This window comes from Moschus berezovskii, chromosome 4, assembly GCF_049115385.1.
Source record: "Moschus berezovskii isolate FMDL1 chromosome 4, NW_MosBer_1.0, whole genome shotgun sequence".
NCBI lineage: Eukaryota > Metazoa > Chordata > Mammalia > Artiodactyla > Moschidae > Moschus > Moschus berezovskii.
The window spans coordinates 7,205,719-7,423,810 of NC_142463.1; the positions used below are offsets into that span (position 1 = coordinate 7,205,719).

General features: G+C 46.0%; 3 protein-coding genes, 1 long non-coding RNA gene and 1 pseudogene across 13 annotated transcripts; 2 read left to right on the forward strand and 3 right to left on the reverse strand.

The window, feature by feature from the left end:
- Positions 1-4,918: 4,918 nt before the first annotated feature.
- Positions 4,919-14,093, reverse strand: LOC148777970 (UDP-glucuronosyltransferase 1A10-like). Its single transcript, XM_088834977.1, has 2 exons — positions 13,149-14,093; positions 4,919-4,951 (listed from the first exon to the last, which is right to left on the reverse strand). Exons 1-2 carry the CDS (start codon positions 14,007-14,009, stop codon positions 4,919-4,921), a joined length of 894 nt encoding a protein of 297 aa, XP_088691103.1. The 5' UTR covers positions 14,010-14,093.
- Positions 14,094-21,827: 7,734 nt separating this feature from the next.
- On the forward strand, positions 21,828-102,945 carry USP40 (ubiquitin specific peptidase 40). Of its 9 annotated transcripts, XR_008682686.2 has the most exons (34): positions 21,828-21,937; positions 23,062-23,279; positions 26,363-26,430; positions 27,552-27,665; positions 30,554-30,718; positions 32,427-32,573; positions 34,857-35,000; positions 37,965-38,093; positions 43,779-43,874; positions 45,242-45,349; positions 52,624-52,924; positions 56,015-56,096; positions 57,352-57,507; positions 57,917-58,088; positions 61,653-61,737; positions 62,547-62,617; positions 63,270-63,589; positions 66,609-66,732; positions 68,052-68,109; positions 73,927-73,980; positions 74,747-74,835; positions 76,123-76,209; positions 80,774-80,810; positions 82,840-82,904; positions 86,050-86,124; positions 88,778-88,904; positions 89,583-89,677; positions 90,983-91,098; positions 94,810-94,875; positions 97,313-97,523; positions 97,671-97,766; positions 100,824-100,918; positions 101,174-101,428; positions 102,487-102,945. XR_008682686.2 is itself a non-coding variant. In XM_055401713.2 (33 exons), exons 2-33 carry the CDS (start codon positions 23,081-23,083, stop codon positions 101,280-101,282), a joined length of 3,861 nt encoding a protein of 1,286 aa, XP_055257688.2. In that variant the 5' UTR covers positions 21,828-21,937; positions 23,062-23,080; the 3' UTR covers positions 101,283-102,945. The 9 variants fall into 9 exon arrangements, 8 of the variants coding, with proteins under 8 accessions (XP_055257688.2, XP_055257692.2, XP_055257691.2 ...); XM_055401713.2 differs by having other exon boundaries at positions 101,174-102,945; XM_055401717.2 differs by lacking the exon at positions 57,352-57,507 and having other exon boundaries at positions 101,174-102,945.
- On the reverse strand, positions 47,279-47,395 carry LOC129541902 (small nucleolar RNA SNORA11; annotated as a pseudogene).
- A 2,570-nt stretch (positions 102,946-105,515) lies between the features above and the next one.
- DGKD (diacylglycerol kinase delta) lies at positions 105,516-210,893 on the reverse strand. 2 transcript variants are annotated; one of them, XM_055401905.2, is made up of 30 exons: positions 210,708-210,893; positions 180,211-180,321; positions 178,107-178,187; positions 134,989-135,093; positions 134,629-134,761; positions 133,750-133,856; positions 133,263-133,370; positions 132,977-133,079; positions 132,149-132,311; positions 130,831-130,939; positions 127,683-127,822; positions 126,786-126,867; positions 125,715-125,809; positions 125,543-125,639; positions 125,158-125,431; positions 123,893-124,027; positions 123,197-123,325; positions 121,908-122,004; positions 120,501-120,611; positions 118,899-118,995; positions 118,668-118,775; positions 117,717-117,830; positions 116,704-116,838; positions 116,317-116,468; positions 115,082-115,193; positions 114,902-114,994; positions 113,953-114,072; positions 108,722-108,839; positions 107,534-107,664; positions 105,516-106,832 (listed from the first exon to the last, which is right to left on the reverse strand). In XM_055401905.2, the coding sequence occupies exons 1-30, from the start codon at positions 210,861-210,863 to the stop codon at positions 106,743-106,745; spliced, it is 3,606 nt and encodes a 1,201-aa protein (XP_055257880.1). In that variant the 5' UTR covers positions 210,864-210,893; the 3' UTR covers positions 105,516-106,742. The 2 variants fall into 2 exon arrangements, with proteins under 2 accessions (XP_055257880.1, XP_055257879.1); XM_055401904.2 differs by having other exon boundaries at positions 133,263-133,388.
- LOC148777971 (uncharacterized) lies at positions 209,863-211,699 on the forward strand. The gene is made up of 3 exons (XR_016037152.1): positions 209,863-210,062; positions 211,197-211,427; positions 211,658-211,699. It is a non-coding gene; the product is annotated as an uncharacterized LOC148777971 (long non-coding RNA).
- The last annotated feature ends 6,393 nt before the right edge of the window (positions 211,700-218,092 follow it).

Here is a 218,092-nt window from a genome sequence, read left to right on the forward strand (position 1 = left end):
TGCAGGAGACCAGGGTTTGATCCCTGGCCTGGGAAGATCCCACGTCCCACAACTACTGAAGCCTTCATGCCCTAAAGCCCACACTCTGCAACAAGAGAAACAGCCACGATGAGAAGCTGACGGAACACTAGACTAGCCTGTGCTTGCCACAACTAGAGATAAAAAGCCCCGCAGCAACGAAGACAGCAGCACAGCCAAAAATAAATAAATAAAATTACTTTAAAAAACAATCCCAACAGATATGTGCTCAAGACCACGACGCCCACTCCGACTGTGGTTAAGAACAGAAATGCTGAAGTCTGTCGCCTCCCACTCCCCACCGCCCCCCACCCCCAGCAGCACGACCCACTGCTCTGTACCTGAACTACCGTGTCTGCCACAAAGGGTTCCATCTAGAATTAGTGAGTTAATCTGCTCATGCGAGAGTGTGGGCACCAGGGCAGGTCCCTCAGAGGGGCTTCCTCTGGCTCTGATCAGGCAGAGCCCTATCTGTGTGGATGAACCGAGAAGCCCTCTGCTGGGCAAAAGCAAATCCTCAAATTGTCTCAAAGGGGCACTTCCCCAGTGGTCCAGAGGTTGGGAGTCCACCTGGCAATGCGGGGATGCGGGCCTGAGCCCTGGTAGGGGAACTAGGGCCCCAGATGACTTTGCTGTCATTGTTGCTCAGTCGCTAAGTTTTGGCCTGCTCTCTGCGACTTCACAGACTGTAGCACACCAGGCTCCTCTGTCCTCCACTATCTCCTGGAGCTTGCTCAAACTCATGCCCATCGAGTTGGTGACGCCATCCAACCATCTCATCCTCTGCTGCCCCCTTCTCCTCCCGCGCTCAATCTTTCCCAGCATCAGGGTCTTTTCCAATGAGTTGGCTCTTTCCATCAGGTGACCAAAGTATTGCAGCTTCAGCTTCAGCATCAGTCCTTCCAGTGAATATTCAAGACTGATTTCCTTTAAGATGAACTGGTTGGATCTCCTTGCAGTCCAAGAGACTCTCAAGAGTCTTCTCCAACACCACAGTTCAAAAGCATCAACTCTTTGGTGCTCAGCCTTCTTTATGGCCCAGCTCTCACATCTGTACATGACTACTGGAAAAACCACAGCTTTGGCTAGACGGATCTTTGTCGGCAAAGTGATGTCTCTGCTCTTTGAAAACGCTGTCTAGGTTTGTCCAGATGACATGCCATGGAGCAACTGGGCCTGCGCACCACAACTGGAGTGTGTACAACGAAGATCCTGCATGCTGTAACTAAGACCCAAGGCAGCCTAATAAGGAACTCATTTTAAGATAAAATCTCAAGGAGTGAAAGTTCCGAGTCGTGCACTGCGAATGGAAAGAGGATAGGAGGAACAAAAGAGGCAGGAGAGAAAGTGGGAAAATGTAAATGTGGAAATAGAAAACAAAGGGAAAGCAGCAGTTGACAGGGATTTGATGGTGACTCAACCAGCCAGCATTTGAAACAAAAATGTGTCTCTAGCATTGGACCCCAGACACCACAGAACACTTTCTTGGCTTAGAAAACAATTTCCCAATCGCCTTAGGGAATTTCCCACTAATGAAGGCCCCTGAAGCAAAGACTGCACAGCGGGTGGCCTAAACTGCAGAAATTTACTACCAGGGTTGTGGAGACTGAATGTCTGAGATCAAAGCATGGGTCAGGTGGATTTCTTCTGGAGGCTTTCAGGAATGGTCTGCTCCAGGTCCCCTTCTATCTAGCCTCTGATGATTTACCCTTTTTATAAGGACATTGTTATTGTTGTCATTTAGTTGCTGAGCTCTATCCTGTGACCTCATGGACTGTATGTGGCCAACCAGGCTGCTCTGTCCATGGGATTTCCCAGGCAAGAATACAGCAGTGGGGTGCCAGTTCCTTCTCCAGGGGATCTTCCTGACCCAGGAATCGAATACACATCTCCTGCATTGGCAGGCAGATTCTTTACCACTGCGCCACCTGGGAAGCCCCAGGGGGTTATGTCTACCCAAGTGATCTATTAGATAGTATTACTAACGCAATAAACACGAATCTGAGCAAACTCCAGGAGCCAGTGGAGGACAGAGGAGCCTGACTTGCCACAGTCCATGGGGGCGGAAACAGTTGGAAAGGGCGTGGTTACTGAAAAACAACAACAAAATGATCTGTTTCAGAAATTAAAATCACTTAAAAAAATGTTTCCTCATTAACTGCTTTAAGAAAATAAGAATAAGTCCATTCTGGATTAGGATAAATAGCATATTAAAGAAAAATAGCTGCATTTCCCAAAACAAACAAACAAAAAAATAGAAGAGTGACACTGCTTTACATTTTTTTTTTTTGCAAGTGACAGATTATAGGTTTAGAGGATTAGAAGAGTGACACTGTTTTACTTTTTTTTTTTTTTCTGGCAAGTGACAGCTTACACATTTAAACGATTACAGATGATAGTGTCACTGACCAGCTTCCTCTCCCAAAAGAGTCGATGTTCTTTAGTTGTTCCACTGCATGTGTGCAAGTCCCCATGGGAGCTGGCACACGGTGAGAGCCCTGGAATATGAGTCAGAAAGCCGGGGACTGACTTCCAGCCCTGCCACCCAGCAGTCCAGGGTGTGACCTGGCTCTTGATTTTCATTTAGCACTGCCTGATTTACTGCCGAGCAGAGGGAGTCCAGGAGATGACGGGTGTGGGAGGCAGGCTTTCCAAGTGAGAAGTGGTTCCAAGCAGAACTCAAACAGACTCGCCCAGGACTAGTCACGCACAGCAGAACTGGCACGCAAGGGCCTGTCCTAACCTAGCCCCGTGGGCTCAGGAAAAGAGAAGAAGCCCGAGAAACGGCGTAGAAGGGGCTGTTGCAAGCACAACGCTGGTCCCAAGAACCCAGCCAAATCGCAAATTCATTGCAACATCCCAGGGAGAAGAGTGCCAGCAGGGTTTCTCACTCACAGTGATCAGAGTCAGGAAAGGAGAGCATCCTGGTGTGGGTCCATCAAGGTGGCACGGAGACCCTGATGGTCCCAAGGGGAGCAGAGTGAGTGAGAGTCCACCCTCCAGGGCAGGCAGGACCCCCGCATGTTCTTTGCAAGAACAGTGCTTCTAGAGGGAGGAAGACTGAAGAAAGTGCGTGGAGGTGGACGCAGAAAGATGCCCTGCAAGCCTCAGACGCCTCAGACTCCTCCGCCTGGGCCCCATCCTTCAGAGGACCACTCTGGGCCCTTCCTAGCAGAGTTCTGCTCTGGTCTCTGAGTTGCTGGACAGGCGGCTTGGCTAGGGGGCCTGTTCTTATTCCCAGCAGGCCCAAAGGGTAGTACAAGGAGACAGGAGATGAAAGAAAGAAACTAACAGCACTCTGCAAAATGTCACCAGAGAGATAACCTTGCGGACCAAGAGGGGAGTGTGTAGAAGACTGTTTCTATGAATAAGAACGATGTGTGTATCTGCATGCGCACAAACAAGACACCAGGAAGAAGAATCTAGAGTGTCTGCCAGTCACAGCAGGGGAGATGGGGGAGATGGGGGAGCCACCCTGGAGGATCAGGCCTGGTCCGGGTAGTGCTGTGGGACTCTGTGTCCTGGGGCATCACTGAGTGTCAAGGCGGAAAGCCAACCTTTTCTCAGGGTCTCCTGAAGACCCAACCACTGAGTTTAGGGCATGTATCCACAGTGGGCTACAGTCCATAGGGTGGCAAATATCAGACACAACCAAGCGTCGAAGCACAGCACGATACAGCATCCACAGGGAGAAGGGGGCAGATCCTGGGATGGAAGCTGAGATGTCCCTAAAATTAAATGGAGGACACCTGGCATTTTGAGTAGAGGAGAGGTGAAAAGGTCTCTGTATATGTGGAGGCAGTGATGTCACGATAGAAAGAAGAAGATTAGAAAGGTTGACCCTTCAATTACCTGCAACTCATGATAAAGAGGGGTTGGATCTACAAGATTTTAAAGGTCCTGCCAAGTGTTTGAGGCCTGAAAAAGACATTTACTACATCCAGAATCTTAAAAGAGCAAAATCAAATTAATAAAAAGCTACACAAATATAACCTCAGGTTAGCTGGTCCACTGTGTTTCAGCTCATCAAGTGACATTGACAGAATATGTGATGTGGGATACAGGGGCAATTGAATCCATTTGCTAGGCTGTGGGATGAGGACCCCTGAAGTCAGAGTGCTCTGGGCCTAGGTCTTGGCACAGGTCCCAAAGGGTCAAGTCTGAATCACCCATGGATAGGCCAGTCCTGGCAAATATGGTTTGCTCAGACTGATGTCTCTGGTGGGCACACATCTTACCATAGCGACCTTGTCTGTGACTGCAGGGGTGGGGGTGGGGGGAGCGTGTGGCATCAATGTGGGTGGTGGCCCCAGGAGCCAGCAGAAATGAGGGAGGGGGCACAGGTCACTCAGCAGCCATGACAGAGGACTATTCAGAAGAGACAGAAAATTGAACTTCCACTTCCTGCATTTCCTAGAGTAAGGAGACCTCAAAGACATGGGTGAAGGGGGAAGAATGTGCCTGGGTTTCAGCGTGAACTGCCTCATGATATTTGGGTTTGGGCTGCACTGCTTGGCACAATCTCCCCACCTCCTCCTAAGGTCACTCATCCAGCAAGACCCCCAGGATCATTTCTCTTTGTACCCTCTGCTTTTCACATGCTTTTCATCATTTGTAACTGATCAATACCTGCTCCCCATTGGATGGCAACTTCCATCAGGCAGTTATGTTCATTTGTTGGTGCCACATCCCCGGCTCTTAACCAGGCACATAGAAGTCTCTCAATAGATATCTTTTCAATGGAGGATCTTTTATGATAAGAAAAAAAAATGCCAACTGCGTGTTATTCTGTAGTACCAAAAAGCCAACAAATGTCATGTCCACTGTGAGATTAGAGAGCCATGAGATAGATGTCAAGCCCACCCTGGGCAAATTTCACTGCATATGACTTCCCCAAAGGTCACAGGCAGGGCGCCTCCCAAGAGTCTCTAGTCTGCACAAGAAGACAGTCAAGGGCAAAGTTAGGCCCTTGGCCCCTAAAAGTGCAATGTCTGGGCTCATTGTACATGAATGTTCAGAGCAGCATTAGTCATAAGAGCCAAAAAAGTGGAAACAACCCAAATGTCCATCAACTAACGGTCACGACTGAAGCGACTTAGCAGCAGCAGCAGCAGCCCATACAGTAGAATATTATTCAGCCATAAAAAGAAATGAAATAGCAATACTTTCTTACAAAGCAAATAAATCTTGAAAAGTAGGTGAAAGAAGCCAGTCACAAAGCACCTATACTGAATGATTCCATTCTTATGAAATATTCATAACAGGCAAATCCATAGAGACAAAAATTAGATTAGTAATTGCCAGGGACTGGGGAAGAGGGGGACGGATTGCCAAGGGCTATGGGATGTCCTTTTGAAGTGAGGCAGTAACCTGGAATTAGACAAGGATGACGGCATCTTTCAGTATGCCAAAGACCATTGACTGGATATTTCAAAAGGGTGAACTTTATGATATGTAAATTATATCTTAATTAAAATAAAAAGAATGTCTGAGTTGGGATCCTGCTTTCCCCCACCCACTAGAAGTGTGACCACAGGCAACTCACTCAACCTCTCTGTGCCTCAGTTTCAGTATCTGCAAAATGGGCTAATAACAATGCCAACCTGTTGGTTTTCATTGTGTTTAATTTCTGAACTCTCCCTAAGGGGACTATATCCATCTGAGGGTTAAATAATTCATAGGTGGTTCCCAACAAGAGGAGAACATTGGCATCTGATCATGTTTCAAATATTGTGACAGTTGGAAATCACTGTCCTGGGAAATACTTAGCATCACCCAGTTTTGGGGTTACAGCTGTCACCAAGTCTTTGCCACACACTAGGTACTCTACCCGGAGAAGGCAGTGGCAAGCCACTCCAGTACTCTTGCCTAGAAAATCCCATGGATGGAGGAACCTGGTAGGCTGCAGTCCATGGGGTCGCTAAGGGTCGGACACGACTGAGCGACTTCACTTTCACTTTCACACATTGGAGAAGGAAATGGCAACCCACTCCAGTTTTCTTGCCTGGAGAATCCTAGGGACGGAGGAGCCTGGTGGGCTTCCATCTATGGGGTCACACAGAGTCGGACACGACTGAAGTGACTTAGCAGCAGCAACAGCAGGTACTCTACTGGAGAAGGCAATGGCAGCCCACTCCAGTACTCTTGCCTAGAAAATCCCATGGATGGAGGAACCTGGTAGGCTGCAGTCCATGGGGTCGCTAAGGGTCGGACACGACTGAGCGACTTCACTTTCACTTTCACACATTGGAGAAGGAAATGGCAACCCACTCCAGTTTTCTTGCCTGGAGAATCCTACGGACGGAGGAGCCTGGTGGGCTTCCATCTATGGGGTCACACAGAGTCGGACACGACTGAAGTGACTTAGCAGCAGCAACAGCAGGTACTCTACTGGAGAAGGCAATGGCAGCCCACTCCAGTACTCTTGCCTGGAGAATCCCATGGACGGAGGAGCCTGGTAGGCTGCAGTCCATGGGGTCGCTAAGAGTCGGACACGACTGAGAGACTTCACTTTCACTTTTCACTTTCATGCTTTGGAGAAGGAAATGACAACCAACACCAGTATTCTTGCCTGGAGAATCCCAAGGACAGAGGAGCCTGTTGGGCTGCTGTCTATGGGGTCACACAGAGTCGGACACGACTGATGTGACTCAGCAGCAGCAGCAGGTACTCTACATGAATTATCATATTTGATCTGGAAGAGAGTTCTGTGTGCTGATGCTATTTTATCCATGTACATGTGTGCGTGCGTACGTGCTAAGTCAATTCCATTATATCTGACTCTTTGCAACCCTATGGACTGTAGCCCACAGGCTCCTCTGTCCATGGGATTCCCCAGGCAAGAGTACTGGAGTGGGTTGCCATTTCCTCCTCCAGGGGATCTTCCCAACCCAGGGATCGAACCTGTGTCTCTTACGTCTCCTGCATTGGCAGGTGGGTTCTTTACTGCTAGCACTACCTGGGAACCCCAACTTACTGAGCAGGTACAATACATACTCAGCAGCAATTCTCCATTACCCAGAGGGCAGGAAAGAACACTGGTTTGTAGCTACAGAGAAGATGGTAGTGAGAGAGTGCCAGGGGAACCTGGGCTCTCCAACCATATCCTCTGTGTTCCCTGCTCTTGTTCTATGTACCTCTGGGCAAAGCTTCATTGCCTCTCTTTACTGAAAGTGCCATGTCCGAGTAAGACATTGGGATGCCCTTTCTTGTTGCCTGCTGTGTGGCAGGATTCATGATGAGAAAGTGATATTGGAAACCATGGGTGGAAAGGAGGTAGCGAAGATGGACGTAATAGAGATAGGAAGTAACAGGGGCGCTGCAGGGAAGAGGAAGGCAGGAGACTGTAAAGGAGAAATTGTTGCAGGGAAGAAGTCACTTCTGACTCCATGTTGGACTGTTTCTTGGACCTGCTTTTCATTGCTTTTGTTATTATAATCATACTTCATAGCTTGCCTCAGAGAATCCTGCCCCTCTGCCTGACTGTCAAGCTAAAGTGCCTTTGTTCAGAACCCTGTCCACCTGTGGATGGCAGGAAGGGGGAAATGAACACACCCCCCGCCTGAGGCTTGCCATTCAGAAGTTTGCAAGATTAATGGCCTTGTTGCTTTGCTTCCTCGCCTTCCCCGCATCTCTGATCTGTGAGAGAAACTAGCATCCAGACCCTGATCAGATGGCTATTTTGAGGCACAAGTCTGCCATCTTCTCAGCCAGCTGGCTTTCCAAATAGTCTCTTCCTTGCCTCAGCACCTCATCTCTCGGGTTCATCGGCCTATCGTGCAGTGAGCAGGGTGAGCTTGGACTCAGGAACAGAAGTATCAAGAGGGATCATGAGTGACACCTTGAGTCACTCCTACGTATCTATCAGTTGACCTCAGCTGAGGTTCTCGTGCTCCTGAAGATCTGCATTGAGTCCAACAACCACTCAGCCTTCTGTTGAGAGCCCCCGGCCCTTCCCAAGCAGAGTGCTGCCTCCTGACTCCTGTTTGCAGCTTCTGGACTACTTGCCTTCAGCCTTCAGGATATTCCTTTATTTCAGATCGGACATAGGATTCAGTTCCTTAGTGCTACTCCCCACCGGAGCAACTCTAAATGCCAGGCTGTTTCATATACCAAAACATCTACGAAGGCCAAGGGTCTCTAAGGTAGAGTTTAGGCGTCAACGCAGCACAAAGAAAACTACCTGAGGCCACAGAGAAGATCCTCTTGCTCCTGAAAGTTCTCTCAGCCACTGGCGAGCTCTCACTTGTCACATAATCTTTGACAGTGACTAGTCTCCTCCGCCCCGTTTCCTAACACTGAGAGGCCTAGGAGAGTAGATCTGAATTTTTTTTTTTTTTTGGATATGCTGCACAGCATGTGGAATCTTAGTTCCTGGACCAGGGATCAAACCTGTGCCCCTGCATCGGAAGCTCAGAGCCTTAACCACTGGACCACCAGGGAAGTCCATAGATTTCCTTTTCTGAAAAGCAGTTTGACTAAAACCTAGGATATAGGCAAGCATTTTCACTTATCCTGTCCTGCAAGGCTCGATGTACTCGTAATTGGGAGTGGCAAAAGCCTCAGGCTGGCATGAAACAAGTACCTTTCTTCCTCTTAATATAACTTTCTGGGACATTTTCACACATCCTTCTACTCCAACTGTGTTTTCATTCAACCAGCAAATTTGCTCCTGGCACCAGAACAGATGCTAAAGCTATAGCAACAGGAAAGGGAAATATGGTTCCTGCCTGGAGCTTTCAGCACAGGGAGGTGTAACAGACGCTACCCAGGGTTGCCACGGAACTTGATAATTGCCGTTGGATTACCAAATTTTTAAGGGTGATATCAGGCCCCATGAGAGCCTATAACCAGCGTGTGTGACCTTACATGGGGATCATGGAAAGTTTCCCCCAAAAAGCATCATTGAAACCAAACAAAAAAAAGGATAAGAATTTAGTTTGTCTGTGAATGGGAGAAAGAGGATTCCAGAGAGAGGAACAGCAGGTATGAGGGCCCCAAAGTGGAACGGTGTCAAAGACTGGAAGCAGGCAGTGGGGTTGGAACATAAAAGAGGAGAAGCTGGTGGGGCAGGCAGGGACTAGAAGACACAGAGCTTTGTCAACTGCACCAAGGATGTCTTGGGTCCACAATTCCGAGCCAAAAGATTGGAGGTGAAAACTTGTCCAACTTCATACCTACTTGTCACCTAGTCCAAGTTCCCTCAGGACCCTGGAAAGCCACAGCAGACACAGGAAAGCATGACTCTGCATTCAGACCAAAGTCAAAAATCACTCAAAGTAGAACAGTCAGACATAGGCTGCCATCTGCAGTGAAGCAATACCAACCACACAGCACTACGGATGCCGTGTGCTCGTCCAAAGAGGGGAACCGGGCTCAATCAAACCTACACTAAATTCCAGATGACAGGAACAAGTTAAACACGACCGCAAGAGAGCGTCAGACAAACCGGAACGTGAAACGTTCTACAGGACAACGATCCGGTTACTACAACGAGCGATTGCTAAAAGGGAGGAGACAGTTACAGACAGAAGAAATGATCCAATGTGGAAAACAGGTTTGTGTCCTGATTCAAACCAATCCGCTGTTAAAAGACATTTTTCTTCACTTTAAAAAACTCACCATCTTAATCATTTCCAAGTGCACAGGAGAAATATATGATGTCCATAAGTCTTTTCATGAAAATTTGCTTTTGTAGTTATGCTATATCCAAGGATCTTGGTAAAAGGTCTTCTTTGAGGTCAGAATTCTCTCTGATAATTATGCTTACTTTATATTCGTACTTACAAATATATACGTTTTAAATTTTATACGCACTATATTATATATAATTTATATAAATGTAAATATACAGTCTTCATTCCAATCCCAAAGAAAGGCAACACCAAAGAATGCTCAAACTACCACACAACTGCACTCATCTCACACCCTAGTAAAGTCATGCTCAAAATTCTCCAAGCCAGGCTTCAGCAATATGTGAACTGTGAACTTCCAGATGTTCAAGCAGGTTTTACAAAAGGCAGAGGCACCAGAGATCAAATTGCCAACATCCGCTGGATCATGGAGAAAGCAAGAGAGTTCCAGAAAAACATCTATTTCTGCTTTATTGACTATGCCAAAACCTTTGACTGTGTGGATCACAATAAACTGTGGAACATTCTGAAAGAGATGGGAATACCAGACCACCTGACCTGCCTCTTGAGAAACCTGTATGCAGGTCAGGAAGCAACAGTTAGAACTGGACATGGAACAACAGAGTGCTTCCAAATAGGAAAAGGAGTACATCAAGGCTGTATATTGTCACCCTCCTTATTTAACTTACATGCAGAGTACATCATGAGGAACGCTGGGCTGGAAGAAGCACAAGCTGGAATCAAGATTGCCGGGAGAAATATCAGTAACCTCAGATATGCAGATGACACCACCCTTATGGCAGAAAGTGAAGAGGAACTCAAAGGCCTCTTGATGAAAGAGAAAGAGGAGAGTGAAAAGGTTGGCTTGAAGCTCAACATTCAGAAAACGAAGATCATGGCATCTGGTCCCATCACTTTATGGGAAATAGATGGGGAAACAGTGGAAACACTGTCAGACTTTATTTTTTTGGGCTCCAAAAACACTGCAGATGGCGATTGCAGCCATGAAATTAAAAGACACTTACTCCTTGGAAGGAAAGTTATGACCAACCTAGATAGCATATTAAAAAGCAGAGACATTACTTTGCCAACAAAGGTCCGCCTAGTCAAGGCTGTGGTTTTTTCCATGGTCATGTATGGATGTGAGAGTTGGACTGTGAAGAAAGCTGATCGCTGAAGAATTGATGGTTTTGAACTGTGGTGCTGGAGAAGATTCTTGAGAGTCCCTTGGACTGCAAGGAGATCCAACCAGTCCATTCTAAAGGAGATCAATCCTGGGTGGTCATTGGAAGGAATGATGCTAAAGCTGAAACTCCAATACTTTGGCCACCTCATGCGATGAGTTGACTCACTGGAAAAGACTCTGATGCTGGGAGGGATTGGGGGTGGGAGGAGACGGGGACGACAGAGAATGAGATGGCTGGATGGTATCACCAACTCGATGGACATGATTTTGGGTGAACTCCGGGAGTTGGTGATGGACAGGGAGGCCTGGCGTGCTGTGATTCATGGGGTCGCAAAGAGTCGGACACGACTGAGCGACTGAACTGAACTGAACTGAAATATATTTATAAAATATAAATTTTAAAATATCTATATATTGCCTTTCAGATGTATGAAACATTTCAAATACATGTAATCCCTTAATAGATATAGAAAACCATTTATTTTATAGATATATTGAGTTGGCCAAAAAGCTCATTTTGAGTTTTTTAGAAAAAGACTTTACAGAAAAACCCAAACAAACTTTTGGCCAACCCAGTACAGACATATGTAACCAAACATATAAAGTCATATATGGTTCAATGTTTTATAGTTCTCTATCTGTAATAGGTAGATATAAAATCCATATGGCTTTACATATCTCTACACCCCTCTGGGTGACCTATGAACCACAATGGACTGGGCATGGTTTCAGGATGGTGCAGTACCCCACCCTCAGATAGAGGATGCAGATGGTGCTGGGTGGTGCCTGGGTTTGCCACAGAACCTGGGCAAATGGGAGAGGCCCAGCCTCTCAGAGTCCTGCAGTTTGGGCCCATAGCTGACCAGAAGGACTCAGGTTGTCTCCCTAATGTTTTAAATTTAAATGGATTACTACTCTGAGTAACCTTGCCTTGTACCAGTAGCATCTACTTACTCTAATATATTTCTTATTAGCAAGTGATGCAGTGTTGTTTTCAGGGTGCAGAGAGCATTATAACATATTTAAAACTCACATTTACCTGCTAGACTCCCCCCTTCTTCCTCACCTTTCTCATCTCTGACTTTGCCTGGGGAGCCCAGCAAGCTTGCTCCCCGCTTCAAAAGATACTGAAAAATCTGAGTGGCCTGATTTTGTATGGCCCATGAACGAAGAACAGTTGTTACATTTTTAAAGAGTTATAAATAATTAAAGAAGGAAGTCCTTGGCAGTCCAGTAGTTAGGACACTGAGTTTTTACTGCCAAGGGCCCTGGTCAGGGAGCCAAGATCCCACAAGCTGCCCAGGCAAGAAAACAAAGACTCTAGCTTACAGAGATAAGAGCAAGAAGTCAGAAATACATGCAGGTAAAGAAATTAAGGATGTTTAATACAGTCTTGCTTATAAAAGAAACAGTGGGGAAAACCATCAGTATCTACCAGTATTGGTTAGCTGAATAAACTATGATGCATTCAAAGTAAAGAATTCTATGAGACTAGTTAAAAGAGCGTGATAGAGACTTCCCTGGTGGTCCAGTGGTTAAGAATCCACCTTTCCATGCAGGGGACGCATGTTCCATCCCTGGTTTGGGAACTAAGATCCCACACTCAACAGAGGAGCTAAGCCAGCATACCACAACTACTTAGCCTGCAAGCCACAAATAGAGAGCCCTCGAGCGGTAATTCAAGATCCTGTATGATGCAACGAAAATACCACATGCTGCAGCTAAGACCAGATGCAGCAAAATAATAAATCAATATTTTTAAAAATAAAGAAGACGACACACTTGCATGTACACTGACTGAGAAGATGTACACAATTGGCAAGTGAAAAAAGGAAGGTAAGGAATTATATGTCCCATGTTTATATACAACATAAATGTATTTATATACAATAAAATATATTGTGTTTTAATAAATGGCTGTGAGAAGTTACATGAGATACACGCACTTACATAAAATAATTTCAGAAAAACTGCTAAAAGCATTTTCCTATAGGGGGTAGCATTGGGTCAACAAAAGGGAAGTTTCATTTCTTACTGGATTTTTTTAAGCATTTTTTTCAAAAACAGTATTTAAAAATTCAGCCTAGAAATTATAAACAGTCACATCAATCATATACACATACTTAGCAAGGAAGGAGCTTTGTAAAATTTGATAACGCACTATTAAATGAACTGGCACAAAATATTTTGTTCAACCAGAAAGAAATTACAAATGCTAAGGATACAAATGAAAACCAGTTTACTAAGGCATCTTTTTTCAAAATGTCCAAAGCCACATTAATCTTCAATATGCTAAAGGAGAAGTAACTTACCTCTGACAGTGGCTTTTGATTCAACTCCTGACAGTTGATGCCACCGATGAAGACCGTGTTGGGCATCACTGGCCGGGGATAGTCCAAAACAAAGTCATTTCTCAGCAACCAAATTGATGCTTGACTGAAGAGCTCAGATGTTGTGACAGGCGTCTGGAGAATCTCAGAGGCAATTTCTTCAACATTTTTGTAAAAATAGTGGCAAAATAAACGTTCCTCTAAGTTCCGGATAAGATTCCACACTCTCTGCTCAAAAGTCATGGCATCAGAGAATGCCAAAAAACCTCTCGGAACATAAGAAAGGGCCATGGGACTCTGAGTGCCTTCTTCAAAATAATGGCAGAAAACTCCCCTGGTGAAGATCACCGATGGAAGTGAGAGATACTTGGCTATAATCAAACCACACATATCAAAAGGATCTAGAAACACTGCATCAAAAGAACTCTCTTCTAAGTATTTTACTAATTTCTTGTCCTCAAACAAGCTCTTACAGCGTGAAAAAAAGTAATCAAAAACTGTGTTGGCTGAACTCATTAACATAGGAATTAGAGTCTGTGGCCGAACTTTCCACTGAAAATCAGAGAATTTCCGGAATGCAACATTCATATCCTCCAGAGTGTAAGCCGTGTGATAAGTCTTTACCGTAACATTGGATGAATTGCTCAGGTGCCAACTCACCTCTGGTATGACTAGGACCATCTCATGCCCCCTTTGGGAGAGTTTCTCCACCACTGAATGCATGGTAAACCAGTGGCTCCCATCCATAGGTACCACCAGCAGCTTGCCTGCCTCAGCGAAGCCTGGTGTCAGCAGCAGACACACACACAGAGGAAAGAAGTCCGTTAACATTGCAGGAGACATCGGATAACTACAACCCAGACCAATCCAGCTGCCTGGATTCTAAGCTCGGGTAGCATGAGCAGCAGAGGCTCAGGAATAAAAGCCGCCTCAAGAGAGGGCGTGTATTTAGACATTCATTAAAAAAAAAAAAAAATGGCATTCATTGCCAATGATTTACTCAGAAGGAACATAATGAGTGCAGAGCATTTGCTGAAACAGGTAATAGTATGCTTTCCAGATGAGATAGCTTCTGATCTTTGCCATGGGCAGCGGCAGTGCCGGCAATTCCCTTTCAGAAACAGAATTCTTAAACCATGCTTCTGGAATTTGAAGACTCAAAATGGTAAAAAGGAAAGTAAATTTCAATCAAGCTGGTTTTGCAATTTGTCCCAAAGGAACATTTGGATTTTTATCTTCAGATTACTAAAGATTCTTTGCCCAGAAAGCATTGGCATCCCAGATTCCAAGAAAAGATCTGAAGCCCCTTGCCACTGACCTCCTCACTAGCAGTGAACTTGAGGTTCACAGGAGTCTCTACTATGATATTACTGAAATCAACTTAAAAACACAATTAAATTAATATACACTTATTAGTCTGGCTAAAATTATGAATGCTGACCATACTGCATGTTGGTGAACACATGGAAAAGCTGGACCTCTCATAGATTGCTGGTGAGACTATACAGTGGTTTGGCAGATTCTTAAAAAGATAAATATATCGAATGCCATATAACCCAGCAGATAAATATACTGAATGTCATATAACCTATCATTCATAGGTATTTAAACCATGAGAAAAGAAGGCATATCATTAAAAAACTGGGTGTGCCTCCTGGTGAGTGTTGAGCCAAAAGATACAACCAGGCCAAGATCAGAAGAAAGAAGGATTTATTACTTGCAGCAAGTAATGAGAAAACTGGTGATTTTGCCCAAAATTGTGTCTCCCCAACAAACTGGGGAAGCTTCAAGCTAAAGGTACACGCATATTCACAAAGGGGCACGAGCAGAGGAGAATTTAGCATTGAACTGAAGCAAAGGTCAACAGTCTTAGTTGACTGATGTCAGAAGAGGTCATTCCTTACTCCACGTGGTTGGGACCTTGGCTCCTTCAGAACTCAGAGGTAGGAATCAGAGTGTTCTATCCACCCCTTGAGGAGGAACACGGAGTGCTTTATGGTTAAACCATTATATCTTGGCTGCTTTTACTTTGTGCCTTGATCCCTACACTTCCCTTAACTCATTATTGACCAGAGCATTTTTGCAGAAACTAATGCCTGTGGCCAGTAATTTGTTATGTAACTGACATTGATACATCTCTGGTCATTAATGTTCCATAACAGAAAACAAAATTCTGCAAGACAGGCTTCAGTAATAGGTGAAACTTGAAATTCTGTAAGTTCAAACTGGTTTTAGAAAAAGGCAGAAGAACCAGAGGTCAAATTGCCAACATCTGCTGGATCATCGAAAAAGCAAGAGTGTTCCAGGAAAACATCTATTTCTGCTTTATTGACTATGCCAAAGCCTTTGACTGTATGGATCACAATAAACTGTGGAAAATTCTGAAAGAGATAGGAATACCAGACCACCTGACCTGCCTCTTGAGAAACCTGTATGCAGGTCAGGAAGCAACAGTCAGAACTGGACATGGAACAACAGACTGGTTCCAAATAGGAAAAGGAGTACATCAAGGCTGTATATGGTCATCCTGCTTATTTAATTTATATGCAGAGTACATCATGAGAAATGCTGGGCTGGAAGAAGCTTAAGCTGGAATCAAGATTGCCGGGAGAAATATCAATCACCTCAGATATGCAGATAATACCACCCTTATGACAGAAAGTGAAGAAGAACTAAAGAGCCTCTTGATGAAAGTGAAAGAGGAGAGTGAAAACGTTGGCTTAAAGCTGAACATTCAGAAAACTAAGATCATGGCATCCAGTCCCATCACTTCATGGCAAATAGATGGGGAAACAGTGGAAACAGTGGCTGACTTTATTTTTCTGGGCTCCAAAATCACTGCAGATGCTGATTGCAGCCATGAAATTAAAAGACGCTTACTCCTGGGAAGGAAAGTTATGACCTTGGTGATGGACAGGGAGGCCTTTCGTGTTGTGGTTCATGGGGTCGCTAAGAGTTGGACACGACTGAGCGACTGAACTGAACTGAGATAGCATATTAAAAAGCAAAGACATTACTTTGTCAACAAAAGTCCATCTAGTCAAGGCTATGGTTTTTCCAGTAGTCATGTATGGATGTGAGAGTTGGACTATAAAGCACCGAAGAATTGATGCTTTTGAACTGTGGAGCTGGAGAAGACTCTTGAGAGTCCCTTGGACTGCAAGGAGATCCAACCAGTCCATTCTAAAGGAAATCAGTCCTGGGTGTTCATTGTAAGGACTGATGTTGAAGCTGAAACTCCAATACTTTGGCCACCTGATGCAAAGAGCTGACTCATTTGAAAAGACCCTAATGCTGGGAAAGATTGAAGGCAGGAGGAGAAGGGAACGACAGAGGATGAGATGTTTAGATGGCATCACTGACTCAGTGGACATGAGTTTGGGCAAACTCCAAGAGTTGGTGATGGATAGGGAGGCCTGGTGTGCTGCGGTTCATGGGGTGGCAGAGTCAGACATGACTGAGCAACTAAACTGAACCGAACAGAAAACATATTACTTTGTCTCCTGTTAATCAAGTATTTATTAATTACTGGGCTATCAATAATCACGTGTTTATTAATCAGGGCTTCCCCGATGGCTCAAACAGTAAAAAAATCTGCTTGCAGAGTGTGAGACCCAGGTTTGATTCCTGGGTTGGGAAGATCCCTGGAGAAGAGAATGGCAACTGTAAGGTAAAGGAACTAGAGAAGGCGAGGTTCGGCACTTTACAGGAATGCATCACCTTTAATGAGGCGAGAAGGGGCAGCAGTCAGATTAGTGAGTTGCTGTGCTAAGTCAAGAAGAGAGTAGATATACATAGAAAACATATACGTGTGGAGACACATCGTTTTGAGGGGATCTGTTTTTCCTCATGATTCCTTTTGGTTAGTTAGCTTTCAACAACTGGGGCAAGGAATTCCTGAGACCGGTCAGAAACTGGGATCAGCTGGGAGCTGAACGTAATCAATCTTAATGTCCATTCCTTTCTTCAGTGGAGAAAGTTCTTTATTCTGTGTAGAATGATGGGGAGGACCTGGAGGGGAGTTTTAATTCCAGGCTATTTTGAGCCGTGTAGCTTTCCTTCATTCCAGACCCTAAGGAATATATAAAAAGAGAAAGAGGGATAGGCATTGTCAATGTTCAGGGCTTCTTCGTGCTGGTAAATGAGGGTCTGGGGTTAGTGGTCTGGGAGGAAGTCTAAGGCCTGTAGTGTTGATTTTCTATCCTAGCTGCCAGGGTCTCGAGCAGAGGAACAGTCTTGACTTGATCTTGAGAAATGGCTTGGATTCGGTTCTGGAGGAATCCCTGGAAAAGATTAAACAAACAAGGTCCAGATGTGAATAGGAGGATAATAAATATGAATGGTCCGAGAAGGGGCAAAACCCAAGACGTGGTTCCAATCTGTTAACCATGACTGCCAGAAGTTGCTTAATCTCTGGCTGATTCGAGAGGCTCGATCTGTGAGGTTTTTTGCAGCTTCCTGGACAATACCCAACTGGTTGGCACAGAAGCATTAGGATTTGTCCAGAAAAAGGCACAAACCTCCCTTTTTTGCAGTTAGTAGATTTAATCCCCTTCTATTTTGTAACACTACGGCTGCCAAGGAATCGAGTTGATTTTGAATAGTTATTAGACCTTGGGCTAGAGCCAGACATCTTGGAATGTGAAATCAAGTGGGCCTTAGAAAGCATCACTACGAACAAAGCTAGTGGAGGTGATGGAATTCCAGTTGAGCTATTTCAAATCTTGAAAGATGATGCTGTGAAAGTGCTGCACTCAATATGCCAGCAAATTTGGAAAACTCAGCAGTGGCCACAGGACTGGAAAAGGTCAGTCTTCATTCCAATCCCAAAGAAAGGCAATGCCAAAGAATGCTCAAACTACCGCACAATTGTACTCATCTCACACGCTAGTAAAGTCATGCTCAAAATTCTCCAAGCCAGGCTTCAGCAATATGTGAACCGTGAACTCCCAGATGTTCAAGCAGGTTTTAGAAAAGGCAGAGGCACCAGAGATCAAATTAGCAACATCCGCTGGATCATGGAGAAAGCAAGAGAGTTCCAGAAAAACATCTATTTCTGCTTCACTGACTATGCCAAAGCCTTTGACTATGTGGATCACAATAAACTGTGGAAAATTCTGAAAGAGATGGGAATACCAGACCACCTGAACTGCCTCTTGAGAAACCTGTATGCAGGTCAGGAAGCAACAGTCAGAACTGGACATGGAACAACAGACTGGTTCCAAATAGGAAAAGGAGTACGTCAAGGCTGTATATTGTCACCCTGCTTATTTAACTTATATGCAGAGTACATCATGAGGAACGCTGGGCTGGAAGAAGCACAAGCTGGAATCAAGATTGCCGGGAGAAATATCAATAACCTCGGATATGCAGATGACACCACCCTTATGGCAGAAAGTGAAGAGGAACTAAAAAGCTTCTTGATGAAAGTGAAAGAGGAGAGTGAAAAAGTTGGCTTGAAGCTCAACATTCATAAAACGAAGATCATGGCATCTGGTCCCATCCCTTTATGAGAAATAGATGGGGAAACAGTGGAAACAGTGTCAGACTTTATTTTTTTGGGCTCCAAAATCACTGCAGATGGTGATTGCAGCCATGGAAATTAAAAGATGCTTACTCTTTGGAAGGAAGGTTATGACCAACCTAGGTAGCATATTAAAAAGCAGAGACATTACTTTGCCAACCAAGGTCCGTCTAGTCAAGGCTATGGTTTTTCCAATGGTCATGTATGGATGTTAGAGTTGGACTGTGAAGAAAGTTGATCGCCGAAGAATTGATGCTTTTGAACTGTGGTGTTGGAGAAGATTCTTGAGAGTCCCTTGGACTGCAAGGAGACCCAACCAGTCCTTTCTAAAGGAGATCAATCCTGGGTGTTCATTGGAAGGAATGATACTGAAGCTGAAACTCCAATACTTTGGCCACCTGATGAGAAGAGTTGACTCACTGGAAAAGACTCTGATGCTGGGAGGGATTGGGGGCAGGAGGAGAAGGTGATGACAGAGGATGAGATGGCTGGAATGCATCACCGACTCGATGGACATGAGTTTGTGTGAATTCCGGGAGTTGGTGGACAGGGAGGCCTGGAGTGCTGCGATTCATGGGGTCGCGAAGAGTCGGACATGACTGAGTGACTGAACTGAACTGAATGTGCACCCAGGGGGTGATTTCTTTTCATTTTGTAGCAGTATGGGTCAGCAGAATTACCATGTAGGGTCCTTGCCATTTTGGGGTTAGACCTGAGTGGGACTGAACTGTCATACAGACTTTGTCTCCTATTTGGAGGGATGGGTACGGGAGATCGGGATGTGGTCGAGGGAGTAGGTTTTCCATATGTTGCCAAAGGGCATTTCATATCTGGACAATTAAAGGAAAAGAAAGATGGGAAGACATTTTGGGACCGTCATGGGAGGCGGGTACTATGGTACTAAAGGTACTATGGGCCTCTCGTACATGGCCTCGAATGGACTGATATTTAGAGGGTTTTTTGGTAAGGCCCGGACCTTTAAGAGGGTTAAAGGGAGGAGTTCAGTTCAATCTTGATGAGGTTCTATTGATTAATTTGGTCAGAGTTTCTTTTAGGACTCAGTTGGCTCTCTCAACCTTACCAGAGGACAGGGGCTGATAAGGAATGTGAAACTTTCAAGGAATTTGAAGGGTTCATGCAATATTTTGGGTGGTTTTGGCTGTGAACTCGGGCTTGCTGTCAGACTGGAAGGAGGAAGGCATTCCAAACCTGGGGAGGATTTCAGTGAGAATAAAGAGAGCCACAGTAGGGGCGCGTTTGTTAGTAGTCAGGAAAGCTTCAATACATCCAGAAAATGTATCTACGAAGACTAGAAGGAATTTAACCCTTTTTACAGGTGGCATGTGGGTGAAATCTACCTGCCAGTCTTGTGTGGGATGATGTCCACGAATTTGGTGGGTGGGAAAGGAGGGGGGCAAATGTGAGAATTAGGGTTTGTCCACTGACAAGTGGTACAAATTTGGGTCAGATTATTTAAGTTAAGTCCCATCATCCTTAGTCAGCTCAATAAAGTTCTGAAGGAAAGTCTTCAGTACTTTTGCAGAGGGGTGGAAAAGGGAATGCAAATATGAAAGTAATGTGTGGATGTTAGGCTCCTCAATCTGGGCTATAGTAAAGACAGGACTAACAGAGGCGGCCTGCCGCTTTGCTTCATGATCTACTACACTGTTATAAAAGGAGATAGAGCCATGGCTCTGATGTCCCCCGCAATGTATTACAGCAGCTTGTTTTGGGGGATGAGCCGCAAGGAGGAGTTCAGAAATAATGGAAGCATTGAGAATAGGTGTGCGCTTTTGAGTCAGGAATCCCCTTTCCCTCCAGATTATAATGTTAGAATGTAATACATTATAGACATATTTGGAGTCCGTGTAAATGTTTACCTTTTGGTCTTTCAGTTCAGTTCAGTTCAGTCGCTCAGTCCTGTCCGACTCTTTGCGATCCCATGAATCATAGCATGCCAGGCTTCCCTGTCCATCACCAACTCCCGGAGTTCACTTAAACTCATGTCCATCGAGTCGGTGATGCCATCCAGCCATCTCATTCTCTGCCGTCCCCTTCTCCTCCCGCCCCCAATCCCTCCCAGCATCAGAGTCTTTTCCAGTGAGTCAGCTCGTCGCATGAGGTGGCCAAAGTATTGGAGTTTCAGCTTTAGCATTAGTCCTTCCAAAGAACACCCAGGATTGATCTCCTTTAGAATGGACTGGTTGGATCTCCTTGCAGTCCAAGGGACTCTCAAGAGTCTTCTCCAGCACCACAGTTCAAAAGCATCAATTCTTCGGCAATCAGCTTTAGCTTGAGTCAAAATGATTTTCTCCCCGTCAGCCTCATTCGTTCTTGGATGGAAGCTGGATCGAATAGGAGAGATGCCAGAAGAGCCAAACAAAAACTATCAAAATAGCCCACCAAACGTGCTCAAGAGGGCAAAAGAGAATAATTTTGAGGTATTTTTAGTGTACCTTTGGGTATGAGGGTCTTCCCTGGTGGCTCAGACAGTTAAGAATCTGCCCACAATGCAGGAGATCCGGGTTCCATCCCTGGGTTGGAAAGATCCTCTGGAGAGGGGAATGGCAACCCACTCCGGTATTCTTGACTGGAGAATCCTATGGACAGAGGAGCCCGGCGGGCTGCAGTCCATAGGCAAATAGGGTCCGACACAAAAATTGGACACGATGGAGCGACTAACACTTTCCTCTTTCCTTTCTTGGATATGAGAGTTGGTGCAGCCAAAACAAATACTGAGGACGTTATAAAGGATCAAAGTTATGTGGAACACTTTTCACTGGAGATATACTTGTAAAATGTCTTTGAAAGTACACGGCACCCTTGAAGCTCTACACAAATATTTCCAAGGTTCAAGTAACCTGGCATTAGCCAAGCCAAAAGACAAGCGATCTTTGTATTCTCTAACTAATATGAGTTGCGAACAGCAACAAATATAAACTTAGTGAATGAATGAGTGGCCTCCTGATCCAGTGAACCCGCGAACCCACCAGTAGACTAGAAGCGAACACCGTCCATCATACCAGACTGCCGAAATCTCGGAGTCAAAGAACTACATTACCCATGAGATCCTGCGCGGCGGGCTAGCTCTCCCGCAGGGCATCCTGGGAGAAGTAGTCCGCGCGTTCCATAAATTGCACACGCACGGAGCGGCGGGAGAACTGCATACGCCATCATGGCGGCGCCCCGTTGTGGCGTGTTGTTTCGCTTCGAGTTCTGTCCGGGGCGGGGGTCTGGGCTTTAGGCTGTAAGTGGGGTCGGCGGCCGGGGTTCTCGGGAGGGACGAGGCGGGCCTAGGGACGCTGTGGGCGGCACGGCCTGAGGCGGGCGAGGCGAGAGGCCGCTCGGGCCGGCCCCGAGATGCGGTGTCCTCCTGGCGTTGGGGGTCTGCGGTTCCCCCCGCGGGGACTTCTTCCGTCTCGCGCCCGTGGGCTCTGTGGCGGCTTGGAAGGACTCGAGGGCCTGGTCTCGGCCGTGACGTGGGGGAGACCGGAATCCAGACCACGCGCTGGAGGCCACACTTGCACGTTCCATTTTTTGGTGCTTTTTTTCAGAGGAACGGATTTGAAAAATAATTTTACTTCAGCGTTTCCTGTCACTTAGGAACTGGGCTAGGCCCTTTGCGTTTCTCATCTCCCAAGGAACCTTTCTCCACACTCGATATGAGTGAGACCTTGAGCGGATGCTTGACGTCCCAGGAGCTAATATCGAGGTCACTGGATAAATATTGTGAGCCTTTGAGGCTCGACGACTTAAATGGCTTTTTTTTTTTTTTTTTTTTACCCCAGTGAAACTCCGGGCTCTCCAGCTTTGGGGCCAGTATTAAATGCCTGTAGGGATTAATTTGTTCCGTTTAACTTTTTTAGTTTTCACAATCTGGTACAAGGAGTGTGAGAAGCAGAGATTTTGGAAAGTGATTCACGGTCCCCAGGCTCTTGTCAACGCTCAGAATCTAGAATTGACTTTGCCACCTCAACGGATTAGGTGTATTGATGGGGTTTTTTTTCTTTTTTCACTAGTGATATCAGTATGCCTTTAAAAAAAAAAATAGCTGTCATTTATTGTGGGCTAAACCCTATAGAGCGACTGAACTGAACTGAAACCCTATAGACTAAATGCCTTTCTTTATTTTTTTTTTTTTTAATGACCACGCATGACAGTTGTTATCCCATTTTTACATGGAACGCAGGTTAAGGAACTCGCCCAAGGTCACACAGGTAGTATGGAACAGGGATGAAAAAAATTCAGGTCTTGCAGCCTCCAAAGCCCAGACTTCTTAAGGAGCAACTTAAAATACTCCCAAGGGGGAGATGTGGGGAAATTCTGTTTTAAAAATAAAGACATTTATATAACATGTCATATTTTTTTAAGGGTAATATTTAGTTTCACAATGTTTGGGGACCTATTTGAAGAAGATTATTCCAGTGTGTCAAATAATCATTATGGAAAAGGGAAGAAATTAAAGACCAAAGCTTTGGAGCCACCTGCTCCTAGAGAATTCACCAATTTAAGTGGAATCAGAAATCAGGGTGGAACCTGTTACCTCAATTCCCTTCTTCAGACTCTTCATTTCACACCTGAATTCAGAGGTATGATATGTTACATGCATTTGGCTAGTAATATGTACCCTCATCTCTACATGTAATTAATCATGCAGAATCACAAGTAGATGAATTATTTTAAACGTGTATTCCACAGTATGCGTTAATTGTTCCTATGAGGGACATAAATTGGTAATTATCTGCAGAGAAATGTGAAACCTAAGTTATGAATATTCTGTATGATCACAGTAATGTTCAGTAACAACTAAAAATTAAGCAATGTATTTCTTTTGTAACTCCTTCCTGTAATTTAGAATATGGGGCGTCCCTGGTGGCTCAGTTGTAGAGAATCTGCCTCCCAGTGCAGGGGATTCAGGTTTGATCCCTGGGTGGGGAAGATCCCTTAGAGAAGGAAATGGCAACTCATTCCGGTATTTTTGCCTGAGAAGTCCCATGGACAGAGGAGCCTGGGGGGCTGCAGCCCATGGGGTGGCAAGAGGGTTGGACCTGACTTAGAGACTAAATAGCGTAATTTAAAATATAATGTAAAGACAATTTTGTCATGAGGGCCAGTCTTCATTATTGTTTCAGTATTTGTATTTTTTTTATCTTCTCAAAGTAATAAACACTTAAACCAGAGTTACTCAATGCAGTTATATGCTTCTCTTTGAAGTGGGGAGGTGTTGTCATATTAATTCATACAAACTACAGTCATTTATCTGCAATTCTGAAATCCAGAAAATTCTAACAATATGATGTAATAATCTGAACCTGTTTGGCCTCAGACGTTGACCTGATGTGAGACTGTTTCTAGTCTTAATTTTCTCACGTGGGTCGTATATTTGTTACAGGAATATTAAGGTTAATATTGGTTAATAGATGCTATTAGTCCCACACCCTCCTGGGGATGTAATGTTAACATATGTAACCCTTTTTTCGTAATAACTTTCTAAAATCTGGAAATTCTGAATTCCAGAGATACAGGATGTTAGATAACAGACCATGTGCATGGAATAGAAACCCAGTCAAAATAGCTCAATTAACGGATTTACTCTAAGAATCTATGGGGAATCTCGTAGAAACCACCTACAGGAAGCTACCTTACCTCCTTGGACCCTTGATTCCTTGCCCCTGTTTTTCTCCACGTTTGTCCCCAAATCCCTTCTTTGCCAACTAGCTTCCTCTGCAGGGATGTCAGTCCCCTTGATTTTGGTGCTAATGTTGTTCTACCTCCACATGGCTTTGGAGGGTCCCCAGCTACAAAGCTCCATGACTGTAGCTCAGCTCCTCACATGTCTCCCTAATCTGAGGATAGACATCTTGGCTTTTATTCACTATTCACCCCCTTCCCACCACTACCAAATGTAGCAAAGTTTTGTGACGTTTTTTGTTGTTTCTAAGCTTACAAAGACTTCCTGCCTTCAGACATTTAGTGTATAATAATCATCAACCCCTTCCTAGGGCCTTCTAATAGTTTGAGTTGAATTTGGGATTTAAGAGTGTTGCTTCTCATCTTGGACTCCATCCACTCCGTCAGAATATCCCCCCCAATGCATTCAGTAATTCCACCATTAAAAGTTTGCAAGATGAATAAGCAGATTCTTAGGGAGATTAAATCTTTCCTAAGTTTTAGTATAATTGAAATTAAAAGAGCGACTTGAAGTAGAAAATTAAAAGAGACTATATAATTGGTTAATTTTGCTGTACTGCAGAAACTAACACGACATTGTTGTGTTGTTATATAGTTGTATATAAATCAACTATACTCAATAAAAATATAAAAATAAAAAATATTTTCATAAATAATCCAAAAAGACTGAGAAAGGTGGTTGTTTTGAAAGGCAGTTAGGTCACTGAGAGTACCGCTAAGCAAGGATAGGGCTGAAAACCCCAGGCCCTCTTCTCTAGCAAAGCAGGTAGCTGGCCAAGCACATGGGTTGACACGCTAGTGTGACTTGTGCACTTGTGAGGCTTAGCATGAATCCTGATGCTTGTTGATGGGGAAGTGCAACTTGGAAAAGGGTAAGGACTGACAGAATGGAGGGAAGCTTTTTGGAATCCTTCTTAAAGGAGCAGAACTAGCTTTGGTTTCCCTGTACTCCCAGGTCAGTGTAGCTGGGAATAGTGGGAGATGATTGTGAAAGTCTCTCTGTGGTTTTTATGATTTAATGTTTGTGTATACAAACTTCATGTAGTCTTTTCCCCCCAATTCCTGCTGGGAACTCAGGAACAATGTAACAGTAATCACTAAGGCAGTAGTGGTTTTCAGTGCAAGACAACATCTGTTCCATCCCTTCTCCCTCAAGTACATCAGAGTCTCCCAGTAGGAGTTCCTTTCTGAATGCAGACTTCCCAAACAATTCAAATGTGCCCCATTGGGTGGCATTCCTAGACACTGAATTAAAAGAAAATTCTGGAGACCAGCAGTGGGTTACCAACTTTTCTTTTCCAGGTAAGCTCACTACCATCTGCTAGTACCCCTGGTGCAGGAAAGATATTTTCTTACCAAAAAAGAGAGAGTGGTTGGCAGTCTCACTTGCAGCTTGTAAATGTTGTAACCCTACTACATATTTCCTGATTCTACTCATGTGACCTTTGGAACCCATTGCCATAGGCAGTCGGAAGCCACCAAAGATTTATGATATTGCAGGGTTTTTAATTGTATGATTTTCCATTTACAGCTCTCTCGTATTGAAACCTTAGCTTCTACTTTATAGTCTGTGGTTAAAAGTAATGTTGTTGTTGCTGCTGTTGTTTAGTTACTAAGTCTTGCCTGACTCCTTTAACAGCCCCATGGACTGTAGCCCACAGGCTCCTCTGTCCATGGGATTTCCCAGGCAAGAATACTACAGTGGGTTACCATTTCCTTCTCCAGGGAATCTTCCTGACCCAGGGATCGAACCTGCATTTCCTGCATTGGCAGGCAGATTCTTTACCACTGAGCCACCAGGGAAGCCCAAAAACAAAGTTACCAGAAAGCAAAATGTGTGGTGTAGGGCTATAAATATTGTCATAATCTTATTTCTGAACCTTTAGCTGATTTTTACTTACTGGTGGCCTTGGCTTTCTAAAACAGTTTTCAAAAATGAAATAATGTCATTTACGTCTCTTGATTCTACTTTTTTGTTTAGAAGCTTTATTCTCTCTTGGCCCGGAAGAACTTGGTTCGTTAGACGACAAGGATAAACCTGATGCAAAGGTATTAAATCAATGATTTACAGGGGATTTTTGAAATATTAAGGAGATGGTTTAAGGAAAGAATTAAGTTCCTTATTCATAGAAATCAGTAATTTTATTAATTACCAAATTATGATCTTTATTTTAGAAAGTTCCTTGCCCTGTACCTACTGGTAAGGGAATGTCCCTTCCAGAGAATTGCTTTTCCAGTTGTAATGCTGCTGCCGTTTTATAGACAGCCTCACTCTCCACTAAGGAGATATTTGCAAATCATCCACACGAGCCTACCAAAAAACCCACTTAATGCACTTACATGTAGCAAGAACAAAAATTGAGACCAGTATTCTCTCAGTCTGGTATTCTGGAGATAAACTGAGGAATTGGCTTACTGTAAGTGCATATCTAATCATGTTCCTCACTTGCTTAAATATCATTCAGAAATTTATCACCCCAGACTACAATCTGTACTTATCTTAGTAAGAGTTGCATGGTCAGCCCAGTGTCTCTCAAACTCCGTGTATGGCAGAGAGCCTGGTTTTTGGTTTTTTGTTTTTCAGTCTGTTGCAGATCAGATTTTTGTTGGGTATAAAAAAACGTATGACAATGCAAAATTGCCGTAAAGTTTCTGGCATATTCTCACTTTAGATACTTAAGTCCAGTCTTCAGAGCAGGCTCTGAGCAGCATTCTTGGTGCCCTAGCCCACACCACAGGGGCAGAACTGGTGTGGTGCTGGCAGAAGAAAGCAAGGGCAGGGTGCAGCCGGCCCTGTGAGATTTTTGCGGCTGGAAAGTTCTTCATAGGAAGTGTGTCTGTATATGAGCTGTTTTGGAGAAAGGATGAGTTGTTGGAGACTTAAGTTCCTGGCAGTCTGTGATTAATTGGGTGGTTTATTAGGGCCGGTTTGGGTTTTAATATTAATCTGTACTATGCCAAGTTAGAGAGTTCCAGGTAGCTAAGAATTGTATTGAATTAGAATTTTCAAAGAAAAATAAACGTGTTCGTCCTTCCCAGTATTTGTACATTTTCTCCTGAGTGAACTAAGTCGACTGGGAGACAGGAGAACACTAGTACACAGCTCCTTTAAAAACCCTCAGCCAGCGTGTAAAAGAGTTCATCTAGGAGCACGTTTGTTTCTCATTCAGGTCCGAGTCATACCTTTGCAGTTACAGCGGTTGTTTGCACAGCTTCTACTCTTAGACCAGGAAGCTGCATCCACAGTCGACCTCACTGACAGCTTTGGGTGGACCAGTGATGAGGTACGAAGGTCAGCTTTCCAGGGAAATAGTACGAGCAATAAAGAGTGAACACTGGCTTAATGTTATCTAGTTTCCTTTAATTTTATCTTATGGTCTCAGGATATTGTTTAAATATTTACTTCTAATACTACACAATTACAAGCCAGAAATACATTTTAGACATTTGCTGTTACCCAGGATTTTATGAAAGGATGTTGTTTGGGACTGGGGAAAGGGGTTGTGGATACAGGGAGAAATGTTTGTAAGAGTTGGTTTTTATCATTTCTAACCTTTGTATAGTGTAGTTGAGATGTAATACCTGTTATGATAGTGGAAAATTGCCATTTTTATAGCAAACCACTTATCAACTTAAAAAGCTGACTGGCAGTTAATATATATGCCTGTATGTGTTTGAATCTGGATATTCCAATTTTGAATATTTTCTTCAGGCAAAACAGTGAAATCATTCTTGGCAGGTCTTTTCATTTTCCCTGTCCTGCTTTTCTCCTGACTCGCTTCATTTTCTTCCTGTATCCTACCGTGTGTGTGGATTTCCTCCTGTTTTGTTTTGTTTTTTATTTTGCTTGTACTCCTAAAGGGTATTTCACTATGTGCAAACACTAAACCTTTGTCAGCACTAAGTGAAGATGTACATTGTCAATACTGATGAGCTGTTAGCTGTACAAAATCAAAACCAGGTCTGCAGTTCTTTGTGGAATAGATGTATTCTTGCAGAGATGAAGGTATGGGAGACCACCACAGAATTTAAAGAGGCAACGATCAGAATAAGGTTATTTTGCCTTCAGAAATAAACTGTGAACTCTTGTCTTCTAACCAGTAACACTAAATAACTGGACGATGCTATGTGGTTGAAGAAGTCAGGTTTGGGCTTGGAAGTAAAATAGAGTATAATGCATTCCCTGAAGAGTGTATGTTTTTGGTGTAGGGCAGGTGCTTAGGGTGAATTCCTTTTTCTTTCCTTGTCTTAAAGGTATTGTCTTGTCTTACATTATTGAGATATAATTCACATGCCCTAAGATTCACTCTTTGAAAGGGTACAAGTTCAGTGGTTTTTTAGTACATTCAGAGTTATACAAGCATCACTACAGTCAACTTTAGGACGTTTTTTCACTACCACCAAAAGAAACTACGTACCCATTAGCAGTTCCTCCCCGACCCTGTGTGCCCTTTCCCTGAGTCCCTGGCCACCATTTTTCTCCTCTCTGTCTCTGTGGATTTGCCTCTTCTGGACACTTCACAGAAGTAGTTTCATATAGTATGTGAACTTTTGTAGCTAGCATCTTTGACCTAAAGTTTTCAAAATTCATTCGTGTTGTAGCATGTTTCAGCACTTCATTCCTTTTTATTACCAAATAATATTCTATCAGATGGATATGCCTCAGTGTTTCGGCTTCTTTTAACCTAGTCATCAGTCGATGGATTTCTCTTTGTTTGGATAAAGAGCTTCCTCTTGTTGGCTTCATCCTTCTTAAAGCTGTGAAAACCTGATTGATTGATTTCTAAATAAGACCTTGTAGGAAACCCTCTCAGACTGACCTGCAGTGGTAGAGAGGTCTTGGAGGCACCTTTGCCAAACTTAGGATTGTTCAGAAACAGAGCTTGAAAACTGCTGCAAACTTTCTGTCCCATCAGAGCCAGTGATATTGGGGAAATTTGTATCACCTAGTGTCTTGTGTGTCAGAGACCGAGAAAAAATCCTAGGTCTCACGTCTTTTTCCAGCTTTCATCCCTTTATCAGCTTCTCTTCCCATGAAAGTTACCTTCAAAATCGCCTTCTCAGCCCTCTCCTTTGTGCCCTCCATGTGCTCCCCTCCCTTCTTTCTACCTTCCAGTCATGCTCACTCCCGGCGTCCACGTGCCAAGTCCAGGAGACACTGCTCCACTCCCTGCAGCCCTCAGCAGTGGCGCTCACCACCCCTGCTGATGTTCCGTGATCACTCTCCTGCCTCTCCCCTCCCTGGCTCTTCCTCAGGCTCTTCCTCAGGCTCCTGTACTGTTTCTTCCTTGTGTTCTCCACTCCTATATGTTGGTGTGCCTCTTGACTTTGGATTTATAAATGGTTCTCGGCCTCTTCATACACAGTTTCATACGATGATTTCTTGCTGGCTTTCAAAGTAATCTGCAGGTTAAGGCCGGAGAAGGCGATGGCACCCCACTCCAGTACTCTTGCCTGGAGAATCCCATGGACGGAGGAGCCTGGTAGGCTGCAGTCCATGGGGTCGCTGAGAGTCAGACACGACTGAGCGACTTCACTTTCACGCATTGGAGAAGGAAATGGCAACCTACTCCAGTGTTCTTGCCTGGAGAATCCCAGGGACAGCGGAGCCTGGTGGGCTGCCATCTATGGGGTCACACAGAGTCGGACACAACTGAAGCAACTTAGCAGCAGCAGCAGGTTAAGGCAGATTCCATCAGAATTTTTCTCCATAGCAGTGTGTTAGTCTTGCATTGTTGGTCTACATGTCAAAGCAGTAAGCTCTAGTTCTTCTCAAACGCTGATGGTTTCAGAGTGTTTATCTGTCCCTCTGATCTGTGATTTCTCTGTGCACACGCTGCCTGACGGTTCTCTGTCTGTTCCTCTCCTCTCCTCTGGCACAGCCATGTACGTGGTTTCAAGCTGAACAAATGCACTTTGCTGTTCTCAGGTGACTTGAGTTACGTGTACACACTGACCCCATCTGTTTGTTTTTTCATTTTGCAGTAAAAGTGAGATCTGGTGGTGATCTCTTGGCCTGCTCTCAGCTCATTTAGCTTAGTTATCCTTACATTTGATGGAGGCTTGCCTTTGGATTTCTGAACGAGTCTGTGTTTTTTAACTAATATCACTTAAAAAAAGTTTTTAAAATTCTGAAGCACAAAATCACATTTAAAAGTTACCTGTTTTATAGGAAATGAGGCAGCATGATGTGCAGGAACTGAATCGAATTCTCTTTAGTGCTTTGGAAACTTCTTTAGTTGGAACCTCCGGCCATGACCTCATCAACCGTCTATATCACGGAACCATTGTTAACCAGATTGTTTGTAAAGAATGTAAGAATGTCAGTGAAAAGCAGGTGAATATGCAAGAGTATTTTAGTAATAAGTTAAATCATAATTTATAATTAATGTAATCTGTGATCTGTACCATATGAGGGTTAATGTGCTTATTACTATAAATAACTATCACTTTTTTCTTGTACTCTAGATGTTCCCAGATTATAAGTTTATAATCCAGATTTCTCCATGTAAACTGAAAGAAGTAGATATCTTAAGATATAGCTTAAATCTTCTATTTAGTGCTCTAATATTTAGAAAGTAGATTTAGGGAATACTTATAGTAGGGACCTGTGCATCATGAGAAAAGCCAGTATTGTCATGGATTGGAATATGGTCGGAATATCATAAAGAAAGTCACTTAGGTAATAAAAACAGAAAACACGGAGGAATGTTTAAGTTAACAATTAAATCTGTAATTAAATATTGGATTTAGTTTATTGATGTCCCTCAGAAAGCTCGTTTGTATGTGTGTGCTTATGTTTAAATATTATATATATAAAGCTATCATAATCCTGTTTAAACTGGTGTAACCTTCAATTATTTGTCATAACAGATTGTATATTTTGTGTAGTTAGATATTTGCTTATGTAAATTTAATAATCACTGCTTCCACTACAAATCTTATATAACAAATGGTTTCATCACTGAACCATTGTCCTTTAATAAAAACCTCCTTTTCTTATGGCAAGAATTATAGAAAGTTAATATGTTTGTATGAGTAAAAAATTAAATACCATTTTCTAAGTGTTTCATTCATTGCCTTTTTGAAGTATGTATATATTTTTTCTATATTTTTTAATGAAAGTATTGGGCATAAAAAATACTTTTGAGCCCTTATTGTATATCATAATAGAAGATTTGGCCAACCTGGTTTGGAAATATTAAAATGTTATGTGTATGTGGGTTACTGTATGATTGACCACTATAATGTAATGATTCATAAAGTAATTTTAAAACATAATCTACGTGAAGGCACATTATAAATTAGGCATTAACTTTTCACGTATCTATCTTGTAAACCATGTATGAATGTTAGTCTTACTACTTTAGAATTACGCCATGAATTAATTAACTAGTGCTATTTTACGATCCCTGTGATCCCTCAAGGTAATGCTGTTGCACAGACACACATGCGGAATTATAAATGTGCTTTCAGCTTGTCAAATTGTGTCTGTTTAACGTTGGAACTATGTTGTAATTCAAAGGTAATTTTAATTGAATTAGTAGACTCACATTTTAGAAAATATCCTCCTCTTAATTTTCATGAAAATACCTTTGTGTCCTGGCTCAAAATAATTTTTTCTCAAACTAACCCTAGCAGAAGAGGGGGAAGCAGGGTTTACAATAGAGAGTCCAACCATGGGATTGCTGTGCCTGCCTGGAGACTAACAGTACTAATTGAACTGCACATACACACTTTTCAGTTCGTGCGTTCAGTGGTTTATTTCCTGATAAAAATAGGTTTTATTGTATCTACAATGAACTCGTAAATTGGCTCTGGATATATTTTAAGCTGAGTTATAATTTTGCTTGAGAAAGAATAATTTATTGTTGTCAATCTCACCGTATCTAGTTGGGAGACTTGTGCCTTCATATATAGAAAAGATAGGTGTGTTTTAAAAAAGAATATATGTGTCATTATTTCCAGTGTATATTTGAGTTGGTGATTTGTTTGTGAACCTCTGTGGAATTGTATTTTCATTATTATATTCATGTGTATTTCAGGAAGATTTCCTAGATCTAACAGTAGCAGTCAAAAATGTATCAGGTTTGGAAGACGCGCTCTGGAACATGTATGTAGAGGAGGAACTTTTTGACTGTGACAACTTATACCACTGTGGAAACTGTGACAGGCTGGTTAAAGCAGCAAAGGTAAAGATAGAGCCCTGCCTCTTCTGAGGGTGTGCATGTAGTGCTTGGAGCAGGAATATCTGTCAAGTGAAGTCACCTTGTGTGAGACATACATGAAGCTTTTAATCAGTAATAAGGATTGAAAAGACATTTCCTCACACTGTGTATATATTTGTATTTTAATTTTTTTACAATATTTTTTAAGCTTTCAACCTCATGGTTCACTCAACTTCTTTTTCTCCGAGAAAAAATTTATTTGTGGCTCAGTGTTTCTTAAATAAACCTTTTTTTTTTCCCCTTTGGAAGTTACTGTTATGAAGAAGGCAATGTATTTTTGTATCTGCTAACTAGGAAACTTGTTTACCTTTCAGTTTTTTGGTCTTCCACTATGAAAACAGAGAGCTTTATTTTTTGCATATGCAGTTATTGTACAATATTGATATATATGTTGATAGGTATCTTCCTTGATGCTAACAAATCTAATACGGCCTTTCCTTCTCCCCCCATTGAAAGTACCTAACTTGACAGGACTTGACAGAGTACATCAGGGTTTTTCTTCTACAATAGAAGAAAAAGAAAACAAAATTTAAGCAACTGATTTATTTTGCAATGTGGCATCAACTCAGCTGCTATTGTTATCTGTAGTAGGAACTCTTCCAGTGCTTGTGGATGATATGACAGGCTACTCATTAACCTTGTAACCTTGAACTCAGTTGAACCAGTATTTATTGAGCCCTGACTTAAAGAGCTACCACAAAAGATGTATCTTTGCAGTTATTCTGTTAAGACAGAGTGATAGCACTATTCCTAGAGCTGACAATATTGAATTTTCCAACAAAAAAAATGAGGGTTGATTTAGACAGCACACGGTATTGTTTTGGATCCTAGAGATTGTAGGTGAAAATGTGATAAAAACAATAAACTGCATGCCTGTAGCTTTCACAGTGGGATCTGAAACCAGGATTTGAAAACAGTTTTATATTGTTTAATATTTATTTCCATCTAGCCTTTGCCTTTTTATAAACCCAAAGAGAAAGGCTTATTTTTTGCTTACTTTTTTTGTATTTCCTCGTTGGTGTTACAACTACAACCTAATAAAATAAATATAAAATTCAGAGGATGGAGCATCATGGAAGGACAAATACATGCTTAGTTTGGTTGAACTTAATTTGCACATTAGTAAAATAAGAACCTTTTGCCAAACAAAAGTAATTCTTGTATGCACCTTTTATGTCATTGGTTTAATTCATTTTCAGTGAAAATTTTTTGATCTTGATATTTTTAAAGTTGCCTTCTAGTTGCATTATATTTATTGTATTCTAAGGTTAGGCTTGGTTGTGTTACCTAAATTAATGCATATTTTCTTGTTCTGGGCAGTCTTTCTTTTCTCGCTGCATTATAATTGAGTTACTCACTTTTTTTAGATGCATTTTTTTGAGTTCATGTGGAAATCTGCCATGTTGTTAGATTGCTGCTTTTACATTTAATTTCTTTTTCACCTGCTAGATTTGTAGAATTGCTGTCTTATATATTTTTAGGAATGTTAGATATTTATGCTTATGGATAATTTTATATATGGGGGAGGATTTTTTTTTTGCCCCCTCACATTGCCATTAATAAGGGATTTGGGAAAAGCTCATGCCTTTAAAATAAAAAGCAGCTCAGTATAGTGTTTTGTTTTAAAGCAAGGCATTAAAATAAAAAATATTTTACTATCTGCTTTTAAGGACAGTAACTATAAAACCCCAGTCAATTGATCTCAGTGTTTGGAAAGTTAGAGTCCTTTTGAAAGTCTAATGAAAGCTGTGGATCTTCTCCCCAGAAAAATACACACAAATACACATACAATTTTCAAATAATTTAAAGGATTCAGATCCATTGAAACACTCCCTAGGTCGAAGGTGAAAGAGCTCCAGCTCTTCAGTAAATAAGAGCTGTGTAAAGTCGAGATAGTGACCGAGGGGGAAGGTGAAAGGTCGGGGCTCGGGCAGGAAAGAAGCACTGTTTGGGAGGAAGCACCCTCGTCAGGTAGCTTCAATTTTATTTAGGATAGCAACATTAAAACATACAACTGCGCTGTAAATTTTTAGGTGTAAGCATTAAGTGAGTGATATCAACTTTTAGCACCATAAAATAGATGAGTTTATGTCAAGAGCTGTATTGAATGCATAATGATTAGTTTATGTGACTTAAGGACATATTTCTTTTAAAACTGTGTCATCAGTTGCCTTTTTATACCTTATGAAGTGTTATTCTTTTATATAATTCAGCTTTTAAAATTTACATTTTTTTTCCTTTTGACAGTCGGCCAAATTACGTAAGCTGCCTCCCTTTCTTACAATTTCATTATTAAGATTTAATTTTGATTTTGTGAAATGTGAACGATACAAGGAAACAAGCTGTTACACATTCCCTCTCCGGATCAATCTCAAGCCTTTTTGTGAACAGGTTTGAACTATTCTGTTTTGAAATTCTTTCTTTTCCCCTCTAAAGGGGAATCTTTCGTTGACCTGAGTTGCAGTTTGCTTAGTGCCATCTCTCAGCCTTGGCACTGTTAAAATTTGTGTGCTCAGTTGTTCAGTCGTGTCCAACTCTTTGTGGTCCCAAAGACTGCAGCCCGCCAGGATCCTCTGTCCATGGAGTTTGCCAGGCAAGAATACTGGAGTGGGTTGCCATGCCCTCCTCCAGGGGATCCTCCTGATCCAGGGATTAAACCAGCGTCTCTTATGTCTCCTGCAATGGTGGCTGGATTTTTTACCACTGCACAACCTGGGAAGCCCCCGTTAATGTTTAGAGTTGCATAATTCTCTGTTGTGGTGGGATGTGCCATGTATTTTAGGATGTTAAGCAACATCCCTGACCTCTGCCTAGTAGATGACAGTAGCATCTCCCGCTTCTGTGCCCAGAAGTGACAAAAATGTCTTCAGACTCTGCCAAATGTCTGTCTCCTGAGGAGAGAAAAGGTGGGTAAAATTGCTCCTGGTTGAGAACCACTAGTTTATTACAGTCCTTTTTAATTTCCAAGTATGGATTTATTTCTAGTTTTTTTCTTTCCCTAAACTCTCCTTGAAAAATCTTTGAAATGAAAGTTTAAGAATAGAATTAGAAAAGACCCTGCAATAGGAAAAATTACCATTCAGTAGGATGTTCCTCGGAGAAGGCAATGGCAAGCCACTTCAGTACTCTTGCCTAGAAAATCCCATGGATGGAGGAGCCTGGTAGGCTGCAGTCCATGGTGTTGCTAAGGGTCGGACACGACTGAGCGACTTCACTTTCACTTTTCACTTTCCACTTTCACACATTGGAGAAGGAAATGGCAACCCACTCCAGTGTTCTTGCCTGGAGAATCCCAGGGACAGGGGAGCCTGGTGGGCTTCCGTCTATGGGGTCACACAGAGTCGGACACAATTGAAGTGACTTAGCAGCAGCAGCAGCAGGATGTTCCTATTTGGATCTAATTTACTTTAGATGCAAAAATGAATTACACATTTAGAAAGCAAATGAGAAATTGGAATGTCACTAGTGTAGAATTTGTACTCCTTCCCTGGTGGCTCAGAGGTTAAAGCGTCTGCCTCCAATGCGGGAGACCCGGGTTCGATCCCTGGGTCGGGAAGATCCCCTGGAGAAGGAAACGGTAACCCACTCCAGTATTCTTGCCTGGAGAATCCCATGGACGGAGAAGCCTGGTAGGCTACAGTCCACGGGGTCGCAAAGAGTCGGACACGACTGAGCGACTGAACAGAACAGTACAGAACAGAAGACATGGGGGGAAAAACGTTCAAAAACAAATTAATTACATAATAAACCTACTTTATAAGCTGTTTAAAAATGTTTTCTGTGCCGTTGCTATACATGCCAAGATCAGAGTGATGAGACTGAGGCATTTCTTATAAAAATCCATTCTTTATATGTTTGAGACCAGAACATTAATTAGCTAGCTATAGAATTTCTGTGTATCAAAGTAATCTTTTTCTAAATGGTTTTAAATTTGGGTGGACCTTCCTCAGCCTACTTACTGAGCTTTTGGGTTTTATAATTATACTAATTTCCATTGAAAGGTTCTAATGTCTTGGCTGTGAGCTTGTTACCAGCCTACACAGAATAAACAGGTTTTCCAGGGTACTTTTCTCTGCTCCTATTTGCTGCCTGAAAAAAAAAAATCGTTTTGAAATAATTGAGTTATTTCTCCCTGTCTCAGTTTTATTGAGAAATAATTGACCCACATCACTTGTATAAGTTTAAGGTGTACAGAATGATGGCTTGGTTTACATATAATATGAAATGATTACCTCAGTAGGTTTAGTTAACTTCCATTATCTCATATAGAAAAATTTTTGTTCTTTTATAAAAAGTAGTTTGTCACATGATTTTAACATATGTTGAAATAACAAAACTGAAAAAAGCAAGACATTGAGCATCTAAGAAATTCACAATAATTTTGCTTTTTGATTTCTGTATTAATGAAAATCATTATCATCTTTGTTTACATCTCTCTTGGTTTTTACCTGAACCAGACATTTATAAAATGCTGCTCACTTAAAAAGTATAATTTAAGAAAATAAGTTCCTTAAATAATTGACTCTTCCCAAGTAGCATCACATAAGTCAAGTATCTTTTAACCTAAAGTAGGTTTTGTTTTTTAATGCCCATGTAGGTGTTCATACCTGAAGTAGGAAATGGCAACCCACTCCAGCATTCTTGCCTGGAAAATTCCATGGACAGACAGGCCTAGTGGGCTACAGTCCATGGGGTCACACAGTCAGACATGACTGAGCATGCACACATAGGTGTTCATAATTATACAGTTATAGAGCACATTACTTGTGGAGAAGATTGATCTCAGATTTGATAACTGAAAAAAAGAACTTTTCATTCCACTAAACTGCCTCTAAACAAAACCAGCTAGTATTCATAATTGCTAAATTCCTGTTTAATGCAGAGGGGTAATGCATAGTAGATATAGCTGACTTTGAGGCACATAACAATCTTGTTAAAATATATTCAACTGCAAAAGAACTCCTTTATAAACCAGTGTAATAGGTTTAATACGAGACGATTTTCTCTTACTAAAATGCTCTCTCACTCACTGATAGGGTAGTATGTCTTGTGCTATAATGTGGACTTCCATGATTTTAGCCAAAGTACATAAAAATAGCATCTTGATTGAATATATGTTTTTATGTTTAACTCAGACAGAATTTGGTTGGTGTAGTATGACTGGTATTTTCAGTCAAAGAATTATGCATTTCAAACTTTAAAACTGTTTATTCAAATTCATGTTAATTTACCCTAAATAATAATAACCAGTGATGTTTCTTACTGATTTTAATAGTTGAAGTTCTTCTATCCCTTTTCATTATATATCTTTCTGTCTTATGTAAACTATAACGATATTTATGTTCTTTCTTGTAGAGTGAATTAGATGACTTGGAATATATGTATGACCTCTTCTCAATTATTATACACAAAGGTGGTTGCTATGGAGGACATTATCATGTGTATATTAAAGATGTCGATCATTTGGGAAACTGGCAGTTTCAAGTAAGTATAGACATTAGTTTAAGAGTATCTTTGCAACTGTTTTCTAGCCTTATTATTTTGGTGAGGCTATTTTTTGGTCATTTATTATATGTTAACTCTGGAAAAAACACCTCCTATTTGCTCTTCACCTAGGTTCTCCAATTGTTAACATTTTACCACATTTCTGCAAGCCCATCCTCTGTATACAGACACACACACACAGAGTTAACATTATCGTTATTAATGCTGAACCACTTGAAGTTTCATGGGCCTCTTTACCCTTAAATTCTTCAGTGTTTATCTCCAGAGAATCAGGACATTCTCTTGCATAAGCGTAGATCAAAATCAAGAACTTTAACACTGATACAATACTATTTATTATCTAATATATATTTTATATTCAGATTTAACCTGTTTCATCCAAATCCTTTATAGCATTTTCTTCCCACTGTAGTGTCAAGTCCAGGAACATGCATTATATTTAGTTAACATATATTGAAAAGTGAAAGTGTTAGGTGCTCAGACATGTCTGACTCTTTGCAACCGCACGGATTGTAACCTGCCAGGCTCCTCTGTCCATGGGATTTTCCAGGCAAGAATACTGGAGTGGGTTGCCATTTCCTACTCCAGGGGATCTTCCCGACCCAGGGATCGAACCCATGTCTCTTACGTCTCTTGCATTAGCGGGCAGGTTCTTTACCATCTGAGCCACCAGGGAAGCCCTTCGGTCTCCTTGAATCAATAACCTTTCTTCAGCTTTCTTTGTCTTTTATGGCACCAAGCAAAGATGATCCTTCTATATTGTCTTCTTTGTGTTTTACAAATGAGGCTTCAGTCTTCCTGAAATGCTTTGCTGTGAATGGCATGATGTTTATTCTGTCTGGGAACCCAGTTTCCCAGTACCATTTATTTAATATTCCATTCTTTCCCCACCAATCTACAGTGCTAGTTCTGTTATATCAATTGCTGTTTTTATTTAAGTCCATTTTGGGACTCTATATTCTGTTTTTGTTGTTGTTGTTCCTTGTTTTCCTATTCCTCGACAAATGCTACACTATTAATTTCTGTAGCTGTATTGGTAAGTCTTGTTATCTTGTAGGGCAAGTCTTTGTGTTGTTATTCTTCAGGAGTGTTCTGGTTTTTATGGTTTTCTGAACATTTCTTGAGGCACCTTGTCAATATTCTCACACATGTATGCTCATAAAAGTAGTAGGGTTTTGAATCTACGTGTGTAAATAAGATACATCTTTTTGGTTTTTAGAGCTTCTTTAGTGTCGTTTAAAAAAAAGTTTTAAAATTTTCTCTAGAAAATAAATCACTCATCGGGAGTCCAGTTCCAGTTATTTGCAGTGGAAAAAATTGTAATATATTACATGCTAGCCCCAAACTCTCAACCAGTTTCCTAAAATGTAACTAAAACACCAACATGTAAATTCTAACCCATCATGTCGGAGAAGGCAATGGCAAGCCACTCCAGTACTCTTGCCTAGAAAATCCCATGGATGGAGGAGCCTGGTAGGCTGCAGTCTGTGGGGTCACTAAGGGTCGGACACGACTGAGCGACTTCACTTTCACTTTTCACTTTCCACTTTCACACACTGGAGAAGGAAATGGCAACCCACTCCAGTGTTCTTGCCTGGAGAATCCCAGGGAAGGGGGAGCCTGGTGGGCTTCCATCTATGGGGTCACACAGAGTCGGACACGACTGAAGTGACTTAGCAGCAGTAGCAGCAACCCATCATGTTAGTATGTGGCGTGCTTCAAACATACCTTCCTGATTGTCAAACAGTTAATATTGTGATGAATGAATAATTGCCCCACTTGAGGTAACACAGCTTCTTTGAGTGCTGTGCATGCATGTGTGTGTGCTTCGTCGTGTCCAACTCTTTGCAGCCAGGCTTCTCTGTCTGTGGAACTTTTCGGGCAAGAATACTGGAATGGGCTGCAATTTCCTCTTCCAGGGCATCTTCTTGACCCAGCGATTGAACCTCGGTCTCCTGCATCTCCTGCATTGGCAGGTGGACTCTATCACTGAGCCACCTGGGAAGCCCTCTGAGTGCCAGCAGTGTTGAAAGATGCCACGTTCCCTTTGCTGACATTCATTTCGCTTTTCAGAACATCTCCCTGTGTTTCTGATGCTCTGTCAGTTATACGTGGAACGTACTGAGAGATACTTATGTTTGTAAAGTTTGGATATTTAAAGTCTAACTGTTCTATTGGGAAAATATTGACCAGGGAAATGTTCTGTGATACTGTGTCTATTCTGTGTAGTTTTTGGACTGCTTGTGGCTGGTATATTGAAATACAGTTATCTTGTTAGTATATTGACTTTATAATCAACCATCTTGCTTCTGGAAAAAAGACAGTTCTGTTTCACTCTTTCCTATCCTTAACTTCCCATTTCTTTTATTTCTAGAACTGGGTTTATCCAGTTTCGGGTCTAGGAAGCCATACAAGCATCTCTCAAATGCTTGTGCCTATTTGCCAAGACACTAGCTCGTTGGGCACATTTCAGTCAGATAGAGTGACGCACGTCTTACCTCCTCTGTCTAGTCCTGCCCTCCATGTTCCACCCTTAGTTACTGATCCTTAACCTATTACCTTCCTTCACACTGCTGTCTTCCAGTCCCCATGATAAGTGAATCGTACTCTCCAAGCAGCTATTCTCCCCTGCACCCCCCAACTTTGAAACGATTACATTATTTCATTCTCTCTAAAAGATGAAGTTGAACCTTTTATTAGGTCTTTATAGAAGCTTGTAAACAGGTCTTATAAATATCTATTATATAGTTCATTTTTTTTTTCCTCTCTTGGCCCAGTCCACTGTAGTTCTGGTTTTTTCCTCCCACTTGTGCTTCTGTGGTAGCCTTTGTTTCCGATGTTGCCCTGTCTCTCTTCAGCCTTTGAAAGTGCTCCTGCCTTCCATGCAGTTCTGCTTCTGCCTCGGGGCTGTGTCTCTGCTGTCGCCATGCTGGTCATAGGCCCTCCTCAGTCTTGCTCAGCCAGTGTCAGATTTCAGGCACTTCTCTAGCGGGCAGGATTTATCCTGTCTTTTGATGCATAAAGTATTTATTTCCATTTTCCTTTTTAAGTTTATCATTGACGTCATGCACAGAGGTAAGCTTCACACTGTGCGTTGAGGTAGCTCAAAAGGAATGATTCTTCCATATCTTCCTTTTGAGTTGTTCTTCCTTGGACATCTCTACAATTCTGTGTTCATTTCTTTGGAAATGATTAGCAGCATCAAGCTCTTCTCTCAGTTCCATTATATGACTCAAAAGGGCAGGCAGGCATGCTTTCACTTGGTTTGGTTCTCTACACTGCTTCTCTGGTCTGAAGCTCTGGTACTTTAGCAGGGTCTTCCTGAAACTTAAAGAACAATCAGAAGATTGCTTTCTGTCTCTGCCTGTATATTTCCTTATTCATGACTTCTGTGAAACATCATGTTTATCTTTTATTATTATTATTATTCTGCTCTTTAAGAATCACTAGCTTTTCATCTAGAGCTTTATGGTGTTCAAATAATGATGCATGCTTTAAGAGTTTCAGCTTCAGTAGGTATACCTGCTGGACACTGCTTGTCTGTTTACTACCATTATCCTGAGAGATCTCTTATACCTAAAGACAAAGGACTCAAAATACTGTAAACACAGGCAGGTATTGTTTTTTCTGCTTTCAGTTTGGTGATTTCTTCTTCCCTTGCAAGTTTCCCTGCTAGGTGCCATCTGCAAAGAACACCTTTAAATGACCTGTCTCACATAATGTTCCTTGGGTGAAAGCCAACATTTCAGTCTCTCTCAGCCCAGATAGAAGATGAGCTCTTCCCTCTTGCATGGAGGTTATTAACTATTCAGAATGTGGCCCAAGATCTGGCTATGAAGAAGAGCCTGACTTATGCCTTCCAAAAAGGGGGCCTTTCGTTTCATTGATGGTTGATACCACTTTGAACATTTGAGGATGTGGGGCAAAGGAGGCTTTTCAGTAACTCTCACAAGTCAGCCCCAGGACTGGTGCTTGTAGGACCAGCCTGTCCTCACAAGACCAAGGTTGGACACTGGCAGAGTGCAGGAGGAGTCGGCCCAGGCCACATGCCCCCTGCACCAGTGTCACATCCTGGGCAATGCTGGCCTACCTCTTCCCTCCTGCCATTTTTAAATCTCTTGTTTCTTAGCCATGAATGTCTTTGCATGCCAAGTCACTTCAGTTGTGTCCGACACTGTGCAACCCCATGGACTGTAGCCCACCAAGCTCCTCTGTCCATGGGATTCTTCAGGCAAGAATACTGGAGGGGGTTGGCATTTCCTTCTCCAAGGGATCTCCCCAACCCAGGAATCGAACGCATGTCTCTTAGGTCTCCTACATTGGCAGGTGGTTTCTTTACCACTAGGGCCACCTGGGAAATCCGTGAATGTCTTTAAACATCTTAAACACACTATTTTATTATTCTCTACCTGAAAATTGCAGTATCTGAAGACCGTGGGTATTTGGGTATCTGCTGACTCTGTTTCCTCGTGATTTTATTGTTTTAGGCTGTAGACTTGGTTGGCTGTTTGTTTTTTAAGGATACGGTTTAGGAGTGATTGGAAGCCTGAGTTAAAAATACCCTCCATGAAAGATGTGTGTCTGACTCTACCCCATGCCTGTGGTCACCCCCAACCTTTAACACCTTGAAGATAAGATCTGTGTTTTAGAGCCATGCAATTAGTGTGAATTTGGGCCACAAACTCACATGAGGACCTATTTGTGATTATAGATTTTTAGAGGGAGTGTATTTCCATCTTCATCTAGTATCAAGGTGAAAGCAAACAAGTCTCTAATTGTCCTTTGTTGAGGAGGAGGTTTGTTTGTAGATCCTGCTTATATTTAGAGCATAGCCCTTTCAGGTTTCTAGCTTTTTGCTGGGATCTATTTGTGTGGTATAATAAAAATATATACATTTGGTCTTTGTCCTGGATTCCTGGCTTAGAGCTTCTTGAGATTTCCCCAATGATAAGGATGTCTTTTCTTGTTCATAATGACCCCCTTTCAACCATACCTGAGTTTTTGCTAATGAAGTTAACTGCAGGGTGAGGGCTGGTCACCAGAGGAACCAATCACATGATTAGAGGGTTAGAACCTTCAGCCCCCTCCCTTACCAGGGAGGGACCAGGGGCTAGAGATTGAGTTTGGTGGTGTGTGCTCATTGCTGCAGTCATGTCTGACTCTTTGCGACCCCATGGGATTTCCCAGGCAAGAATACAGGATGCATGCCCTCCTCCAGTTCGATTCCTGACCCAGGGATCGAACTCATGTCTCCTGTGTTGCAAGCAGATTCTTTTACCCCTGAGCTACCGGGGACCAATGATGGGTCACCAAGGGCCAATGATTCAGTCAGTCGTGCCTACATAATGAAACTTAAATAAAACTCTGAAAGAAGGGGACAAAGGGAGTGTCCAGGTTGGGGGCCACTGTGCTAGAAGCTTTATTTACCTCGCAATCCCAATTTATAGAAATGCTAGAGAGATTAGGTAATTTGTCCAGGATTATTCAACCACAGTTGAAATTCAAAGCCAGACTGCCTGATTCCAAAGCACATACAAGTTAGTGTTATGTTTTTATCATCACTTTTTCATCTTGAAATCTCCGAGGCACAAACATTCCTGTTTTGCTAATTACTTTTTAAGAGATTAGTGATAGAAACTTTTTTTTATTGTTTTCCTTCTTTAGGAGGACAAAAGTAAACCAGATGTGAATTTGGAAGATATTCAGAATAAAGAGGAGATTGATGATCCATTGATGATTCTAAAAGCAATCTTATTACAGGTAGAAAGAGTATATGTTTATGTTTGTGTTTATGTGTATATCAGCTATATGAGTTAGCTGGTAGAAGTGATACTGTTACTATTCATAGTCTTTTTGGGGGGAAATTCTTTGTCTATTGAAAAATTTTTATTAGACGCTTTCTGATTATGAAAGAAATACTTATGAATGGTAGAAATTTTGAGGGGAAAAATTGAAAGTATATAAAGAAAATAAGTTTAAACTAAATATCTGATTACTGTTAACACTATGATATATATTCTTTGCATTTTATTTCCTTTGTGTTTGTATAGATATGTTAGGATTGGGTTATAAGATTTCTTTGGGTATTATTATTATTATTGTTACTTTAAATAGAATTGGGATATACTGTATATACTTCTTTGGGATTTACTGTTTTCCCATATTATCCTTTTAATGTTTTTAGGTCCTGAAGTTTTGTCCCCTTTTTCATTCCCAGTACTGATAATACCTCACGTGTATGACTTTTAATGTTTGCCTCGTACCCTGTTGTAAACATGGTAGTCTCTTTTCATTTATTCATTCATTCTTAATGAACATTTTTTTCTCAGTTTCTTTCTAGGGACCTAGGCTAAATATTGGTCTATGACTGCTGTATTAGTCTGCTAGAGCTGACATAATAAAATCTCACAGACCGGTGTCTTAATTAACAGAAATTTGCTTTCTCATAGTTCTCAGGCTGGAAGTCCAGATCAAGATGTCTGCAGATTTTATTTCTTCTGAGGCTTCTCTGTTTGGCTCTTGCTGTGTCCTCATATGACCTTTCTTGTTTTCATGTGCATCCCTGGTGTCTCTGTGTGTCCAATTTTCCTTTCTTATAAGGATACTAGATTGGATAAGGGCCCACCGTTAAAGGCCTCATTTTAACTTAGTCATTTCTTTAATTGCCCTATCCAAATATAATCATTTAGTTAAAATTTTGAGAGTTAGGAATTCAACATATGAATTTTTGTGGTAGGGGGACAGATTGCAGCTCAAAATAGTCACTTCTTACCCCCTTTTAGAAATTTATAATTCAGAACATTCAGAAGAGACCAGTAGTCTTTTGGCATGAAAGTATTTCTTCTAAAAATCTCACATAATATAAAAAATTTACCAAATCTCTAAATACTCTGGGTATTGCTCTTGACATATTTAAACGTTACCACATAGAAAGTGGAAAATTCAAGTTTTCTAAACTTTGGCTTAATCTGTTTTTAAAAGCATTTTATTTTTAAATAATTTTGGTTAATAAACCTGCTTGTTTGGTGTTACTTGTTTGGTGTTTATTAATCCTGTTGGTCCCTTGAACTCATAAGCATTGCACTTAAATCTTACCAGATTTTCTTAAATGACCTTTCTTTCATAAGGAGGAGAGTAACCTAATTCCCGTTGATCATCTGGGCCAGAAACTCTTGAAGAAGATAGGAATATCTTGGAATAAGAAGTACCGAAAACATTATGGACCACTGCGAAAGGTATTCATGACATCCTTCTAGAAAATTCCATTCCCAGGAAATTTTGTTGTGATCTTGGCAACATGAATTTCTTTGCAGAAGGAAATTTAAATTAGGTATAAATATAATTAGTATTTTTCTTAATGGTTAAAATTCAGTTAAATGACTTAGTAATTATCATAGAATCAAGAATTAATAAAGAGAAGAATAGAGAATGGGCTTTTAATCACAAAAGCAAAAAAGTCACCAAATTAATATTCTTTTTTTTAAATTAATTTTAATTAGAGGATAATTACTTCACAATATTGTGGTGTTTTTTGCCATACATCGACATGAATCAGCCATGGGTACACATGTGTCCCCTATCCTAAACCCCCCTTCCCTATTTCTCCCCATTCCATCCCTCTGGGTTGTCCCAAAGCACCAGCTTTGAGTGCCCTGCTTCAGGCATTGAACTTGCACAGGTCATCTATTTTACATGTGGTAATATACTTATTTCAATGTGGTAATATACTTATTTCAATGCTATTCTTTCAAATCATCCCACCCTCACCTTCTCCCACAGAGGTCAAAAGTCTGTTCTTTACATCTGTGTCTCTTTTGCTGCCTTGCATAGATCGTCGTTACGGTCTTTCTAAATTCCATATATATGCATTAATATACAGTATTGGTGTTTCTTTCTGACTTACTTCACTCTGCATAATAGGCTCCAGTTTCATCCACCTCATTAGAACGGACTCAAACGCATTCCTTTTTATAACTGAGTAATACTCCATTGTGTTTATGCAAAGTTCCTATTCTAAGGCTTATCATCTTATAGAAATGTCTTTTGGCATTCATCTCTATTTCACTTGATCTTTCTTTGACACACAATTCTACTAAACTTGGCAGTCTGGTTTCCTCAACTGTAAGACGAGCAAAAGCTGGTAATGCTAGAATTGAGACAAAAACTTGACTGAAAACAAGCAAAGCAACAAAACAGTAAAAATTTGGAGCTATTTCTTGTAGAAGCAAGGTGCTTGTGAGTTCTATGACCCTGAGTTTGTAGACAGTCTTAGGTTTTCAGTCAAAACGGTTGGATCAGTGTTTCAGTATTTTACCATTAAGTATGTTATCAGCTGTGCAGGGGCTTTATTGTTTTGTTTTTAAATAAAAATATTCTTCCTAAGTTTGAGGAAGTTAGCTTTTACTCATAGTTGACTGGTAGTTTTATCTCTTTTCTTTGAAGTTAATTTGTGCTTTTATTTGCCGATATAACTTAACTACAGTGGCTTGCAAACTTTTTTGACCTAAAAATACATTTTACATCACAGTCCAATAAACACATATGTATAGAACATGTATACTTATCTGTATAATAAGTTTATTGAGCAGTTTTACAACAGAATTAATAAGGTACAGAAATTTCCCATATTCCCCTTCCCCACAACATGCATAGATGTTATCAACATCATTCATCAGGGTGGTTGGTTTGGTTAACTTGTTTTTGCTAAACCAAGGATGAACTCTGTTGATGTGTTATAATCACCAAAGTCCACAGTTCCATTTTAGGATTCATTCTAATGAAGTAAGTAGTACTACATTCTGTGGGTTTGAAAAAAAAAAAAAAGTATAATGACATATATCCATTATTATAATGTCATACACAGTGTTTTCACTGCACTAAAAAATTGTATTCTGTGTATTCATCTCCCCTCACTCCCAGACTTCTAGCAACCACTAATCTTTTTATTGTATCCATAGTTTTGCCTTTTCCAAAATGGCATAAATAGTTGAAATCGCTCTTTCTTTCAAAGCCTTTATATTTCAATGACCACTCATGGCCCACGCATTCATGGGCTGGACAGACTCTTAAGTAGCAAACTTGCACACTAAATGCTGCAGCTTTCCTTCCAATATTGAACCTTGTCCCACTGGTCCTGCCCAATAGCCACATTAAGTGCAGAGGACACGTGAAGAGTATTTGGTCATAGGAAGTCCGCTAGTTTTATGCCCCTTGTCACAGTGAACCCAGATTCCTTTTGGGTGTATTATAAGCAGCTGATGATTGTATCTTGAATAGAGCTTGGAGTTTATCAAATGCTGTTTGTTTATATTTATTGATGTGACCACACGGCTCTTTTCTTTTGCTCTGTTAATGTAGTGAATTCTGTTGACTTTTTCCAATGTTAAAGCAAATCTTAAATTTCTGGGATAAATCACATTTGATCATGACATAGTTTTATGTATTTCTATTGTTTATGTTGGGCTTCCCTTGAAGCTCAGTCAGTAAAGAATCTGCCTACAGTGCAGGAGACCCAGGTTCGATTCCTGGATTGGGAAGATCCCCTGGAGAAGGAAATGGCAAATATTTGGCTCATATTTTATTAAGGATTTTGTGCCTATGTTTATGAGAGATATGAGTCTTTAACTTCCTTATTTGTAGTATCTTTGTCAGATTTTATTATCAGAGTTAGGGAGGACTCAAAACAAATTAGGAAATTCTCTTCTTTATACTCTTGGAAAGAATTTTTCTAAGGTAGATTATTATGTCTTTCTTAAATGTTTGATAAAGCTAGTTGGACCTGAAATGTTTTTATGGGAAGTTTTTTGTAGTTTTAATTTGTTTGTAGAGTTAGTTACATTTTTATTACTTCTTGGATTGTCTTAGAAAATTATATTTTTAAAAGAATTTGTCCTTTTATATATGGTGTCAAATTTATTGGCATGAAGTTGTTCAGAATATCTCATATTATCTTTCTTAGTGTCTGTAGGACCTTAAGTTCTTCATTTTCTTTCCTGAAGTTAGTAATTTGTGTTTGCTCGCTTTTTTCGTAAGTCTTGCCTTGCTGCTGCTGCTAAGTCGCTTCAGTCATGTCCAACTCTGTGTGACCCCACAGACGGCAGCCCACCAGGCTCCCTGTCCCTGGGATTCTCCAGGCAAGAACACTGGAGTGGGTTGCCATTTCCTTCTCCAATGCGTGAAAGTGAAGTCGCTCAGTCATGTCTGACTCTTAGCGACCCCATGGACTGCAGCCCACCAGCCTCCTCTGTCCATGGGATTCTCCAGGCAAGAGTACTGGAGTCGGGTGCCATTGCCTTCTCTAAGTCTAGACTTAGGGCTTATCAAATTTCAATAAAACAGCTTTTCAAAAAACAACTTTTACCTCATTTTCTACTCATCTGTTTTCAACTTCATTGATTTCTGTTTTTAGTTATTTCCTCCCTTTCACCTCTGGGATTTAATTTAATCATCCTTTTCTAGTTTCTTGGGTTGGTATCTCAGTTGCTTTTAAATCATAATTTCCTTTTTAGCGCTAATTTGTGCTCCATCGCCCTATCGTGTCTGACTTTTTGTGACCTATGGACTAGCCCAACCCGCTAGGCTCCTCTATCTGTGGGATTCTCCAGGCAAGAATACTGGAGTGGGTAACCACTGCCTTCTCCAGAGGATCTTCCTGACCCAGGGATTGAATCTAGGTCTCCTGCATTGCAGGTAGATTCTTTACCGTCTGAGTCATGGTCCCTGCCTTCAAATCTACTTTGTTTGGTATTATTTACTTTGCACCAAGCTCTCTAATGCAAGTGTGTCTGTTGTAAACAGTATGAAGTTGGTTTTTGTTGATTTTGGAAAATTGTGAATTTTAAGGAATTTAATCTCTTAAAGTGTCAAATTTGTTAGCTTAAAGTTGTTTGAAATACTACCATATTATCCTTTTAATATCTGTAGGACCTATAGGACCCTATTTCACTTCTGACATTGGTAATTTGTGTTTTTTAGATTTCTTTTTCATCAGTCTTGCTAAGGGTTTATCAAGGTTATTAACCTTTTCAAAGAAACAGCTTTGCATTTGTTTTTCTCGTTTGTTCATCTGTTTTCTATCAAATAATAGAGTTTGATAGTCTCCCTTTTAATTCGAATGTTCAGTCCATTTATTTTTAATGTATTAATTTGTATAGTTGAATTCATCATCTAGCCATTTGATTTTTATTTGCTTCCTCTATTCTTTGTCCCTTTTTTTTTCTTTCTTGCCTTTTGAATTAATCAAGTAATTTTTAATGTTTTATTTTTGTCTCCTCCATTGACTTTTTGGCTGTAGTTCTTTAATTATTTTACTGTAGGATTACACTATACATAAGTTAGTATTGTAATTTACAAACCAATATTGTAACACTTCATGTACCACGTAAGAGGCTTACAGTAGTATAATTCCATTTTCCTACTCATCCTTTTCTGCTGTTGTCTTGTATCTTACCATTATTTGTAAATGCACTATGTGTTTTTATGTGTGTGTTTCCTTTAAACATTTAAGTGACTTTCAAAGAAATTAATGAAAATATCATGTTTTATTTTACCCATTCTGGTGTTTATTGTTCCTTCTTGCATGTCCAAGTTTACATCTAATATCCTTTCCCTTCAGCCTAGAGATCTTCCTTTAGTGTTTTTCCAGGCATCTAGAACTGCAGGCAAAAATATTCTCAGTTTTTGTTTGTCTGATATTTTTATTTTGCTTTCATTTTTTTAAATGGCATTCTTGCTGGATGTAGAATTTTAGGTTAATAGTTTTCATTGGTTTTTTCCGGCACTTTAAAATGTCCTTTTATTATGTTCTGGCTTCCTTTATTTTGGCTGAGAAGTCAGTGTCACTTAAATGTAATGTGTCTTTTTTTCTGTTTACTTTTAAGATCATCTCTTTATCTTTGGTCTTTAACAGTTTAACAATAATGTGTCATGGTATGGCATTCTTTGTGTTTATTTGCTGTGTATCTGCTAAGTTTTTTTATATATGAGGCTTGAAATCTTTCTTCAGTTTTGGCCATTATATTTTCAATTTATTTTTCTGCTCTATTATCTCTCTCTTCTTCAAAACCTACAGTTACATATATATTGGACTATTCAGTATGTCCTCACTGGTCATAGATATTGTAGGGTTTTGTGGGTTTTTTTTTACCCCCGCTTGGCTCCAATTTGGGTAATTTCCATTGATCTGTCTTCTGCTGTATCCAGTCTTCTGTCAAGCCCAGCCAATGAATTTTTTTTTTTTCAAAATTGTCTTATTCAACTGTAGATTTTTCACTTAGGTCTTGTTTAAAATGCCCGTTTCTTTGCTGAAATTCCACATTTGAACCTACTCTCTGCATCCTTTCCTATAAATTTATGTGTTTCAATAACTTTACTATTATAATATCTGGATTATTTCTGGGTCTATATTCACTTTTTTGTCTCTTTGTGAATTAACTGTCTCATCTCTTTATTTTGAATCACATTGTCCTGTTTCTTTGCATGCCATATACTCTTATTTTGCTTGTTGGACATTGTGGAAGATGTGTTTTAGAGGCTGTGGATTATAAGAGTTTTTCATTATAATCTAACAGACTCTTAAGTAACTTATTTGAATCACCTTGATCTTGTGGAAGCTTCATTTGGGGCTTTGGTAGGGTGGATCTGTTGTAGTTTAGCTGACAGTCCTAGGAAGTAGCTGTTAGTCCTGGGGCCTGCTTGGTCTTCCCTCTTAAGGAAGAGGTTAGCAAGCACGGGCACAGGCTAGGGATTGCTGCCCTATTTTGTACAGCCGCCAGCTAAGAACGGACTTTACATTTTCAAACAGTTATGTTTAAAAAGGTGCTCAGGTTTGCATTTTAACCCACAAAGCCTAAAATATTACTGTCTGGCCCTTTACAGAAAAGTTTACCAATCCCTGACCTAAGACGGGACCCTTCTAGAATCCCAGTGGAAAGCCTGAGGTGTTTGTCGAATGCCTCAGACTTGGCAGGACTTCAGCCCCATTCTCTTCCTGTCCAGCAGCAGGGGGCCAAAATCTCTGCTCATATCTTGTATCTCCCAGCTGTTGCTTTCTGCTAGGTTCCTTGGGTCTCAGATTGTACATGTGCCATTCAAAAGTCAGCCAAGGATGAGAGGAGGTTTTGATATAGGGTTACTTCTGGAATTATCTCTCTCACTCTCCCGCTTCTCTGGCATTCTCAAATTCTGCCTCCTGTGTCCAGTAAGACTCCTGCCCTTTGCTTGAACTCCATCGTTCTGTGCAGTAGACTGGGAAGTGGCGGGTCAGTGCGGAGCTCACCTAGCTCCTTTCCCTTTTTGCAGGGTTATGCCCCACCCACCCCCACTTTGTCTGTTTTTGGTTACTCTTCAAACAGTTGTTTTCTTTATTTTGCTTAAAGTTTATGATTTTTCATCAGTGGGATTATTTAGTCTAATAATAAAATTCTCTGCCATTACTGGGACCAGACTACACTGAAGTTTGAGGTTTAAAAGAGTTAATCTTCAACTGTTGAACAAAGAATAAAACTGCTATATGGAAAGTATTCATTACTCAGAGGTTTCAAATTATTATTTTATTGCACTTAAAATTATTATTTTATTATACTTAGCTACAAAACTATATTACCATCTGTTATATATAGTGTTAACAGTATTACCTCTGGGTCATCTGTTTGATCAGAGAGTATTCATCATTATAAATTCTTCCTTTCCAAGAGAAAAATGAGAAAATCACTTTTCCATGTTGTTTGATGAGCTAAGAAAATGTTCCACATGCCCCCAAGTGATTTTCTGTGTGAAGTAGTTTGTGCTGAGAGAAAAGGAAGAGATGCAGGCCATTTAGAGATCAGGGACTGAGAGAAGAGTGGCGTAGGGCTGGAAAGGTGGGGTAGGCTGGGGAGAAAATTTGTTCTCTTCGTAATCCTTCAGCTGGAAGAATTTGAGCGTCTTCGAGATTATGACTTAACCTTTCAATGTTTTTATTTCTTGAGCTAGCCTATCAGCTTCCAGGAAAGACAGTACTTAGTTTGCTTCATGTAAGTTTGTAATTATGACTATATCCCATAGTTTTGTTGGGATTATCCTCTGTGATGCTTCATTGTGTAATTTCCTTTGTTTTGTGCTTCATTTGGATTGCTTTAAACATTTTGAAAGTGTTTATTCTGTGTAATTTGTTTCAGTAAAAACTTTTTAAAACAGCATTAAAATAGTTATTGAGATATAATTAAAACATGTTTAAGATTGTGTCACCACAAGGCATGTGCTGAGAGGCTAGGCCCAGGGGTAGGAATGTCCCCAAAAAAAACACTAAAAAAGATTGTGTCATGGCAGCTTTCTCCTTTCTCCAGTCTGTTAGACTGTTCAACAGAAAGGACTCTGGTTTTTATTAAATGCTTTATTATGGCCCACATGAAATTTTTTTCCCTCTTAACTGGCCAGGCCAAAAGTTGACACACACAGAAAGGAAACTTTTTTTAATCATGTCAATGAAAATTTTTTTTGTTAACATAATGTTTGTTTTTTGTTTCTGTAGTTTTTGCAGCTTCATTCTCAGATATTTCTGCTCAGTTCAGATGAAAGTACAGTTCGTCTATTGAAGGACTCTTCTGTCAAGGCTGAGTCTGATATCCAAAGAAATGATCAACGACTTTTCAAGACACTTACTTCAGAATCCTCAAGATTAAATGATAGACCCTCCTGTCCCCACTGGTTTGACATAAATGATTCCAGAGTCCAACCAATCAAGGAAAAGGATATTGAACAGCAATTTCAAGGAAAAGAAAGTGCCTACATGCTGTTTTATCGGAAATCCCAGTTGCAGAGACCCCCTGAAGGTATGTAAATATAAATGTCCCTGTTTGTTGATGACTATAAAAGATAAATATTGAGTGCTATTTGAAGTTTTGCCCTTTTAGAAGAAGGTTTACTCTTGGAATATTTTAAAATATTTTCAAGTTAACTAGAACTATACCAGAAAGTCAACATTTTGCCATTTTAAAAAGATAGTATATTTCTGGTTTTTTTCACCCTGTAATAATATGAGGCCATAGTTAGATTTTCAAAATGACATTTCCTTGGATCACCTCATGTTTTCTTGTTGTGTGGGCAGGGCAGACACAATTGTTCTCCATTCAGGCTTGTCTCTGCAGTTCGGGCATGTATTGTCATTGGGTTGCAAGTGGCCTTGGTCTTATTTTCATGTGTTCCCTTTTATTTTCTTTCTTCCTTTTCCTCAAGGTAATAAGTCTTTAAGCAGTTGAAGTATCTCTGAAGCCCTGTTTGCTGAATCTTCTAAGAGAACTCATATCATAGTGGAGGTTAAACACTGAGATCCACAATGATAAAATTTTGAGCTTAAGCTACTAACGTTAATTGGTCTGTAAGACTTTTTTTAATCCAGAATTTATGCAAAAGTGAAAAATCCTAACTAGGAAAGCTGTTTAGATTGAGACATATCTATGATTACAGATGAGTGTTCTTGGAGAATGAGAATAGTGATCATTTTTATAAAGAATAAGAATAAAGCAGTTACTGATTTGCAGTGAATCAAAGGAAATTAACTCTCTGGACCTGAAACAGTAGCAATTATGTAATGGTTCTATTGACCAGAAAGGTTTTTTTTCCCCTGAGGGGGAAAAAATCTGGTAATGGTTCTGATAAAAAACATGGAAGAAAAATTAAATTCACAATTGTAGAAATATTTATCAGTTTTTTCAGATGACATGTTGTTTTTTTCACTGAATTGAACTTCAGTGTGTACGTAATTAGAATATGTACAAGTGACAATTTTCTAGTTAGCATAAGACTTAAAGGTCCAGCCAAAATCTTGATGGTTTTTTAGGGGGTTGAAGGGGTAGAACTTGGCAAAATGATTCTAAAATTCACCTCAAAAGATAAATTAATGAAAACTGAAGAGAAAATGCTAAAGGAAAATGTACTGTGTCAGTGTAAACGTATTTATAATGCTGTTGTAATTAAGACAGTTTAGCACTAATGGAGAGGAGGCAGACCATTGAGCAGGAAGCCCAGAAGCTGATCGGCTAGCCTTTCAGATAAATAGGGGGAAATGAACTACTCTGTAAATACAACTGGGAAGTTGGTTAGTTGCTAATCACTTGAATTAATAGTTGGTACAAGTGATTATATTCATCCCTTTCATGAAATTATACTTCCTTTAATGTTTATGTAAAAAAGAAGCCTTAAAATGTATAAAATGTAGATATTTTTCTGATCTTAAGATAGAAAAGACCTTTCTTAGCTTGAAAGCAACAAAAAAAATGAAGGAAAAGTGATACAAACCTTAATTGTGTATGTGTGTTAGTCACTTAGTTGTGACTAACGCTTGTGACACTTCGTGACCCCTTGGACTATAGCCTTCCAGACTCCTCTGCCCATGGACTTCTCCAGGCAACAATACTGGAGTGGGTAACCATTCCCTTCTCTAGGGGATCTTCTCAACCTAGGAATTGAACCTGGCCTCCTGAATTGCAGGCAAACTCTTTACCATCTGAGCCACCAGGGAAGCCCACATAAACCCTATTAGACAATGCCAAAAGGCAAATGACAAGCTAGTGGAAAACGGAAAAATATATGACAAATTTATTTTCCCTGTCTGTAGAGTGCTCTTACATTTACTCCATTGTGCTCAGTAGTAAATTGGAAAAAGGATATAAATAATACACAAAAGAAGAAAGAACAACCAATAAACTGCCAAAAAAGATCTATCTAGCCGATAACCAAAAATCATGACTCATAACAGCAGTGAGTGACTTTTTTCCTCCCAAATCAAGTATTTCTATTAATCTGGTTCTCGACAACTAGCACTTCCTCTACATTTGGTAGGTATATAAAGTAATACAGCCGGTTTGGTTGTATGTATTTAAAAACCTTAAGCCAATAATTGTACAAATTTGTTTTGAAATAATCAGAGCTGTGTATAAATTTTTAGTTCAGAGATACTTGTTACCCCTGTTCAGTTCAGTTCAGTTCAGTTCAGTCGCTCAGTCGTGTCCGACTCTCCGCGACCCCATGAATCACAGCACGCCAGGCCTCCCTGTCCATCACCAACTCCCGGAGTACACTCAAACTCATGTCCACAGAGTCGGTGATGCCATCCAGCCATCTCATTCTCCGTCGTCCCCTTCTCCTCCCGCCCCCAACCTTTCCCAGCATCAGAGTCTTTTCCAGTGAGTCAACTCGTCTCATGAGGTGGCCAAAGTATTGGAGTTTCAGCTTTAGCATCAGTCCCTCCAATGAACATCCAGGATTACTTCGTAGTAATCACTAACTGGACATCACCTGAATGTCCAACAGAAATGGATTAATTAAGCTATTTATAGAATGGGCTACCATGCAGTCATTTAAAATTTTGGAAAAATATTCACAGTGTATTAAATGAAAAAGCAAGTTATATATTTGTTGACTGTAATCTCAGTTGCTTTAGATAGGTGTGGGGTGTATGTGTGTGTGTGTACAGACACATTGTGTAGAATAAACACCAGAAGTATATAAAGATCCTCAAAAAAGAAGTATATAGATCACATTTTAGCAGTATTTCCTAGGAGTACGATTATAGGTGATATTTATTTGTTTTACATTAAAAAACATCATTTCTAGAACTTTTATTTATAATGATCATTTGTTATCAGGAAGAAAATAGCACGTGTTCTTTTTAAAAAGTATATTTTAAAAGAGTTGAAGAAATGGAATTCTCTAGCTTGGCTTAAAGAACTGTTTACCTTTTTTGTTTTTTAATATTTTCAATTAATAGATGGGAAAACTAAGATCCAGAGAAAATTTGTATTCACGCAGATTGTAGAAGCTTTCCTAGCTCCCAGCATGGTCCTTTATAGTTTTCCATACTTCCTTTTCAGCAGCCAGATTTTATTTAGTCAGCACAAGTTAATGAAAAGTTTTGTTCACAGCTCGAGCTAACCCACGATACAAGGTTCCATGTCATTTGCTGAGTGAAATGGATGCAGCTAACATTGAACTACAAGTAAAAAGGTAACTTAAGTTACTTTTAGAATTTGAATGGTTTTTCTGGGGAGCAAAGACCTAATTGAGGTCTTAAGTATTCAGTAATGAAAATTAAAGAAGAAAAAAAGTCAACTATTTACTGCCAATGTCTTGTTATTAGCCGCTGAATTTTAATACTGAGAGTATCTTTTACTTTGAATTTACCCTTATCTGTGAGAGTGATTAAATAATGACACTTAAATGGCAATTGTTAAGTAGGGATCAAAGTCTAAGAAAACTAGAGAAATGTGAGCATGCGATTGTACTGAATGAGTTATTTCCTCAGCCCAGACGGAGTCTGTCATGAAACTCCCCCTCATGTGTAAGTCGCTGTGGAGAACTGGCCTTAGTGACAGCACACCAGAGATGGGCAGAGGGGAGGGAGTGTGGGGTCTGCAGATTGTCTGGCTTAAGGTCAGTCTTGGGCGGAAACCTACAGTGGATCATTAAATGGACAATTCGTGAGAACTTGATGATCTCAACATTTTTCTTTTGAGGTCTAACCTTGGACCATGAAGAACTGGTTTTTTATTTGTTTTCTGGGTTGGTGGGTCCATAGGGTACTGGATTAGGGAAATGGATGTTCCTACAGTCTCCTTATAGAGCCAAGGGGCTGCATACATAGCAGGTATATGTTCAACATTTTTATCATTGGTTTGAAGCTAAGAAAAAATAAATCGAACCGCAAATTAATATCAAAGGAAATAGATCTCAACAAAAATCAAGGCACTAAAAATATAAAAATTTATCAGAGTCAAATATCTGAAGTGTGAAAAATAACCACCTTCCATGAGTGGTGTGGATTAGCAGTTAGTATTAAAAAGAGGAACAACCCAGGGGGTTTTTAGTCAGCCAGCACTAAGCTTTATACTGCGGTCATCAAAAGCTAATGTGTCTTTGACTGCATTCACAGAACTGTGCCTGAGGTACCTGAGTGGTGGCTACAGCCAGATGAGTCATCTAGCTCTCCATTGGCTGAGCTCTGGAGTGTTTTTGGTGCAGTGCTTCACAGAGCTCCATGGATTCAGAAGTGTAGCAGACGCAAGGCTGCTGTTAAGGACGTATGACCTGGAGAAAGTAGACTCTAGGGATCGTGAGGCTGACTTCAGATCGTTTATCGGAGAGTCTGAGGTCTAGTGGAAGTAAGGAGGAAAATAGAAGTTGTAACGCCTTCATGGATCACAGCCTTGTCGTGGCGAAGGGGCTTGTGTAACTCAATGAAACTATGAGCCATGCCGTGCAGGGCCACCCAAGACGGACGGGTCATGGTGGAGAGTTCTGACAAAACGTGGTCCACTGGAGGAGGAAATGGCAAACCATTCCAGTATTCTTGCCACAGGAACCCCATGAACAGTATGAAAAGGCAAAAGGATATGACACTACAAGATGCACTCCCCAGGTCAGAATGTGTCCAGTATGCTACTGGGGAAGAGTGGTGGGCAATTGCTAATACTTCCAGAAAGAATGAAGCAGGTGGGCCACAGCGCTTACCACAGTTTTAGGAGCATGTTTCCAGCATTTTGTTTGTAATGATAATCTCAAGATTGGAAGATTTCAAGTGTCAGTATTTGTTCAGAGTAACACTGCACAGTGTACATTAAAACCATTTTCCTTGGCATTCATGGTGGCAGAGCTATTAATTGAGAAACTAAAATGAGACATCTTGGAGCATGGAAGAAAAGAATGTTAATTATAATTACTTAAGTGGAGAACTTCTTTATATTGTAAATCAGATATTTTTGGTTTGAGATAAAACAGTATCTTTTATAAAAACATGGTATTTATGTGTTTCTTATGCCTCTTTAAAGGGCAGAATGTGATTCTACAAACAATAATGTTGAATTGCATCTCCACCTCGGCCCCCATTATCATTTCTTCAATGGGGCTCTGCACCCAGTAGTGTCTCAAACAGAAAGCATGTGGGATTTGACCTTTGATAAAAGGAAAACTTTAAGAGATCTTCGACAATCAATATTTCAGGTAATTTAGCCTCACTTCCTCTTAATAGACATTAAGGTCCATCTCGAGGTGGATTTTCCTTTTTAAACTTATGTTTAGGATTCAGCTATTTATTTTTCACAGCAGCTTAGGAAAATCCTAAGCTGCCACTTCCATAGAGGGATGGCCCAAATGTCTCCCCTCACTTGTCTGTTTTTAAAGAGCTCTTCTTCACAGTCAAGACTCAAAGGGTCCTGTCAGCACGTTTTCAGAGAAGAAGCAAGCCTGGTGTATTTAATTTGGGGGAGAGAAAGAGTGTAAGTTGTCTGTTTCGGGGAAAATAAATGAAAGAATTGCTTTTTAAAAGGAGTAAAAAGATAGATAATTATGTTACCTAAAACCAAGAGCCACTAAACAAATAAAAGCAACTAACTTTTCTTCCTTTCATTGTGGAATAACATTTATTAACAAGATTCCTAAAGGAAGGAAAATGTCTACTGGTCTATAGTAAAAACAAACATGGTTATAATAATGGTTTGCAGATAATGTATCCAGTTGTATTTTACTGACAACAGCAAGAGTGCTTTTTATTTTGCTTACAGTGCTTTCATATAAATTGCATCATTTGATTCTTCAACTTCAGGAAGACAAGATAGCCCCATTTTAAAGAGGAAATTGTGACTCAAAGAGATCTAATGGCTTGCCTAGGGTCAGACATCAGTTAGCAGTAGAACTCGGACTCCAGCCCTGGTTTCCCTACTGTTTCTTTTTCTTAATTTTACTTTACCCCACACTACATCCTGCCAAGGGAAAGAGCAAAATAGAAAGTGGAAGCACTCCCCCATAGAAATAAATGAATTTTCTTAAAAAACTGTATCTTTTATTATAATTATTAGCTTTGAGTTTCCCCTTGTACAAAGAAAAGCAGGCAAATTTCTTCTTTAACTTTAATTGATTTGAATGATATTTTAATATAGGAACAGGATTTCTAAAATTTCTAATACTTCTCCATTAAAAGTTTATTTCTGAGCCAATTCTGACAGTGTTGATATAGATAGACTTGGGGATTGACCCTGCTTAGGGTAACATTTCAAGTAGAGAAGGCCTTAGTCACTGTCATAACATTTACATTTATGCCAGTCATGCTTTTTGGTGTTTTAAAGTGTGCATCTCTGTTACCTTAGGGCTTGCCAGGTGGTGCAGTGGTAAAGAATCCACCTGCCAGTGCAGGAGATGCAAGTGACACTAGTCCAATCCCAGGGTCAGGAAGGTCCCCTGGAGAAGGAAAGGGCAACCCATTTCCAGTATTTTTTAATTAACTCATTTTAATTGGAGGATAATTACAATATTGTGGTGGGTTTTGCCATGCATTGACATGAATCAGCCATGGGTGCACATGTATCCCCCCATCCTGAACGCCTCTCCCACCTCTCTCCCCATCCCATCCCTCTGGGCTGTCCCAGTGCACCACCTTTGAGTGCCCTGCTTCATGCATCAAACTTGCACTAGTCTTCTGTTTTACATATGGTAGTACACATGTTTCCATGCTATTCCCTTAAATCATCCCACCCTCGCCCTCTCCCACAGAGTCCAGAAGTCTGTTCTTTACATCTGTGTCTCTCTTGCTGCCTTCCATATAGGATCGTCATTACCATCTTTCCAAATTCCATAAATATGCATTAATATACTGTATTGGTGTTTCTCTTTCTGATTTATTTCGCTCTGTATAATAGGCTCCAGTTTCATCAACCTCATTAGAACTGACTCAAATGTGTTCTTTTTTATAGCTGAGTAATACTCCATTGTGTAAATGTACCACAGCTTCCTTATCCATTCGTCTGCCGATGGACATCTAGGTTGCTTCCGTGTCCTGACTATTGTAAACAGTGCTGCAATGAACATTGGGGTACACGTGTCTCTTTCAGTTCTGGTTTCCTCGATCTGTATGCCCAGCAGTGGGATTGCTGGGTCATATGGCAGTTCTATTTCCAGATTTTTAAGGAATCTCCACACTGTTCTCCATAGTGGCTAGCTGTACCAGTTTGCATTCCCACCAACCGTGTAAGAGGGTTCCCTTTTCTCCGCACCCTCTCCAGCATTTATTGTTTATAGACTTCTTTTTTTTATGCTTGGATATTAGTCCTTTTTAAAAAATTTATTTATTTTAATTGGAGGCTACTTTATTGTATTGGTTTTGCCATACATTGACATGAATCCACCCCGGGTGTACATGTATTCCCCATCTTGAACCCACCTCCCTCCCCATATCACCCCTCTGGGTCATCCCAGTGCACCAGCCCCGAGCATCCTGTATCATACATCGAACCTGGACTGGCGATTCGTTTCACACATGATAATATACACGTTTCAGTCCCATTCTCCCAAATCATCCCACCCTCACCCTCTCCCACAGAGTCCCAAAGACTGTTCTATACATCTGTGTCTCTTTTGCTGTCTCATATACAGGGTTGTTGTTACCATCTTTCTAAATTCCATATATATGCGTTAGTATACTATATTGGTATTTTTCTTTCCGGCTTACTTCACTCTGTATAATAGGCTCCTGGCAGCCATTCTGACCAGTGTGAAATGATAGCTCATTGTGGTTTTGATTTGCATTTCTCTAATAATGCCACTCCAGTATTCTTGCCTGGGAAATCCCATGGACAGAGGAGCCTGGTAGGCTACAGTCCTTGGGGTCGCAAAGAGTTAGATGTGACTTAGTGTGCACTGTACACCCGCACACACTCTGTTATCTTAGAATTAACCCACAGGCAGGAGTCTGTGTGACTGACACAGCTAAGTAATCATGTGTAAGTGTGAAGTTTGTTTTTATTATTATTATTATTCGTTTATTAGTCTGGGCCAGGTCTTAGTTACAGCATGCAACCTCTTAGCTGTGGCATGTAGAATCTAGTTCCCTGACCAGAGATCAAACCTGGACCCCCTGCATTGGAAGTGCGGGGTCTTCGTCACTGAAACACCAGGGAAGTCCCTGAAATTTCTTTTTAAGAGAACTGTCTTTTAATACTGTGGAGAGAGGCTGAATAGGACTGACCTTTATGAGTGATATTGTTTTGGTGAGGTTGCCACAGTCCTTAGACTCCTGTACCTAGAAACTTTAAAAAAATCCCTGCTTATCTATTGAATAAAGTGGTAATGCCACTTTTTAAATTTACAAAGGGAGACATTCCTTTCAAGAAGCAAGAATATTCACATGTGCTGCTTCTGTCTGAATAGGGCTGATTAAACACATAATTTTTGTTCTTTGGGACCAGGATTTCTGGGCTGGCACACAGATCACTTTGCCTTCTGATAAAAGTAAATTAAGTAGAAATGGTTGTTGTTGAGAAGGTCACTGTGCTCTTTGTGTATGTCAAGGTTCTTTCGTCAATAATGGATATGAGATTAACTGTCTTTGGATTTGACTAAGTTAACGATGAAAAATGCCTTCTTCCCCCATTTTTGATGCTGGGTGGGCATTGTCGTATTTGTCTGTATCAGCTACATAAAGAAATTGGCACAGTGCTCTTCCTTATTTAATCTGGAAAAGTAATCTCTGTGTTGTTTTTCATTGTCGTCTTTTCTTTCATTCATATTCTGCAGCTGTTAGAATTTTGGGAAGGAGATATGGTTCTTAGTGTTGCAAAGTTTGTACCAGCAGGACTTCATGTTTGCCAGACGCTTAATGGTAAGATAAATATTAAGACACGGCAACTTACTTTGTATATTTGCATTTTTTGTGGGGCTCCTATGATTTTTGACTCTTGCCCAGTTTCCCCCTACCTACTACTTTTCTTAGCACCTAAACAAAAATTTTAAAGCTTTGGAAAATTTTTTGATATTACCACAAACTTCTGAGCAAAATGGTTTGAAACTATTTAAACATTTAATACGGCTTGGTTTTTTTACCCAGTTCTCAACTTCAGATTTGGTGACAAGACAAAAGCACTTTAAGAGCTTAAAAGTACTTCCTTTAAATAATAACAAAACATTAATAGCAGTAGCAGCAGTAACGTTTACCTTGGACTTATGGAGCCAAAGACCAAGACAGGTGTTTGTATAAATTCTCATTTGATTTCACAAAATTCTTTTATCCCCATTTCATAAATGAGAAAACTGAGCATAGAGGCTTAAAGTCCACAAGGACATACAGCTGGTTAGTGGTGGAGTGAGGGCCGTGTGATGTGTAAGTCTTCTCTGTGTTCACAGTGTCAAGTGCAGCTGACCTTTTGTGTTGATTCTTTTTTCTTGCTATCATGCCCACAAAGATTTTGGGGAACATGCTTACATAAAATGAAAATGAGGAGAAAAAAAGCATGATGGAAGGAATTAAAGATAAAAATAATATCAGTATAATAGCCATAATTACTTCCTTTTTCTTAATTTCCTTAACGAGAATGCTTTTTCAGACAAATGTTTGTATCAGCTCTGTCTTTAAATATTTTTTTCTTTTTGAGGATCATAAGAACAGTTTCACTGATAATCTCATCTTCCTAGGAGATGACCTGACACTGTGTGAAATTGAAATCGCTGACGGAGAAGACATCTTTGTATGGAATGGGGTAGAGGTAAATAAGTGTTCAAGAAATGTCCTGAGGGTTTTGGATATGTTTTAAGTTATCATGATAAAATTTTATTCAGCATATGTGACAGCACATATATTAGAAAACTGCTGAAATGTCCAATAAATTCGAAGTCCAGTCCATGCCGGTCATATGTTCAGGGATAATTGTAGAACATCTCCATGGGGCCAGGCTGTGTGTCAGAAGCTAGACGCAAAGGTGAGTAATCCTCTGTGTCCTTCAGGCACAAGGTGTAAATTACTGCACTGAGCTCAGTGCCCAGGAGGGTCTGTCCGGGCTCGGGATGAGGACTCAGCAGGGCAGGACGCTGTACTGAGTAGAGGTGGAGGACGAAAGGGGTGAGGAGCATCGCAGCCCTCCACGGGCTGTCCCTGGTCTTCCTCAGGTCTTTACCACCTCTGAGCACTCGCCCGTCTGTCTCCGCTTGAGATCTGTCTCCTAAAAAGTAAACGATGACTAAGAAAAAGCTTCAAAATCTAAAGTTGTGCTTCTGAAACTTGAAAGAGATTTTATGAAAGCTTTATTTCACTTGGAAAAAAAAGAGAATTGTTCTATGAACGTCTTTTACTGCATTACTATGTTGATTTAACTTTGGCCAGTATGAACTGTACTAACAGATGACTTGATATTGTTGTAGGTTGGCGGAATCCAGATTCCAACTGGTAGCGACTGTGAACCTCTGCTTTTAAATGTTCTTCATGTAGCAACAAGCAGTGAGGGAGAGGAATATCAGGAGTTGATAGAATCTCCGCATGTCTTTCCATCTAACGCGGAAATAGGCAGTGTATTTACAGCCCTAGCAATTCCAGAGGGAGTCATCTTAATCAACAACACTGACTCTCGAGGTGAAGAGAACTGGGCCGCCATTCCCAAGGAAGACTCGAAAAAGACATTCAGAGAGCATGGCCTCAGAAACGGAAGCTCAGTTTTAATCCAGGGCTCTAATGATGGTAACAGGTAACGTGCTAAAGAGAGGATGCTTCTTAAAGTTGTTTTAGTTACAGTGCCATCTCTTAGAACTCTAAAGCTTTATGTTAACAAATAAGAGTTAAATGTTTCTTTTTATTGCTAGACATTGTGTTCTATATATCATAAATAGGAATGTCCTTGGTTAGGCGACCTGGAAAAAAATGATATTGTAATGTGATTTATTTTTTTTTAATTTGGTAAATGTGGCAACTGAATAATACAGGTATAGGCTAGATATAGTGTAGGTTGCTGCTGCTGCTGCTGCTGCTGCGTCACTTCAGTCGTGTCCGACTCTGTGTGACCCCATAGACAGAAGCCCACCAGGGTCCCCCGTCCCTGGGATTCTCCAGGCAAGATCACTGGAGTGGGTTGCCATTTCCTTCTCCGATGTGTGAAAGTGAAAAGTGAAAGGGAAGTCGCTCAGTTGTCTCTGACCCTTAGCGACCCCACGGACTGCAGCCTACCAGGCTCCTCCATCCATGGGATTTTCTAGGCAAGATTACTGGAGTGGCTTGCCATTGCCTTCTCCGGTAGTGTAGGTTAGTTGGCAATAAAGCAGAATCCTTTCAAATAATTCTAATTAGTACTCATCATAAGACTGAGGGCACACTGTTTTGTGAGAACAAAGAAAGTTCCCGAAATTTTTCATGAGGAGGGTATTATGACTTGTCTGTCTTGTCACAAGAATCTCAGAAGGCAGTTCAGTTTTTTGTTAGAATCTGTTTGCCATCCTCCAGCTGCCCAGGTAGGGCAGTTATGTGGGAAGTCCACCCTCGATTCCTATAAGTCACATTTGAAGTTTAGAAGTGCGTCCTCTCATTTTTGTTACCCATGTCTGTTCCAGTACATTTCTGTGATCAGTGTGTCATACCATAAGCCCCCCAGTTTCTGTACATTGAAGACTTTAGGTTATGCCCAGTGAATCAGTTTCCTACATTATCAGTACTGTGAATGCACTTAGATTACAGAGGCGCTGTATTATTATTAGTGGCTGTGACATAAGAGAAGCAGGGAACGTGTGAACTGTGTTTAGTTTGTGTTATACTTACCACTCTCTTTTCAACAAGTGTTTTCCAGACTTACTTGCCCACCTTGTTTGTTTAAATTTTTATTATATATTTCTTTTTAGAAAGTAATATACATTTTTTAGGACTTGGGAAATACAGGGGTGAAAACAGGAGCCCCAAAATAGCTTCTCTGTACCACTCGTGCAGTGTCCATCTCTGTCAGCTTTCTGAGCTCGGATAATTGGGGTTTTGTTTTGAAGGTTTGTCTTCTTTCAAAAACCATAGTGACAATTTTGTAGATAAACAGTTATATCCTGCTGTCCCCTCATGTTTGAAGTCTCTTCATACACCTCATTTCATGGCTGCATAGTAACCTATGTTGTGTTTACCCGCCTGTGCCCTGTTTGAGGAGTGGGCAGGGACAAGGCCTCAGGGGCCAGCTGCCTGGCTTTGTTTCTTGCTTTACCACTTACTAATAATGTGACTGTAGGCAAGTTACTTCATTTCTTTCTGCTCAGATTCTTCTTCTGTAAATTGAGCATAATAATTAGTACCAGCTTCATATACCGGAGGAGGCAATGGCAAGCCACTCCAGTACTATTGCCTAGAAAATCCCATGGATGGAGGAGCAGCAGCAGCAGCAGCAGCTTCATATACTTGTAAGGACTGAAAGATTTAAGAGCTTACAAGGGTTTGCACATAGTAAGTGCTAAATATTTTAGCTAGCACCCTTGTCATTACTTGAAATGGTCAAGTAATGGTTAACCCTAACCCTAACCCAACCCTACCCTAACCCTAACCATTTTCATTATTTGAAAGTGGTCTTCAGGGAGCATCTTTGTGCTTTAAGCTTTGCCATATTTAGGATTGCTGACTCAAGGTGGAGTCCCATTGTGGAATAAATGAAATGAAGTGTAGAATTGTATTTTAGGGCTCTGCTGCTGCTGCTGCTAAGTCACTTCAGTCGTGTCCGACTCTGTGTGACCCCATAGACGGAAGCCCACCTGGCTCCCCCCCTGGGATTCTCCAGGCAAGAACATTGGAGTGGGTTGCCATTTCCTTCTCCAGTGTGTGAAAGAGAAAAGTGAAAGTGAAGTCGCTCAGTCATGTCCGACCCTTAGCGACCCCACGGACTGCAGCCCACCAGGCTCCTCCATCTACATACTCCCAAAGAGGCCTTCTGCTGGCCCATTCAGTGCCTCTGTGAAAATTAGAAGTCACTCCTTCCTCAAGAACCTTTACTATTATCTGTAGGAAAATCTTTTTAGAACAAGATACTCCACTGCCGTCTGCTATCATAATAGATGTTTAACCTCTGTAGTGAAAATACACAGTGTGTATGGTGTGAGTGATATCCATTAGATGCGGTGTGTTTACCCAGGGTCAGTCTGCACAGTGTGCATGCTAGCCTGCTGGTAAGCTGCTTCTGGATTCTGTGGGTGGGCTTTTGGTGTGAAAGTGAAGTTGCTCAGTTGTGTCCAACTCTTTGCCACCCCATGGACTGTAGACCAGGCTCCTCCATCCATGGAATTTCCTAGGCAAGAGTACTGGAGTAGGTCACCATTTCCTTCTCCAGGGAGTCTTCCCGACCCAGGGAGCGAATCCAGGTCTCCCACATTGCAGGTAGATGCTTTACTGTCTGAGCCACCAGGGAATCCCTTTTTCAAGCTCCCCTAGTAATTACAGTACACAAGTAGAAGTTAGCAACTGATTGTTCAATTACAACAGTTCTTTCTGAAAAATGTGGCAACAAATTATTTGTATAAGGCAAAGAATATTTGGAATCATGAATATAGACTCTGTGGAATACTTACACCACCCTAAGAAAGATAGTCAGCATTCAGAAACCTAACTCAGTAGAACTTGGTCACCTTAATTAGCCACGTTAAGTGGAAAATTTTGGAAGTGGTGCCTAAGGAAAAGCATGAATTTTCCAATCCTCTCTGATCCATAAGAGGACTGTGTGAGCACACATTTTTTAAATGTCTTTTTACCTACAGTTTGTTGACAAAACAAGGGAAATGGATCAATACTGTGAATGAGATCAACTGGCTCCAAGTTAAAAATTTAAGCCAATTAGAATCTGAAGAGGAGCAAGTTAAAATATCAGCAACTCTTAACACAGTGAGTAGACTATAAGTATGGCTGACAGTTTTTAGTTAATAGAATTTTGTTTAGAAAGCAGTACCCTAATCTTTTGGAACAATCATCTCAGTAAACTTAGAAACCTTCAGAAGTTACCTTTTTATTTGTAACATTTGATTATTGCTTATTTACCTTTGTTAGCCCTTGACACGTTTCAAGAAATCCTGTGTCTTTTTTCCCCTCCAAAGCCTAGAATTAGAATGTGAGAGTTACCTTTTTAGTTAGTTCATGGAATGTTCTGACTTTGATAACTATGAAATGCTATTTTTAAGAGCTTTTTATGTACTTTTTAAGCCAGGTATATGTTTTGGTTTTGTGTTCTTTGGTGTTTGGATTTTACAAAGTTTATCTGAAAATTGCTCTACAGTATACTCTGCTCTATATAAAGCCAGTTGCTCTTAAAAAGGATTTTTCATTTTTTTTCCATTTAAGACTGTTATACTGGTTTCCTTAAACAGAATTTCAGAAAACATCTTTTTATATTTATGTAGTCTCTAAGATTTTTTCTATAACTTCATTCTGAAAACTTAGAATGTTTTCTTTTATATAAAATTATAGTTTCTTAAGGTGCCTTAATATTTGTTTGCATAGTTGTGGGGATAATATAAGGTCAGTACCGCATAGCTCAAGAGACCTGCCTCCTTGACGTTGAGCAGGAGGCTGGTGCAGGCCTTGGTTACTGCAGGCTCTGCTCCATCTTGGCCCAGCAGAAGTGGTGGGACAACCTGGGAGGGGGCCACTGGTGGGAAAGTACAGTCTATGATTATCTTTATCCCTAAATTTCCACAATTTTGTGCCCTAGAGACAATTAGCCTAAATTTTTTTAAAAAAGAAAGTCTAAAATAAGATAATTTACATAGAAATTTTAAATAGTACTCTTGGATTAGTACATTTTTATATAATTGTTGGTTATTGGGCCTAAATTAATCATTCTTGACATAAAGAAATAGGATTGTCTACAGTGCTTTTGTTTGCTATCGTCAGAAAGGTGAGTTGTTTTTCGATTTTTTTGCCTTTTGCTACTATTATGTCTTTAGTTTTCTAAAGTTTTCTGTAGGAGGCCTTTTCTGTTCCAATTATCAATTTGGTAAAAACCAAGATCTAAATTTTTCCCTTTGATTTTGTGGAAGAATTTCAGGGAAGGAAATAACTTTTTTTCAAGCGTGCAAAAATTGTTAAACGTCAGGTAATTAGTAACTCAGATAATCTGCATATGCACACACTGATAATCTTCATTTTCCCTTCTTCCCATTGTTTTTAACTTATACACAGTCATTAGTTTATTTCTCTTATTTTAGGTGGTGTTTGATATTCGAATTAAAGCCATAAAGGAATTAAAATTATTGAAGGAACTAGGTAATCATTTATGTTTGCTTTTGGTTTAATTTAGTTTTGATTTTTAATTGAAAAAAATATGGGAGAGTATTTATACAAAAAAAATATAATTTAGGGAAAACTCATGTATCTGCCACCCAAAATGGACATATGTCAACATCTTGCCATTTTTGTTTTTCCTTCAGATATTACAAATAAAGCCCTGTTGTCCTCCTCAGCCCTGATCCTCCCTCCCTCCCTCCCCAGTTGCAATCAGTATATCTGATCTGGGTGTATATCTAGTTTCTGAATTCACATTGTACTATATATATTATACTCTATACATTTATGTATGTGTATATTATATTTTTACATTTATAGATATTCTATCATAATGAATATAACATTCTGCAAATTGACTGTTTGGCATTAGGTATTCTTTTACAACTTTATTGAGGTATAATTTACATATGATAAAACATTCATTTAAAGTGTAATTCAGTGATTATTAGTAAATTTATAAAGTTACAACCATCACAGCAATCCAGTTTTAGAACATTTTTATCACTCCAAAAAGATCACTCATCTCCCTAATAGCCATTCATCTACTTAATGTCTCTTTAGACTTGCTATTCTGGACATTTCATGTAAATGGAAGCATATAATATATAGTCTTTTGTGACTAGCTTCTTTCACTTAGATTATTTTTGAGATTCATCCATTTAGCATGTTTCAATAATTTGTTAGTTTTCTTGCTGACTGGTATTCCATTGTATGGATATATCACATTTTGTTGGTTCATTACCAGTAGATGGATATTAGGATTGTTTCCACTTTGGGGATTTTATGAATAACTCTACTATAAAGATTGTGTCTTTGTGTAGTCATATGTTTTCTATTCTTCTGGGTAGATAGATGTACAGAATTGGAATTTCTGGGTCATATGGCAGAACTGTGTTTAACTTTATAAGAAACTACCATACTGTTTCCCAGAGTAGCTGAGTCATTTACAAAACCACTGGCAATGTATCAGGGTTGCAGCTTCTTCACATCCTTGCCAGTATTTAGAATTCTTTTTTTTTTTTTTTGACTGCTTTGCGTGGCTTTCAGAATCCCTATTCCCTGAGAAGTGAACGAGCTACACTATTTGATTTTAAGACTTACTCTGTAACTATCGAAATCAACAAGTGTGTGTTGTCATGAGAGTAGACACATAGAGCAGAGGTCAGCAAGCTCTGGCCTACAGCCTGTTTTTCCCATGAGTTAAGAGTAGTTTTCACATTTTTAAGGGCTCTTTTAAGAAGAATATGTAACAGAGATCATATGTCGAAATGTTCTAAAGTGTTTTCAGTGGAACTACATTGAAATAGCTAGAAACAGATGCAGACATATTTAGTTGACTCTCAACAAAAGTGCCAAGGTATTTCCATGGGGTGTTTCAGCGTACGGGGCCACACCAGGTGGATAGTGCCAAGGTATTTCCATGGGGTGTTTCAGCGTACGGTGCCACACCAGGTGGATAGTGCCAAGGTATTTCCATGGGGTGTTTCAGCGTACAGTGCTGCACCAGGTGGATAGCCATAAATGCAAAAATGAGCCTCCAGCTTTGCCTTTATTTCAGTCTCTCAGTCGTGTCTGACTCTTTGTGACCCCGTGGACTGCAGCACGCCAGGCCTCCCTGTCCATCACCAACTCCCAGAGCTTACTCAAACTCATGTCTATTGAGTCCAGCTTTGCCTTGCATCATGTAAAAAATGAACTCACATCATTTAAATGTTAAAACCTAAAACTAAAATTTTGGGGAGAAAACGTAGAAAATTTTTGTTACTTTTACCATAAGGAAGAGATTTTTTTTTTAAAGATAGGACTCAAAAAGTACAAATCAGGAAGGAGAAAACAAATTAGACTACTGCAAAATTTAAAACTTCTTCAAAAGGCATTTGAAAAGGCAAGCTACAAACTGGGATAAAAAATTTATAAAACATGGATTTGTCAATAGACTTGCATCCAGTATACATTAAAAAAAAAACAAACTTACCACCTAATCAGAAGACAAACAGCTCAAATTGGGAAACTGTTTTACAAAAGAATCTCTACCTGTGAACACCCAACAGGCACAGGAAAAGGTGCTCAGTATCATTAGCTAACAAACTGAAACCATAATGACATATCACTACACACGCAGAATGATTAAAATTTTAAATGCTGACAAAACCAAGTGATATCAAATATGTAGAGCAACTGGAATCCATACATTGCTTGTGGGAGCATGAAATGATAGTCACTTTGGTAAAGAGTCAGCTTATTTCCTGTGAATTTAAACATTCATTTACCAATTATTCTGGATTTTCATCCAAGAAAAATTGAAATATAAATCTTGCAAATACTGTACATAAATGTTCATAACCCAAAACAGGAAACAATCTAGATGTTCACAAGCAGGTGAACAAATTCCAGACAAGGGGATACTATTCATCAATAAAAGAAGTGAACTGCCACCCCATGCAAAACGTGGGTGAATCTCAGAGACATCATGCCAGGCAAGAGAAGCTAGCATGAAAGAGTGGTACTCTTAGGATTGCATTTACAATGTGAAATTGTCAAAAAAGAAAACCTAAGCTGGAGTTACAGAGTCAGATCAGGACTAGGGGATGGGGGGTTGGTTACAGAGTGACATGAGGGCATTTGGGGGGTGATGCAAATTTTACCTCAATTTTCTGGTGGTTACTGGGTGTTTTTATCAAACTGTTTGAATTGTGGACTTGAACTGTATGTGTTTTACTGTAAGTAAAGTATGTCTCAGTAAAGTTGATTAAAAATATATGGCTTCTTAAGATGAATATTTCATTGTCTTCCCATGTCACAGACCTCCCTTCCACTCTTCCTCCCCTCCAAACTATATAGCAAGTGATATTAACGTGGGTGTGTCAGATCATGTCACCCTCTGCTCAGAGCCCTATGTTGTGCTCTTTGTACTTTGTAACGTGCTGTCTATGGGCTCCTCCTCTACAGGAGCTCTTTCATCTGACCACTGCCTAACTGACCTCGCCCTCCACTCACGCTTCATGCTCACTTCCTGGTTTTTCTGGTGCACAAGGTCTCTTCCACCCCTGCGACTTCTTGGTTCTGTAATCTCTCTGAACAACGTCCTCGTTACTCTTCACCTGCTAACTGCAGTCTTTCCTTTGGTCTCTGCTGAAATGTTAACGTTCATTGTCCTTGACTGCACAGCCTCAGTCTGTCTGTCTTACTCTTAACACCTCGTCCTTTCCTTTGTGGCGTTTACTCTGTAACTTTCCTGTGTTTTGTGTAATGAACGTCCATCCCCTCCATTAGATGAGTCTCTTTGCAGGCAGAGTCCATGACTGTTTTGCTTATTGTCAGCTTCTAGGACAGTGCCTGGCACATAGAAGACACATGGCATTTGTCAAAAGAAAATGAAAATTAAAAAAACACACCAGTATTTTAAATGCATTTTTTAAATTGGAGAACTCTTTAACATAAGCTGTTTCAGTTGTCAAGGAGATTGTATTAGGATTCTATGCTAGCTTCAAATCACTGGAGTGTAAGGGCTAGAACTCGGGACTCTCAAAGAGACTCTGCTCTGCTCAGATACAGTTAGACCTTCCAAGGTCCATGCCATTCCTGCCCTCTCAGAAGGCTCGCGCCACTCATTTGAATTCCCCAACTTCATATCCAACTTGGTAAGAATTCTGTTTGGGATTAAAACCTAGTTTCTCCCCACAAAGTGGGAATCTTGGCATCCTCAAAAACAGGGCACGTTGGCCCTAATCCATTTACTAACTAAGCATAAAAATCACCTAACTTTGAAATCTAGGGAGTCTCTGTGCTGTTGCAATATGGGTGAATTTCATTGTTTATCATTTACCCAGCAGCATGGTTCAAATGTCAGCTGCCACCAGATATTAACTGAGTCATCGCATTAAGTAGAGACTTTGCTATAAGCGCTTTAGTCTGCAGATCACTGAAGTAGCATGTACACAGTCAACAAAGGTCCATCTAGTCAAGGCTATGGTTTTTCCAGTAGTCATGAGAATTCAGAGTTGGACTCTAAAGGAAGCTGAGCGCCGAAGAATTGATGCTTTTGAACTGTGGTGTTGGAGAAGACTCTTGAGAGTCCCTTGGACAGCAAGGAGATCCAAGCAGTCCATTCTAAAGGAAATCAGTCCGGAATATTCGTTGAAAGGACTAATGCTGAAGCTGAAACTCCACTACTTTGGCCACCTGATGCGAATAACTGACTTATTTGAAAAGACCCTGATGCTGGGAAAGATTGAAGGCAGGAGGAGAAAGGAACGATGGAGAATGACATGGTTGGATGGCATCACCAACTCAATGGACATGAGTTTGAGTAAATTCCGGGAGTTGGTGATAGACAAGGAGGCCTGGCGTGCTGCAGTCCTTGGGGTTGCAAAGAGTCAGACATGACTGAGCAAGTGAACTGAACTGAGCTGTAATCAGTGACCAGTTTACTTCACTCTTTAAAGCATGTCAGTAATTGGTCAGTACACAGCTGCTGTTCATTTCACCACGTGGACAGCAGAGTGTGTAGTTTATGGCCTCCTTTCCTCCCAGTGATAAAACCGGGTGATATTTTACCAAAAAAATGGACAATTAAATTCGCCAACAACAGTGAAAGTGCAGGCAAAAAACAAGTATATGGAGCCAAGGAAGAAATAGCTGACCGTGGGGATGCTGATGCTGTTGTCATTCGAGAGACTCAAGGTCTGCAGCCAGAGGAGCCAGTGAGCATGAACTCACAGAAGTGAGGAAAGTGGTCATGACAAAAAGTTATGAAGATAATCCCAGAGGAACTGACACCAGCACAAAACTTCATGTTAAAGGAGCTCTTGGAGGTATTTCACGAAACTGAAAGTAAAGGTCCGTCTAGTCAAGGCTATGGTTTTTCCAGTGGTCATGTATGGATGTGAGAGTTGGACTGTGAAGAAAGCTGATCGCCGAAGAATTGATGCTTTTGAACTGTGGTGTTGGAGAAGACTCTCGAGAGTCCCTTAGACTGCAAGGAGATCCAACCAGTCCATTCTAAGGGAGATCAGTCCTGGGTGTTCATTGGAAGGACTGATGCTAAAGCTGAAACTCCAGTACTTTGGCCACCTCATGCGACGAGTTGACTCACTGGAAAAAGACTCTGATGCTGGGAGGGATTGGGGGCGGGAAGAGAAGGGGACAACAGAGAATGAGATGGCTGGATGGCATCACCGACTCGATGGACATGATTTTGGGTGAACTCCGGGAGTTGGTGATGGACAGGGAGGCCTGGCATGCTGTGATTCACGGGGTCTTAGAGAGTCAGACACGACTGAGCAACTGAACTGAACTGAAGCATAAAATACTGGAAGCTGATCCAGACTTGGTATCACTCGGGGGCAGAGAAGATGCTCACCCTGTCCTGCGAGCTGTAGAATAAAGCAGGCTCTGTTTAAACGATTCTTGATCTGTTTTTGCAAAGGAAACATTCTAATTCTCCATGTCTGTAGTGTTTTAAATTACAGTGTAAATATTACAATTTTTTTCATTTCACTGTACACTTATAACTGACAGTCTTAATGTTTTGACAGAAATTTTTAAAAGACAGTTCAATCATAATTTTTCTGATTAAGATTTCTCTGCACAGTTTCACCTTGCACAGGTGTGCTTCTGATTCCATGCTGCTGTGCAAAGGGACAATGGCCTGTATGTGTTTTTTTGTTGCTGGGTTGTTATTTTTTTTTGTCTCTTGTTTGTTTTGTTTTTCAGCTTCTTGCTATTAACACAGTAGAGTATCTTTTGGTTTGTTTTGTTTGTTTGCTGCACTAACTGGCATCTTTTTATTTATAGCTGAGGACAGCTGTTTGAGGCCTATTGATAGAAATGGGAAACTGCTTTGTCCAGGTAAATCTTTTTGTTAGCCCTTCAAAAGCTGACACATAATCATGCCATCTATCTTTCTCAACATGTTTACTTTAAACTAACTTCTAATACCTAATATTCTGAAGGTACCTTTTATAAAGTGGTTTATAAACCATACTGTCATCCAGGTGTCTTCTTGATGGATTATAGAAAGTCTTACCCCAAATTTCAGTCACCTCTGTTTTCTAAAGTGAAACATCTTTCTTCCTGATTAACTGATGCTCATTTTAGTCATGGTTTTGATCTACTTACATCTTTCCAGGTTTATTATCAAAGTTTTTGTTTTGCTAATTTTATTGTGACACCAGTTATCATTGTAACCAGAGGCTTGATTCTTACCTCTGTAACGCATCTTGTCATTAGACTTAATTTACTCAAACTGTTCATGGTAGTCATCACAGCAGCTTTAAACTTGAAAGAAGCTAGTCCATCGTTCATGAATCAATTCACAATATTACGTAATCCTTGCAAACAACAGCTTTCTGGTTTTTATTAAGTATGAATCTATAACATTCATAGCTGCCTTTTACTTCTTAGCACTGTTGTACAGATAACAAGAATAATGTGTTCTAGAGTGAGAAAATCTGAAATCAAACAACTAGAATACATATAATCCTTTTGCATGAAGGACAGCTCAGTTTTCTTCTTTAACATTCTGGATTTTCAAAGAAAGATGATCTCAGTGTATTCTTTTTCCCAGAGAGGCAGGAATTAGTAACATTTACCATGTTATCAAAATTCTTTACAGTGCCAGACAGATACACTCTGAAGGAAGCAGGACTGAAGATGGGGAGTTCACTGGGCCTGTGTCCTGGAAAGGCACCAACTTCCTCCCAGGTAAATGGAGGTCACCCGACAGACCAAAACCCACCTTCCAGTGATCAGAAGCTCTCAATTGCAAAATTCTGTCCTTAACTACTGTAGTAATACTGTTTTTCTTAAAAGGTTTTCCTTTTCCTTAGATTATACCTTTCATCTATAGGAATACATCCATATAGTTAGTTCTCTGTGTTTAAATCAGAAATGTTACGTCAAAGTATATTCATAAGATTGTTTTCCTATGAAAATTTTGTGGTTAAGGGGGATCTTTAAAGTTGAATGGCCTCTAGTTTCAACCGCCATAATTCATAAATTCTAAAACTCACCCCTTTCCTCCTACATTTTAATATCTGTGAGATTTAGATGCATCTTACAGTCAGTGGCTTCCTACAGCTATAGCTGGTGCTGTGCTTTCTTTCTTAGTGGTACATAAAATAATAAGTAACAACCAGCAGTATTTTAGATTTAATGAAATACAGTATACTGATTTTGAGTTTAATTACTGCCTGCAATAATAGAGTCACAGCAGCTTTTTTCTTATCAGTGTTCATTTTATTATAAACTACTATCAGACTGACCTTTGCCAGAAGCCCTGCCTACTTAATAAACTTTCATTACAGTCCAGAAGGCATAATGATGTCCTTACTTCTAGGACTCTGTGTCAGAGTACACTGAACTTATGTATCAGGATCCCCCTGGCTCCTAGATCCCTGTTATGGAACTAATCCACTTTGTTAGTTTCCCAACCGCCCCCCACCCTTTAATTTGTTCTTCCCCAAACTCTAGCAAATAGTAGTACATGACAAGCTCAGAGAATGAGAAACATGACAAGTGAAGATGCATTAGAAAGGAAAAATAAGGCTATAAGAAACTGAACAGACAAGAGATCAAGTTTACATTTTTTTCTTTGGGTTTCTGGGAGTTGAAGTATATGAGACCTCTGGACAGAAAATAAGATCACAAATTAAGGACTCAGAAAAAACACAATTAATGTTTACAGTGTACAGTAATTGCAGATCTTGAGGAATGACTGAGAAAAAGATGGAGATCATAGTAGAGTAAATAATATCTGTGAGAGATGTTTATTAGTAAAAACATTGGTGATAAAGAATCTTAACTTTTCTAGGTAGTCAAGATTATTGTTTAAATTATAACTTTACTCAATATAAGACATGTTTTTACATAATTTGAGATTTTTATTAAAGTTTTATGATCATTGGCTTTTCTCTTTTGGAAATGAATTCTATATTTATAGAATTTTAAAATTCAAATTAAATTGTGTTTATACCTCTGTTTCAATCTTAGCTGTTCCTGTTTTTCGCTTTGGGGAGTGATGTTCACCCTGGGACAGAGATGGAGATCATAGTAGAGGAAACAGTATCTGTGAGGGATGTAAGTTATTTTACTTTGGGAGCCACTGTGAGTGTTTGGGGTGGGGAGCAGTGGTAACCTGTATTAGGGTTTTGAGATCCTAAGGCTAGGGTTTACATAATATCCTTTAAAGAATTCTGCGTACTCACTAAAGGAGTGCTTTGGGTGTCTTGAAAGTTGATGAGCCAGCCATGTTTTTAAAAATAAGATTATTCTTTTTTCTTTTCTGACTACTGATAATACATGTTTATTGTAGAAATTTGGGATGTATAAAAATATATTAAAAGAAAAAAATTAGAACTTCTCTATCTCTTATCCCATTAGTATTCACATTTTGGTATATTTCCTTCTGATGATTTTACATTATGTATACACGCATAATCTGACACACACAGGTATGAATGTGTGTGTGTGTGATAAAGCAAACAGTTACATTGGTATCACTGAGAACAGGGACTCTCAGTACTGGAAAATGAAGAGACAGATAACATCAATGTCACGTGGTTATAAATAAAGCCTGTACTCCTGAATTTTAATTAGAAGAGTCAGAACGAACCTGATGTATTTTTTCTTTAAAAAATTATTATTCTGTCTCTGTCCCCTGAAACAGCTTACAGAAACAGGATCAACCTGGTAGTAGCAGGCACCCCAGCACCCAGACTGTGGTTGCTAAATACTATTTCCAGGAAGGAACTAGGACTTCTTGGAGTAATGGCTTGTCCTGTCGCTGGATCAGGAAAGTGTGTGAGGAACCTGGAACATCTTACCACAACAGAAGCAGTGAAGCTAGCAGAGACTTCAGAAATTAGCAGAAAGAGTCAGGAGCCAACCTGAAGATAAGCATTTGAACCTCAGTGGAAATAATAATGAAATCTGATTCACACATACATAAAATCCATGAGTTCATAATGATCTTTAAATTATGCTGTTCATTGCTTATTATAGTGAATGCCAGGGAACCATAAAGGAAAGAATCAAATATTTATCCTGTTTTTCTTTTGCAGACTTTACCTCACAATAACCAAATAGATAATGAGAAGATTTTTTTAAATAGACATATCCCAGCTAATAAAATGAAGAAATTTTGAACTATCACCGTTTTTCAAGTCCTAATGAATTAATGGATCTAAGCCATGATCCTGAAAAACTGCTAACAGCCCCAAAAGAGTAACACCCAAACATTTAGAGATTCAAAGCAATACCCATGCTCTTCTTGCCAAAACATAAAACAAAACTGGACCTGAGTCCAATCAAGGTCTGAGTACTAGTTTGTAAGAAGTTCAGGGGACAGAGGGACCTGTTAAATGCACCTCAGGCCAGTAGTCAGCACAGTTCTCAAGTGGAAAACTCCTCTTCAAGAAATCAAGTGCGGGGTGAGGCAGCCTGCAGGTTAAAGGAGACTGAGGAGAAGTAGCAGGCAGGCACAGTGTATACAGTTCCTATGGGCCTTGATTCAGACCAACAGTTAAGAGAAATTAGGGAAATTGAACATTGACAGGATAGTCGTTATTTAGGAAATCTATATCATAATTATTTACCAGTTACGGTTTTTTAAAGAATCTTCATCTTTTAGAGATGAGTACTGAATATCAATAAATGAAGTGATACCTGGCATGTGCTTCAAAAAAATCATCTGGGGAGCTAGACAGGGGAAGTGGGTGGGGGTATTGACAAACAAGACAGGCCACAGCAGGAACTGAGGCTGGAGATGGGGTACTTGAGGGTTCATTTCACAACCCTCTGCATCAGTTTGAGATTTTCTGTGATCAAGCATATTTTTAATAAATATATATTTTTTACCCTTTGCTATATGCTATAAATATTTCCCCAGTTTTTCATTTGCCTGTTAACTTTGATGAATTTTTTGTTGGGGGTGGTTAGCTTTTAAAAAAAGGTTTATTACTGACTTACATGAGATTCATATCACAGGAATCAGACATTACGGTTAGCTTTTAAAAAAAGGTTTATTACTGACTTACATGAGATTCATATCACAGGAATCAGACATTACAGTGTCCCTGACACCTCTCCCTCCACTGCTGTCACCCGCTTCCACCTCTCATCTGAATGATCTCCCTGACAGAGTTTGGACTTGTGCTAAATGATTGTAAGGAGGGATAATGGCTAATTGTGGATTGGATGCTATCAAGAGTTAGGGGCAATTCAGTATCTTATTTATGTTCATAAGTTGGAAGTGTGAAGAGGGACTGGAGATATTGTTGGTGGAAAGGCAGCAGCAGCTCCTCAGAGGAAAAGGTCCTTTGTGCCTGGGGTGTGGCCTTGGGTAACTTCAGTGTTTCTTCATTTCGAAGAATGTGTGTGTCTGTCTTTTGTCCTGAAACCATTGTAGGCAGACTCCTTCCCCATGCCTACCCACTCCCCTCCCCAGAGCTGAAACTGCTGTATCCAGGCTGTCAGAGGCCGCCGGGTTACTGTGTCTGGTGAGCAGGCCCCAGTTATCTGCTTACCTGCTCTTTCAGCAGCGGTGACATACTTGACGACATTTGTCATTTGCCTTTAGAGGACCGCAGCTCTGTAGGTTTTCCTCCCGTCTCTCAGGTCTCCCCTTCCCAGTCTGTTTCCTTTTCTCTCTGCCTTGTGAGCACCTCATGCTCAACTCACAGATGCCATAACTCATATATCCAGCTACTCCTTGGCTGTCTGATTGTCACCCCAGATGATAGCACACCCACAGTGGAGCTCCTGACCTCTCTCAGATGCACTTCACTCAGGTTTTTCTTTTCTGTTATGGCGGCTCCATTTTCCACTTGCTTAGGCCAAAACCTTTGAAATCATCTTTGATTCTTTTCTTTCTTTCTTCATTATCAGTTTTTCAAGAAATCCTTTTGGTTCTACCATTAGGATTTATCTGGGATCTAACCACATCTCATTCCCTCACTGCTTCCACTGCCTTCACCCCTCATCTGGATTATTCCAGCCACTTCCTAACTGACCTCTTTGCTTCTAGCCTGGCACCTCCCATGGTACATTCTTACAGAGAAATAGAGCGATCCTTTAAAGTTAAGGTCAGTCAGTCCTCTGCACACAGCCCTCTGCTTTCCCGTCTCACGTGGAGTGAGAGCAGAGCCCCTGAGTGACCTTATGACTATTGCTCACTTGCTCTATCCAGCCAAGTTGGACTCTGTGCTGTTTTTCAGACAAGTCTTTACACTGGTAGCTTCCACTGTCTGAAACACAGTTAAGTTAAATGCTCAATTGCTCGTTCTTCTTAAATAAGAGAGGCCTTTGAGACTGCAGTTTTCTTTGAATCCAGTTTTCTTTGGCCCCATTCTCTCTTTTAATATGTTCCCGTCATCATTTTCTAAACAATCTTTAATTGTATAGTGCTTTTATCATTAATCATACAAGTAATTGTGGATGTAATCTTATTTTTCAAGCTTCATGGGTGACTGAAGTCCTTCATTGCCACCCTATTCTCGTCCTTTCCTCAGAAGTCACTTTCGTCATTGGATGATGTCATCTCATCCGATCAGTAGTGTATCCTCCTATATCTTTGCCATGTGTGTCCCAATGTGTAGTGTGTATGTACTTGTTGAAATAAGAGCTTGATTTGGTTTCTTTTAAAATCATAAATGGGATCCTAGAACTTTGTTTCACTTAAAATATTTTAAAGATCTTTTAAGGCCAGTAAATATAAATCTCTTTTATCCTTTGTTTTAAGACCTTCCCTAGTTTATGTAAATGTTCCCCTGTTAATCCAGGGCTGTCTGGATTGTTTGCCATTTTCCTGTAATCCAGGCAGGGCAGCAGTCATCATCCCTAGTCCTCTCCCTTCTGCTTGGTTATAGCATAAATCAAATTTTACTTACTCCTTTGCCCTAAATTTATTTAAGAATATTTTTCACCTCAGGAAGTTGGGAGTTTTTAATGACTATTGTTGTTTTGCTCTAATGTCTGTTCATTGTGTCTCGTTCACTGAATTGTGCTGTGAGCTCACAGCATGCACAGTTTTCCCCTTGTGAGTTGGTGTATGATCAGTTGCTTCTTGTACAAATAAAAGCTAGTCTCCTTTTATGGGAGTCAGAGTTTACTTATCTGTGCATGCTAAGTCACTTCAGTCATGTCTGCCTCTTTGCAGTCCTGTGAACTGTAGCATGCCAGACTTCTCTGTCCATGGAATTTTCCAGGCAAGAATACTGGAGTGGGTTGCCACTTCCTCCTTGAGGGAATCTTCCCAGCCCAAGGATAGAACCCATGTCTCGTAGGTCTCCTGCATTGGCAGGCGGGTTCTTTACCTGGGAAGTCATGGTGAAAGCAACCTAATTAATCATATCTGGTCAGAAATACACTGTTAGTCCTCATAAGAAGAAAATCATACTGCAGACCTGGAAGTGGATGAACTTGTAGGTTCTGGTTGCAAACACCGGAAGCTTTTTTTTTCCTGCTGAGTTGACACCTCCTTAGCCCTTAAGGAGTGCTTACCTAACCAGTTAACCATGTATGTCTTTATCTATTTGAAAGTTGTTAAATATAATCAGATAGTTCCAGGGTCAAAAGAAAGGTGTTTCTCATACTGTAACTCAGAAACAGAACTACTAATGAACATAATTTTTTTTCGTAACAGTGTCTGAAGATAATGCTGGAAAAATGTGGCCTCACAGGTGGGTTACGGACTATGATGATGCATAAGCTTGTCCCCATCCTTTACTTGTAATACATTTTCTATAAGCCTAATGAAAACTTTTCAAACTTGTTTTTCTCCAGGGTTGTCAGCTATGCTTTACATTTCTATATGCACATAATTCTCCTGATTCTTCTTTGCAGGCTAAAAGAAAACTAGGTGTAGGTTAGCCTACTTCTAAGGAAGGAAAGCCTAGATAGGATCCAGCAGAGATACAGAAGAGATAAGGTTAAGATTTAGACCCACTGAAATTTCTTAGATCTTTTACTGACTTTTTTTAACCTCATTAATTCAGCATTTCAGTATGTTGTGTTTGATGCCAGTATTTCTGTGTATAGATTAGGGAATGTAATATGAATGAAAAAAATAAACCCAGGATATCCTGAAGTGGCTACCCACGTGGAGCCATATGAGCGAGCTTGAGGAGGCATCAAGCTAGTTTCAGTAGACTGAGTGCTTGCCATTCTCTGCACCAGAGTAGAAGCCTAGGGCTCCATCACCTGGCAGGGACTTGCTTGTTCAGTCTCAGGGCACTCTTCTAGGAGCTTACTTCGGTGTCTTGTTTCATCTCCACACTAGTCCTCCCAGCAGGGATCCTCACTTGTTCCCATTTCTCAGATGCAGAGAATGGCTGAACAGCTCACCCAGAGTTACACCACAAGTAGCTAGGTCGCTCTGATTTCACAGCTCTTGATATCTTTCTGCCATGCTGCGCTGTGACGTAATGGTGTTCACTCTTAATTACTGGTATTGTTTTTTTAATTTACTTCGATTAAGTTAAATATCGATACAACTTACTGCATTTAAAGGGACTTCCCGGTTGGCGCTAGTGGTAAGGAATTGCCTGCTAATGCAGGTAGGCTAAGAGACACAGGTTCAATCCCTGGGTTGGGAAGATGCCCTGGAGGAGAGCACAGCAAGCCACTCTGGTATTCTTGCCTGGAGAATCCCATGGACAGAGGAACCTGGCCGGCTGCAGTTCATAGGATCGCACAGAGTCGGACACCAATGAAGTGACACGCCTGTGCTTCATTTAAAACTAGAAATAATGACAGAAGAGGGTCTACAGTGAAAGTGTTAGTTGCTCAATTGTGTCTGACTCTTTTTGACCCCATGGACTGTAACCCACCAGGCTCATCTGTTCATGGAATTTTCCAGGCAAGAATACTGGAGTGGGTTGCCATCCCCTTCACTAGGAGACCTTTCCAACCCAGGGATCGAACCCGGGTCTCCCACATTGCAGGCAGATTCTTTACCCTCTGAGCCACAAGAGGGGGATTCAAAACCTGTGGCCTGTGCAGGATAAATATGAGATCTGTGTTTATTCCCTGGTCTGGAGCTTCTTTTGGTGAGTGGGGGAGTTGACAGTTATAAAGCATCACTAATTTTTTAGTAACCAAGATTTTCAACTTTTCCTCAGCTCCCTCTCCTCAAAAAAAAAATATTCTCTTCCCGTTTTGTCAGTGTAATAAACATGCTGAAAATCTGAAATCTAATTAACATTCGTAAATGTTCTTTTATACCCAATTCATTAAACTGCTGTACTGAACGCAGTTTTTTGTTAGATTAACTGCTGATTGGACAGGAACAGTTTTGTTGAACATGTTACCAGTTGCTGAGTAACATTAGCATTATTTACATCCAAGACAACTTTGTGATTTTAGAAGGGATTCTGTGCTTGTGTGTACATCTGTTTATACTTAACGTGTGATGTCGACATGCATATATACATGTAAATAATAAAGGTATAAATAGATGCTGCATACTGGTACCAAGTGTTTTATTTGCAGGTATACAGTACTTGGTGGAAAAGACAGAAGATTCACCACGGTGGGGCGCAAGTTAATTTTTTTCATGCTCTGAAGAGATGATTTACTTTTAAAATTAGTTAATAATTATTAGATTATATCCCATTTGATATTCATTTATCTAGAGGGGTCATTCCTGGCAAACTCATAAACCATATTATTCTGACTTTTTTTTCCATCCTGATTTTGATTCCTTCCTAGGAGACACATGGCATTTACGAAAAATGGATTGGTGCTTTGAAGCTGGAGAGCCTTTATGTGAGGAAGTAAGATTATTTCTATACATTTCATTTGTGAAGTGATTGTGTTTGTTTTGTGTTTTCCTAAGGATACCATCCTACTCATGTGAATAAATTCTAGAAAAAGCTTACTTTTTTTAGGATACAAGAATCCATATGTGGATCTACTTTCATTTCTTCTCACTGTAGTTTTTTCAGAGTCAAAGGGAAAGTTTCAGCTAAGTGGGAACATATCTAACATATATATTGAGTCCTCTTTTGATAAGAGAATATGTCTGTAGTAGTCGTTCTTCATTAACAGACAGAGAACGAAGGACATTTAAACCAGTGAAGAATTTGAAGATATGCTCTAAATTTTGAAACCTGAATGTTTTCATCTCAGAATTTCTTTGTAAGTTAATGATGGCAGAATTCATCTTAGCAGCCAATCAGTTAGGCTCTGCTTCAAGCTGCATCTCTAAATCCTGCCAGACACTTAGGATAAAACATAGGAGCAAAGTTATTATAGGATGGTTGGAGTCTGGTTACTCGTCTTCCTCTTGTCTTTGATTTTTATAGAAGTATAGTTGATTTAGAGTATTAGTTTTAGGTGTACAACACAGTGATTCAGTTAAAAAAAAATATATGTATATATAGTCTGTTTCAGATTCTTTTTCATTTGCTGGAGTGGGTTGCCATACTCTCCTCCAGGGGATCTTCCTGACCTAGAGATCGAACCCCTGTCTCTTATGTCTCCTGCATTGGCAGATGGGTTCTTTACCGCTAGCACCACCTGGGAAGCCCTCTTTTCCATTATAGGTTATTATAAGATATTGAGTATAATTCCCTTGGCTATACAGTAGGTCCTTGTTGGTTATATATTTTATACATAATAATGTGTATATGTTAATCCCAACCTCCTAATTTATCCCTCCTCCACTTTCCCCTTTGGTAAACAAATTTACTTTCTTTTTATGTGAGTCTATTCTGCTGTAAATAAGTTCATTTGTACCATATTTTAGGTTCTACATGTAAGCAATGTATATTTGTCTTTTCATCTTACTTAGTATGATAATCTCTTAAGTCCATCCATGTTGCTGCAAATAGCATTATTTCATTATTTTTCGGACTGAGTAATATTCCATTGTGTGTGTGTGTGTGTGTGTGTGTGTGTGTGTGTGTGTGTGTGTATACCACATCTTCCTTATCTGTTCATCTGTCGATGGACATTTAGGTGGCTTCCATGTCTTGGCTTTTGTAAGTAGTGCTACTGTGAACACTGGGGTGCATGTATGTATCTTTTCAGATTAGAGTTTTCTCTGGATATATGCCCAGGAGTGGAATTGCTGGATTATATGGTAACTCTTAGTTTTTTAAGGACCCTCCATACTGTTCTCCATAGTGACTGTACCAATTTACAGTCCCCTCAACAGTTTAGGAGGGTTCCCTTTTCTCCACACCCTCTCTAGCATTTATAATTTGTAGACTTTTGATGGCCCCTCTGACTAGTGTGAGGGGATTCCCCATTGTAGTTTTGATTTGCATTTCTCTAGTAATTATGTTGAGCATCTTTTCATATTGGTTAATCTCCTTATTGCTGCTCCAAGTAGCATCAGACCTCACAGTCCAAATCCATGGCCTCAGATGCTTGTGCTCAGTTCCCTTTCCCCAAGTCTTTATGTGCCTGCTTTCTGTCCAGTGAGACTCTGGCATTCAACATCAGCAGAGGCTGATTTAAAGCAGGACCTTCCAGGGAAAGGTCTTTGCTGTGTAACAGCCAATGGAGAGGCCCCTGTGAGTCCTGGCCAGGAATCTGACAGCCTAGAGTAAGAAGTGGACCTTAAAGAATTGTCAGGACGTAAAGTTTGGATGTCAGAAGAGTTTATCTAGTCTAATGTTTGCTTCATTTTCTTCTCTTACTAATTCTCAGACCAATATCAAACAGTTCCTCTAAAACCAAACTCATTACCTTCAGAACTGGCTCCACTTCACAGATTTGCTGTTAGTCTTTCTCATCCTAACCTTTTCCAGCCCCACATGTGGCTTACCCTCCTTACCTAACGTGGGTCATATTTGGTCCTGGCTTTCAGAGACCTTATCAGACTTTCCACTCCTTCTCAACCAATTCCATTGCTGGCCTTCTGGTTCAAACCCTGATTTTTGGCCTTTTGTTTCATTTTGGTGTTTTTTGCCTCTTGCCTGAGTTACTATATAGCTGACGTCCCTAAGCCCAGGTTCATTCCCTACTTCATATCAGTATGTCACAGGTCTGACAACTTAGGATGATCTTTAAAGATCCTTCACAGAAATCTTGAGTGGCTTTTGAAAAGCAACTGAAAACTCCTTTGTTTTCTGTTCCGCACCCCTTTGACCTGTGACCCCTTTCCCACCCAGTTTTCTTTCCTGTTACTGTCCAGCAGATACCTCCCACTGGAATTAATCTAGTCTCTTAGCTCTTCCCCTTTATGTAAATCATATATGCAAATCATACTGACCCTGGACTTAACCTTGACTTTGCCACATTCTTCTTTTTTGTGATAACTTTGTTTGTTTACTTTTTGGCTGTCCCGGGTCTTCACACAAGCTTTCGCTGGTTGCATTGAGAGGAGGCTGTTCTTTGTTTCAGTGCCCAGCTTCTCTTTGCAGTGGCCTCTTTCATGGGAGCACGGACTCTCCCATGAAAGAGTGCATGGGCTCACTAATTGTGGCTCTTGGGCTCTGAGCACGGGCTCAATAGCTGTGGCTCATGGGCTTAGTTGCTTTATGGCATGTGGGATCTTCCTGGATCAGGGATCAAACCTGTGTCTACCACTGAACCACCAGGGAAGTCCTGCCGTGTTCTTTCCTTGAGAAATTCCTTGTTTCCCCTGACTTTTCCAAATCCAGCCCATCTTTTAAGCTTAACTAAAATTTTATCTTCTGTAAATTAGTCTGCCAATTTTCATCTCATCCATCTTCCTTCCTTTAATCTTTTAAAGTTCTTAATTATTCAGTTTTAATACATAATGATATACTGTTTTATAGTCTTAGCTTATTTCCATCTCTTCAATATCTGCTTCATTATTCATCTCCTTATTTCTTGAAAGGGTAATAGAGGCTTCAGTGTTTGTTTTTTTTTAAAGATTGAATGGTCTCTTTATTCCTTCCAGAAGTCCTAAGTGACAAAAAAGACTTTTACTTTCTGTGTTTCTAGGATGCAAAGCTGAAAGAACTTATGGTCTGTTCTGGAGATACTTTGCTTTTAATTGAAGGAAAACTTCCTCCTCTGGTAAGACTTTGCTCCCGAGTAGACATTTTGTAAACAGCAGTTTCTGTGTTGTGATTGCAAAGATGATATGTTCTCATTGTGTGAAAATGGGGAAATACAATCATAACAAGTTTAGAGTCCTTGCCCCAATTCTGCCAGTCAGAAAGCTACCATACTTTACATCTTTATACATTTCCTTCCATCAATTGGATGTACAGTTTTATTTCCTATTTTTTATATTTAATTTTTTAACCCAACCATAAAATCTAAAAACAGTCATTATATCCAGTGTATGACTTAGCACAATTTAATTCATCTATATCCCTGTTGTTTGGAGTTCAGTTTGTTTTAAACTTTTTGTTCTTATAAATAGTAATAAATATAAATCTTTCTGAAGACAATTCTAAAGATGGATTTAACAAGCCATATCGTTTTCCCAAAGAGTGGAACCAAGTTTGCAGTCCTAGTGTGGGTCTTTGAGGGGGCTCGTGCCACTCCTCTGCCAAGACACTGCATATTACCACTCAGAAAAGCCATTATTTAGTAGTTGTTGTTTTTATTAATGTGGACACGTATAAAGAGGAAAATAAAATTACCCCAAATTCTAGCACTCAGATCATCATTTGCTTATGATTAGAAAATTCAGACAATGTAGAAGGCTATAGAATGATTAACAGGAGTTTCTCTTATATCTTTCGTTCCAGAAAGAGCCCAATTATTTTTCCTTTTTTACACTTCCAAGAAAAAAACCGTACCTGTTTGTTTGTTGAATGTGAATATGTGCATAGCCTTTTCAAAGTTTACATAAAGGGGATCATACTCTGTGCACTGTTTTATTCCTTGTGTTTTTTGTTTTTGTTCATTTAGTATGTCTTGAGGATCTCTTCACATCAGCACATACAGACCTACCTTTTTCTTTTTCATGACTTCAGAGAATTCTGTTGTATTTTATACTGTGCTCTTTAATTTTTTGAATATAAAGGATATAAAAAGCTGGGCCAGGAAAAGGAGGTCCCCCATCCCCTTGGTGTCTATCCTCCCTCCACAGGCAGCCAGCTTCCCCTGTATCCTTCCAGAAGTGCGTGCTTCGAAACACACGTGTGTATATATGGAGCTTGCATGTACACATTCATGTGTATATACATATTTCTATTTACAGAAAAGGTTATAAGGTTGACACTGTATTCTGCACCTAGCTCTCTTCATTGGAGAAGGCAATAGCAAGCCACTCCAGTACTCTTGCCCTGAAAATCCCATGGACAGAGGAGCCTGGTGGGCTACAGTCCATGGGGTCGCTACGAGTCGGACAAGACTGAGCGACTTCACTTTCACTTTCACACATTGGAGAAGGAAATGGCAACCCACTCCAGTGTTCTTGCCTGGAGAATCCCGGGGATGGCGGAGCCTGGTGGGCTTCCGTCTGTGGGGTCGCACAGAGTCGGACACGACTGAGGCGACTTAGCAGCAGCAGCTTTCTTCATTAATGGCTTATCCCCATATATATGCTGTATCCATACACAAAAAGTTATCTCATTCTATTTGATATGTATGGAGGTTCCCATGATTTATTTAACCAGTACATTTAGGTTGTTTCCAAATACAAATAACACCGCCAAAAATACTGTCTGTTTGCCATTTTGCACATATGTATCCATAGGATAAATTCCTGGACCTGAAATTTCTTTGTCAAAAGTTATGGCCTGCCATTATGTACCAGTCTTCTAAAAAGGGACCTTGAGGTTGGTTCATGGTTTTTGCTGCCATAAACAATTTGCAGTGAATATCTTAGTATGCATGGGCCAGTATATCAGAAGATAAAATCCCAACCGTAGAATGGCTGGGTCAGAGGGTTTGGGCTTTTTAAACTTTGACAGCACCAAATTACTGTCCAGAAACTTGGCAGCGGTTTATACTCCTGGCACCAATTTACAAGAGTAAATTCAGTTTAGGTTTGAACTGAATGAAAAAATGGAGTTTTTTGCTCTGATTTACATATATTTATTTATTGCGTGGAAGTTGAGTATTTATTAATTGTCACCAATTTGATAAACAGAAAAATATTTTAGCATGCATTTCTTTAAAAATATGTATTTTAAAATACATGTTTTTTCCCCCACATTCTCATCTTCTGTTGTTGGAAATTGACCACTGTAGCATAGTTAATCTATTCAAGTTCTTTAGTAACTCAAAAAAGGGGTGGGAAAGAACCAGTTAAGTTAGTAAAACTGAAATTACAGAATATGTTTTAGGAGATGGGTTTATTTCATGTAGTTGTTATATAGGAATGCACCTTAGATCAATAGATTGTTGCTTTAGAAAATGTTATAAATTAAAAACTCCATGTAACTGGTGCATTGCGCTACGGTGCTCTTCCAATGCCTGAAAATATTTTTATAGTTTGTTCTGTCAAATGTTTTGTTAGTTTGTTTATACTTTTCACTTATCGTAGCTCCTAATTTATTGAACGTTAGTCCCATTCATCCTAAATACTGATTTTTATGATTTTAAACTTTTGATTGTAAAAGTGGTAAATGATAATGTATGGCAGTTAATATATGCATCTTAAGGAAAAATACTAAATTCAGGAACACTTTCTGTATCAAGATGTTTCTCTGTGGAAGTGGAAGTTGACTTAATCTGTGTGTATCAGCAGTTCGAAATCTCCATTCCTCAGGGTTTCCTGACGGTGCCCATCTGGTGGTACCAGCCTTGGGGGCGGCTGCATCACTGGAGGGATCACCAGGACCAGACAGATTGTCCCCTTTCTCAAGGCGGCGTCTGGAAAGCCAGTTCCACTCCAGGTGAGAACACAACAGAATTGCAGCAGCCAGTGTGTCATAAAGAAAAGTAAAATGACTGCTTCTGCTGAGAGGCAACAGAAATGTGTGTTTTTAAAAATATGCTTAAATTACAACAAGATCCATGTGTTCTGTAATTTATAGCATAATAATAATACCATCCTCTCCTATTTTTATACAGTGATTTGTATGTAACCTCTATAAAATACCATCCTGTTTTTTTAGTTTTTGGGAATTTTTTTGGCTTCACCTTTCATTTACCATCTGTTATTTTTATTATCTTTATTATTATGGCAATGTATTCCGTTTTTTCAAGGAATTGTTATATATTATCTCTCAAGCTCCTCATGGCGGTAGGAATAGCAGCCCCCTTCTCTGTAACAGAACAGGACTTTGAAGCTTCCATTGCTTTCAGTGACAGCACAGCGTGAAATTCCTCAGACCTGTCCCGGCAGATGCGGTCTTGTGCCCACACTGCGCCCCCTGGTGGCCGGTCTGCCAGACCCGCTTCCTCCCCATGAAGTCCTGAGAGGCTGACTTTCAGGCACACAGATTCTGTCCAAGTTGCTTGGAAAGAATTGTACTAAGCCTGTGTGCAGTATCCCAGCACAGCCTGTATTTCAGAAATAGAGCTGAGTTCATCTCAAGCTCCTGTCAGAAGTCTCACTCTGTCCTTTGCAGGTGCTCCCAGCGACGCACACGCGGACGTTTCCCTCTGGTACTTGGGAGACCTTGAAATCTCAGAAGATGCCACCTTGGGGGAGCTGAAGTCTCAGGTCAGCCTTCCTCCTACAGCAAACCCTAGTGGTGATCTGGCTGCTTCCAGTGAGATATTAATGTATTCTTCTATTTCCTTTTCCCTCAATTACAGTCTGTTCTGATATGGCATGTGTTATATGCCATGTTCAGTGGTGAGTACCTCACAGGCCACACACGCACACTGCTCAGGGGGCTCCCGGGCTCGTTCAGTCACCCTGTGGCTTCCTTTCTTCCCACTCTGACAGGCATGCTGTGCTTTCATTTGACTGTCTCCTCAGTGACTTGAAGCTTATGTTCATTTTGATTTTTTTAGGGAAACATTTGTTGGAACATTTGTAAAGCATTCACTTTACTCCTTTATTTACATTGTTTTTGCACCATTGTGATTCATGTGTTAAATGTGGTTAGCAGAAGCTGTGTTAGTTGCCCAGGAGGTCAGAATCTCAGCTTTATGTTAGAATGTTAAACTAGATATTCTATTGTTTTCTTGGACATTAATATTCACAGACAGAGTGCTCTGTCCAAATGGAAAGGCTCGGTTGAATACAACACAAAATGCTTAAGAAGCATCTTAACTCTCAGTGGACTAAAATGAACATCCTTCTTCCTCATAAAGGAAAAAGTGTAGGGGCATGTAAGTTAAATACTAGTCATTGATTGACTTCTCCTGTGTATCTTCACTGTCTGAAATACCTTCCTCAAAAAAAGCAAATGATCTTATTCTCTTAAGAACAAGAAGGAAGCAACTTTTTTTTCTTATAGTGGATTAAAAGATACAAAATTAATGTTTCTAGATTAAAAAATGAATGAATATTGACTGTGTCATATAATCCAACCTAAGTATATGGTTATCCTCCCTACGGAATTAGTACGGTGGTTTGGGCCTAGCAGTTGAATTCAGAGATTCTGCAATATTTCAAAATAGAAAGTCATTTCCTTGGCAGAGCAAACACTGTTGGATGATAGTAGCACAGATGGAAATTGACGACAAGTCCTTGCTTTTATTAGAGTGGCCTCTGCTCTTGAGTTACAGTCACATAGAAATTAAATGTTTCATTTTCTAAAACATAATCATTAAAAAGGAGCTTTTGGCTCAGAAATAGAAAAGTCACTTAGTTCCCAAGGTGATTTCAGCATAGAGGAATACAAAAGTGACTCAGAATTAATTTCATTTAAGGGAGATTCCTGTGGGTTTTTGGTAGATATTATCTATCATCACTTGAGCTGCTGTCTCCCTCAGATGTCACTGTGTAGCGCTTCATTTTTTCCCTAAAGCAGTCTGTTTTTAAGAGTGTTTTTTCAGTTGTCTGTGTCTTTTCTAGGCCATGACCTTGCCCTCCTTGGAGTTTTCCATCCCATCCCCAGCCTTCCTCCGAGCCTGGACCGTGGAAAGTAAGCGCCCAGGCCGGCTCTTACGAGGCCATCAGCAGCAGCTCAAGTAGGTTTCTTGGTGAATACTCCCTAACAGCCCGTTCCAGGTCATTCACATTGTCAGAGGGACAGCGCTTGTTATCACAAACTCTGAGACAACTTCCGTTTTTCATATTAAGTAAAAATGTAGTTTTGCCTGTTTTCACTTTGGTCCAGAGACTGTGAACACAATTTTGAGTGTTTTTACCCCCAGCTTTATGGAGATATAATTGATATATAACATTATATAAAGCATCCCTGGTGGCTCGGATGGTAAAGAATCTGCCTACAGTGCAGGAAACCTGGGTTAGGAACATCCCCTGGAGAAGGGAATGGAAATCCACTCCAGTATTCTTGCCTGAAGAATTCCATGGGCAGAGGAGCCTGGCGGGCAACAGTCTATGGAGTTGCAAAGAGTTGGACGTGACTGAGCAACTTTAACTCACTAACACTGTATAAGTGATTTGATTTGACAGACATATATTGCAGAAAGATTTTACCACCATAGTGTTAGCTCACATCCCCATCACATCATATCATTGCCATTTTTTGTGTGAGAACATTTGAGATCTACTCTCTTATCAACAACTTTCAAGTATACAATACAGTGTTACAAGGTAAGTACGTATATAATACAATGTTATAAGTGCATCCTGGGGATGTCAGGTACAGCACGCTGATTATAGTTTATAACTGAGAGTCTGTACCCTTTGACCAGCAGCTTCCCTTATCCCTTCCCAGCCCCTGGAAACCACTATTCCAGTCCCTGTTTCTATTAGTTCAGCTTTTTTAGAGTCCACATGTAGGTGATGTCATAGATCTGTGGCCCTATCTCACTTAGCATAGTGCCCTTGGTGCCACAGGATGTCCTTTCTTAGAGCTGCATGATACTCCTTCGTGTGTGTGTGAATGTATGCACACACTCGTAAACCACATCTTCATCCACTCTTTCAGTAAAGACACTAGGTTTTTCCATATCTTGCCTACTGCGCATAATGCTGCAGTGAACCTGGGAATGCAGATGATCTCTTCAAAATTCTGTTTTCGTTTCCTTTGGTGAGGTACCCAGCAGTGGGATTGCTGGATCATGTGATAGTTCTTTTTTTTTTTTAATTTTTTGAGGCACCTCCTTACCGTTTTTCCATAGTGGCTGAATCAATTTACATTCCCACTGGCCTTGAACAAGGGTTCCTTTTCCTCCACATCCTCACTGATACTTGTTCTCTCTTCTCAATAAGTGTTCTGACAGGTGCGAGATGGTATCTCATTGTGGATTTGGTTTGCATTTCCCTGATGATTAGTGATGTAGAGTACCTTTTTATGTACCTGTTGGCTATTAGTATGTCTTCTTTAAAAAATTTCTGTTCACATCCTCTGCCATTTTTTAGTCAGTTATTTGCTTTTTGCTGTTGAGTTGTATGAGTTCTCAATATAATTTTAATACTAACCCCTTAGCTTTGCGAATACTGTCATAGATTGCTTTTTAATTTTGTTGATGGTTTCCTTTGCTGTGCAAAAGCTTTTCAGTTTGATGTAGTCCCACTTGTTTATTTTTGCTTTTATTGTCTTTGCTTTTAGTGTCAAATCCAAAAAGAAATCATGCCAAAGCTAATATCAAGGAGCTTTACCCCACGGTTTTCTTTTGGGAATTTTACAGTTTCAGGTCTAATGTTCAGATCTTTTAATCAATTTTAAGTTGATTTTTGCATATGGTGTAAGATAAGGATCTAGTTTCATTCTTTTGCATGAGACTGTCCAGTTCCCCCCAGCATCGTTTATTGAAGAGACTATTCCCCATTGTGGGTTCCTAGCTTCCATGTTGTAAACTAATTGACCGGATATGTGTGTGTCCATTTCTGGGCTCTTTTGTGTTCCACTGATGCGTGTGTGTTGTTCATGCCAGTGCTACACTGTTTTGATAGCTATAGGTTTATAATATAGGGGGCATGATGCCTTCAACTTTGTTCTTCTTTCTTAGGAAAAGATTGCTTTGGCTATTTGAGGTCTTTTGTGGTCTTTAGAACTGTTTCTATTTTTAATTACAAAATGCTGTTGAAATTCTGACAGGGATTGCATTGAACTTATAGATTTGGGTGGGGGCGGGGCTGGGTAGTGCGGACATTTGAACAATATTCTGCCAATCCATGACCATGGAATCACTCCATTTATTTGTGTCTTCAGTTTCTTTCATCAGTGTCTGGGTAGTTTTCAGTATACAGGTCTTTCTCCTCCTTGGTTAAATTTATTCCTAAGTATTTTATTTTGATGCTGTTGGAATTGCGATTGTTTTCTTAATTTCTCTTTCTGATAATTTATTGTCATTATATAAAATGCAGCTGATTTTTATATATTGATTTTGTGTCCTGCGACCTTACTGAATTCATTTATTAGTGTGTTTTAATCTATGTATTTTTTTATTTTTGGCTGTGCTGGGTCTTTGTTGCTTTTTGCGTGGGCTTTCTGTGGCTGCGGCTCGTGGGTGCTGCTCCTCTTCCTTGCGAGGGCTCCTCGGTGGCCGCTTCCCCTGTGCGCCACAGGTGCGAGAGCGTGGGCTCAGTAGTTGTGGCTCACAGGCTTAGTTGCTCCGAGGTGTGTGGAATCTTCCCGGACCAGGGATCAAACCTGTGTCCCCTCACTGGCAGGCAGATTCTTATCCACTAGGCCACCAGGGAAGTCCCCATTTATTTGTTTTAAGAAGTTTTTTTTTGTCCTGGTGGAGTCTTTAGAGGTTTCTGTAAATATCATCATGTCATCCACAAACAGAGACAGTTTTACTCCTTCCTTTCCAATCTGGATTCCTTTTCTTTTCTAATTGTGCTGACTAGCACTTCTGTTACTGTGTTGGATATGAGTGGTACGAGAGCATCCTTCTGCTGTTCCTGATCTTAGAGGAAAAGCTTTCAACTTTTCACTGTTGAGTATGATGCTAGCTATGGGCTTGTCAAATAAGACCTTTATGGTGTTGACTGTCCAGTTTGTTGTGAATTTTTAATGTGAAAGAATGTTGAATTTTGTCAGATGCTTTCTCTCTGCATCTGTTGAGATGATCATGTCCTTCATTCTGTTAACGTGGTTGTATCACATCAATTGATTTGCGAATGTTGAACCATCTTTGCATCCCTTGCATAAATCCCACATGATCATAGTGTATGATCCTTTTAATGTATTGTGTATGATCCTTTTAATGTATTGTTGAATTTGTTTTGCTAGTATTTCTTTGTGAAATTTTGCAGCTATGTTCATCAGGGACATTGGCCTTTAATATTCTTTTCTTGTAATGTTATTGTATGAATTTGATATCAAGGTAATTCTGGCCTTATTTTTATAGAATGAGTTTGGAAGTGTTTCCTCCTGTTTTTATTTTTTTATTTTTTAAAGAGTTTGGGAAAGATTGGTATTAAATCTTTTATCATCAGTAAAAGCATCTGGTCCTCAACTCTTTTTTGTTAGGAGGTTTTTAATTACTCATTCAATCTCCTTACTAATAATTGGTCTGTTCAGATTTTCTGTTTGTTCATGATTCCGTCTTGGTAGGTTGTGTATTTCTAGGAATTTACCATTTCTTCTCGGTTGTACAATTTGTTGGTGTATAATTTTTCATGGTAGTCTCTTAAATTTTCAGTGTTCTTATATGGTATACTGTTTCACTTAAGAATACTTGAAACTGGTTTTTTTTAAAAAACCTTTAAAAAATTAAGTAATATGTTATTCAGTATTGTTTTGTTTCATTTGTTATCAGGGAATATAAATTGGGAAAGAGAACTGAGATCTGCTTAGAGCCCCTTCAGAAAGAAGAAAATTTGGGGTAAGACATCCTACTACACATACAAAATTACATACATGTCTGATCACAGCAAGGCTTCCCTTGGGGCTCACTGGTAAAGAATCCTCCTGCCAATGCAGGAGACGTGGGTGGGTTCTATCCCTCCATCAGGAAGATCCCCTGGAGAAGGAAATGGCAACCCACTCCAGTATTCTGGCCTGAAGAATCCCATGGACACAGGAGCCTGGTGGGCTGCAGTCCATGGGGTCACAAAAGAGTCGGACACGACTTGGCAACTAAACATTAAGTTGTTAAGATTTTAAGCGTTTTTTTTTTCTTTTTCTTCACTGCTTCTAATGAGTCTGGCAACTAAAAACAGATTATGTTCTAGAAATGTGTTTGCCTGTCTGATAACTAGACCTTAGAATTCATTTCTCCATAAAAACAGATTAATTTTTCAGTCAGTCCCAGTGTATATTGAATCCATAATGACCTTGAATGTAAGCAAGTTGCTTGCCCCCAGCTCTTATCAGTCTGTGGTCAGACTGATAGTAGCATCCGACACGCTGCCCCTCGTCCTGATTTTTTCATCCTGATGCCCCGTGATGTGTGCTTACTGAATTAGCCATCGTCGTCTATCTCCCCTACTAGAACCTTTGCTTTGGGAGAGCAAGTGCTCTGTTTCTTGGTCATTGCTGCATCCCTGGTACCTAGGACAGTGCCTTTGTCACAGTCTGTTTATTGAATAAAGAAGCACCCCAGAGTTGTCCATGATCAAACGTAACTATTCTTTTTTTCATTATAGGACTTTCTTATATAAGACATTGTTGTCAGTAACACCAAATACTAAGTTCTGCCTGACATGATGATTCTCACTGCCCACCTATAAAACAGGTCTGCTCTTTCAGCCATATCTGACCTTCACTTAATCCCACTGTTTTATAAAAAGACATTCTTAATGCAAGTTGTATTACTCTAGTACTTCCTTGGAGGGGAATTTCTGGATCAAATAGTATGGACAATTTAAACCTCTTAAAATAAGTCATTAAATTCGTTTCCAGGTAAGGTATATCAATTTATGTTCCCACAAGCAAGGTTTCTAAGTATTTATTTCACCTCACTGTCAAGCCATCATTGAATGTTGTCATTGTTTAAATGTTTGATAAATGAAAAAATGGTTATCTTGTTTGACTTGCCTTGGTGCTTTGATTGCTAGTAAGATTGGGGCATTTGTTCACAGGTTTATAGGCCATTTATATTTTGTGCGTATGTGAATTGTTTCATATATATTGCCTGTTTTTAATGATGTCTTAGTAAAACATCTAATTGGTGTGAGCTCTTTCTATAATACAGAATATTATATTGTGTAATTTGACCCTCTGTCGTTATTTGTTGTGAGCAGTGTCCTTCTGCAGACCACGTTGTGTACTTACTTAGACCCCCTTCCCCATTGGCATTTCTGTCCTGGACCGACCTCCAGAGCACTCTTGCCCTCCCTCAGTGGGGACCCTGGCTCCTTGGGGTCTTCACCAGCCTCTGTCACCTCCTTGGCAACTCCTGTGTCTACACTGACCACCCTCTGTAAACTCTGGGACGTCAGCTCTGCTCAGTGATCCCAAAACACCTACACCCTCTGACAGACCCCTTCCTGACCACAGTCCCCCACATTCAGTCCCGTCTCCTTTCACCAGGCCTTCGCTGTCCCTGTTGTCCATATCCTACAACTGCATTTCCCTTCCTTCCAATAAAACACAAATATAATAGAAATGAGGCATTAAAACTGTCCATTGTCTCACTATCCTTAAAGTTTTCATTTCTCCTATCTTCCAGTACTTATCTGTAGTTTTCATTTCACGTTTTATAAAATGTACTATTTTACATTTTTAAAACACGCTCCATACATCTGAATTTCCTTCTGACCTGTCTGAATGTTTCTCTTCTTTCTCTTCCTCCGAGGACCTCTTATCTGTGCTTTTCTCCTGCAGAGGTTTCCTTTGCTCTTACAACTACACCACCACCTGTCTCTTCCCAGCTCCAGGACTTCAATTGCTTCTCCCTGCCTAAGTTCTCTGCCAGCTTCATCACGGCTTGCTCTGACATCAGCATGTCCTAGGGAGTCGCCGTGGCAGGGAACCCGGTCGTGTTGAGCCCCTTCCCTCACCACTTGGGTGTCGCCCTGCCAGCCCTTTCCGTTGTCGCCAGTCCTTTTTCCTGTGTGCTCCCTGGAGGAACTTCTCCAACTCCACCTTCAGCCCCACCTGCTGCCTCCCCTGGGACTGTGCCGTGGACTCAGAATGGGCGCTCACCTCTATTCTGGGTCAAGAGTGAAGGAAATCAAAGTCAGAGTTTCCCACAAGCATTCAGGGTTCGTTCAGGGTGAATCCCTTAGGAAAAGCAGCAGAGTCAGAGGAGTAGCTTTGCCCTTCACAGCACCCCTCTCCTCATGGTAAATCTGACACGTGACTGTTTTCTGGCACAGCCCCTGGGACGTGCTGCTGCGGACACAGATGCGCCTTCCTGGCGAGAGAGCCTACAGGCCGCCCGTGGATGTGCTTTGGGACACGGCCCGCGGCTGGACGTCTGGCTCCCTGAGGCAGTGTGTGGCCGACGTCTACTCACTTCCCGTGGAGAAAATTGAAATTGCCAAATACTTCCCTGAAAAGTTTGCATGGCTTCCAGTCTCTAGTTGGGTAAAGTCATGGGGCTTTTTCAAGAAAATTGGGCCTTCCTGGCATAGGGACTAGATTAACTGCCATTTTTCACAGACTGATAGGGTATTTAGTAAGAATTTGAGATTGAGTTTTTGTTTGAACTCAAGATGTTTAATGTTTCTGTAGACCCAGCAAACTGCCAAGAGGAAGAAGAAGCAGCAGCGAGACAGTTTGCAGGGCGCACCGTATCACCTGAGAGACGGAGACACCATCGGGGTGAAGGTGAGTGTTCACAGCAGGCAGTGGCCTGACAGCACCAGAGTCCTGAGTGCAGAGAGGCGCCCCCAGCGGCCCCGCCGCGGCGGAGCTCCAAGCAGACGCCGACATCAGAGCAAGCCGCGGCAGAAACTTAGAAAACAGGCAGGGAGAATCTATTAAGGGCCTGGAGCTGGGAAGAGAGAGAAGGTGGTAGTTGTAAGAGCAAAGGAAACCTCTGCAGGAGAAGAGCACAGGTAAGCACACTCAAGTCTTCAAAGCTTCGACAATCCCATTTTAGATAAATTGTTTCACGAAGTGGGGGGGAAACAGGGAAAACCAAACAACTCGTTTGGTGCGGCCAGTGGACCCACAGCACCAAACCTTAATTGTGGGTTTGACTGGACTGAGGGTGCTTTCACAGGTCCATCACCAAGTGCGTTGCTTTAGGTTTTATGCAGCCACCTGTATTAGGTTAAGACAGTCTTACATTCCTAGTTTACTCTTAAGTTCTTTTTTTTTTCTTAAATAATGAATGAGCGCTGGATTTTTTATATTGTATTCTCTGCTTTCTCTGCATCTGTTTAATTAGCCATGTGGTTTTTCTCCTTTAATCTGGTAATGGAGTATTATTACATAAACATACTCTCAACACTGAGCCTTCCTTGCATTCCTTGGACAGACCTACTTTGTTGTCATTATATTTTTTGTATTAAGGGTTAATGACTTAAATCCTTAATTTAAGAATTAATAATGTATTACATTATTGATTCATAATTTGTTTTTTGACTTAGATAATTTTTTATATTAGGGAATAAGTATTCCCTTAATCACCACTTCTCTTCTTCATTGTACAATACTAAAAAATGTAACCAATGTAATATGACCTTCCACCCAGCAAAGCAAATAAACAGAAATTGAAGGACAGGTAAAAGAAATTCTCAAATAAAAATATATATAGCACTATTCTTAAATACAATTTTTCCACATTTGAAAGACTATACAAATAAGCCATTAGCACTATTAAGAGAGTTCAAAAGATTATAAGATCAGCATATGTAAAATTACAAGGTACCTGGGAATACATCCAACAAAAAGATTTATAAGACTTTTCTGGAGAGTATTACAAAAATACTGAGAGACATTAAAGCTTCAGTTAGATACAGAATCATATCACATATCATGTTTTGGGAACAGAAGTCTCACAAAGGTAAAGATACCAGTTGTCCCACAGCTTTAAGTTCAGCATCATCACAGTGAAAAACCGTGTAGATTAAAGAGAATAAATTCACGTGGAACAGCAGAAGGCTGAAGAGCTCAGATATTTTTAAAGAACATGATCAGGGTGTTGCTCTACCGAGAATTAAGACTGATTACAGAGCTGTGGTGACTAGCTTTGGGGCAGGGGCGAGGTTGAAATAGAGCAGTGACAGAGAATCACTCCTATAATGGAACTTGACACGTATTTGAGGCTGCATTAAAAATGAATTATTCAATAATTATAGTCATGATTTTGATTGCATTTTCATAAAGAAGATCAATTTGTATAAGCTGTGGAGCCCATAAAATCTCTGTCCACCTCTGCTCACACCTGTACAACACTCAACATGAGGACTTAAATGTGAAAAGCATTTCCACCTTTAGAAGAGAACAAAATAAGCAATAAGGGCTAGTATCCCAAATATGTGAAATACTTCTGCAAATCAGCTCCAAAAGACTAGCTTTGCCCATCTCTTCCCCTGGTGAGTAACGCCTGGCAGTTCTCAGAAAGCAGGTGAAAAGATAGCTTCCCAGTAACCAAGGACCTGTGCGATAAAGCCTGAGCTGCCAGGCCAGACTCTCGATTCTGGGTGGCTCCAGGAAAAGGGCCAAGTAAACACCAGTTGGCAGCAGTCAGCAAAGGTGCCCACACGATGTAGCCAGGTGCTTCCACTCTAAACACCTAGAAACACCCGCGTGTGTGTGCGCACGCGTGTCCATGCGTACTCTGTCGTGTCCAATGCTTTGCAACCCCATGGACTGTAGCCCACCGGACTCTGTCCATTTGATTTTCCAGGCAAGAATACGGGAGTGGGTTGCCAAAACACCCATGTGTGGGGGGAGGTGTACAGAAATGAGCATTGAAGGGCTCTTTGATTTGGATTGAAGACCAACACTGGAAAGAAATTAAATGACCCTCAGAAAGGGGATGTGTAAAATGGGGGAGAGTATTGATGTGGCGGCAGAGAACACAGCATTTAAAGCAGATAAACTGGAGCCCAGGTGTCACTGTGAACACACATTCAAGTGTTAGGAGTCACAGGACGCCACTAACAAAGTAGAGAACCAGGCAGAATGCCGAGGCTTGCTGGGGGCCGCGTTCCTGTGTTGTGAAGACAAAGATGGAAACAGTCACACAGCTCAGCGGAGCACTTGGCTGTCGTGGGGGAGGCTTTTCCCACCTGAAGGGGAGAAGCAGGGAGCCAGCCCCCCTGCAGCCCCTCAGCCGGCATGCCCAGTGTGCCTGGTGTGGGAGGGCCACTGCCCCCAAGCAGTGCTCACTCCCCCACATCCCCTTGGGGCACGTGGCCGGGAACCCCGGTGTCCCTAACCCGGGGCCTGGGAGGCCTCAGCATCGCCTCACGACACAGGCTCCTCCTGCTCACGTGTGCTCAGGGGACCGTTGAGGTCAGTGCACCTGGACAGAGAGTGGCCTGTGGGAGCGGCGAACCTGATGGTGAATTCCCGTCTCTGACCGCCTGCGGGTCCTGGCAGGGTGGAAGGGGCCCCGGGGCGGCTCCAGGGAGACGCCAGGAAGCCCAGTGCCAGGACACAGCCTCGGGGCTACACCGACTGGGCGGCCTGCTGCACCTCGGGCCCCTTGCCCACTCGCTTGGGGTGCTCGGACAGTTCCCCGCACCTCCATCTCGAGCTCGTCCTGCCCCTAGCTTAGTTTGTTCTCATCAAGCGCTAGATTGTTTCATGTTAGTAACCTAGTTTATGTCAGTCTGGATATCCCGTAGGTGATTTTTTACATCCGTCTTTCTTAAATGTAGGCTAGAAAGATGTCTGAAAACATTGCTCAGTAATTATTTTGACATGCAGAATCTTCTGGTTGAAGACGATGATGATTTCAGTACCGTCAGAGATGACATCGGGAGAGAAAAACAGAAAGAGCTCGCCCTGGGGAAAAGGAAAAGGTGAGTGTGGGTCTTTGGCCACGGACAGGTTCCACCTGTGACCTCCGGGCCCACACTCCTGACCGCATTGTGGAGCCCTGGTCTGCAGGGCATTGTGGGAATATCCCACAATATCTGCAGGGCATTGTGGGAATATCTGTGGCCTGTTCTCACTTGACCTCGAACGTTGGAAGTGAAATTGGGAGCCCCTTCTCGACCTGCTGGGGCCCCGGAGTCTGGGATGTGAACCCCTGATGGCCTCTCTTACCCCCGCAGCCGGGAGGCTCTCCGTTCACAGAGCAGCGACGTCTTTGGTGCAGAGACGCCCGCCCGGGCCCGTGGACCAGAAGCTTCTCTCTCCATCCACGTCGGGAGCTTCAGATAGCACCGCTGGCGGGGCCGGACAGCATGGGACTTCAGCGCTCCCACTCCAGGTCCCTGGGAGCAGGCCTGCTTCCCTCTGTCCTGTGCGGACACGGACTCCAGACCCCTGCTTTGTCACCAGCAGAGGGGGCTTTCGTCTCAGGCCAGGTGACCGTGCTTCTCCCAGCTCTGTGGGGCGTCCCCCGGGGGCCAGCACAGACTGGCCAGCCCCCTCCCCCTGCACTTGATGCCCTGCACGTCTTTACATGAAAGGCGGCTCGTTCCACACCAACTGCAGGTGAGGATGCAGCCGCACGTTGCTAATCTCCGCCAGGCCGCCCGTTCACGCTCGCTCGCCCCACTCTCCTCCCGCTGTTGAGGTGACGCTTTGTACCGTCCCCCGGGTTCTGACGGCTCACGTCACAGAAACTGGCTCCCAGATGGCACCCTTCCCCTTGGGGCTGAGCTAGGTCTGTGATTCTAAAGCGTTCCTTCTCTTTCCCGGCCGAGCAGCCCGGTGGGCACCCTCTGAGTTAGGTACCTGCTGCGGGGGCTGCCTGTCTCCCCATCCAGGAGCCCGACCAGGAGGCAGGGTCACAGCAGACAGGCCTGGCGGGGCTGGGGGCCAGCCCTGAGCAGCCGTGATTATAACAGGAGAGAAGGAAAATGTGGGCCCAGATTCTTCTTAATTCGGCATGGCTTAGCTGTCAGTTTAAAAGGTTTAATAGATATTTATGACAAATAGAGCATCTGTGTTCCTGCTGATGGATTTAGGACACTGGGGTGATTCACTGTCTCAAGCTAACTCAGTCCAAAGCAGGAACTTCCTCACATCTCAGTGATGCTTTATTGCGACTATGCTGCTAAGTAGTTATCATCTTGATTTTACACACTTTGATCAGCCTTTTTGGAGAAGGAAATGGCAACCCACTCCAGTAGTCTTGCTTGGAGAATCACACGGACAAAGGAGCCTGGTGGGCTACAGTCCATGGGGTTGCAAAGAGTGGACACAACTGAACGACTAACACACACACATCAGCCTTTTTATCACTGATACTAAAATAGCTCTGAACTGTTAGGAAAATGACACGCATGGACTGGGGTCTCCGCCTGCGCCCCTGGCCTGAGGAATTGAGGGGCCGTCGCTGCACCCCAGCTGCTCTTCCAGACGCTGACGGGACAGAGGAGCGAACGGCCCTCCTTTCCTTCCTCTGCCCTCCCTCCAGATGGCATCAGCACTGCCGTCAGAAACCCTCCTCTCGTTCGTGTGCGCGTTGGTATGGAAGCAGCTGTGTTTTAAGAAGTTGGACTGGTGAGTGCTTCCAGCTCTCCAGCACCAACTCCGTCTCAGGAGACCCAGGCGACTCTCCAGGGTACCCAGTGGGCGGGGATGCCGGCACATTGTTGGCGTGGAGCTGAGCGAGGCTGGCCCAGTGCCCCGTCCAGGGCTCCGTGTCCCTTCATTCCACCGAAACCCGACAGTAACATAACAGCCGGGAAGCCAGAGGCCTCGAGGGCGGTCACTCACCACAAGAAAAGGTCGGGGTGCCTCAGGTGTCCAGGTGAAAGGCCTGGTCTCTGCTCCCCTCCTTCCGCCCTTGCAGTTCGGGCATGGAGCGGGGCTACAGGGAGAAAGCGCTAAGATTTTGTTAAAGAAAAAATAAACTGTTGGATTTGTAACCTCCTGTCTCTGTGCTGACTGCTTCATGTTCTGGCCTTCTTCCCAAGTGAACTTCGGATGCTAAGGTCACCGCTGGGGTTTCTATTAAAAAAGACCAGTTTCAGTACTGTAGAAATAACAGAAAAGAACAGAACTGTGTTTTGGTTTTAAATAAACTCAGACTCATGGGAATAATTGTATTTGAAGAAACCGGAAGTGGTCTGGTTCTTTTTCCTTCCAGAGAAATGCAGCTGCCCACGGTGGTTGTGTTAGAGAAAACACATTTATGCAGCTGTGTCACTCTCCTGGCAGGAGGAGGGATGGGGCACCGGAAGTCCTGAATAATCCGGAATCACGGCTTAAGAGAGGTCGGCTCCCCCGGGACAGACGGCCCTGAAGGACGACGGCCGAGGCCCTGCAGCCTGGCTGGCTGGAGACACGGCCGCCGTGCCCGTTGGTCCTGCCCTGTCGGTAACAAGACACGACAGGTCCCCGTGGGGGGTGCTGTCTGCAGAGGAGGGGGGTGTGACGGCAACACCCAGGGACGCGTCCAGCCCAGCTCTGGCTGCTTTGCGCGGACCTGAGGGCCCGCAGCATGCCCCCGGGGGTGCGATGCCGCCAGCAGCCGCCGAGCTACACCGTTGGCCCAAGGCCGCCTTCCAGGTGCCTTGGCCTGACGCCCAGTCTCAAAGTGGGTACCCGCCCGCCCTGCCACTAGCTCCAGTCCCACGTGGGGGCTCTGAGGGGCCCCCCACCCTCAGCAGCAGCCTCGGGCTGGGGCGGGCCCAGTGCCAGGGGCACCTCGCTGTTCTGCGGCCAGCGGCCAGGTGATGAATAACCTGGCCCAGAGCAAGTGTGCCAAGGGGGCGGGCACCACGGTCCAGCGGCGCTTCCTGAAAACCAGGCCACCCTGAGCACTCACAGCCCCCACAGTGACAGGCCCCCACAACCACCCCGTGCCGCTCTCAGAGGCCCAAACAGCCCCGGTGGTGGGCCCCACAGTGCTGGCACTGGGGCCGCTTGGCATGAGTTCAGTCCCTGGTCAGGGAACTAAGATCCCACATGCCACGCGGCCAAAAAATCTCCCTCAAAACCCCACAAAGGCCTGGCTCCTGACATTCGTGCAAGAAGGACCACAGGCTCCTGGGCCCAGACGCCTGCGTGTGACTTAGGCCCTGTTTCCTCATCTGTCGTGTGGGCTGGGCTTGGGGTCAGGCTGGGGACGCAAGCACAGCCCGCGAGGTGTGCGCTCCTGTCCCGGCCATGCGCTGCTGGGACAAGCTGTGACCTCTGATCCTGGGTCCTAATATGTAAAATGTGGATAGCCACTTGGTAGGACTGAGAAGAGGAATAGGTGAGTTAATATGTATAATGTACATGCCAGCACCCGGCATAAAAGAACAAATGTGTCAGCCAGCAGCATCGTGATCGGCCACCACTGGCATGGCTCCGTTCCTTTTGCACCCACTGCTCTAGTCATGAGTGTGTGGTCCAATTCTAGACAATGAGACCTCAGGGGAGGTCAGTGGATGCCAGAATTTCCAAAAAGTTTCCTTTTAAAAAGAGGCAAGAGCCAACCCACCTGTTCACCCATACTTTAGCCTGGACACAGTCATGTTTGGATGTGATACCTGGGATAGTGGCAGCTGTTTTGTTACCATGAGGCCTGATCCGGCGCTGGCCATGTGGGAGGAGCGTGCAGGACAAAACGAGTTCTATTAAGCATAAAACGAGAGAGAAGAAAGCTGCTGGGGAGGCAACTACACATTCAGAGCCCACACAGCCCTATGGCACCCTGCCAGCCCAGGTTTCAGCTCCACGAGGCCAGCCCCCATCCCTCACCCAGGAAACAGGATGACAAAGTGACCTTGAGCTTGAGGAGGCAGCTCCCTTGTAATAAAGGTCCTTGGACTAGAGAGAGGCGAGTGAGAGAGCTCCAGTCTGCAGATTTATATGAAAGACTCAGGAGGACAGACGACCTCAGGAAGCTGGGCTGAAGCTGCATGTGATTAAGCCTGAGAACCTCAATGCTTCCCAGTCCCCTCACCTTGCTAAATTAACTCAACAGATCCTAGAACCCACGTCCTGAATAATACAATGGCATTCATTCCACTTTGCTTTTCAGCCACCACCAATTCGACCTATGTTTCAGTTCAGTTCAGCTCAGTCGCTCAGTCGTGTCCGACTCTTTGCGACCCCATGAATCACAGCACGCCAGGCCTCCCTGTCCATCACCAACTCCCAGAGCTCACTCAAACTCATGTCCATCGAGTCGGTGATGCCATCCAGCCATCTCATTCTCCGTCGTCCCCGTCTCCTCCCACCCCCAATCCTTCCCAGCATCAGAGTCTTTTCCAGTGAGTCAACTCGTCACATGAGGTGGCCAAAGTATTGGAGTTTCAGCTTTAGCATCAGTCCTTCCAATGAACACCCAGGATTGATCTCCTTTAGAATGGACTGGTTGGATCTCCTTGCAGTCCAAGGGACTCTGTTTACAGTGGCTGAAAATGTAATTCTGAATCCAGTTTGGAAAGATTTTTTGGCAGCTGATCTTTTACATCAAGGCACAAAAGAATGACTAGAAATCTGACGATGGAAGATCAAAAACAGGCTTGTTTTATTTATACACAGAACAACTGTATTTACAACCCCAGATGTGGATATGTACATAGCAATACAGGAGGCATTTGCTTCCACGGTGGGCACTGTATAAATTAGGATCATAAATAGGAGGGGAAGCCCCACCGGAGGGCACAAAAGCTCTTCTCCAATTCGCCAGGGATCCTTCTTACCTCCCTCTACACTGACAGGACCAGGAGACCCCAGGGACAGCTGCACAGCACGGGTGGGGACAGGGAGAGAAGGCCAGCCAGCCCCACGTTCAGCGAAAGAGACACGAGGCGGGGCGGCAGGGACGCTGCCCGCAGACAGGCTTCATGCAACGCTCATGTTTACCCCGCTCACGCTAACTCACTACACTCAGAAAACGGTTTTAGGTAAACAGTGTTGCGCTAATCACGGACATTACTTTTAAACACCACGCTTCACCTAAACTGATGGCTTTCCCACGAGAGGGCGCGGAGGGCTGGGGTGGGTCACCACCCCCGTGCGGTTGAGTCCTGAGAACCTCAGACCCCCAGGCGCCCACCCCAGGGTCCTCCTCGGAAACCAGTGCCTTCTGGCGCCCGGGTTTCGCCGCCTCTCCCCTCCCAGCACAGCGGTTCCGAGGTGCGGGACCCCTAGGGCGTGAAGGAGACAGCAGCGCCGCCCGGGCTCACCTCCGAGGGCCGCCGGCATGGGGAGCCCGCGCGGAGGAGCCGCCAGCAGGGCGCGCGCTAGGCGGGCCGGGCCGGAGACGGCGCCCCGCGGGCGGGCAAAGCAAGAAAGTGGCCAAGGCGGTGAGCCGCCCGGGAAGCGCTCCCAGCTCGGCAGCCCCGCCACCCCGGGTCACTCAGGGCAGCCCCCCGTCCCCCTAAGCCCAGGAAGCCCCCTCCACACAGAAACACGGCCCGGGGTCGGGGGGGGGGGGGACGACAGGCCAGGCGTCCTGGGGACGGCGGGGACCCCGCGGCCCTGGACCCGGGGCTCCTCAGCTCCAGGTGGTGACCGCCCGGGCGGGAAGGCCGGAGGCTCGGAGACGCGGGGCGCCCGGCGGGGCCGGGGAGCAGGCCCGGTAGGGCCGGCGCGGGCGGCAGGTAGCTGTGTTGTGGGCCCGGCCCCGGGGCGCCGGGCCGGGCCGAGCGGCGGGAGTAGCACCATGAGGGGCCGCCGAGCCGGCTCAGTCGCGGGGGGCGCGGGGGACGCAGGCCGAGAAGGCGGAGGCTAGGCCTCGGCGGCAGGGACGCCGCGACTCAGCTCCTTGATGCCGCACAGGATCCGCTTCATGTGGCCCACCTTGGTCACGCCGAGATCCTGCGGGGAGAGGGCGGCGCTCAGGCCCGGGCGCCCTGCGGCCCCACCGAGGGAGGCGGTGCGGGACCGCGGCGGGATGAGGCTGTGATGACTGGTGCCACCAAACCAGCACCCGCGGGGGCGCGCCTCGCCGGGGTCCCTGAACTGAGCCCAGGGCACCTCGAGCGAGTGCTGGGCATCCTCACAGTGCCTGGAGGTAGGCCAGCCGCGCGCCCCGTCCAGGTGCCCTCGGCGGCCTCGCAGCCTCCTGAGGCCTGGAGGGGCCTGCAAGATGAGCTAGCCTGGGGGCCCGCAGCTGCCCTCCCCAAGCCGGGGCCAGGCGCTCCACGCTGGCCAGCCGGCAGCTGGGAGGGAACCCTGAACATCAGGTCCCTCTTCACCCCGATGGCTGTCGTTAGGTAAGTCGAGCTGGACGAGCAGCACGCTGCACCCCCAAAGGGTTCACGGTCCCCTCAAGGGGTTAACGTGGTTCAACGAGCAGCGAGGCTGAAAGCGCAGCTCCCCGCAATGTCTGCCCTGGCTCTGGCTGCTCTGACTGAGACACCAAGGCCCGGGGGCCGCCACCTGTCACCGCCCAGCCGTTGCCCTGCGGCCTGAGAACAACGGTGAGGCTGCTGGCGCTGGGGCGCGGCCAGGTTATGGGGGGACGCCAAGGCCACGGGGAGCACAGGTGCGCCTGCCCAGGAGGCGCGTGGAAGTACCTTGAGGTCCCTCCGCTCCAGGTGCAGGAGCTCGGAGCCGCGGATGTCGTGCCGCGTGAAGAGGTCCTTATACTCACAGAGACTGAGGCGCTCCAGCCAGGCAGCCACCTCCTCTGTGCCCCAGAGGTGCGCTGTCAGAGACGGAAAAGCACGGGCGCAGTTGAGTGCCCGCAGCCCAGCGCCAGCAGGCAGTGGCCAGCACCCCAACATTCGCGGGCCACAAGCACCCCCAGCAGCCCCAGCAGCAGGCACCCCAACATACCCCGGCCACAAGCACCCCAGCAGCAGGGACCCCAATATTCCCCGGCCTCAAGCACCCCAGACACCCCCAGCAGCAGGCACCCCAACATTCCCCAGCCACAAGCACCCCAAGTAGCCCAAGCAGCAGGCACCCACCACCCAGCCCCAGGCGCCATCCCAGGCCCGTACAGAAAGGAGATGGGCCGCCGCCCTTGGAGGGGTGTGAGCGAGGCCAGCTGGTGTCTGTTCCTGCCGGGGGCCAGCAGCCTCGCCCCAGGAGGGATGGGTGGGCCTGCCCGCAGCTGAGGCCAGATCCCCTCTCCCTTCGAGAGGGGTCTGTGCGCTTCCGGCCCACAGCAAGAAGGGAGACTCGCAGAGATTACATGGAATCAGAGCCACCATGATTCAAAGAACCCAATTTCTGGACCAACACGCAAAGAAGAAAAATCAAAGGGTGCTAACCTTACTGCAGCAAATGCCCCCACCTCGAATCAGGGCTTGGGGCTGCCAAGCACCTGGGAGCCTGGGCTGTGCTCGGGGCCGACACTTTGCATGGAGATTCTAAGCCCCGATTCAGTGACCCAAGGAGAAACATCGTTTAGGATCATTTTCTATTGATTTCCTAGCCCGTGACCGTGAGGGCCCAGGCTCCCGGGGCAAGGGCTGTGATCAATGGACTGATTAACAGGGGCCAGGCAGCCCCTCAAGGAAGCAGGCACAGGGTCCAGCGTGTCTCTGAGTGTCTTGTCACCTCTGCTGTCTCCTCCCCACCTCACACCCCCATCGAGCACAGGCAGGCGGCTTGGGGCCTGTCCCCCAGAATCCGCAGGAGCAGGCTCAGGGCAGGGAGTGACACAGGTCACTCCGCCACATGCGGCAGGAGAGCCGGGATGCGGCAGTGTGCGCCAGGGCCCCAGGTGACCAGAGGGAAGGGCAGGGGGCAGGTACCCGGGGCGCCCAGGCTGCAGCGCGTGTCTCTGTTCTTGCTGTTCTTCTCCTTCTTGAACTTGTTCACCAGGCGGAATTTACCGCTGCGGCTGCGCTTGGAAAGATCCAGCATCACATTCTGCGTGGGAGGGGGGAAACGGAGCGTGTCAAGACTCCCGTTTACCCAGGCCTCGCCCCCCGCTGCAGACGGGTGCGGGGCCACAAAAAGGCCTGTCCTCGTCCTTTTCCTTGAGTTTCGGTCTTGGACTGATCGCTCATTTCTAATGCGTTTTAAAAGCGCTTTTGCAGAGATAAGCATCCATTTTCATATTCTGGGTTTTTTTTTCATTTTACAATGTTTATTCATCATGTGACTGAACAGCTTTGTATATATCACTTAAATATCAAGACTATTACATAAAGACTAGTAAGTTATCGGCTGACCTCGCAGCGCTGTTCCAGCAGGCTAGTCTGTCAGGGTCAGGAGCATCCTAAACGAAGCTTTTGCTGCACTCTTTCCTCGCCACCCACTCCCCGAGGCAGAATCAAGGAGGGAGGGGAGTCAGAGGGACAGGGTGCCAGCTTGGTGGCCGCCTCCCCACAGCGTGGTCCAGGGCATGGTGGAGCCATCGCAGCCCCTTCCCCCCGGGTCTGTGGACCGCCTCTGTTGGTTCTCACAGAAGCTGCAGCCTGGGTCTCCGTGGTAAAAACTCCTGTGCGCTCACAGACATGTACCCATGTCGGTCATTTGTATAGACGTAGTCACAAAAGAAATTTCCTTATTTTTCAGGTGTACCAATTTCTCCCTGGCCCTACCAGCCTGGATTCTGCCTCAGGGTCCTGTCTGCCTGTGCCCCCGGTGTCTGCCTGCGTCCCTGCAGTGCCTGCGTGGTCAGACTGCAATTCTAGGACGCACCTACAGATCTGACGGGGACATTTGGTCACACTGAAAAATCCCCACTGGGCTTTTCCCTGGAATCGCACCCACGCTGGCTAGAGCTGGACACAAGCACCTTCACACCTGGTCTGCCACGACCCTGCAGCTTCTCCACACCCCTGCGTGGTCATCTTTATGGGCTTCTTACCAAAGGCATCTCATGTTCTTTATTTCACACAAACTTTCTATTTTATAAGGTTTCTACTAGGAAAAAGACCTCTTACAATGACATTTTCTAGTCAACGATTGTGACCTATTCAAGAAACTTATCTCTACACATTTCTTACACTTGGCAAAATGACCACGTATCCATTCTAACATGGCTGCCCCACGGAAGACCTCTAGCCACCAGGGGACCGCCACGGCCACGGGCTTTCCTGTCCCAAGATAAGCGTCCCCTCAGCGGCTTCCTGCAGGACGGGTGGGAGGCAGCTATTCTCTACAATCCAAACAAAATCCTATTCCTGACTCTGTAATTTACTGTTCTTAAGGCAAACATGGGTTTTATTAAATTTACTTCCAACCTTTAAAAATATGAGTATTTTCTTCCATTGGTAAGACAAGGAGACTAGTAGAATGAGGCTGATTACCCACCTGTTATTTAATCTCCACCTTTTTTTGCTTTTGAAAAGCAAATTTCAGACATCAAATTATTCCACTCATAAATACTTCAGTACAGAACTCTAAAAGACGACGCTACTCTTTTTAAAACATAATCATGGCACCATTATCACACCTGACACCATTCACTTGCCTCTAATGAATTCATTTATACCACATCTCCCAACTGTTCCGAAAGTGCATCTGCATGGCGGGTCTGTCTGAATCGGGGCCCTAGCAGGGTGCACAGGGGACACCCAGCTCCTGGGCTCCGTGTCTCCTGTCCCTTCGCCTGCAGAGACCATGCGTCTGCATGGAGGACAGGATGTCTCCCTGGCCGCCTCCCGACGCAAACCGGCCCTTTAACCCTACACGTTCCAGCTAGGATTCTTTTGTAGAGAATTTCTTTCATCGGCAATTTTAAGAAAGAACTTTTATGGATCTACTGATAATATTTAATTTTGGAATCCAATGTGCTGGTTTTTAAAAGAGGAAAATGTTTGAAAGTTCTGGAGATCTGTTTCCTAACGTGAATATACTCAACACTACTTGAATTGTACACTAAAAATGATAAGAATGTAAGTTGCGTGTGTGTCTTTTACCACAGTTTAAAAAAAAAAAATGAACTGAGATAACGTCCATCTTTCTCTAGCTTTGACACTTTCTTATATATGGAAATTACATATTCCTTGACAAATTTTTCCTCTGGAAGTAAAACTTACTTTTTCAAGTTGTTCTCTGGCTATTCTTTCTAAAATATCTTGAGATTTAAATTTGTATAAATTTTTTTCTGAAAAATCAAAAGGCTTATTGAGATGCTGAGACTCACTGGCATTCCTTCATGGATGCTGGAACTTGACTGACTTTCCTATCTGCAGCTCCCAGATCCCTTAACGCTGTACTTTGTTCCTTTCCCCCCAGATCACATGTGCCAGAGGGTAGTTTATTTTGCTTTCGTTTCAAAGAACCAACTCAAAGATCTACCACTGTTTCTCCATCTCAGAGAAATGATTTTCCTATCTTTATCAGTAGAATTGTGGCAGCTCCCCATTCACAGCTCCCTTTGCCCTTCATACTTCACCTCTTTGCCCCTTGGGTGGGTGGGTCGAGCCAGTCTGGAATACAAACAGATTTTTAAAATGTCCTATGGACAACAGGAAAGAAAGCAGAGTCCCCCTTTACAGAGCATAAAATCCTCTCTATAGAGAAGCACAACACATATTTGTATATAAATTCTACATACACATATTGTGTCAACTTTCTTTGTTCCGATGTTGTGGTGGTTACTTTCACCATGATCAATCATGGACTGATAGTGAGAACTCACACTACCAAATTGGGTTCTGACATTTCCTATTATTCCAAGAAGTTTTAGCTTGACACATTTTATGTACATCAATTAAAATTAAAATTTTGGGGGTAATCACTAAAAGAACATGCAGAAGAGCACGCACTTCCAAACTAGTAGAGGGGATAAACAGAACTGTGGGAAGGAGAGACTCATCAATCAAAAAGGACAAAGGAAACAAAAAGTGAGACAAACAGAAAAATGGGTCTCAATATGATAATCACAGTAAATGTAAACTGAACTCTCGTATTAAAACAGTACAACACTGAATAAAAACCCAAACTTAGCAATGCTGCCTATAAGAAAGACACTCCAAATGAAGCTTGAAAGTAAAGTATGAAAAAGATTATGTCAAACAAGTAGGCTTGAAAATAAAAAGAATTAGTAAATGTCCTGCTATAATGATAAAACCCTAAATGCACCCAATAACATAGCCTCAAAGTGCATAAGGCAAAAATACACAAAACCGCACACAAAACACAAGGCGTCTACATTCATGGTCAGAGTGTTCAACAGTAACTGACAGATCGAGAAGACACAAAACCAGAACCGATAAAGAAAAAAACAAATAAAAATACCTCAGTGAGGACTTACTGATGTAAAAAATACAGCTGCATACAAGGAACATTTGTAAAAACTGACCATCTATTGGGCCACAAAGTTAATGTCAATAAATTTCAAAGGACTGGTTATATACAAACAACTGCCTTTGAACAGTGAAATTAAGTTACAAAAACAAAAAAAAATTAGGAAAAATATTTCATCAACTGGCAAATAAACAACATACTTTAACTCATGTAAATGCTATATTAGCATACGATTTTATTATTACTTTAATCATAGTTTATTTCAGAAGTATATGGTATATAACAATATGATTATTAGTTTTTACCAAAATAAAGTGATCCTCTATCACTTTTTGCCTTAGGTATGCAATTCTACTTTTATATTGTTACTTTGCATTTTTTATCGTTTTCTTGAAACTGCTTTATTTTTACTCTTTCTGCATCACAATTTTCCATTGAGTGTACAGAAGAGAAAACTGGGCTCCTGTGATCAGTATTTGGTCAGATTTTTTTTTTTTTTACCACAACCTAATGAATAATTTGTATTTAAAAGAAGATACATTATTTTCTAATTTTTATGCTGTTAGCCCCATCTTTACTAGTTCCTTTATTTTCTTTTGATACAGATGATATATTGTTTTTGTCTTTTGTAGTGATTCAGAAAGATATAAACCTTTTCAATTTTACTAGAAACTACCTTTAAAACTTAAAGAGAATGGCTACCCAATCCAGTGTTCTTGCCTGGAGAATACCATGGACAGAGGACCCTGGCGGGCTGCAGTCCATGGGGTCGTAAACAGTCAAATACGACTGAGTGACTAACATACAAACACACACCTTTACAAACATTTTTAAGTTTTCAAAACATAACTGATTACCTTCCTCTAATTATTAGCGTCAAGAGCGTCTTTCACCTCCTCCCACCATAGAAGAAGGCGTTTAACGTGCTCTCGTGCCTCTGTCCAAGCCCTCCTTTCCTGCTTCCCCCGCCACTGCCCACACTGCACGAATCACAGGCTAGGCTGCGGCTGCATTTGTTAAAAATTTTTATATATTTTTTTAAGTAATTTTCTTTGGAACTTTTATCATATTTATAGCTAACTATTTAACAAATTTTGATGAGGCTGGCTGGGCCTTCTCAACCACAGAGTCGTCATCCTTAAGCTGCTGAGTTGTGTTTCTCAACTGAGAGGCCTCAGTCAGTTTTCCACACGGGGTCTGCACTTGTCAACGAACGCCCGCCTGTGTGTGAGGAGCTCTGCACTGCTGGCCCGTCCCCTGGCCCACGGTTCTAACAAGCGAAGCCAACTACAGGGCGGTCCGACGTTCAGTGCCCAGGGTCCCTGATGTCCCAGCTGTAAGGCCCGTGCAAGCTGGGCTCCCTAAACACATGTAACAGACAAGTGTGATTGTGAGTGGAACACAGTGCCCCAACCCTGCCGACAGACGCCTAGCAAGCTGCAACTGAGCCTGGCAGCGGGCCTCCACGCTGGGGGCGCACAGCGGGGCCGGGCTCGCCTTCTCTCTACCTGCCTCCTGGCCGTCCCACAGTTGTTTCCAAGGGCAACAGTGCCCCAGTCGTCGAGGGTCAATCTCGACAGCAATCCCCAGCTCCTTCCTACCTGCCAAAGTGGGTCTCCGTGCCCTGAAGGCATTTTAACAGAGACGCGTATTTACCAGGGGCCAGATGAGGGGCTGCAGGACCAGCACCATCTTCACCCCGAAGCCTCACAGGGACTCGGGCGCAGAAGGGACTGCCCTGTGTCCAGGGACGCCGTGCTGAAGCCTGAGACCCACATACCTCTTCGTCACTAGGCTCCATGGGCTGGCACAGCCAGGGTGTGTCCGCCAGCTTCCTGAGCTGTTGGTCCATCTCGGCGAGGGCAGCCGTGAGCCGCTCCTTCTGAGGGGGATCCAACTGCTGCTCCAGGGACAGAGGATGGAAGGAGGAGACACAGCGGTTACCAGCAGGGCAGGGCTGCGGGGCCCACGCAGACAGGGAGCCCCCAGAGCCGGGCCGCTCTCAGAGAACACTTCTAAAAGCTTGCCAGGAAACAGAGTCACAGAGCACCCCTCAAGGACCAAAGTCTGAACCTCCGCTTGTAAGCAGTGCCAAGCGAGAGAATTAAACCCTCCTCTCATAAGCAATGGGGCAAACGAAGCTCCCCTGAAAATCACGTCAGCAGGGCTCACAGGTCACCTGCCTAAGCTTCCTCAGGACCCTCTCTCTGAAGGGGGGACCAGCCCACCTACACCGGAGCACAGAAAGCGCGTGGGGTGCAGAGGCGGCCGCGGGAATGTCAGGACAGCATGGAAGCTTGGAATGAGAGTAGAGTATGGACTGGACTCCTGGGGCGATCCTGCAGTGACTTCACCTCCCTGACCTTCCACACCTTCATTTCTTACAAGAAGGCTGGCCGGGCACTCTGCTGTCTGCCCTGTTCTGGCTTCTGCGATTCAACAGAAGTCCAGCTGGGTGCCTTCCCGGGGCTGAGTGAGGACGGGTGGCCGGGTCTGCATGCTGGGGACAAGGCCAGAGGCGGCAGCACACCCGTGGGGCCTGAGGACAGAGTGATGTGCACGACACAGCAGGGCCCTGACACTCTGGAGGGGACGTGGTGAGACGAGCCAGAGGGTCTGAGCATCACCGCAGGGTCAGGGCAGGGCCCTCTGAGGAACCCCCATGGTTGGGAGCCCCGCCTGGAGCCACGCTGCCCTGTGTGCGCACTGCAGGCCGGTCCCCAGCTTACCAGGGCCAGCCTGCCCGCGAGCAGCAGCTCCGTCTCGCTGCGCAGGGCTCGGACATTATTCACCATCTCCAGGACGAGGCTGCAGCTCAGCCCCTGAGAGGAACCAAAACAGAACCATGGAGATGGCCCGAGGGCTGGTGGGCGCAAGGGGCGGGGGCAGGGGCGGGAGGGCGCAGGCACCTCTGCGGCTCTGGGCTTGCCGTACACTTGGTCCATGGACTTGGAGCTGGCGTTGACGGCGTGGGCGAGCTCCTGCTCCACATCCCGGTGGGACTGCGCTAGCTCCCGGATGCTGGAGAGACAGACACGGCAGCAGGCCCGTCACCTCCTGACCAATGGCAGGGTAGGCCTTAACCAGGAGATCTGACAACAAACTCCCGAGCTTTTCTGGAGACTCACCCAAGGTAGTGAGTGCCCCAAAAGGGGATGGAGGCCTTGTGAAACCTCCAGAGTAGGAAGCTGCTGCTGCTGCTGAGTCACTTCAGTCGTATCCGACTCTGTGTGACCCCTTAGACGGAAGCCCACCAGGCTCCCCCGTCCCTGGGATTCTCCAGGCAAGAACACTGGAGTGGGTTGCCATTTCCTTCTCCAATGTGTGAAAGTAAAAAGTGAAAGTGAAGTCGCTCAGTCGTGTCCGACCCTTAGTGATCCCACAGACTGCAGCCTACCAGGCTCCTCCATCCATGGGATTTTCTAGGCAAGAGTACTGGAGTGGGGTGCCATTGCCTTCTCTGAGAGTAGGAAGCAGAGGAGGAGAAACCCAGGAAGGGACCAGAGAGGCCCAGGTGGACCACCAGGCCTGGCACACAGCCCCGGGAGGGAGTGGGGTGAGGAGGGGAACAGGGTCCAAAGACAGAGCCGAGGTGGCCGACGGGCTCAGGGGATGTGGCAGCTGCGGACACAGGCCACCAGGCTGCTGTGACCATGCCCGAGCGAGGGGGTTGGACACAGCGGGAGCTGGGCAGCAGGCAGAGCAGTGACCACCGTGCAGGAAGGTCCACGGTGGCTCTGGGGGCTGAGAGGAGAAGGAAGCACCTTTGGCTGCTATCTTTTTTTTTTTTTTTTCAATATTTACAAGGTTTGCTTCCTAACTGCACACCTGCTCTTCGGCGTGAAGTGAAGGAAGCAGTAAGTGGACAGTCCTGGGAATCCAGGACGGCTTTACAGTCCAGGTAGCTGGCCCTGAAAACGCCTGTGGGTTTGAGGCTTCCATGTCCTTAAGTCCCAAGTAACATCTATAAGAGCATCAGTGACAACCGCAAAGTGCAGTGACGACCGAGCAGAACCTGGCTGGCCGGGCCCCATGACAGAGGAGACGGCACGGAATATGCAGGAGGAGTGTCTCAATGCCCGCAGCCCCGCGCAGACCTGGGGCTTCGCTGGGGGAGCGGACCGTGGAAGGAGGGGGCGCCCACCTGTGGATGAGGGCGCCCGCTGTCTGCCCAAACTGGTCCATCTGGGTGGCCTCCTCCTCAGACAGGATCTCCGGGTGCAGGGAGAAAGACGGGGCCCGGGGCAGCTCACACTTCTGCTTATCCTCCCAGGACTTGAGGGTGTTCTCGAAGGCCTAGGACACATGGCCAGGGTTACACAGGCTGCCGCGAGTGCACGCCCAACAGCCAACACTGCTGGACATTCAAGGAACAACCCCAGACAGGGCTGCAGATGCCTGTTTACTCTAGGGGAAGAGGGCACGATCCTAGGAACTCCAGTCCCGCTCACTTAATCTGGGGGAGAAATACGTCAATTCCTGGAACCAGTCACTCAGGCGCCAGGTCCCCCGCTACGGGCGGCCGTCTTACCCGGTCCCTGGTGAGGGTCTGCGCGCGGTTCTTGTGGACGATGCGGATGTACCCCGGGGGCTGGACCCAGGCCTCCCCGTCCACCTGCACAGGCACGCCCTCGTCGCCCAGGATGGAGATCTTCACCGTGCGACACTGCGAACACCACCGCCCACTCGAGCGCTGAGCCGACCAGGAGCCACGTGGGGATGTCGGGGCGCCCTGCCCCACCGCCCACCCCACGCCGGCCAGCTGACCTCCAGGGCTTCCAGGCTCAGGGCATCCCCGCTTGGAGCCCAGCTGCTGGAGCCCCGGGCCGACACCACCCCGCACCTGGGGCACCCCACATCCGTGACCGCCACCCTGTGTGGAACTCGGTGCTCAGATGCCAGCACCGGGCCTCAGGCAGGGACATGCAGTCACCCAGAGCTGCTGGGTCCCTGGGCACATGGGGACCCGCCCAGGACGGGCCAACACCCACCAAGGGCTCCTCTTTCCAACAGAAAGTGCTGCCAAAAGATTAAAACCGAGACATCCACGCAGCCCACGGTGGGGACAGAAAAGACGGGCTCAGGGCAGCGCGAGCGCCCATCTCTGCGCGTGAGGACATGGCCCGCCCCACCCCCCAGACAGACCCTTCCCAGCCCGGCATCAGAACCTGCCAAGGGGTACCCGCCCTGTCTCCCCCGAGCCGGGCCTCAGAGTGGCCAGGTGAGGACACACGCTCGGCCTCGCTCCTGGACTCAGGCTGAGGCTCCTGAGTGCTGCAGGGCCGGGCCGTTGGCAGCCAGGCCCACCTCAGTTCACCCCAGCACAGCAGGAGGAGCCCCCCCAGAGGGCCAGGGAGGCGTTCCAGGGAGCAAGCCAGCCCCGGTTTGGAAAGCATTTTTCAGAGGTCAAACACGGCAGGCAAGAACGGGTTCTGGGGGCTCTGCACCCAGATGCCCACCTGTCTCGGGAGCGTGGGTCTGGGCCAGGCCTGCCTCTCCCCCCAGCACCCAGGCATCTCCTGCCTCCAGGACTGCAGCCAGTACCTGGGCGATCCGGTGATGCTGCAGCTTTATGACCCGGGAGACGGCCATTTGCATGCTGCCAAACACCGCGACCACCTCCAAGATCTTGTCGTCAAACGATGGGGCTGCGAAGGTCTGAAAGGGCCGGCGTCAGAGCTGACCTCTGCTCCTGGCCTGAACACACCCCCCACACACACATACACAGCTGCCTCTCTCTGGGGACTGCTGCACTAAAAGCCAGATGGGCCCATGACAGGAAGCCACTGGGGGGACGCTGAGGAGGGGCCTCCACTCCAGACCCGGAAGGCAGCATCCATAATTGCGTGGATGCTGCCTGCCCCTTCACACGCAGGGTCTCAGGCACGTGACTGCCTCTCTTCCTGGGTTCCTGCTTCTGTGAAACGGGGCTGACACGGGTACATTCCTCCAGGGTCTCAGGAGGGCTGTGAACTCGCCCATGCTGACAAGAGGGAGCAGCACCGGCCTCTAGGGCAGCCGACATTAACAGTCCTATCAGCTGTACTAAGGGCGGTGTTCCCCTCAGCATAAATTCCAAACTCCTCCCTGGCTTACACAGCTCCGCAGGGGCTCAGACCTCTCTGCGCTCCGCCTAGGGTGCGCGCTCCCTCCCAGACACTGACCTGACCTGTCCTACCTCAAGCCACCCTCAGGCCTCTGTGCAGATGTCCCCTCCCCCTGGACGCGTTCCCAGATGACCCCCAGGGCAGGTCTGACCCAGACTCCAGGCCAAACCTGTGACCACACTTGCCTTGCTGGGGGTGGAGGTGGGCTGTCTTACTCTCCACTGCATCCCCGCGGCCAGCAAGAGGGCGCTGCCCTGTCCAGCCCCCGGCCCGCCCACAGAGCACCCCCAGGGCGCGAGGCTCTGCCTCAGCCCCCCGAGGGGCCACCTCTCTGGCCGCTCTGTCCTCACCCACCCAGCCCCGCACTGCCCGGAACCCCCTTACATACGTCGTCCTCCTTGGTGCCCCCCCAGAAGTTGGTCCCTCCGGCGTAGCTGGGAATGTTGAGGACTGCGATTCCCTGGAGACTGGGGAGGGGGATGGGGCGCCCATCGCACTGAGTGTGGGGGACGCGGGAGAGGAGAGGAGGTGAGAGAGAGCCGGTGTCAGGCGGGGTGTCCTCCCCGGCGCCCGCGGGGCCCCGCTGCTCAGGGCGGGGCTGGGGGCGCCGCCCACTCACCTCCAGTAGGACCTTCTGCTCCAGGTTCTTGTAGGTTCTGTGCAGCAGCTCTCTGGTGCCCAGGACTCCGTACCACATCATGTTCTTGGTTCGACTCCTGGGGAGGAGAGCACATGGCCGGCCGGCAGTCACTTCCTCGCAGCCGGTCACACCGGGCACGCGTGCCCAGCGACGACACCGTGAGACGAGGAGGGATGGTGTGACACGCCCATGTGAGAACAAGTGAGAGAGACGTTCACGGACGTGGAATTCTACGCTCCCAAGAAGTAAGCCTATCCTGAGAGGTGAGACATCACAGAGCCTCACAAAAGACGTGCAGATTACAACCTTTTCCAGCTATAAAGTTATGCTCATTGTTCAGCCACTCAGTCATGTCTCTTTGCAACCCTGGGGACTGCAGCACACCAGGCTTCCCTGTCCTTCACCATCTCCCAGAGTTTGCACACTCATGTCCATTGAGTCAGTGATGCCATCAGACCGTCTCATCCTCTGTCGTCCCCTTCCCCTCCTGCTCTCAATCTTTCCTAGCATCAGGGTCCTTCCCAATGAGTCAAACTTGGGAAGTACAAGAAAACACAGAGGTGCACTTGTAATCCCCACGTGTCAGCATGATGAGAAACACTCCAGGGTGTGTTCTCAGTCCTCTCCAGGAACCTGACTTACAGCTCAAACAGCGGAAACCCACACTTTGCCCCACACGGAGGGCACCACCCGCGTCCTGAGCGTGAATGGCCACATCGGGGCACCTCCCACCAGCAGTCGCTGAGTCAACACCTCTGACGGGCCGCCTCCTGCCCACACTCCCAGGCTCTATAACGAACCTGGCTGTGGCCCTTGGTAAAATGCCCCTTTGCCGATGTTCCCCTACTACTTCAAGCTAGATTTGCAGAAACGGCAACTTCTCAGTAAGTCTTCTCAAAGATGCAAACTCAGGCAAGATTATGTCAGGATTCCAAGTTTCTAAAAACCATGCTGCGCGAGGCCTTGCTCCTTCACCTGCTTTGTTCTGCTAAACAACACAACTCCAATAACGCTTCTCCAGTTGTTTGGACTGACGAGGGCCTTTTCACGGGATTGAGGGTGTTTTCACGTGATGGGGGCTCCGTTACACACTGGGTGGTGGGGACGCCCCTGGGGACCTCTGAGCCTTTTTCCGACGCTTGAGCCCCAGGGCTCCCAGGGTTTTGAGTTCTCATGACTGGTTCTGTCTTTCCTCTGCATCAATGGCTGTTCTCCCCCAAACTCCACACCAGCTCCTCTAATGCTGCCCCGTCAGGTGATGGCTGCCATGGGGAGGGAGACACCAACTGTCCTCCCTTGGCTAGGGGAGCAAGCACATGGTGCTTTAGGTGGAGAGCCTGAGCACCCCTCGGGGCTGCCCCTGCTCGAGAGCCCGAGATGGGGGTGAGCCCTGACCCCTCCTGCAGGCGCCCCATGGCTGCCCACTGCTGTGGCCATGACACACGGACGCGCCTGCCTTCCAGCGAGGTGCTCTGGGCCTGGGCTCTGCCTAAGTGCTCCACGCTCCAGAAATAACCCCATGGCCAGAGGGGGAAACCAGAGCCCCCGTCAGGACAGGTGTGCGTGGGGGCCAGCTCCCACCTGCACTTCTCCGGGTGCTCGTCACGCTTGTTGTTGAAGTCCAGGGAGATTTTCGCGTCCAGGCCAATGCCAAAGTAATTGTTCATGACACACTTCTCTGTGTAATACTCTCTGCAAAGGGGGGGTTCAGGCCGATTAGAACAGCCCTGCGGACTGGCCTCTGAATGTTTCTTCCTGAGGACAAAATTTAGCTTTCGGAGGGTAGGGGACAGTGCAACCAACATGTAATTCACACGCCATAAAATCTACCCATTTAAAAGGCCCGACCCAATAATGACTTTCATGTATTCACAGAGTCACTACAACCAATATCAGAACAGCTCCTCCCCCAAAACAAAGTCGGCACCCGTGAGCCATCGGCCCCGGAAGCACCGACGGCTTTCTGCCCCTGCGGTGCTGCAGCTCTGGATGGCTCCCAGAAACGGACTGATGCGCGTGCGGCCCTTTGCATCTGTCCCCGTCACTGAGCGTGCCCGAACGCCTGGGGCTCGTCCAGTGCGGTTGAGCTGGTGCCCCAGGCAGCGACAGTGAGCCCCCACGGAACGCGCTCCATCCGTCCATCCTCCCCGCTGTCGGACGTTTGGGCTGTTTCCTTTTGAGCCCTGACTTGTGGACACTTGTACCCGTGCTTTCGGTGTGGCCATGTTTCTATACTGTTTTTCCCGGAAGTCACCCCGGGAAGGGACCCGTTGGGCCACGTGGAAATTCTGGGTTTGGAGGCCACGCCTGACTCTCCTGACAGCGGGGAGTCACCACTCTCTGACTAACTCTCCTCACCACACCACACGTGTGGGCACCTTTTCATCACCTGCCACCAGCCACTGCCTGCCCAGAACTTGCTATCAGCTGGCAGAAAGGGAAACTAGGGCCTTCAAAAGGCCACGTGTCCCACAATGGCCTCTATACACATAAGGGCAAGCTGCACGGAAGCCCGTGCTGCCTTTAGACGCTGGGCAGAGAACACAGCACGCGGTGGGCAGAGTCCAAACCCAGGACAGCATCCCCTGGGGACCACGAGGAGGGCCGTTCAGCCTGGGATCTGCGCTGACGGGGGAGCGGCGGACCCACAAGGAAAGCGACGTGCTCACGAGGCAGTGCCCATGTGGGGCCAGCCAGGACCCCAGAGAGGACAAGCAAGTACACGGCACAGCCAGTCTTGGGCTCTGAACCTCGGAGTCTCTGAACCTGCCAGAGACGCGTGAGCACGGCCACCTCCCTTCCCATAAGTTCCAGCCACCCTCTGCCCCTGCGGTCTCTCCCTTTCTGGGTTTTCCTTACTGGCCGACAGCAGCTGGAAAAGGATCACCCGGTCAACTGCTCATGAATTTTTCAAGTTATTTCCAAGTTAGACTTCTACACACCAGCATTCAGCTAACAACATGCCTGCTTGGTTTACCCCATACTCACAGGTTTTCTGGTTCAGAGTTAAAGGGATCAGCGTTAATTAGTAATCGACTGATGACTGAGCCTCCAGGAAGGGTACCAGACATCCCGGCGCGAACATCTGTCGGGGAGAGAACAGGAGGAGACCGCACTGGCTGGAGGCCCTTGATTCAAGAGGGTGATGATCACGTGCTCTTCAGAGACTATTATCATAAAGAGATGCTTCTAAAACACCATGTAAAGACGTCCAAACTTTGACAGTTAAAAGTCTCAGGTCAAAAGCCACTCTCCTAAATCCACACTGGCAAACAAAAGCAAACACTGGGTGGTAACCTATGACACATCAAAAAAGAGTTTAAAAGGACAGCTGTCACTGAAGCCAAGAAACTCCACCAAAGTGACCTCCACTACAACCAGTCTTAGGGTTGGGCCAGTCCCTCAACTGTTAAGGCTAAGTCCATGAGGAAAAGTTACACATGAAGCAACCCTCCAGGGGACCAGAGCCCCCAGATGTCTGCACCAGTCTTCTCTACTTTACATCATGAACAATAAAGCTCAGACAGAGCCCTGCTTTTGGACATTCTGCTAGATCACGCCTTCCAGTAACATTTTTGCTGCTTATCAACCAAATCTGACTCATCCTCTTCTCCCCAGAACTTCTAGAATTCTCTTTCTATGCAGCTGAGAGTCACCTAAAAACTGCCAAACCACTTATATGCGCAGCGTGTGCTCAGCCTGGCCCAGGAAGCTGCCAGGAGTGCGTTGTGGGAGCCCCCTCGTCGCTCTCAACCCCGTGGTCACCCCCCCCGAGGACACACAGCGTCCCCCCGCCCCCGCCCCGAGGAGCAGCGGGGCAGCCTCACCTTGACGATGCGACTCTGGGCTCAGGGCAGGCAACGGCAGCCCGACCCTCCCAGTAGCCAGCTGAGGGTCAAGCTGGGGACAACGGGGTGACCACTGGTTCTCCACCCACTGCCGGCCCTCCCTTTTCACTCAGCCCAGCTCCTATTTATCCCTCAGCACCCAGCTCGAGCATCGCCTCCTCAGCGACCTCGGCCTGGGATCCCAGCAGCGACCTGGGAGCCGTCTGCCCTGTGTAACACACCAGGGCACTTTTCACAGAGCTGCGACAGAAACCTTAACTCTGCCTGTCCTTCCCATGGACCTGTGAACTCCTGGAATGCAGGGACCTGGTCTTGCTAAGCCGTCAGATCCAAGCCAGGCAGAGCGACAGCTGGTGGCAGGTTAGTGCCTGGTGTGTGCCACTTCCCCCAGACACGCGGGCCGCTGTGAGGGCCCGGGGGGACACTCACTCGGGAACAAGATCTTCGTGTTCAGTGCTGGCAGGCCATCCCGGCTTCCCGACTGCGGAGGAAGAGACGCAGAACCGCCCGGCGACAAGCTCCCTTTGCTTATCAGCTTCTCACAGGGGGACTTGGACACTGTCAGACAGGACGGAAGACAGGCCGCTAAGCTTCCAGCAGGCTTCATCAGGGAGGGGGACTGCAGATGGGCCGAGGCAGGTGAGCAGCGGCCATACACAGCGGTCAGCGGAGGACAGAGGCTCGGACGCCCCCCAGATACGGGCCCCCAGCAGGGCTGGGGCAGCACTGACAAGGCCCAAGGCAGGGCAGAGGGGCCGGCCCCTGACCGTGGTAAGGCTGGGGTCTGTGCCTGGGCAGAGGGTGCTTCTGCACGGGAATGGCAGTGGGGGAATGCCAGGGCAGGCTCTCCCGGCGGCTCGTAAGGCTGTGTGCTGGGGGCTGCAAAGGTGAGCCTGTTCCACAACAGCTAAGGGTCCCCAGGCGGCAGCCTATGTGGCCTGGAGGCTCGGAGGGAAGGCCCCTCCCAGCCCAGGGCCCTGCCAGGCCTGCATCAGGTAAACTGCACACATCAGGTGGTTCGCCAAACAGGTGGCGAGTTCAAGACTCTGTACACCTCCACGTGGCCACAGCAACTGCGAGAAAGCCCCTCACGCTTCTGAGCATCCCAAAACAAGAGGGCCCTACCTCTGCGGAGGCTCCTGCCCTTGGAGGTGCCGTGGCCTGCTCTGTCATCTGACTTCAGGTCCTTCTTCTCCGACTCAGAGAGGCTGAGGATGAAACCCTCCTGCTCCTGGGTTTGGGCATTCTGCTCGTCCACAGCTGCGCAAGGCAAGGTGGTGGCAGCTGAGCTTGTGGAGGTTTGTTCGCAGCCGCCGCCAGGCAGCACACGGACCATCCTCACCACCCTCACCCTCGTCTCGGCCGAAGGCTCAGACCCAAAGCTCCGACCTGATCCTCTGTCTCCCCGGCCATGGCACAAGGGGGCACCTGGGCATTCGTGCCAACAGGCTGGGGAGGCGGGCCAAGGCTGGAAGAGATGGGGGCAGGGGAGAGTGACAAGTGAAGGTCTGCGTAGCCTGGAGGGGCTGGGAAGAGGGAGCTGTGCCCACACCGGAGCAGGGTGCGAGGCCATGACCTCACTAGTCTCACTGCAAGGAGCAGGTTGATCCGCTCAGTGAGACAGGTCTAACTAGAGCGGAAAAGGTACAAGCTGGTTTCCAAGGGTGATGAGCAGAGAGGGACGGAGGATGGGGGAAAACTTGCTGGGAAGGACCTCAGGGTCGGAGTGAGGTTTCCAGGTCACGGTGGTTTTACAGCTTTCTCTTTGAAGCTTAACAAACGCAGTCAGAGAAAAGGAGCGAGGCGCCATGTGAGCCTCTGATCCCGGGCAGGTGTGTCTCTCCCCACACCAGTCAGTCGCGGGCAGTCATCAGCACAGCCTGGACACCAGGGCCAACCACCCGTCCAGGCCCCGGGTCCTCACCCCTGAGACCCACACCTGCCTCAGACACGACACTCGCACGCCCCTGCCTTTCTGACCACTGCCCCAGCTCACCCGGTCTCTGACCCCATCCCAGCCTCTCCTTCCATCCTAGAGCTTCATCCACCACCTCTGGCCTGAGCCCCCCTCCGTCCTGGACACAGACCCCCAGTCCCGGGGGCAGCCCCCCTCACTGGATAAGGCCGAGGTCAGGAGAGCGACCACAGGCGAGGCCCTCCCAGGGAGTGGAGTCCCTGACACCAGGGAGTGTGGAGGACCTTCCACCAGCCAGGGGTGCCCCCGAGGCGCTGGCGTCCACTCAGTCTTTCCATCGGGCCCAGGCCCCAAGGAAGGGGTGCTGGCCCGCGTCAGGCAGTCCAGAGTGGCTCTGGCCTGCATGGTGGGGCCCCCCATTCCCCCACCAGGAGTGCCCACCCCACCCCCCACGCCATGGCCCACGCCCAGCTACCTCTCTCTGTGTGCTCTATGATCTGGCGGATGGCCTTCTTCAGGCTGTTGGCCCTCAGCATGAGCTGCTCGCGAGGCCGGAATATCTGGGGCCGGGTGGGGCAGGCCGAGCCCAGGGCGAGGGCCCCCGTGGAGCCGCAGCCGCTGCCCGCCCCGTCCCCGTCCTCCGCCTCCTCGGCGATGGTGGGGGGTGGCATGGGCAGGGAGGATGAGGCCTGGGACTCGTCGTCCAGGGTCTTGAGCAGGGAGTCCAGCTTCTCCTTGAGGACGGAGCACTGGACGGGGAACAGAGGCAGGAGTGGCGGCGTGCTGCCCTGCCTCGCCCCGTGCCCGCCCCACGCCCCCGCCGCCCTGACCCACGCCCCCGCCAGGGGCCCAGGACCCACCTTCTTGGCCATGGCCTCCGACTCCGTAGAGCTCTCGGTGGTCTCATAGGCCTTCCCTACCCGCGCCACGAAGTCCTTCACGGTCTCGCAGAGCACTCTGCGGGAGGAGACGGAGGCTGCAGAGGGGCTGTCCCACTGGGACCCCTGGAGCCCGAGGCCGCCAGGCACTTACTTGGCTGATGAGATCACCACGGAGTGCTGGTCAGAGGTCAGGATCTTGGAGAGGTGGGCCGCGACCGAGTCTTCATAGAAGAGGATCTGCTGCACCTGCAGTCAGCCCGGGGGCGGGCGGGCAGCCGTCACTCTCTGGCCACGAGCGCCATCCCTGCCCGTGGCCCAGCCCGTCTCCCTTCACACACAGCTGACAGATCTCACAGCTGCGTCCAGCTGTGGACCAAGGATCCTAATAGACTGCTCCGGGCCGCACTCCTGCACCCCGGCTCCTCCCAAGTGACATGGGCCTGTGGCCAAGGCTCCCCACATTTCTGTTGGGTGGGACCATGGCCCAGGTCCTCATCATCCCTTGACGTCGATCACTCTCCTCACCACCCACCCCTGCCTGCAGAAGCGGGGGCTCTCCCCCTGCGTGTCGAGCCCTTTACTATTGGCCAGAGGGTCAATCTTTAGGCTTTGCCCACATACGCGCCTGCTCTTAACTGTACGTTCTCTGCTCGCAGGACAGATCCTGGCAGCCCAGGCAGGTGTGGCCGGGAGACCACAGTTGGCCTGCTGCTGTCCCTGATCCTCGAGGCGGACAGACGGCCCCTGGCACAGCCCCTTTGCCTGCTTGACCAGCGGCTCACCTGGAGGCCTGAGCACAGCTGTGCACCCAAACTACCCAGTCTCGGCAGAGTCTGGGCCCTGAAGGAACCTCTAACTCTCGAAACCCACTACAAAGCTCAGCACTGAACTAGCACAGACCAACTGCAAGCGCAGGACGTGGAAGAGGGGCCTGAGCAGAAGCCTGGGTGGGCGGAGTGCGGGCGGCAGGGAGCAGCCTTGAAATGGGAGGGCAGGAAGCTCTAGGAGACCATCAGCATCACCAAGGACCCCAAAGCCTGGGGAAGACCCCAGAAATAACCAGATGACCCCGAGTCTTACGGGGCGGCGTCCATGGGCCCGGGCCCCACCTCAGGGGGTCCTGCGCTGGCAAGGGGCTAACCTGGAGCAGGGCATTTCTGGCGGGGGCCAGGGGGCAGGGGAAGCAAAGCAGGGAGGAGCCAGGGTGAGTGCGTGGCGATACCTCGGAGCCCTCGCTCAGGTCTTCGGTGACAGTGGAGGAGACCGGCCGGGGCAGTTTCGTCTCATAGGCCATGACACTCCACCTGCACACACACAGGGGCTCAGCAGGTCAGCTCCCACCCCAGGTGGGCCCCAGGCCTCCCCATCCCCCCCGTCTCACAGTCGGCAGGTGGGACGAGATCCTATGACAACTCTAACTGTGTCTGTCAGCCTGTATTGAGCACCCCCGCCCAGGGCCCCGAAATGACTCCTCGCTTAGCTGAGAGCAAACGTCACAACCCACTGGGCGGGTGTCCCCTCTGCACAGCTGAGCCGCTCGGCCAGTGGCCGGCTCGGCGCTCTGGGCGTTTCACAGCCTCCGGAGGCAGGGGGCAGCAACAGCAGAGGCTGCCGAGCACGTTCAGGAGCATGCCTGCTCACAGCAGTGCAGGACCCTCTGAAAGAATGGGGCGTCTCCACAAGTCCCGCGGGCTGTGGTCCGGGGGTTCACACGGGAGCCTGGAGCTCAGAGCAGCTTGCTCAGGAAGGATACCCAAGTATTTCTAAACACGCGGAGGCCAGTAGCCCCAAATGCCGATGCTTCTGGGAACCTGGGACTGCTCAACTTTGCGATGAGGAGGACGGGTAACAGACGAGGCTGCAGCGGCCGCAGGGGACGGGGCCACCTCCCGCTCTGAGGAGCAGAGGACTGGGCCTGGCCGGTGAGACCTGGCCACCCGAGGGCACAGTCCCAACCCCTTCTGCTCGTCAGCGCTTCCCTAGTCTGATCACCGGATAAAGCCCATCAGAAAAGAGTCGTGCTCAGGCAGGTGGAATTTGTTTTTAACAGTCCCTGCAGGAGGCCTGCAGCTCTTCAGGGCCCCGGCTGAGAGCGGCGGGCGTGGCCACGGGCGCTCACCTGTCCAGCATCTTGGTGCTCGCCCTCTCCAGCTTCGCCAGGATCTGCGGGAGCTGGGCATCGTCGTCGCAGGCCGAGCCCCAGCCCAGCACGCGAGCCAGGTCGTTCCCCGTGCCGAGCGGCAGCACGCCGAGCTGGCACTGAGACAGGGAGGGGGATGTGGCGTCAGCGGCCCCGCCCAACGAGCGTGTGCGCGCTGAGCTCAGACGGCAGGCACTCGCACGTGCCAGGAGAGCCGGGGGCAGACGGGGCCTCCCCAACCTGACGGGAAGCTCCTCCCCCCACCTGCCGACACACCTGCCCATCAGCCCTCTGTCACCTCCCACCTCCACAGCGATGACCACGGTCCTGCCCTGAGCGGGGACATCTGAGCCCCCAAGAACCGGCTGTGATGGCCTCGCCTGCTCCCCACCTACGACAGCATGTCCCCAACGCCGAGCTCACCTCCTTGCCCCTGACAGCACCTGCCACAGCTGTACGTCCCATCTAGACAGGCGCCCGGACGTACACTGTGACCCTCAAACCAGCACCACTGCCACTCAGCCTACACGCCCCCGCCTGCCACTCCCCAGGGACCCCCGCCTCCGGCCCACTCAGGCCCTGCCTTCCACCTGGAATTCCCACTCAGAGCCCCCTGCACAAGCCCCTGTCACCAGCTCAGGGCTCAGGAGGCTCCTGAGACACAGACTGCCCAACAGCCTTTGACACTGAGCACGACACGCATGTGGGGAAGGTCACCAGTCCTCCCTAAGTGCGACGCAGGCCACGGTCCCCTGTCCCGGCCACGAAGGAGGCACTGCACCCTGCCAGGGACAGCACGCTGGTCAGAGCAGGTGAGGGCAAGGATGCCCAGCCCTGGGCAGACAGGGCCGGAGCCACCTTCGGGAGCCTCAAAGGCAAGGGCAGGCAGCACACTGACAGCACAGCAGAGCCCAGGTCCAGGCGTCCGGGAGCGGAGACCACCCCCCTCCCTGCCACGCCAGAGCTCTAACAAGGGGGCAGCAAGGAGAGGGGAAGTCAGAGACGCAGAGGAAGAAGGCGCCCAGCTGGGGCTGCTGAACCACACGACGCGTCCAGGAGCAGAGCGGCACAAGCGAGGGTCTCGGGGCTGTGGGGCGGCAGGGGCCTTGAGAGGCTCAGGGAGGGCCTGAGCGGAGCTGCCCGAGGGAAAGCCCCCCAAAGCAGTGCACAGATGGCACCGGGCGCCAGGACGACCCCGCAGCATCACGCACGGCCGTGCTGGACGCTCCGGAGCAACAGGAGACCCACAGACAGCGAGGCAGGGCTCGAGAAGCCGGCGGACCTCCGGCTCGGATGGCGGGCGAATGTTCAGACTCCGCGGAAAGGGATGGACAGGGACGGGCAGGGCTGGAAATGCCAGCTCTGAGGCACCAGAGGCAGCCAGGGAGGGCCGGGGCAGCCGGGGACACGGCCCTGGAGCTCAGATGAGAGTCACTGGCTTCTGCGGGTGCTGACCGTGTGGAGAACGAGGCGGGACCCAGGATCCAGAGGGGGGTGGGCGGGGCGGAAGGCGAGGAGCACCGAGGGGGTCGGGGTGACCCGACGGTCAACGACCACAGAGAAGCCAAGGGAGACGAATGCGCTCTGAACTCAGCCGAATGCCTGAGAACCTACCTTCCTGACTTGTGATAGTAAAGCTCAGTTACAGTCCTGAAAAGGAAAGAATCTTAAAATTGGACCTAAGCGTACTACTCGAACGTCACCACCAGGGGGCAGTACTCGCTCTCCTAAGCGGCGGGCCTCCCTGGCGCTGAGCAGGGAGGACACCAGCGGTCTCCTCTCTAACATCATTCCGGGAGCTAATAAACACAGGCAGCAAAAGCTCCAGCCCACTTACGAAGACCACCAACACAGGAAAGGACAAGTGACAAACGGGGGAAAACGCGGCCAACCAGGAGTTCACATCCCCAGTACAACAATAATCCTCAGAAATCAACTTTTAAAAGGCAAATAAATACCCCAACAGAAAACTAGGGTAGGTAAAAAAAATATGAGCAGGTGACCCATTTTAAAATTCATAATAACTGAGGACATGTTTTCCTTCACCAGTGTGAAGAAATGAAACTGACACATGCCATCTTTTGGTCTGCTAAGCCCGGGGAAGAGCCGTAAGCCGCACACTGGGCAGCACGGGGTGGGGGTGGTTTACGAGCAGCAGGCACGTGCACTGGGAGAGCCCTGATGCAGAGCAGTCTGCAGTATCACCAAAGTCCCAGTTTGGGTGCTCTTCAAAAGAGAACACACTTGGGAAAGTGCACACATGGTTTTCACCAGCACCGTCTTTAGGAAGCTACCTAAGTGTCCGTAAGTGCCAGGAGAAGAACTAGCCCTGGGCTGGTGCAGCTGCCCACCTCCATCGGCTGCAGAAGACCACCACAGACCTCCATTTACTGGGGGCAGAGAGGCGCTCACAGTGCGCTGACTTAAAATATACAACATCACTACCCGATACACTGCATGGGTGCTGTGAGCCCACTGAAACTCCATCTCGCGCTGTACTGCGCACATTCTGATAGCGAGGTCTGAAGGACAGCGCTGTGTGTGCACGTGTGCATGTGCTCACTCCTGTCCGGCTCTCTGCGACCCACGGACTGCAGCCCACCAGGCTCCTCTGTCCATGGGACTCTCCAGGCAAGAACATTGGAGAGGGTTGCCATTTCTTCCACCAGGGGATCTTTGTGACCCAGGGATCGAACCTGTGTCTCCAGCATTGGCAGGCGGGTTCTTTACCGCCTGAGTCACCTGAGCAGCTCTACTGAAATGCGAGCAGTGGTCAATTATTGGGAGGGGGAGAGGGTGAGGGAGCCAGCGTAGAAAATCAATCAACACTTAAAGCACAGCCCTAACTCTGACCTGAAGTCCAAGTATTCTCACCCCAGCCGGTTCACCAGCAAGAGGCATCGAGCAGATGCCATGGCTACCCAATAAGAAGCCACACCCGGATCGGCCTGCACCTGGGACCTTCCTGCACCAGAGTGTTCTTTATCCCGGGGCCCCACAATGCCATTAGGCTTCCCTGCCCCAACTCCGAGACCACCCCAGGGGGCGGGCAGCATCACCCAAGGTGACCCAGCCTCTGTCACACGGCTTCGCTCTCCCCTGGGGCCAGGCCCTCCACACCCAGTACCTGTTTGTGAAGGTTGAGGCTGTCAATTTCAGAGAGGACCCAACCCACACTGCCATCTCCACCACAGACCAGAATCCGGAATGTGTCAAACTTCTGGAACAAACGCAAGCTGCCAAGGAAACAGAACGTCAAGGGCGTGAGGTCCGTCCATTCTAAGGGACAGATGAAAGCCAGTCGGTCCCGGGCCGGGTGCCCTCCTACACTCCTTGCAGCTGACCCTGAAACAGCCTGCGGGGGATCAGAGCCCTGCTGCGCTCACGCTGTACCCGCTGGAGGCCCCTCCCAGCCTCGCCCCCACCCCTCACAGCCGGCAACCCGGTGTCACTCAGGAGCCCCAGGCTGCAGCACGCTCCCCACACGTGCGTGACCTGTCCCCTGGCCCGCCCTGTGCCCCTCTAACTCCAGCTCCGTCCCCTCCCACTGCCCCTCGGGGTACCCCTGCCCCTTGTTGGCAGCGCCCCGCCCATGACCCCGCACTCTTGTGCTACTCCCCAGCCTCTTGCTGGGTGGCCTTATCCGCATTCTGGCTTCAGGAACCACACAGAGGCTGATGGCCCCGAATGGCCCTAATGCTGACCCCTCGGCTCTCCTGAAAGACCACACTTGTCCACCAGAACTACCACTTGAGCATCACATGGACGCCTCCCAACCCACGTCTCCTTTCTCAGAGAAAGGAGGCACCACCACCGCCCAGGGCCAGGCCATGCACCGCCCTCCTCAGCCAGGCCATCGGCGCTTCTCCTGGAATGCCCCAGGGGACTCAGAGCCCCTTCAAGAGGCCTCTGCTCCCGCTGCCGGTGCCATCTTCCCAGAATAAGACCCCCCGGACCGTAGCCTGCCAGGCTCCTCTGTCCATGGGATCCCCAGGCAACAATACTGGAGTGGGTAGCCATGTCCTCCTCCAGGGGATCTTCCTGACCCAGGGACTGAACCCAGTTCTCTTGCATTGCAGGCAGATTCTTTATCATCTGAGCCAGCAGGGAGCCCTTGATACTAAGCAGTCATTGAAAAGAACAAGGCCGACCTGTAACACCTGACATCAGAACGCGTACACACTGCTGCTGGCTGACACCATACAAAATGCTGCACGATGGCAGGGAACAGAGGCCACACCTGCCTGGGGCACACATGCCCTGGAAAGCTGGAAGGACATGGAACTATGAACCACTCAGAGTGGGCACCTCTGCCGGTGGGATTTGGGAAGGAGAAGTTTTAGTTCCCATTTAAAACTTCCTGTATTTTTGAATCTTTAAATAAGCATACGTTATCTTCACATACTTTTAAACTCCAATAAAGATACATTTTACAGGCTTCCTACCCAAGGTGTGGTCCTCCGTTCATGAGGTCAAAGACCTGGGCAGGGTTCAGCAGCTGCTTGAATCTTCGCAGGAACTTCACCCCCTGATTGTCCCCACTCTTTGAATTGACGAAGACCAACAACGGACTCGTGCAGGACGGAGGACACGTGGCCTTCCAGAAGCCTGGGTGTGAGGAGGGAAAAGGACAGAAGCAAATCTGAGAGCCCCGGGAGAAACCAGGGCGCTCTCAGTCACGCGCCAAGCAGACACCCCCGTGGGACGCAGAACCCACGTACAAGCCTGGAAAACCTGCCAGAGACTAATCCGCAGGCTTCCACATCATCCCCCTGAGTACAGGGGAGCCGGCCTCCACACGCCGGCCTCACCTCTACAGGACCCGAAATGCCAGACGCAGCTCTCAACCTGGCAGGCTGACGTCCTGAGAAACGCGCCCCACTCCCACCAGCACATGTTGCTGCGGATCATCACTGACCACCTGGACAGGCAGTGCGGGGGTGGGAGAGCACGGGGCTGGTGTCAGCCACTAGACAGAGACCAGCTGACGGGCGGTCCACGTCAAGATGGAGAAGGGTCTCAGACTCGGTGCCTACTCAGTAGCCAACGGACCCACCACATCTGGGTAAGGAATCTGGGCCGCGAATCCAAGGTACCCAGCAGCCTGCCATCAGGACCCTGTTCACCACCACGTCCCCCCACAGCGGCTGGGTCTGACCTCTGTCCAACCACATCTCAACATCACCAACATAACCAATTCCAGAGCCGGGGAGGAGAGGGCCCGGAGAAGGCAATCCGAGGAAACAGTTGAGACAGGAGAGCACGGTACGCACCATCGGAATCGATGCTGTTGAGCGCGGTGGGTGGGATGACTGACACTTTGCACAGGCCCAGGGGGCACTTGGTCACCAGGGAGTCTTTACACGCCGTGTGCACCTGCAACACACGCCTGCTCGTCACAGCGGCCGGCCCCCCTGCCCCCAAGACCCTGCCCATCACAGTGGGCGCTGGCCCCCCCAAAGACCCTGCCCAGCCCCACAGCAGCTGGCAGACCCTCCCGCCCCCAAGACCCTGCCCAGCCCCACAGCGGCCGGCGGCCGCACTGGCAGGCAAGCTCACCATGGCCTTGCACCAGAGGCAGCGCCAGTCCTGCAGACGCAGCACGCTGCCGCACGTCTTGTCACACACCGTGCACTTGGCGCTCACGGGCAGGTTCCCCTCCAGCCACTGGTGAGGCATGGCGATCTGTGAGCCACACACAGACACGTGCTGGGGCAGGTGGAGGGGCCCAGGGCGTCCCTGCAACCTCCATGCAGGCCAACTTTCCTCCTCGGGCAACAGTGCTCCAAAATGGACTCAGCCGAGTCATTCTTCCCCACGTGGAGGTGGGGTGCAGTCTGTAGAGGCTGCCCACACCTCTGCTCCCCTTGCCGGGCACCCACAACTCCCAGGGACTGGACAGGGCTCAGGGCGCCCAGATGCCAGGAGGACCAACTCAGAGGGAACCCTGCCCCCTTCCCCTGGAGGAAGAGAACTGAGCACAGGTGGGGGCTGGGGGCCTCTCGGTCCAGCACTGGAAAGGCCACACAGGGTCCCCTGGGCGTACCCCATCCTCGTCCTCGATGATGTCCTTCCCGATGGAGGCCAGCGTGGTCCACTTGCAGTTACTGGTCGCACGCACAGCGCATCGTTTGTGGGCCTTGAACTTACACACTGGGAGAGAATGAGTGCGTCAGTCTGGGCGCCATGGTCACAGTCTGGGGTGAGCTGCCCTGCTCTCCTGGCCAAGGCGGGCGCAGCGTGTACGCTCAGTTCCCTTCTAAGCACAGCCACCAGCCTGTGTGCAGACTGCTCATGGGGAGACCAGGTGGCCGGTCTGCCCAGGGTCAGCAGGCTCTCTGGGCAGGGCCAGAGAGTGAGCAGCTCGGGCTTCGTGGCCCCCACAGCACGAGGGCCCAGGTGGCCACACTTCACGCATGGACACTGACACGGACAAGGGTCACATGATTTTTCTGCGTCACACAACAGTCACCTTCTTTCGGTACTTTTCAACCTTTACAAGTTGTGAAAACCCTTAAGGTCAACAGCCATCTGCGCTCAGGCAGCAGGTGGGCACTGGGCCTGGGGCCACGGCTCTCCTCTGCCTCTCCCACCCAAGCGCCGCGCCCCTGCCCTCTGGTCTGGAAGACATGTCCCCTGACAGGGCTGCAGCTACACTGCAGCAGCGAGGTGGTTAGATCTCTTTCCCTCTACGTCCTCCACGCTTCCTCTTCGTGTCTAGATTCTACCAGTTCCCTCCTTTTCACCACGTCCCATCACTGCCCAAAGTCATTTATCCCAGACTCCCGAAGGGCACAGTAAACAAGGGCGGCATCACACAGGCCCCTCGACGCCCACCCGACTGCAAGGGACTGAGCCTGCACCCCGGAGGCGTCTCATGTCAGATCCCGGGTGCCCCTCCCGGCGGTGAAAACACAGCCCATACCTTCACAGGACAGCCCATGCGACGTGACCCCGGACAGGGCCTCGCGGCACACGTTGCAGTAGGTGGGCCTTGCGTGCGAGCAGGCGTACCAGTTGTGCGTCCCTGAGAAGTGGTCCATGCTGTACTGGGTGGGCTGCCGGAATGGGGGACAAAGTTGGCGAACGTGAGGCGCCCCTCTGACCTTCCTGAACGTGGTTCAACAAGAAATCAGACGGGGTCACCGCCTGACAGTCCACAGGCAAAGCCATGAGCCTTAACCTTCAAGGAGCATCTGAGAGAGCAAGCCGCAGACCGGCAGGCCCGCGTCGGGGAGGCTGGGACTGTGAACTTGGTGGGAGGGTGACGGGGCACTCCTCTCACCTCAAAGTGCTCCCTGCTCTGCACCGTCTTCAGGGCCGCAATCCAGTCCTCCATCTCCTTCCTGTTATCAGCACACAGGATGAGCTTCCTACACGGAGTGATGACCTGGAGAAAGAGACAGGAAACATGCAAGGTGTCCAGGAGCAGACGACAGGTGCTAGCAGCTATGAAAAGGTTCAAAACTTTCACTGTATCCTTTCTTTTTTTTCATGAGAAAGTACTGTTTCATTAGGGTAGTCAATGGACCAAAACATAAAAAGATTATCCTTGGTCATTAAAAGTCAATAACAATCTCAAACCAGAGAGACAATCAAATTTAGATACATATTCACCAAAGATCAACATAAGTGAACATTTACCAGCTATTTACTACTTAGACACAATAACCAGCCATAGGCAATTTTTTTTTTCAAAGGAAAAGAAAACCAAGTTTCCACTGCGCCAAGGAGCTCAGGAGCTGACCACCCAGCACTTGAACAGTTTAGGGAAGTCTGACCCACAGTTACTGTAGGAATTTCCTGTGCATCTCAAACATATCATACATAAATGTCCTTTTGAAAAAACCTGCTGGGACTTCCCAATGGTAAAAAATCCACTTGTCAATGCAGGAGACTCGGGTTCGATCCCTGATCTGGGAAGACCCCAGCTGCTGCAGACCAGTTAAGCCGTGCGCCACAACTACTGAGTCTGTGCTCTAGACCCTGGGAGCCACAGCTCCTGAAGCCCATGCACCCTCCAGCCCATGCTCTGCAACAAGAGAAGCCTGCACACAGTAACTAGAGGGGAGCCCCCGATTGCCACAAGCAGAGAAAAGCCTATTTAACCACAAAGACCCAGAACCGCCAGAAATAAAGTTACTGTAAAAACCCATTAACATGTGACAATAGAACCACCACCAGCTACTACAGTCAGGCCTGATAATTTTAACGGGAAGTGAGGTTACGAACCTAATAGCTATCAACAAAAGAAAAGTAAATCTATAACATATAGAGACTTCATAAATAAGCAGGAAAAAAGCTATAAACTTGCATTTCGCTGAAGAGATGCAAAACGGTTAATAAAGGGATGAAAAGATGCTTAATCACTTGTCACTGGGGAACACAAAGCATACTATTTCTAACAGATTGGCACGGTTGTTAAAGATGCTAATTCAATTGTTGGAAAAGGTGTGAGAGAAAAAGAGTGCAAACAGAGCACACACCTTTTAGAGAAAATGTTGACAATGTCTATCAAAATTTGAAAAATCAAAACCTTTCACCTAACTTTTTTTACATTGTTATAAAACATCAACATGGTCCCAAAGTCGAGTTTACAAAATAAGGCACAGATTTTGTGTGTCCCCTCATCCTGCTTCAGAGAAAGCAATGGCACCCCACTCTAGTACTCTTGCCTGGAAAATCCCATGGACAGAGGAGCCTGGTGGGCTGCAGCCCACGGGGTCGCTAAGAGTCAGACACGACTGAGCGACTTCACTTTCACTTTTCACTTTCATGTACTGGGGAAGGAAATGGCAACCCACTCCAGTGTTCTTGCCTGGAGAATCCCAGGGATGGGGGAGCCTGGTGGGCTGCCATCTATGGGGTCGCACAGAGTCGGACATGACTGACATGACTTAGCAGCAGCAGCAGCATCCTGCTTCTCTCCCTCCCCCAAAGGCAGCGTCAAAAATAAATAAGGTATGGTTTATCCTCCCATTTCCTGCAAATACACGTATACATTTGATATTCTCTTTTCAAAATAGTAGCATACCAGAGACATGTTTGTCCACTCTGCCTTTTTAATTTACACAATTGGCCTACGAACAGCAAAGGTTTGAACTGCAAATCTCCACTCATACACAGATTGTTTTTTTCCCCCAACATCGAAAATATTCCACGAGCTGTGGCTGGCTGAATCCACAGGTGCAAACTTTGGCTACAGAAGAACCAAGGTCAAGAAGGTATAAATGACACGTGGATTTCCAGCTGCACGGAGGGTCAGTGGCCCTGACCTTTGTCCTGTCTGCTAAAGGTCAACTGCGGGCATCCAGGCCAGCACTTCTCAGCGTCAGCCCCGGACTCTTGACTGTCTCCCCAGCTGCACAGCAGGCACTCTACCGCACTGAAATACCCGAGTCTGCTCAACCAGCCCTACTCACGGCAAGTCTCTGATACTGAAAATTCTTTGCTATTTCAATTGGCACCACAACCAACAGCCTTTAGGCGGATCTTCTCATATTTTTGCTGGGGTATTCTTGGAATAAATTCCAAGAAGTATAACCCCCTGACGAAGAATAAATGCATGTGTAATTTTGCTGCTGTTGCCAAATTTCCCTCCGTGGGGGTTGTACCATTTTGCCTTCCCACCAGCAGGGCTGGGAAAATGGCTGCTTTTTTGTGGATTCACCAATAAAATCTGTTATTTAACTTCTGGATGTCTGCCCATGTTAGAGCTTTAATTTATATTAGAAAGATCCAATTTAGGAACACCTAGCTTAAGTTATTAGATTATCATGTTTCTGGCTCAGAACATTTAGAAACAGTATTTTATAGATTATCTCTTCAGTGATTTCCATAAACTACCTACACAGCATAATCACAGCAGGGTGTAATCAGAACTGGGTCACAAATGCATGGTGCTGTTCTCTCACGGCCAGGGTAACCACGATGACGCAGCATAGGGAACAGGTGGGTGGAAGAAGTCCGCCCAGGAGAGGGCAGGGGAGATGGAAGGGCGACACTGAGGTCCAGAGCAGCAGGCTCTCCTGGCCTGGCGGGGTGGGGGTCTCTCTCCTTCCTGGAGGCTCAGTGGCCGGCCTGTACCCCCTCCCAGCAGACGCCAGTCCAGTGTCTGCTCTAGACAGGGGGCTCCCAAGGCCAGGACAGGTAAGGCGCCTACTGAGCCCGAACCTGCACTGGGGGAAGGACAGACAAACCAGAAAACAATGCCAGACACTGAGAGAGCCATGAAAGAGGAAGTGGATCGGGTGCAAAGGGGCTGGTGGGTGTTCAGGACACAGTGTCTGGGAAGGTCATGGCAGCCTGTGACCGCTGATGGCCTGGGGTCACTGCGTAAGGAATTTCCACCAGTGAGCATCTGCCTATGAAACCTCAGCAAACACTTCTTATTCAACGTGAGCTTTCATACTTGCACTTTTTATGAGCAGAATAATAAGTACAGTTACAAAAAGACAATACCTTTATTTTGTGTAACTCAGGGGTTATATTAGGAGTTACTATGAAACCTCCAGAAGAGAACCTGAGTTTTTTTATGCCCATTCTATTTTAGGCTTGACCAACAGGTCAATGTCCAAGCATCTGGTTCTCAGCCTGCTTTTTTTTTTCTTTAAACTCCTGTGTATGTTTGAAGATGCCTCAGACAGAACCCCACCTGGCCACTGGCTATTTGGGAAATGTTTATCTTCTGGAAAACGGGAGATGCCAGAAGCCACCCGCCATGGTTGTCAAGGGACTCTGCTTAGTCGCTCAGCCATGTCCGATTCTTTGTCACCCCATGGACTGTAGCCCGCCAGGCTCCTCTGTCCATGGGGATTCTCCAGGCAAGAACACTGGAGTGGGTTGCCATGCCCTACTCCAGGGAATCTTCCAACCCAGGGATCAAACCCAGGTCTCCCGTACGGCAGGTGGATTCTTTACCATCTGAGCCACCAGGGAAGTCCAAGAATACAGGAGTGGGTAGCCTAGCCCTGCTCCAAGGGATCTCCCCAACCCAGGAATCGAACCGGGGTCTCCTGCATTGCAGGCAGATTCTTCACCAGCTGAACTATCAGGGAAGCCAACAGGGCCACACGTGCTTGGGACCCAGCAGGGGGCCCAACCTGTGGTGTTGAGGACTTGCCCTGGTCTGAAGCCCTGCGAGATGTGTGACTTAGAGCAACTGCCGCCCCTCCCTGGGTCTGCATGTGCACATCTAAGGAGCCGTCATGTCCGAGCACTGTCATGGGGTATGGGGCGGGAGGCCTTATACGGAAACACTCCACCACTGTACTTGTAACAGGCCTGCCCTGGACACAGCCCAAGTGCCCTCCCTGCCTGGGTAAAGTAGATAAATAAACCGCAATCTATTAGTACAATGGAATACTGCAGAGCAAGGAGAACAGTCCACCTGTAGCCGCACAAAATAACAGCTTTCCAATGCTGTAACATTCAGCAAATGTTACATTTGCTGTTACAAAGAAGCCATGTAGCAAAAACATACATACCATTCATATAATTGCATTATGCATATACAAAGCTTTTTTTTTTTTTTTTTAAAGTAAGACTAACCTGTAGGGTCAGAAGCTAGCTGCTTGGGGAGAAGGGCACAAAAGAGAGCCCCTGGGGTCTGCTGATGTTCTGTTCCTTGATCTGGAACATTTACCAAGTTCTACGCTGTGGGACCTCCTTGGCGGTCCAGGGGTTAGGACTCCGCACTTACACTGCAGAGGGCACAAGTCTGATCCCTGACTGGGGAACTAAGATCCCACATGCCGTGAGGCATGACCAAAAGGAAAAAAGAGAAGATAAAGCTGTATGCTGTGATGGGGCATTTTTCCATATGAAGGCTACGCTTTGGTAAAAAGAGTACAAAATTTGGAATAAAGTTAACTGCATAACTGAATCAAAAGAAAAATGGCGTGGCTACCCAGACCACTGGACAGTGTGTTTAGAAAACTAAATGTACAAGAGGGAGACAGAAGATGGAAGGGGCGATAAATATGAGACACTGGCAGAACTATATTAAAATAGTGGACAGATCTTAAACATGGGGAAAAAAATGGTCAGCCTTACTCATAAGATAAATGCAAATTAAAACTGTAAGATACTTTTTTACCTACAAGATTCACAGAGATCACAAGTTTGATAACGTGTCTCATTCACTGAGGTATAAATAACAACTCCTATGGGGACTTCCCAGGTGGCGCTAGTGGTAAAGAACTCTTCTGCCAATGCAGGAGACATAAGAGACGCGGGTTAGATCCCTGGGATGGGAAGATCCCCTGGAGGACAGCATGGCAACCCACTCCAGTGTTCTTGCCTGGAGAATCCCATGGACAGCAGAGCCTGGCGGGCTGCAGTCCCTGGGGTCACGGAGACTCAGACATGACTGAGCAACCAAGCACACACAATATTGACTAAACGACTTAGCGCACACGGAGAACACGCGGTGAAATCCAGCAAACTCTGAAGTATGCACACACCTCTGTCGCAGAGCAAGTGCTCCCACAGAGATGTCTTCATGAGCCACACAAAGTTATTCAGCAAAGTTCACTGTAAAGACAAAAGGAACACCTCAAATACCGATCAAGGTACGACTGGGAGGAAGCTGGCACCTTCACGTATCGGAGACCACACAACCCCAAACAGACCGAAGCTGCTCACTGTCCATGTGCTTGCAGGGTGGGAACAGCCTCTGAGACACACTGTTAAGGCTCAAAGCAGGCTGCAGGCTGTGTAGAGCAAACAGTAACCCAGTCTCCTCTGGGAGGGGCCTCTGAAGGCCTGAGAAGCGCACTGTATGCCTTTCCTTCGTTTTGATCTCTACACCATGTGCATGTACTAATTATAACTTTTTAAAATAAAGCCTTACATTTACATTAATAATACATGGTAGGATTCCCAGGTACTGCTAGTGGTAAAGAATCCGCCTGCCGATGGAGACGTAAGACATGTGGGTTCAGTCCCTGGGCTGGGAAGATCCCCTGGAGAAGGAAATGGTAACCCATGCCAGTATTCTTGCCGGAGAATCCCAAGGACAGAGGAGCTTGGAGGGGCTGCAGAGAGTCGGACACAATTGAGCAACCAAGCACAATAATATACGTTAGACAGAAAAAAAACTACTTTTTTGCTTTTTCCCTTATTTTTGTTTCCATCCTTTCAGACAAATGATCTTCCTGGAAATATGAGAAAATACTAGATATTCTAAATGAGTCTAAGACACCCAAGCCAGGCAAATATCTTCCAATGCCCTGGGGAGAATTAGCCAAGGACTCCTAAACCCCAGGCGTGACCGACCACTGAGAAATCATGGAGAAAAAGGAGAAGTGTTGGAAACACACAGGATGTCTCAATGGAGAAGGTGGACACCTGAGTTACACATACGGGAGCTCACAGGACAGGGAGGTAACCAAGAGGATGTCAGTGGCAACTCCCCTAGGAAGGCACTCGGTGGTGCTGGGAAACCTGCCAGGTGTTCACAGGTGTATGCCTGCTCCAGCGTGCCCACCACTGACTGCAGGAGGCACCAGGAGGTGAAACTGAGGCTGGTCCCAAGGCCCACAGGTAACAAGGCAGGGGGCCAGGACCCCAGGCAGGCTGGCTCAGGCCACCTCCCAACCCCAATGGTCAGTGGCTCCGCACTTGGATTCCAGGCAAGACTGCCCCATGAGTGGTGCCAGGAACGGAGGAGCTGAATGTGGGGAAGGAGCTGGCAATCGCCACGAGTTCTCCTCGGCTCACTTGGAATGGGCCGCGTCTGGCGCACTGCGCTTCCTTTCTGGCAGGAATGCCAGCCAGGAGGGTCAGCTCAAGGATCATGCAGACATTTTCCTGAGTCACCTGGCCGCGGTCCCTCCCACTCCCACTAGGTCTCCCAACGGTTCAAAGCAGAGGATGGAGAAATGCGATCTGGGGGACGATGACAGGCAGCCCGTGATTCACCAGCAAAGGCCTGTCCAGCAGTTTGCAACCGCAGGCCTGGATGTGCCTCTCATTCGTGAGACCTCATATGACAAAAAGACTGCGATCCTGTGTGCTCTGTCATGCTGCAACTAAGGCCAAACCAAACACCCTCAGCAGTAAGCAACGCGCGGCCCTGAGCCTGGGACGGGCCCAAGGACACGACATGCAGGGCCAGCCGCCAGGACGGACACGCAGGCCGGGTCATCAGACCTCACAGACCCAAAAACAACCACAGTGACCAGCAGACCTCTGATTCCAGGAAGACGGCTAGACCTACTTTTCCTTATTCCTCTGGTTTCTTGTTGCTCAGTCGCTAGGTCGTGTCCAATTCTTTGCAACCCCGTGGACTGCAGCACGCCAGGCTTTCCTGTCCTTCACTATCTCCTGGAGTCTGTTACATTGAGTCGGTGATACCATCCAACCATCTCACCCTCTGTCGCCCCCTTCTCCTCTGGCTAGGTACAGCTAAAGTCCTGGACTTAGATATAAGAATTCTGCAAAGGGTGGAGAGAAGTGGGCCTGAGGGATGACAAGGCACCGAGTTCTCTGGGGTCTCAGTTTGCCCCTGACATCCTAGACAAGGCATTGAGGAAGCCCAGCCAGAAACACCGGTGAGGACAAAAAGAGTTTAAAGCTCACCAGAAGCCCACCCTCTCCAGCCACGGCTCCAGGGAAGGGGAGCCTAACCCGGCAGAATCAACAGTAGGAGAGCAGCCAATAACCTCTGGACTCCAGCCAAAGGGAAACGACTGCAGCACCCACGCCCACCTCCTCAGGCAGCACTAATTAAGGCTCCAGCACCTGCCTCGTGCTGTCCAGAGAAGACCAAGCAGGCAAATAAGCATTGAAAAGGTCCCCAACATCAACAGCTGTTCCAAAAATGCTGATCAAAACCACAGCGTGATTATACACCTACCAGAATGGACAAAGTTAAAAAGGGACACCACCAAATGCTAGAGAAGTGTGCAGAAACGGACCCATGCAGTTGGTGGGGACACACAACGACTCTGCAAAACAATCCGACAGTTTCTTTAAAAACCAAACACGAAGCTGCAAGACAACCCAGCAATTACACTTGGGCATTTTTCCCAAGACGTGAAGACCTGTGTTCACACAAAAACCTGTCCATGAATGTTTACAGCAGCTTTGTTCATAACCACCCAAACCTGGAAACAAGACAGATGCCCTAGAGTGGTAAATGATTAAACTCACGGTGGTACGCCCATTCCATGGAACACACAGCCACCTGGGGGCATCTCCAAGGAGCTCTGCTGGGTGAGAAAAGCCAACTCTGAACGGTTACCTGCTACCTGACCCCGTTCATAGAACATTCCTGAGATAACAAAATCACAGACATGAACAGCCAGGAGGTCACCGGGGTGAAGGCGGGCAGTGGGCGTGGCTATAAGAGAGCCCCCCAGGGATCCCTGTGGAGACAGAGGCCTGGCTCTTGACCCACTATCATCAGCTTCCTGGCTGTGATGTTTTGCTACAGTTTTGCAAGATGTTACCAATGAATGGAACTGGATAAAACTACGGGTCTCTGCATTATTTCACTTTCATGTGAATCTGCAAAGATCTCCAAAGATTTAATTAAAAATATGTAACCACAATCAACATTTTCTCGGAACTAACATGTTAAAATGAAATGTACATTCAGAACAATGCTGTGTTTCTTAAGAACAGGAGCATACTTGGACTCAGCACAGATTAAAAGGATACTCTTATCTTGCTGAAGTCCTGCATTTCTAGGACTCATGAGAGTCAACCTGACTTGCCAAGGAAATATGTGGACACACCCTGGGCATACAACCTCTGAGAACGCCAAACTGGGTCCTCCCCACGTGACATGAGGGCCACAAGGCGCGCCCTTTTCCGGCTGTGACACGGGGCCTGGTAGTCACATCTGCACGAGCCAGAGCCCCGGAAATGGCAGGACTCACTCCTGTACACAGCAGGGCTTGGGAGCTCAGTGAAGCTCCATCTTGTGTCAGATGTGAACCTCAGGTCCTGCCCACAAATGTCAGTGCACTTCGTGGGGGACTGACCCCAGCGCCCCTCCAACAGCAGGTGCACTCTGGGAGCAACCAGAAACATCACCCAGACAAGCTGCCCCAGCTCCAGACTCACAGGGCCCAGTGCCCCGCAACAGGCCCACACACACACTGAGACACTGCCTCTCGTCAACTGCCCCCCTGCCCCCTCCTCCCCTCCCCCCACACCCAACCCTCGTCTCCAGGCTCCACAGTCTTCCTTTCCTCTGAGAAATAAATTCAGGCAGTCCTCCATGTGAACAGACAGACAAGGTCCTTGTTCCCTGGAGCTTGCATTCAAATTCAGACGTGAAACCAACACTGTGACAGAGAAGTAACTGCCTACCACAGAGTGTAGTACCGGCGGTGCATCCACGGGAACAGGAGACCGACCAGGAAGAGGAGGTCAGGGGAGGGGGCTGAGGTGGGCCTCGCTGGGAAGGACTGGAAGGTGCGGGAGAGAAGCGCCTGAAGCGGGAGCACGGCGAGGGGCTGGAGCCAGTGAGCTAGGGAGAGGCCCAGGGGTTCTGAGCACCCTGTGGGCGCCTGTTAAGCGTTCTGGCTTTTGCTCCCAGTGAAACGGGGGGGTACACAGAGCTTATGAGCAGAAGGCTGACACCTGACTTGGGTTGAAAAGCACCATTCTGGTTGCTGTACTGAAAACAGTGTAGGAGGAGGGCAGAAGTCAGGGAAGCCTACGGGAAGGTGCTCAGCAATCCCATCAAGGGGCGGGAGCGGCTAGACTCTCACCCAGACTCTCACCCACCCTGAAGGCTCTGCTGGAGCACACGCAGAGGAGCCAGCAGGGACCCCTGGAGCAGCCGGGGGGGTGAGCTGCCATCCCTGGATGGGGAAGGCTGCAGGCTGACTGCAGCTGGCAGGGGAGGGGCAGAAGTTCAATTCTGGACATGCTGGGGTGTGGGTGTCTATCAAAATCTTGACCGAACCCAGTATCTTATCTCACCCATGAGGCTTTGTCACCTTGCCATCAGCCCAGCTACATCCAAAAAAAAAAAAAAATGGTGAGCTGCTAAAAGAATTAGTTTTGCAGAACAATTTGACAATATCTCATCAAGCTAAAGACGCACACACCTGGCAATTCTGCCCTGAGAAGTAAATTCTAGAGAAGTGTGTGCCATGTGCCCAGGAAGACGGGTAGAAGACTGTTCCCAGCAGTGCTGCCTGTAACGCTGAAATCTGGGGAACAAGTCAACAGTGGGAGGCGTCACCCACTGAGCCCCAACGTCAACCACAAAACCAACCCTGGAGCACCGTGAGCCTCAACTCACTGTACTTGTGAAAAGTTCTGAGGCTCACGTCCCGCCCCCTGGAAATGCTGGTTTAATTGTGGAGATCAGGAATCTGTCATTTTAAACCCTGAACCACTTAACTAAAGGTGGATAAAATTCAGAACTACTATGCTGTGTGAGGAAAAAGCAAGCTGCAGGAGACGCGTAGTGCGATACCCTTTATTAGAAGTGTTTAAACTGGCCAAACTACACTACGTATTGTTTATATCAGTAGTAAGGTAGAGAAAGTATCAGAAACACAAAAACAAATGATGGGGGATGGTGACCGACCTCAGGGGAGGGAGGGAAGGAAGAGAACAGGACAACAAAGGGATACAAAAGACTCCAGGACACTCAGAGTGTCTCTTTCTTGGTCTGGGAAGTGGACAGAGTAGTTCATCAAGTTACTTTTTGAATGCCTGAAATCTTCAACAAACTTTTTAAATGTTCAATCTCTTGGCACAAAAGTGTGCTCAAATACCCAGGCCAGGACTAGAGACACACTGTGTTTTCTATCTATACAGCAGTTACACTTACACAGTGTGTACAGTTTACCGTCCTTATAGTTTACAGCAGAAATTTACAGTTTGCCTTGTGGGTTATAGCTTGGCCTTACAGAAGGGAATGGGTCAGCCTGAAACCACACCTGCAGATGGACTCTGCTGGTAAAACCTGGGCACCTCCAGGAGCCTGAGGTTGGCAGGCTCATGCTCCTTTGTTCGGCGCGCAAAACGCCTCCCTCTGGCGCGTGGCAGTCACACGCCCGCGCCTCTGCGCCTGCCATGCGTCTCACGGTAGACACAACTGTTCCTAATTTGCCTCTCAAATCTCTCATCCCAGAGTAGATATCCGAATGCTAAAAGAGCTGGCTGAGTGTGTGAAAATAAAGTTGACGCTTTATGAAGGGAGAACGGGGGAGGCGCTGGCGGGGACGCTCAGAAGAAGCTTTCAGAGCCCAGCAGAGAGACTTCTCTCCCAGCACAGCCCGCGCCAACCACCGGGAGCTCCCATCAGACCCAGAACCTTCCTCTGGGAGCGTTCTCAGAGCCACCGAGGTGCTCGTCCTACTGCTCAAAGGACAAGCCAGCTCCCAGGCTTGATGGAATGAGAGGTGTGGACAGAGGGCCACAGGGCAGGGCGGTCATGACAGGCCGAGACATCCGAGGGCCACTGTTCCCCACAGGCTCGACTTCCCAGCCTCAGGATCACCCCCGGTGACTGCTGTCAGCGCCTGGAGCTGTCTCCTGCGGTCCTCTGGCAGGAAGGACGGATCCCAAGGCCGGCAACAGGTCAGGGCAGGTGAAGAGACCATGAGCGCCAAGGGCTGGCTCCCTGGACACTCCCCCATGTGACGGCACAGTCAGGGCAGACCCCTGGGCGTACAGCGGGACTCCCAGCAGCGCAGGTGGGCACCCAGTCAATATGTGCTTGAAGCACCACTTGACACCACTGGGCAAACATCCCGCGCACCTACAGTCCTATGAATGAGGCCTGGGTGCCCCCTGGGCAGACTGCCTGAGGCTCCTCAGTGCTTGGGGACCTGCGTGAAGTTTCTCCTCAGACAAAGCCCCAACAATGCAAATTCATCACCGAGACGCGTATCTGATCTGCAGGCTTTCTAACCTGGCCAGGGGGTGACCACAGAGTGCTTCCAGCCTGTGGGTAAAGTCACACCACCAAGCCCAGGGCTTTTAAAATCCCAGCTTTCCGCTTCTAAGAAACAGAAGACACAAACCAGCCCTCTAGAGGTACTGACAACAACCTACAACTCATCCCACTCCACTTTAAATCCTTATAACTTCTTCCTCACATAGCTTCCCACGGCCTTGTCACTCACCACACCTGGAACTCTCACCTGCTGCTCTTCCAACTTTCAGAATGTTTGCCAACTGCTCAGAGTGGGTCAGAATTGAAGTGGCTCAGCAAAAAAACCCAAAACTCAGGCTCTAAAGCCAATGGGCAAGAGTCTGCGGGTCATGAAGTAGACCAGGGACGGGGAGCAGCCATCAGCCCGGCGCAGTTCAGCCACCGACCGAAGAGGAGCAGAGGGGCCGCGTCCGCAGACGAGGAACCGGGGGTATTCGGCTGAGCACAGCTGCCCAGCCCGCGGGGCTGGGAGAGACGGCCGAGAATAAGCATCTGGGCGCCCGTTCATCTCTGTCACTTCCTGTTACTCATGTCCTGCTGTTCCGATGTGACCCGAGACGCTGGGCTCAACACACACATCCCCACCTGGAAGCCCGCGGAGACACAGGCCATTCACGACAGCTGGGATGTGCGGCGAAAACGGACTTCCTCACACAGTGTCGTACGAAACACAAAAATAGACACCGTGGCGCAAACAAGCTCCTGGGGGGCGCTGAGGGAAAGCAGTGGGGACACCGGCCCAGACCCCCAAGGTGCCCAGCCGCACGCTGCCCCCGCAGAGGAACCGGCCCCGACGCTGACGGGACCCCTTCCTCTCCGAAGCGGCACCTTGCCTTGCGGGTGCAGGGCAGCTGCCTCGGGGCAGCGTGAGGGCACAGAGGGGTTCCTACCACTACTGTCACTCGATCTGCCCAGGCGCCCGCGGCATCCAGGGAGAGCCAGCACCTTCTGCCAGGCCCACCTCCCGGCCCTCCTGGAGACACTGGCCAGGGGACAGTTGTTAAGGACAACGACATTGCGGACCACAGTTGTCCTCAAAAACTGGACCACGTGGGACGCCCAGGCAGGCAGCAAAGTCAAGCGGGCCACAGAGCCAAGGCACAGGGCACCTACTGGAAGGCTAAGTTTTCAAAAGAAACAAAAAGTAAAGGGAAGCAAAATGTAAAAGTTATACCTAAAACTGGAATGTGATGAAAGCATTTCGAGTTACTCATCCATTCAGTATTTCTGCAGTGCCTCACTGGCTGTGGAACGTGTTCAAAGTGAGGGAAACCTTGGAGATTAGTGGCAGCCCTGAGCAGGGTGGCAGAGGCAGAGAGCTGCCGGGGGTTGGGGTACCATCACTCACGGAGGGCACCCAAGGGTGGGGGTAGAGCACCAGAGGCAGGAAACGGGAGACTGGTGGGCAGAAACCAAAAGACAAAACAACAAGATCTAACACGCTTCCAATAGCAGAGCATTAGAAGCCGCCGAAAACTCCAAAAACTGGCAAGTGGATGCTTCCAGGATGCTTCGTACAATGGAATACCATTCAGCCAATCTTTAAAAGGATGATGAAATACTAAACAAACAAACAAAAAGGCGCCGTGAGAAGGTGTATTTATGCATTACGTTATGAACGGACACGTTCATAATATAACAAATTTTAAAAGCAGGTTACAAATTAATAGGCATAATTGATTCCACTTTTTGTAAAACTGAAGTATATACTATCATTGTTGTTAAGTCACTAAGTCGTGTACAATGTTTTAGCCCACCAGGCTCCTCTGTCCATGGGATTTCCCAGGCCAGAAACTGGAGTGGGCTGTCATTTCCTTCTCCCAGGAAATCTTCCCGACCCAGGGATCCAACCTGTGTCTCCTGCATTGGCAGGCGGATTCTTTACCAGTGAGCCACCAGGGAAGCCCCAAAAGTGTACGTACTGACAGTCATAGGAAAATGCCTAAAATCTGTGTCTGTATCAGGGTCTCTGAACCTGAGCACATCCTGGGCCCAATGATTCTTTGTTGCAGGGACGGACCCCACAGCACTGCAGGGTGTTGACGAGCATGCCCGGATACGCCAGGAGCGCACCCTCAACAACTGCCCCCCCCTCGCTGTCACGAGCCAAAACGGCTCCAACTGCCGAATGTCCTTCTGTGGGCAAACATCTCCTCCCACTCCTGATCCCCCCATGTCCGAGAACCACAGGTCTCCATAATGGTGTTTAATCTCAGTGATTAAGACTACTGAGTGCTTTTTGTTTGTTTTGATTATGTGTGTTTATTTATAAAGAATGGGTCATTTGCATAAAAAACTGAATAAAAGAACGTAGCACTGGTAAAGCATTGCAGGTATTTTTCCTATAATGCAAAATTTGAGTTGCAGAAAATTCTCATATTCTGCAAAAGTGCACAATAAAAACAGTAGGTTTTTACCTCCTGGGAAAGGATGAGCTGGGGAGGACCGCTCAAAACCCATGCGGTGCTGAAGCTGGCACTAAGAGCCCAGCAGACGGTCCCGGACGAACTCTAAAGCACGGGAGGAGCCACGCCAGCCAACACAGAACCTAAAGTTTCAAAAACAATGCAGGCAAGTTGCTGCCGCTGAGTCACAGAGCCAGGCACAACAGACAGAGGCCCAGCTTCGATAAGCAACTTGCAGCAGTGGCTGCAGGCCTCATGCGCAGGGCCGTGCGCCTGCCCAGCTGCCCAAGTCCTGCTGCCAGTGACCCGGGCTTTCCGCTGCGGGGTCAGTACACGGTTTGTTAGAGAAACTCCCCACAGCAGAAAGGACTGCTACTGCATCTCCCTCTTGGCCACCACACAGGAGGAACAGTTAGCTCAAAAGTCGTAAGTTCAAACACCTAGAATTATTATCATCCAAGTGATAATGAACTCTAAGCCAAAGTACTCCTGGCAACGGGTCCTGAGGGGCTGTGCGGATGGAGGGAGCGGAATGGGAATGCCTGGGCAATCTAACCCAGCATCCACCATGTGCCTCAATTTACCTGTTTCCTCTGGGACTGCTGTTGTTCAGTAGCTAAGTGGTGTCGGACTCTTTGCAACCCCACACACTAAAGCATGCTAGGCTTCCCTGTCCTTCACTATTTCCTGAAGTTGGCTCAAACTCAGGTGCACTGCATCGGTGATGCCATCCAGACATCTCGTCCTCTGGGATTATTTAATGATAAATCTGCATATATTCAGGTGCATCCACAGTAAGCTTACAGTTAGCAACTACAGAGGGGTGGGGAAGGGAGGGTTGGGGAGGGGTGGGAAGGGGTGGGGTGTGGCAGGGTGGGGAGGTGACTCATACACAACCTCTAAGGGCCAAGGTCTGTCTGCCACGCACTTCTCTCATCACCGAAGGTCAAGCTAGTCAGGCTGTCAGACTTCCGAGAGCAAAGTGGCCTGAGGCCACCTGCATCTGCTGAGTCCCCAGGGGTCTGACCTTGGGACAAAGTCTTGCGCGCACCTTGACTGATGAGCTGATCTCAGGCTGTCTGTTCGTTAAGGAAACTGCGGACCAGCCACCAGGCAGCATGCCATGCAGCCAGAAAGCAAACAAAACACCAAGGAGAAAAACAAGGCTTACACAAAATTTATAAAAGGGCATATCTGTATTGCACTTCTGTGTTAAAGGAAAAAAAGAAGTACATATTTAAAGGGCAGGACACACACACAGCCCGGAAAATTGGAAGTTGACATTTCAGGTTTTTTTCCTTTTCCTTCTGTTATTTTCCAAAGTGTCTACAGTAAACGGGTGTTTTGTAAATTATCTATGCTTCTTTTTTTCCCTACAAAATCAACATCTGGGACAAAAATTACCAGCTGCCTACACAACTAGCATTTTCCGTTCTTCCTCACAAACGGACTGACTGAGCGGCTCCCGACAGCTCCGAGCTAACAGAGTACATCCTCCCGGCACCCCGAGGTGGGGACACAACAGAGGAGCAAACTGACGTTCTGGGGGAGCCTCCAGGAAAGCTCTTGGGGATGACACTGTGGCAACCTCTGCCCACCTGCTCCCTGCAGCCCCTGCATAGGTATCTGGCCCCCGGGAGGGGCCCTGAGACCCTGCTGACTGTGCTTTCCAAAAAGAGAAAAACAAACTTCTGCCTTATTTAAACCGCTGTCACCGGGGTTTTCAGTTAAACACCCCAAACCTGATCTGAATTAAGACGGTGTATCCATCATCACACAGAGAAGAAAACCAGGCACAGGGACTGAGCCTTCTTCGTGCTCCAGATAAATAACCTGATTTACTTGGTTAAGAACCGAAGACTCTCCATTCAATCAGCAGCAGCACCCAGCGGGCCTATTAACATGGATCAAACCTGGGACGTCAGCCGGGGCTGGGCTGACTGCCGCCTGCCTCCTGTTCTTCAAACAAAGTTTTATTAGAACACAGCTACACCTGCTCTACGCCTCAGGCTGTGGCAGACAGCCATAGAGACCCAACAGCAGGCAAGGTCTGAAGTCCTAGGCCCTTCAGAGAAATTTGCTGCTAACCTCAAATATACGTCATTCCATACAACTTAGGAGGATTATGAAGAGAACTCACTAAATATAAACAGATGAACAACAAGGACAAACTATATAGCTCAGGGAACTATATTCAATATCTTGTAATAACCTGTAAGAGAAAAGTTCAGAAACAGAATGCATACGTATGTACGCATAAACGAATCATTTTTGCTGTACACCTGAAACTAACAGAACATTATCAACCAACTATACTTCAGGTTAAAAAAAAAAAAAAGAACTTGGTGTGGAGGTGTTAGATGCAATTTGCTGCATAAAAGATGGAATTTTTGCCTTGTCCCTTTTCTTACTCTGTTTCCTTAAGGGAGGGTCTTGGCTCTGTTCCCAGAGGAGTCCCAGAGAGCCTGGCAGGTAGTGTTCACCAGACAGACAGTGACGGAATGGAACACTTCCCCAAACGTGAAGGGCCACCTCTGAAAACTGTGTACGTCTGCCCAAACTTACCAAGCAATTTAGGATGATAAACTTTACAAAGTGAAAACCACCACAACAATACATACTTGTGCGGGGCTTCCCTGGTGGTGCCGAATCCGCCTGTCAAGGCAGGGAGCACGGGTTCGATTCCTGGTCCGGGAAGAACCCACCTGCTGCGGAGTCGCTAAGCTGGTGGGTCACAACTACAGAGCCCCCATGCCACGCCGACGGGAGCACTCGAGCCCAACTCTGCCTCCTGCAGGCTGTGTGGCCCTAGGCAGCCGTCCCCCACACCACGCCGACGGGAGCCCCCGAGCCCAGCTCTGCCTCCTGCAGGCTGTGTGGCCCTGGGCAGCCGTCCCCCACGTGTGACAGGGGTAAACAGATGGCTGTCCAGCTGCTCTGCAAGAAGCCTGCACACCAGAACTCCAGGGCAGCCCTGCACGCCCCAAGTGGGGAAGGCCGCGTGCAGCAACCAGAAACCAGCACAGCCGAAAACAGATAAATATAAATCAATCAATCTTTACAAAAGAAACAGGAACAAAAAACAATACATACGTACACATGACTCCTCCAACGCAACCTCCCCTGCCCCATGTGGACTCTCTCAATGCAGTCCCCACTGTGGCCTGGGGACCCACAGGCTCTCTGACCTCACCGAGACTCAGTCTGGGGGCTAAAGAGCCTAGGGAAAAGACCACACCTCACGCTGAGGTCACACTGCCCTGTGCGTGAGGGTGCTCTCTGGTCTTGCTCCCGGCAAAGCACTAGGCTAGCAGGAGCAGGTCCTTCCAGCCCCTCCCCAACCCCCACCCACCCACCCCACCCCGGGGAGAGGGCCTCACCACTATCCCCCAGACAACGAAAGGGGTGGTAACTCCTCTCCCCAAAACTGAGTCTAAGGAAAACATCTTCAGACATGCTGCTGCTGCTAAGTTGCTTCAGTCATGTCCGACTCTGTGCGACCCCACAGACGGCAGCCCACCAGGCTCCCCCATCCCTGGGATTCTCCAGGCAAGAACACTGGAGTGGGTTGCCATTTCCTTCTCCAATGCGTGAAAGTGAAGTCGCTCAGTCGTGTCCGACTCTTAGCGACTCCATGGGCTGCAGCCTACCAGGCTCCTCCGTCCATGGGATTTTCCAGGCAAAAGTACTGGAGTGGGGTGCCAACACTGCATTAAAGCAGCAAACACCACCATGTGAAAGTTTCAGGTCTGAAGGTGTGAAGCAGGCTGGAAGAGGAGAAGAGATGGGGATGGCAGTCGTCACGTGGTCCTCCTTGGTTTTGGCTGGAAGGTGGGGTGCCCAAGACTGGACAGCCATCAGTTCTAACCCCGTGTCTCATGTAGGGGACGGTTGCCCAGAGGGAGCAGGTGGCTCCCCAGGGTCACACAGCTAGTAGGAGGCAGAGCCATGGCCAGTTGAGACATACACAGAAGACAGATGGCCACACACTGTGTCCAGGGCAATCGTGGCCCATGGAGCGCCCTCCTGGAGGGAGGGAAAGAGTGCCCGCCCAACCTAGGGGCCTGGGGGATCTGTGTGCTGGCACATGGATGCAGCGCTCTCATTAACACGGGAGGCTGCTTCCGTCCGGCCTGCACCCAGGAAGAAGACAGGCCCCTGAGAAGCACAGATGCTGTTCTCAGCTCCCAGCTCTGCCGAGGGAGCCCTGGCTTCCACACCCACCTCTGCAGCTGCACTGCCGGTGCAGAGACCCAGCCCCAACGGTGCAAGCAGGGAGTGGGCACCAGCCCCCTCCTGGATGCCAGGGACCTGAATGGAGGACACATGACCCCAGAGAGGCCCAGGCCCATCTCCTGCCTCCTCGCACGCCCTGACCGATGACCTGCACTGGGTGTGGGGCTCCCGCTGGGAGGCAGTCCAGGAAAGGGCATCTCAGGCCCATCCCAGCCGGGCAGGTAAATCACAGGCAAGGGGACTTTCGGGATAACGCCCCTCACCAACAACCACACCCCCTCCTAGTTTTAACATTTCACCCCTGTCCTCTGACCAAGCTTTCTGTGTTCCTCTGGTTTTTCAAGGATATTTAAAAAAAAAAGAAAAGACATAATCCCAACCACAGGATTTAACATTAAAAAAAAAAAAAAGAAAAAGGCTGAAGATAGTTCTTCCCTCGGCAAGTCCTGACTCAGAGGGTCTGCCTATCAGGGCAGTGGACAGCTGTGGCGGGAGGGCAAGGCATAAGGGTCGGCCGAGGCCAGCTGGCCTGACTCGGAAGTCACCTCCCTCTATCATGACACAGCTGTGACACAGTCCCACGCGGATGGAGGAGAGAAGAGATTCCCAGAGATGTCAAGGGATGGAGACAGGGCCAACAACAAACCAATCAACCCAACAGATATTTCTGGAACACCTACTTGGTGCCAGCATGAGTCAGGGGGCTGGAATGCAGACGGAGTTGGAAAGCCCAAGACATCCCCCTCTCTCAAGAAGTTCACACCCCTCCCTCCAATACAGAGAAAACCCTGGGCAGAAGGAGTGCAGAAGTTGTCAATGTAAACAAGAAACACAAAAGTCTGAAGGGCCTGTGTCCATTTAAAAATTTATTATCAAAATTTTCAAAAGTTATTAATCAAAAACCTTCCCAAATAGAAAAATCCATACTGAGCTTCACTGGTGAATTCCAGCAAAAAATTAAGAAAGAAGTGGGCTTCCCTGGTGGCTCAGATGGTAAAACATCTGCCTGCAATGTGGAAGACCCGGGTTCGATCCTTGGGTCGGAAAGATCCCCTGGAGAAGGAAATGGCAACCCACTCCGGTACTCTTGCCTGGAAAATTCCATGGACAGAGGAGCCTGGTAGGCTACAGTCCATGGGGTTGCAAAGAGTCGGACACGACTGAGTGACTTTACTAACACCAAACTGGATCAGAAAAAGAGGAAGGAACAATGATCCCCACCATTTGATAACGCAAGCTAAAATGTTTTATAAAACCAGCTTACTCTAAGTGCCAAAACTCGATCCAAAAAAAAAAAAAAATTACAGATAGGCTCTCTCATGGATATCTTAGATCCAAAAGTCCCTAACAATATAAAAGCAAACTGAATCCAATCATAAATAAAAGGATAACATATGAGGAAATAAGAGTTTATGCCAGGAATACAAGGTTGGTTTAACATTTGAAAATCAATTTCATTTGTCTTTTTAACAAAACAAAGAAGAAAATTCATACGATCACTTCAACAGATACCAAAAAGGCATTTGACAAAATTCAGCACCCATTCATAATAAAAATCCTCAACAAACAAGAAAATCCTCACGCTGATAAAGGCTACCTACAAAAAGTCTACAGCTAACATACGCAACAGTGAAAAGCTAAACTGCTGTTAATACTGGAAGAAATGAAAGGATTTTTACTTTCACTACTTTTATTCAACATTATACTGGCAGTCTACACTTTTGCAATGAGAGAAGAAGAAGAAATGTAAGGCACCTGGAACAGAAAGAAGTCAAGCTGTCCCACTCTGCAGATGATATGCCTATTTACACCGAGACTTCTGGGGAATCTACAAAACAACTACTCAAACTATTATTTTCCAAGATCACGAGACCCACTGTTTGCAGCAAACTGGAAAATATTTCTATTTCATTTAATAGGCACACACACAAAAAAGACTATATAGAAATTAATATAAGAGAAGATATTTAAGGTATCTACAATGAAAACTATAAAATTTTGCTGGGAGAAATTAAAGATCTAAATAAATACCAAGACATACCACATTCATCGGTAAACTCAATGTTATTAAGACATCAACTCTCTCCAAACTGAACTTACAGATTCAATGCAATCTCAGTCAAGATTCCAGCAGGCCCTTTTTAAATAGAAACTGACCAGTTAATTTTTACTTACATTAAAAATGCAAAGGTTTTATAATAACCAAAGCAATTTTAAGAAAGAAAAAGAGTTAAGAGGGCTTGCCCTGATTTCTACACTTACTGTAAAGTAACAGTAATAAAATAAAGTGTGGAATTAGGATAGGGGCAGACACAGATCAATGGAACAGAATAGAAAATTTGGAGATAAATTTATAAATATAGAGTCACTCACCTGACAAAGGTGTGAAAGTAATTTAGTGTGGAAAGGAAAGTCTCTTTAACAAATGCAGTTGGAACATCAGAACATCCATATGGGCAAAAAATGAACATCAACTCTTTACTTCACATTATACATTAAAATTTAACCATAAATCCTAACTGTAAAACCTAAAACTGTAAAACTTCCAGAAGAAAATCTCTGCAATGCCAAGGTAAAAAAATGGTTTCGTGGATAGGACACGAGAATGAACCATAAAGAAAAAAACTGATCAACTCAATTTCACCAAAAAGACTCCACTCTTCTAAAGATGCTATTATGAAAAAGGCAGTACAACCAGGAAGAACATTCACAACACATATGTCACAAACTAATATCCAGAATACATAAAGAGCTCTTACCAACTCTATAATGAGACAAGTCAATGCAAAAATGGACAGATGATTCTACCAAACATTTCACAAAAAGACATACAAATAGTCTATAAGCACATGAAAAGATGCCAACGTCGTCTCTCACTGGGGAAGAGAAACTGAAACCACAGTGAGATACAACTATATATCTATTAGCACATGTAAAACAAAAAGACGGAGCACACCAAGTGCTGGTGAGGTGTGGAGAACGGGAACTCTCAGGCACTGCTGGCGAGAACAAGAAATTCCAAGCACTCAGGAAAACAGCTGAGCAGCCTCTTGAAAAGTTAAATGTAACACCTACTATATGACCCAGCAATTCTGATACTTAGGCATTCACCCAAGGAAAATGAAAACACAAGTCCACACAAAGACTTGTATATTAATGCTCGCGGCAGCTTTGATCGCGATACCTCCAAGCTGGAAACTGCTTGAACGGCCACCACAGGTGAACGGATCAACAAATGGCGGGGGGGAGCACAAATTATGATACACCCAACATGGAAAACTTCAAAACTGTTAAGTTAACCAAACCAAAGAAGCCAGACAGTAAGGGGGAGAGAAAAAAAAAAAAATATATATATATATATATACATAAAATGCCATTATTCAATTAAGGAAATTTTCAGGGGGATGGAAACGTTTGCTATTCTGTGCTGCCACTTTCAGCAGAGGGGGGTGTGTGTGTGTGCATGCGTGTGCATGTGCGTAAGAAACAAACTCATCAAGCTATACCCTTCAAACAGTGCAGTTCACTGAACAGCAATTAAGCCTCAACTAAGCTATAAGAAGTTTTAATGTTGATATATCTTGGGGCACTTGACAGGGTGAACCTTTCTCTGAATGACTAGATGACCACAGAGTTCATCATCCAAGCCAGGAAATTTTCTCCAAATCAAAGTGGGTGCTAAAAATAATTAACGACTGTTAAATCATCTACAACCGGGTGTGTCAACTGGCAGTGACAGGGAAGCCAGCACTTACAGCTTTGGGAACAACAAATACCCAATCTACTCCTTGGTGTGATTAGATAACCTCATGCATATAGTAACCTGTAAAGCTCACTCCTCAGAGGACAGAGCGCCAAGCTGGCGCAAGCCTCAAGGCTCAGCTCTCCTGGATCCTTCCTTTCCCGTCAAGGAAGCGGTCCTGGTTTTTTCAGTGTCAGGGACAGGACAGACGCCAAAGCTCCTGCCTCACGGTCAGTGTCCCTTCAGTCCCTCCAAAAGTGAAGCTGACTTCACTCCTATTTTCCAAATGTCCAATCACTCTGAGTCGCCATCGTTAGGCCTTTACAAACAGAGGACAATTCGGAAGCAGAGAAGACAGTGCCCAGACACCTGCCGCTTTTCTAACGCAACTGCAGCCTGGGTGGAGGTGAGCCCGCATGCCCCTGAGCGGTTCAGCGAAGGGGGAGCTCCCTGCCTTGCCCGAGCCCCTCTGCTCCTGGCTGCCTCTTGAAGTTTAGCTAAACGTCCTATAAGATCTAGGACAGCAGTTCAGGATCACGTGTTTCTTTCTGAGTTTACATTTCAAACCAGGTGCTTCATCTGTGGAAGAGGAGGGGTTACTGAGTCAAAAACCAGCACCGCCTCCCCACCACCAAGCAGGGAATTCTCTTGATAAAAAGTTGTTTCAAGACAATAAAAAGATCCCACTACTCTATGTGCTCTGAAACAACAGATTATTCTGGAACAGAAAAGAAGGATTAAAAAAAAAAAAACAACACTTTATACCCTACAGAATGTACCATTTTCCTAACTTTCAAGGAAAAAAAAAAAAAAAAAAACAGACATACAGGACTCGGCCTGATCATATCCTTAGACATTTACCAAATATTTACAAAACCAACATTTACCTGAACATTTACTAAAGAATAAAGAACATCAGGTAAAGAATGACTAAAAGTATTAATTTCTTGGACAATCTAAGAAAAATTCAATCAATCTATGTTATCCTCTCCACTATTTCCTTTCTCAAAAAATTCTTTGCAAAAGTCGTAGAGTCAAACTACAGTCTCTCAACTGTCCTTTGTTTCGTCTGTCACTTATAAATAAAGACAATCAGAAGTGTTAACAATGAACATACACCTATATACACAAGCATACATACACACATACCACACACACACACCCCAACAGTATTGTGAAAACGGCTTAAATTTCATAAATGCAACTCCTACTCAATAATAACACATAGCCCAGGCAAGTAACAGTGTCTGTTCCCACCCTCAATTCTAAATATACTTAACAGACACCACAATTAGTTCCACCGCTCACCCGCCAGGCTGCCAGAAGACAGTGTTCTTTCTCTGTGCCTGCTTGGAGCAGCTAAGAACCAAGCGCTGAGTCCTCACGTGGAGTACCCAGCTCTTTGGACCATCGGTGTCACAGAGCAGGTGCTGCCTTCAGCAAAACCCCACACTTAGCAAACACACAGCCAGCAATTTGGCTCAAAGCCACTTCTTCCTGCTTCTTGAAACTGAGAACACAGAGAGGATTATAAAGCACGGGGTTCACTAGAGTAGCTTCCGCCTGCAGCTGCTCTCCTAGCCCTGCTCCACCGTCCAAGGCATGTTTTAACAATCAGAGCACTTTATTCACTAAGCACCTACTGCTTGCCAGGTGCTGCCCCCCACCACCACCAGGTGTGCGACTGAGCTGCCCCTGCTTTTCCAACGGGAGAGTGAGGCTACAGGTGTAAGAAGCTGGGGTAGCGCAGCTGATGGCCGACACAGCCAGGGCAGGAGGACTGGGTCTCCTGGGCGGGGAGCAGGGCAGTGCACTCAGACGGCAGGAGCCGCTGTCCTCACACAGGCCTTCCCGTCTGGCAGGGCTTCTGCAGGACTTATGGGACAGCCCCAGCCCACAAGCACAACCTTCCCACCCCAGATCCAGGCCAGCAGTCACGAAATTGGGAAGAGGTTTTCCATGCAAGGAAATCTGCCAATTATATATATAGCTTTTCCTCTCTCTGACCCAAAGTGACTGGTGTAGGGGTTTTGCCCAGGAAATATCTGAGCTCCAAACAAGCTGGAAAGGAAAACTGATGTTGAAATCCGGATAAAGGTCACGGTTGCTCACCAAACGAGCAACGCCTGACCACCACACAGGCTGACATCTGCTGGGAACATCTGAGAGACTCGCGTCCAGGGCTGTAGGCCCCACGCAGGCCTACAAAGGGATTCCCGTTCATTCAACAGACTCGAATGCCGAATAGACGAGATTTAAAACAACTAAGAAGACTAGATAAATCCATTATATAGCTTCTTTTTTATTTAGGGTTACCATGTGTGCATGCTAGGTTGCTTCAGTCATATCTGACTCTGTGCAACCCTACAGACAGTAGCCCACCAGGCTCCTCTGTCCATGGGATTCTCCAGGCGAGAATACTGGAGTGGATTGTCATTCCCTCCTCCAGGGGATCTTCCCGACCTAGGGATCGAACCTGTGTCCCTTATGTCTCCTGCATTGGTAGGCGGGTTCTTTACCACCAGCACCAGCTGGTTATAGGGTTTCCAGGTTATAACTAATTAAAATATGAAAAGTAAAATATAAAGGAAAACCAAATGTTAATGTAAAATAAGATAATTAAACAGAGGTATGGTGGCACAGCATCACCAATGCAATGGACAAGAACTTGGCCAAACTCCAAGAGATGGGGAGGGACAGGGAGGCCTGGCGTGCTGCAGTCCATGGGGCTGCAAAGCGTCAGACACGGCTGGATGACTCAACAACAACATGAAGCTTATAACTTTAGTTACATTTGTTTTCTCTTTACATTCTATTTTTCCTGCTTTTATTAGTGCCTGATAACCTTAAGGATAATTCTTTCCTGATACCTACTCTTCAGTTGCAGATGCTATTTTTAACACTGTCTATAAAATTAACCTCATCTGAAATTCTTTGGGATGTGAATAAATCAAAATAGCTGCTAAGTGTTGGCAAGTTGAATCCTGTTACCTTCCTACTAGTAGTGATGAATGGTGGTGGAGATAAAAACTAGGAAACACTTAGAGAACACTTTTTTGCCTTTCCAATGACATGGATTCTATTATAGATTATAGCAATACCCCCATTTCACAGATGAGAAAATTGAGTCTCAGAAGTATCTTGCCTTAAGTCATAGAGCTAAAAAAGGACAACACCTTCATAATACACCTCACAAAATACCATTAAACATTTCACCGAGAGTACTATGGGGGAAGGAAGCTATAAATACAGACATGTAAAATCACTCCTCTCTATGTATAACGTTGTAACTCTGGCACGGTCATTTCAGGCAGGATGACACTGTGAGTGAAGCCGGCTGGATCCCCGTGCCAACAGTCATATGCTGTAGCCATATGACTAACAAGAAGGGCCAGGTCATACTTTTCAGAAATCACATGAAATCTTAACGTGGTATTTTGGACAGCAGCAGCCCTCTTAAACATGTATATCCTAAAAGGAATTCTCATTCAATTTCTACTGAAATTATACTGAAACCTGGAATGTCTTTTTTGTCCCATGGACCCCTTTTGGCAGTCTGGAGAAGCCTATGGAGACTTCTCAGAATGTCTCTGGATGTAGAAAATGAAATACCATTGCAATGAAAATCAATTTTAACAAAACAGTCAAATCCACAGACTCCTTGTGGGGAACAAGGTCCAAGGTAAAAAAACCTCTGCCAGCTGCATGCTTTCTTCTCTCCTCCCTCTCCCCCATCTCCCAAAAGAAGTTATGGGGGTGACTGGCTCTCCAGCAGTCATCTTAGACCAGGAGAATCAATTTCTGGAGGGACCCAGATGACGCTGTGCAGCCACATGCTGGTCAAGGCCTGCCTCCTCTTGTGCAGGAGACTAAAACTTCACACACTCACACCATTCCTACTTTGTGCAGGAAAATAAAACTTCACACGCTCACACCAATCTTACTTTGACAACTTCTCTTTTAACAAGTGGATGGAGTGGGTTTGAATAGTGGCCTCCAAAAGAATATGTCCATGTTCTAATCTCCAGAACCTGTGACTGTGAGATAACTTGGAAAAAAGAGTCTTTGTAAACATAATTAGGGGTCTTAGGGTGGAATCACCCTGGGTTATCTGGGTGGTCCTAATTCCAGTGACAACTGTCCTCCCAAGAGACAGAAGGGAGGACACAGTGGAAGGTGGAGAGAGTCCTGCAAAGATGGAGGGAGAGACGGGGGGTGACGCCTCACCACCCAAGGGACACCTGGAGACGCTGGAAGCCAGACAAGGCAGGGAACAGAGTCTCCCCAAGACCACGGTAGGGAGCACAACCCTGCCAACGCCTTGATCTCAGACTTCTGGCCTCCAGAAAAACGAGAGCATAAACTTCTGTTGTTCTAAGGCACGTGGCAATTTGTCATGGTAGCCCCAGGAAAGTAACAGAGCAGCCAAACCTACTTCTAATAAATATACCTTTATGATTTTCTAAACATTAAATACTAAGAATTAAACATACACTCCCTTTCACATATGCAGTGCTGTATATGGCATTAAGCAGAAACAGCCCTCTAAACATGTGTATCCTAAATTCAATTCTCATTCAGCTTACACCAAAAACTCTATTTTCCATCACCATTATTGGGCCAATCCATCTTCCTGAAATTTAAGAATAAATCGAGAGCGTGTCCTTCCCTTCACTCTGCTCTTACATCATGCCAACAAGCATTCCCTTCTTTCTTCCTGTCCTCTGCCCAAGCTCCATGTGCTTCCTCCAACCGTCCCTCACCCCTCACACCAGTGTGCTCTCGACTTCCCCACTGCCCTTCCCCGGGCTGTGCCACCTGCAGAGCTCACGGTCCCAACTGCGGCTCACGTGTCCTCCTCCACCAGCTGGTCGCTGACACCAGGCCTCCCCTGTCCGCCCACTTCCTGGCCGTCAGACCCAGGCCAGTCTCCTCCTCTCCTTCGCTACGGGCACGGGGCACCGCACCCGAGACTCTGCAAGGTTCAGTGATGAGCCATCTAAAGTAAGGTCAGGTAAGCAGAAGCTGAAATACACAAGTCCTCTTGCTCAGAAATGAACCTGTAAACCCGAACCACACCAGAATCACACTGAGCAGAGGAAGTTTTATCTTCTCAGCCTCAGGTCAGGCAACAGAGATGAGAAAGGCCCCACAGCAGAGCAGACACCACCTTCAAGAACACCTGCCCCCTCTCCTGGGCACAGGGACTCCGCACGGAGCTGCTCCACAGGGGAGACCACGTTCATTTTCCCAAAGGTCCCTCCTGTGATCGAAGATGGCTGCACTAAGATTATCCATACCAGAAGAAACTGAAACCATTCTACATTCTAAAATTGCAGGAGTAAATAAAACTGATCAACCATGACTCACCTACACGATGAAACACCCACAACTAGAGAGGTGGTCATCGGAGATGCTCACCACGTGGAAACGTTTACCTGAGGAAATAATAACTGAAGCTAAAATATAAAATTACACATACGCTGACGTGTGTATAACATACACAAGATGCAACGCCTACCTGTGAAGAAGTCTGAAAGAGACGTGAGAGAAGAAAGCCACTGCTGAGCTACTGCAGGATCTTTTCTTTCTCCATTTTAAATTTCCTTTAAAATCATTATTATGATTTAAACACTTTTAAGACAGACTTCCCTGGTGGGCAGTGGCTAAGACTCTGCACTCCCAGTGCAGGGGGCCTGGGCTCGATCCTTGGTCAGAGAAATAGATCCCACAGGCCACAACCAAGAGTTCACACGCTGCAACCAAGAGCCAGCAGAAAGATTAAAAGAATATTTCTAAAAAATAATCAACACTTTAAGCAGCCCCACCCCCAGGCCCGCTCATACAGCCCCTCCACAGTAGAAGCTTCCACTCCCCGGGTAGGTGCCTGAGCTGTTTCTTTCTCCTCTCACGCTGTCCTGGGCAGCCTGCTCCATGAGACACCTGTCACAGGGCACAGTCACGAGTCTGTTCACATCCGACAGCCTGGAAGCTGGCTCTAAGCACAGAGAAAGCGTGTTTCCACCTCTGTCCACCCGCAGACACCCAGCAGAGTTTGCTACAAGGAGCGCTGAATGAAGGGAAGACAAGTCTTTCTGAAAACATGCGCCTTTTCCAATTGATTTCTATTTGATTTTAGAAATCGGATTGCCAGGGTAAAGCCTGACTTGTCCAATTATATTTCTATATTCTGCAAGGGTAAATAAGAAGTTTTTAGGCTGTCAAACCTGGAAATGCCCACACGGCAAAGGGAGCCGGCTGCTCCCAAAGCTGCTCACCAACCAGAGTCCAAAAGTCCCAGCTCAGAAGCCCCAAGGTACTGTCGCTCCCACCTCTCTGTAAGTGGGTAATGGGAAACAAGGGGGGCTGGCTCACAGGACCATCTGCAATAATGGACATTTATTCCTGCGCGAGGGTGGAGGGAGTGCAAAGAAGAAACAATTCAACATCCTCTCTGAACAGAAAGGACCAAGAGAACCGCATGCCCAGCTCCGGCTCCTCACACAGCCGGCGTGAGCCTCGCTCCAGGACAGCAAGCTGTGAAAGGCAGCCCTGGCCTCGGGTCTAGACGCAGAGGCAATGACCACCGGGGAGCCAGTGCTCCACTTGCCTTCGCAGGACTGCGGGTCCCCAGTCTGGCTGCCCTGCAAAGTCAAGCAAAGTTTGGAAAAATCACCCACTTGTAAGTCAGCAGCAAACTCTCTGGGGAAGGTGCCCGAACATTTTCTGAAGCTGTAAAGGATGCTCGGGCACGGCCGCCCCGAGGGAGCGGAGGCGGCTATGAGCTCCCTCTGCCCACGACGTGAACAGGAAGGTCTCGTGGAAGAGGGTGCCCGCACCCTACCTTCTGAGGGGTGCGGTGGGTCTGCCGGGGGAGCTCGGGGAGAGAGATGCCAGTGGAGGGGCCCCAGAGACACCAGGGCCAGCAAGCAACCGTGCACAGGGTGTTCCCTGCCCACCAGAGAGAGGCAGGTCCTTGCTGGGGCGAGGCTGGGAGGGGCCAGAGAGCCAGGTCCCCTGGACACAGCAGATAAGAAATGAGGCGGCACTAGAGGACTCACAGTGCTGTCAGAAATGGGCAGGAGATGCCTCTTTTTAATGGTTCTGTATCACGTATATTCCAGTAAAACTCGTCTTTCCTCTTCAAGGTCCACCTCCGCTGCGGCCACTGCTGTGACCCTGGTGGGAATGAACAGACTGTCCAGTGTCCTGGCCAGCGAGATGTGGGGTCAGCGCAGAGACGCTCCATTTGAGAAACACAAGGACACCAAACCCAAGAAAACGCTCTACAGCCATATCGTCGATAGCAGCAACCACTTTCATCACGTTCTGCTAACTCATCTGACCCTACTGACACCCCCGAGCAGGTTCTGCTATCGCCCCTACTCCCTAGATGAGGACTCCCAGGCGCGGAGCTGAGTGTGATCTGCCTGAGGTCAGCCAGCAAGTGAGAGGCTGAGCGGGCACCCATGCCCTGCTCCCCGGTCCTCCCTGGGAGCCCGGCTCCCGCACCAGGCCCTGCAGGCGCTTTCGGAGATAAGGGGAGGACTGAACGCAGCCCTGCCGTCGAGGGTCTCACACCTGGGGGAGAAACACAGACCCCCAACATTCAGAGTCCCCACCCCCTCCGGGACCCCGGAGTCGGGAAATCCCACATGGCACTCAATCTCCCCATAAATGAAGCAAACCGTAACTGCCCATGTCACAGCTTACACAGAGGCAGACGCCCTGGGCACCCTCCCTACAGCACGGGGCCCGGCTCTCCCCTGCGAGCAGCCTCCACACCTGCCCAGCATGGACCATGCAGGGACCCAGAGCCCCCACCCACCAGCCCTGGGACTCGCGGTACCGCTTGGCCACACCAGAGAGCCGCAGCAGGTGGGCAGGCAGGCAGGATGGAGGTGCAGGCGTGGGGAGATGTCGTCCGCTCCAAGGAGGATGCCAGGCGGGGACCCCGTGATGCCCACGTGCCCCTACCTGCGGTCGGCCATCCACCTGCCCCCGCATCCACCAGTGGATCTTGTGTCCACCTCAGACGACACCCCTCTGTCCTACTGCACTGAGAAAATCATCACTAAACTGAATTCAGCTCTGACTCTGCCTCCCTCAGAGGGCCAGGGCCTCTGACAGCAGATACCATGAAGTCGGTGTCTGAGGTGACGATTCCAAGAATGGAAGCCGGCACGCGGCCCTGGTGAGGGGCGAGCACGTGGAGCGGCTGTAGGCAGGGCACACGTCACGTGACCGTCAGGCCGGGGCAGGGTGCTCGCTAGCAAGCACCCATCACTGACGGCTCAGGGTCCATCTTCCTTCTGTACCATTCCTAAATCGTGCGGGACAAGGAGAGGCGCTGGCAACAAGGAAACCAGGGTCAAATTCCTCTGCCTGCCAGGCCCGGGTCCCCATCCACCTCCCTCACCGGCCACAAAAGAGGCCGCCTGTCTGACCTCCTCATGCCCACCCTGTCCCCCGCTTCCCTGCAGCAGCCACGACAAAACCCACTAGCTTTACAGATCTTCCTGGCTCGCAATACACATGGCAAAGGGTCCACCACGGCCTGGAACGCGCTTCGCCTCTGCCCTTGCCCGCCTCGCCACCCTCCCAGGCTCGGCTTCCTCTGGCAAGAACCACTCTGACCTCAGACCCCTGACGCTGCTGCCCATGGCCCCCTCAGCCTCGGGTCTTCCCACGTTCCCCCAGCCATGCTCCCCCACAGGAAGGCCTCCCGACACCAGCAGCAGCCCGAACTGTTTCCTTCTTGGCCTCTGGCCCTGACTGCCCAGCACCTGGCTGCCGCTTACCCAGGACTGCTCGGAGCGTGAAGGAAGCTCTCACTGATACCAGCGCCTGTCCACACAGGGTTCTCGGGTGAAATCAGAGAGCAAACAGAGCTGACCACCCTGGAGCGAGTCACTCTGACACGTAACTGAGGGGAACCTACTGTGTGTCAGTGAGTGAACAGGGCTAACCACCCTGGAACAAGTCACTCTGACATGTAACTATGGACACCTACTGTGTGTCAGCAGTGGATAAACCAGACAAAAATCCCTTGCTCGCACGTGGCGTTACGTTACAGTTTTTAACAAAAGCACATGGACTCGGGGAGGGATGGTGGGGACAGGGGCGGGGTGAGGACGAAATCTCCTGGTGCCCCACTGCTTTGATTTGTTTCTGTTGCTTTCCAAAACTTCAAATGACTTTAAAGGAGGTGGTGACATTCCATCAAATGTTTATTAAAATAGAACCCAGGTAGAACCCAGTGATGGAACACTGACTTGAAGAAAAAAGGAAACAAAAGCACTAAACTCTTAACTGCCCCACAACTCCTGGAACGCTCCAGGCTACTGCGGGAAGATTATAAAAACAGCCAGCCAGGATTTGAAGACAACTAAAATCACTAAAGACAGATCAGAGATGGCTAGATAGGGGAGGGGGGACATCTGAAGTCAATGAAAAATCTGGATACCCAAAAGCAAATGACAATCTTAAAGGACAATCTCCCCCCGAGGCATGACAAAGATGAGGTTAAACAGAAAGCGTTTAAAATACTTTCTCTATCAAACAAGAGTAAGTCAAGATAAAAACGAAGTAAAAGGAACAGGAAAGCTATGTTGGAACAGGGGTGAAAATCACATGTAGAAGCACTAAGAAATGCAATTAAATTTGTATCAAATTATACACTATGATAAACAGAGAAAACAAATTAAAACAATGCAGAAAAGCATGACAGACACAGAAGATGAAGCACACACGCACGCACCCCTGCACGATCCCGAGGCCCCTGGTCCCTGCTGGACCCTGCAACTCATTTAACAGGTCTGCTGCTCAGAGGTGGAGCACTTGACACCTCATCCATCTCGCCCTGGGCCAAGCTGAGGGCACCCATGTCGCTGCCCACTCTCTACCCCTATACCCTGAACCAGAAGCCTGTCCTTCCTCTTCCTCTTCCCCCTCCACCTGGCAACCAGAGCAAATCATTCCAATACTGCAAATCTGGGACTCTTGCCAAATGGAACTATTCAATGGACAGGCTGAAGGACTATGTCCCAAACCCACTCCGCACCTGTGGTCTCTGTCCCTTGGGCCTCAGCAGGCCGCACGGCTCTTCCTTCAGCTCCCCGCACAGTCTGAACTGCAGCCCCGACCGCACGACCTCCTGCACATGCTAGGTCCTGGAGCTGAGCCATTCCAAGTGCAGACAGGCACAAGTCTGACACTCACAGACTCTGTTCAGTTCACCTGACTTTCCACTAATCACTCTTCAAGTCTCAGTCAAAACATCACCTTTTCAGGGACTGTCTTCCCCACCCCTCCGCCAGACCAGTGGGGACCCGGCTCATCATACTTCCCACACAGCCTTACTTCCATACCTACTGCCAGTCTCAGCCTGTAATTAGACCTCGTTGTGAGTCACTGAGCCCCCGTGAAAACAAGCTTGATGACAGACAGCCCTTCTCCATTTCTGCTCACCACTGAAATTTATCACTGAGCATGGTATGTGGTCCCAGAGACCCTGCACAGAAAGACGTTGAAACAATGAACGAGTGAACGTGCACAGCTCCCGAAGAACAAGACAAAGCACATGAACCAGAGTTACGGAGAAAAGACCATTTGTAAAAGTTGGAAAACAGAAGAGAGCCTGGAGACCAGCAGGTTCGACACGTCAAGGCAAATTCGTGAGCAGAAAGCAATACTGCTCAAGACAAAAAGAGAATCCTACAAGATGTCAAACAGAAACATACAGATATTTTCAAAGATGGTAACAACATGAAGGTCAGTTTCCAATGCCTCCCCTGCAACACCAGCAACAGAAAACAGGGTGCTGTCAGGAGGCATCTGATGAAAAATACCATGTTTTGGCTCCTTGGTGGAAAGCAGAACATTTTCCATTATTTTACTTCCTTGTTCTTCAGTCCTTTCTCAATTTCTTAGTTTGAAACAAACAACTGGGTAACTGGTGAAACAAAGCACTGTGTAGCATGTGCTGTGTGGCTAAATACTCTGTCTGATACAAAGCTTGACCAAAAAATGGTGTCACCATTGTGGGCTGGCTATAAGCAGAGACACCATGAGAAAATCTGTGCGCTGTGAATGTGTAAAAATAAGAAGCAAAACTTCAACACAAATCATTATCAAAAACAAACGTAAATGGTGCACATACCACTCACAAAAACGCAAAACACAAGAGAGGTACCAAGAAAGCATTAACTCACAACACACCAGGCACGAAAACACAGCAGAAAGACATGCAGAAATCCTGACAAGCAGAAAAAGCCTGATGTTCACTACTACTAGCAGATTGTTCCATACTGAACTAAAACAAATTCTAACAATCTACTGTTTACAAGGATTAAATAGAAAATAACAAGGAAATATAAAGATAACAGTAAGGGTGAAAGAGGGAAGTAAGTATGTCAATTAAATTGTGAACAAAGGAAAGAAAGTATGGCAATATTAATATCAGACAGAGAACAGGCCATGGCAAAGATTAATCAGTATTAAAAAAAAAAAGATGTGACTTTATTAATAGATGACTACTCAGTAACGAGGGTATTAACACTTACTTACGTGCTTAAAAGAACTTCAAAAATAGAGCAGGTGAGAACTGTTAGAAATATGAGAATAAAAGGATGAATTTAATTGTCCTGAAAGAGATTAACTCCTTATTATCAGTCTGTGGGAGATCAAGTGATAACAGTAAGGTCCTAAGAAGACTGAGCAACAAATTTCCTAAGTTGCGATAAAGACCAAATTTTATTCCTGATAGTAAACACATTATCTTTCAAGTAAATGGGATCTAACATTTCTCACATTTCATGAGTGATCTTTTCTTTTTAATTGAGGTATAGCTGATGTGCAATATTACATAAGTTTCAGGTATACAACACAGTGATTCACAACTTTTAAAGGTTATATTCCATTTACAGTTATTATAAAATATTGGTTATACACCTTGTGTTGTTTGTATACAGTGAGTGATGTTAATGTCAGATACTTATAAATATCATGCAGTGACAAGATACAGAAAAAAACAAACTAGTGACAAGTGCCGATTCACAAGTGGAAGCCAAAGAGGCTGAGAAGCGGAACAGAGCTTTTGAACACCGCCACAGGGCTGGCAGAGACGATGGAATTAAGAGACCAACAGAGAACAAGTGAATGCCGAGATTCCTAGGGACTAACCCACAGAAGCAGAGCAAGTGAAGACTGATCGGGCAGTCAGAAAAAGTGAAGTCCACCTTCAAATCCCATCGACCGCAAACTGGATTTAAGATGACCTGCGGCTCCTGTGCGCACCGGCCAGAAACAGAGGATTAATAAATCCTCTCTTTGGGAAGAGACCACCATCCTGAGCCTAAACCTATCTTCACTTTTCAGACAATGTCTGTCAACCAAGATTGACAGGTATTCCAGGATGAAACACTAAAGGAACAAAAGCAAGAAAAAAGCCAGGCAATAAAAAAAAAAGACCCAGGGTAGGACCAGACGTTTTGAGTTTTCAGGCATGAACTTTGAAATATGCTTAATATTTTCAATGAAATTAAAAAAAAACAAGATCGAGGAGAGGATTTTGGCACGGAACTTGAGCCCTTTTTTTAAAAAATCAACTGAAAATTCTAGAACTGAAAGAAAATAAGTGGAATTAAAAACTCAAGACAGATTTAACAACAGACAAGAAACACCTAAGAACACAGAAGAAAGATAATAAAACATCTAGAATGAAGAAAACAGAAAATATTTTTTAAAGAGTACAAGAAACATGAAGTCAGTGGAAAGATGTAACAAAAAAGTCCCAGAAATAAGAGGAAAAAATAATGGGTAGAAGCAACACTTGAAGAGCTAATAACCAAGACTTCCCCAAATCTGACAAGAGAAGGGGACCACAGCTACAGATTTCAGAACTTCCAGGAACACTAAGCAAGATAAATACAGAGAACCGTGCCTGGAAAAATCATAGTAAAACAGCACAATGCCAAAGGAAAAGAAAAATCTTAAAAATAGTCGGAGGGGGAGGGGAGGAGGTACATTATCATGCAAGGGAAAACAATAGGACTGACAAGTTATTACTTTTACTAAAAATAATAAAAGCTACAATACAACGGAATGACATTTTTAGACTCCTGAAAGAAAATGACTGCCATGCTAGAACTGTATAACAAGCAAAAACATCCTTCAGAAAGATGAAATAAACAAAACAAAAATAGAAACCAACACTAAAGGAGTATTAAAGAGAATTTCTCACAGAAGGAGTACTACCCCATATGGGTCACAGAAATACAGAAAGAAATGAAGGGCAACAGAAAAGTCAATGTTCACTGCAAACCTAAGTGACTGCTGACTATACAATAATGTCCTGTGAAGTTTCAAATATATTTAAAATTAAGATATATAACAAACCACAGAAAGGTAAGAGGTAACTACAGCGAAGCTTCCTTTTCAAGTACCAGAAATTAATTTAAATTTCAAGAGCAAAGAAAAGTATGTGTGTTTAGTTGCTCAGTCGTGTCCAACTCCTTGCGACTCTATGGACTGTGGCCCACCAGGCTCCTCTGTCTATGGGATACTCCAGGCAAGAATACTGGATTGGGGTCCCCTTTTCTTCTCCAGGGGATTTTCCAGACCCAGGGATCAAACTGGCATGCCTTGCGTCTCCTGCACTGCAGGGAGATTCTTTACCTCTGAGCCACCAGCTTCCCTTAATGAAGATAAGAGTTCAAAAGCTCTAAGATCCCTGCATTGTCTGGGAAGCACTCATCTGTCCTGGAAGTTAATAAGTCAAGGACATATTTTACAATCTGTAAAATAATATCACTAAAACATGTATATGAAATAAGAGAGGGGAGAGAATGAAATAATTCATCCCTTTAGGAAAAAAGATACAAAAAATATAAAATGTGAGACAAAGAGAAAACAAGAAATAATATATTGGATTTGCACCCAAATACAAGAGTATCTAAGTATAGATTAAACATAAAGCAATGGAAGACATCACCCAATTAAATAATCCATTAAAGAATCCAACAGGCAATTTAAAAAATCACACAACTATATGCTGCTTACAACCTTAAATATAAACAAAAAAGGTTTAAACTAAAAAGATGGAGAATTCTATATCATTAATTACAATACAACTACTAACTGAAATAAAGGTATTTTACTAAAGCAACCTCAAAGCAAACTTCAAGGCAAAAAACCTTAAACAAAAGGTCTACTTCATAATAAAGGGGTCAATCTAGTAAGAATATAAAAGAATCTTAAATTTGTATGCATTTAGTAACATGCCTTCAAATATATAAAGCAAAAATTAACAGGATGAAAGCAAAATCCAGGTAAGTCCACAATCATAGTGGAAGATTTTAATAAATCTCACTCAATAACTCAAGGACAAGCAGAAAAGCAAGTCAGAAGGTTATAAAAGATTTGAGGAAAATGATTAAATTTTTGTCCTAATCAACGTACAAGAACTACTGAGTGCAAATTCTGTTCGAATACACGTGGAACATTTGTGGAAACACACAGGTCAGAAGCAGACACAAAAGAATGTGAGTCCATTTACATCAACCATCTAAAACAGTCGACACCAATCTAGCGTATCAGATGTAGGATGGTGGTTCCTCTGGAGGGGGCTGGGGGGCAACTGGGCAAGGTCACTTAGGGGAGCTCCCTGGGGCCTAGACATATTCTACTGCTGAATCTGGGTAGTGGCTACAGATGAAGCTCTGCCCAATCACTTGCGCGCTTTTCAGTTGGGAAGTCATATTTCAATTTTTAAATTATTTACAATACACAAACTCAGTAAAGCAGAAATGCTACTTTGACAAACTCCTTTGAAGAATTAGAGTAGTTAAAATATACTTCAATACAAATCTGCAAATTTTGTGATAAGACTGGAAATAATTTCTAAATTATCCTATGTTTGATAATGGAAAGAAAAGAAATATAAGGGGGAAATGAGAAACATTTTTCCCTGACAATTTTTGCCTGTTAGTTTTAAAAAAGGAGGAAGGAGGATAGGAGGGAACCACTAAAACAAGCATAGCCGATGAGGGCAAACTTCGAGAAAGAGACAGGGCTAATTTTGAACCCCCCCAAATACAGAGCTGCCTATCCAAAAGCACAAACAGAGTCAGCTCATAAAGGAATTAACACAAATGGCCAAAGACTGTAAGAAACCTTCGACCTCGCTTTGGTAATCAAAGAAATAAAACAAATTACCACTTTTATCAAAATTTTATAAAATTTTAACAAATGGCATTTGTGAAGGGATAGAAACCACTTCATGACGTTCTACCCACACAAAGCCTAAAGGCCATTTGGCAATAATACACCAAAAGCCTTTTAGTTTTCATAGATTAACATTAACATGTTTAATTATCAAAAACATTTCATGCTACTGCAGAGGCTGGGACATGAAACTGGCAAATCCCCTTTCTCTCTTCACGCTGCGGTTATGCTCCCCAGCCTTCTAAGGGGTGATCCCACTTGGAGGGGAGAACACAGAGGACTCTGTCCATCTACTCCCCATCTTCTGAGACTTCCCGAGGCCACAGGTCCACCTTATCAAGAACCTAAAGGCACATCTGTGTCTCTGGCTGCATCCCAACTTCACTTTGTTCTTAAACAGAAGGCAAGCAAACCCCTTTCCAGCTGCAAAAGTCTCCTTGCTACCATTTCTTCATCAAACCTGTATAAAACTTTGTTGTTTAATTGCTAAGTCATGTCTGACTCTTTGCGACCCCACAGACTATAGCCCACCAGGCTCCTCGGTCCATGGGATTTCCCAGGCAAGGTAATGGAGGGGTTTCCCATTTCATTCTCCAGGGGATCTTCCCAACCCAGAGATCAACACCACCCCCCACCCTGTCTCCTGCATTGGCAGGTAGGTTCTTTACCACTGAGCCACCAGGAAAGAAAAATCTTTCCTCTCCCCCAAATATTTCCTTCCATCTCCCCTGGAAGACTCTTGTCCCTCAGGTCCTTATGTCTTTACGAGACAATTCTTTGGCCATTTTAGGGAAAAATTAAAATGGAGTCTTTGTTAATGTGGAGCAAAATTTACTCATTCTCTGCCAGATACAAAAGGTTCCCATCTGCTGGTTGATTCATGATAACAGCAACTTTCACTGCCGGGTTGTTTGCATCAGGCACGCAATTTTAGTAGAAGTTGTGGAATTCGGAAATTACTACTGGAATAGCTGGAAAACCAAATGAGATATTCCAGGAACTGAAGCAGCTTCTGGGCAAATACATTCATTCATTCTGCACTTACTTCCGCAAGCACATGGCACCAGGCAATGGCAAAGTGCAAGGCCAGGCCCTGCCTTCTAGGACCTGAATGCAGATTCCTACAGGGTGCTGTATGGGAAGGGACAGGTTCAGAGTTCAAACATGAAACACTGCAGGAAGTTAGAAGTTGGGGAGTGCCCAGAACCTACCAACTCTCTATGGAAGCATACCCGGGGAACTGGGCACCAGTCAACTGGCTCCAAACACCCCACCTGAATCCCCAAATTCCAGATGCCCTCACGGGTTGCTAAGGGTGGGGGTCCTCCTTATCTTGGAGTATTTCCGGGAAGCCTCACTGTTAAGCTTTAATGTCCTTTCAGCACATGCTCAGATGAAAAGACAGTTTTTACAGCACTAACAAAATCTAAAGTAAATGTGAAACAAACAGTGCCTCTGCCCCGAGGACTGGGAATCATGCACGACTGCCCCCACAGGAATGAGCTCGACATTTGGAAGTCAACTATTCAGCACCCTGAACACGTTTTCCCATAGAGACAGGGTATAAATTGGGGTTTATTCTCCAACCAGGCTGACAGAGTTCCACGGTAATTCACACAGTACCAGAGCACAGTGCCATCCTAGTTTTTATGGAGACATAATTCCTGTACAATTCAGCCTTTTACAGTATACAGCTCAGTGGTTTTCAGCATATTCATAAAGTTTTGCAACCATCACCACTATCTAATTTTAGAACATTCTGACACACACCCCCAACTAAAATCCGGTACCCATTAGCACTCCTCCACCCAACAGCCCCAGGCCACCACTAATCTACTGTCTCTACAGATTTGACTGTTGTGCATTTCATGTATATTGGATCATAAAATATGTGGTCTTTCATGTCTGGCTTTTATTCAGTATATTTTCAAGGCCCATCCAAGCTGTAACATGTATCAGTACCTCATTTACTTTTCAAAAGCCTTTTAAAAGTTCACACTTCCTAGCTCAAACAGGATTCTACTTCTAAGAACTTAAGCTATGGAAATAACCAGAAATATACAAAAGGATCTATGTATAACTGTACATTAAAGTGGTATTTAATAGGAAAAAATGCAATACAGGGACCAGTTAAACTTATACATTTAAATAAGATGGAATACTATGCAACAATAATAAGCAAGATTTTGAAGGATATTATAAGAAAAGCTCATTATTAAGTGAAGAAAGTAGGTTAAAAACTAAAACCCAGCTGGTGGGAATGACACCAATTAATATATATTATTAGGTATCTCTGGGTAATAAGAATATAGATGGTTTAAACTTACTATGTTATTTATACACTTAAAAATTTTCTTCAATAACTTGACCAAAAAAATCAATTAATCTTTAATAACATTTTTCTACTGGAAGAAAAAACAACTTTCAGTATATTGGAATGTGAACAGAAATACACTGAGTTAAATGCAGAGTCCCTAATGTTTTTTTAATTACTGATATATATGAAAGTAGGAACAGTCAATTAATAAGTTATTTTTTAAAGTGAAAAGCAGAAAAGACAATAAATATAAACACAGAAAGTGAATTAGGTAATAAAAAATGGAACTGTTTTGTTTTTTTTTAAGAACCATTCTCTTAAAAGCAAAAAGAAAAAATGGGACCCAATCAAACCTAAACCTACAAGTTTTTTCACAGCAAAGAAAATCATAAACAAAATGAAAAGACAACCTACAGACTAGAAGACAATATCTGCAAATGATACAACTGACAGGGGTTTAATCTCCAAAAATATACAAACAGTTCATACAACTCAGTAACAAAAAACAAGCAATCCAATTAAAAAATGGTTAGAAGGCCTAAATTAACATTTGTCCCAGAAGACATACAGGCACATGAAAAGATGCTCAAAATCACTAATTACCAGAGAAATGCAAATCAAGACTACAATAAGGTACTACCACACACCGGTCAGAATGCCCAGCATCAAAAGGTCTACAAATGACAAATGCTGGAGAGGCTGTGGGGAAAAGGGAACCCTCCCACACTGCTGGCAGCAATGTAAACTGATGCAGCCACTATGGCAAACGGTATGAAGGTTCCTTAAAAACTGAAAGAACAGTTTCCATACAATCCGGCAATCCCACTACTGGGCATCAATCTGGAAAAGACTAAAGAAACTTTAGTTTGCAAAGAAACATGCACCCCAATATTCGAAGCAGCACTATTTACAATAGCCAAGACAAAGAAGTAAACTAAATGTCCAACAGATGAGTGGGTAAAGAAGGTGAGGAGTTCCAGTCCATAACAAGGGACTATTACTTAGCCAAAAACTGAAATAATGCCATTTGCAGCAATGTGGATGGACCTAGAGATTATCATATAAGTGAAGTAAGTCAGAAAGAGAAAGACAAATATAACGTAACATTGCTTACATGTAGAATCTAAAATACGACCTAAATGAACATACCTATAAACAGAAACAGACGCACATACATGGAGACCAGACTTGCGGTTGCCAAGGGGCGGGGATGGTGGAAGAGGGATGGATTAGGAGTTGGGATTAGCAGATGCAAACTATTATATATAAAATGAATAAACAGCAAGGTCCTATTATATAGCACAGGAAACTATATTCAATATCCTGTAATAAACCATAATGTAAAAGAATATGAAAAACATATATGTATGTATAAATGAATTACTCTGCTGTACAGAAAAAATTAACGCAATATTATAAAGCAACTTTACTCCAATACAATTTTTTTCAAAGAGAATAATGACAAAAAAAACAAAAGCTAAGCAAGTAAAATTAGAAGCATGAAAGGGAACCAACATAATATTGTAAAGCAATTATCTTTCAAATAAAAATAATTTTTTTAAAAAAAGAAATGTGAAAGGGATCCAACCAGAGAAATTTATGTTTAAAGTGCAAATACATATTACTAAATTAAAAGGTGTGGAGTAAGTGGGAAAGTAAATAACAAAAACGGACTCAAGAAGTTAAAAAGTTCCTATGATCAAAAATAAACCTTTTCGGTTTATTCAGAGTCTTATTATCTCCCTGAAAACTAAGTTCTCTCAAATTTTCAAGAAATTCTAAAACTATAAAAATGTTCCAGAGCACAAAAAATCATGGAAAGTTACTAAATGAATTCTATAGGGCTACTTGCACTCTGAAATCAAAACACATCAAAGGATACCACCTACCCAAAGAATTAAGCACACACAAGCTTTCATAAAATTCTAAATCCAAAATTAGGTTGTACTATTCAACATTATCAGGAACAATTTACTATTGAGAACTGTACAAAGGGGCTTCCCTGGTGCTCCCAATGCAGGGGGCCCGGGTTCAATCCTTGGTCAGGGAACTAGATCCCACATGCCACAACTAAGACCCAGGACAGCCAAAAAAAAAAAAAAACAAACTGAAAGAAGTGTACAAATACTCAAAACCAAACTGATCATCTATAATAAATTACTGTTCAAAACACCCCAGTGAAATTCAACACCTATTCCTATTAAACACTCTAAAAGCCATATATCAAAGAATAATTCATTTACATAGTTTAAAATGTCTCTCCCCAGCCAGTAAGCAAACAATAAACTAACGCAGGAAAAGTAAAAATGGACCAAAAAAATGAGGACTAAAATAAAAGAGGCCATCAGGCAAGTGTGACTAGTTCAATAAGCCACAAAGTAAAACCAAGAGCGGTTAATTACACCAAAATAAAATAAGTAGAAGTTGAAATGGAGAAAGGAATATCCCATTTGGAGCAACAACTTAATCAATCCATAAACAACTAAATAAAACCTGAAAGAAGCAGAAACCAACATTAACTCAAAATGTTGGATCCTAAACAAGAAGAAAATTACCCACCTTGACTGAGTTACAAAAGAATTTTTAAAAATTGGGAGGCATACTGTATTTCTAGATAAAATTACTTAATAACATGAAAAAATTTTTAAATACTCTATTCCTGTTATTAATATTAGAGTCATACCTTACACAGTAGGTTCTAAAGTCATCCCTTGAAGCCAAAATTGTAAAGTCATACAAGAAATGCTGTATAGATATTAAAAAATATGATGAACATTTAGACCAATCAACATGGGAAGGGATCACCATAAATTATCAAGAGAAAAAAAAAATCAAACAGGTGTGAAACAAAAGGATCACTGTCATCTCATGCTATATGCTGCTCAAGAGACAGACATTTAGACGCAAAGATAATCACTCTAAAGTGAGCAGCTGGGCGCCCCCAGGCTCTGAGGCCACACGATTTTATGCATTTAGAACTTTTGCACAAAGTACAACATAATTTCTATATATGGGGGGTGGGAGGGTTAAGTTTTAAAAAGAAAACAAGTATACTAAAATATTAACATTCTATTTTGAGGTGGCTAAATTACAGTTATTTTCTAATTGCTTCCACATTCTTTTCTGTATTTCCAAATTTTCTACAACGATCATGAAAAACAGTTCTCTGTGTACAACTGTTAAAGAAAAATCAACATTCTATTTAAGGTGGCTAAATTACGGTTATTTTCTAATTGCTTTCACATTCTTTCCTGTATTTCCAAATTTCCTACAGCAATCCTGAAAAATGAATCTCTGTGTAAAACAGTTAAAGAAATGCAAACTACAACGTGTTTAAACAATTCGTTTGGACCCTCTCATTCTTTTGTGCTTACATGTGCCAAATTCTTAGTTTTTCTCCAGCCGCTGTACGATTTCAAACCTTGAACTCAAAATTTATCAGGAACTGCTCCAATCAGAGGGCAAAGGATGAAAAGTCTGAACTGCTCACACAGATCCGTTCAAATTAAACAGGAAAACCAAAGGTGGCGGAGGAATCGAGAGAGGTGTGCGTCCACAGACTCACCGTAAAGCTGTTGTTGACGTTCTTAGTGCTGGATTCAGCCACGCTGGCGTCGGTCAGGTCCACCTCATCAAATATGATCGACTGGAAAAAGCACAGGGACCGCAGTCAGAGGGGGCGAAGGCACCCCTGGCCCCAGACTGCCCACCGCTCTCCCTCGACCCCAGCCAAGCGTGTGAGAACTACGCGAGGACCGAGTGACCTCACCCGACCCACTGCTGACAGCGGGCAGGGCTCACGGGGGAAGTTCAAGACCTTTTCTAAGTCCAGGGAGCTCCCTAGTGACCTGCGCCAGTGAAGTCAGAAACACGTCCTCCCACGAGTCCACCTGAGAGCGGGGTCCAGAGTGGAGGTCCTCTGTACTTTCTGCTTTACTTTCTCCACCTTGCGCACTTGGGGAGAAAGGTATTGGCTAAAATAAACAATTCTAGGGGAGGAGAGACTGACCCAAACAGAAGGGACCCAGCCATGAAAGAAAACAAAGGGGCACAGCAGAGACAATCTAGTCCCGGAGAGAAAGAAGGGTCTAGAAGCAGGCCTGGGACACCCCCCTCCCCATTTTCCTCTCCTCTCCCTGCCAAGTGCCCCGTCACAGCCCCCCAGCTCCTGTTTACCTTACTGTCCCCTCTGGAGGAACAACTAGCAACTTAGAAAAGACTCAGCCTTTTAAATAACCCCCCCAACCCCGTGAACTAAAATAACTATACAAGACTGTCTTTTTTTTAAAATGAAGGATGTGGTCAGAATCCTTTCTAAACAAGCTACTCAGTACAGTTTCAAATTTTAATGCACTAACTCACTAGGGATACATCTCAAAATACAAATTACTCAAATTCTAGTTTTTTATTAATAATACTAAAATATTAGCATCTGTACACAAAGACTGGTGTTCAGAACACCAGAAACTAGGTTTGTAGACACACTAGTGTCTGAAGTGTGCAACACCACAGCCGCCTAAGCCAGCCAGTGACTGACTCAGGGACTCTCAGCAGCTCCTTCTCTGTCACTGGCGTCTGCCTGGGGAGCCCAGCTATAAATCTTACAAAGATGACACACGGGAGGCAGGGTCATGGCTAGGAAGCCCAGAGACAGCTTCTGTTCACATACCAAAAAGCCCAGCACACTGTAAGCATATTTTTGGTTAGCTTCACAGGTATATATACTTGTCTCCAAACTCATCGAGTTGCACACAGTAAATTTCCATACAGTGTTTATAAAAGTGTTTTTTAAAAAAAAGGACTTCCCTGGTGGTGCAGTGGATAAGTTACCTGCCAATATGGGGGACATGGGTTCGATCCCTAGTCTGGGAAGATTCCACATGCCATGGGGCGACTAAGCCCATAGACCACAAATACTGAGCCCGTGTGCTGCAACTAATAAAGCCCGAGGGCCTAGAGCCTGTGCTCCATGACAGAGAGAAGCCCCTGCAAAGAGAAGCCCAAGAACCACAAGGAAGAGGAGCCCCCAGTCACTGCAGTTAGAAAAAGCCCATGCAAAGCAACAAAGACCCAGCAGGGCCAAATACACAAAATAATAATAATAATCAATTCTTTAAATGATTAAAAAAATACAGAAAACTTAGAGGGAAAAAAAGATATTTAGGCCATAATAAGAGTTGGGGGCGGGAGGAGAAGGGGACGACCGAGAATGAGATGGCTGGATGGCATCACTGACTCGATGGACATGAGTTTGAGTGAACTCCAGGAGTTGGTGATGGACAGGGAGGCCTGGCGTGCTGTGATTCATGGGGTCGCAGAGAGTCGGACACGACTGAGCGACTGAACTGAATTGAATTGAAGAGGTTTTAAGCCAGTGATCCCCAATCTTTCCAAAATAAAGATGTCTACTTGTAATGCGGTTACGTCTGTGACCTTTTCTCCCAGTTATCTCCCCACTGGGGACATATGACATTAAAGAAAGAGAAAATGAAGTTAAAAAATCAACATTCACAAGACCTAAGACCCAGCACCCCAGAGGCTTACAAAACGCACTAGGAATAGCAGATCTAGAATTGAAGGTCTTTCCCCAGATGAGGACCCGGAACCCAGCTCTCCCTGCAGCTTCTCAGGAGGTTTCCTCTTGTCAAGTGTCCTCCAATGAGTCTCACCTTGGCAGTTTTTGCATAGTACAGTGTCCGCCCTCGAAGCTTGAAGTATCTTCGCTTTGATCGTTGGAATGAATTGTTCTGTTTGGTCAGCATCCCCTCTTTGATGACGGTCTGGAAGCACAGAAAGGGATTCATGAGCGTGTGTTTTCACGGCGCCGTGCACTTGTCCACTGACGACCCAGAGCATCTGTGTCTCTAATGGGCTGGCGACCGAACAGAAGAACTATTTCTCACCCTCTGCGCAAACCCTGACCTATGGACAGGCTGAGTGGGCAGCGGGGGGAGGCTGACCGGATTCTCCATGGGGCGATGGCCTGCCTGAGCGGCGGGGGAGGGGAGGCGGGGCCAGAGGCCCAGGTGTGCCCAGCCAGGCCCCGGGTGGGGGTCAGCGGAAGGGGGCGAGGGCACGCAGGACCACCATCAGGGGCTGGGCCCGTGTTCTCCAGTCTCAGCACTGGGTAGTTTTCACCTGTTCTTGGCGCGATCTCTGTGCTCCCTGGCCTCCTGCCATTTCTCAGGAGCCGGCTGCCAAAACTGTCAATGTAGGTTGCTACGGGGTTCGGCACAGCCCAGGCCTGCCCCCGCTCGGCCCTCGGCCCTGTTCATGGGCTGACACAGACAGGTGCCACCAGCAACGTCACTGAGACTCCTCCATCCCCGAATCTGACCAGCCTGCCACCGAGGCAGGAGTGCAGAGAGAAGCATGGGGTGAAGGGCAGTCGCTCAGCTCGGTGCACACACCCAGAACAGGGTAGGGCCTCCCTGGAGCTGCGTCCTGGATGCTGCGCCCGTGGCCGCACCACTCACAAGCCAAGTGCTCAGGGTCCTGCCTGGTCAGCAGACGTGCTGGACCACTCGGAGCCGCCAACAGTCAAAACTAAGCAGCAAGGTGCCTCCCTATGTGGTGGAGGCAGACCGCGCAGAAGCGCTGCTCAAAGACAAGGACACCGTCCAGAGAAGCTTCTCGTTGCCGTGCCCAACCCCATGCAGCGCTGCACTTTCGGTCACTTTAAGGGGCTGTACGAAGCACCTGGGCACCTGTGGCCACCGAAGACAACGCAAGATGAAACGAGACACAGAAACCCTACGTCACCCGAGCACGTCAGAGGCGAGGCCTGGTCACTGCTGTCTGTCTGTCTGTCCCTCCGTCCACCAGCTCCTAACAGGGGAGGGAGTGGAACCCAGGAAGCACTGCTGCGCCCCACAGGCGAATGCTGGAGACAGCGCCCCCACCCCGGGCACATGCGCACACATACACACCACACACTCACACCCCACCAGCACCTGGCCGTGCACAGGTCCACCCAAGAGCCCTGTACCCCCGTATCCAGCTGCTCCTCCTGATTCCCACCTCAGGACATCCTCTCGGAGCTCCCAGGGCAGGGGGGCTACACGGCCAGCTCATGACCCCATGCCGGTCTCTCGGGGCTGGCCTGGCAGTACAAACAGCAGCCCTCTCCAACGCCCGAGAGGATCAACTCTGGGGGAAAGCTAGTGAGGAACGGCTGCACTTATCCTGGGGCGGGGATCCTCACTGTTAGCTCTGAGGAGGTTGCCCACCGCTCTTCCAGGTCACTGAGGAGGGAAGACGAACACAACGTGACCCGACAATCCAGGAGAGACACGTGCTGGCCCGTGGTGGAGAGAAAGCCTCCTGACCGAGGAGCTGCAGGTAGAAACCGGCCTGCACTACAGGAGGACTGCCAGGTTGCGTCTGAGGATTCTTTTCAGACCCAAGTGCACGCGTGGATGCTATTTCAATATGCTCTTCAAAGACAGGCCTCTGCGTCCGTGCTGGGCGGTACAGATCCACGATGCCTGCACCGCCCACCACCCCAGGCAAGCCTCTGCTCAGGACCCCACAGACCCCGCTCACGGACCCAGGCACCTCTCCTTGCCCCCAAACATCTTCCTTACCTCTGCTGGGGAAGCAATCGCCTCCATCTCTTTCCCAAATGCAAAGAGAAAAAGGAAAAAATTTCTAAAAGACAACAAAATCACAGGCCAAGACCAAGAAAAGTTAAAAGAAGTTCTTTTTAAAGGATAAGTGCTAGAGTATTTTTCTTGCATCTCCCGCTACACATGCCACACATAAAAGGAAAATTAAAACAAATACACTCCAACACACACACACACACACACCTTTCAGAAAGCGGATGAGGGCTGCGATCTCGGGCTACCCAAGGAGAGCTGTCGCTCTATTTATAGAACAAGAGTGCTCAGAAAAGACTCCGGTGGGTTTCAGCGGAAGGGCTGGGGAAAAGATAAAGACCAGTATTTCTTTGAAGCTTTCTCAGAAACTGCATTTCTTCTCACATTTGCTGCTCATGAGGACTATAGATATGCTGCAGAATATTTTTAACACTCAGTCAAAAGCAATGAACTAAATAAAAGTGGTCAAGAAAAGCACACCCCTGACTAATCAGCTGTGCTTTGCATTTGGCAGCCAGTAAGCAGCACCCACAGGAAATGGCTCAGCTCCCAGGGCTCCACACGCCCACCAAAGCAGAGGACCAGGAGTCCAAACCCAGACCTGAGAGGCCAGGCTCTTAGCATCACTTTGTCAAGTTCTCTGCACAGGCGACAGGGCCAGCTCTGTCCTTCGAGCTGTCCAGGGCATCTCCCTTACCCTCGGACAGGAAGGACTGAGCTTCAGCACACACAGGCGCTGAGGGTCCGAGCGGCCAGCGGAAGGGGAGCACTGGGCCCGGCTCCAAAGGGTGGACGCCAGTCCTGGCTAGGCTCTGGGGGTGGGGGGAATGGAGAACCCGGCAGGGTATTCAGCCTGTGCCAAAGCATGGCCCTGGGTGCCACAGCCACCCGCTGACCCCTAGAGAGGCACACGACCCACAGGCGAGACAGCTCAGGCACCTGCCACAGGGAAGACTCGAGTCTGCAGTCATCCTCCTCAGGAGCCAAGAGCGGATAAGATAGCTCTGGAAATGCCCTCTGGTGGCTCAGAGGTTAAAGCGTCTGCCTCCAATGCGGGAGACCCGGGTTCGATCCCTGGGTCGGGAAGATCCCCTGGAGAAGGAAACGGTAACCCACTCCAGTATTCTTGCCTGGAGAATCTCATGGACGGAGAAGCCTGGTAGGCTACAGTCCATGGGGTCGCATAGAGTCGGACACGACTGAGCGACAGAACGGAACGGAACGGAAATGCCCTCCAAATGCACCAACCGGCAGGTGGAGACGGCGAGGGCAGGCCTGCCTACAGGACTCGGTGCCCCCAGTCCCGGGGAGTCGACCCCTCAGCAAAGATGGTGGGAACGACTTCCCTCGCCTCCCCCACACCCTCCCCAGACAAGCAGCGGCCACCGCTCTGCCGGCTCCAGGGACAGCTCAGACCCGGGGAGGACAGAGCACACGGGGCGCCGAGGAGGGAGCACTTCCCGCCAGGAAGGGCGGCCCAGAGCCGGTCTGAGTGGGCGGGGCAGAGGGGTCCACAGCCTGCGGAGGGCTGCAGACAGACAGAGCCTGTGAGGGCTGGTAGGTGAACGGGGCCCCACCAGCTCCCTGAGGCACTCCTGTCAGCCACAGGTGCCCTGGATCAGGGGGGTGGTTTCTCAGGCTGCAGAGTTTAGAAGGACGTTCTCGGCCACCATGTGGAGGGCAGGAGGTGCGAGTGAAACCAGGAGGCAGGCAGAATCCTGCAGACGCTCTTATAGGATGGCAACCAGCAGTGAGGTGCATCTGGGAGGAAGGAGTCACGGTCACGGGGGTGAGAGTGCTCAGAGGACGCACCACAGATGGGTCGATGGGGGTGACTCCAGGGGTCTCCTGGAGGAGGGTGTGCCTCGTCTTGGACACAGCGACTCTGAGAGTCGGGGAGGCCAGGGAGCAGTGTGGAGGGCCGGTGGCAGACCTTGCGATGGGGGCGCACGAGAAGGTTCAGCGGGAGACACCTCGATGGTGTCCCTTTCAGGAACAGAGGGGAAGAAGAAGAGGCCCAGGGCACTGAGAGGCCCAGGACAGCGATGTCGGGTGCAGGGAGGAGCTGGGGGTCCAAAAAGGAAGACAAGGAGGAAGTGGCATGAAGCCGAGGAGCAGAGGAGAGAAGGCACCCAGGGGGCCTCGGGGATGCCGGCTGAGGGGGGTGCAGGGGCCAGGAGGCGGCCACCGGGAGTCAACGAGGACCCGCCAGGGCAGGTGCGGGACCCGACAGGGGGGACGCCAGATCAAAGCGCAGTGAATGCCACGTAGATGGGAGGAAGTAAAGATGGCAGGCTGGCTGGTTTCTTTTTTTAATTTGCATGTTTCTTAACTTTTTATGAACATGGAATCAAACTGTACATACTGTGCTTGAGCACAGAGTTTTTGCTGCTACAGAGTTTTTCATTGTAGTGATGAGCGTAAATCATTCAACACACTCCCACGGTTCGAACGTTTAGAATGCGCTTCCTGCTTAGCACCAACAACAAGGCTTCAAAGACTACTGCCGCAAGTTGAGTATCTGCACATGTCCTGAGCTACTCCTTACAACTAAGAACCAGAAAAAGAACTTGGGGGTCAAAGCTCAGACACTCACAGGGTTGAAGGCATGACAGGTGACCACAGGTGGCAGGGGGTTGGGGGGAGACACTATAGTCAGTGGACCGGCACAGGTCATCGTCTGAGGGGAAGGATGCCATGGGCCCGCACCTTGCACATCACACAGAAGTCAGCACAGAGTCGGTGCAGAAGGTGAAACTTGAAAAGCTTCAGTAGATAATACAGGACGATTTCTCTAGGACCTTAGGATTGGAAAAAAATTTCTCAAATAGAATTTTTAAATACTAAACATAAAGCATAAGTTCTCTAAAACCAACTTCATTCCCACCAAGAACCTCTGGTCTCAGATACCTTACAAAGAAACAGAAGAGAGAAACCACATCAGGAAGAAGATACATGAAGTACACAGCCAGAGAGGACGTCCAGAATATTCTCAGCAGTCCTGCAGAAGGACAGCAAAGAGAGGCTACCAAATGGAAAAGCAGCAGAAAGCGTGAACTGTGGTGACGGTAAGTCAAATGATGACTAAATAAGATGCTGAACTGCAGGAGGCTGGCAGAAGAGACCCCAGGAGGGGGCATCCGAGTGCCCTACTATGGCCGGGGGGGGGGGTCACACACATGTGTCAGCACTTGCATCACAGCCTACATTTATGTGGTGTGCAAAAAGAAAGGGACGAACCAGGCTAATAAAAGGATGTAAGTGAGGTCTCGAGCAGAGATCTGCTGACGCTGTCATCGTGCTGTCTGTGCGAGAAGTTTCACAGTTTCCTGACCACCCTGCCTGAGACAGAGGGCTACAAGCAGGCAAGGAAAGAAAGGGTGAAGGGGATAAAACAAAAGAAGAAAGGACTGAAAAACGAGCCACTAGCCACATGTTCGCTTCAGCCATCTATCTGTCCTTCAACCTTCTTCATCCTTCCAAAAAAAAATTACACAAACCCATGTTAGGCAACACCATCCAAAATTCAAAGTCCAAAAAAAAAAAGTGGGGATAATATGCTTTTATCTTATATTCTGCATATAAGCATACGCAGAATATGCTGTTTAATATGCAGAAGAACTTTTAAAATGTCTCTGGGGACTTCTCTGGTGGCGCAGTGGACAGGAATCCTTCTGCCAGTGCAGGAGACACAGGTTCGACCTCTGGTCTGAGATTCCACGTGCCGCAGAGCAATGAAGCCACAACTCCCAAGCCCGCGCGCTGCAGCCACTGACACCCGCACGCCTGGAGTCTGTGCTCCACGACAAGAGAAGCCACCGCAACGATGAGGAGCCCTCGCTTCCGCAACTAGAGAAAGCCCATGCGCAGCAGCAAAGGCCCAGCACAGCCAAAAAAGTTTCAAATGGCTTCCTTAGGACTTCCTTGGTGGTCCAGGGGCTAAGGACTCCGACCTCCCAAGGCAGGTGGCCCTGGTTCGACCCCTGGTCAGGGAACTAGATCCCACATGCTGCAACTAAGCCCTACTGCAGTAAAATAAATAAATATTTTTTAAGATAAATAAATAAATAAGTGGCTTCCTTAAAGAAAAAAGAGTTCTGGGACTTCCTTGTCAGTCTAGCGCTCAGAACTCTGCATGCGTTCTCACTGCCAAGGCAACTGAGATTTCACAAGCTGGCCAAAAACATAAATAAATAAAAAATAAAATAAAATGTTTCCATGGAAAGAAGCTAGTAAAATGTGTTACTTTAAATTTGCACATCATTTGAAATTTTCTGAGCATTTTTATATCTATTTGCCTTCTTAATAGAACAAACACTTAAGGTCTATGAGACAGACACTAATATTCTAAGTGACAAATAAGACACCAGGTCACTAAGGGACCGAGTAATCTGTCCAAGGTTAAACAGCCAACAACAGACCACAAAAGAAATGTCAGGCCTCCTCACTCTAATCTCAAACCTTCTTCTAGGGTTTAGAAATACCATAATAAACAGGAAACAGCAGAAAATAATCTGTTCACAAAGCACAGGCATGGACAACATATCCAAAGGTTACTGGATATCCAAACATACCCAATAACCTTTAAAACAACAGGTTACTTTTAACACTGACTGAGTGAGTGCCCACCTTACTGACTACATACATAGAACACAAGCCATAACACAAGCCATTTTTACCTTTTAATACTCACACCAACTTTGGAGGCATGTAGTAACATTCCCATATATTTCATAGACTAGGAAACCGAGGGTCAGAGAAATTAAGCAACTCACTCAAGGCCACTTGGCCAGTAAACAGAAGACCTGAAATTCAAACCCAGAACCTAGGCAGCCTGGCCAAAAACATCTGCTGGCAAGTCTATGACCCTCCATCACGAGGCTGTCTCCCACGCCAGATCAAGAGAGCCCCAAGGCTACAGCTGCCTTACTGCTCTTACTCACCTTAGCCACCCGGTACCCAGCACTGAGAATCCTGAGGAAACTTTCTGCAACAGATCATAAAGGGCTAATATCCCTAGTCTATAAAAAGGCTTGTAAAACTGAGAAAAAACTAACAACCTGATTGGAAAATGGGCAAAAAAAATATGAACAGACACTTCACAAAAAAATAAACTGAATAACCCTCAGACACAAGAAAAGATGTTCACCCTAGCCAATAACGAGAGAAAAACAAAACTCAACTAAAATACTATTCTCACCATCAGACTGACAAAAAGAAAACTGAAAAAAGGCAACACACTCTATGGGCGAGACTGTGAAGAAAGCAGGCTGGTTCCACTCCAGGATGAATGAGCCCTGAGGAGGGGAATCCGGCAAAACTTCACAGATCAGACATGCACCTGCCCTCAGATGCAGCAAGCTCACACCAAGGAACCCACCTTCACAGATACTCCGGCAGAACTATAGCATGAGGCCTGGAAAAGGATATGTGCTGCAAAATATAACAGCAGAAGACCAAAAATAATCCAAGTGGTTGATTAAACTCTGACACATTCAGGAAACAGAGTGCTACCCCACTGGAAGAGGGATGAGGGTGGTCTTTACGCAACTGTGGAACCATCTCCAGATTACAGTCAGTGAAGGAAGGCTCAGAACAAGTATGGACTATGCTGCTGCTAAGTCACTTCAGTCGTGTCCGACTCTGTGCAACCCCATAGACCAGGCTTCCCCGTCCCTGGGACTCTCCAGGCAAGAACACTGGAGTGGGTTGCTGCTACCTGTTGTCAAAAGGGTGTGTGTGTGCATGCGAACAAATAAAACTGAAAAGCAAACATGTGCATATATTATTGTTAAATTTTCAACCGGGAACAATGGAAGAATAAACCAAAATCATAATATAATAATAATGGTTACGTAAGGGTGAAGAGGACACGGTAGACCAGACCAGGGAGGAAGCCAGGCCTCCCGGAAGGCACATCATCTAAAAGGACTCACCCAGAAGGGCAGCGTCTACAGGGCAGCAGCCCCTTGGGGAGCCCACGTCCGCAGCCTCCCTGACAGTCCACTCCATCTGCACGGCCACCTCCTAAGGGAGGCCGTGCGGACATCCCTGCTCTGCAGAAACGGGCAAGGAGGGACAGCACCGGGATCCGTGCTGTTGCCCACTCCCCCCAGGACCTAAGTCCTCGTCACCGCCTCCCTTAGTCTTCAGCACCCTGTGAAGGGCCACTACCCCCTTTCACTGATGAAGAAACGGAGGCCCCAAGAGGACCTACATCCACACAGGAGGGACAGAGGCCGAGGTCAAACCCAGCTCTGCCTGATTTCAGGTGAAAAGAACACACTCTTCCAGGGTGGACACATGGGCAGACATGCACGGCTCAAGGCACAACCTCCTCCACGAGTCACAAGGTTGGCCTCCAAACACATGTGAGGGCTCAGTGATGGCACCGAAGACTCAGCCCGCCTCTGGGAGCCTAGAGAGGAAACTCCCTCTCCCCAGGGACTTGTGGAATGAAACGCACTTCTCCTTCCAACAAATACTTATTGAACACTTAGTGAAAGCGCTGCTAGGAATACGATGATGAAAAAGACAGGACCCTTGACCTTTAAGCAAGCTGCATGCCGGTAAAGAGACACTCCTACAAAGTAAAAGGCACCCTAAGAATCTGTGTTAAATACTCAGGAAAAAGTAGGGCTCGGGGGTGGGACTAGATGACACAAGAAACAGACAACGCTGACAAATGTTTGGACTGCTGATGACTTAAACTCTTCTCCGTACTCCTGTGTACGTTTGGAAATTTCCATTACGGGGGTACAGACAGGGTGCTCTGGAAGCTCAGAGGTGAAGGAAGCACAACGGAGGCTGGAGCGCAAGGCCCGAAGCCACTACCGCCTGGGTCAGAAGCAGCCACGGCCCTCATCCCAGTCTCCTGATGGGCCGGAGCCCCCACAAGAAGCTGCTTCTCAGAGCAGAAGATGTCTGCGGAAACAGCTCAGACACTGCCAAGTGCTACACAGACGTTAGAACAGCACCCTAAGCATCATTACTCAGCTTCCTCGTCCCTGGGCACGTGCTCAACCCACTGCCCCCTGGCCCAAATCCAGCATTAAACAGTCTAGTGTGAGGCTGACGGGCCGACTGAAAATTCCCTTTACTTTACCTGAGGGTGCTCAGAGTCCAGCCACAGCTAACACCTGCCAGTAACACCCTGAGACAGTGCCCTTCCGGCATGCTCTCAGTGTATAAATAAAACAGAAAAGTGGGGTTATATGCTCTACAAATTATTTACTAATAATCTGCTTCTCCAAACAATACATTGTGACCTGATCTGCTTTTATTGTTTTGTTTCTCTACAACCCACTTCAACTTCATTGACTCAGATGCTTAAGGACGTGGACATAATTATGAACATATCTAAGAAACTGACGGTGTTTCATACATCAGTCTCAACGTCAAGCTAAACTGTACCATATTTATCCCGAGACCTCGAACTCTCTGCTTATGTTAAGTTTTTTTATTTTCAACAGAGGAGTTAAAAGTTTAGATGAACAGGAACATAACTAAAATGTTCCATATAACATACACACTAGGATTCTGTGAAACTTAAATCCTGTGTTTTCACAAATCATGCCCTTTTGTATGTCTGGCTCCTTACATTTAATCTGTTTCGGCCCAACATTTCGAGCTGTGCAGGTGTGTCGCAGGACAGGCCAGAGAAGCAACTGAGGGCAGACTCATCTCCACCCTCCGCTGCCAGCACACAGCAGCCACCACGGCAAGACGGACACTCTTGGACGCAGAAGGAACCTTCGATTGAAGGGGAACGTGTTATGCTGTTCTGCTTTCTTTAGCACAAAATAATAATGACCACTCAAGAAAATGCAGAAAAGAAAAAAAAATAATCCAGACTGCCCCAGCCAGCGTGACCCCTGATGTGGGTTTGGAAGCTCTCAACTTTGCACGCAGCTGAATGTCTACACACACAGGCTCCCTGCTCTCCCAGAGTGGCCAAATACCGTACAAAGGACCGCTCTCCGCCAGCACCCAAGTGGGTGAGGAGGCCAAGAGGGGGTCCTCGCTCTCCTACTTCCCGGTACTGCTGGGCACCTCAGCCCCCTCATGGCAACCGCCCTGCAGCTGTGAAGGTGAGGTGAAACCACCCGGGCACTGGGCAGGGAGGACCAGTGCCAAACAGGTGTCAGCCAATGTCATTAACTCCCTGAGTTAAACCGAAAATGTTTCCGGGCCTGCAACGTTTTGTATTTAATGGTGCGATAAACGTGTTATCCATGCAGCTTTTTTCACGTTTAAGATTAGTTCCTCGAGGCAGGTCCCACCAGTGGAATTACCAGGGAAAGAGTATGCAGTTCCTCTGGGTTTCTCACACATGCCACCAAATCGCTACTACCCACGTGTGCTGCCAGAGGGCAAAGCAGCTACAGGGTTTCTATGAACGGCAAGATCCCGGCTCATACACAATACTGGTACAAAAAGACACAGAACATATGACTAGCAGACTGTTAAAAAACAACACTCAGGCGATTATAGACTCACACCTCAGTCTTGACGAACGTCGGTCCTCATACAGTACATGGAAACTCTGAGCCACCAGAGAGAGAAGCGAGATAAAGAGCTATTTCCCAGACTTCCTCCTCACTCAGCTTTAAACACAGAAACTATCAAACAGGACTGGATTTAATTAGGCATTTATTTCAAAGTTTTCCAAACCATAGAAGGAACTGAATTCACTCTCAACTGTGAAATGCAGAAGAGTTTCATAGCAGTAAAAATTCTGAGATGCAGATATTTCCCGTGTAAATGTATTATAATCATCCGTAACAATAATTCTATTCAGAATCACATTGGGACTTCCCTGGTGGTCCAGTGGTTAAGAATGCTCATTTCAATGCAGGGGATGGAGTTCATTCCCTGGTTTGGGGACTAAGATCCCACATGCCATGGAGCAACGAAGCCCATGCACAGTAACTACTGAGCCCACGTACTAGGTAACTATTGAGCCCACGCACTAGGTTAACTACTGGGCCCATGCACGGTAACTACTGAGCCCACGCACTAGGTTAACTACTGAACCCACGCACGGTAACTACTGGGCCCACACAGTAGGTAACTACCGGGTCCACGCACTAGGTAACTACCGAGCCCATGCACTAGGTTAACTTCCGAGCCCACGCACAGTAACCACCGAGCCCACACACTAGGTAACCACCGGGCCCACACACTAGGTAACTACTGAGCCCACGCACTAGGAAACTACTGAGCCCACGCATGGTAACTACTGAGCCCATGCACGAGGTAACCACTGAGCCCACGCACGGTAATTACTGAACCCATGCACCAGGTAACTACTGAGCTCACGCGCTAGGAAACTACTGAGCCCACGCGTTTCAGAACCCATGTTCTGCAACAGGAAAAGCCCATGTGCTGCAACAAAGACGAAGTGCAGCCAAAATTTTGAAAATTAAAGATAAATTTAAAATTTCTTAAAAAAAAAAAAAAAGAAAACAATTCCTACTGAGACCAGTTCAAAATGATCAAGATAACCAACCAATCTGCAAAAGTGCACTAGTTGGTTTTAAGTATTACAAGGTATAGAGCTTGAGAGGCAGAATCCATTTGAAAAAAAAGAAGCCCTCTTCAACCAGTGGTGCTAGGACAATTGGATACTCACAGGCAAAAAAATGAAGGCGGACCCCTAGCTCACACCTCATGCAAAAGTTAACTCAAAATGGATCAAAGACTAAACATAAGATCTAAAACTATAAAACTTACAGAAGAAAACTTTAACATAAATCTTCTTGACCTCAGATTTGGCAATGGTTTCTTAAATATGATACCAGAAGCACCAGCAAAATAAGAAAAAATAAACTAGACTTCAAAATTAAACTTTTATGCATAAAAGGACACCATCAAGAATGAAAAGGCAGGATTCTGAATAAAATAGTAGCAACTGAATCCAACAACACAAAAAGGATCCTACATCACGATCAAGTTGGATTCATCCCAGGTTCACAAGGATGGTTCAATATACACACGCCAATCAATGTGACTGCACCAACACCAACAAAGGGAAAGGCAAAAACCACACGATCATCTCAATAGGCAGAAAAGCATCTGATACATTTCAACATCCATTATGATTTAAAGAAAACAAAAACTCTCACCAAAACAGATACAGAGGAAACATAACATTAGAAAAGCCATTTACAGTAAACCCACTGCCAACATAATCCTCAATGGTGAAAAACTTGAAGTCTTCCCACTAAAATCTGCAACAAGACAAGGATGCCCACTCTTACCACTTACACTGAACACAGCAATGGAAGTCCTAAGCACAGCAATCAGAGAAGAAAAAGAAATAAAAAGTGTCTATATTGAAGGGGAAGAGGTAAAACTGTCATCATTTACAGATGACATGATAATACACATAGAAAATCCAAAAGAGTTCACACAAAACCTATTAGAACTGATAAATGAATTTAGCCAGGTAGCAGGATACATGATTAATACACAGAAATCTGTTGCATTTCTTTACACTAACAATGAAATATCAGAAAGGACTCCACGTTTTCCCTGCCAAGAGCCCAGGTTCAATCCCTGGTCAGGGAACTAAGATCCCACAAGTGACGTAGTGTGATCAAGGAAAAAAATAAAACATCATTAAAGAAATGCAAACAAAGCTAAAATGAAGTACCATCTCATAATGCTGGAGAGGGTGTGGAGAAAAGGGAACCCTCCTACACTATTGGTGGGAATGCAAATTGGTACAGCCACTGTGGAGCACAGTATGGAAGTTCCCTAAAAGGTTGAAAACAGAGTTACCATGTGATCCAGCAATCCCACTCCTGCATATAACCAGATGAAACTATAGTTCAAAAAGATAAATGCACCCCAATGTTCACAGCAGCAATATTTACAATAGCCAAGACATGAAAACAACCCAAGTGTCCATCAACAGATGGACAAAGATGTGTGTGTGTGTCTGACACACACACATATTCACACACAATGGAATATTACGCAGCCATAAAAAGGAATGAAATAACGTCATTTGCCGCAATGGGGGTGGATCTAGAGATTATCATACTAAGTGAAGTAAATGAGAAAGAAAGATCAATATCACACAACATCACTTGTATGTGGAATCTAAAAAAAAGATACAAATGAACTTATTTACAAAACAGAAACAGACTCACAGACATAGAAAACAGACTTATGGTTACCAAAGGGAAAGGGGAGAGGGATAATTTACGATCTTGGGATTAATAGAAACATACTACTATATATAAAGTAAACAAGGACCTACTGCATAGCACAAGGAGCTACATTAAATAGCTTGTAATAACCTATAATGGAAAAGAATCTGAAAAAGTGTGTGTATATATACACACACACACACATATAACTCCAGTATTCTTGGGTTTCCCTGGTGGCTCAGACAGTAAAGAATCCGTCTGCAATGCGGGAGAGTTGGGTTCGATCCCTGGGTGGGAAGATCCCTGGAGGAGGGCATGGCAACCCATTCCAATATTCCTGCCTGGAGAATTCCCATGGATAGAGGAGCCCAATGGGCTACAGTCCACAGGGTCACAAAGAGTTGGACGTGACTAAGCAGCTAAGCACAGCATAAATATACATACACATACACACATACGTATATATATGTATGAATGACTTTGCTGTATACCAGAAACTAACACCACATTATGAATCAACTATACTTCAACAAAAATTTAAAGAATAAAAAGAGTGAAAAGACAATCCACAGAAAGGGAGAAAATATTTGCAAATCACATAACTGATAAGAATCTATTATCCAAAATATATAAAGAATTCTTACAACTCAACAACAAAAAGACAAACCAATTTTTAAATGGGCAAAGGACTGGAATAGACATTTCTTTAAATAAGATATGCAAATAGCCAACAAGCACATGAAAAGATGCTCAACATCATCAATAATTAAGGAAATGCAAGTCAATACTATGAGACGCCATACCCTTCAGGATGGCCATATCAAAAACAAATTTTTTAAGAAAGAGAGAGGAAGGAAGGGCAGAAAATAACAAGTGTAGACCAGCGTGGAGAAACGGGAACCCTCAAACACTGCTGTTGGAAATGTAAAATGCTGCAGCCATTGTGAAAAAGTTTGGAGATTCCTAAGTAAGATAAACACAGAACTAGCCAACAATTCCACTCCCTAGGTATACACCCGAAAGAACTGAAAGCAGACATTTAAACAGAATCATTCATAGCAGCTCTCCTCGCAATAGCCAACAATTCAAACAGACATCAACAGACGAACAGGGAAAACAAACAGGATATCACTTTATAACAACGAATATTACTTGGGCATAAAGAGCAATGAAGTACACAAGCTATAACATGGGGGAGCCTTGGAACATTATGCTAAGGGAAAGGTGCCAAACACAAAAGGCCACACACATATTTCATGATTCCATTTATAAGAAATACCCAGAACAGGCACACCTACAGAGATGGAAAGCTGGTTAGTGGATGCCAGAGGCTGAGGAAGAAGGGGAATGACTTCTTAGTGGGGAAGAGGTTTCAATGTGGGGGATAAGGAAGTCCTAGAACTGAAAGTGGTGACTGTTAATATACTTAACGCCAATGAATTATACATTTCAAATAATAAATTTTTTTAAAAAGAAGGAAAGATAGAGGGACCCTCTCCCATCGTGCCCCCAGGACAAACAAAAGCACTGTTTATCCTGGAGGCTGAGTGCACCTCACCATGGTGGAGCCAGGGAGCCAGGCTGAGGAAAACCACTACAGCCCAAGGGCCCTTCACCTTCAGACTGTAAGAGCAGAGCCGGCCTGATGAGGGTGATGGCAGGTGAGCCAAAACGTCCCCGCTCAGACCAAGGGGGCGGGGGAATGTCACGGACCTGGAGCCAGTCTCAACGGGACTCATGTTTCTCCCAGGGCCAAGCACACGGCTAACAGCAGTTCCAACCCGAAGACCGGCAAACAACAGTCAAAATCATTACATCAAAACCAAAACAAACAAACAAAATGGAGGCAGGAGTTTGAAGATACACCATACAGCACATACATAAATCTGAAATTATTACAGAAAACAAAGGACCATTTTAGAAAATACACGCTTCCTATAAAAAGATTACAGGAAGACACGGCCTCTACTGAAAAACTTTTAAAAATTGTTAAAGAACAGGGAGCACCAAGGAGAACAGGATGCAATAAAAGATAAAGCGAAGATGCAGGCCATGACCAGGATGGGGAGCAAACACAATCACACCACAGAGGAATGAAATCCACACAGAAGGGACCACAGGGCAAATGCACGCTGCAGAAAGGCGCCCTGCGTCCCGCGGGGGCGCAGGGCAGAGCTGAGACTGGGATGCTCACAGAAGGCTGTGGGTGCGGTGCAGAGCAGAAATCCGCACACGCAGAGTGCTGAAGGGACAGATTCTCTTACCCACAGAAAGTAAGAACGTCCAGAAGGAACACCAAGTAAACTGAGATGCAATCATCAGAGGTAGAGAAGACAAAGCTTCCCCCCTCGTTTATTAATACCGCCCCAAAACGGAAAGCAAAGAGCTGCCAGTCTGACGCGCTGAAGTCACCGGAGAATGCCAGTCCCAGACACAGGGGGAAAGACAGCATCGCACAGGGCGATCCCCTCTGCCTGCAACCCCACCTCTGGGCTCCGGCCCGAAGATCCAAAGACAGGTCCTGACACAGCAAGCAGGTGCTCAGACACCAAAGGGCCAGCTAGAAGGAGTTCTCCTGGGGAAGTGGGGCCTTACAACTGATTATAAAATAAAAAGTCCCGAATCCACAGTGGCAACTCCCCCTACCCAAGCAGACAGAGAGAGAAAGAGGGTAAAAAACTCATTTGCCTCCATTAGGGATGACTATCCTACCAAGTCCTTACTTTGAAAATTAGTCATTAAACAGGGAGAATCCAGCAATTACCCTGCTTTGGCAGGAAGAACTGAAGTTCTCTCCAGCCAAAGCGGGAAGAGTTTACAGAATCAGTTCAGTTCAGTTCAGTCGCTCAGTCGTGTCCGACTCTCCGCGACCCCATGAATCACAGCACGCCAGACCTCCCTGTCCATCACCAACTAGCCAACAGGTAACTGTGGAAGAGACCACAGAAAGCTGAAGGGTGGTGGCAGGTCCATTTTTCACACTCTCTTAATAAAATCAATCCAGGCAAGTTATTATGCAGAAATGCTGAAAATCATTTGGCAAAAAGGTTTTGGATAAAAGGATTATTTGCAGTGTCCAGGAATCACCTCACAGATACCTCCTAACCACAAAGAAGGAAATTCGCATTTCCAGTAGACAGATACAGCATCTCCACAGAAACCAAAGACACAGCAGAGGAGACCACCTGCCCGTCAGGATGCAGAGCATCCCACGCCTAGGTTATCTGTCCAAAATGTCAACCCGAATATGACTGAGTCTTTAAACTTAGTCTTACAGCAAATACAGAGCATAAAAGAACAACACAAAAAAACCCATGAGGAAACAATCAAACAAATCCAGAAACAGACTTTACAAGACAACTGCCCCTGTCTCTTCCAAAAGTCAGCGCTGTGCAGGGGAGGGGCGGGGAGGGGTTGCTGAGGGCAGCTGTTCCAGATTAAGAGAATAAAGAGACACAGCTACCAAATGCAATACATGGATTTTGACTGGCACCTGGTTCCCAAAAGGGAGGCTATAAAAGACATTTTTGGTTCAACTAGGGAAATCTAAAAAAGATACAGATAATAGAAAATTACAATTAATATCTTAGGTGAAATAATGGTACATAGGAAAATGTCCTTATTTTTAGGAGTCCTTATTAGTAGGAGATTAGGTATAATAATCAGTGACAGACTTTATTCTGGGGGGCTCCAAAATCACTGCAGATGGTGACTGCAGCCATGAAATTAAAAGACACTTGCTCCTTGGAAGGAAAGTTATGACCAATCTAGACAGCATATTAAAAAGCAGAGGCATTACTTTGCCAAAGAAGGCCCATCTAGTCAAGGCTATGGTTTTTCCAGTAGTCATGTATGGATGTGAGAGCTGGACTCTAAACAAAGCTGATCGCCGAAGAATTGATGCTTTTGAACTGTGGTGTTGGAGAAGACTCTTGAGGGTCCCTTGGACTGCAAGGAGATCCAACCAGTCCATCCTAAAAGAGATCAGTCCTGGATGTTCATTGGAAGGACTGATGCTGTAGCTGAAACTCCAACACTTTGGCCACCTGCCGTGAATAGCTGACTCATCTGAAAAGACCCTGATGCTAGGAAAGATTGAGCGCAGGAGGAGAAGGGGACGACAGAGGATGAGATGGTTGGATAGCATCACTGACTCAATGGACATGTGTCTGAATAAACTCCGGGAGATGGTGATGGACAGGGAGGCCTCGCATGCTGCAGTCCATGGAGTCGCAAAGAGTCAGAGACGACTGAGCGACTGAACTGACTGAACTGAACTGAGGTGTAATAATGGACCACAGAGGAAATGAAATGTCACTTTTAGAAGATACACACTGAGCTATTTAGGGATACACTGTCAGGATGCCTACAAATGGTTTAGTAAATCATTTATTTATATTTAATACATACAGATAAAAGCATATTTGGCAGTGTTACCAATCACGGAATCTTGATACTAAGTATATTAAGTATACGCTGTCCTGCTATTCCTTTTAATTTTTCCCACTCAAAAAATTGAAGAGCTTTCTTTACAAAGGTATTCTTCACAGAATATAGGGTACAACCATTACACAGGATAAGAGAAAAGAGACTTTAATAGCATGGGTAAATGCTCAAAACATTAGTGAACATTTACATATAGTTTCAAGTAAATTAAACGTATCCAGAAAAACAGTTCAGAAGGAAATTACAAAGTGACCACAAAGCTGGTGCTGGTGGCCTTCTGGGTGCTGGAAGCACTGACTGACCTTCCTCCTCACCACCCCCGCAGCTCGCCCCCGGCTCTTCCCCTTCAGACTCCGATGGGCCCTCCTCCTCCACTCACCCCCAGACCCGCCATTTTCCTCTCAGGCTTCCTTTCCGCACGCCCACTGGAGGGCTGGAGGGAACTCAGCAGGAAAGGGTGCGATCCGGAACCGAGGGGACCCAGGCGACTTCAGGCACACCCGCCAGGCTGCTCTGTGTCCCACATCTGCGAAACCGGCACAGAGGAGAACCGCGGGATCCGGATGCCACCCCAGCAGGGTTCAGCGGAGGCCGAGGGCCCAGAGCTGGTCCTCACTGGTCCTCGACCACAGCTCCCCATCAGAGACGGGGCTCCATTCTCCAGCCACGAGCACCACAAGCCTCCTCCTCCCCAGAACCCACCGAGCCATCACTGAGCTCTCCCTGGCAAAGCCAGCCAGTTCTCTCATCACCACTACCCTGTCCCCGGCCCAGGCGACCATCATCTCGCACCACAGGGGTCAGTCGCATCCACAGAGGCAGCCACAACACAGCCGGAGTCATTTTTCCGACCGGGGTCAGACGGCTCACTCCTTCCCAAGATCTCACAGCAACAGTGTTCCAGTATCCCAGACCTCCCCACATGGTCTCCTACCCAGCTCCCAACCTCGCAGCACAATCAAGGGCTCCGCGACCCTCGCTAACGCTACCCATGCCAACTTTCTATCAGCCTCTTGATTTCCCCAAGCTCCTTCTGGCTACAGGGCCTCTGCATATCTCTCTGGCCAACTACCTCCTCCTCATTCTTTATCATTTAAAAAAAAAAATCTTTTTCAGTACAGCACAAAGAATATAGTCAACATTCCATAATAACTTTAAATGGAGTATGTGAAAGTCACTCAGTCGTGTCTGACTCTTTGCGACCCCATGGACTGCAGCCCGCCAGGCTCCTCTGTCCATGGGATTCTCCAGGCAGGAATGCTGGAGTGGGTTGCCATTCCCTTCTCCAGGGCATCTTCCTGACGCAGGGATGGAATCTGGGTCTCCTGCATTGCAGGCAGAGTCCTTACCATCTGAGCTACCACGGAAACCAGTATAAAGGAATATTCTTGCATATGCCTCTTGGAGTACAAGTGCTTACAAAAGCTATTAGATATATATCCAGAGGTAGAACTGCTGAAACATAGGGTAGGCATGTCTTCAATTCTAAAAGTGAGTGAAGGGAAAGTTGTGTCTCACTCTTTGAGACCCCATGGGCAGTCCATGGAACTCTCCAGGCCAGAACACTGGAGTGGGCAGCCTTTCCCTTCTCCAGGGGATCTTCCCAACCCAGGGATCAAACCCAGGTCTCCCGCATTGCAGGCAGATTCTTTACCAGCTGAGCCACAAGGGAAGCCCAAGTATACTGGAGAGGGTAGCCTATCCCTTCTCCAACGGATCTTCCTGACCCAGAAATCAAACCAGGATCTCCCGCATTGCAGGAGCATTCTTTACCAACTGAACTATGAGGGAAGCCCAACTTTTAAAGTCAACTTTAAAAGAGACTGCTAAACTATCTTCTGAAAGAGATGGGAATACCAGACCACCTGACCTGCCTCTTGAGAAACTTGTACGCAGGTCAGGAAGCAAGAGTCAGAACTGGAAATGGAACAACAGACTAGTTCCAAATAGGAAAAGGAATACGTCAAGGCTGTATATTGTCACCTTGCTTATTTAACTTATATTCAGAGTACATCATGAAGGACGCTGGGCTGGAAGAAGCACAAGCTGGAATCAAGATTGCCAGGAGAAATATCAATAACCTCAGATATGCAGATGACACTACCCTTATGGCAGAAAGTGAAGAGGAACTCAAAAGCCTCTTGATGAAAGTGAAAGAGGAGAGTGAAAAGGTTGGCTTGAAGCTCAACATTCAGAAAACAAAGATCATGGCATCTGGTTCCATCACTTCATGGAAAATAGATGGAAAAACAGTGAAAACAGTGTCAGACTTTATTTTTTTGGGCTCCAAAATCACTGCGGATGCTGATCGCAGCCATGAAATTAAGAGATGCCTTCTCCTTAGAAGGAAAGTTATGACCAACCTTGATAGTATATTAAAAAGCAGAGACATTACTTTGCCAACAAAGGTCCGTCTAGTCAAGGCTATGGTTTTTCCCGTGGTCATGTATGGATGTGAGAGTTGGACTGTGAAGAAAGTTGATCGGCGAAGAATTGATGCTTTTGAACTGTGGTGCTGGAGAAGACTCTTGAGAGTCCCCCGTACTGCAAGGAGATCCAACCAGTCCATTGTAAAGGAGTTCAATCCTGGTTGTTCATTGGAAGGACTGATGCTAAAGCTGAAACTCCAATACTTTGGCCACCTCATGAGACGAGTTGACTCACTGGAAAAGACTATGATGCTGGGAAAGGTTGGGGGCGGGAGGAGAAGGGGATGACCGAGAGTGAGATGGCTGGATGGCATCACCGACTCTGTGGACATGAGTCTGAGTGAACTCCGGGAATTGGTGATGGACAGGGAGGCCTGGCGTGCTGTGATTCATGGGGTCGCGGAGAGTCGGACACGATTGAGCGACTGAACTGAACTGAACTGAAAGTAGTGCTATCAACTTAATATTCCCAGCAACAGAAGATGAGCATTCCCTTCCCAAGACCCTCCCTAACACCTGGAAGAGACACCATACGGAAGATATATACAGGGCAAGGTATTAGGGGTGGGACGGGGGCACATCCATGGCTTCTCGGGGTGTACCACCCTCCCGGCATATGAACGCATTCGCCAACCCATAATCGCCCCAAATCTCCGTGTTAAAAAGAGCTTTTATAACTCAAAATCTCCAGTCCCACTTGGTCCTGGGAAGTTGGACGGTAAGACTGAAAGGTCTAACTCATCTGGTCTTTCTGAGGACCAACTGCTGAGTCACCTTATCAGCATAAATTCAGGTGTAAATAAATAAATTCAGGATCTTCCCCAACCCAGGGGTTCCAAGGTTGCCCACAAGCAAATCCAGCCCAGCACCTATTATTTTTGTAAAGAACACAGATGGCACCTCTAGCTGCTTTATTCTACAATGCAGAGCTGAGTAGCTGCTACAGAAAGGGTATATGGCCACAAAGCCTTAAATACTTTCTATGTGGCCCTTTAGGGAAAGCTTGCTGACATCTCTCTCTCCCCTTTCCAATTTGAGTAGGAATGAATGCTGAGTTTTTATCAAGATGTTTTTCCTGCATTTGCTACCACAGGTATTAGCCTCCAGGCTCTAATCCTCCCCTTCCCTTGAGGGAACATAGCTGAGAAGTGTTATCCCTGCCTCACAAGAAACCACCAGAAGAGAAAAAAACAAGAGTCCACAAGAACTGGTTAGAACAAGCCAGGCCAAAGACGGCATGAAGCCATACGAGTAACTTTTCTTGTATAAAGTTGTTTATAATACCTGCCTACTCTCTTTAATAAAATCTGTAAGATTTTTGGTGATGTCCCTTTTTCATTCCTAACATTGCTTATTTGCCGTCTGTATTTTTCCTTGATTAATCCTGCTGGGGTTCGTCAATTTCATCACATTTTTTTTTCCTACCAAAGAATCAACTTTTGCCTTTGCTGATCCTTTCTAGTGAATGCTTTTCATTTCCTTGGATTCTGCTCTTCATTACTGCCTTCCTTTTGAGTCTAACATGTTGCTACTTCTCTTCTAACCACCTGATACACAGCCTGGCTTGTGGATTTTCAGCAGTCTTCCTCTGGTAACATAAGTACATTTAAAGCTATAAACCTTGCTCTAAACACGACTTCAGCTGTATCCCATTAGTTACACTGATATATTTTTGCTATCATTTAACTAAAAATACTTTCTAGCTTTGACTCATAATGTTATTTAGAAACAAATTTCTAAATTTCCAGATACAGGGGGTTTTCATTTTATTGATTTCTAGCTTAATTTCACTGTTGTTACAGAACACCACAGTCTGTATAATTTCAGTCCTTTGAAAAGTTGTTGAGAACTGCCTTGTGGCTAGAACATATTCAGTCAAATTGTTCAGTAGTGTTCTCTATATGTTCATTAAGTCAAGTTTAATACTTGGTTGTTCAATTTTTCTGTATTTTTACAAATTTTTGTCTGCTTACCATAACCATCTGAAACAGGTCTGTTTAAAATATTCCACTATGCGGACTTCCCTGGTGGCCCAGTGGTTAAGAGTCTGCCTTGCAGTGCAGGGGACTCAGGTTTGATCCATGGCTGGGGAACTAAGCGCCCACGTGCGGCAGAGCTGCTAAGCCCGTGTGCCACACCCAGTGAGTCTGTGGGCCGCAATGGAAGATCCCACATGCCACAGCCAAGATGTGACAAGGCTGAATTAAAAACAAAACCCACTATGATCACAGATTTGTTTTACTTCTGTAAGACAGTATTATTTTTTCTCCTAAAAATGTTTAAATTACACCAGGTATATACAGATTTTATATACAGAAATCTCATATCCAAAATTAACCTTTTATCTTTTATCAGTGTTACATCTTTATTTCCAATAATAAATTCTTCCTTCAAAGACTATTTTGTCTGACATTAAAACACTGTAGCAACTTTAGCTACTGTAGGGTGTGCACAGTATTTTTTCCCCATCCTTTGACTCTTAATCTTTTCTATCCTTTTGTTTTCAATATGTTTCCTCTAAATAACCTAGGCTGCTTTTGTTTTCTTACCTTTCTGACAATCTGACTTGTAAGGGAAGCAATCAAGTTCACTTACATTTCATACGCTTACTGATACGCTGTAAGGGATGTAAGCCTGTCCATTCACTTTTTGCTTTCTCTTTGTTCCACTTATTCAATGCTCCCTTTTCTCCCCCTCTTTAAAAAAAAGAAAAGAAAAACTACTGTAGTTGCTTTATAGCATTGTGCTAATCTCGGCTGTACAGCACAGTGATTCTGTTATAAATATCCTCTTTCATTATGGTCTATCATGGCACATCCCTGTGCTCTACAACAGGACCTTGGTGTTTATCCCCAGTACGTTGCACCTGCACACCCCAAGTCCCCAATCCTTCCCTCGCCCTTTTGTCTCCTTTTCTGCCTCCTTTCAGATTTGGAATTTCGTTTATTCAATTTTTCTTGCCTTTCTGCTTAGATAGCACATTGCCCTTCACAATTTAGTGACTGCTGCACAGATTACAATATGTATTCCTGACTTGTCTAATATTAATTGGCTCTTTTTTTTTCTTCCTGAAAATTCAAGGAAAACTTTAAACAGTTTTATTCCATGTACCTTCTTTCTGACTTGCATGCCACTGCTATGTATTTTAACTCTACATATTTTAAACCCAAAGATATTATTAATTTTAACAGGCGATCATTCAGTGTTTCCCACACAGGTGCCCTTTTTGTAGCTCTTCATTCCTTGCTGAAACACTAACCTTTCACCAAGGACCATCTTCCTTTGGCCAGACACAAACAAAAACACCACTTGATGTTTCTTTCATTACCGGTCTGCGCACAAAAAAAACTGATTCTGTTTATTTGAAGATGTCTTTACTTCGGCTTTATTTTCTGAAGGGTCTTCAGACTGAGTAAGAATTTTGGTTAGCAGTGAGTCTCGTTCAGCACTTGAATTTCAGTTGCCTCCTGCTTCCATGGTTTCTGCTCAGAACACAGATGTCACCCTAACTGCTGCTCTTCTGAGGATGATCTGTCTCCAGTTGCTTTCCAGTCTCCTCTTCATCCGTGGTTTCCAACAGTTTTATTAGGAAGTGACAGGTGTGGTTTTGTGTTCACAGGGCTAGTGAATCTGTGGGTGGTGTCTTTTAATAGTTTCAGGAAGTTCCCAGGCATTATCTTTACAAGTGTTGTTTCTCCCCAATTTTCTCCTAAAAGACCTTTTCACTGTTATCTCTGACTCCTGCCCTATCTGCTAATTTCTCTTTTTTTTTAATGTCTCCAGGATTTCTAGTGGATTTTTTTTTGAGCTGTCTTCTGGGCCACTAAATTCCTCCTTCAGCCATGTCTATTCTACCCTTCCTTTGAGAATTTAGCTCCGATTGTTATATTTTCCAGTTTTAGAATTTTCATTTGGTTCCTTCTTAGTTTCCAGTTCTCTGCCAAAATTCTCAATCTGGCCTTTATCTCTTTAAACATAGTAAGCACAGCTATTTTAAAATCTGTGATGTCTAGAGTCCCTGTTAATCTGTCCTTATAGTCTGCTGTTTCTGTTGGTTTTAATTCATGTGGTCTTACCTCCTGTGTGTCTGTTCTTCACTCACGGAACAGTGAATTTACAGACAGCTTGTGAAAATAACTGGAGGACTGAGTGTCATCGCCCTTACGGAGGACTGCAGCTGCTTCTGCTAAAGACAGCAACACGCTGGCATCCCTTCGTGTCACAGACCTGACCTGACCTGACATGGACCAGGGCTGCAGCCCCGTGAAGTCCTAATTCTAATCCTCCTCACTTCTAGGAGGCGGCTTTTCGGGATCCCAGACCAGGTGAAGGGAGTTCACCCACCACTGCCACCTCTTGACAGATCCTAATTCCTCAGCTCCCGAGACATGTCTGACTGCCTCCCAGAGCTCTGCCCCCCGGCATGCCCTTCAGAGTTGTTATACGCCCTCTGTCAGTCTCCTGGGGCTGCCCCATAACCAAGGCCCCAGACTGGGAGGCTTAAACACAGGGCAGGAGGCTGGACGTCCGGAGGCAAGGTGTCAGCAGGGTCATACTCCCTCCAAGGATCCAGGAGGGATTGCATCTATTAAATGACCTCTTCTAACGACCCCGCCTGGTCCCTGATTTGTGAGAGCACAGCTCGAAATCGTGAGCTCTGTTTTCACATGGCCATTTCCCAGTATGTGCCTTTGGGTCCAAATCTTCCTCCTCTTTCTTTTACAGAGCAAGCAGACATTTGATTTAGAGTCCACTCATCACCTAAAGAGCCCTACAGTCACTATGTGGTTATCCTATTAATGTCTGTCTTCAGACTATTAGCTCTAGGAGTGTTTCTTGCGGTTCAGGAAGGTACCCCAAGTGCCCAGCACACTGAACAAAGTTAAAGTGTCCACTACTGGCTGAGCTAAACTGAATCTGTGAAATATGGAAAATAACACCTAACCCGTGGTATGCCCACTATGATTCAGTAAGTTAACAATTTTTTTAAAAAGATATTCACAGTTAATTGTCCACCAGATTTGTTTTTTTTTCTTTTTTTCAGATTTGTTTTTATCTGCTATTCTGGGTGCAAGAGATGAAGATGCATCCAGGTCAGCCTGAGCTGGGGGAGGAGGGATTCCGGGAGATGGCTACTGTTAAAGATATAAAAAGCAAATAATCAGAAAGACAGAAATAATCATATTAGCAACCATTTACTGAATGCTCACAATACGCAGGCACAATACTAGATCAGTATTGCACAAAGACTATTCCATTTGATTCTATTTCACAGACCTGAGAACTATTACTATCATTGCTACTTTGCAGATATGGAAATTGAGGCTCAGGAACACACACCTGATGTAGACTGTCACCGCTGCTTACCCAAGAATTAGTGTTTCCCCATTCACAGATGAAGAAGCTAGGTCTTAAGAGGGTTAGACTTGACTGTGATCACATGACTCATACGGAGGCAAGCAGGATGTGAATCAACTCCATTTGACACCACAGTTTAGACTCAAATACTGCTACACACTAGCTTTAAAAACCCTTCCACTCCACTTCACACCCACTAGAACAGCTATAATCAAAAAGATAAAACAACTGAGGATGTGGAGAAACGGGAACCCTCATACCTTGCTGGTGAAAATGGAAAATGGTGCAGCCTCTTTGCAAAACAGTCTGGCAGTTTCTCAAAGACTAAGCACAGAATTACCATGTGACCCAGGAAATCAACTCTTAGGTCTATAAAACCAGAAAGAAACATATGTCCACACAGAAATATGTCCAAGAATGTTCACAGTAGCAGCAACCAGAATAGCCAAAAAGTGGAAATAACCCTAATGTCCATCAACTGATGAATGTAAAGAAAATGTAGCATATCCATACAATGGTATATTATTCAGCAATAAAAGAAAAAGTGCTGGCACGGCCCACAATGTGGATAAATTTTGAACACATTATACTAAGTGAAAGAAGCCAGACACAGAGCGTACATACCACATACTACATTTATACAAAATGTCCAGAATCAGCAAATCCACAAAATAGAAAGCAGACTAACAGTCGCCTAAGGTTGAGAAAGTTGGGAGGAAATGGGGAGTGAATGCTAATGGTTATGGGTTTCTTTTGGGGGTGATGAAAATGTTCTAAAATTAACTGTGGTGATGATTACACAACCGTGAATATACTAAAAACCACTGAACTGTACACTTTAAATGAGTGAGCTGTACGGTATGTGAATTTTATCTTAGTAAAGCTGTTTTAAGTGTTTTACAACTTGAATGTTTTACTTAATCTCTACTAGTCTTTATTTCACAATGGAAGAAATACTCTGTTTTTCAATTTGAAATCAGGAATATTTAATGCACAAAGCCAAGATTGTTAAGTTTAAAAAAAAAAAAACTTTTAAATTAAGCCCTATCTGAACTGTTAAGGCTTCAGAGAATCACAGTTACCTACTCAAATTTCAGAACACCTGACAATGTGTTAGTAAATTAATTTACCAGAGTATGAACTTCATTTTCTATTTTTCATACTAGTTATGTGATCCTAGAAGATACTGTGTACTATGGTAGGAAATGAAAAGAAGCAATGTGTTTGCTGGGGGCAGTTAGAACATATGAAAATGTGAGACATCCATGAAACGGTAAACTAATAAATGACCATCCCAAATCTCAACGTGCTGTAGCTCAAATGGTAAACTTGCCTGGTGGCTCAGAGGGTAAAGCATCTGCCTGCAATACAGGAGACCCGGGTTCGATCCCTGGGTCAGGAAGCTCCCCTGTAGAAGGAAATGGCAACCCACTCCGGTACTCTTGCCTGGAGAATCCCATGGACGGAGGAGCCTGTTAGGCTACAGTCCACAGGGTCGCAAAGAGTCAGACACAACTGAGCAACTTCACTTCAAACGGTAAAGGGACTTCCCTGTAGCTCAAACAGTAAAGAATCTGCCTGCAATGCTGGAGACTCGGGTGTAATCCCTGGGTCAGGAAGATCCCCTGGAGAAGGGAATGCTTACCCACTCCAGTATTCTTGCCCAGAGAATTCCATAGACAGAGGGCTACTGTCCTTGGGGTCGCAAAGAATCGGACACAACTGAGCAACTAACACTTTACATATATGTCATTAAGGTCTTGTTTCTCAAAGTCTGGTCCATGAACCACCAGCAGCATCACCTGAGAGGTGGTAAATGCAGAATCTCAACCCCCATTGCCAGACCTACTTCATTTTATCAAGATCCCCAGGGAACTGACCTGCACGTGAAAATATGAGAGGAACTGTTGTAAGATGCTGCCTTTTCTTTTTCCATTAAGACAGCTCTAGCTTGCAACGGGACTAATATTTCAGTGCAAAAACGACACACATACAGCTCTGGTCCTGGGCCAGCTTGTCCTCGGTTCCATTCCTCACTCTTCTGCTCTATTCCAAACTGCAGAGGGGATGAATCCCCACGGGCTAGGTTCCCATGCAGGACAGGGTGCAGGGGGAGTCTACACCCACTGCCAGGTGACCCACGGTGGTCCCAGCCCCTGGTGAGGGGCAGGTGCTTCTCGGGTCTGAAACGTGGCCTCCTCCCAGGTCCTCCGGCTCCAGGGTAGCAATAGTTTCCCGTTTGCTGCCTCATGGCAGGGTTGCCTCTCTGCCCACTGTTTGCGTCCTCAATTCTTCACTACCCGTATGACCACTCCCCTACACTGAATGAACTCCCTCTGCTTCACATCCTTAAAGTGGGTGGGTCCTTTTCCGAATTCAGAATGACACCCCATACCATTCTGGATATTTCCTCTGTGCACTACGTACAGCAGAAGGATTTTCTGAATGGCTGATCTGGAGGCTGCGAGCCACTGCACGCACAGCAAACCTCACATTCCATCAATCTCTAACAGCACAAAAGAAAACTCAGCCTTAAGCTGTTTGTACAGCAGATGTGGCTGCATTCAGAAACCCAAGTCCTCGGGGTGTATTTTTAACACTCTACCCATCACTCCTCCTCAACCGGAACAGCTGGTATAACAGCTATTGTTTTAAGGGGGCGGGGGGTGGGGAGCCTCCTGAAGCACAGAATGCTGGACAAACAGTGAAACCTCTGAGAGCTCAACTCTTACTAAGCTATAAATCTATAGGTTATAGATATAAATCTATAGCTATAAATCTAAGCTATAAATGATCCACTCCATACTGGGCACACGCCATGCCTAAGGACCAAGCAGCAGAAGAGAACCACTCCCATCAGTACCACTGGGGGCTCTACTTGGAGATCTTTCCAGAAGCAGATGTGACCCATTCCTTTCACGCTCTGAATGACCCTCAGTGGCTCCCTCTTGCCTAAGGCCAAAAACCCAGCTCCAGGGCTATCCTTTCAAAATTCAGCCTGATCTGCCTTTCCAGCCTCTTCTTCATTCCTCTCAATCTGACCCACTCACCTTTGATTATTTCCAGGTGTCCCTAAACCTGAAGATGTTGTTGTTCAGTCACTATAGTCGTGTCTGAACCTTTGTTACCCCATGGACTGTAGCCCGCCATGCTCCTCCATCCACGGGATTTCCCAGGCAAGAAGAATACTGGAGTGGGTTGCCATTTCCTTCCCCAGGGGATCTTCCTGACCCAGGGAATGAACCTGTGTCTCTGCACTGGCAGGTGGATTCTTCATTATTAAGCCACCTGGAGCCATTCAACTAAGTAGAAAGTCCTTCTTTTCCTTAATTTCCCTCACTCCTGACAAACTCTTTCCCTCAAGATCCTACCTCCTGGGTAGTTGTATTCTCTGTCCTCAGAGTTCCCACAGCATTACTACATCATCTTGTCATGTGGACAAGTGTCCATCTCCTACAGCCTGGGAACCCCCAAATGGAGAAACTACCTTCCATCTTGGTTTCCTGACCATAGTTCAGATCCAGACCCACAGTTCCTATCAGTGACACCCTGGGAGAGTCACTTACCCTCTCCACCTCCAGTTGTGTAAGATGGGGATGACACTTAGAAAACCAACTTGTGGTTGGGGGGTGGAGGGGGACAGTTAGAGGAGTTTGGGATGGACTTGCACACACTGCTCTATTTAAAATGGATAACCAACAAGGACCTACTGTATAGTACAGGGAACTCTGCTTCCTGTTACAGGGCAGCCTGGATGGGAGGGGAGTTTGAGGGAGAATGGATACATGTTTATGTATGGCTGAGTCCCTTCCTTGTTCCCCTGTAACTATCATGACGTTGTTAATAGGCTATACCCCAATACAAAATAAAAAGTTTAAAATAAAATTTAAAAAAAAAAAGAGAGAAGGGGATGACAGATAACACCCAACACAATGGGTGCTAAATGAGTTAACCCATGTCAAGGGCTGTCAAGTTAAACCAAGAAAAGTTGCCTGGCACGCAGTAAGCACTGGGGAATGACTACCACTGTAATTATTACTCCGACAGTTAACACCTGGAACAAAGAAGGTGTTCAGTACCTACGTGCTGAGTAACTGGAGCACTTCACAATAAACGTGTTTGCAACGTTAGGGCCGAAGATTACCCCCCCGCCCCCCCCACACACAGAGGTATCAGAGGCCAAGAGAAGATGATTAAGCCAGAAATGGCTCCCACAGTAAAAGTACCAGCTGAACTCGCTGGCGGCTGAGGAAAAGCGCACCGCAGCGGGATGAGCAAGTCTGCCAGCCCGGGGCTGCCCACGGACCCCGCCTGCCCTCAGCCACCTGTCCAACCACCTGCCCGAGGAAGCCGTGCGCTAACACAACAGGGCTCACCTGTTGTAGCAAAACCCCCCAAGCAGTGGGCAACGGAAACCGCGACTGGAAAACAAAGGGTGCAACTTTACTCCTGCGGAAAGGAAATGCGTCTTTCTGCAGCTAACACTCCGCGCCCGGAGTTCTCCAAGCAGAGCGAGGTGCCAAGCCGGGTGCGCAGCCAGGGACAAGCCCCTGGTCCCCAGCTCGCCCGGGGAGGGAGAGGGAGGCGGTCAGAGGATGTGCATTCCTGGCCCTTTCCTGCATGAAAGCCGCGCGAGGGGAGGGGAGGGAAGACCCCCCACACCCGGTTCCAACCGCGGTTCTCGCGGAGGCGGGGGGGAATCACACAGGTGAGCGTAGAGCTCCCAGCGGGAACCAGTCCCCTCGGGGCTCAGAAATTCCGCGCAGAAGCCGGGGTCGGGCTGCGCTCGCCCGCGGGGCGCAGCCTGGAGCCCCCGTTTCTGGCGCGCTCGCCCCCTCAGCCTGTGAGGCCTGCCCCCCGGGTGCTCGCGGCCCACCCCGCCTGGCGCCCCGCCCGCCCGGCCCCCGCGCGGCGCCCACCTGCGCGCCCCGGCCCCGGGGTCCCCGCCGCCGCCGCCCCGCCCCGCCCGGGGTTGGGGTGAACGCTCTCAGCCCGGGCGCCCAGCCCCGTTACCCGACGGGGCGCGCCCCGTGCGGGCAGCGGCGCCCGGCGGGACCCTAGGCCGGGGCCGGGCTGGGCCTGGGCAGCCGCTCCGGCCGGGCTGCGGGCCTCACGGGGCTGCCGCGGCGTTGAGGGGCGCGCGCCCGGGCCGCCGCCGCCGCCGCCGGCTCACCTTCTGGCGGATCTGGCCCGACGTGGACACCTTGCGGATGAGCTTCTGCGGGGAGCCGGGCTCCGCCTCGGGCTCGCTGTCCGACGACTCCTCGGGCGGCGGCGGCGGAGGCGGCTGCGGCGGACCCGGCTGAGGGGCGCCCGCCGCCGCCGCCATGCTGCCCGGCCAGCGCGCGCACAGCGGGCGGGGGCGGGGCCGGGGCCGGGGCCGGGGGCCGGGCCGGGGGGCGGGGTCTCTCGGGGGCGGGGCTAGTGGGCGGGGCGGGGCCGGGCCGCGCGGTCTCCAGCTCCGCCCCCTCCGTGCCTCCTGCGGGGCGCGCGCGCGCGCAGAGAGGGCTCGCGCCCGGCTCCCGCGCCCCTTCGCCCCCACCTGTAGTGTCCGATGCCCAGAATTTAGCGTCTGCTTGTTCTTCCTGGGACACAAATTGTGTTTTGTTTGTTTGTTTGTTTCTGTCTTCATTTTTTTAAAGCTTTAATCTTCCCCTTCCAGAATGGAAGTGACCTGCAAGGCGGCCCGGGACCGCTTCTTTCTTATCCTGCCTTGTGTCGCCAGCATCTAAAGCTGCGCCCAGCACTTAGTTGCACCGCGAGTGGATGCGTGTATGTATAAACGAATGCCAGGAAGAAAATACTATCACGGGCCTCTGGGATTCCGGAACACAGATACACGGTTCCATCTGAGAAGGCTTCCTGCAGAAATGTTTAACGTGAGAGGGAAATTGTGAGCAGGGGTTATCCCTGACCGGAGAACCCTGTTCGGGTGGGGTGGGGTGGCGTGGGGGAGGGGGCCAGAGATGAGACGATTCAATGGCCTGTAGGCAAGAAAGAACACATTTCTAGGAAAAAGGGAAACTGTAGCCTAAAGGAAAGAAAACACTTGAAGAGATGAGCCTAGGGGCGGACAGGTCAGACCCGGCTTTGTTAACCTGATAAGGGGCTTGGGCTTTTTAGGTTGAGTCCCGAAAAGACCCTGATGCTGGGCAAGATTGAAGGTGGGAGGAGAAGGGGATGACAGAGGATGAGATGGTTGGATGGCATCACTGACGCGATGGACATGAGTTTGGGTAAACTACCGGAGTTGGTGATGGACAGGGAAGCCTGGTGTGCTGCAGACCATGGGGTGTCAAAGAGTTGGACAAGACTGAGCGAGTGAACTGAACTGAGAGAAACTGGAAGCCCTTGAGTGATCTGAACCCTGGGCAGGGACTAGATCACAAAACTGAGGTCTATGATCCAGGTTTTGAAGTAATGGATCAGGTGGCTGCCTGGGATTTTTGAGAGACACTGTGGAGAGAGAGAAATGGACTCGGGGCAGAGTGATCGCTAGGAGGGAGGCAGAGGCAATTTGGAATAAGCCCCTCCTTCCCAGCAGGGCTTCCCAGGTGGCACAGTGGTAAAGAATCTGCCTGCCAGTGCAAGAGATGCAAGAGACAAGGGTTCCATCCCTGAGTGGGGAAGATCCCCTGGAGGAGGAAATGGCAACCCACTCCCGGATTCTTGCCTGGGAAATCCCATAGATGGAGGAGCCTGGTGGGCTACAGTCCATGGGGTTGCAGAGAGTCTGACATGACTGAGCACGACCATCACCACCACCACCTCCTTCCCAGCTAAGACTGCTGATGGTGGGTGAGTGGGAGTGAAGCTGGAGGAGGTGACATCAGCTGAGGTTTTGCCACCCTTTGGCACATCCAGGTGGAGAAGGAATTGGTGCCACCTCAGAGGGACAAGCTGATGCTGGGAAAGATTGAGGGCGGGAGAAGATGGGAATGACAGAGGATGAGATGGTTGGATGGCATCACCGACACGATGGACATGAATTTGAGTAGGCTCCGAGAGTTGGTGATGGACAGGGAAGCCTGGCGTGCTGCAGTCCATGGGGTCAACTGAGCGACTGAACTGAACAGAGGGACAAATCCCCTTTAAAGACCCTACTTCCAAACGCAGTACATTCTGAGGTACTGTTGTCATGTCCTTGCAGCACTGTGGAGCTACACAATTGTCCCCTTGCCCTTTCAAAGGGCTGCTACTAGGGACACAGTGGCTCCTGTCCTGCCTGCTGGTCAGCATGCTCTGGCCCCCACTGCACAAGGTGTTGCTTTCCAGAGGCAAAATACAGGAGACCCACCACCCCTGGGGACCACAAAGTACATCTAGTAGGGGGCCATGGCCAGGGGAATGGATTCACAGCCAGGACAGGGTATGGCACGGCCTGATGCAGGAACTCTCTGGGGACAGGCTGGGGGCCCCTGGCCCACCAGTTACACTTCCCACTGCTGTACCCACTAGCCACACGTGGCTACTTCCAATTCTATTTCAATTAATTAAAATGAATTTTCAGTTCCTCGGCCACACTGGCCACACTTCAACTGCTCAGTAGGTAAATGCGGTTTAGCTGCTACCACCCAGGGCCACACAAGATAGAACATTTCCTTGGTGGCAAAAAGTTCACCAATACAGGAGTGCATGATTCCCATTAATGAACCACCGGGCACATGCCAAACACTTGACCACCAATTCTAGCCTGCACACAAGTCCCCCAGAGCAAGCTTGATGGCCTCATTCTAGAGATGAAGACCTGAGGTTCAGACACCTCCCCCAAGGAAGGCAAGAGAGAGAGAACTTCACTTGGACCATGTGATTCCCAAGTCCTTGATCCTCTCGGGCTGGGCCTCCTAGGAAGCTGAAGCTCAAAGAAGGAGCAGAGAAGGGTCTTGTTAGGGGCTGACTTGTTTCCCCCAACAGCCATACGTTGAAGCCCTAATTTCCTAGGACCTTAGAATGTGACTGTGTGTGCAGACAGGGTCTTTAAAGAAGTAATTAAAACGAGGCCATTGGGATGGCCCTAACCCAGAACAGCTGGTGTCCTTGTAAGAAGAAATGTGGACGCAGGCAGGGCCCGAGGGAAGACCACGTGAAGACACACAGAGAAGTCATCTGCACGCCAAGGAGAAAGGCCTCAGAAGAATCTGACCACACCTTGACCTCAGGCTTCTGGCCTCCAGAATCCTGAGAAAGTAAATCCTGTTGCTTGGGCTCCCAGGTCTGTGGTACCTTGTTATGACAGCAAGGAGCTGACTGATAAGGGCACAAAGGGGAAGCTGTCCTGCCTCTCCACGGAGACTAGTGATTTTATATCAGTTAATTGCAACATGGCCATGCTAAGACCCTTCAGTTGTGTCCAACCCTTTGCGACCCCATAAATTGTAGCCCACCAGGCTCCTCTGTCCTTGGGACTCTCTAGGCAAGAATTCTGGAGTGGGTTGCTGTTTCCTTCTCCAGGGGATCTTGCTGACTCAGGGATCAAACCCGCATCTCTGAAGTCTCCTGCATTGGGAGGTGGGTTATTTTTTTACCACTAGCACTACTTGGTAAGACAATAACCATATAGTGTGATACATAAGTGCAAAAACCTAGGGGTGTTGCGGGGAGGGACAGTGCTGTTGCCTATACCTTTTGGATGCTCATGGGGTACCTGGGATCCAGAATCCATCATTTCAGAGGTGAAAAGCCAAGGGCATAGATGTGAACTCAAGAGAGAGTTGGGAGGTGGAATCTGGCTGGAGAGGAGTCTATTTGCAATAATGAAAAAGTACTAGAAATTGTCACAGCCAAAAGGAGCCTTAGGAAATGTGACCACCAAATGTCATGTGGGATCTTGGAACAGAAAAAGGACAGTAGGTTAAAAACTAAGGGAATCTGAATAAAGAATGTACTCTCTGCTTAATAATAATGTGTCAATATTGATGGATTCTAGGGCTTCCCTGGTGACTCAGATGGTAAAGAATATGTCTGCAATGCAGGAAACCTGGCTTCGATCCCTGGGTCGGGAAGATCCCTAGAGCAGGGAATGGCTACCTGCTCCAGTATTCTTGCCTGGAGAATTCCATGGACAGAGGTCCATGGTGGGCTACGGTCCATGGGTTTGCAAAGAATTGGGCACGACTGAGCAACACACACACACACGAGTTGATGCATTCAGTGTGATCAATGTACTATCCTAGTGTAAGATGTTAATAATTTTAGGAGACGCAGAGTGTGGAGGGGCTCACTGTACTTTGCCACTTTTCTGTACATCTAAAACTATTTGAAAATAAAGTATATTTTTAAAAAGAGTATTAGGCTCAGTAAGAACTGTATTATGTTCTGCAATCGGAGGCACATAACTGGCATATTTTCTCTGATGATCGAAGAAGCCTTTGTGTTCCCGGGTGGCTGCTGAGCTGTTCCCTTGGAGACCTCCCCCGAGGTGGCGCCTGTAAGCGCACAGTCACCGGGCGCCTCCTGATGGAGTGAGTCACGCTGTGAATCATCGCTAACAATGCTGCTGCCCGAGTCTAACCCACCTTAAGGGCATATCCGAGGTGGCAGTAATAACACACTTCACATCCAACCTAATCTTTCTTTTCTCGACCTGTCAGTGCAGAAGTGCACCTCCTGTCAGAAACAACCGCTTCACGTTAGAATGAATAAAACAGTGCACTTGAAAACATGGGAATTATTTTACCCTGAACTAGGGTGACGACTGACATCTGGAGCAGGACATTTCTTTGCTATGTGGGACGTAAAGTTTCCCTGGCCCCCGGGGACCCGTGTCACCAAATGCTGCCCCCCATACATTTCCAAATGCACCTACCTCCAGCCCCCTCCCTGCCCACTGCTGAGGATCAATAAACTAGACCCTTAGGGCCATGAGGTTAGACTGGGAGGCAAGCAGTGAAAAATCTTAGAGGAACAGGAATATAGACGCTCTAAAAAGTGGTTATCTACACATGATAAAAGACACACAGACACACACATGAATGCAAGTAAAAACTAAAATGGAAATATGAAAAAGATGGATGGACTGTCAATTTCCCGGTCATGGTATCTGCTACAGATTTGCAAGATGTTACCTTTGGGGAATCCCTCTGTATTGTTTCCTACTACTGCATGTGAATCTATAACTACCTCAATAATTTAATATTTTCAACTTAAAAAAACTTAAGGGCAGCCATTGTCGAATCATAAATGCCAGTCTTCCCCTTTCCTCCCCCTCAAACTCTCATATACAGATTCAGCATGAAAAGATGAGCAAAGGGAATTGCCTGGCGATCCAGTGGTTAGGACTCTACACTCCCAATGTAGGGGCACAAGTTGGTTCCCTGGTCAGGGAGCTAAAGTCTCATATGCCATGTGGTGCAGCCAAAAAAAAAAAAAAAATTGTTGAGAGAAGAGTTCTGATTCTTATCAACTCCGGGAAACCCGAGTTTAAGTCTTGACTGCAACTCTCACTAGCTGTGTGACCTTGGGTAAGGGACATAACCTCTCTGAACTGCAGTTTTCTCATCTAATGAATGGGAGGCATGGTTGATGCTTCCCAAGCATGGTGCAGATACCCACAAAACAGCAGCGATCCCTACTTCTCCAGCCCTTTGGTGGCAGGTTGCAGAACTTTGCCCCAAGTTCTCAGACACCACTTTCTCCCTGCAGCACCCTCAGCTCCTTGGTACCCTGTGTCTCCCACCGCACGTACCTAGAAAGCCCTGGGCCGCCCATCCAACCTGCACACGGACATCCTGCCTCTCGATGCCACGGGTCTGCACGCCAAGCAGACACATCCCTGGTGCACAGGCTCGGCCAGGCGAGATTCCTTATCCTGGTCAGGCAGCGGTGGCTCACTTCCTGCTCCCACCCCAGAATTCTCACGGGGGTGGCCAGCCGCAGATGGTAAACTAACCAGCACGTGAAAGTCAGGCGTTTTGTTGCCAAAATAACCTGAAGGGCCAGGGCTGTTCTGACCTTTGTTCTCCGGGGACTGGCCTTCCTCTCTGGCTCTCACACCCACATGCTTGCAAAGGTCCGGCCTATTACTGTCCACCCTGACTTAGGATATCCTGGGGTCGAGCTATGCAGGAACCGAGTGGCTGATCCTCTCACCAGACCCGCCAGGCACAGTCCCAGGTCCCCGTCTTGCCCAGGATCTCCGGCAGGAGCCAACCACAGCCGACCTGTGGGCTTGGGCAGTGGGCAGGCAGCGGAAGGGCTCTGATCCCTAGAGGAGTGTGCCTCCAACCCTGAGTGTCCTGAGGCAGGGGCGTGGCTGGAATAGAAGCCTGCTTGCTGTTCCCTTAGCAAGGCAGAAAAAAACGACAGGGAGGTTGTGTCCAACCCTGCTCACCCAGAGGCCAAAGGCCCAGTTTTCTGCCTGTATTATAATTAGCTCTTCTCCAGAAATGAATCCTCATTGCTGTCAATATCGGAAGGCCTCCTATTCAACACTCAAGTTCAGACTTTGATTTGTGGGTGTGGGATCCCATCCTATGTTCCCGAGGAGAGCCTCCGATCTAAATCCCAGTCCCCAGGACACAGACAGCCTAGAACCGTGCCGAACAAACCCAGGTGTGGGGCTTCCTGCTCTGGTCTTCTGCCACTGCTCTTGGTCCTTGATACCTGACCCTGAGTGTCCAGCCCACGCTGGCCCCCTCCCATCCACCCTCATGCTTCCTGTGAGTGGGTTAAACTGTGTAGAACACTCACCTTTCATCCTATTCCCTTGAGGCATGGACCAGGGGGGTCAACACATCCCCCGGGCCCTCCGTGGGCACCAAGAGAGCCATTCAGTCTCTCTGCCATCAGCAGCAGACCCCAAGGCTGGGGTACCACGGGCCACGAAGAGGACTCTGCGAAGACAGGGCCCTGGCAGCACCTCCGTTACATCTTCTCCTTCAGCTTCACTTTCCTCCTGGACACGAGCTTTCCTTTCCCTGACCCCTTCAATGCCCAGTCCCAGTGAAGGCAGTCTAACCAAGAAGCCCATGGGGCTCACAGAGAACCCCCTCTTCTAGGACAACCCATTCCCAGGGCTGGGCTCTGCCATCGCTGGCCCCAAGGCATTGATCCCCTGGCTGAAGTCGGGCCAGAGTCTCCTTCCCAAGAATAGCACACCGAAACCAGAGACTCGGAGACTAGGAGCATTTGGTGCTAGGCCACCAGGGCTGAATGGCCAACCCAGAGGGCAGGACCCAGAGCTCCTGGGCCACGACCCCTGGGGCTTCTCTGATTTCCACCCACCCCAGGTGTGGCAGCTCAGATTCCTCCTTTAAGTCAGTTCTCTGAGCCACTCTGAGTCTTTCCAATGCATTCCTTTTTTTCCCCTTTACACCAGACAACTCGAATTTCACTGCTTGCATTCAATAGAAACAACCCAACAACCCGGAGCTCAAGCAGGACTTGGATCCAAAGTGAAGTGAAGTGAAAGTTGTTCAGTTGTGTCCAACTCTTTGCGACTCTGTGGACTGTATAGTCCGTGGAATTCTCCAGGCCAGAATACTGGAGTGTGTAGCCTTTCCCTTCTCCGGGGGATCTTCCCAACCCAGGGATCGAACCCAGGTGTCCCACATTGCAGGT

What these genes read in the sequence shown, in the direction of transcription:
- LOC148777970 (XM_088834977.1), bottom strand. Translation starts at nt 14,009, where the DNA reads ATGTCTCCTGCAATGTTAACGGACTTCTTTCCTCTGTGTGTGTGTCTG. An exon ending in ATCAAAAGCCACTGTCAGAG is followed by an intron (nt 4,952 to 13,148) that starts GTAAGTTACTTC and finishes CTTCTTGTGCAG; the next exon opens with ACTAGAGACTCTTGGGAGGC.
- USP40 (XM_055401713.2), top strand. Translation starts at nt 23,081, where the DNA reads ATGTTTGGGGACCTATTTGAAGAAGATTATTCCAGTGTGTCAAATAAT. An exon ending in TTGGGTGGACCAGTGATGAG is followed by an intron (nt 27,666 to 30,553) that starts GTACGAAGGTCA and finishes CCTGTTTTATAG; the next exon opens with GAAATGAGGCAGCATGATGT. An exon ending in GGAAAAATGTGGCCTCACAG is followed by an intron (nt 80,811 to 82,839) that starts GTGGGTTACGGA and finishes ATTCCTTCCTAG; the next exon opens with GAGACACATGGCATTTACGA.
- DGKD (XM_055401904.2), bottom strand. Translation starts at nt 210,863, where the DNA reads ATGGCGGCGGCGGCGGGCGCCCCTCAGCCGGGTCCGCCGCAGCCGCCT. An exon ending in GAGCACCCGGAGAAGTGCAG is followed by an intron (nt 118,996 to 120,500) that starts GTGGGAGCTGGC and finishes TCTCCTCCCCAG; the next exon opens with GAGTCGAACCAAGAACATGA. An exon ending in AGCAGAAGGTCCTACTGGAG is followed by an intron (nt 118,776 to 118,898) that starts GTGAGTGGGCGG and finishes CCCCACACTCAG; the next exon opens with TGCGATGGGCGCCCCATCCC.